At 38.3% G+C, this 267,241-nt stretch overlaps 2 protein-coding genes across 8 annotated transcripts; both read left to right on the top strand.

Annotated features, from left to right (window-relative positions):
- The first annotated feature begins 63,034 nt into the window (after nucleotides 1-63,034).
- On the top strand, nucleotides 63,035-104,287 carry LOC145986681 (putative fatty acyl-CoA reductase CG5065). 2 transcript variants are annotated; one of them, XM_083120984.1, is made up of 9 exons: nucleotides 63,035-63,147; nucleotides 78,715-78,999; nucleotides 82,617-82,865; nucleotides 88,590-88,735; nucleotides 91,361-91,470; nucleotides 93,972-94,164; nucleotides 98,926-99,165; nucleotides 100,406-100,663; nucleotides 103,059-104,287. In XM_083120984.1, the coding sequence occupies exons 2-9, from the start codon at nucleotides 78,796-78,798 to the stop codon at nucleotides 103,246-103,248; spliced, it is 1,590 nt and encodes a 529-aa protein (XP_082977110.1). In that variant the 5' UTR covers nucleotides 63,035-63,147; nucleotides 78,715-78,795; the 3' UTR covers nucleotides 103,249-104,287. The 2 variants fall into 2 exon arrangements, with proteins under 2 accessions (XP_082977110.1, XP_082977111.1); XM_083120985.1 differs by having other exon boundaries at nucleotides 63,035-63,151.
- A 1,644-nt stretch (nucleotides 104,288-105,931) lies between these two features.
- Nucleotides 105,932-231,463, top strand: LOC145986678 (fatty acyl-CoA reductase 1-like). Of its 6 annotated transcripts, none has more exons than XM_083120977.1 (10): nucleotides 105,932-106,085; nucleotides 157,730-157,843; nucleotides 178,849-179,203; nucleotides 217,252-217,500; nucleotides 220,059-220,204; nucleotides 220,665-220,774; nucleotides 221,195-221,387; nucleotides 222,634-222,873; nucleotides 224,614-224,871; nucleotides 229,979-231,463. In XM_083120977.1, exons 3-10 carry the CDS (start codon nucleotides 178,982-178,984, stop codon nucleotides 230,166-230,168), a joined length of 1,608 nt encoding a protein of 535 aa, XP_082977103.1. In that variant the 5' UTR covers nucleotides 105,932-106,085; nucleotides 157,730-157,843; nucleotides 178,849-178,981; the 3' UTR covers nucleotides 230,169-231,463. The 6 variants fall into 6 exon arrangements, with proteins under 6 accessions (XP_082977103.1, XP_082977106.1, XP_082977104.1 ...); XM_083120978.1 differs by lacking the exon at nucleotides 105,932-106,085 and adding an exon at nucleotides 137,087-137,148; XM_083120976.1 differs by lacking the exon at nucleotides 105,932-106,085 and adding an exon at nucleotides 152,286-152,437.
- Nucleotides 231,464-267,241: the final 35,778 nt, after the last annotated feature.

Raw genomic sequence — 267,241 nt, 5'->3', positions numbered from 1 at the left:
AAATACTGTCACAAGGTTAGCAGAAAATAGACACAAGATGGGTAGGGATAGTGTGATATCCATAGAATATTGGGTACATGGATATGTGAGGAACACAAAACACCTATAGCCAGTGCTCGAAAAATTTTCTCCAAAGCTAGGCGTCAGCTTTGAAAATCAGGCGCCAGGAAACCACCTACTAGCAATTGTGCATACTACAGTATGTATCAAAAGTTGCACAATCCAAACTTTGAAAATGTATATCATGAAAAGCGTAAGAGATATTTACACCAGGTTTTCTGCACTAAACTAATCCTGTAGGCTATCACTGGGTTCATAAATTATGTTAGCATTTATCTAAATAAATGCAATTACATTATTTTTAAAAAACATTGTTAATTTGCTGAAAACATCTGAGAACTGATTTTCAACAATAAATACCAACTCTTAAACAATTTGTGGGATCATTTGTTGGTGTTTGACTGATTGTAAAACAGTTGTTTTGTGAGGTACAGCAGAAGCAGGTCATTTTTATTGGAAAACTCCTTGCACATGAGTGTAAGAATGAGTAGTAAAATACTCTTCACCAATGCACACGCACTGCTCCAATGGCTGAATCAATTAAAAAAAAACAGGCACAGTAGCGGTTCAAGTGAGCAAAGAGAATTCAATATAACCTATTATTTCGGCACAAAATCTTGATTTACAATTTTTTACGTAAATGTATAGCCAATACTTACACATGTTGCATGCGACTGTTGGCAATATTTCGACCTGCTAGAGATATGGCCCAAAAATGACACTTTTCACTCAACCCATAAAATTGCCAGTCAAAAATTCATCAAATGTTGCACATACACAATATTTGTCGCAAATGACACACTGACATCGCATCAGTCATCAAATGTCTAATTATGAACCTCCGATCATTTCTTACATATTTTTCTTACTCGGAAGTTCATTTCTGAAAAAATTTGAATGCTGCTTTCCGTCAGTTATTAATTTATATAACTTTCTGTACGGAGTGAACTGAATTTTAACATTGAAAAATATCTCAATGGATGAGGCTTTATAATTCAGAAAACCCATTGTAAATATCTCTTACGGTTTTCATGATATACATTTCCAAAGTTTGGGTTGTGCTACTTTTGAAACACACTGTATAAGATGCTGAGCATCACGGTATTCAAAACATTGCTAAATTATTTGAGAAAGCAGGAAATGGGGTGTTGAGGGACAAAGGGTAAGATATTGTTACGGACTCTATGGAATGTTCACAACATTGATAAAAGAAAAAAGATCATTTGCTAACTTATGCTCTACTGCAATATGAACTTAGAATCATCAAAATTTCGTACATATTACAGCAAAATATCAGTCTCCAGGCTGAAATTTTTAGTCGCCATGGCGACCGGGATTTTTCGAGCCCTGCCTATAGCTACTCAAAATGACCACCTTTAGCACACATGTATTCCTTCAGTCTTTGTGGTCACCCATCAATTACATTACGCACAATATCTACAGGGAAGTCTGCCACTACCTTCACAAGAGAGCGCTTCAAACTGACGCAGTTCTGTCGTCTTCTGCAGGGTGTCCCACTAGCTTTCGAACCCAAAAAAAAGTTATAATTTCCGAACAAACATACATAGGAAAATGAAATTCACAATACACGTACCTTGTTTCATGCTGAATACATGATCGTCACAGTAGGTGCTGCAAGTGTCTTCCCTGGACGTCCAGACATGTTTGTACACGGCGTTCCATATTGTGAAAAGTCTGATGTAGAGTCTCCGGTGTGATCTCGTGAATCACATTCTCAATGTTGTTTCGCAACTCTTGCAGTGATCGTGGTTTGTTTCTGTAGAGACAACCTTTAAGGAAACCCCATAAAAAGAAATCCGGAGATGTCAAATCTGGGGATCTTGGCGGCCACAATCCTTTGGAGATGATTCTGTCACCAAAAAAGGACTCAATTTCTGCCATGGAACGTTGGAAGTATGGCATGTCGCCCCGTCTTGTTGGAAATAACTGCAACACAGTTCTTCATCATCCAGCTGATTCACAAATGCACTGAAGATGTGTAAGTAAACTTGGTCCAGTGATGATACCCTGTTGGGAAATTGCACACCAAACCCCCACCATCAATGGTCCTTTACGGCATCTAAATTCTCGGCAAAATTCACGTTGAATGGTCTGATACAATCCCGATATCCAATATTTCTTTACAATGAACACTCGTTCTGGTTCGGTGTACCGATCCATCTTCTCGATGCAGGAACTCACGTCACACTAACCCACACGCACCACGCCAAGCAGCACTTCCCCTGGTGCCACCTACAGTCTTTGTTTTAAAGCGCGTGCTTATGTTCAACCCTGCCTCGTGTTCAGCATGAAACAAGTTACGTGTATTGTGAATTTCATTTTCCTATGTATGTTTGTTCGGAAATTATAAAGTTTTTTTCGGGTTCAAAAGCTAGTTGGACACCTGATACATCCACATGCCTATAAATTCTAACTCGCAGTATTAATATTTTCAGTGCTTAACCCCCCCCCCCCCTTCCACATATGATTTATATTTTCATCCCTATCCTTTTCAAACAGTAATTCCATATACATTCATATCCAAATCCACACACCCATACACATTCTTTTCTTTAAAATAACACTCAAACTTTCCTTATTTCATTGCTACTATGTAACACACTACATGCTCATGTAAATTCATCTCATTTTCCTTAGATGTAGCATTTGTAATGTATATATATATATATATTTTTTTACAACATAGGGCATCAAGTCATTATTTGTATTAATATTGATTGATTTATTAGCATCCATTCAACTTTACAAAAGTTTGGAATTGTCACATTGTACATGTACATTTAGAATATATCTATAAAATTATAGGCATAATATAATATAAAATACAATAGATAGTATGAGATACAAGATATCGTGTAAATAAAAGAGAATAAATGCATGCTCAATGTTATTTTCTTGAGACAAATTGGCTAAAAATATGTTTTCTATATTCAATGTTCGCTTCATCTGCTATGACATTATGTACACATACATATATATACACACAAACATAAATTGAGCATTAAATAGTCACCTATACTTACATCTAGATAAATGGAATCGAACAGCAAAGGAAAAATAAAAATAATAATGATAAGGCAGTTCTACTTTGTTACATTATTGTTGTTATTCCTGCCACTTACGATGTCAATGTACTCTTGCACTGTGTAAAAACAATGTTCCTTTAGGAATCTTTTTAGATGTAACTTGTATACTGGCAATGGCTTTATGTTTTTGAATGCATTTGGTAGCATGTTAAATAAGCGTATAGCATTATATGTTACCCCTTTTTGGTAGAATGTGGTATTGTGTAATTCCATATGTAAGTCATTCTTTCTCCTGGTGTTGTAGGTGTGGTAGTCCTTATTTGCTGCGTGTGTATTTTGACAAATTTTCATGCCTGTTAGGATTTCGTATAGGTATATGCCTGGAACTGGCAATATCTGTAATTCCTGAAATAATGGTTTGTATGGTGCATCTGTTGGAGCATTTGCCAGAATTCTAACAGCTCTTTTTTGTAGTCTGAATAATGTAATGCTTTTGTTCATGTTCCCCCAGAAAATGATGCTGTACCGTAATACAGAGAGAATGATGCCATAGAATAGTGTTTTTGCTGCTTCTAGATTTACTACATTTCTTACTGTTCTTATCGTATAACAAAACCCACTAACCTTGTTTGCTGTAGCTATTTTATGTTAGATATATATTCTATGCCCTGATCTTGAAAGTTAATTTCTGGTGTTTCACTGCTACAGCTGTTGATTTGAAATCTAATTGCATTTGTTTTTTTAGTGTTTACCACAAGACCATTTTTTTCTATCCACTCTGAGATGTGCGTGTATTCTTTATGTTGTGTTTTAACCATTCTGTGTTTGTTCCTGCTATAAGAACAGTTGTATCATCAGCAGAGAGAGTTGCGTTTGCATCTTTACAGTTTTGTGGAAGGTCATTGATGTAAATTAAAAAAAGTAAGGGTCCTAAAATGGATCCTTGGGGTACACCATATGTAATACGTTGTTTCTTTTGATTGATAATTTTCCTTGTTATTATCCTTATCGATGTGAGTTTTTTCTACTATCTGATTCCTGTCCGTTAGATATGATTTAAACCATTCTTTTGCTACTCCCCTGATCCCATACTGGTCCATTTTTTTACCAAGAGTTTGTGGTTGACAGTGTCAAATGCTTTTGTTAGATCAAGAAAGAGCCCTACACAGTGTTCTTTTTTATCCAAAATTTCTCTAATTGCTTCTGTGAATGTTTGTATAGCAGATTGTGTAGATTTTCTTTTGCAAAAACCATGTTGTTGTTCTGAAATGTTGGAAAATTTGTTAAAAAATGTTATTAATCTATTGTACATAACCCTTTCGAGTATTTTTGAGATGAGTGGGAGAAGAGAGATTGGTCTGTAATTACTCATTTCATTTTTTGACCCTTTCTTGTGCAGAGGTTTTATTATGGCAGTCTTTAGCTGTTCTGGATATTTACTGGTAAGGAGACTTAGATTAACTACATGACATATTGGGCCACATAGGTGTGCAGCACATTTTTTATTACAATGTCAGGTATCTCATCTATGCTGGCAGAATAATTGTTTTTCAAGCATCCTATTAAGCTAAATATTTCCTTCTCGTCTGCTGGGAGTAAGTATATACTAGAATCTACTTTAGTTATATCACTAGTTTTATAATTTTGTTTTTGGATGTTTTTTTGTTATTTTTTCTACTATCTCAGTAAAGTATTTATTGAAAGTTGATGCTACACCTTGGGGATTGACCACGCTTTTGCCTTCGTGTTTTAGTGATATGTTGTCTTTTTCTTTCCCTACTATACCTAATTTGGTTTTTGCAATATGCCACAAGGTTTTTTGTTTGTTATTTGAGTCTAGGATCATATTGCTATTATAGTATTTTTTTTTGCTTTCTTGACTGAGTTTTCAATCTCCTTTCTTTCTTCCTTTAGATATGAATTGAATGTTTCACTTTTGAATTGGTGTCTGCATTTATTCATTATGATGAAATCTTTCCAGTTTTCTTTGATGTCGGGCGTTATCCAATTTGATTTTGTTTCAATGTATATTTTTTTTTTTGTTATTTTGGGAAATGCTAAGTTAAATGAGTATGAAATGGCAGACAGCAATGTCTCGTATGCTTCATTCACATCAGTTTGGTAGTATAGGTCATCCCACGATTCTCTACTTATTAAGTAGTTAAAATAACTAAAATTAGCTTCATTAAATTCTCTTTTTGTGGTATTTATGTGTCTATATGATGTATGTGTTTGGTTTGTGCTTTGTGCTGCAGTAATTTTTATGCATTGTACCTCATGGTCTGAAAAGCCAGTTCTAATTGTATTGACATTGTATACAAATAAGTTGGTGTTTAAGAAAACCTGATCAGTTGCTGTTTTTGAAGTTCATGTGATTCGTGTGGGTACTCTGTTAGATTGTGAGCTTTCATGAATATCCCTACCTCATGTTCTATTTTTTGACTCAGGAAATCAATGTTAAAATCTCCTATTAGTATGGATTTGATTTTTCTTTTGGAATAAGCATCTAATATTACATCTAGTTTCCTAGCAAAGTTGTTGATATTACTGTCGGGTGTTCTGTATACACAAATTAATACTAGCCTAAGTGGTGGAAATTCAACTATGGAACTTTCAAATTCTTTTTCCTCATTCAGGTAGTTGAATTGTTTGCTCCCTTTTGCCTTAATGTTATTTTTTACGAATATGCATGACCCACCCCTGATTTTATTTTCTCTGCAGAAACTGGTTGCTAGGTTAAAATTTGGAAAGTTTATGTAGTTAAGATCATCTTTTCGCAGCCAGTGTTCTGTCAGACAAATTACATCAATGTTACATAATTCATTTTGCATAAATATTTCTAAATTAAGCTTTTTTGCTGTGGTAAGGCCTTGTACGTTTTGATGAAATATATTTAATGTGTTTTCTTTTTTATCATGAGTATCTTTCCCTTCTTTTGTTTTTTTTATCATCACTCTTGTCACTTGGTTCTACAATAAAAAATCTTCATTAAATTTTTGTGGTACACGTTTTTCCCTTCTTGACAGTCTTAGAGCTGTATCCGCAATTTCAGATTTTTCATTTTTTTCCGGTAGGTTGTCACTCACTTCATCTTCAGGGTGGAGCACATTACACAAAGATTCTTTACTCACCTTTTCCCTTTCAACTGCATCTTTTTCAGTTATCTTCTCAAGATGATTTTCACTATTCAGCACTTGCACTAGGATTGTTTCCTTCTCCTTTCCAGTAGAGTGAAGTGCAGGGAGGACTATGGTAACATTGTTGTTTTGTCTGGATGTGTTGTTCAGCAGTAAGCAGAGTTTATTACACAGAACGTCTTTGTCTCTTCTGTTCAGATGATGACTTGGGTAGTATGCCCTTCTCTACCAATGTCGTTGACACTCAACATTTTTACTGTGGGGAAGAATTTGCACACTTTCGAGATTTTTGAGTTTACCCTTTCAATTTCCATATTTACACAAGAGGTTGGAATGTGATCATACCTATGTGGGACTTCTGTAACAATGACATTTGTGTTTTGTAAACTTTCGAGGCACTTTTTTTAGCACTGGTATCACATTTTTTGCCTCATTTTTGGCGACATCATTTGATCCACCCATTATGATTACACAGTCTTTGCTTCCGTAGTTCTTGCACATGGAAGCCGCTGATTTCACTACTTCATTCAGTGGAGTCTTTGGTTTAGTGTATCAAGTTATTTCGTAATTATTGCATTTTCCTGACAATTTTGATGCAATATCACGACTATGGCTATCCCCTAAAATTAAGACCTTGCCTTTGAACTGTTTATTTGGGTTAAATTTGTTTTGCTTTATGAGTTTACCAGTTTCGTTACCATTTTCTTTTTTGCTTGGCCCGGTTAAGTTGACAGATTTTGTTGTTGTTGGGTTAGCTTCTGCATTGTATATATATATATATATATATATATATATATATATATATATATATATATATATATATATATATATATATATATATATATGTATATATATGTATATATATATATATATATATATGTGTATATATATGTATATATATATATATATATATATATGTGTATATATATATATATATATGTATATATATGTATATATATATATATATATATATATATATATATATATGTATATATATATATATGTGTGTATATATATATATATATGTGTGTATATATATATATATATATATATATATATAGATTACGATGTATAAATTGGTAGTTTTGTCCGTTTGTGCTGGTACACAAATTCATTAGTGTTTTTTTGCTTACATTACCCTTGACTACTTCTGTCCACACATTTTCCCCTTTTTTCGTTTTTAGCAGTTCAAGTTTGTCTGTTTCAAGCAGTTTTTTTGATTTCGTCTTTAGAAGATAGCTCCAGTTTCAGTCTTTCCATTTCTCATATCATTCTGTTGCAATCACAGCAGCCCGGCATTTTTCTTCCATCACGTTTCACTCAGTCTCACGCTATTTTACGTTATTTCAGCTCTGTAGTATCTTTATATGTTCGCAACGAGTATGTAGTATGCCAGACGGACTTTTAGTGTGTATTTCGATGAAGATTTGGATTTTTTTACACGCTCACTAAGAACACACAACAGTACCGTCCGCCACTTTTTTTTTGTATGACATAATTGTAACCCTATTGAGATAATAAATAATAATAATATTGGGGTGTCTTTTGTTGTAAGCCATTCCTGAAGCACTACCCACAATTTGTAGCCCAGAGGGTTAAGATTGGGGCTACCAGGTGGAAATGAAGTCGGGCACATTCATCTGGAGCCACTAGTGGGTCATCTTAAGTTTATGGGCTGGTGCCGAATCCTGCTGGAAACTCCAGGCCTGACTGCAGAAGAGGGTGTTCATGAGACCCTTGATCACACCCTCAAGGACAGTCTCTTGGTACAACTTGGCCAATGTTTTGTTGTCTTGCTCGCAGAAATGCAGCTCAGTTGTGCCCTACTAGCTCACCTCCCACCACACCATAACTGACACTGGATGATCGCCCCCTAGGACACTCAGAGCCTGTCGGCAGCTTCTCGTGAACTCCTCGCATATACCCTGTTGTTTTGGGCATTGAATGCCTCCTCGACATTGAAAAGTTTGTTATCGGTAAAGTGGATTCTTCTGTGCCCATTTGCTGCATACCTCGTGAGTGGGTGTTTTGCTTTGATCAACCTCTGACACTTTAACACAACACTGAGGAAATTACCTGTACGTTGTTTGTAAGCCTTGCAGTCCCATGTCACAACGTAACACACAAGACATGGACATTTTTGACATCTTGTGGTTCTGAGCCAGTACTGACTGTCTCCTCACAGGACTTCGTCTCATACATGCCACCACTGCTTTCACAACCTCTGGCATCCATACTGTTCGAGGCTGCTCTGCTCTGGGTCGGTCATTCACAGTTCCAGTTTCAGTGTATGTGCTGGAGAGTGTGATAAACGATCCTCATTAAGATTTGAAGTTTCTGGAGAAGTTTGAAAATCTCACCTGCTGCTTTCCCTACCTTATGTAATGCAATGACAACCACACGTTTTTCATACTCACCCCATTCCATCCTGACCTGTATCACAATCACCTTCTCTTGTCTGCAGCTCACCACACAATGACTCAGGTCTAATAGCTCTCCATGGGTAGGTGCTGCCCTCGCCCTGAAGGTGTCCAGCCAGCCTCCAAAGTTTTGACGGTATTTATGATATGACTAGGTAAAAGCACCACATAAGAGATATTCTGTACATAAAATTGTTCAACAAAGAGAAATGTCTGGGACATGATGAGTTTTAAATTTTGGTTTAATCAAAATGTTCAATCTGATGATACGTACGTAGATTTTTAGGGGGTGCATTATGTAAAGTTGCCACATAAACAGCCATAAATTATACTTACATGAAAAATTTTATAGGACATGAATTGTGGATATTATACAGGATATCTCGGTGACCATGTTACAGACTTGCAGGGATGATGGAAGGGACAAATGCAACAACACGAGATAGGGAACCCTGGTCCGGAAATGCCCCAGTCAAAAGGTACAAGCCAAAACCTTCGAAGGGCAGGCATGGAAATTTCTACTGTTTTCAGTAGACAAATTCTACTGTTTTCAGTAGACAAATTCTACTGTTTTCAAATGTCTTCTACTGTGTAATGTGCAAAGGACTGAAATCGTATTGTAGATCTACTGTACAGCTACTGTACTCTACAGTAGGACTACTGTACTGAAAAAAACATGTAAATAATAATGCATAATACTTGCTACCATATATTATAAAATCATTTATTGACTCCAAGAATAGACAAATTAATTCTTGACACCATATTTTCAGTGATTTTGAAGTGAATTGGAAAAAACAGTACATGAACTGAATTTCGACTGTTAATCTAATGAATGCTACTGAAGTCAGGTATATCTTAATGAATAAGTTAATATTTTTTTTTCTTAAGAAATAACCTTAAAGCAGCTTTCAGTTTGAATACATGATCATATCAGTTGATTTTTTTTTCAGCGTGGAATATCCATGGTTATCATTATATCTGTGTAATGCAATTGCAGAAAGGAGCAATCTTTTGATCAACGTAGTCAACAGTGTTTGCTTGTTTTGTTTTTTCAAGCATTGAGGGTCAGCTCTTCATTTAAACTAATTGTTTGCTGTTTTCGTGTGAATAATAAGAACAATATGTCAATTTATGTATAAAAGAGTATGTTTTTCAATTTTCTACAAGTGCGTTAACTACAGGGTGTCCCAAAAGTCCCTTAACAGCCGTCCTAGAGACGTGTAGTGCAGAGATTGACATGATTTGAGTATACGTATAGTAATACTGTATGGGTAGGGGGAACATGATTGCTGTGGGTGACCATGGCGGTGGCCATCTTGGTATCCGCCATATTGGATGGAGGTCAAATTTTTTTAAATGGGAAGGTATATGTGTGGCACATAATTTTAAGCTAGAATTGCACCAGAAACAAGAATATAAATTCAGTTTTCAGATATCTTTAATCTGTGAAAAGTTATTGCGCTACAAAATGTGCTCGCCATGCTCCTGTAAACACATCCGTAAGCGAGTCTCCCATTGGTATAAAAAAATGCCTCATCGCTATGCAGAATATTTCGCCAGAAGTCAGGGTCACGTTCAAGTTGCAGGACACACCACTCACAAAACTCCACCCTCCTATCAGGATCATCTTCACTGAGATGATGTTGCATTTGCATCTTGTATGGATGCCACTTGTGTTCTTGCATAATCCTGCTAATCGAACTCTTGCTAACACCACATTGGGCGGACAGTTGTCGAATACTTTTTTTTGGGTGACTTCACGAATGATGCCAGAACTGCCGTTGTTGTTTCTTCATCCGTGGCTGTTTTTGGTCTTCCCGATCGACGTCTATCGTGCACTGCACCCATTTCTTTAAACCGCTTCATCACGTTGGCCACACTAACATGCGACACTGGCGGCCTAAGCGGATGTCTTTGATTGAAGTCATTGGCAATGTCCCGTGAACTCCTTTCAGCGGAAATGAGGATGATCTCAATTCGTTCCTCATTGGATAACATCATGTTCTTTGTCACTTACACCTGCAACAAAAGAGATATGATATCAGTTATCACAATTTCCATACTTTACCATACGTCATCATTTATTCAACATTGCATCAATAACTTTTCACAGATTAAAGATATCTGAAAACTGACTTCATATTCTTGTTTCTGGTGCAATTCTAATCTAAAATTATGTGCCACACATATACCTTCCCATCATAGGCGCCGACTCCATGGGGCTTGGGGGGGCTCGAGCCCCCCCAATGTTAACGATGTGGGGGCAGAGCCCACCAAATAATTTTGCTTGAGAGGATCTAATGTATTATTTTGCTTCTCTTGTAAAGTTTACTCTGAATTGTGCCACATGAACTTAACTTTAAATACACATTTGAAATGTTCTAGACCATCAACTTTGGGGGCTGAGACCGCTAAACCATCAACTTTGGGGAGGCTATGACCAGAGACAGCAAAACACATGACTTATTACTATATACTAAGTATAATGTAATTATGAGTATTGTTAAAATATTTACTAAAAAGAGTTTCAAAAGACGATGTGCATGAACTAGGGTAGTGGATGGGACTTTCGGGCTACAAATGGCTCTCACATGACATTCAGAACGAAATCATTGATATATTAAGGAGATCTGTTTTGCGCTCCGTGGTAGCAGATATTAAAAGTCGTGACATATCCATCCGTGGACAATTAATATTCTGCATTTGAACTGTAAATAAAAAATTTGATATTTTTGAGGAATTCATGGGCTTTTATGAGTTTCCGAACACTGAGGCCAAAACTTAAAAAGGGAGAGAGTGAGTCATTCATTAATTTATTTCAGTGATCAGAGCCCCCCCCCCCAATAATTTTGACAAGTCGGCGCCTCTGCTTCCCATTAAAAAAAAAAATTGACCTCCATCCAATATGGCGGATACCAAGATGGCCGCCGCCATGGTCACCCACAGCCATCATGTTCCCCCTACCCATACAGTATTACTATATACTCAAATCATCTCTGCACTACACGCCTCTAGGACGGCTGTTAAGGGACTTTTGGGACACCATGTACAATGAAGCTACATGCTTAAAAACGTGTTCACTTTATTTGATTTCTTTATTGTGTGAACTAATTCCTAAGTAGCAAATTCCACATGCTTTCCCATACATTTATTTTAGTTGTTTGTCTGATTTATCCATTGCATTTTCAGTTGTAGATAAGGAAACTTTCGTTACTGACAAGAGTACTGTTTTCAGACAGCAATATACTGAACACAATAAAAGATGCTAGTTTTAGAATTATATTACTGAAAACATTAAGAGTACTAAACCGTTATAATCATAATCTTGGACTACCAAAAACAGTAGAAAACATTAGCAGTACAGTCCATCTACTGAAAACAGTAGGGCTACTAAAAACAGTAGAAAACATTAGCAGAGCAGTAGAGTTCAGTTCGTTTAGCTCCGGCAAGCGTCATGCTCGGCCCCGCTATAGCCATCATGGAAAATATTTCGCTCGGCGGCGTGGTTCGGAGTGTGGCGGCGCGGTACATGGTCGGACGGACTACCCTCGAAAAGGCACATGGAATTTTCCACTCGGAGGTTCGTTGTGGCACGTTTCCAGCGTCTCAGTGGGCGCACCGCTCGGAGTGGAACTAACGTTTAATTAGATTCCACGTAAACAATCACAATGAACGGGATGAAACTTTTCACTAGAAGTTTCCCCGATTTGGGGGGGGGGGGGGGCAAGTGGATACGTTCATGCTTTGAACATACAAGTGATGAAATCAACGTAGTAGGATAATCATTTTAAACTTCACATTTGACGCATAATAAGTTACGCAAGTTTCGGAAGAAGGACTAATTTTCTTATCTGAAACGTAGGAAGGGCTAATATTTCCATTGGTTCCCATTAAACACGCGACGCATTCCATGATATTGAAATCACAGTTAAGTAATGCTGCTCTGACGTATTTCTTCACCTTTTGATTTCCCCGCGGTGTGGCGTGATTCACCTAAAGTAGGTCTCAACAATCGATTAAATTGAGTTCATTGTTAGCTTGCAAGGCAATTGGCAATTGTTAACCAGGAGAAATCTCCAACGATTAAGCTGCAGCCTGGGGCACAAAATTTAACACTTGTCATTCAGGAAAGAGATAAATAGATACGTCATTCTGTTATTTCAATGTTTTCTTACTTTTATTTCAAGCAATCAGGATGTCTAAAATTACTGAAAAAAACCTTCCAATTGGATGAACAGTATTGTAGAGAAGAGGGGGGGGGGGAGTCGAATCGGTTCGTCGAAATTGGCACCCTTCATTTCAAATTACAAGAAAGGAGAAAGTTTGTTATTTTTAAAGTTAATAACAGAAATAAAGTTTGGTTAGTTAGTATTCGAACAGAATAACCAAAGTAAAATATAGGTATGTTAGTTACAAAAAATTGAGTGTAAAAGAAAGGAACCAGGCTGTTTTCATATTCTACCATTTTACACAAGGAATAAATTAAATGGTTGCATGCAGATTTCGAAATTACAAAAATGAGATTTTTATGCGGGAAGGCATACAACCAGGGTTCTTAAAACTCCGGGAACCCACAAACCGGAACCTTTTTCTCGCACAATTTAAAAGTCGGCCCAAATTGCGTATATTGATACGAAACTTGGACCGCGTTTAAAATGATCCGAAAAAATGAAGGTTCCTAGAACGTATTTAAATTGATCCGGAAAAAAAGGTTCCTGGACCGAATTGAAATACTATAAACATAAAAAGGTTCCTTACGGTCTAGAAGCCATTTACGCTTGCTGATTTTCTCTCCTGGACCGGAATTAAATTTATTTAAAATCCCTGGACCTTCAACAACCCTGCATGCAACATAAAATTTATCCCTGATTTTCAAAGATTCCGCGCCCTCATAGTAGCACAAATGCCCCGCGCGCGGCACTCGGTGCAGCCCTGTCAACACCAACTTTATTTAGGTGAATTATTGATGTAAATTGATGTTGAATTACCCTAGCGCTTGCTGGAAATCAGGCGATATATATATATGAACGCAAACAGTCCATTTCGGACATTTTTATTAGCTAAACTAAAACTATATGAATTAAAAACATTAGAGAGAATATCACATAGAAGTACACGCTTAGACTCTTGAAGCAAATGCACCAAATATTATTCCAAAAGTAATTAAAATTTTGCCATATAATAAAGGAACTAAAAAATGAACTCACCATTCTCAAAATTTTCAACGTATTCAAAAATTTTCAACATATTTTTCGAAACGAATTGAAATCATACAACTTATAGGTATGTATATGCTTAGAAAGGAACTATTTGTTCCAAAATTCTAAATCAAAAACTTGCTGACTCGCAGAAAAAGCAATCAAATGAGTAAAACACAACTCGAAGATACTTACAAAATTATTGAAATTTTCAAATCTCAATATGTTTCTTCTACTTTTACGAGATATACGTGAAAAGACATAAGACAAACCCAAATACTGGTCCGAATGTTGTTACTTTTCAATATCGTTATTTTGACAACTCTGACATTTCGTATAGGTACTGCAATGGTTTATGCATACAATTAATTTGCATTTGCATTCCGAACAAAGTACCGTCGTTTTATTCTTCTTATATCCGCCAAATTCATGGCTGGAGTGCCATGATTTAAGATAGGAAACGTTCCCACGCAAGGTACTGAGTGCCGCCTAAGGGGGACCGGTCACTTCTGAGGCATGTAAACAACTGAAAGAACACAGAAAAAATGTGCGAATGTCTCTTATGTTTTCGTGGGACTATAAATAGTGTAGATAAGTTACCTAGTGCTCTCCAGACCATTGTTGCACTAGTAAGGAAAATAATTCAAAATTTCAGAAAAGGCGGCACTCAGTGCCGCCGCGCGGGTTACTGAGGGTTCAATATGCATAAGAGTACCGTATACAATAACTCTGCATTTCAGCACTAGTTGTATGAAATGTAAATAAAATAACGAAAAATACGCGTTGTTGTGCTGGATATTCACTAGTGGATCGAGTAAAAAGGTCTCACCCAGGATGTAATACTAATAGAGGAGAAGGTCTAAATATGGGCGAAGGTTTAATTATATGTTTTGGAGTTATCAGCGCTCCCGGGTGCTGCAGCCTGGCAGAGGCTATGGTAACTGGTTATCTGTCAAGGACAAAGGTTGCGGCCCCAATTCGCAAGAGAAAATGGTGGTTAGTTTCGGCCTTGGACGCTGTTATAGAATTGTGACCTCCGAAAACTTTTTGCAGGTATGTTTTAATTCAGCGTTTTCTGAATTCTCATGTGCTTTGTATAGGTTATGATATTAGCGGTACATAAAACAAATGTGGGCTTTTATAATGCCATGATTTGTTTATGAAACATGTATCACAGAGAGCGAAAATAAATTGAAGAAGAAAAATAGCGTGATGGTCTAAATATGGGCTATGACATGAGGTCTAATGTTGAGATCACATTTTCAATAAATATTTGGATGTTTTTCTTAATTTCGATTTTTCCCATTCCGCGTGATTTTCAAAACAACAGATTATTCATAAATATGAATTTTATAATGTTTGAGCGATAAATCACTGTTTTTTTAAATTTTAATTGCTTTTTGTGATAGTGCCACTAGTAGCCCATATTTAGACCACAATTTTGAAATACATCATTTTACCATCTTTTTGGAAATTGCTTTTTTTTAAGAAAAATGGAGACCTTCTTCTATACTTTGGCATTCTATTACATTTAAGTATATATTTCATAGATATGCATTTTAAAGGCAGGTGCTTGATATATTAACTTTTTTCCTCCGAAAATGACAACATAAAAAGGGGGGCCCATATTTAGGCCCTTTCCTCTACATTTGAAGCGAGTCTTGAAACTTTCCTGCTGATAAATAATGAAAAGATTCTCTCGGGCTATACACCAAGTGAGTTGTGGAAAACATTCCAAGCTTTCGAGAGCTAACGTTATCAGTTAAGTGTTCATTAATGATAAATAAATAAATACTATTAATTAAGTTACAGCTATATATTCAAATTGCACCATTTGGTTGAAACCCATCCATTATTTCTGTATGCATACGGCTATGTTAGGATTCAAGAAACAAGAATGACCTTGACATACTTCGCTTGCATCCACCCTGCTTCCTATCCTGTCACCATCGAAGATGAGTAACCAAGTTGCGAAACTACATAACTCTCAATCATTACCTGTACGCGTGAAAACTTTCACCCCTTCCACTCTTGCTGAGTAAGTCAACTTTTACGACTCTCTAAAAGGACAAACTATTATCAGAAACCTGCATGTAGTGTGTGCTGTAACGGTGTCGAATGGTGATGCATTTACGATAATCGAATGTCCTGTTATTCAACAGCGACACACCACCATATTTATTAAATGGCGCCGCTTTGAACGGCGATTCAGTGTTGCCAACCGTTCATGGACAAGGTTCTTACGGATTAATTTCTTTTACTAGTAGCTTTTTTTTTATCTACATAGTTATATGAAAATCCAAAATGTCTCAAAGATTAAGCCCACTTTATGACTATTGCTCAGACAGGGTAATCGATCTGGACCTACAGTTCAAAGTGGAATCTGAGCCACTATCTGCCTTCTCCCGGGATGATTGATTAAAAGGCGACGGTATTACCATTACGACATCAGGAAGGCTCCTATATTAATAGCGCATAGGATGCGAGGGGTGTGGTGGCACCCCGGCTTTAGGCTCTGCAACCCTCTGTTTCAAAGTCCATGTAGGATCTCTGCGTTTCATTAACGCCATCTTTCAGTCCTTTTGACACCTACCTTTGAATTTTTATTTTTTCAGTTCACTTTATGCACAGATAGGCTAATCGTGACGGTACATATAGCTTAAAGTGGGAACAATTGTGCACGGCTATCGAACCCGGGACCCCTTAATTACAAGGCCACGACCCTACCACCACGCGATTTGGAAGGTTCTAACATCTAGCTTCGGAAGACCCCATTTGCATATGGTCTTGGTTTGTCTGCCCGTCTCCTACCTCTGGGTTTTCCAATGAAGAGTTTCTTGACCATTGCATCCTGATTCATTCTTAAGACGCTGTTCGTTTCCTGATCTCAGCATTCTTTACTAACCTTCTAATTCACTGTTTGTTCTTATTTGAAAATCCCGATTTTCTTTCTTAAAACATTTTTCTTTGTGCGTGTCCCTTCATCAATTTCACCATGTCATCGTGATTAGCCAAAAGTGAGAGAAATGCGAAGTAAAATAAACCATATCAATCAATCAAAGCCTCTGCATAACCACCAATAACAACAAACTTCAAAGCAATCGCGAAGGATTTCCTCTTTCTGTTTTAATTAGCCGCCTATACGTATATTTGAATATTGCTTCTATTATATCCTTTTCTTAACATATTTTTTCCTGTTTCACATTATACTTGCCCATTTTCTTGGTTTTGGTTAACACATGATGGACAAGTCTTGACAATGCTCTCATCTCTCATGGTTGTACGGCAAAACATTGCTAGTGGAAGCCATCACAAATTCAAAACATGGCCAGAAAACCCTATGAATAGGGACTTGTCACTACGGTTGGCAACACTATTATTAATTTGGAACGTAACCAATAGGTATTTAGGTGCGAGACCACAGAAAAACTTCAGGGTGGACCTACTTTTCTTTCTTCACACTCAGCAGCAACCCACACACAGCAATGACAAACGTTGAAACGTTGTTTTAACGGCTCTTCTTGTTTGCCAAACATTGATGGTTATGAAAGAAATGCCAGGAACCTTGAGGCATGGGTGCCGCCCGTTTCAACACTCCTTCAATGGGCCCGGAAAGTGAAATGCAGCCAGGAGGGTCAACAGCAGGGGAAGAGCCATCAGTGGGCGTTCTTTGTAGAAAGCTGGAAGCGTGATGGGTACCACGGATTCGGATATTATCATCCGCTTACTTAACCTAGAGATTGATGTTTATCTACTTTTACCGAACCATTTATCAGTTGAAGATAAAGGGTTCCTAAGATACAAACTGAAGCAAAAATTAGCCAAAATGTTTGGGTACATATCACTAAAATGGACGATCCAAAATTGTCAGAATACTAAGTAAATAACTTGGATTCACTATCCGAATCTAGAGTCCGCGAATATCTATCTGAATATCGTATTGTGCATGCCTTGTCAGGAAATGTAATCCTGGATTAATTACACGAATCTGAACTCCTGGAATGGATGTCAGAATCTCGAATCATGGCTATATTCGGATTCGGTATCACAATGTGGGATTGTGGTTTCCCAACCCAAATCTCGAATCGTGGATTCACTATCCGAATCTCAAACCCTGGTTTAGATATCAGAATCTCGAATCCTGAATTAGCTTTTAGAATATCGTGTCATGGATTCACTATCCTAATCTCAAGTCCTGGATTTGCTATCAGAATCTTCAATTGCGGATTCCAAGCCTAAATCTAGAATTGTGGAATTACTATCAATCTCGAATAGTGGATTGGATGCTAGAATCTAGTATCCTGAATTAACTGTCGGAATCTCGAGTCCTGCTTTCACTATCAGAATCTCCAATCTCGAATGCCAGAATATCGAATACTGCTCTTGTCTATTCGAATCTCGAGTTCTGGATTAGCTGTCAAAACCACAAATTTTAGATTCGACACTGAACATCTCTACCTCTGCCATCAGAAAAAACCCACCTTAAGATTTTCTATTATTATAAACAAATAACATACCAAATAATACTTGTTCACGGTAATTCACTTTGGAAACGTTGGAAGGCTGATAAAATTATTTGAGAGTCGAGGATAATGAAGAAAAAGGGACACGGAAATGCCCTTAAGAAATAATCGCAGTATCCGCCTGGAGTGTCTGAGGAAACCACACCGAAAACCTCAGCTAGGCGGGCCTACTGTATGACTTTGTGGGTTATCAAATTTTACTCTCTATCAGCTCAATTTACATTCACAAAGTATGGAGGAAACTGATGTCCTCTGATGATTCGTCGCTTCGCTATCATATCATCTTGTAAGCAAGGATTCAGCCCCAAACGGTGCACAAATTGGAATTAAAACAAACCTATGAGAAAAATTTCACTAATATATGTACAAGAGATTGTGCCACACGTAAAATACGGCATGTGGGCTCTTATCACGTAGTCGAACATTAGGCATTGTTATTTGCTTTGTTCAGTAAGCAAACATGGAAGTTCTTCATGGGGCAATGGCACAAGGAGTAGGCCTACGCATGCTCGCCAGAACATTCCACAATGATTGCCTAAGGGTATTACATATCATACTATTTCTAAAGCACTACATGATTTTCAGACAATGTCCTTCTGTCAATAGCAACGAACCAAACCCTTGTTTTCTTTCATCTTGGAGTAATAGTCAGTAATTTTCCCACATACCCTTAGTTTTTTTGCAACATCCCCTAAATTTTTCAGAAAGGTCTAGCTTATGACTTTTTTGGCAGTAAATTTGATTGGAGATTCTGAATAACCGTGGTGGCCAGTCCTCCTATCAGAATAGGGGGGACTGATTCAGGAGGCATTATTGAGAACAGGAGGAATACTGTAGTTTGCTTCCCTTAGGTTAGGAAGGATGCGCTGCAAGGGCATCCACCTCTCATAGGGTCATAACCCCACATTCGGCTCATATTCCTAAAAAAAAAAAAAAAAAAAAAAAAAGGAAAAACTTCAAGGGCAGGGAAAGATGGCAAAATGAGGACAAAAACGGTATACGTAAGCCCCATTTCCCCGTTTCGAAAATCCTAGGCACGCCACTGGATATATCCATGGGCAGTGGCGATGATTACGGGGTGTATGGTGGAACGTTTGCCCCCACACTATGGCCTCTTAATGCTATGCCTTGCTTACCAAGAGAAACTTGCCCCTTCAACACCAACCCCAGTTTTGGCACACAATCGTCGCTACTGTTCATGGGTAAAATTACACCAGAACTATAACGATTTGCCAGAATCCACGTGGTTATGTTTACATTAACTTCGTTTTTACAGTGGATGGAGAATACTGGCTTGCTGTCATCTTTTCACACTTTTTCTTGTGTACAGTTAAAAAAATATGATATTCCCTTGCCACCTTAATACAATGCCTATCCTTGCGGAATACGAAATGAAGAAACACTACATTGTTCTTCCCGTTAGTGAACGCGAGAAGTTACAAATTTATATAGAATTTTCAGAGCGTAGCGTCGAGTAAGATTAACTGTAAGATTTAAGTTTCCCGCGCACTTTTTATAATTTCCGGCCCTTGTTTCCCACGATAAGCATATAGTATTTTATAGGGCGTGTGAAAAGGAAAAATAATTTTCTCGGAGGTAATGGCTTGTTTTATTTGAGCCTCCACGTGTCCACCATATTTGATTCTGTGCTCAATGATTTTACACGGTGACTTCAACTTAGAGCCACACAGTCTTCAAATGCGAAATATTTCGCGTTTTGTACTTATTTTACAACTTTGTGCCCAAGGGAGCATTTGCACGTATAATTTATCATAGTGGTGTATTTTATTTTTAAAAAACAACTTTGTTACTATTACGTAAATTTCTTGCCTTCGGATGAGTACTTTAGGAAGCCATATTGAATATCCTGTCTGGTCATGTAACACTGCTCAAACTTTTTTTTTCGGTTCCTACGACCTGAGAACACATTTTTAAAATTATTATAAATACTATATAAGGGCACATACATAAACAAATAAGTATTGATGTAACATTGATATGTTTTTTTGGTAACACTGTTAAGCCTTGTTTCCATGTTAATAGAACATCCAAATGCTGACAAAGACAAAATTTATTGCATAAAAAATATACACTAAAAACGTAACGTTTTCATTTTATAACAAGGTCTTCTTCAGACAAAGATTCACAATAAGTAAAGAATTTATTGTGTTTTTTAATTATTATTATTAGAGGGTCGAAACACGTTTTCAGTGTATATTTTTATACAATAAATTTTGCCTTGTTCAGCATTTGAATGTTTTATATGTTTTTGGTGCATCTGAATGGTAAAATATGAGTGTGTTCTTACTTTTATTAATTATGGTAATTTTGTAATTATAATAATTATTATACAACTGCACCTATGTAAACAAGAAAGGAAGTAGTGATTCAGTAACAAAGAGGTTTCTTGAATTTTAGTAATAAAAAAATGTGTGGGTCTCCGAGCCCCATTCTCCTTCAGGTATGTAAGTTCCTTGTACAGCATGGGTAAGCTAGGGTTAGCATAATGAATGCCGAAGATATGAACAAAATAAAAGTATAACAGGATGTCTTCCAAAATAACAAATCCCAAATTCTTGACCTTTCTTTCTTTTTACTTGACCTTTTCCTCCCATTTTCTTAAAATTTATTTAATCACCACCTGCTTATGTATAGTTGGAAAATTAAGAAAATAAATATTCTTATTCAATGAAAACCACTTACCACAAGGCCAGTTAAGATGAAAACTGAAGCTGTACTTTAACAAGATTTAGACTTCCTTTAGTTATTAGTGCATGTACAAATTAATGCTTTAGACTTCATCCTGGATGGGAAATGGCACATTACTTCATTTAATATTTGTGCAAAACATTACACATACAAGAATATAATTCATAAGAAACAAAGTGAACAAGTCTTAACCACAACTCAATACAATTTTAGAATTCCAAATATTAAATTTTAACAAATCCTAGTACATGTAAAAATTCACTATTATCCATAGCTTCTGCAATATTCTGATAGGACGAACCTATATCTAACACATAACAATGTAAATTCACTAATGCAAAAAATAGCAAAAAATCTTGACCACCAGCATAATTTCTTGATTTTTTTTACATTCTTGACTGATAGACACCATGAATAAGCATAGGCGTCCGGAAAGGGGGCAAGGGGGGTCCGTGCCCCCCCTGGAAAATGAAAGTCAATCAAAAATTGTATATTTTTCACATATAATTTCATTCCAGCCACAATAATATGTGTTAATTATTGCATGAATATGATAAATTCAAATTTCATCAATGTTTTTTGAGGGAACAACACTATTATTGGGCAAAATGTGGCTTGTTTGCCCCTCCCATGAAAAAAAGATACCATCCTTGCCCCTCCCTGGAAAAAACCTGCGGACGTCCATGTGAATAAGAATACACGTAAGACCATTCATTCCGCCTCTGAAATATGTTATATTTTCAAGATGATTTAAAAACAATACAGTGATTTTGATCAAATGTTGATGGAATTATTCAACTAATGCAAAATATTCACTAAACCAATGGGAGAGGTTTGTTCCCTTTAACCCCTCCCCCCTTATATACAACCACGCTTCTCCTCCAAGATTTACACAACCAGTAAACCCGTGTGACGGCGCGTACTTTTTCTCGCATGCAGATACATAAGCACCTGGCATAAACAAGCCTTCCTCGCATCGCTAGCATGTACGATGGACTTGAACAACGTAAGCTGAACAAAATATTATTGGCAAAAGCATAAGCATAAATGTGCAACAACGGGTGAGAAACCACAGTATGTAGAAAAGTGTTCGCACACAGAATGCACCTTCACTGCGCTCACGTGCGCTGTTTTTCTTTAATAAGTTTGTCTAAAGTTTCACACGCTTGTGCAAGTGCGCTATGAGTAGATGGAATGTGGGCGTAGGAAAAGCTTCCTTCTGCCTGCCTCCCAGCGTGCTACGTTGAAGAAACGCAAGAGTGTAGCTTCTGCAACGCATATAAAACGTAATTTGAGAATTAACGGTTTCGGTTCCGCGTTCGAATCTTGTCCTGGGAATGGGCGTTCTTCATCAATTTCATTAAATCATCACTCATCCTCATCGTCTCGAATAGCTAAGAGTGGCAGAAAAGCAAAGCTAAAGAACAGAAACCAATTAACTAACTAACTAACTCTCTAGCCTTCTTAAACCCGAAGGTTCAAGGCTGCAGCAACACAGGCCTTCCATCTGTCCCTATCTTGAGCAAGATCTATGTACTCTTTTCCATCCATCCATCACAGAAACCAATAAATCAATCGAATATTTCCTTCATTTCTGTGAGATTTCAGAAGGTTTAACTGAATTTCTGACAAATTCCGACAGGGCTACTGCATGAACTGCCGACCCGCAGTCCTTATTCCAAGAATCAGAAGGGTCCATTTGTGGCCCGATGTAAACATCTCTCCCAGTTTTAAGTTAGAACCGATTTTGGGTTGTACGACTTTCAAATTTCCCTGTATTTGGAAAGGAATCCCGTCTTTTTTGGTATTTAAATACTACTACTACTACTACTACTACTAATAATATTAATAATATATAATATTTTTTTACGTGATGAGCACTATTTAAAATCAGGTACATCACTATGTCTAGATTGGTCATACAAAATTACAGAGTTCAATGCATAGTTATAAAATAATAAAGTGGATCATACAATTTTACACATCATCATAAATTCAAATTGTAGGTTTCAACAAGTTCAGTTACTAAACCTCTGGCCTTATTTCGACATGGACATGTAAGAATGGATATATTCCTCTGAGAATATCTGGAAATCTTATAAGATATATTAGCTACTCAAAAAGTATTCACTATCTATTTGGAAAGTTAAAATCTTCTGTACAAAAGTTATCCTTTTCATTTTCCTTCTTTCTTTTAAGATAAACATATTCAACTGTGTTAACCATACAGAGTAATGTTGGTCATAGTATTTTTTTAAAAAAATTGTGCATAATAACCTGATAAAAAGTTCTTGAACTGATTCAACTTTTTGAAGGTGATTCGTGGCTGACTGAAACCATAATTCATTAGCGTATTGAAGAATAGGACGAACTATCGTTTTATACAGACATATTAAGGCATTTTCTTTTTGAAAAACTTTACATGAGAAAAATATGTAGCCAAGCATCTTCTTAGCTCTTTTCAGTGGCGTCTCCTGACCCTGAACTTCAGGCGTTGGCAAAGAAGAAATGTTAAACATTTTGAGTCCCCCCCTCCCTCATTTCTGTGAACCAATATTACAAATTTTCTCCGTACCTTTTTCGTGTAATTTTATAAATATTTAGAAAAACATTAAATTACATAAATTATTTTAAATGAAGTAAATACTTAATTTAAAGTATTAATATATTTGAAGGGTAAGGAGAAAATTAATATGTTCAATACTTCGCCATACAATTAATTTTTAAAGCACGAGTTTGCAACCAGAGGGGTTGGTGGAACTCCTATCACCCCCTACAAAAAACACCCTGGACATAAGAATGACCCGTTCATTGAAAAATCGCTAAAATGCACATGCACATTCCCGGTGTTTCCCCTTACCCTTCATTTATCCTTCCAAAAAGTAAAATTTGAAAAATCAACTGCTCATTACTTACAGTTACTTGAATTCCAGCTCTATTCTTCTTTCTTTAGAGAGAAATGCGCTGATCACCGCCTCATAAAATTTGGATTTATCCCCTTCTCCCAGAATAGAAAGTAATTCTTTCTCGATGGAGATAAGACTTAAATTCGTCATCCGGTTCTGAGTTTGAGTAGAGCGGCAGAATGTGTGGATCCTCTTCAATGATGAGAACGATCTCTCGACAGATGACGTCGTGGAAGGAATTGTTGCGATCAACACTGCTAATTTATATATATTTCCGTAAACCCATCCACTAGATTCGTGTCCAGTAGATAATTTACAATCTCAATTGGTGTTTTCTCTGATCCTTCAGTGGAACCATACCAAACATAAAGTTCATTCTGCAGTTTGGTTAAATTAAACAGACTGCCATAAATTTCCTGCAATTTATGTACGAGATGGTGAGGAAAGTTTTCTCTTTTATTGAAGTTGCCCCGTTTTGTGGGATTTAGTAAATCAAAATATTGCAATTTTTCAAATGATGCGAATCTAATTGTTATCTGGTTGCTGATATTATCAATGATTTCAAAGTAAAGCCTCCGGCAGTGGTCTTTCTGTGATTCGTTGTTCAGTCGCCTCCTTTTCATTTCAACAATCTCTTCCTCTTCTACTGCACCAGTTATAGAATTCCATAGTGTTTCCAAATTCTCCCTTTCCTTTTGCAGCTGTTAACGTAACACGGTTGACACCTGAGATTTATTGCTAATGTCTGATGTTTCATCGACCATGCTAGCCACAAAGTCTGTATTTTGAATTTCATTCTAGATTTCATCTCTCAGAACATCCGAAACTCAATTTATTAAATCATTTTGAATGCCTGCCGAAGTACCGCGAAAAACTGTAGAATTTAATAAATGTTCTTTTAATGAGAGATCGAACTCGGCGCTTGCAGTAAGGAATTCCATGTAATTGCCCTTATTCAGAGATGCTGCATTTTCCTCATGGCCTCGGAATTGCAATTCTTGCTTTGCTAAATAGCAGACGGCGTTAATCAACCTCTTTAATATTTCCCTGTTCTTTTTTACTTTTTTATTGTGTAGCTCTATTTCAGCTTTTCGTTGAGTATCCAAAAGAACGTCAATTCTAGTAGGGGTGGCAACAAAACTACTAAATTTAAAGAAACTAGAAAGATGCAATTCAGACTCGCTTTGTTTTCTCACTGCAGTATTGAGATGATTCAAATCCGCATACCCTTGATAATTCCTAACACCTTTTTTAGTCTAGAATAATAAACATGTCCCACAGTAAAATTTATTCACCACATCATTTCATAGAGTTCTTTTCGAAAATGTCTCTCAAAACCTTTTCCAGCACCACTTTTTCCTTTAACACATCTTGACATCGTGCGATTCGAACGTGGTCGACCATTGTCAATCACTTGTTTCTTCTCTGAATACGAAAGCGAAGAAAGTGAATTATTTAAATACTTTTGCACAACGCTTTCACTATTCTCCATCTTAAAATAATCACATCCCTTCACACCACACGTTTAAAAAATAAAATGCACAACAATCACGAGCAAAACAACGCGGAACGCGGCGAATGAAAGCCAAATCGTTGGGAACAAATGCAACGCCTTGAGAAGGCAACCATGCTGGTGGGTGGCAGGGTGCGCATGCGCGGTCATCCTATGTTTTGGCAGTGGTAAGACGTTGTATTTCCTCTCCAACGCCCTGGCAGTGCGGGACCGATCTGCCTGCCTGACAACCACTGCGCGCTGCGCCGCGTTCGAAAACTACCGGGCGCTCGAGACTGACAATTGAAGAAAAACGCTCAAAATCGTAATTTATAAAAGTACAGATACTTTATTCTTTATTTTATTTTCCTTTGGCCGTTGACACACGACTTACACACCCAGAGAAATCGCCACTGGCTCTTTTGCAAATTTCTGAAATGTGCTCATCAAATATGAGAGAGGAATCTATTAATATTCCTAAGTCTTTAAGTAGTAGTACTTGTGCTATTATAAACTCAGGAAAGGAAGAGCTCTCCCCAAGCATATTTGGCTATACTTAAACCTAGCTCAACATGAGCATATAAGCTTTTTGCTCAAGTGTGGAACCCCCTCTAATCCAAGATTTTTGTAAAAAAGCCCTCATGGATTCCATGAGAAAGGAAGAGCCCCCTCAGATTGATGTGCCTATACTTACAAAAAGGCACTTCTGTGAGATTGTTGTCCATAATCCTGTCAAAAATATGCCCCTCTTGATATTTTTTTTGGCCACACTTAAAACTAGGCCACAACACACCCACACCCACCCACACACACATATTTACTTCCAATTTAAGTTTAATTGGACCCCAGCCTCAATCCAATATTAAAACAATGTAATATGCAGAGACCCTCTAGAATTGCTCCGTGACTCTCTCATTTCTTACATCATAAACATATGATTTTTCTCCTATGAGAATAACACTACATATGGTGTCATTAGGTAATGCTTCATGGAATTCACAGATAATTTTAATATTTGTTCTGTCATTCACCACAACCTGTTTCCTTTTTGAAGTGTTAATTACAAACATGGGTCTCTGTACCTTGAATTCATCTGGTGTGTAGTACATATCCGTATTGCCAATTGTAGAAAACAGTAAACAAAATTTGCTTGTTTTAGAGATATTCCAAAAATATATAAGCAACAACAACAGGGGCCATCTATGAGCAAATGTCTGAACTCGGTGAACACTTGGGAACAAGCCAACTTTTTTCAATACTACATCATTTTTAACTCTTATTGTCAGTAATAGGGAATGGTAGTAAGCATTAGACAAAGTACTTTGGAGCCGAATATGCCTTTCTTAAGACGTCGTATATTACTAAAATATCTTTAATTCACATATTTCTCATACCGCCGTATCTTGTTCTATTAGGTCTCTTCAAGAAAATTGCCAATTAGTGAAAATTAATTGAGCACAACAGGTGCTAATAGGGCAAGCATACAATGATATGGGGATATGTGAATTGTTGGTTTCTTCGATTCAGATAAATGGATCGAATTGAAACTGGGATATTTTGCATTTTTTTGTAATCTATTCATATTTAGAGTCAGGCTTATATCTGTCCAAGTTGTTAAAATCAATACACATGGCATTAGGTCAGTGCCTTCTGGGACATGCATGTTTGCGCAGGTATTTGTGCTAGGTCAGTGCCTCTGAAGGCCGCTGTGAGCATTGGATCAATACATTAGTACCTCGGATTCCCGAGGTGTGGGTGTGTAGGGAGCATTGTGGTACGATCAATATTTGAGGAAGTTTTATTTGCCTTCAGCAATTGCCTTGATGGATTAGTTCCTGCGAGCGCCATGCCCTGGCGCTGCGGTATGGATTGCATGTACACCTAGCAGAAAAATTGGAGGTACGCACAGGAGAAAATACTCCAGCCATGCAGAGTCACCCACAAGTGGGGGATAGAACCTGAACAGGCTCCACCAAAGTATAGGAGATTTGAAGCATATAATTTGGCGAAATAACCCAAGTAAGGTCATAGAAACAATATACACTAATACAATAAAAGCCAAATTTTTGGCAGGGGGGGGGGCCAAAGTGGTTCCTAAATACAATATCTCAAGAACTAATTGACATAGAGCTATGCAGTTTTTTTGTCTGCACTGAACCCAACTGATCCAGTATAGAGATTAGATTTAAAACCCAGGAAATTTTATATAAATACCAAAGCGAGAAATATTAACACACACACACACACACACACACACACACAGCACAGTGTTGAACCCAACTGATCCAGCATAGAATTTTGAATTGAAACCCGGGAAATTGTATATAATAAACAACGGCAAAAATGCCAAAACAAAAATATTGCAATCAGTGCAATAAAAATATATTTAGCTCTAATTGGGCTAGACACCAAAAGATTTGTAACCCAGACAAATGCAGAGCTCCCACAAAAATTTGCCCCAAATGCAATAGAAAATACAGCATGCAATACTTCACATATACACATAAAAATACTTGTTCTGCACAGTCATCAACATTGCCCCCACAACCATCCACATCTGGTCTGAAGAGGAAGCATGAAGCACCTCTTAATGCCAGAGCAGCAAAGCAGCCACGCTATGAACCTATCCATAGCAGTTTTAATACTCAACTTAGGGATTATCGGTTTGTATCAGAGCCAAGATGTGGTATTCAGAATTTCTTGAACAGTGTAAATCCTGATCTGCAGGCAATTCTAAATGCACAAAATGGCTCTTATAAGCTATCCCTCAAATTGTTTGTGCAATATAAGAAGCCAAACGGCACAAAATTTACACAGCCCCACATGACAGAAACTGTACCAGTATATTCAAATGCAAATTCAGACACAATAATAAGTAGTTTGATAGATCAATTGAACATTAAACACTCTGAATTTGCTGGAAAAGAGTCTGGATGGAGCCTATGTGGCTCTCCACACAGGTTATATGTTAATATTTCTGAATTCAGCCCATTACAAGGTTCTACATATTTGCCATTACCTATCAATATTAAAAACAGAAGAGCCGTGGTTAATATAGAAAATAATGATAATAAATGCTTTTTGTGGTGTATATTAGCTGCTTTGTTTCCAGTTTCAAGGAATCCTCAGAGAATAAATTATTACAAACAACATGAACATGATTTTGACGATGCAATGGAGGGTTTAGAATATCCAATGACTGTTCAGAATATTGATAAATTTGAAAAAAAGGCCCGGGATATCAATGGCAAACAATTATCTATTAATGTATATATTTGTTCCACTGGTCGTGATAATTGCTTGATAGATCCTCTCAGAATCAGTATACTTGATGATGATTCTACTGTTCCGATTGATCTGCTCTTAATTGAAGAGGATGGCACAAATCATTACACTCTGATACATAATCTTCTAGCTTTAGTGAGAACACAACTAGATAAATCCAATAGAATATTCAGAATATGCAGAAGATGTTTAACTGTACTTGATGGTAGAAAAACAGTGAATGGGGTTTGTAAAGTGAGTGCAGAAATTGCCAAAAACAAATTAATTGAGCATCTGAAATACTGTGGCAACCATAAACCTGTTCATATGGTGATGCCCAATCCAAGTGAGAATTGCAAATTCAAAAAGTTTGAAGCCTTGTTGGAACACCCAGCATATATTGTTTGTGATTTTGAATCAAATCTCAAATCTCTTGCATCCTGCAATCCGGATCCTGAAGAATCTTCAGTTACACCATATCAGCTACATGAACCTTCCAGCTTTTGTTATGTGGTTGTACAGGATGGTGTTGTTACCAAAGAATATTCATACATGGGACCAGATGCCATCAAAATATTTGCACATAAAATAGAAAATGAGTGCCGTGACATAGCATCTAACATCTTATTAAAACCAAAACCCATGTTGCTTTTAACAGAGGATCAGATTGAAGATTTCAACAATGCAGAAAAATGCCCGGTATGTAAATCTGAATTTTCAGATACAAAAATCAAGGTGAAACACCATTCTCATACAGATGGTAAGTTCTTAATGGCCCTGTGTAATAGCTGTAATATTAAAATCAAGAGACCAAAATTTGTCCCCATATTTTGCCATGGAGCATCCAATTATGATTTCCATCATCTGATCAGATATGAGGGGTTTGAGAAGCAGAATTTAAATATTTTAGCTGAAAATGATGAAAAATATATATCTATTAGCAAAACAATTAAAGTTAATGGATTTTCTATTCAAATAAGATTTCTTGATTCTTACAGATTTTTATCTGCTAGCCTGGATACACTGGCCACTCAATTATCTGATGATCAATTCAAAATCACACGTGCATTGTTTCCAAATCAGGATCTGAAATTAATTAGGCGGAAGGGTGTATATCCATATGATTATGTTACAGATTTTTCTAAATTTGATGAGTGTTCTCTGCCACCACAAGAAGAGTTTTACAGCAAAATCAGAGGATCTGGAATCACTGATGAGGATTATCACCATGCCCAATTGGTGTGGGACAATTTAAAATGCCGGACATTTGGTGATTATCACATGGCATATTTGAAACTTGATGTGACCATCTTAACAGATATAATACAGACATTCAGAAAATCTTGTATGCAAAATTATGGACTGGACCCAGTGTATTTTTACAGTGCCCCGGGCCTAGCATGGGCTGCAATGTTTTTAAACACTAAAAAGCAATTGGATCTTATCCAAGATCAAGATATGTATCTGTTTATGGAGCAAGGTATAAGAGGAGGTATGGTGCAATGTTCTCAGAGATATGCCAGAGCAAATAACAAATATATTCCTGATTATAATCCAGAATTGCCATCAAATTATATAGTGTATGTGGATGCAAACAGCCTCTATGGTCATGCCATGATGCAAAAACTGCCATATGCAGGGCTTGAGTGGGTCGAAGATTTCAATATTGAGGATCTTCAGGACTTTGATGACAGTGACTATGGCCTCTTCTTAGAGGTTGATCTGACAATTCCAGATGATTTACATAACAAATTTTCTGATCTGCCCCCAATTCCCGAGGTTCAGTGCTCACCTGGCTCTAAACAAAAGAAGCTCATGATGACACTGGAGGCAAAACAGGGTTGTGTCATATATTACAAAAACCTCCAGTTCCTGATGAAACATGGTGTTCAAGTGACCAAACTTGGCAAAGTTTTGAGGTTCAGGCACTCAGAATGGTTGAAACCATATATTGATACAAACACGGAGCTTCGAACATCTGCAAAAAGCGAATTTGATAAGGGCTTGTTTAAATTGATGGTTAATTCTGTATATGGCAAAACAATTGAAAATGTCAGAAAACATACCGATGTTAAAATAATTACTGACCCCAGCCTGAGCAAAAAATTGGTTGCAAAGCCTAATTTCAATTACAGAAGAATTTATGATGAGCATATGGCACTTTTCAACATGAAAAAAACAAAGATTAAGTTTGATAAACCTATTTATGTAGGGGCTGCAATATTGGAATTGTCCAAATTACATATGTTAACATTGTATTATGATGTGTTGAAACCTTTTTATGGTGATAATGTAAAATTGATGTACATGGATACGGATAGTTTTATTCTTGATATTAAAACAGAAGATGTTTATCAAGATATGTCACAGCCTGAATTGTTTAAATATTTTGATACCAGTGAATTGCCAGACCATCTGAATATTCAACCCCACAACAAAAAGGTGCCTGGCAAGTTAAAAGATGAGACACTTGGTGATGTTATTGTAGAATTTGCTGGGTTAAGTGCCAAGACGTACAGTTTTAAAACATGTAGTGCTGTTGTCAAAAAAGCCAAGGGTATTGGCAAAGTAGCTGTGGAAAAAGAGCTCCAATTTGAAGATTATAAAAATTGCCTCAAATCCCAGAGTTTAATCAGAACATCAGAATCCAGAATTCAGAGTGTGGATCACTTATTGACTTCAAATGTTGTAAGAAAAGTGGCTCTGGACCCACATGATGATAAGAGATGCATTTTATCATGTGGCATACATACTCTACCATGGGGTCATTGTGATTTGAAAAATGGCAATCAATGCCCAATTACAGAGCATGATTTGAAATAAATAAACATGCCTATGAACTTATTTGGGTTCAAAAAACAAGGTATTATGGACCTGCCAGCACCACAAGCCTCTTCTGATATGCTGTCTAAACTGAGTGGCTTGTTAATTATTCATCTGAACAGCATACTTACAGATGTTGATGATGAAACAGGCAAAATATTGTACATATTTAACAATAATTTAAATCATTACCAATTACCTGTAGGTGGGCAATTGCAATTTATTACAACCCCTGAGGGTGATGTTAAAATTTCAGTAGGGAGAAATATTTATAGAATTAAGCACTCAAACATGGTTTCTGGCACTGTTTATACTGTTTCTGCTGGTGACTGCTTATATATTGAGGTCCCTGGATCTTATGACAAGCTTATACCTTTTTTTATAGAATTAAGAATCAGGTATTCAATAATAAATAACTACTAAACAAAATGCCTAATGATATTTTTGGCCATACAAGACATGAAGATCACAGTGATGAGATTCTGATGCTTGATGTCAGAGTCAAGAAATTAAGAAGTGATTTACAAGCTTAACAAACAACACTCAATGCCAGTCTTCAATTAGAAATTACAAATTTACAATCACAATGCATGGACCCTCTTCTTAAAATTGATTCTGAACTCAAATTATTGCTTCAGAAATATACTGACCTGGCGACATTAGATAATTTTCAAAGTTTAGAAGAAGCTGTAGCAGCTCTTCAAGCCAAATTTAAGACCCAGGCTAACAACTCTGAGCAATTGAAACAACAATTGGAAGAGCAGATAAATAATGTCCAGGCACAGCTCCAAACAATTGTCAAAAGCATAAAATCACAAGAAGATTTTGATCTAGTGATTTCCACTCTAAAAGAACAGATTCAGTCACTCCAAATACCTAATCTGGACCCTCTGAACAATGCCATAGCTGAGGTTAAAGAAAAAATTGAGACACTTGAAAATTTTATGAACAACTTGCCATCTTCTGATGCTTTAAGTGCAATAACTCGGAGTGTGGCAAATATTAAGCTGCAACTTGAAACATATGAAGATTTTGGAAAAATTCAAAGTTCCATAACCCATCTTGAAGGTACAATAGCAGCAGTGCAAAGTGATTTGGCAAATGTACTAGAATCCAGATTGCCTGGGATTGTAGATACCCTTGTCAGTGTCCAGCACCAAATCACAAAGCTTGAAAACCTCAACACTGAATCTGAACTGTCTCATTTTCATCACTTGATAGATGATATCCAAACAAAACTTGAAATTTTACAACAATCCACACCCTCTCAGGCAGATATAGCCCTGCTCCAAAATGCTATGCAAAATGTGGCTGATGCTTCTGAATTACACAATGTAAAATTGGCACTTGAATCTTTGCAGAATACTGTATCAAATCTTCCTACATCACAGGAACTTAAAAATATTAAGAGATCAGTGAATCGCATATTGAAATCAGAAGATATCAAGAATATCCAAGCAGAGATCAAACATCTCACACAGACAGTGGCCACTCTACCAACCAATCAACATATTAATGAACTGCATGCCCTGTTTGAGGATATCAGAAGACAGGTCCATGATCTTACAGCTCAAAATTCAAAATTGGCAATTGTTGAAAATTTGCAACAAATTGTAGCCAATATCAAGCAACAGCTAGGGACCATGGAATCCAATCAAGCAAATGCTCTGTCTGTTTTTGCCACCCAGCTTCAAGATATTGTGCAACAATACAAAAAACTTGCTGTTGACATAAGAATCAAGCCGGGGCACGATGAGATTGTTAGGACTATCAATGAGCACCTTGAATCTGTAACAAGCAGATTGCTAACAGCAGAAAAAGAAATAACAGGCATAATCGAGAATCCAAAACATTCAGTAATTCTTGAATTGTACAGCATCCCCAACAAAGAATATGATTCTCCATTTACACCAGGAGGCAAAATATATATGCTGTCCCCTGCACAATTTTATTACCAGTTTTTTGTTGGGGGCACATTGAGACCAATCAAGATCAAATATTGGCTTCAGCCACAGGCACACCACTACCCCACCTTATCAATAACAAATGCTAACAACAAAGTGAAAATCACCAGTGTAGAATTGGAGGATTTTACAGACCCCAATACATTGGAAACAGCCTATACTGAAGATGATGGCACTCTGGAATTTAAAATACAGATAGGGGACAAATTATATTTAGAAAATCCTGCAGTATCAGCTGCTGAACACCCCATAGTTGCAATATTCTTGTTTACATATTATGTCTAGACAAATTATTGTTGATGAATTACACAGACAAGCCAGACATAATTTTAAGAGACTCCCAGTGGTCACAAAGGGCATAGATGATTTATGGCAAAGCGATTTGATTGAAATGGCAAGTGGACAGTTGAAAAACTTAGACAAAATCAACAAGGGCTACAAGTATCTACTCACTGTCATAGACACATTTTCAAAATTTGCCTGGGCTGTGCCACTCAAATCTAAGACTGGAACATGTGTTACAGAAGCTTTGAGAACAATCATCAATCAGAGTGGAAGATCCCCGCGCTATTTGCAAACAGATAATGGCAAAGAATTTTATAATTCAGTGTTTCAACAATTTATTAAAAGCCAGTCAATACAACATTATTCGAGTTACAGTGATCTCAAGGCCTCAATTGTAGAGAGATTCAACAGAACCTTAAAAAATCTTATGTATAAACAATTCACACTTCAAGGTAATTATAAATGGATTAATATTCTTCCAGAACTTCTACATAAATATAACAACTCGGTCCATTCCACAATCAACATGAAACCCTCTGAAGTAATAAGCTCATCTGATGAGCAAAAATTGATCAGCACTGTTTATTATCCTAGATACCAGCCAACAACAAGAAAGGCCAAATACAAGATTGGGGATCAAGTAAGAATCAGTAAATATAAGCACTTATTCAAGAGAGGTTTTACAAGAAACTGGAGCACAGAATTATTTACAGTGGTTCAGGTTAAACCCGGGACCCTTAACACATATATAATAAGGATCATCGAGGAGAAATTCTCAAAGGCAGGTTTTATGAAGAAGAGCTCAGCAAAACTAAACAGCCTGACACATATCTCATAGAAAAAATCATCCGCAGAAAAGGCAACAAGTTACTTGTCAAATGGCTAGGACTTCCAGAACACAGCTGGATCGATGCAAACAAAATAATAATATGAGCACCTGGGATGTTATAAAGAGGCTGCCAGAACCTGAACAACAGAATAAGAGAAATGGCAACTTGCTACCTGATAATATTAGGTGTCTTATTGTTGGGCCATCTGCTTGTGGTAAAACTACACTAATGGTTGATAATTTTTTATTGGCACCCAACTGGTTAGACTGGAAAAACAGGCACTTGTATGTCTTCTCTAAAAGCTTGGAACAATTAAAATATCAGCAGCTGATGAAGCTATATGATGGATTGGATATTGCCACTTTTGAACCAGATGTTAAGCCACTTGATGAGTGTCTCGATAATTCTGTTGTTGTGTTTGATGACATTATACTGGATAATCAAAACAAGGTTAGAAATTTCTTTACACAGGGCCGGCACAAAAACATTGATTGCTTCTACCTGGCACAGACTTTTTCAAAAATTCCGAAGCAGCTGATCCGTGACAACAGCAATTTTATATGTGTGTTTCATCAAGACCATACCAACCTCAAACACATACATGATGAATATGTAGGTGGGGACTTGAGCTACAATGATTTTTCCATATTTTGCAGCAGGTGCTGGAACCAGGACAGTTATGGGTTTGTCACAATTGATATGACAAGAACACCCAGTAGTGGCAAATATAGAAATAAAATTAACAATTTTCTAGACGTAGAGACGTATATAAATAAACATGAAAAGGCCAATTATTGATGATCTTAAGTTAAGAGATTATCTTGTAAAAAGATTTAAGGGATGGAAATCAGAGAACCGTGGAATTTATGAAAAACACAAACAAACAGAACAGCCTGTAATTGATGCTATTAATAATTTAGGTAAAAATATCAAAACTGTTACAGAGCAAAATCAAAATTTGCTCACAGAGCTTGTACCTGTAGCTGCTAGGAACATATTAGATTATCCATTCACCCCACTTTCTAGTATTCATACACCTAGTCCTCCTCGAAGAATTGAGGCTAGTCAGGATCCTATTGAATTGGGTCTTCTTGCTCAAAAATATTTAACTACACCTAAAGACAACAAAGATGAGGTTTTTGGCTTATATGCTGACACAGAGCTTGATGGCAGCATTATTCATAGAATTGGCAATTTCAGAGTAACATTTATGGGAGATGATATAATTGTATATTCAGAATCTCGTCTCGGAGAAAAAGGTGCTTTTGTTAAGTACACCGGAACACCTGGATTGTGGGAACTGATGACCAGGAAAAGGCCTGGCAACTATACAGATCAGGATTATGAGGATTACAAAGAAATATTAATAAAATCAGATGCTCTGTACCAGAACAATGATCCCACACAAAAAAGAGTCAAGTCGAGCAGTGGAGCAAAATACAACAATTTAATCAAGCCCATATGGTCACAAATCAAGACTGGCAGTGGAATCAAACAATACAACACCCTGCCCAAAGAATTTGTGTGGGTTGATGATGTCAGGAAACTTGTAGATAGGTTATTGGTGATAGCTGGGGAGGAAAATGCTGGGAACCACAATTTTTACAATGAAAAGGTTGGAATTATGGACATGATAAGCACCAAATTGTCTAATTTTATAGTGAATGACACTAAGGGGATTGGATATCTCATAAAAATTATTAATACTCTACCACCTAAATTTTGGAATATTTCTGAGGGTCGGGGCCTTGTTAATAATATTATAAACAAGCTGCCATTTGAACTACACATTCCAGGCTATCAGTATTGTGGTCCAGGCACAAAATTGGATCATAGATTAAACAGAGGGGATCCTGGTGTTAATCCTTTAGATGCTGCTTGTAGAGACCATGATATTGCATACAACACACATTCTGATCTTGACAAGAGACATGTTGCAGACAAGAAATTAGAAGAGGCTGCATTTGGTAGATTTGTAAGCAAAGATGCTTCTTTGAGTGAAAAAATAGCAGCATTGGGAACCACCATAGCTATGAGCACCAAACAAAAACTGGGGTGGGGGTTGTAAAAATGTATATAATAAACCTACAATGAAGGCCAAGGGTGTTATGTATCAAGTACCTTATGCAGGTCTCAAATCTCTTAAAACTATTGACAGTCTTTTGACCAAAAAGCAGCGCAAGAAAAAAAATTCTTGTATTGCAAAGGGGCATGGTATGAAATTGTTGCTTAGTACCCCCCAATTAAAAAAATTACAGCAATCAAGAAAAAAATCACATGTGGGGGGATTCATATTTACCATCCCTGCCATCTTAGCTGCTCTCGGGGCTGTGGGGAGCTTGGCTGGGGGATCAGCCGCCATAGCAAAAACAGTAATAGATGCCAAGAAAAATAGGGCAGAATTAGATGAATTGAAGCGCCATAACCTGGCCATTGAGAAACAAGGCAAAGGTGTTAAGAGAGCCATGAATAAGTTTAAAAAAAACAAGAGCTGCTTACAAACCAAGATATTGAAGCTTTAATCAAGCCACTGGGCATCAAACATTTTAGAGGTGTGTACATGTCTGATTCTTTACCAGAACAACCACTCAACAAAGAGTGTGGCATTGTTAATTTGGATAAGTACAAAAATCAGGGCACTCACTGGATTTGTTATCTTAAATATGTAAAAAATGAGGCATTTGTGTTTGATTCATTTGGAGGTGTTCCACCTGAAAATTTAATAAAATATCTAAAATCAGCTAATCTTTATTACAATAATGCCCGTGTTCAAAACTTCAAAGATGTTAATTGCGGACATTTGTGTTTGTATGTTCTTAGATATATGTCTCAAATAAATAAACCATCAATTGAAGATTTTCAAAAAGCCTTGTGGTATCTGAAACATCATGGGGGTATTCCATCTCACCAGCCAAAATTCAATATTGAAACTCAAATTGCATGATGACATAGTATATCCCAAAACAATAGCTCTCAGGGCATTTTATGGCATGTACTTGATCCCTAATATTACACACCACAACAATACAATTGCAGTAGGGGATGAAAAAATTGTCATCACTCCAGGGCAATATAATCTATCCACTTTAAATGCTCAATTACCCAGAGGTGTAGTGTTAAGTCAAAATTCTGTCACTCACAGAGTAGAAATTGTATCTGCCGCAGAAACAGTGAATCTGGGTACTATAGGAGAGCTGTTAGGATTTGAGAACAACACAAAACTTGAAGCAGGCATCAAACACACTGCTATGAATATACCTAAATTCTTAGCCATAGAGACTCTGAATATTCACTGTAATGTGGCTGAGGGTATGATCACCAAATCAAATGGCATAGGCTCTCACAAACAAACTGGCATCATTGCAACATTCAAACCTAATTCTGAATTTATGGAGCCCATCATCTACAATCCATCCCCAACATTATATTTTCCTGTATGCCACAACAGAATAGATTATATTGAATTGATGGTCACTAATGAAAAAGAAGAATTAGTTGATTTTGCTGGAGCCACAACAACTGCAATCATAGAGATTAACATTTAAATAAAAATACATACAATGGAAAATATTGAGAGTTATGAGCTACAATCATTCCCTCCAAACAGGAGGACATTTGCAAATTTAAATCAACCCAACACAGAAATTGAGGTTGATCTTGATGTAGGGGATGGATTTATACACCCCCACAGAGCAGATCTATACATCAAATTTGATGTTGTAAAGCTCGATGGAACAGCTTATCCGGCAAATTCAAATATAAGACTTGTAGACAATTTTGTGCCTCATCTGTTCTCTGAAATTGAGATCAGAAAGCACGGTGTTGTTATAAACAGAGTGGATTATCCCGGCATTACCTCCACGGCTTTGGCCACACTAAAATTATCCAAAACCGAGGCTTCATACTACAAAATAGGCGGATTTGAAGCTGGTGATAAGATATTATCTAAGAACCACACTGTGCTGTTCCCTATGCGCCTATTGCCAGGATTCTTCTCAGATTACAAAGAAATTATGTGGAAGGGTGGGTTAAGAATCACATTTAGAAGAGCTGCAAATGATAACAATGCTTTGATGAGGTACAGTACAATAAACCCCACAGGAGAAGCTCTGCCCAATACCCTACCAGATGCAGGCAAATGCATTATTCAGACCATGGAGTTAAGAATCCCTGTTGTTGAGTATGAGGCCAGTTATGGTCTTAAATACAAAGCAGATATAATAAAAAATCCACAAATTCCTCTACAATTTTATACATATCAATGTGTACAGAAGCCCGCATCTGGTACATATTATGAGTTTGATGCTACAAATTCATTCTCCAGTATTCAATACGACATGCCTGATTTTGTAGTGGTACTGTTTCAGACTGGAAGACACAACAATCAGGAAAAAAATTCAAGCAAATTTGATAACTGTAACATCAAGAACATATATCTTAAAAATGGCAGAAATGAGGTCTTTCCTAGAGAAAATTACAATTTAGACATGTCCAAGGATGATTTCCTCAAATTATATGAAGCTTTTTCGGCTTTCAAAAGAGTCACTACTGGCAACACTGACATGTATTACACACCAGATGAATTCAAGGCACAGAGACCCATGTTTGTAATTAACACTTCAAAAAGAAAACAGGTTGTGGTGAATGACAGAACAAATATTAAAATTATCTGTGAATTCCACGAGGCTTTACCTGATGACACCATATGTAGTGTTATTCTCATAGGGGAAAAATCATATGTTTATGATGTAAGAAATGAGAGAGTCACGGAGCAATTCTAGAGGAGCTCTGCATATTGCATTGTTTTAATATTAGATTGAACCTGGGGTCCAATTAAACTTAAATTGGAAGTAAATATGTGTGTGTGGGTGGGTGTGGGTGTGTTGTGGCCTAGTTTTAAGTGTGGCCAAAAAAAATATCAAGAGGGGCATATTTTTGACAGGATTATGGACAACAATCTCACAGAAGTGCCTTTTTGTAAGTATAGGCACATCAATCTGAGGGGGCTCTTCCTTTCTCATGGAATCCATGAGGGCTTTTTTACAAAAATCTTGGATTAGAGGGGGTTCCACACTTGAGCAAAAAGCTTATATGCTCATGTTGAGCTAGGTTTAAGTATAGCCAAATATGCTTGGGGAGAGCTCTTCCTTTCCTGAGTTTATAATAGCACAAGTACTACTACTTCTTTATGGCTGTAACACACTTGGATTTTATTTTGATAAATATAATAGTTGTAAACTATGTAATGAACAATCTTAGTACATCTTAAAACTTTACACTTTTTCAAGTTAGTTTCCATTTCAATAATCTTACACCAATATGTCATTATATCAAGGTCAGCCTGAAATTGAGCGACATCATTATTTGTTAAAATACTCTTAAAAATCTTTATATCATCTGCATATAGTAAACATATGCCAGATTTAAAACATGAAGTAACATCATTGATAAAAACAGAGAATAAAATTGGGCCAAGTGGCGACCCTTGAGGCACTCCACAAAATATTTCTTTTCTAGAGGAAACTGCTTCACCAATTTTAATGGAGAAAGTTCTGTTTACTAAAATGTTGGAAAACCATTTCAGAAAACGTGGTAATAATCCCATTTGTCGAGTTTATAAATTAATAGCTTATGGCTGACACTATCAAAAGCTTTAGCCAAGTCAATAAATAAAATATCAGTTTGAGATTGCTTCCTAATGTTAGATTTAAGTGAGTCTATTAAAACCAATAAATTTGTAATAGTAGATCTTTTTCTAAAAAAAAAATTCTGATTTCCATTAATATATTGTTTTAAAGAGAAAGACACATAGGCAGCAATTATGTGTTAACCTTTGCCATGGCATTTAATGTAGTAAGAGGCCTATAATTATTTATATCATTGACTTTTCCATCTTTGTTTTTGTTACAGGTACAATAAACACATTTTTCCAGATATCTGGAAATATTCCAGAAGATAGTGACATATTGTAAATTTTAGTTAACAATGGTACAAAAACATCTTTGTTTGCTTTCAAAATAAAATTAGGTATGCCATCAGAACCTATTGAAGACCTGCCTTTTAGTTTGTTAATTGTATCACTTACATTCTTTTCTAAGTTGACAGGTATATCAATTAAGTTGGTGTATGAATGAAGATTAATATTTTTTACATTTACATGACTTCTTTTTTAGAAAGATTAAAGAAAAATCTCACTAAAAGCATTAGCAATATCATATTCATTGAACAGTACATTATTATCATAAATAATTTCAGTGATAATATTTTCTCTCTTCTTTCTATTAAAGTGAAACCAAAAAACATTCTTGTCACCATTAACATTGTTTTCTAAGGAGGAATATTATTGCTTCTTTACACTATAATATTCCTTTTTAACATCTTTCCTTAATTTGGAATAAATACTGTAATATCCACATATAGCCTATTTGTAAGTTTAAATTTATCGTGATATCTTCTTCTTTTATTGATCACTCTATTTAATTTTCTTGTTATCTAAAGGAGCTGATTGTTTGCTCTTTTAACTTTTGAAGGAATATTGTTCTTTAATATTGTATTCACATTACTAGTCAGTTGTATAACATATTGCTGTACATAATGAGATATTTCAACCATACAAGGTAACAATTCATTATAAACATTCACATAATCAGCTCTAGCAAGATTAAGACATCTACAAATGCTATTTTCCCTTGTATCTGTATTTACTTTTTTTAAACTTATCTAATTCGAAATAAAATGAGAATAGTGGATGAAACTTATCAATTTTAGATAAAGGATATTCATTAAAACTAATGTTACATGTGGAGATGTTAGTGAGTAAGAAGGTCTAAAACATTAAAAGGCCGTGAAGGGTCATATGATAGATTGAGCTGAACTAGATTTGAAAGTGTTGCAATTTCAACAATTTTTTTCTGCCTTCCTTCTAACATAATAATTAGAGCAATACAAATTCCCAGGAGCCCAGTCAATTCCACCAGCATTAAAATCTCCAACTAAAATTATTTTATTGTGTTTCATTAACATCTCTTGAACTACCAAATAAAGGTAATTTGCGAACAAGTCACAGTTTAAATCAGGTGGCAAATAATGCAATCATATTATGGTTTGGTCGGAATTATTAGACAGTAATTTAACCCAGATTGCATCTAATTCTGTAAAAGGTGATTCCAATATCATAAACTGAACCTTGCATTTAATAAATAAAAGACATTATTGTTTGTTAAAATCAAGATTTCTATCTTTTCTAAGCACCCTGTACATTGGATCTAAATGTATAAAATATTTTCTATCTTGTTTACACCAAATTTCTGTAAGAAAAATTATATAATAATTTTCAATATTAATATTGTTTACTAATGTTTCAAATTTGGTGTTTATTCCTCGAACATTCTGATAAAAACACGTAATTACGTATATTATTACTAACGGAAGGAACCACTTAGTTTTTTTTTGGAGTTGTGCTTTCATCTGACTTACTGTTACTATTTGTATCAGATACACTTTTGTTTTTATTGGCACCTATATTGTCATTTTTCAATTCGCCATAAAACCTTATTACTAATACCCCTTTGGGCCAGACATTTTCATCATAGTCATCCTGGAAAACAGCTACATGAAAAGAAGCTTAAGAATCGTATTTAGTTTTCAGCCTTGTACATACTGTTTCGTTACGGAAGAAGTTTCAGCAATGCATTGCTGAAGGTCAGTATTTGAGACTTCGGGATAAAGTAGAGTCACGAAAAGAGCTCTCTGAGGGAAGCATTGCATTGCACTGCTAACCTAGTTGATGGATTCTGACCTTGCACTGATTCTTTCACGTTCACCTGTTTGTTTACATTTTTCAAGGTCGAAGCTTGACGAGTGTTTTTGGAACCAGAAGTCTTTAAAACCTGCTTGTTTTCTATCTATACCCGGTGGAGGCACATAGTGGTTCGGATCCCACTTTAAACTGTAGGTCCAGTCCCGATTAGCCTTTCTGTGCATAAAGTTGACTTAAAACAACAAATCAATTATAACAAAATCTATCGACTGCCCTGAATGACCTAGAAACTTGTCAGAAACCTTATCTGTAGCAGTTAATTATTATTATTATTATTATTATTATTAATAATAAGGATCTAGAATTGATTCCTCCCTTTTATTTGAAGAAAGCATAAATGTGTAAAAAGTTGAAAAATGCAAGGTTTTATATATTTTTTTTAATTGGACTTCTTTTAACAAATTGGGAACTTTCAGTTTTTTTGGGTGTCACAATGTCCAATACTTGAATACGGTTGTGAATTATGGAGCTCAGCAGCACAATGCCATTTGGCAAAAACAGGGCCAGTTCAGATACGGTTTTGATTATTGTGCATCAAAACTCAAGCCCATTGCAGGGAGGATCTTGAACGTAAGCCTGTTTGCAAGTCAGGCTTACGTATTTCAAGATCTAGGGGTCCCATTTCTATTGCCGGTGACTGTACAATGAATTTTATGCGTCCATCCTGGAAATGAAGAACTCAGTTGCAGAAAATGATTGATTTATTTTACTTCGCTTTTCTGCCACTTTTGGCTAACCGCGAAGATGAGGATGAGTGATGATGTGATGAAGGGACGAAATTCGAACCCCCTGACGTCGTAGTGATAACCACTCCGGCAGAAAATGAGATTCAGAAGTTCCCAAAAGCGATCTTTCGGTGAGGGACTGTTGGAAATTATGTAACTGCAAGATATAGGATGAAGAATAGTTTCTTCTACACATGAAGGGGTACCTTTACATAACAGTCTTCCGTCTTGTCAGTGACAGTTCCTAATAAATCAGTGGCTTTACAAGGTGCGCTGAAAGCAGCGGGTACCGTTAAAGGATAGCCATATGGGTGCATTCTTCTCCACATGTGTGACACCACTGATAAGTAAAGCGACCGTACCTTCCTTGGGTTGGTAGAAAGTGACCGAGTTAAAAGATTTCCTCTGCTAGTACCATTTCTCCATCCAATTCCGCAATTCACATGCACATGCAAATGTCGGTATAACCAGTTCTATCATCCTGGACCTCACACCTCCAAAAACGTCTGTTGCAGTGTTGTCACATAAAGGGAAATTTCTCTAGGAGCGGGGAAATCCAAGCAAAATTTTAGATTAAAAGGGGTAAATAGAAATCTCACGAATAATATAAAAATGTAGGGAAATTTTAATAGATTTCGCTCACATAAAGCTCCTTTGAAGTTTGAAGTACGAAATTCGGTTCTTTCCCTACAATTTAACTTTTGTCGTCTCGGTGTCTTGTTGAGTGCTGAGTCCCAGGTTCGAGTCCTGGTGCGAGAATGGTTATTCATTTATCAATTTCACTTACTCATCATTCATCCTGATGATCGTTATTAACACAAAAACCCAAAAGCGACGTAAAATAAAGAAAAGCAAGACGAACTACAAAATACAATTTTATTTACCCTGGGAACAACGAAGAACTTCCCAATATCTAAACGTTTAACACTATTGTAATGATACAGCTAGAACAAACTTAAGGCTAATGTTAACTGTTGCCATGAATATTTTCTTATATGTTTAGAAAGAGTAGTCACGGACACTTTTGGGTTGAAACGATACCATTGAGAGTCAACTGAATTGTTACAACCCAGAAGTGTCCGTGACTGTACAATTCGTTAACATTATTTTTGATTTATTTTTATTCACTCAAATCGTTCCTAGTGTTTTTTTATTGATTGACGATTTTCATACCGTGGGCACACCAGCACATAGGCTATTTGTGCCCGCCACACAATACGTGTAGAAGCCCCTTTAACTAAAACAAAAATCAGGACACGGCCCTGACAAGAAAAGAAAATATGTATGTTTAAAATTTCCTCACCTACCTAATTTTTAAAACTAATTCATAGCTTCCTTAAGAAAAATAAAACTATCCTGTCTTCGAGGATAAACTGTTCATATCTAAGTTACAAATCTGAGAGCGTAAAGAGGCACTCAACACAAATAAGGACAAATGCAGGACAACACGACCCCACAGAGGATGGCTATGAGCCCAGGCGCCAGAGCTCGTTAGCCTGCAAGAAGCAGTTACCGGGGTGTACTATGAGGGAAGTGAATTTGATTTGAGTTTGGGTTTAAGTCCACTTTATGCACAGAGAATCTAATCGAGACTGGACCTACAAGTTAGAGTGGAATCCGAACAACTGTGCAATGTGTTTAAACTGGGTATCGAACTCGGGACCCCTTAATTACAAGGCGACGACGTTACATGAGGAAGTCAGGTTGAATTTTGGGTGCTTTATCAGATTACATTCGTAGTATTTTTGTAAATTGATGTTTTCTATTAACTGGAAATAATAATAATTGATGAAGTTCTGTGATTTTAATTCCAGAAATCTATAAAATCTATATTAGAAAGCGTAATTTTGTGCCCAGGAAAGGGAACTTTCGTGTCTGGTTGTGGCAACACTGCTCTGAAGGGCGAGGAAGTCTCTGGGTTTACTTCTCCTGGATGATTGACAACCAGAGAACCGAGAAACGGAACGTGGTTTCTCTATCTTACGTAAGGGAACGCATATACGTAGACATGCATGAACATGTGTGCACCTTTAGTCCCAGCGGTTACACGGTGTTCGACTGAAAAGCAATCAAGAACCCATCACGAATGCATGCATCAAGAAACACGTTGGAGCTGTGGTTAGGACACGACAACAATAACTAATCAACTCTGAGTTTAGGTTGTCAGACATTTCGATACTATATATGTTTAAAATTATATCGGTAATATAATCTCCCCAACTTGGTGCACCATAGGCCTTAGTATGTACAGTCACCCGCAAAAAAATGGGACACCTGGATCCTGAAATAGTAGCCTGCCTGCAAGGCGTTATGTGTGTTGCCTAACTATAAGGCGGTACTTCTACCGCCGCCGCAGAGCTAGGCAACACACATAATGCCTTGCAGGTAGGCTAGAATTTCAGGATCCAGGTGTCCCATATTTTTTTTGCGGGTGACTGTACGTATGTGAGATTTTGGCTGATATCCTACCGATTATGCATAGTTCTGACCTCACTGTAAACTGTAGGCCAAATTCTGATAGCCTAGCTGAGCAAAAAATTGACTTTTAAATAAAGTTTTTTGCGTCAGTGATTTATTCTACAAAGTTCTTTAACTCACCCCAGAAATCCCACTACAGTTTATCGAGAATTTATGAATGCTTTTGGTTAAAATTTACTTTTAGATTACGAATGACCAGATCCCGAACCTGAAACAACCGGGTCCCGGTACCCGATATCAGGATATCCGATTATTGGTTTTGGATCTGAGTACCCAATTCCCGGTTCCGGTACCCGATTATTGGTCCCGGATCCGAATACCCGATTCTTGGTTGCGGCTACCCGAATCTCAATTATCACTAGATACGAAATTTGTTTGCCCATTCCTACCCGTAAGAAAATCCTTTACCGATCCTAATTCGAAAACCCTGAACACACAACAAGTCTGAAGCATTGGAATTTACCCCTTCCAAATACCGCTACCGGGATAATATTTGTTTGCACTGAACAAGCCTTAATAAATAGTTTACCGGAGATACAGCAAGTGATTCCAGGACATAGTTCTAAACACGATGCAAAACTTGCTTGCTTGCTTGCTTTATCATGGCTCACACCGCCTATCCTTTGCGGTTTCTAGCCATCGGGACTGAGCTGCAAAACTATCTTGGCGCTATTGAACCCAACAAGGGAAACACTTGAAGCAGGCTTCGAACAGGGAAACATGTTCAAAATTTCACAAGGCTCTAAACATGTTACGTATTCGGTAAACTAACACTAACGAGAAAATGTCATGTCATGTTCTATTTAAATATCAATGGGAAAGACATAACTTCCTCCTTTTAAGGAAAGAGGGAAGTCGTAGGATTCAGGGAACCAACCACGTTACAAATATTTGACTATGATGAAACTGCTGTGAGTACATTTCCACGCATCTCTTGCAAATGTTAATTATTTCTACGAACATTCAGCAATGACATCTTGCACTGGCGTACGTAGGATTTTCTTTTCGGGAGGGGTTGGAATTGTAAAGGTGGATAGTAGATAGATGCTTTCTATGGGGGCGGAATACACAATAAGATATTTCATTTACTTAGAACTTAGTCTGTAAATAGACAATCGGTGCTATTTTTAAGGGAGGTTTGAATTTATCACTCTGGTTTTTCCCAAATTTTTTACTGATCTTATTTGCAATTTTTCATTTTTTCAAAATTTCGGAGGGGGCTGTAGCCCCATCAGGCAAATGACGGAAATACAGAAACGTCTGCCAGACTAGAGCAAGGGATGTCTGGGTTCAATTCCCTGAGTGGGAAATCTCATGTAGGATTTTTATTCGACAGTGTTCATACAAAAATCGGCTCCGGTGTACCTCGGAGGAACATGGAAGGGTAGGGAAGCCCAGAACCTGATGCTGAGCATATCACTTCCAGTATGACTAAGATCGAAAATGTATGGATCCCTACCTCCACACGACAATGCTCTTTCATTGTATGGGCCAATGCACAGGCGACAGCTTTACTTTTCTCAAATACGAAGTTTTGTGCAGTATCTAGGAGTACATTAAATGTGATCGCTGCCCCAAGATAAATATTCTCGCCCGCCTCTGTGGTGCCTTTGCTTCTCCTATTTGCCATCTATCAGAACAAATGTTCCCTCATTGGCATCTGCTTTTGGCTCATTTCAAACATTTTGTGCGTATGTGGGACTGAACGAAATAGTCCCACAAAGAAACTTATCTAGAAAATGAAGACAAATATGAAGATGGAAAAAAAGAAACAGGGTGGCTACAAACAAGCAGAAATGAAATTCCCTGACTTTTCCAGGTTTTCCAGGACAAAATTTACAATTTTCCCTGACAATTACAAACTAAACTAAATCGATGTTTTTGCAAATGGAAATAATAAAAGCTCATACAGATCCACGTATAGATTTGTTAAGTACCAATATTATCTTCTATGAAATTGACTTAATTTCTCTATTCTCTATGAATTTAATTCAAACAGCAAAATAGTGAATTTGGAAAAGTATTACAATTCACAAGCTAGGGAAGGATTACGGAATTTTATCATATGTAGTAAGTTTAAAATAAAATACTTGATTATTTTTAAAGTTACGACTAAATGAGATTAGAGTAAAGAGTGAGTGATTAAGAAATACATTTTGTAATTTATCAATCTTCTTAGCCATTCTCGGTGTTATATGTTGATATTTCCACTGAGGTTTGGAAAACTTTGCTTGCAAGAACCATGAGCGCGGACTCATTTTTCGATGCATAAAGCTAATTCTCTCTTCTCTGTAAAGCAAACAACTTAACTCTTGCATATAAGTGAATCAATTGAATTGTACAAAATAAAGTGTCATATTTCCTTACATTATCAATGGTATTTCTCCTTCAGGACAGTACTGTAAAACTGACAACATGCAGATATACCATTATTGCTGACGAAAAGGGTATGTAGGTATTAAAAATTTAACGCAAGCAATTTATAGAATTGCATTGTATAGGTACAGTCCGAGAAAGTAGTTTGTGGGCAACGTGAACTACGATATCGTAACATCTTAAAGCCTGTTGTCTATGCAACACAAATATCAAAATTGTCGCTTAGGTTTGCCTGGTGAACCTGGCTTCTCGAGAACGATTGAGTATTGACAGCAGCGTGAGTCATACCCCCAGGCCCAGCCACAACAAACAACAGCTGGGTGCCTGTGAGACCTCCAGAAAAAAGTTTCAGGAATTGGCTCCTTAACAACAACTTCTCGTAAGGAAATGTTTTCGTTACTGATATTAGAGTCATTGTCAAGAAAGTTCACTGAAGTGGTGGTTTTCATCAAATCATCATCGCTCAACACATGCTGTCATTCAGAATTCCTTGAAAAAGGTTAAAGTTGAAAACAACTACTTCACAAATCATAAGACGAATCGATATCCATTAGTCCGAACTTAGTATTGTGTGTAAGGTATGGATCATCATGTCCTATCATCCGTTTCATAACTTCATTAATCATCCTCATCGCCTTAGTGCTAGAAAAGCAATATAAAATAAGCAAAATTAAGAAATTAATAAATTACATTTTCAGCGATTTCACGCAGCGACTCAGTTGCATGTAGAAAGAGTTTCTTTAATCGATAACCAAGAGCCCCCTCGTTCTGCTTCATTGTCAATTTCCCTCCACTTTCCCTGCAGCGATTAACCTGATGTTGATTAATGCAGTATTACTTAAAACAACCAACCAAATAACAAAACAATCCACAATGTACACCAAAGCAGCGTACATTATTAACAGGTAAACTATGTGATATTATGCTAATTTAGAATTTAGTAATAAAATGGGAATTGGAATCCAGTTAAGTGGCTGCATGATTCATGCACATCTATTATCGCGATATCATCAAATTGTACGAAGCGTGTCTACACCTACGTAAAGTGCCAGTCACCGTGACGGAATATGTAGCGCAAAGCCAGATCAAATTTGCTTTGTTATTGTTTTTATTAGTAATTGCCTCAGTTTTCTTCCTCTGTAGTTTAATTATTCATGACGACGATTTATGATTACATTAAACACAAGAATGAACATACGCAATGGACCCATTTTGGTCTGGACTCGAACTCGGAACCTCGTTCGGCAAGAAATGCAAATTCTCCAAAAGGCATGCGTGTTTCTTTGGAGTTGTTCCTCTACTTCCGTCATTATATCTCTAATGTATTTCTTCAACATACAGAAATAAATCACAACTACCTAAAAAAATATTATATTGCATTTTCACATGCATGTGTTTTTTGACGGTTAGAGTGTGAACTGGCACCTGTTTTGTTTAGATTGTTCTTTGTGTTTCGTGTGTAGTTGAAGGTAGGAAAATTTCCTGTAGAATGATTAGAGGTATAATAATTCCAACCGTGACTGGTTAGCACAGTGCGCTACGATGTCCGATGTTCTGGGTTCGAATCCCGGCGTGGGTATGGTTGTTCTTTGCGAGTGCCTCTTGATCAATTTCATCAAATCACCCATCCTCGTGGTTGCGATTAGCAAATGGCGACAGAAGTAATTTTTGAGCTGAAGATGTGTCATATTATCGTTATATGCTAATATGTCCTAGTAACCTATTATAGTTACTTCAAATGCGCTCATGTCCAACATTTTGAAACAATATGTCCTACGTTTCGCTGAAGAGTGATGTGATAGTCCTATGTACGATGAACACTGTTTTTACTTAATTTATAATATCATTTATTCCAGCATTTCCTTCAACTTCTATTTCCATGTTATTACCTCCAATGCTTGCACGATTTTTTCTTCGTGCTCGACCTTTGGGTTCAGAAATGTGTACAACACCCCCATCTACCAGGCAACAAATACAGTCAATAGCAGGCAACAACACTGTGGAGAAAGACCATAATGTATACAGCTTGCTTACTACATATATTACGAAAATAAATACCTGTTTTACACGCACAGTGGAACGAGCGCAGGCCTACTGCGAGTCACTCTGCCTGTGAAGGTCACTAATCGAAGGAGTTGGTGCTTGCACGTGCCTTATCTCTGCTCAAGGAAACACGGAAATCTTCGTCACATTTTTTTCCCGCCATACTAATGGTAAACATTTACAGGAACGTAAGAAGTAGTATCGTATTGTATTGGAATTAGATTTCGTGACATTTAAAAGATATCATAACACATATGTAAATCTCTTTTGTGACCTACACTGAACTTATGTTAAAGTTTCATTAACATGCGAAAGCGGAAATTCAGAGATCCTTCTTCCTTACGATTTCTAAACACCAGTGGCGTAGCGTTATAGTACGCCCGTACGCCTGGCGTTCCCAGATTTAAAATTTCAAAAATGCTTAAATGCTGTGATTATAAAGTAAAACGTGACTAATTTCATATATGTTTGATCTTCATGGCATTGTAATAGCTATTTTTCGCGATCCGCTTGCAACGCTCCACTCTCAACACTCGTTCTAGCATCTCTTTTCAATGCCTTTCCCGGCCGGACGCCGAGCAGGTTCGGCGTACAGGACTCTATATTCCTTGCTGCCTTTCTGGAGGGAAAGCTTCGATTTCTACAGCACGTGCGTAAATGCTCTCTCGTACGCCAGCGTACGGAGCAGAGAGGTCTACCGTGATTGGTTCATGTGACCCTTTCTGCCTTCTGAAGCAGCCGACAGCGGTAGAATTCCAACCCGGTTCTTCGCTCTTCGCGCTCATGCAACTCGTGCTATGTGATGCTACAATACGCAATATTGACTGACGTAACTTTACCAATCTCAAATATACTGCTTCTTAATGGCCGCTGCATTGTATAATTTATCACACGAACAGCGATGTGCATTAGAAACTAAAAGATCAGCACAGTTTTTGTGAAATAAGTTGGTGAAGTCCTCGTGGTAGAAATTCAGCCTGTGGCTGCTCTACCACTTAACCCGCATAACTATTAATTTTTTTATTGTATTTTTTCGTTATTATCTAACTACTTAATATTGTGTGAATGGAAATGTTTAGCATTCATTTGAAAACTCTTAACATCGAATGGTCTCTGGAGAAAATTATTTTAAAATGTTTATCAGCATTCTCAAGATGTAATAAACAGTGGTCTGAATTACTAATCGGCACTGTTACGTCAGTAGAGTGTACGATATTTGGATCATCCACTCTGCTTTGCACAGTGCCCCAAGACGACAGAGGTCCCTGGTTCGCATCCCGGCGTGAGCACGGGTGTTCCTTGTCAGTGTCCCTTCATTAATATCATCACTCATATTCATATTCGCAATTAACCAAAAGTGGTAGAAAAGCGAAATAAAATAAACCAAATCAATCAGTAGTTGGATCATCCACAACAATGACGTCTACTGTTGTGCAGAGGCGCTTGTGATTCAGGTAGGTTTTTAATGACTTGCGTCATGCAGAAAGATATAAAAAAAGGTATAAAACACCAGAGTTCAAAACATTTGTGGCATAGTGAGGCATCTATTTTTCTAGCTAAAACATGCAATGATGATGTTTTATTGAAAACCCAGGTGACTTCAGGCAAATAAACAATACATGTGGCGACTAATACCATAAGTAAATTATTAAGCAAGAAAGGGCCGACTCTTCCTTCGGACTTGGCGTTCCCACCCGAAATGTCCATGCTACGCCACTGCTAAATACCCGAAGAGAGTGGTGAACGTGAAACTACTTAGCCTATTATTTGCAACAACGATATGTATTACAGTTCATTACAGATATACATAGAAGAAGACGTATTTTTCAGATATAAATGGTCTCTAACCAAAAAACCTATTACATCACAGGAAGTGATATTTAAGAGACTCCTACCACGTATCCAACGTAGGGAATATTCAGTTTGATTTCATGCTTCAGTTTGGGTTATTTTTACCTCTTGCGATAATCGTGACGATGATGATGATGGGTAATGATACGAATGCAATGCTACATCTAAGCCTCAACAGGCTTCGAACCTGGAACCTCTGACTTTGTAGAGAGTTAAGGTGATTTTTATTTTAATTTGGTGTTTTAAGTTCACTTTTTGCACAGTAAATCTAATCGGAACTGCACGTACAGTTTAAAGTGGGATCCGAACCACTATATGCCTCCACCGGGTATCGAACCCGGGACGCCTTGATTACCAAGCGACGACGCTACCCCTGCGCCATCGGGGAGGTTAAGGTAGAGAGTTACGGTGACTATGCTAATGAAGAATTAAAAGTAGCAGAACGAGTAAGTTATTGTTTAGTCAACATTGGGATTTTTAATGAATATTATAAATGTCAGTTCGAATTGGAGAAAAAAAACCTACGAAATTTCCCGAGTGCGTTACAAGTCGTTAATTTTTCTCTTTCCACACATTGCTTTGCTACTAGGTATTTGCATGCTAAGATGTAGAAAGTGCTACATTTTCAGTGTGTGGAATTGAGATTTATATCTGATACCAAGAATCGGAGTAGTGGGAAAAGGATCACCTCACATGTTTGAATTATACACCCCCCCCCCCCACACACACACACAAGATATCGGCCGTTGTTCTTATAACGAAATATAACATGTATGAATTGTGTCAAGATAAATTGGAGCCTATTTGCATCCCTACGGAACTTGGAAGAAAGTCCACGTAGAGATTGGGAAGTTTTGTTCCGACAAAATCGGGATGTATAGTAAATTAAAAAGGAAAGCGCTACTTTGTGCTTTGCAGCAAGCCATGAAGGCGTGTAGGGGTTGTTGAGTTAAGGCCTCACGCTTTCTTGGTTAGGCCGAAGGTGGGAATGATGTGATCATGCCCTGGGCGCCTTTACGCTCCTGACTTTCCTCCAAGTACCCACCTCCCCCGTCGGTGATAGAATCCAGATCTCTCGCATGGTATAAACGTCCTTACGACTGAGCTACTGCGTCACCTATAGTACAGTAGCTTATGTAATTAAGGCAAGAATTATTTTAGCGTTTCGTTGAACGTTTTTAGGCGAATCATTTTCGAACATATAAAGTGTAGCTCTTGTCGGTTCTGCGACCCGGCTTGAGAAAAGATGATTTTCTAACGAACAACATTCCACCTGACAAGTCACGTGACTTTCCTACATTTCCTGTGTCTGTAGGCTATTGCATGAAAGACGAGTTGCTCTTGAGACAGACAGAATCACCCGATCACCTAATGGTGCAATGTGTGTTGCCTGCCCTTCTAGCATTATTTACTGCCATTAAAGTCTTATGGGGAAGAACTTTTTTCCACCACTGTACCTGATTTAGCTTATCAAACAATAAAACATAAACACTCTGTTGATAACAGCTTCTGAAAGTTAATATACGATGGACGTCCTGAAAAAAGCTCCAATGGTACCTGTACGCAGCACTAGTGGTCGGAGAGCGACAAACACATGGGGGCAGGTACAGTCGCAATGCTGACGTTTTAGGACAATTCTAGGTTAAAGATTGCAGCTTTCATACAGTCTCCCACCGACTGCGATGTAGCCTACGTGTAGTAATCAGATTTTTGCACGCTTAGAATTTGGCACAGAGCCATCAGCAATCGTGTGAGGTGTGCAGACCGGACGTCGTGAGTGATAGTATGGTCAGACGATGTTGCAGACAATTCACAGAAGGCCAATCGAATGTGCACAACCCTATACAGCTGAGTAAACGCGAGCCCTTTGCATCACTTCAGGTGAGAGATCTTGGCCCACTCCCTGTACACCCTTGGCCTTGCATGTACAGACCTTCATCCCTTTGTTCAACTGAAGAGGTTTCTGGCAGGACAAGGTTTTGACACTGTGGTAGAGAGAGTTCAGTCTTTGCTGTCAGACACAGATACCATGGGCATACAAAATTTTGTGCCATTCGACAAATGACAGAACAACGGTGGTGATTATGCCAAAAATGAGGTTAGGACTCACCGTTACCAATGCAATAAATTACTACTGATATTCTTGTTTTATGTATAGATAATCGGTAGGGACCTTGATTTTTAATTATTTTTTTTCAAATTGGTGTATTTTTCTATTTTTTATATTTTACTATTCGGTATTATTTTTCCCAAAATTCACATTTTCATTTTAGCGCATTTTCTCAAATTATACCTTCTTGGTGATTTTAAACTACTGTTTCAAATTGGAAGTCACATGGCCTACGGTTCTTCGTGAGTGTTTGATATCTTGGAAGTTATTTTGGGAAAGTTATTTTCCATACCCCCCTTCTTAATTTTAAGTTAAGGGTTTTAGATAATGGAATTTCCCCCGTATATACAGAAGGGTGCATAAAGACCATAAGTGGCGACGTACCCAAAATTTTTAAATCAATCAATCTCACGTGACATATATTATGGCATCAAATATTGGCATTACCTTTTTTTGACTTGTTAGTGTTACGTTTCCCAAAATTCGTGTTTTTGTTTTAGAACATTTTTCTGCCAAATATACCAAAACTTATACTTCCATTGTGCTTTTAACTATTATACGTATTTTCGTGACAGTTTGATATGTTGGAACAGAGTTTTGCACCAAGCCATGAGGCATCTAAGGGGTGTGGAGTTAGGGCCTCACACTTTCTTGATCACGGCCGATCAGCACCACGCTGCTGGCTACCTTTACACCCCAAAGTTTCCTCCAGGTACCCGTTTGATACGACGCTGGGTGGGCGCCAGATTAGTTCTCCCCCTCCGGGGATCGACCCCGGGTCTCTTGCATGGTAGTCAGATGACCTAACGACTGAGCTCCATTATTTCTCGCTCGACAAGTGCTGATGGTGCGCACTTAGCTTGAAAATTCAAAACACATCTCGCGCGATAAACACTGAAGATGCGGCTCACGCGTGACGTTAGATACGCACTCGATCTCCTGTCAGAGCCCTGCCACTTTGCTCTGTGATGCAAGTTGGTTTGATAGAAGTTGGAAAAATCGTGGGAAATACATGATTTAATGTTTATTTATTTATTTATTTATTTGATTTGCTTTATTTTACTTCGCTTTTTGTGCCACTTTTGGCTAATTTGCGAGGATGCAGATGAGTGATGACATGATGAAATTGATGAATTGTCACTCACAAACATCCACGCCCATGCCGGGATTCGAACCCGGGACCCCTGCCATCGTAGCGCGATGTGCTAACCACTCCGCCACGGGGGCCGGCATGATTTAATGTGGCTGTCGGAATTATTCCATGTATTATAGTATTATAGTTTACTCTTGAATAAAATGTTGGAAAACTTGCTCGTTCTATGTACACAAATATTGCACACTTTGTTTCCTTAAGCCTAGAAAAGACAAGAATGTTTGATTTCACGAAATTTTATAGAAAAATCGCGAAAAACGCCAACAATTCGCATTTTATGCCAAATTCGACTTATTTTGATATTCCGAACGGGCGCATTCATAAACACAACTTCGCAGCAATTAATATTTTTCACGGTTTTGGCGTTTGCAAAAAATCAAGGTTCCTACTAATTGGAACTTACTTTCTGGCCGCCCCTCGTATAAATCAGTAAATAAAAAGTGAAAATTTAGCAGGGCTGGCAGAGAAAAGTCAATTCTTGAAGAAAGTCATATGCTTTTAAGATTCGAGTAAGTATGATATTAAAATATTTACGTATTTAATATTAGCATTTTATTTCATAATATTGGAGTGAGAGATTAATGACATTTTTTAGTTGGATGTTGCAGTCCGAAGTCCAACAAAAATCAATTCCATAAGAGTGCCATGCATTCAATTTTTATCGCATGTTGTAGTAAGATACTTTGTCGGGTGGTGATATTCGACAAAAATCGAATGTATCAATGGAGTATATTTGTTTCCATGTTCCTTCAGTTTGTCCAACAAAATGCCTTACTACGACGTCCGACAACTATCGGACGGCGCCACCTGCTGCAATCCCCTCCATCTGTCGAGAGTTGTGTCCCCTTACTACTTCCAAACGGACCAGAATAAATGATAATTCAATACATTTTCCACTTAATATGTATTTAGAGGCTTAACACATTTTTGCTGCCCCTCCGGAATTTTCTCTCTCTCTCTCTCTCTCTCTCTCCTGCCATCCCTGGTTTCTGGCGGTTGTGCATAAAAGGGGCCTAAAAGTTGAGGCCGAAATTTATCAACAACATTTCCTGTTCCTTGCAGAGTTCCATAACAACATCTTTAAAAAAAAAAAAAAAATCGACAAAATTCAATGACATTTCCCTGACTTTTTTGATACCTCAAATTCCCTGAGTTTTCCTGGTTTTCGAGGTTTTCCAGGTCTGTCGCCACCCTGAAAAAAAAACAAGTGTGAAAATTAAGAATCCACACTCGCCGAACTTCTCAATACTCTTAAACATTATTTAAAAACACAGCACGATGCGCACACGCTGCCTACAAATGGCGTCCGTGCCTAGCTAAAGAATCAACAAACTCGACACGCAAGCGAACCATCGCAACCAGAGCGCTGCAGCGGCAATATTTGCAAACGGCTTAGTTTGTGGACAGCCCTCGTACATGAAGAAAAGTGTAAGTGTACATACCATTGTGTATGGTTACAAAAGTCAAGTTGACATTTACGCTCATTACAGGGAAATAAATAGGAAGACAATTCATTTCCTAACTCGTGATGCAAGGGCGTGTGTATAACACATATCGGTCAGATCTACAGAGCAATAATTTCAGCACCTTCCTCTAGCTCTTAATAATGATGTACAGAGTGAGAGTACAAAGTGTACCAGGAAAAGGAAGGGAACTGGAGAAGAAATATAAGAAGAGAAAGGTGAAAAATAGCGCGATGCAGGTATTCATGGATTAAGTCTTCTTGCTGGCACGAATTGCTCACAAATCTCACCACATTTCAACCAAATAAAAAAAGCAAAAATAATTTTCAACTGTGTGGAAAAAGTTATTTTGAAACTCCAAAAAAGCTCTGACGCTAATTTCTGACTCTTTCTACCTAAAGAAAGGGAGGGATAATGAGATAGGTAGAAGAGAAGAGAGAGAGAGAGAGAGAGAGAGAGAATAAATGAGATTGAAAGAAAGAAAGGCAGAATGAAAGGGAGAATGAGGGAAAATGATATAGATAGAAGGAGAGATAATGAAATAGAAGAAAGAGGAAGAAACAGACACAGAATGAAAAGTGAGAAAATGAGGCACATAGAAGGAAAGCGAGGTACAATATTTATTATAACACTAAATGATTTACAAAGCATGGCACATAATCACCCCTCCCCAAATGTTCGCAACCGCACCACGGAAGTGACTTGAGCACCAAAGCACCTGAGAACGACCTCGCACCCTGGTTTATCGTTGGTGCAAATCGACCGAGAGTGTATTACGGCAGTCCTTTCTCTCACGGAGCGTGACATGGTTGAGTGACTCGGGAACACGGAGTCTCTTCCCAGGAGAAACAATGAACGACGCGCTGCCTTATTTCACTTACGTAAGGCTTTCGCTCTTGGTCGAAGGAAGATGAACAGAATTGTGCAGTGGCGTGCCCAGGATTTTTTATAAGCGGAGGGGGGTACGTATAAAAAATATCCATGGGATTCTGTTCCAGAACACAACTGGATCATTTTATCAAGAATAGTAGAGGGAGATTATTTCCGTAACATCTTTGGCTGTTATGCATTTGAAGCTTCGGAACGAGTCACGACTCTCGAAGCAGCCAATTAACCAACCGAGCCGCTGACGTCATCTCAACCCAGAACCTATCGCTAAGCCCCTTGTTCAGGTTCTACACGCCCACTAGGCTCGCTAGACAGACTGGCTCAGTCTGCTGGAGATGTTCCGAAATTAATTCGACTCTACCCGTTTTGTTTCCTGTCTTGTCTCAAGTTTCGAAATAAAACGTATAAAAATTTAAAAAAAGAATAGGCATACTCGTTAAAAGAAAGTTAAATGTTAAGAACACATGCAAACGACAGAGCTACCCCTTCAAATATCTGAATAAATGTCACAGTAAAACAATTTCAAATAAGGCGAACATTTTACACAGAGTGTTCCAAAACAACGTACCCGAAATCCTCACTACTTGATACTTACTGTTACCTTTTTAGGGGCCACCTTGTACTTTACTATAGTTTTCAAGCGAGATGAGAGTTTATGAGACAAGTGACTTTTAAATTGATTGTTCTGTTTCTTGTGCGTGCAGCATGTCATACATAAAAGAGGGAGGAGGATTTCAACTTCCTACATCGCCTTGTAATCAAGGGGTCCCATGTTCGATACCCTCTTGAGTTACATAGTGGTTCGGATCCCACCTAAAACTTTAGGCCAGTTTCTTTGCTAGTGTCCTTTAAACAGTTTTCATGGCTCGCGGATATGGATGGATGGATGGATTTGTTTTATTTTACTTCGCTTTTCTATGCCACTTTTGGCTAATTTGCGAAGATGGGGATGAATGATGATGTGATGAAATTGATGAATGGACACTCACAAACATCCATGCCCAGGCCAGGATTCGAACCCGGGACCCCTGGCGTAGTAGAGCGATGTGCTAACCACTCCACCACAAGAGACGGCACTCGCGGATATGGGAACTATCGTATATTTGTAATCTGCACTTCTAGATGGTCTAGGGATCAGATATCACCATGAAGATGGGGTGTAAGGAGTGACCTTCTACGTAGTACACCCTGGACTGCATTTTGCAGACGAACGAGGCTCTGGCGACTGGCCTTGGCCAGTATAATTCTGTGTGTGTTTTCCTGTGTCTTGTCCGTATGTGTGCTGAGTGCATCCTTTACAGCCTCAGCTTTTAACCCAAGTCAGAATATTTTAATATATTAGTCACGACACGACATTAAAATTATGTTTATTTTAGTTCTGTAAACCTAAGTCAGAATATTTTAGCCTTCCAACGTTACAGTTATGTTATTGGTTACTTTTTAGATCAGGTAAGGGGCTGGACCCCGTATAAAGTGACGGGTACAAAATAGCCTAAGTGCTGACGCACCCAAAAATTTAAATTCAAAATTCAAATTCACCATGAAGATGTTCACACACCACTAGTCCACTAAATCCACATTTTGTCAATTCTAGACATATTACATCACAAACATTTCTTTCATTAAGTCTTGAAGCATCCCTGGCGATGAATGATGAAAATATTCTCTCGGGCTATCGGCCAAGCGAGTTGTGGAAAGGATTCCGAGCTTTCGAGAGCTAAAGTCACTCTCATTTTCAGGGCAGAAGTGTCCTTGTGTCTTCTACCCTGAAGATGAGAATGGCGTTAGCTCTCGAAAGCTTTGAATCCTTTCCATAACTCACCTGGTCGATAACCCATAATCCTTGCTTCATTTCTTCGATAATTGTGTTTCTTATACCAAGAAACAACACACCAAAATCTATAAAAAAATCTCTGCAGGAAAACTTTGAAATGGTGGACTTACCATGCTAGCTAACTAATGCCAGTGTAACCCATTTTCTTAAAAGTTGTGGGCGCATTTTAGAAAAATCACACACACAACTGATGTTACTTTCTATTAGTATATAAGATTGAATTTAGATTGTAATTATTTTATTAAAACATAATATTAATTGACAGGTATATTCTAGAGCAGCATGACAAGAATGTACCGCGGTAAAGATATTCTGTAACAGTATAATAGAGATGATATAAGGGAAAATTAGGTGGTGGATGGGTGGGTTTACTTTGCTTCCATTATACCCTCCTTGAAAAGTGATACGTTTCCTATTTAAAAACATCAAATTCATAACGATTTTGTTTGCTATTTTGGTCGCCTTAAAAATCTTTTTTAGTTCAATTTCCATGACGAGGAATTAGTATGTTGAGATTAAATATCATATTCCCTGCCCAAGACTCAAAAAAATAACCCTTGGGGTCGATATAATCAAGGACGTATTTAGGGAGGTTCCGGAATCTCCGAAAGACTTAACAAGTACTAAAATTAAATATTGAAAATATATTTGTTTAACATTTTTTGTATAATCCATGCTTATTTATTTTCGACGAACTTACTGGAGGGCAAGGGTTATATTGGGATCATACGACTTTGATTGACAATACTAACAAAGATTTATGCACACTACTACTTACAATAATATGCATAAAATATTATGTAAGGAACTTTACTTTTGTCAACTGGATCTAACATCCTTTTTTGTTATTTAATAAATATAGAGCGAGGCAGTCAAACGGGAAGATTTAAAAAAATCACAAAAAATAGAGAGAGAGCAAATATTAGTTAATTTTTGAACATAGATGTACTGTACATGAGTTGAAATTACTAGTGTACCTGAAAAATGTTCATTTTTTGAATATGGTGTCAGTAAGATGGCGTCCTTTGTGTTGCACACATTCTCGGAGTCTCAGAGTAAATCCGCCCATGACGCTTTGTAGCATCTCGAACGGAATGTTGTGGATCTCTTGCCGAATTCGCTCCTTCAAATTATCCCTGGTTCTTGGAGCGTTGTCCTTGAATACTTTGGATTTGAGGTAACCCCAAAGGAAAAAGTCAGGAGCCACAAATCGGGCGAACGGGCAGGCCACGGAATATCGCCGAATGTGCTGATGAGACGGCCAGGAAATGCGAGTCTAAGCACATCCATACACACTCTGGCAGTATGGCTAGCTGCACCATCTTGCTGGAAGAGTGCTTCTTCATCTGGGTCATAGTCATCGAGGACAGGAAGGAAAAAGGTTACCAATATGTCAGCATAACGTCATGGGCGGATTTACTCCGAGACTCCGACAATGTGTGCAAAACCAAGGACGCCATCTTACTGACACCATATTTAAAAACCAAATGAACATTTTTCAGGTACACTAGCAATTTCAACTCATGTACAGTACATTCATGTTCAAAAATTAACTAATATTTGCTCTCTATTTTTTGTGATTTTTTTAAATCTTCGCGTTTGACTGCCTCACCCTATATTTAATTCTCTATCTATTTGTTATTAATTACCTTCCCAGGACGCTTATTTTTAAACAAATTTTGGCGACCTTAAGTAAGCTAGATAATGAATACGTGCTGTTATATATCTTTTCTTGTGCCGTCTTTTTAACTATCCATGTAACAATAACAATATAATACTAATTTACATATAATTTTGAATAGACCAAAAAATTGTCGTGTGAGAACGAGAGGGACGTAACTCCAATCTATCAAATTTACAAGAGAGGAAATACAGTAAAACCTCGTTAATCCGGACTAATGGGGGCGATAAGTTGACCGGTTTAACGAAAGTCCGGATTAACTGAAATAACCTAAAATAACAGAAGATAGAGCATTAAAACTCCATTTAAAACAACAAAACACGTTTATTATGGTGTATTTAAAAGGCCTAAGTGCTGCATTGAGGCTTTTTTGCTCGATCGTCTAATAGTTTGCACGTATGACGCTAGATGGCTTACGGAATCGATTGTATCTGCGCTCGAGCGAATAATGCTCGAACATTCAAACGATCGGTATACGCTCGAAGCCCAGTAGTTCACGTACAACCGTAATTTGTCTGTGGTAGTGGGAGTTCGTGAAGTGAAAGACCCTGTGAAATTGAAACTAAAGTGAACGTCATCATCTCCATGTTAAAATGTAATTTAGCCTATCTTACCAATACATAGCAATATATGAAAATGAATAGATAATTATGGGCTGAAACTACCAGCACGAATTTTACACATATATTTGTAGGATTATTGTCGCATTGAAATGATATTTGATATTCTATATATTCGAGCGAATCTCGCTCGAGCGTGGGAGATTCGATCGAGTTTGAGCGAGCGGAAGTGGTCCGATGCAGTACTCTACATAGACCTAAATACACTATACAGTACAGTAAAATGTAAAGCAATATAGTACATACAATGCAGTACGTACGACGAATTTGATTATTGACTTCTAGCCACATTTGAAACCTTGCATTCTGCTGCTTCTTCTTTTTTTTCTTTGCCTTTGCCTGTCCGGATTGCGAATTTTTTTTTTCAGTCAACTTGTGAATGCTGGTTCATTTCTTGCTCTCTGATTGGCTGTTGGGTTACGGTGCTCTGATTGTGGGAATATCTTATTTCCTATTTTCAGCGCAAATTTGCTGCTTTCTAATCTAACCTAACCTAACGTACAGCGCAAATAAGATATTCTCACAATCAGAGCACCGTAACTTTCCAACAGCCAATCAGAGAGCAAGAAATGAACCCGCATTCGCAAGTTGACTGGAAGAAGAAGAAAAAGCGCGTCCGGGTTAAGCGAAGTCCGGCTTAACGGGGTACGTATAAACGAGGTTTTACTGTAATGTATTCTTTGGAATATGTTTGACTCTCAAAATAGTCAGTACTCCAACTTACTGCTAACGATTAGAAGTGGAGATAGCTCGATCTCATTCCAAATGGAGCCCTTCAGAGGAGTTTATTGAAACAAAACCGAAAACAGCATTTTTGGAGTTACGTTCCTCTGGTTCATATTATGATAACATAGTAAACATTTATTTTGTTATTAATTGTGACACACTTCGTTCGGATTTCCCAGAAATATATTTCTCGATATGTTCCTGGATATAACGGCATTGTGATGTTTCTAAGCCTGACGGAAGTGCTTTGTCTCCATTGGTACGGTGAGAAATCAGGTGGTGGAGAAATAATGGAACCTGATGTTAGAATCTGAGTATTTCCAGAGGAAAAACCCTTACGTAACGCACCGAAACCACACGCAAGTGCGTCTTGGGGGTGAGAGAGGCGTGGGTTTTCGGAACAGAGCATAAGCGTTCTTCACTTTCACCTTCCGTCGAGTGTTCTCTGGGATTCGTTATCCAACCTTATTGACTCACATTCGGGTAGGACAATCGGGGGGACACTTGCGAGGTAAAAAGCTCACCCAATCACGAGAGTGGCGCTGTGTTTGCGCACAGGAAGCAGACGGGGTAAAAGTAGGTTCGGCGCGGGAGTGTGAATGCACACCACTCCTCGCTCAGTTCGCGACGAAGGAGTCCAATACCCGTTGGCCTTCGAGTCGGTGCAAACTCGCCAGTGCCGTGACGTATTTCAGCAAGGAGACGCACTGCGAGAAGTCGTAAGTACGTTCTGTTATTTTTCCATGACCCTTTTCAGTGCCATCGGTGGAGAATTTCTGTTCTGGCTGCAGGACGAAATATGTTCAGGCGTGTTCTCTTTCGGTACTCATAAAGTCTCTCCCTCTCTCGCATGCTTCTCTATTCTACGTATTTTCTCTATCCCCCTACTTCGTTTCCCCTTTCGCTTTCCTCGTATGCTTCTCTATATATTTTATTTTCTCTATCCCCTACTTCGTTTCCTCTCTCTCTTGCTTTCTTCGTATCCTTCTCTATTTATTCTATTTTCTCTATCCCCCTACTTCGTTTCCTCTCTCTCGCTTTCTTCGCATGCTTCTCTATTTATTCTATTTTCTCTATCCCCTACTTCGTTTCCTCTCTCTCGCTTTCTTCGTATCCTTCTCTATTTATTCTATTTTCTCTATTCCCCTACTTCGTTTCCTCTCTCTTGCTTTCTTCGTATCCTTCTCCATTTATTCTATTTTCTCTATCCCCCTACTTCGTTTCCCCTCTCTCTCTCTTTCCTCGTATGCGTCTCTATTTTATTTTAATCTATCCTCCTACTTCGTTTTCTCTCCCTCGCTTTCTCCGCATGCCTCTCTATTCTATTTTCTCTATCCCCCTAATTCGTTTCCTCTCTATCCTATCTTCCCCTGTTTTCACTTTCTTTATGTTCTCCATCTGCTTCCCTCGTTCTCTTGCTTTCCTCCTCTTTCTATTTTCTCTTTTCCTCTCTACTTTTCCTCTCTCTTTGTTGTCTCTATCTTCATGACATAAACAGAAACACACACATTCCAGGAATGGAACTTCACTCATAACCAATGTGGATTTACATGTTTAACATATGAATACATGGGAAATTCAAACGTTACGTGTGTGACATTTCGAACACAAACTGCAAGGTTCTAGACATGAGATTGGATTAAAATATTCATAATAAACTGATTTTATAGAATTATAACGTACTTTGTGGTGTCTGCTAACAAATGAAAAAAAAACCTTGAATATTATGACATGGGCTGAATGCTTGAAAAGCATTAATGAACATGTGTCATGTGTGTGACGCTTTAAAAATGTATCAAAATTTGACTTCATTTGTTTGTGAAGCATATAGTCTACAGATGCTAATAACTTTTGTTACTTATTTGCATGAAGTAGGTCCACTTTTCGTGCAATTTCCCATATAAGTAAAGTCCATAATAGTTGCTATGTACAGAGTATTGCACTTGGCCATAGCTACCAGTTCACTATGTAATAATAATATATTTAAAATGTCATGTTATGATATAATATAACAATCTTCTCGGCTTCTACAAGAGTGCATTGTAATCTTCCAAATTTTTTTGTACTCACCATCCCTTAAATGATTTGACAGACGCAAAATGCTGTTGTTCTGAGCATCTCGTGTTTAATAGTTAAACGTAAAAAAAAGATGGAATGAAGCCTAAAGCATATCTATTTCCTGAATTGTACATATTAAAATAAAACAACCGTAAAAACTTTCTTGAGAATAGCCATTTTAAAAACATCGAAATTATTTTGTGAATTTTGCTTTCTTGGCAGTGCATAATTTTAATGCAAAAATTGAGAGATGTGTTGCTGTTCTTGACAGAGAAGCTTTCTTACTCTAAAGAAAAATTACATATTAAATAATTGAAGATAGTTAATTTCTCATCCAGCCGTTCGTAGAAATAAACCAAGCCATTTCATAACTTACGAGTTGGTGATATATTAAGTTCTCCTCTAAATACACCCAATTTAAGGACCTCCCCGATGGCGTAGTGCTAATATCGTCGCATTGGAATCAAGGGGATCATGGTTTGATACCCGGTGGAGGTACATAGTGGTTCAGATCCAACTGTAGGTCCACTCCCGGTTAGCCTGGCTGTGCAAGGGACTTAAAATCTCAACGCTTAGTTTAAGATTATAAGTTTGGTGAGTAGGTATTCTCTTACAATCCCCGACAAGGCGACGTGGATTTCATATCTACCGTTGCTGTTCAGTTACATGTGTGAGATTTAAGTCAACTTTATGCTCAGATACGCTAATCGGGACTGGACCTACAGTTTAAAGTGAGTTCTGCAGCACCATGTGTCTCCACACAACGAGACTTGATTTTCATTTTCTTATTTTTTTTATTTTTATTTGCTTTATTTTACTTCACCTATTGTGACACTTTTGGCTAATTTGCGAAGATGGGAATGAGTGATGATATGATGATATTGATGAATGGACATTCACAAACATCCATGCCCAGGCCAGGATTCGAAGCCGGGATCCCTGGCGTCGTAGCGCGATGTGCTAACCACTCCGCCACGGGGGCCGGCGAGACTCCTTGATTACAAGGCGACGACGTTACCACTACGCTATCTGGGAGGCAGGTCAGTTATATGTGTAAATATGAAAACTCATGTGGGAATTCAAATTGAAGGTGCCAGGCCGATATAGTGCTAAGTTACGCTTATATTCGCAACACACCTGAAAAGCATTTCAAGTGAAAATACACGGAAGTCAGTTATTGATATAATCAACACAGGTTTCTGTCGACTAATTGGACTTCAAAGTATGAGCGGAGAAGAAATTTCAAGTGCACCGTTCTACCAAGATGAGAATGACCCAGGCAAACTAAAATAGACAGTCATTTGTTTTCTCCTCTTCCTTCGGCTTCGCTTGTGCCTGTGTCGAGAAACGAGACATCGTCGCATGTTATGCATGAAACTGTAACGAGCATGCGCTCTATTTATTTATACATATATTTACACTGGGTAAAGGCAACGAGCTTTTGGCAACGCAGGGGCAGGCTAACAGTGCAAGCTGCTCCCTCCGTTGGCAAACTTGATGTTTTCTCTATTCGTTGTACAGCTGTGAACACATTTTTGTGGATTTGATTCGACTTTGATTGATTCATTTACTTTATTTTACTTCGCTTTTCTGCTACTTTTGCCTAATCGCGAATATGAGGATGAATAGTGATAAGATTAAATGGGTAAAAGTATAGTCACACACATATGGACAACATAAGCCCCACAGAAGAATATACTGGCTTTGCGTCCTTACGCCAGAGTCTCGTTAGTCTGCAAAAATGCAGTCCAGGGTGTGCTACGTGGAAGAGAGGTTGCTATTTTTTTATCTTCGGTAAGTGTCACCCCTTGCTTCGACTTTGAGGTCTGCCTTTTGCACAAATATGAAAATGTAGGTTGTAAATAAATATACCGGGTGTCCCAAACGTCGCTTGACCGAGGAATAAATATTTGTATTTATTTATTTATTACATTATTGTTGATTTAATAACACAAGTATTGTTTTCAAATACAAATATTTATTTCTCGGTCAAGGGACTTTTGGGACACCCGGTATAAAAATAATGGCCTTGGTCTGGGTATCACTCCTAATCTTGAGTTCGCCATGAAACTTTCTCAACCCTCAAATATAGTAGAATTTTCACAACCGACAACATATGCAATTAAATACGGTTTTTAAGACATACATAGCCCCCCCCCCCCAGAAATAAAATCGTAAAATCAACTGCGCATGAGCAAGATATGTTTCGACTATGCCAGATTGGTGGCTGGTTGCCATGATAACCTTGACTTCTGAAGTTGATATCAGCTACAAGAATTGAGCCTAATTGAAATGTCTTGTTGAGTCACCTGCTGTGTCTTCACCTTGGGATTGCCTGCTTTAATAGAACTTATGCGAAAGATTGTTCATGTTTTTCTTCATCCATTGTATGTTGAAACGTTTGTTGATAGCTGACAGTGAACGATTGGTTGTTAAACATGATAAAAGATAGATTATTACAAGGTGCAATATATCTTTCATGTTTCAATAAATCGTGTCCCAAGCTTTAGATAGTAAGAGCACGTGATAAAAAATATTGAATATTACTGTATGAACATGTTGGAATGTGGTGGGAGTCATGGTTTATCAAAATGTAGATTATCTACAAGGAAGTAAGACAAGATGCAAGATTAGGCTTAAAGTACGTCAGATTATCTTGCAGAGGCCATTGTAACATCGTACCCTTTGCCGTAGGGTATCACTCTAACAGCACAGTTTCTGATGAGCATTGTGCAGATCGCCCATTCATAGCACAGTCTCATGTGGCGGGCTTTTAGCTCGGATATCTTCGAAATCTACCACTGACCGCTTTTTGGTTGTCAAGAATATCTTCAAGTGTCGGCCTGATGCTAGGTTACCACCTTATGGCCGTCCGTTGTGAATAATAAATTTAAGCAAACCTAATGTAGGCCTACATCTGTTTCTTAAACAGCTTGCTTACATGAGCTCAATGGTGCACGAGGAGCCTCTTCGTTGGCGTAGTGGTAACATTGTCACCCAGTAATCAAGGGTTCCTGGGTTCGATACCCCCGTGGAAGCACATAATAGTTCGAATTCCACATTAAATTGCAGGATCAGTCTCGATTAGCCTTTCTGTACATAAACCGGACTTAAATTCCAATAAATCAATCGAGCGTGGACGATTTTCGGTGCGCTCTGTTTTGTTTGCCATGTCTATTAAGTATCTATCTCAGTTTCTCTAATATCTTCCTTTTCCTCTCTTCCTATTGGTCTCTTGATTTCTATCCTTTCTCCTCTTTCTTACTTCCTAATACTATCTCTTCCATGTTTTCTCTGCCTCTATTTATGTATTTGTCATACTCATATCTTTCTTTTCATCGTTCCTCTCCTGTTTCTGCTCTTTGTGCATTTCCTTTTCCTATCTTCCTCCATTTCCCTATCTCTCTGTCTATCTATTCTTGTCTCATCGCTGTGTCTCTTAGCTCCTTTGTGTATGTTTGTGCGTATGGGTCTTCCTCTATTATAAATGGTTCTGAACAATTCTTATGAATAGCCTTTTTCTGTGGGTTGGAGCCCCTCTATCACCCGGTGGCTACGCCACTTTCTGCTGAATTTTGGAAAGTACACAAAGTTTCAAGTACACGCTGGTTACTTTGAGCGAAGGCGGGGGGGGGGGTTAAACCTTACCCCCCCCCCACCTTTAGGGCGCCATGGGTGGCTGCAAAACACGCCATCCTTTCAAAAATGAACATTTGAATCATGTGAACTTGTTGAAAGGGTGTGAACTGTGGATTCTTTACAATTATGAACATTTGCCCCACTGTTAACCACACGTAATGCATGCAATAATTGTTAAATTATATAAAAAAAACAATCCTTTGTCTCCCTCGACTGTCATTTATTTTCCACTACAATACTACTTTCTTCTCAAAGAACTTATCCTTCAAACACTTGACATTCATCTGGCATTGTTTAAAATAACACTTACCCTTCAAAATGACATTGAACGTACCCCCTTTCCCATCTATGCACGCTATAAGCCAATGAAAACTAGGCGCATGTGCAGCATTTGTAGGTGTACGACACATCACTACACGTAAGCAAAGGAAAGACATATTATATAATTATAAGTTGTGTTCGGAAGACATTGGTTACCTTCATGCTTAGTATATTTGTTCAACCCACTTCCCTCGGCCTCTAACTTCAAGAGTTGCACTCGAAAGGGACCTTGAGTCCCAATTAAATATTTACTTGCAAAATATAACTTTTACCTTGGGTTGCACGAAAGCAGTTGCAACTCTTGCCGCATCGAACAAAGAATCATGGTAAATAGCTTTACAAGCAACAATCCCAACTTCTGAATAAGTGGATATTCAATATGGCAACCAAGATGGTCACTTAATGACAAAAAAATTCAACTGCACTTCTATTGCTAAGATTAATGTAGACATACATCTGTTGGATGGTACTAGATTATTAAAAGAAGTGCACGATGTTAGGAAGATTCTGCCTTTCTATGGTGGACAGAATGACTGCTTCACAATAATAAATTTCAACTCTCCATATGTTTACGCTGGCGCTTAATTTATAAAAATACACAAAATTAATATGATATATTACTTTTGGAACAATGTATCCAACATGGCGGGCTAAAATGTCCATTTGAACGTACTGAACTTCAGTTTTCGTTATGTTTGAAATTTCAAACGAACTTCTAAGTTTGACAATTCAGCAGTAAAAGAGTCACAGGTACGAATCCCGACATTGTCATGCGTGTTCTTTGTGAGTGTCCCTTCATCAAATTCATCATATGACCACTCATCCTCATCTTTGAACTGTCAAACTTAGAGGTTCGTTTGAAATTTCAAACATAACGAAAACTGAAGTTCAGGACGTTCAAATGAACATTTTAGCCCGCCATGTTGGATACATTGTTCCAAAAGTAATATATCATATTAATTTTGTGTATTTTTATAAATTAAGCGCCAGCGTTAGGTTTGTAAACATATGGAGAGTTGAAAATGTATTATTGTGAAGCAGCCATTCTGTCCACAATAGAAATGCAGAATGTTACTAACATCGTGCACTTCTTTTAATAATCTAGTGGCATCGAACAGATGTATGTCTACATAAAAACTTAGCAATAAAAGTGCGGTTGAATTGTTTTGTCATTAAGCGACCATCTTGGTTGCCATATTGAATATCCACTTATTGAGAAGTTGGGATTGTTGCTTGTAAAGCTATTTATCATCGTTGCGATCAGTGGCAGAAAAGTGACCCTAACTAAAATAACAAGAATCAAATCATTTAGGTTAAATTTTTAACACGAAGGTTAGACCATACAGTAGCAGTTACATTAAAATTACATTCTTTCAGATTACTTATGGGCCAACATGTGTTTTACAGTCTTATATATAAAGGTCTTGAATCTGGCAATAGTCTCGTCTCGGCAGTATCATCTCTACTGTCATCTCCGTCCTTTAAAAATTAATATATTTTAGAAAATGAGCTTCAGTTATGTTTTTAAGTCAACTTTTGTGCACAGATACGCTAATTGGAACTGAAAGTACAGTTTAAAGTACGATCCGAATCAGTATGTGCCTCCACCGGGTATCGAAGCCGGCACCCTTTGATTACAAGGAGACGACGTTTCCACTACGCAATCAGGGAAAATCCTTTTAAAAAAATGATTATTTAAATATTTCCTTCCAATATTCCAGTTACCTTATCCAGAGGAGGCTTCCATTGCATATTTACTAGTTGACCTTAGAACCTGGGGTTTTCCAAATGCGGTTCGTATATGGATTTTCCACGCTGATCTTCAAAGACTTGCACAGATCAAAGTACAGGAAATAAGTGCAATCAAAGTCTTCGTTCCTTTTCCTCAAGAACAAAAGGCGAATTGATTATAGTAGTGGCCATACTTCCACGCCCCATTTCCAACGACTTTCCTTCTTGATTCTGTAATTTGAAGACTGAACCAGAGAATGGTGCCTCAGAACTACCTGAGATTAAATGTAGTGATTTTTGAACATGTTTTGGATAATAAGTAATCGTTTCATTAATAATTTTACACCAATATTATACTTGTGCACATCTTCTTCAGTGGAAATCTGACTGATCTCTGAGGGAAAATGATATCTGTTAAAACTTCTAAAATCAATCGCTCTCTTGGAGTGTATCCTCCTATTGGTACTTCTTGGCGAGGAATACCCTAAGTGATGAGCTACCAGCTTAATTCGCATTTCGATTACACTATAACATGCTGACGTTATTGTTACAAGAAAAGCCTTAGACTATATTTTGTTTTTCTTTCAAAATCTTATACACATCTCCCTATATTCAGTGCTTTCTCCGAGTTGAAGGCAAGAGAAGAAAGGAAGAGAAAAGCAAGTGGGAAGGGAAGACAAAGCAAAATAATTTTCTCACGATGGTGGGTAGGCCACCGGTTCCATACACAGGCCGAAATCTCAGGAGAAAAGTTGCTTGGAGACTCGAATCTGCGCGTAACTAGAAGGGAAGAGATGTGAAAAAGTAAAAGGCAGAGAAGAAAAGAGAGCGAAGAAGGAAAAACATAATGGACAAGAAAATAAATAGTAAGAAAAGAGAGCGAAGGGAAAAGAAGGCAGAGAAGAATAGAAATAAGAAGAAAAGAGAGCGAAGAAGGGAAAAGAAGGCAGAGAAGAAAAGAAATAAGAAGAAAAGAGAGCGAAGAAGGGAAAAGAAGGCAGAGAAAAAAAGAAATAAGAAGAAAAGAGAGCGAAGAAGGGAAAAGAAGCAGAGAAGAAAAGGAATGAGAAGAAAAGAGAGCGAAGGGAAAAGAAGGCAGAGAAGAAAAATAAGAAGAAGAAAAGAGAAGGATATAGGAAAAAAGAGCAAAGAAGAGACAGTCTGCTCATAGATAAGTGGTGCCATATCCTGTGATGAACCTGTTGTAATGAAGCAGGGTTGCCCTATCCAGAAAAGTTGGAAAAAATTGACATTTGAACTTTTTTAAATTTTTTTTGGAAGGTGATGTGATTATTGAACTTTTTAAACCATGGATTGTGAAAAGAAAAGTCCCTTCTTAGTGCTTTGTTGAAATTAGAAAAAGTATTCTTAAACATAGTCAAATGTTACGGCGTACTCATCAGGTTCTGCAAACAAAGGAAGAGAGAACTAACTTATATTTTTCCATGACGCACATTGTCATCACGTGGTTATGACGCAGGTGAAGAAGAAAGAGCAAAGGGAATTGGCGAGGCTAAGTGAGCTCACGAAGTTGCTCGCTTAGGTCATCGAACGTGGTTTGGTTGGTCAGGTCTTCCGCCCGATTAACCTTGGAAGCATCAGAGATTTATACCTTTTGCTCCGGGAGGGTAAAAACCCAGATGTGGTTAGCTATTAATGGTTCCCTAGGAAACTGTGACTACACCAGCGGTTCTTCACCTGTGATCCGGGGATCTCCACGGTGCGCCATGCCCTCTAGGCGGCCAGGACAGGTTCAAGGAAAATAGACGGTCGATTATTAAACAAGATGGTTAAAATATATATATATATATATTGCTCCGGTTGCTAGTGGTTGAAACGTGACACATTCGGAAGACTCGTGGGAAAAACCGGATAAGTCACATTTTCGGGTTTTTACAGGAAAATACATTCAATCTTTCAAGACTGATTACTTTACCATTATATACCATTATTATAATTTCACATTCCTTAGGACTTACTGAGTTTTTCGTCTGAAAAGTTACACCACACAAAACTACACTACGAATGTCATGGCAACTATTTTCTTTCTCTTGAATAAAGCAATGGCACAAATATTCGAAATCTACAAATGGAAGAGGACTTGATTGATTTGGTGTTTTTAAGTCCACTTTATGCACAGTAAGGCCAACCGGGATGGACCTCAGTTTAAAGTGGGATCCGAACCACTTATGTGCCTCTACCGGGTATCGAATCCGGGACCCCTTGATTACAAGGCGAAAACACTACCACTGCGCTATCGGCGAGAACCGAAGAGAACATTTTATGAACTGAACAATGTATGAACAAGGCAGGTCATGTGTACCAGGGATTGGTAGGGAAGAGAATAAAAAAAAATCGAAACGTTTTTGTCTACATGCGTGTATTAGTCACAAGGCTACATTGTCAGTACAAAAACAGAAGCGTAAACAAAGCGCCCTATGAACCCTCAAAGTAGTTCCTCCAGAGCGCCCATAACAAACTGCCAACGACGTAGGCAGGTGCGAGTCTGGACATCTCACATTCCACGGCGATGGCAATGCCCTCTTGAGTCCGAAACTGTCTCCTACATCGTTGGCAGCTTGTTGTGGACTCCATTCTCAACATCAGGAATTAATCTTCTAAGATATCGAGGGCTAACGACACTCTCATCTTCATGAATTAAAGTCTCCTAAGCTATTGAGGGCTAACGACACTCTCATCTTCAGGAATTAAAGTCTCCTAAGCTATCGAGGGCTAACGACACTCTCATCTTCAGGAATTAGAAAGTCTAAGCTTTCGAGAGTTAACGACACTCTCATCTTCAGGAATTAAAGTCTCCTAAGCTATCGAGGGCTAACGACACTCTCATCTTCAGGAATTAAAGTCTCCTAAGCTATTGAGGGGTAACGACACTCTCATCTTCAGGAATTGAAGTGTCCTAAGCTATTGAGGGCTAACGACACTCTCATCTTCAGGAATTAAAGTCTCCTAAGCTATCGAGGGCTAACGACACTCTCATCTTCAGGAATTAAAGTCTCCTAAGCTATTGAGGGGTAACGACACTCTCATCTTCAGGAATTAAAGTCTCCTAAGCTATTGAGGGGTAACGACACTCTCATCTTCAGGAATTGAAGTGTCCTAAGCTATTGAGGGGTAACGACACTCTCATCTTCAGGAATTAAAGCCTCCTAAGCTATTGAGGGCTAACGACACTCTCATCTTCAGGAATTAAAGTCTCCTAAGCTATCGAGGGCTAACGACACTCTCATCTTCAGGAATTAGAAAGTCTAAGCTTTCGAGAGTTAACGAAACTCTCATCTTCAGGAATTAAAGTCTCCTAAGCTATCGAGGGCTAACGACACTCTCATCTTCAGGAATTAAAGTCTCCTAAGCTATTGAGGGGTAACGACACTCTCATCTTCAGGAATTGAAGTGTGCTAAGCTATTGAGGGGTAACGACACTCTCATCTTCAGGAATTAAAGCCTCCTAAGCTATTGAGGGCTAACGACACTCTCATCTTCAGGAATTAAAGTCTCCTAAGCTATCGAGGGCTAACGACACTCTCATCTTCAGGAATTAAAGTCTCCTAAGCTATCGAGGGCTAACGACACTCTCATCTTCAGGAATTAGAAAGTCTAAGCTTTCGAGAGTTAACGACACTCTCATCTTCAGGAATTAAAGTCTCCTAAGCTATCGAGAGCTAACGACACTCTCATCTTCAGGAATTAAAGTCTTATATTCTATCGAGGGCTAACGACACTCTCATTTCAGGAATTAAAGTCTTATTTTCTATCGAGGGCTCACGACACTCTCATCTTCAGGAATTAAAGTCCCCTAAGCTATCGAGGTCTAACGACACTCTCATCTTCAGGAATTAGAGAGTCTAAGCTTTCGAGAGTTAACGACACTCTCATCTTCAGGAATTAAAGTCTCCTAAGCTATCGAGGGCTAACGACACTCTCATCTTCAGGAATTAGAAAGTCTAAACTTTCGAGAGTTAACGACACTCTCATCTTCAGGAATAAAAGTCTCCTAAGCTATCGAGGGCTAACGACACTCTCATCTTCAGGAATTAAAGTCTTATATTCTATCGAGGGCTAACGACACTCTCATTTCAGGAATTAAAGTCTTATTTTCTATCGAGGGCTAACGACACTCTCATCTTCAGGAATTAAAGTCCCCTAAGCTATCGAGGTCTAACGACACTCTCATCTTCAGGAATTAGAGAGTCTAAGCTTTAGAGAGTTAACGACACTCTCATCTTCAGGAATTAAAGTCTCCTAAGCTATCGAGGGCTAACGACACTCTCATCTTCAGGAATTAAAGTCTTATATTCTATCGAGGGCTAACGACACTCTCATTTCAGGAATTAAAGTCTTATTTTCTATCGAGGGCTAACGACACTCTCATCTTCAGGAATTAAAGTCCCCTAAGCTATCGAGGTCTAACGACACTCTCATCTTCAGGAATTAGAGAGTCTAAGCTTTAGAGAGTTAACGCTACTCTCATGTCCAGGGTTTAAGATGATTTGGTCTTGTAGAAAGAGTGGAAGACAGACAGAGTGGGTGAGAAAATTATTATACGGAAGACCAGAAGGGTGAACAGCAACAAAGCTGAGGAAGATCTAAGGAAGCTGGGAGCCAGAGGAACTGAGGGAGATGCAAGAGAGACCCACAAGAACTGTGGAGTCATACGGTCCGCGTGTCAATTTCACCCAGCTCCGACACTTTTACTTTAAGGCGTAATCCCTGAATTCCTCTTGTGGACAACTAATCCGACCAAACCCTGATCTCCTTGAAATATGCCAGATTTACTATCGCAGTCAGGTCTGCATCCTGAGTAACTCAACCTTGAATTTCTTATATCTATCCGTTCCTAAGGTGCAACCAGGGACCATGCCTACACGTGTTGAGTTAGCAAATGCTGCTTGTGAGTGCCATAATTAGTATTCTATTAGTATCCTGAATGTTACAGCAATACATTAATTTGTGGCTTTGTTGTGAGGAAACTTATGTGGGGCAGATGATTACATCTCGTTTCGTCTGATGGCTTATCATCACAAGATTATCTAATTTTTCACTTTTTATTAATTGGACGCCATTTCAGGCGAAACAGGAATTCCCGTTTGGTTTGGTCTAATCAAGTTGAAACGGAAATATTTAAAATGAGGGAAATTGCCGTTAATATGTTCTCTAGGTATAAGTTTCATGGGCATAGGTCTCATTCATTTATTACGAATGTAACTGAATTGGCTCTTGTTTTATTACAAGTTAATGATCTAACATGTGCCTGGGGGTACGGTGCTCATCGTTAAAGTTCAGGTGAAAATGTAGGTAAAGTTCCCCGTGCATACTGCACGGTGATGTGGAGATAGGGCTCGGAATTTTTTGTTGATGTGATCAGCATCACGCTCCGGACGCCTTTACCCCGCAGAGTTGTCCTCAGATAGCCATTTATTTGTGGTTGGGTGAATTCCAGAGCCGCTTTATGCAGAGACAAGGCCATGGTTATAGTTAACCAAAAGAAATAGAGAAAGGAACATTTATTGAATTTGTTACGTACACAATACACACATGCATTTATTTATATATAGTATTATAATATGTGCAGACCTCCGTAGCGGAGTGGTTAGCACAGCGCACTACGAAGCCAAGGGCCCCGGGTCCGAATCCCGGCCTGGGCATGGGTGTTCTCTTTGAGTGTCCGTTCATCAATTTCATCATATCATCACTCATCATCATCTTCGCGATTAGCCTCAAGTGGCAGAAATGCGATAACCCAAATCAATTAATCATACCATAATATGAATCTAATTTATATAAACTTCGTCTTTCATTTTCCGTTCACATTGAGGAAGTGTTCTAAATGTGTTGAGCTTCCATTGATATTCATAACAGAGACAGTGTGATACAGTTTAACCAAATTTTCTCATTTGGCGTATTTCCCTTTTAGCTTAAATTAAGCGAAATGGGAATGTTTATTAATCATAAATACCATTATCGTTTTATGTTTAGCCATTACAGGGATCAGCTTGTGGAGTTAGGTATTCCGAAATTAAAGCAATGTCCCTCTGGATACATTTTGTAGTCACGGACGCTTCTGGGATGTAATGATTCCACTTAAAGTAAATGGGGCTGTAACAACCCAGACGTGTCCGCGTGACTGCACGAAACATCCCATTCTGTTTCAGAAGGTGAGTCAGTTTCTTTCTATTTTCCTTTGGTATTGGATGATACTTCAAAAATAAAAAAACATTTTCTTCAAATCTTCTGCACCTGACCCGCTCAATGCAGTATACGTGGTGAAAGGGCATAATTTCCACACGCCATGCAACATAATTGTGCAAGAGATCGTGCAAGTTCAAGGTTAAAAAACACGTTCTGCAGGTTACAAAGTACAAAAAAAGACGGTCCAGCCAATCTTGTGTTGTGTAAGCTTTCATAACTTGAATTCTTCTGACCGAAGTTATGTGGCAAAAAAAGTACGTAAATAAATGAATATGTCTAAAAGTAAGTCGTGGAAATACAACTTAAGTGTATTTTGGGTTAAACCGGGAATGCTTGAGTAACTAAAACTGTTTCGTAAGTCAGATCCGTAGTCAGAATTTTATTTAGGGGCGGGAGGGCTCATCACTTATCAGCAGCCACGTTGCAGCTAAGCAACAATTATAAAAAGCGGCAGGTAGGATTCCGTGGGGGCTTCAGCCCCCCGAGCCACCCCTGGCTACATGTCTACTATAAGAGCTTACTTACTCCTCAAGTTTTCTATTGTATGAAATTGATGAAGTGATGCCATGAAATAATACCAATGCTAAAACCAGAATTCGAACTTGGAATCAATACGTTTGACTATCATAACGGCTATATGATTATTGAAGATTTGGAATGTCTAGAAATGCTGCGTTTTAAACCTAGCTTATCAAAAGGTGGGATGAAGGGCGACTGCTAGGCCCACCACCTGTTTCTCGGTTTTTCAACTGCGAATATTTTCATGAAAAAAATAAATTACATTGTTCTCTAGAGTGTTACCAATGTTTCTATATTTAGTTGTTTATTGATTGATTTGCTTTATGTTACTTCGCTTTTTGTGCCACTTTTGGCTAATTTGCAAAGATGGGAATGAGTGATATGATGAATGGACACTCACAAACATCAATGCCCAGGCCGAGATTCGAATCCGGGACCCCTGGCGTCGTAGCGCGATGTGCTAACCACTCGGCCACGGGGACAGCGGCGTTTCAATATTACTATTCTGCATAAAATTATAAAGGTAACGTGCATAGTAGTCAAATTTCGCATGGTGGGCCTAACAGGGCTTCCCTTTAGGATGTGTGTTCAGACACTACTCTCATGACTATAATAGTGAACATTTGGTTGGTAATGATGGTAATTTTCGTAATTGCACAATTTATAATTATTACATAACGACACGTACATGAACAAGAAAGGAAGCATTGATACAGTAACAAAAAGGTTTCTTGAATTTTAGTAATAAAAGAAAATGTGTGGGTCTCTGAAGTCCCCACCTTAATTTTGTACGGCAAGGGTAAGCCAGGGTTAATTATAGTGGAACAAATATACAGGGTAATTCAAAATGAATGGTGCAACTTTACCCAGTTACTATGACGTTACTATTTATGATAGAAAATCAGATAAGGCATCAACATGAAGAGAAACTGTGGAAGATTTAGTCACGTGACTCACATTACAAAGATTCAACATGGAAACCACGTGTAATGCGGTAAACGTCTAAACGATAATCAAGTACTTGCTATGCACGAGACAGAAAGTCATTGTCCATGGTTTCGAAGACACTAACAATTCACAGTTGTTACTTTGGCACATCTTTCGGAAGGGTAAAACGTGTGCATTACTACCAAAACGCATGTGGGAATGTCTTTGCACCATTGTGAGTGAATCAGTTCTTGATCGCTCCAACACCCAATACGCCTTCTACTGGTCACTAGCCATTTTGCAACACTGGCGACCCTGGTGGAACAATGGCAAAGCAGCATAAGCCCACTCAGTGAGAAGGAAACTTCCAGAGTTTTTCTTTACATTGAGGCCTTGTCTGATTTTCTATCATAAATAGGTAGTTACGTCATAATAACTGTGTAAAGGTGTACCATTCCTTTTGAATTACCACAAAAAGTAGGTGAGGTTAACGTAAACAAATGAGAAAAAGTCGAATGTATTTCATTCGCTCCCAAAAATTCAATCCCTTACTTTCCACAAAATAATCAGAGCATTGGTAATCACACTTCAGGCAAGTGATGGAATTGAGATCGAAATATTGATGTCTAACTTACTATTTCCTTAGTGGAACATCTGTGCACAATTTTCACTATCGAAAAATATCTTGTAGATTTGACCATTTTTTTTGTTTATGTACAGTCAGGCGCAATAAAAATGAGAAATTTAAATCCTGAAATACTTGCTTCCATGCATAGCGTTGTGTGTCTTGCCTAACTCTTCAGGATGTAGTTATCTTGTTTTTATTGCTGGTGATTGTACTTCTGCTAAATAACAACTGTATGCATCTAAATAATTTCTTGTAGGTTGGAAGACAGTCGCTTGTAACTGTAACAGACGATCATCAAGCCTTACCTCAAGACTGCAAGAAGAGATTTTCTTCCACCATGAAGGGGACGGACGCACCTACAGTGGCCGAGTTTTTCCGGGACCGCTGCGTCCTGGTGACCGGCGGGACGGGGTTCATGGGGAAGGTCCTTTTGGAAAAGCTGCTGCGGTGCTGCGCTGACATCGACACCATCTACGTAATGATGCGACCCAAAAGGGGAAACGACGTGGCTACTCGCTTGGAAAACATGCTCAGCTTACCTGTGAGTATTACAATTAACTGGGTACTGCTTGGAAGAAACTAGTCACTTTTAACTGCGTTACGAATAATAATTACTTTTTTTAGGAGTTCTAACTAACTAGATAATTTTAATAGTAAGTAACTGTAACTATAAAACAGTTACTTCTTGCAATAGAAGTAACGTTATCAACGTTACTTTACGACACTTAAATTGTTAATCTGTAATGTGAAGCGGAGACCTAAATTTGGCAACTCTGTTTCCAACCACGTGTCTTCTCTGGATGCTAAGGCGAAAGCATAGCTTAGGTGTAGTTAAGATCGCCAAAATTTGTATGGAAACAACTGCTCTGGGAAGGAAATTAATGTAAAATAAAAAAAGAATTGAATAACAAAGAAGTTAGATCCAATTTCAATAGGCAATAATAATTGCACGGTGATCACTTTTAATTGCTTATCACAGTGGACGAAAAGTAAAGTTGCTGATTAATATTTTATGCATTCATAAGTAGTACTGTACATAAATCTTTGGATTAGAATTTGTTTGGAATTTGAATTTAAAATTTTGGGTGCGTCAGCACTTGGCTATTTTGAACCCGTGACGGGGTCCAGCCCCTTACCAGAACTAAAATAACATAACTGTACTGTCGTACAACTAAAATATTAAAACATTCTGACTTGGAGTAAACGCTGAGGCTGCAAAAGGGCACTCAGCACACACAAGGACAAAAAACAGGACAGCACACAGAATTATACTGGCCACAGGGCCAGACGCCAGTCCATAAATCTTCGGAACTGTTCTTCAAGACGTATGAGCCAAATTCCTTGTTTTCCAATAAGTTCAGCGAATATCCATCGATTATGTAAAAACGCTTAACAATTATGTATTTTGATTATTTAATTTAGTACTTGGTAAGTCTTTCGGGGGGGGGGGGCGGATCCCTTGGACCCCCCCCCCCTAAATACGTCCTTGTTCCCATCTGTGATATTTTTAGATTTCTAGCGGCAATATTGGATTTTACGAGCCTCCTTAAACGTTCTTCGGTGGCAAACTCAATTTTTAGCTTTAAGAGCCTTGAGAATGCGGAAAAAGATGTTCCTTTGGGCATACGGAATGGCAACTTTCTGACTCGTTTCTGAAGGGTCTACAGTACTCACAAGATCATTGTCATCACAATGCAAACGTAAGGACCGTAAAACACTCATAGGTGGCAACTTTTTGAAAAGTACATAATGTTTTATTAATTTATTACTTTACAGCTGGATTGGCGAACCGCTGCGGAAGTTGTTGGTTTATTGGCGTATGGCGATCCACGTGACCCCACAAGGTCGCATTTCGCAGGGAGTAAACTCAAGGCCGTGTCACTTCCCAGCACGTGCGTAGGTCACTCCATGTCGTGGTCAGAACAAAGAATTTTTGTTGGAGATTTTGAGATATGGGCATTGAATATAGAATATGTAATAATTCCTTGATTTTTATTGCAACTAAAACTGCAATCGGAGATTCTTTGCTATGTAGATGATTTCAAGTACACCGTGGTCTATAAGTCACGATCGGATACTATTTTTAATGCAATGGCGTATTATTCGCAAGCAAAATTGCCGTAGATTGAGAGAAATGTTTATCCTAGTCACATACGTTGTGTGGTTATAATTCGTCTGTTTTCCGACAGAGGTCAGTATGGTTTTCAGAGAGAGGTATGTCCCAATGCTGCAGTTAAAAGCTACTTTGTTTCAGTCTTACAGATATTCTTGTCCTACTTCAGTCTTTAATGTATCCCATTCAGTTTGACACGTTCTTTGGTCAAAAGAACATGATTTAACTACCAGAGCAAGTAATAAGTTCACATGAAAGACTCGAAAGCATACACGTGATGCCTCTCATGGTATGGGGTAATATCTCTCTTCGTTGTTCAAACCAAATGAAAATCAAAGTTAAGTTTGCACTAAGAAAAAGGAAGTCTATTTTACTTCTTTGCAAACTAAATACTTATATGCCTAACATGTAATCCATGTCACTCAAAGAAATTAAACTTTTTATAACTTGATCACTCTATTCCAAAAAACCGAGCCCGAACTTTTCAAGTCAAGACAAAAGACACTCGTAATTGCCATGGTAACAGCCCTTACAAGATAAGCATATACAGGTTAGTCACTATCCTGACATTATCAGTGATAGGTAAATTACAGAAATTAAGATTAAAGAACAATGAACATTTGTACAAGAGAAAAGATAATTAATAACAATAAATATTAGTGAAATGGGAAAGGACGTATCAAGTTCAATTCAGTTTCTGCATTGATTATCTCACTTTTTTTCACAATAATGATATAATATCATTATGCAATCTTTATTTCTGACTCACCCTTTTATCACCCTGGACGTAGCAAATTAAAAACCACTATTAGATCCAGAAATGTTTGTGTGTGTAGTTTCGAGAGCCATGTCAGTAGATTGCTAATTTAAATTTAAACATGAATATATAGAGGTAAAAAAAAGTTCCAAGTAAAGCCATATACTAATACAGTTACTACTATAAAAAAAACAGTTAACAATTTTCGAAAAAGTAACTGACACTTCCTAGACACTGTACTGTTAGAAGCATAATATTCTGTATGTAGAATGTTTTTTTTTTTTTTGTTATGATTTTAGTCGTTTGGATATTTTAAAATTAAGGCTGATCGGCCGATGCCAGTGCCATCGGTATCGGAAAGTATCGGTTGGAATTCATCCACCGATACCAGCCGATACTTTCCGGCATATTGGTATTTCACGGGGTCCACAAAATAAATTATGAAAAAACTTAAATTTTCTTTTCATTTTGCACCAATTTTGCACGAAAACTGTATTTTTTTTGATTCCATAAGTTCTGTTTTTAATATTTTGATGCAATTCTTGAATTTTCTAAAACATTTGTTTTTGTCAATTGGTGCATATAATTGGATAAGAATATTTACACACCAATAATTATCAATATTTTGAACAAATTTTAATTACAGTAAAACTTCGTTAATCCGGACTAATGGGGGGGGATAAGTTGACCTGTTTAACGAAAGTCCGGATTAACTGAAATAACCTAAAAGAACAGTGGAAAGTGCATTAAAACTCCGTTTATAGCAACAAAACACGTTTATTATGGTGTATTTAAAGGACATAGGCCTAAATACGCTATACAGTAAGCTACAGGACAAAGTCTGCGGATGTTCTCTTATTGACATCTAGCCACATTTAAAACCTTGCGTTCTGCTCCTTTTTTTGGGGGGGTTTGCCTGTCCGGATTAAGCGAAGTCTGGCTTATCAGGGTTCGGATTAACGAGGTTTTACTGTATTGCAATTTTCAAGTATCAGTATCGGTATCGTTGGGAATCGGTAAGAGTATCTGCATCGGTTCAAAATGGTATCGGCTCAGCCCTATTTAAAGTATATCAAAACAATCCAAAAGTCAATAAAAATCAGATTAGTTGCTTAATTTGAAGCACCAGTGCTCTATAAGATCGTAATAAACCGAACACAATCAATATTTTTATCTGACGCGAGGCCTCCCTGAAGGGCCCCTCTGGTTGGATGGCAGCGGGATTTGACGGTCTTCAGACTTATTGCAGTGTGGATCCTAATTAGATCTCAACATCTGGTCGTTACAGCTGTTCGCACAGGTACGCAGCAACGACGCTGACCTTCTGAAGAAGGTGGTGCCTGTCAACGGAGACGTGCTGGAAGAGAAGCTGGGTATCGTAGAAGAGCAGGAGAGGATCCTCGTGGACAAAGTCTCCATCGTGTTCCACTGCGCGGCCAATGTCCGGTTCGACCAGAAGCTGAAGAACGCCATCAACTTCAACACGAGGGGCACTCTTAGGGTGCTGGAGCTTTGCAAGAAGATGAAGAAGCTGGACGTGAGTATACTGTGTGTCTGTAGCACTTCAAGGGTAGTTTCAGCGGTTCTTTTAGAGGGAGGTTGATTTTGCACCACAGTACAATGTTCTAACCATTGGTAATTTTTGCATATTTAAAAGGTATGAATTTTTCAAAACGATGGAGTTTGAACCTGAACTTTCCTTAAGAAAATTGTCAAGGTATTCAAAATTAACATTATCCTTCTTTTCTTGTAGTTACTCCACTTAAAAAAATATTGTATCTTTAATGAGAGGTTAATCAATTTAAGATGAAGGAGCCAATAATGCGAGTACCTTTCGTTATGGTTAAATGAAAAATGTTAGTATAATTATACAAATTATATTATGTTTATTAGGATGGTTGTAAATGTGGGAAAGACCTGCTGATGCTGATGATATAATTAGCTTCTGCACAAGATAGATTGCTTGTTTGATTGATTTTTGTTTTGGCGTCGCTTTTCTGCGCACTCACAAAAAACAAAAAACCACCCATGCACACATGTTGAAATCATTCATACGCAAATACTTGACAGGGGAAGGTCTAACGAATACACTGAAGAGAGTGGCGCCCGCATCTGCTGATAGCAGTGACGGAGCTTACTGTTCCATTGCTTTCTGGAAGTTGACACAGCCCTACGGCCGATACGGAGAAAGAGTTGGAAATGAAGAATGATCTGTGGACTGGGATAGAGCGAGATTACGTGAAGGAATTGGAAGTGTGAGGGGAAGGTGACTTGCGAGATTCGAGCATAAAAATTCTCTTATGCTCTACATGCTACAAGACATTATACTTACTATACAAAGTTTAGTATCAACTCAACTTGCAGAGCTCTGAATAAGGAATCATCGTACGTCACGCCCGTAGTCTATGCCTGAAGCTGCATCAGTACGTTAAGAAAGATGAAAATTCCCACTATTGTGAGGATAAAGGGAAGCGATACACTTCCTTAATTTGCATGCGGTGGTCGTTCGCTTGTCACATTAACTCGACTGACATCTAGCTTCAAGAGGCAAACTACTAGCGTGACACTTCACAGGCTGAACACCCGGAAAACACAACACTGGCAGTTGTTTGTGTCGTTGGGATGTTGCATAAGTTGTTAAAATGTAGTTCATATCAAGGGATGCCGGCTTCAGATTATTCTCGGAGGGGCAGGATAGGCACAAACTACGCACAGTTTCTTTTGCTTTGATTACTGCTGTTTGGCGTCGTTTTTCTGCCACTTTTGGCTAATCGCGAAGATGAGAATGACTGATGACATGATGAAATTTATGAAGGAACATTCACAAATAACACCCATGCCCAGGTCTGGATTCGAAACTGGGACCCCTTGTGATAACCACTCCGCCACGAAGGCTGGCGTTATTATCTTACCAGATTGTGGACCATAGGCGTAGCTAGAACTTTATATTTGGGTGTGCACAAAGAAAAAAATGAGGTCTTGTACCTTTTTAAATAGCATATTTTGCAACATAATCACTTGGCTCTTTAACTGCACTGATGTTTGTAAAGGAATATAAATTCACTAAATGACAGTGTTGAAAATTTCTGAATATATGTAGTAGAAAAAAATCAAATTGCATTGAAATTACACACACACAAAATGTTCATAAATGTTACAAACAAATACATCAAAATACACGTCATCTATAACAAGAGACGTCTGTCAAAAGGTACAATGTTCTTAAACTCATCAATAACTTCATTTACATCAATAGACTAAGCTTTTTTCTGTTCTACAAATAGCAAGAGCAGGGCTTCCAATCTATCCTGCTTCTGAGTTGCTCTTAATTTAATTTTTACTTGGGAAAGCTTGGAGAAAGCTCTCTCACACGTGCAGCTTGTGACAGGTAGAGAAGAAAGGCACTGCAGTACAGAGTAGAATGCAGTAAATATCTTCTTTCTCCAATGACATCAAAAAGTCGAAAATCTATAGACACCCGTTTCATCAGCGATAATGCACATGTTTGTACCTGGTAATGACATTTTCAACTTCTTACAAACTGCCGCTTATTTTCTCTCTTATTGAAATATCTGTCTTTAATTATCTTTGATAAAGCAGCCCGTAGCTACGCCTAAGTTGTGGACATCAACTACCAATTCTATTCACACTTTTTGAAACGGAATATACTGCACATCAGTCAGAGACGCAGGATTTCAAGATCAGTACATTTCGTAGTGCTCTTCCTTTTATCTAAATATTATAAATTTCATTCGGTATATATAGGGAAAAAAAAGAAAGTTTAGTAGCAATAATGTATTGTAAGCATACCTTTCCCCCCTCTCTATCCCTCTCTCCTTAATTGGCGTCCCCATCCTTAACAGGTAAGCTGAAAGAAAAGGCGATAAACATCAATACTCCATTCATCTTAGATGATACTAGACACAGAAAAGTAATCGCACCAAATGAAGAAACCCAGACAAACCAAATGTTTAGTTGCGTCATTCCAGAAGATGCATCAAGAAAGCACAACACCTCCTTGGACCTAGTAGTATGATGAGCATAGGATTAGACAATTTATTACACTTATAGATTAGCTAAATCCACCAGAAGATATAAAAATATAGCTTAATTTTAATCAAAAATAGGCCCTGATATTAATCATCCTAGTACTAGGATTCCGGTGAATTCCCCATGCTACTCTACTTCAGTTGATGCATTAAAGTGGATAAATAATGCAAGGTAACCGAAAAAGTTCTTGCTGTTCTAGAGCAGTGATAAACAAAGAGCAATACAGTGGTACCTTTAGGTTTCGAAGTAATCTCCATCAGCATCCAGCACCTTCTGCCAACGTTCCTGCAGCTGCACAATACCCTGGTGATAAAACTCGGCGGGCTTGGATGCAAAGAAGTCCGTGAGTGCGTTAATCAGGTCTCCCTCATTTGCGAAGGATCTCCCACGGAGCTGGTTGTCGAGGGAATGAAACAGGTGGTAATCTGTTGGTGCAAGGTCTAATGAATATGGTGGATGGCAGTGACGTGCGGTGACGTCGACACTTGGGGTAACAGTCAGTGGCGTGCTCAAAGTGGGGGGGGGGGGTTGGTGTGGGTCACACCCTTCTCCCTTTAGGGTCCAGTATTCCTACAAAAAAGAAGAATGTCAATAACAAAAAAAGATTGCAAAATTATGAATGAGTACTAGAAAAAAAGTACACGTAACCCCCACCCACATTCGAAAATAAAGAACGATTTGATTTGACTCTAAGCCAGAGATCCTGGGTTCGAATCTCGGATTATCCATGGGTACTCTTTGTGTGTGTCCCTTCATCAATTTTATCGTACCAAAACTATCGGAAAAGCGAAGTAAAATAAAGCAAATCGTGCAATCAATCAATGATTTGATTTTTGTTACTTAGCGTCGCTTTTTTGTCACATTTGGTTAATTGCGAAGATGATACGATAAAATTAATGAAGGGACAAACATAAAGAACACCCATTCCCAGGTCGGGGTTCGAACCCGGAACTCCTGGTGTCGTAGCGTGCTGTGATAACCACTCCCCCACGGTTGGTTGATTTGGTGACAGTTAACAAAACACAACACACTTTTTTGTAGTTTCTTCAATGATATTCATTTGACTTTTTGAGTTCTGAGATACATTTTTCATTCCAAATTATTTCATTATTCCCTGCAACACATAGGACAAGAATGCGCACTCATCACGGGTTCGAATCCTGGCCTGGATTGTTCATATGAGGTCCCTTCATCAATTTCATCATATCATCACTCAATCCTCATTTTTGCGAGAACCAAATGTGGCAGAAAAGCGAAGTAAAATAAACCAAACCAACAACAGTATGAACGCGCGTTCTCTTGCCCAAATAAATACATCCGTATTTATGACTGTTAGAAGCCAAGAGTATTATATTTAAATAAAACACTACTAAAACGAGAGTGAGAGAGAGCCCGAGCACATATTTGTAATTTAATCATTATATATACCATACTTGAAAAAAAAGAAAGAAAGAAAGCATAACATTATTGTCTGCACATAACACGTTCCCATTTCATAAATAATAAAACTACATCCCATATTATACATACATATTGTACAACGTATAAAAGGTTGTGTAAATACAAAGCACATAAGTACTGCAGAAAATTTTACCCTGTGTTCTTTAGAGGATTTACAAAAAAATTATGAGAAACCAATCCCCTATCTGTCCTATAGGAGATAGACTGGGGGACCTGAAAGTTGGCTTTCAACTATTGCAGCGGGGGGCGAGGGGGCAAGGGAGGTAGAGGTAGAAATCTTCCTTTTCCTTGGGCCGGCCGTTTCTACCTGGAAACTGGTCAGGCGGAAGAAGAGCGAGCTAGGGTATCCAGCCGGCGTTGGCCGCGGAGAACACCGATGGACGAGAAGCGCGTGGAAAAAAAAAAGTGTTGCATATAAACTGTGGCTTTAACAAGACAGTAAATATTGTGATTTGAATATAATTCGATATGTGAGATTGATTGATCTATCTCTGCTAGACTAGGTACTCCTCAGTGCACGTCACTGGTGGATGGCAAAGTGTCTGCCAAGTTGCTGAAGGGTCTCCCGGGTCCTCTTTGCCACATGTGGCTTGGCATTGTCGTGCAGGAACAGCACACCCTTGCGATTCACCAATGTGGCTCCTTCTGCTGCAATGCACGGTGCACTCTTTGCAACAGCTGAGAGTAGAGGTCAGAAGTGATGGTCTGAGCAGGTGGAAGGAGCTCGTAATGCACCACTTGCCGACAATTCCACCATACAGAGAGCATAACCTTTCGTGGGTGCAGAGGTGGTCTTGAGGTGTGAGGAACAGGGTCACGTGGGGACAACCAATGTCTGGTATACTTGGGAGTGTCATAGAGGACCCACTTTTCGTCGCCAGTGAGCAAGCGATCAAATATGGGTGTGTTCAGGTGCCGAGTGAGCAAGGACAAACAGGCTGTCACTCGTTGTTCCTTGTTGGCTGCCTACAATGTGTGGGGTACCCACTTGCTTGACTTGTATGACTTCCCTATCCCATGCAGGTGCAGTCTGACTGTTTCAGCGGAAACATGGAACCTTTCTGCAAGTTCATCACACGTTAGACCACTGTCTTCCTCGATGGCTGCTTTCAGGGCCTCGTCATCCAACACATGTGGTCGTCCACTGCGAGGTTCATCCGAAAGGCTCACATCTCCCGAACGGAATTTCTGGAACCAGTACCTGGCAGTACGTTCGTTCACAGCATTGTCCCCAAATGCCTGGCAAATGCGGCGACTTGATGCGGCAGCTGACAGGCCCTCTTTACAGTCATGCAACAAATACACGCGAACAAGCTGCTTCCATACCTCCATTTCTCTTCGATGCTGGACGAGCTATGACTGCTGTGTGTGCGCAACGTGCCTGTATTACTGACAGTCGATGATCAGACTAACTCCCGATCGCTTGGCAGGCACGTGCGTCATTTCGTTTCCTCTCTGTGAGCGCATGATTAATGGGACGTCAAAAACGGCAAGAACTTTTTTGGTTACCTTGTAATATGAATATATTCTAAATATACACAGACATTTATTTTCCTTCAAGTAACTGGCAAAACTACACCAAGCATGGACACCTGCCACTCTCTCAATGGGTGTATTACCTCAACATTTGGAGTAGCGACCACGTGAACACCATTTTTCTGATCATTGAGATCAACCGGTAATAATGATTATGAGCGTTAATCTTACTTGATGACGTAAATGGGGTCATCCATTTTCGTGTATCTTGCAGGCCATGGTGCACGTTTCAACAGCCTACTCGTTCTGCGACCAGGAGGTGTTGGATGAAGCCACCTACGTTCCATCAGCAGATCCACACGACGTCATCCACTGCGTGAACTGGATGGATGATCCTCTTCAGGATTCCATCACACCAAGGTAAGGACTCCTCCCCCACACCAGTGTTGCCACATGAAGGGAAATTCTCCTTTTGCAGGGAAATTCGGACCGAAATTTTAGCCAAAAGGGAAAAAGGGAATTTCGATTAAAAATATCACAATATCAGGGAAATTTTAAGACTTCATTATTACAGTTTATGTTAAGTTCCAGTTTCATATTCACATTTTAATTTTTTTCTGATCCTTCTTATTTCTGCTCCCTTGAGTATAAGCCTGTATCTATTTATATTTCTCTTAAGTTTATTGTACGTCGGTATTCTGTATCTTCGGATAATTGTAACGATGAGAATGGATTCCTGACCATGATTTAAAACTGGCACATCTGACCAGAAAGCGATGAAGCTGACATGTATGTGAAAACATTTTTTATTCATACGAACATGGACAAATGGAGATTTTACTACTACTACTACTACTACTACTACTACTGCTGCTAGTACCACTGCTAATAATAAATATTATTATATATTATTATTATTATATTTGTTTAGGTGAAGGGAAAAAATAGTCCAAAAAGGGAAATTGTACCCCTTGGAAAGGGAAATTGTGCCCTCAGATTGTGGCAACACTGCCCCACCCTCGACTAAAGTGGTACGTTGGTGTACAGGAGCGTGGACAGGAACTTTTGTACGGGGAAGGAACCTATGAAACAACCTTAAGATTATTTAAAAAATGACCTAAAATTTAAAAATATGACCTAAAACAATTTTCGCGCTTCATAAATTACAAGTGGAGAGTAGTTGAATAATTCGATAAAACCCATTGTTTGCTGGTCTACCGAAGCAAAAGGAACAACGTAATTAAGTGCAAATATAGTTTTCTTTATTTTTACTTTAAGGTTACATAAAATACACCGCAAGTATTTTTCTGTAGAAGTCATTCACCTCCATTGGGCCTTGGACGAAACAGTAGTCGGTCAGCATCTGAAAATGCAGTTATGTTTCGCGTACATCAGATTATAATTTCTTTATTGTTGCGACTAATTTTACTTAAAAACCACAGATTTTAGCGATAATATAGGCCAGCAAGGAAACCTCAAAGTATACTTCACGCAAAAAAAATTCTGGACGAAATATAAATGATCACAATTAATTTTTTAATCTTTTCCAAAGATTTGTGTAATAAAATATTGCGGTTTTGTATTGACCATACTTGCTAAAAAGACAAAGGTAGAAAATTTAAATTTGTTAAGTTATGCTATCAAATGGATCTAAAATTCGCGGGAAAACAGAAAGCGGCAAAAGTAAACCTCAAGAATTAAGAAAAAAGCAACAAAAACGGCAAAAAGTACTGAAAAATTACCTAAAAGGCAAACAAATGAGAAGAAATACAAAATAAGAAACAAAACAAAAACGACAACAATTTTTCTGGTCATAACTGAAGGGAAACGTGCTACTATCAGGTTTAGCATTGTCTTCAAGACTCAGAAAAAGATATGATTTTTCATCAACTTCCAAGCCCTACTGAAATAAAAACGGTTGTGTACCTTTTTAGTAAAGTAACAGGGAGACTGTTAAATTGTAACGGTAGAATATTGTTAACTTGAGAGGGAGGCAATAAAGTGAAAATAATGACGTGGTAAAGATGTGGATGTTCATTGTTGCCGTGACCGGGTGGAACGCAGTAATTGTTGGCGATAACTTCAGGTCACGTGCCTACCCGCCAGCTATGCAATACATAATTCATGTTGACCATTAACCGGGTACAACTCACGGTCAACATGTTGTCTGTTCCATAAAGGTCCGTAAAACGTCTTACGAGGGTGTGCTTCATTCTTCCGTGTCTCCACGGCGTTTTATTTGCTAAGATTTTTAAAAGAAATAAAATGAAAAACTTGCTCAGTATAGTTCAAGTCCCTATTCGAACGACAGTTGGGTATCTTTGATGTAGCTCGAGAGACCCAGCCGGACCTGTTTTTTTTAGAGGCGCTGTTGTCACCTTTACCTGCAGTGTTTAGACATTCAACACGAATTGCAACGACGTTACACTCCCAAGGTCGCCACATAGTATATATATTTTTAATAGTACAAAACAATAACACAGCCTAGTAAAGATAATCGCAACCTAAAGTTATGAAATCTCTAAAGAAACTGAACTGGCAACATCTCCTTTACTCCACGTGCACTTGACAAGAGCTGTCAGTTCCTAAAACGAATGCTATTGGTGGGAAAGGTTTGAGGGTAGACTCCACGTGGACTTGACATGTGGTCGTCAGAGGGAAACTAATCACTCGGAACTTACTTTGAAGTAAAGTGGCGTTCGAATTAGGACTCGAACGTTACCGAATACCCGATCGAAACCTCTGTCTCCGTGAGTTTAATATGTGAAAAATGCAGCCAGACAAACACATCTCAAAACGTGTCAAATGACACAATGTTCTGATTCCTGAAACACATTAAAGTGCATCTGGTGTATCAAAATATACACAGAAATGCTGCTGTTCCGTTTGACTAACATTACATAAATTGATACAATCATTTCAAAGAAACAAACAATACATATTTAAATGTCTCGATTGATGCAGAAAAAAGCCATATTTTGTGGAGGTATTTCAAAAATAATTAATATTCCACGTTCACGATTTCTTCTTTCCTTTTCTTTCCAGATTAGTTGGAAAGCTGCCCAACACGTACGCCTATTCCAAGTGCTTGTCGGAAAAATTGGTGGACGAATACAGTGGACTATTTCCAATTGTCATCGTGCGTCCCTCAATAGGTAAGTTCAATGAGGTTCAACGAAAGCATTTCGCAGCATCACTGTAGTTATTGTTCTCCATTGGTTTATATGTTTCAGTTGGGAATTTCTTTCTACTTTCCATTACTTTGAAAGTAACTAAATGTTACGTTTGCAGACAATTTCTAGAAGTTGTGCATTCGAACTGGTTACATGAAGTCGATACTCATCCAGTCTTTTCACATAAGTTAATTTCAGAGAAGTAGTAACTCTATAGTTTATTAAACTTTATTAGATCAGCAGAATGTGGAAAACTTTATGTGTAGAATCTTTTCTCTCTAAATCCCGTTTCTCTCTCTCACACACACACTAGCTCTGTTTCTCTTCACTCTTAACGAGTATTCGAATATGAGTAAGTAACATGTGAATATCAATGTAGTGAATTTTGATACGTCATTTTTAACAGTCGATTTAACTATCTATCTCTCATGAACACTATCCCCTTGATATTTCTCACTCCCATTACATGGCGCAGTGGTAGCGTCGTCGCCTTGTAATCAAGGGATCCTGGGTTCGGTACCCGGTGGACGCACATAGTGGTTGGGATCCCACTTTAAACTGTAGGTCCAGACCTGATTAGTCTTACTGTGCATAAAGTGGACTTAAAACACCAACTCAATCATTCCCTTTATCCCATCTCTATCTCACACACATGCAGAGCATCTGTCGCTCTTCATTTATCTCTGTCTTTACCTTCATTTATTTCTCTCACAAATAGTCTCTTGGGCCTTGGTTCTCACCTTCTATCTCTCCCTTTATACCTTCCTGTCTCTCTTGCTATTCCTCTCAATCTCCCAAACTCTCTCTCTCTCTCTACTCCCCTCTCTCTTTCTCTTTCTGTAGCTAGACATTTCTTTGCACAAACGTTTTATGCCTCCAGTCTCTTTTCAATCAGAAGCCAGTGTACCCGATGGCAATGTTACATTAGCTGTTAAGAGACATGCTGAAAGGCAAACTCACGACTGCTATAAATTTACGAGGATAAATAAAAAATTATCTACACTTTTACCACAACTTTTCTCAGGTTAGCCACACTGCCTTCAGGGCTTGGGTGCTATAAGGTTGTACTTTTGTGGTCACGTGGCCGAGGTTTCATCTTAAACGCTCCATTTTTCTATCTTTTGTTACAGATTAAACATGGCCGCTCCACTGTCAGTGTGCACCAAGGAAGAGCAACGATTTCTCTGGTCTGAAGATTCTCATGAACCGATGGTCAGCCATCATCCAAAGAGATTATTCTGACATCATCAGATGTACTGAAAGCCTGCGATGAATTTCAGTCAATGACAGAGCTTCAGACCAGAGATATCGGATTACTGATTGGATTACTGATCGTTTCTCTTCCTTGGTGCACACTGACAGTGGAGCGGCCATGTATAATCTGTAACAAAAGAAAGAAGAATGGAGCGATTAAGATGAAACCTCGGCCACATGGCCACAAAAGTACAACCCAAGCGCTGAAGGCAGTGTGGCCAACCTGAGAAAAGTTGTGGCAAAAGCGTAGTTCATTTTTGACTTGCCCTCGTAGAATAAAACTGATCAAGAAGCCTGCTTTTAAGGTTCGGCTGGTCCTTTGGCGGATAGCAGCGAAGCCGTATTGGAAATTTCCTCTTCCTTCGAAGAACCGCTATGATATTTCAAACACTATTTACATCTGCTTAGAAACGAAACTGTAACGAATATACAGGAACAGCGAAAGTAATCTCACGAAGATTCACGTGCATCCTCTAGAAGGAATTCTAAGCAGATGTAATTTTTCAAAATTTGGAATGTCATAATGGTTTTTCGAATTGCAAAGGCCCAGAAGAGCTTTAAGTAAAGTGCTGGATCCTTAAGCTACTTCCATGCAAATTCCTCACTTCAGTCCCCAACAAAGATGAGAAAAGTACTTGCGCAATCAAGCTCTTTCCGTCAATCCAATTCTTGGCGATGTTGGAAAATTGATTCCCTCATCAAAAATGAAGAAAGTTTGTTTGGAACGACCAAGAAATAGTTTCTCATAACCATGTAAGTGTTTGTTAAATAAGCGACAAACAAATGACTGTTCACCAGAAAAAATCATTTTAGTAATTGTGCACATTTGTTTAGAGTTACCAAAAAATTTAGTCAGAATTACAAAATTTAGTAAAGACAACCAAATTTTTTGTTTCCAGTTAACAAAATGCACAATCAAACGTGTTTTGTTGATTCAAACAAATCCATTGTTTTCTGTGAATAAATTCGTAACAGTTTAAAATCATAGCGTAAATATGCCACGCAGTGGCGGCGATTGGGTTCCAAAACCGGGGGGGAAGGGGGCAAAATGCAAAAACTGTGGAAGCACAGACAGTTTATTTCCATTTGTAGATAAGTTTTAGCATGGTACTGGGGCAAAAGTGGCGAAAAGTGGGGAGGGCAGTTGCACCCCCTCGCTCTCTCTAATCGCCGCCACTGATGCCACGTGATTCTGTAATATGATTTTCTGGTTTTGTTTCTCATTTCAGTGACAGCGACGTGGAAGGAGCCGTTCCCAGGCTGGGTGGAGAACCTGAACGGTCCCACGGGACTCCTGGTGGGAGCAGGGAAGGGCGTAATTCGATCCATGCATTGCAGAGAGGATTACCTGGCGGACATCATGCCGGTCGACCTGTGCATAAACGCTATCATTGTTGCTGCTTGGTGGCGTGGGCTTAACAGGTAAATTTTCAGGGCATGTAGAAGACATCAATGTCAGCAAACTTTCCGAAAAGTTTTTCTCCCTGAGATTTCGTTCCGTATCATGAGTGTATGCAATATACAGGGTGGTTCAGGGAGCAGTTGAATGGTTACGTGAAATCAGCGTACGTCTCTGTAAGTGTTCTGATCAACTCTCCTCACGCTCACTGGTCTTTTGCCACTTTCGGCTAATCACGAAGATAGGGATGAAGTTGATGAATGCACGCTAACAAATGAACGCACATAGCTATGTCGATTTGTCAGCAAAATATGAAAATATATCTATTAATTTAGTTTGAAATTCCTACCTTCCTGTATTTATTTTATAAATGTAAAGATATCAACAAAGTAAATGTCTAAATACGCGTTAATTTATAAAAGTTGAAACGTGCTCCAGTCACAAGGTTACACACATTAACACGTACATGTGTATAATTCACACACGCGGATGTATACACAGCCACACACACATATACGTACATAAGGCTGTCAGAGGCAGGATTTTTTAAGGCAAGAGCAAAGAAGGTATTGTTGTCTTCGTAACATTTCGTGAATTTGAAATTCTGGTATCCAAGCGAGGAACCTGCATCAATTCTGCCTTCGTTTTATTTAATTGTCAATATAATTAATGCAACGTGTAGTCATTAAAATTATTTTACATGAAGAAAGGTTCAATTTCTTGGCGGTGGTGTGGACCCTCGTGGAAAGTAGGCAAGAGCAGAATTTTGTTTGGAACAAAGTTCGTTCTAAGTTCACTTTATAGTGGGTTAGGCTAATCAGGACTGAACTTACCGTTCAAAGGAGAATGGGACTCGCTGTGCAATTTGCCACCATTGGGAATCGAACCCAGGGCCCTTCTATTAAAAGGCGACAGCTTTAGCCACTATACTATCGAGGAGACCTTCTTTTGCCGTAAGAGCATCGTCACATAAAACAAGAGTTGAAAACCACTGTAGTACGGATGATGCTATCTCCTATTTTTTTCAAGTCAGATCCTAGTTCTTCTGCAACCAACAATACATCACTGTTTCTCCAGGTTACGCACACGTAAGGGTAATCTCACAAAAAGATGCCAAAAAGTGGAATCCTTAGAATTCGTAGTTAGACTTTCCTAGACGTTCAGCTTGCCTTTCAAAGTTCGTGCTATTTTCGCAGTTGGTCCAAAACCTAGGAAGAACCTCGTAAGGTCAAGAGTTTCTTCCTGTGTGGAGGAAGATTAGTTCTATTTTCAAATCCACATGCCGGACGACAGGCAAGAGTGAGTCACCTCCATGAAGCTCAGCGACTGCTCAACTGTTACTTTCTGCCTAGCCAAAGGCCATGAATTTTAATATGCAGCAAATGTACGTTACAATTCATATTCCGGCCTTAGTATGAGTATTCCCTTGTAAGTGATGATGCAAACATAAATTTATGTGAGATAAAAAAATGAACACATACACTAACTGCATGGAATGTAAAAAAAATAATGGAAAATAGTTGCACTAGATATTTACTCATCTTGTGTATTAAGTAACGAAGTCATGACATAATAATAATAATAATAATAATAATTTTTTGTTGGTTTATTTTTTAGTTTATAATAGTGATTTTTGTATAATAACAATATTCATAACCATTATAATATTAATATTTATTCTTATTATTCCTAATATTCAATGACTTGATACCCCCTGTAATTTTGGCGACAACCATGCATCGTCGCAATGAGCCTATATTGACAGAAAAGTGACACTAAATAAGAAATAGACACATATTAGTCTTGAACGTCTGTGGAGAATTGGTGTTCGACCCTCTCCGTGGCAAAAAAAATCACCCAAGAGTCGCGCTGTAACTTAATCTTAATCTACCGGTATAGCATTCGGCCGTCAGAAAAAGCTTCCTCCAGCCACACAATCCATTTGACAGTAAAAGTCTTGGCAGCGTTGAGAAAAGCGACAAAGGTCTCCCACGCAGCCCTGTCTCCTCGTCGAGCAGGGAGAAAGCGCGAATCGAATGCAAAAAGGTCTGGCGAAACGAATCCGCAAATTGCAGTTCCAAGCTTGACACGCTGCGAAGCATGTTACCATTCGAGACAATGGCCGTGCATCGTTTTCTGATTTTGTTTCAGTGTTTCCTTTTATTTATCCTTCCAGGGTTCCCTCAATGAGGAAGCCTGTCGTTTCTTTCGAAAGTGTTGCTACAATGAGGCGTTTGCTTCCTTGTCGGTTTCTTTGCAAGAGGCAGAGCGAAAGGGAAATGAAAGAGGAACAGAGAGAGAGAGAGAGACGCACTTGCACAGACTGAGAAAACGATAGGGATAGAGGAAATCGGAGAAATGAAAGAGGCAAAGAGAGGAGAGAGATAGATAAAGATAGACACAGAGAAAATCAGAGAATCTTCGAAGAGACAGAAAGAGAACGTGAGGAAAATAAAGAGAAATAGGAAACTAGAGAGAAAACAAAGGAAAACAGAAAGCGACACACACACACACAGACAGACACACATATACACAGAGAAAAGGGAAATGTAAGACATAGAAGAAGCTGTAGTAATGAAGGAAATGGGAGATAAAGACAGGCTTAGAGGAATAAATTTATTTATTTATTTATGCTTTACACTTCTACAGAGAATTGAACCTCCAATTACAGAAGGCGTACACTGTGTTTGATTAATACAATAGAAATTACATGGATATATACAAACACATATTCATTCATTCACGTACAATACATATAACATACAACATACGTAACGCATGGGATATATATACACACTTATCTACATACATTTAGGCAAGAGGTTTATACGAAATTCACAAGTATTGCACACTGTAAATGGTAACATTTATATTAAACAATCTATATTCTATCAGAGTTTCGTTTTCTATAACACTGAATCTATTATTCTTTTATATCTGTCAAATGGAAGTGAAAAATCTACACATTCGTTGTGTGCAACAAGGATATTGCAACCGTGACACATTCTATTTATTGGTGAGTTTCTATATTTCTGAGTTTTTGAAATTTTAGAAGTTAGAATATTTCTACTACGCAGATTATTTTTTCTTATATTGAATTGTATTTGACCGAGAAAGGAGCTGTTGTCTAAAACACCATTAATTGTTTTATACAAATACAACTGTTCTAATATTTTCCTCCTATTACTAAGACTCTTAAACCCAAATATGTCAAGCAGATTATTATAATTCACGTTATTTTGTCGTGGGGACATATCATATTTTTTGTAAAACAGATACCTTAGGAACCTTTGCTGAATTCTTTCTATGCTATTTTCGTACGATCTATACATTGGAGACCAAATAACGGATGCGTATTCAAGTCTACTTCGTACTATGCTATTATATAGAGTTGTAATACAATGTACAATGCAGTAAGAGACAGAAAGAAAGGGTGTGTTTGTGTGTTTGGAGGGAAGAAGAGAGAGGAGAGAGGACTGACGAAGGCAAAGACAGGAAGGGAGACCAGTGCTCGAAGTGAGGAGGGGACGGAGGATATTAATTCTCCATTTAAGATTTTTTTCAGAAAGCATCTTCCCAGCTAGTATAATTTGCACAGCCATTTTGGCGAGAACCAAAAACTTTGATTGAGGAGTTCCTGGTTCTTGGAGAATTTTAAAAATATGATGCTAACTCATTTTCGTGTGGACAATTCGAGAGATAGGTCTGAAAAAGCCTGTGGGACTCGATACTATGACCAAGCATGACACAACCGAACGGCTGTACAATAATGACAAGGGAACGGAACTTTAGGTAAATAAATGTTTTTTTCTGCGATAAGATAGAGACCATCGTTTTTGCCAAAATTCTGATCATAACCTTATGTCAACACAGCAAATTTTATTTTACATAAAAACACATATTTTCCAGTTTTTCGTATGTAAATACATATTTTGCGAATTTTCACTTTAAATGCATAAAATCACTCATTGACTTCAGTTACCTCGAAAGCCTCGAAGGAAAAATGTTTATTCTCCATACCTCTTTCATATATTATGACCAGAACTTTAAATAAAAATTGTATCTGTTGTAAATGATCTCGACAAAGAAGACGCGTATAGAAGTCTATAGACATTCTGCAAGAACTGTTGAAGGATCCCTCCTTAAAGTCAAATTGGCATACATCTCAACAAACCTGTCCTTTCTCTCTAACTCCATACGAAAGCTTGAATCGTCCGCGAACACTTTTGCAGCTTCCGTAGCTGAAAGATCTCACTGGATCTAACGCACAAGTGCTAATGTCTAAATGTACAGACATTTTTTAAAAAAAACAACAACAAGGTTTTCAAACTTTGTACTAAATTACACGTGTTTTGGAAGGTAAAGTAGAGGAAGAGGAAGCTTTGGAAAACTTCAGCGTTAGTGACATTTCGTGCTTCAAATATGCAAGAATTGTTTCTTGTGACATGGAGTGATCTTTCTCACAATATAAGATGCTTTTTAGAGATAATCGTCACAGATTTACAATGGAGGATTTGGAATAAAAAGCTATGGTGATCCACTGCAACTCTCCCAAAAAATAGCTCGCTAAGAGGTAAGCATTTAGAAACAGATTTCAGGTGTTTAAAATGCATGTTATATTTATATTTTGTTTTTGTTACCAAATTTTTTTTTATTTTTGTCACATATTTTCCTGCTTTTATCACATATTTTCAACATTTTTGACACATAAAAAATAAATATTTCTGAGTTTTTTAGCACATAAAGTTCCGTTCCCTAATAATGACAATGAATTTTTCTTTCAGATCATCCGACACAATGGTGTTCAACACAACCCAATCCGGTCTGAACCCTATAACGTGGGGCGAGGTGCTGAACACAGGGAGGAGGCATGTGTACGAGAACCCCCTCGGAGGGGCCGTCTGGTATCCCGACGGTAGCATCAAGAGCAGCAAAGTGGTCCACGCCATCTGTGTCTTCTTCTTCCACCTGCTCCCGGCTTATCTCATCGACTTCATCGTCGCCCTGCTGGGAATGAAACCTTTGTAAGTGATGGGGAAGTGAGATTCTTGGCACATATAACTGGTTCTTCTACCAATGAAAGTATATGCAGGGTGAGTCATAAGTCTCCATACAAATGGTGAAAACGGTGATTAATGTTTATTTTTCCTTTTCAGGCAGGTGAACCAATGAAAATAGATGCCACTAACGAAGGAAGAACGGATTGACATCATTCTGTTGGCTGGGAATGTTACCACCCGCCATGTAGCACGTACATTCAATGCAACCCACAGAACGCAGATAACCCATGGCCAAACTTATCAAGAAATTCAGAGGGACAAGTTCTGTCGCCGACGAAAGCAGGCCTGGAAGACCAAAGACAGCAACAGATGAAAGGAGGGTAACGCAGGTGCCACGGTGTCATGGGTTATCTGCGTTCTGTGGGTTGCATTAAATGTACGTGCTACATGACGAGTGGTACCACCCCTAGCCAAACAGAATGATGTTAATCCGTTCTTCCTTCGTTAGTGGCATCTCTTTTCATTGGTTCACCTGCCTGAAAAGGAAAAATAAACACCATTTGTATGGAGACTTATGACTCACCCTGTATTATTTTTATTATTTTGATGCTTCCTTTCAATTACTGATAATAGTAATAATAATAATAATAATGCGCATTTATCTCCTGATAACAAAAAAAGTAGAAATATACCTAAGCGTAAGGTAAGAAGGCAAGGGGGACACTCGATCCTAAAAATTTGCAGGTTTATTAAAATTTACAAATAAATTGTATTTCTATTAACTTTCTGGACATGTTTTCCTCCCCAAATTTAGGCCACAAGTTACGCTGCTGGAAATATATACACATTTCCTGATCCAGAAAACTCCGAAAATTACAAAACAAGGTGTAAAATAAATCACTACATGTGTCCAATTTTGACAAATTCTGTAAAATATACATTTCACATGAAATATAAAATATTTATTTATGGAGAAAAATGCAAAAATATGCAAGATAAATTTGCTTCCGTTTTTGTCAAAGCGCACAAGAAAACATTTTTTTTCAAAATATTCCTTTAAAAACAATAACATGCATTTGCATAGAAATCATCAGTCCATTGATAAGCAATTTTTCACTTTTAAAAATGGGCAAGGTGCAAAAAAATAATACTGAAAAACTTTGCTGTCAATTGTTTGAGTACTTTACCAAGTGTGGGGGATATTGCCATGGTATCATAGAGATGTTATAGGCAATCGGAAAAATGTGTAAGTTTCTATTTTCAGTATGGTGAAAATTCAAAAACGAATTCAAGGTGGTTTGGAGGTACTGCAATACTACACGACGAAAGAATGGAAATTCGTCAACCACAAGTATCGAGAATTAAGTGAGAAGCTCCCACCTGAAGACCGATCAAGCTTTTTCCTGGACATAGAGGAAGTGCACTGGGACACCTACATCAAGGATCTGATACTTGGAACCAGGCAGTACTGCCTGAAGGAAGATCCCAGCACGCTACCCAAAGCAAGACGACATCAACAAATGTAAGTGGTATTTAAGTGACAACCTGGTGTCTGGTAGATTAACTGAAACGGAAATTCTGGGTGCGTCAGCAGTTAGGCTATTAGTACCCGCCACATTATACGGGACACCGCCCCTTACTAAAATAACATAACTGTAATGTCGTATAACAAAAATATTAAAACATTCTGAGTTCGATTAAAAGCTGAGGCTGCAAAGGGGCACTCAGCACACATAAGGACAAAAACAGGACAATGCACAGAATTATACTGGCCATAGTGCCAGTCACCAGAGCCTCGTTAGTCAGCTGAGTGCAATCCAGGGTGTACTACGTGGAAGTGAAGTTGGCAATTGGGTGTACTAGGTGGAAGGATCATCCCTTACAACCCTTTATGGAATTATGAATGTATGGTATACTAAGATATGAAAAAGTAAAACAGTACGTTTTATTAATTTTTCAAATATTTAAAAATAAAAATAACACCGAAAATTAAATGAAATAAATTTGCAATAATTTTAAAATAAAATAAATCAATAAACAGTGCCTAAAAATTTAGAAAATAAATAAATAACATCAAATAAATAAATTATACAAATAAATTGTGCCTAAATCAAAAAATAAATAAATTAAATTAAAATATTTAATAATTTAAACTAGACAAGCTTAAAATATATTTTTTTGTTGTTGTTTAAAAAAACCATTTGTTTTTGTTGCTTAGCAACATACAAATTATTGCAATTTTAATTATATTAAACAAATTTCTTCCATACATAAAAAAGAAGGTAAAGTGTTCCCCTGTGCATAGCACCACGCCATGAAGGCGTATAGGGGGTGTGGGGGTAACGCCCCACACTTTCTCGATCCGGTCGTGAGTGGGGATGATGTGCTCAGCATCACGCCCCTGACCGCCTTTACCCCCCAGGATTTCCCCCAGGTACCCATGTTATTCGACGCTGGGTGGGCGCCGGGGCCGCTTCCATCGTTAGAAAAGTTCCCGGATTTGAACCGGCCGGGGATCGAACCCGGGACCTTTAGCATGGTAGTCAGACGCGTTACCGACTGAGCCACCGCGGCCATTTCCATACATAAAAGCTTCTAATTTTATTCATCTGCTTCAAAAATCTTTTAAATATCCACATATTATTACAAATTTATTATTAATAACATTTATTATTAATATGTTTACAATTTTTATAATTTATCACTATACATATCAACACAAAAAAGTATTACTTATAACCAAAAGCATACTACAAATTAGCCTTAACTGAGCTTAAAAATAATCCACCTCCTGTGGAACAGCCTTATAATAATATTGCATCACTTGTTGAAATTGTACAATTAAATATTATTCAGTCGCCAAAACCTCCACCCCTGCCTCCGTCCCGTATTATTCAGCTAAATATAATAGAAGAAGTTCAAAATCCATCAAGAAATATTGTAGTTCTCAAAGACGAAGTTTTAAATCTGTATCTGTCAAAAATAAACCTCAAAAATTTGCAGTAAGCAAAAGAGACAGTGAATTTCCAATAACCCAGTAAATAATATTGAACAGAAAAAAGAAACAAAAGTAATGCTCATGGAAATGCGTAGTCTTACCCGTTGCTTGGGGTAAGAATGCACACACTAATATTATTAATGTGACAGCATTAACATATCGGACCAACCGTTAACGTCTTTTTGTAAATCCGCAACAATTTACAAAAATGATGTTCAAAATGTGCGTTTGATATGAACATGATCTTGGAGTCTGCAATCTTACAAACTCATCCTCCGGGGGCCACAGTTAGGGAACAACTGCCAGAGATATGCAAATGGAATTTACATACAGCCTATGATATTTACAAAACTGCTGATGTTAGATAAAATAGTTAACCCTCTCCCCTACTAACTAGTAAATAGTAATGTCGCTCATGAACTGCGAATGGTGTGCTTGAAACTGGATAATCATCCCACTTTTATATGTGTTTGTGTGTGTGCGTGTGTATGTACAAGATTTAAGAGAAATGAAGAATGATTTTTCATGTAGTCTGAAACTACACCGAGAGTCGTAGTGCTCTTATCTATGCATGAATGTAATTTTTAGAATATTTTATTTTCTATTCTTAACATGATATGAGTTGGTGTGAGTATGTGTGATATTTTGTGTTTATGTATATGGTTGAGTGAAAGAAAAGAGTATGTATGGCCTTAACTCTAGCACTTAAAATAATACAAATACAATAATAATAATATAGTAGTAGTAGTAGAGGGATCAATTACACACTAAATGGGCTGCAGAAAAAAATCTGAATTTATTGAGTATATTTGAATTCTCAGTGGCTTGTGCCATTGCTTCTTTGGCGTGATATAAACTTACACATGAGCATAGGAGTCCATGTAAACTAGTGACGAAAGTCCTCATTTGTCTATTCCAGCTTGTACTGCATCCATATCCTAACCACCGGCGTGTTCTACGTTCTCATGGCTTGGCTGGTGTTCTCATGGATAGGGGTCATCGTTTGCGGCTTGGACGCAATGTTCGACGGCGTCTTCAACTGGATGTCATCGGCTACAATAGTCAGGGTAGCTGCGGAAGCGGAGGATCATCAATCAAACTCTGTCTGATGTGTTCGAACATTTTGGAGATTTGATGCATAAAGTTCCTTTGAAATGCAATAACAACTTACAAGTAGGAGTGATGAGTTACTCAGCAGCACAACTCGTGCAACAGTATTTTTCATGTATGTTCCTAACATGATGATGGTTGTGCGCACACCGACCTCAGAAACGTTTCACTAAGTGTTTACCGTATAAACTGAACAAAGGTTACGTGCCAGTCTCGCTTGCACGTGAGTTTTGTAAAGAGTGGTGATTATGCATTTTTTAGTGGCCAATGCTGTATTTTGCCAGAGTTTCATGTGTATACTTTAAAAGAAAATCAGTGGCAACACTGGGTTAATCACATTTTACTTCACCTCGTCACATTGGGCAGCATGAATAAAAGCGAGCACGTACTCGTAAGCATTTTTCGTATGAGTAAAGTTCCTTTCGCATAGTTGCATAGTTTCCAACTTAGAAAACTTCTCAAAGATATATCAACTTTCTTACAACAGTGATCATAAGTGCCTGGAATATTTCTGAGCACGTGTTCTTTTAATCATATTTAAATGCGAGTACATCTTCAACACTTGACCATTTGCTTCCTCCAGTGTCAACGAGTTCTCAGTATTTTATTCATACAAATCTGAGTATGTTTAAAGAAAAAACACTTTATTCGTACGACTCAATAGATGCTTAAATGGTGCATTGTATATAATAGAAAAAAGCCAATAAATTTGCCTACCAATGTAATAAAAAAAGTAAAAGATAAAGCCTTATCCTGTACATTGCAAGTAGCGGGTGTGTGGAGGTGGTGTGATCAACACCTCGTTCCGGCCTTCTATACAGCCAACAGATACCCATTTTATACTGCATGAACATCAGAACCGCCTTAAGCATGGGGATGGTCTGAATATATCATCAGTTAGATTGCCTATCCCGGGAATCGAACCCGGGTCTCCAGTGTGGCAGTCAGGCAACCTACCGACTGGACCGCTGCTCCTTCTACCAGTGGAATACTATTTTTTTGCATTTTTGTTTCCATACTCTCATTTGTAACGTGAAAATAAAGAGATTTTTTAAAAAATATATGTTTTTTTAAATAAAAAATTAGCAACATCTCGCAGTATATAAAAACTTCGCTGCATTAGAACGAATTTATAAACTGCAAATGTCAATTTACACTTGAATAAGTTCGTTCTGTTTTGACCACACCTAATTTAACCTTTCATAATGCAGAGGGGAACAATATTACCAATCCCAAATATAAACCATATTATACTTCTGTTTAAAAGGTAAGATTGCAGCATAGGCGTAGCTAGAACGTTATATTTGGGTGTGCACAATGAAAAAAAAATGAGGTCTTGTACCTTTTTAATAGCATGTTTTGCAACACAATTACTTGTCTCTTTAACTGCACTGATGTTTGTAAAGGAATATAAATTCACTAAATGACAGTGTTGAAAATTTCTGAATATATGTAGTAGAAAAAATCATATTGCATAGAAATTACACACACACAAAACGTTCATAAATGTTACAAACAAATACATCAAAATACACGTCATCTATAACAAGAGACGTCTGTCAAAAGGTGCAATGTTCTTAAACTCATCAATAACTTCATTTACATCAATAGACTAAGCTTTTTCCTGTTCCACAAATAGCAAGATCAGGGCTTCCAATCTATCCTGCTTCTGAGTTGCTCTTAATTTAGTTTTAACTTGGGAAAGCTTGTGCAGCTTGTGACAGGTATAGAAGAAAAGCGCTGCAGTACAGAGTAGAATGCAGTAAATATCTTCTTTCTCCAATGACATCAAAATATCCAAAAACTATAGACACTCGTTTCGTCAGCGATAATGCACACGTTTGTACCAAGTAATGACATTTTCAACTCCTTACAAACTGCCGCTTATTTTCTCTCTTATTGAAATATCTGTCTTTAATTCTCTTTGATAAAGCAGCACATTAGGGTGTGCTTAGGCACACCCGGCACACCCCGTAGCTACGCCTATGGATTGCAGCACTATGCCTACTTATATTGAGATGCTATTCATAGAAAACTTGATAAGGAAAAACAATCTACACCTTCTAAGTCTATACTTTGACGATCGGTAAAAACAATTATTATGAACCAATTAACCGGTGAGACATTTTTTAAAAATAATATTATTATATTAGAAATAATATTACATCAATATCTGACTCACCTCAAAAGTATATTATTTGCGAAGTTACAACAAAAATGAACATTTACATATATTTCATAACACGCTAAGCGATGTTGTCAATTGCTTTACAATATGATTAATATTTACATATTATGTTTGTCAAATAGAATTTTACCAATTGCAATGCCACGAACGATAGATGTACGTACTTTGCCTATATCACATCGTATGATGTTAGAACATGCTTCAATCAAACTTAAGTTCCAGAAATATTAGATCAAGTAATACGACGATCCAAATGCTTTTTAGTACAGTTATACTGTTCATTGCCATATTTCCATTGTTTTATAATGCAAGCTCAAATTCATTTTCATAACTTATCAAGCGTTCAACACCTATGCATTGGTAAGCAGAACTCTTGCTTGTATAGATTAGCAACGCGCCGAAAAATATGACGTACTGAATTCTATGAAGCATTGTTTCTTCTGTGAGTAATACACACATCCACACAAACGTCACTGAAGCAAGCAGTTTTTTACCTTTCTGGTTACAGTCTTACGATGTTTATTGGTGTGGAAGTTCGTATTAGTGCTCAAATGGAAATTCACGTCTTGTTGTTCTTGAATCCACGTTTGCTTTTCGACTGATAAAAGTGTCCAAATACGATCTTCTCATTCAAATACATATAATTTTGTAAGTATGAATGTTACAGTACTTTTGCCGCCATCTATGGTGTAGTGTTTAGCACAATTCGATGCACTTTTGTTGGATTCGGTTGTCTCACACTAGTAGTTCATTTCACCAGTCATCCTCATCGTCGCGATTAGACTTCAGAGAAGAAAGGTGGCGTAATACGAGAAAGATAAATCTATATATATATAAAAATGGATGTATGTGTGTGTGTGGGGGTGGGAGTGTATATTTGTTTGTTCCGGCAAAACTCTCGAACGCCTGGAGCAATTTCAACCAAACTTGGTACACGTATCACTTGCAATCTGGAAAGAATACTTTTGGGGTAAGATACCCCTGGCACGCCTAGGGGTGGGGTGGAAAGGGGTGACATGTAAAAATAATCGAGAACCACCGATATTAAATTCAGCACAAACAGACATCCGTGACTCTATGCAATCCGCACAACGATAGTGTTTCTCGGGTTGTCTAACATTCAGGCTGTGTTGCGATTCAACTCCAAGTTTATCACCTATCGGCATGGGGGGTGAGAGGGGGTGTAAAATAAAATGCCACAAATGACCTAGATTAGTGTCGAATCCATAGTTTTCGGAGTCGCTAAGCTAATTGGTGATATTCACGATCACATTTAAAATTAGTTACATTTTACACTATAGTTACAATTCATTATTTTCCTGTCTAATACAAGATTGGGATAAATGAATACCCGGTCCGGGTGATCAGCTAGTAATTTATAAAAAAACCAAACAAAAAAAATAACCATCATATTATTGAAGGGCATTTTAGAAAAATAGTAATTATTTTTGTGCTGTATTGTAGTGACGTGGATTGGTTGAGTGCAGCCAACCTTTCAATATGTCGCAACCGTAAAGGCAAGTCACATGGACCGTATTGTTGTCTCCTGAACCGTATATTTACATCATTTAAGGGTTTATTGTATGTTATACACACACATATACAGGGTGATCCACTCGCTCTCGGCCCCTGATTTCGCTTATAAAAATCAAACAATTGGTCACAATGTACGATTGGCATTTAACGGCAGAATCGCCCAGACGCACGCGCATGCCCACTAGAGAGAGTGTGGGGCCATCTCCAATGACGTCACCATGCTTCTCATACACCAAGGTGTGTCGGTTGCAAATTTCATTACATTATAACCAATAGTTTGATTTTCATAAGCGAAAATCAGGAGTCGAGAGCGTCCTGGTTTATTTAAAGTCATTAGGACATAAGCGCATACCCACGAATGTATGCGGGCCTATTCCCCCCCTTTGTTTTTAAATTTACTTATTATGTTATACAGCAGTAACTTCAATTCTTTTTTGTCTGTACAAATCCATCTCTTTTAAAAATAAATAGCTACCCTTACGTAATGAGAAATAAGGTTTGGGCACAACTCAAGGGGTCGCCCTGCCCTGTAACCGCCCTTGCTGGCCTGCGAAAAGTCCCCCACTGGAGAAAAATTTCCTTAAACAGGCGACTAAATGAAACACGGAAATGATAGTAAAGTATGTAATTAACAAAAGTTGCAGCCGTTATTGTACATAGGAGGCTTCACGAAGTTGTTATCCCCTCACCTCCACACATATACCGGGTGACCAGAATTAAAGTTACCCAACTCAGAGCCCTCTGTAGCCTGTTTGAGGCATCGTAGAACCCTGAAATTTGATGAATCCACTATGCAGACCATGGGAAAGAGGATGGCGATAAAAAAAAAAAATAGTTCAATTTTCCGCCACCAGGTTGCAATGTGGCGCTGTACTTCCATGATGGGTTGTACAAATAATCACGTTAAGTGATTTAGCTGAGTTATTAATTAGAAAGACATTTGTTAGTGGCTGGAAGTTGCGAGAAAATAATCTCTCATTTATTGCATGATTGCAAGGTAAAGGCAAATCCATAACCAATTGGAACAGTTTACGTCATTATTACAACCCATCACGGAAGTACAGCGCTTCATTTCAACCTGGTGGCGGAAAATTGAACTTTTTATCACCATCCTCTTCCCCATGGTCTGCATAGTGGATTCACAAAATTTCAGAGTTCTACGATGCCTCAAACAGGCTACAGAGGGCTTTGATTTGGATAACTTTAATTCTGGCCATCCGGTACATCTGGGTCTGATGCTGGAGATTTGAATATGAAATTAGGTCGCTTAAACTAAGTTATAAATTGTTGAAAGGCGGCGGTGGTCCGAAATGTTGGGAATTCCTGGGCATGACATCTGTTAATTAATATGATCTATTAGCTCAAAAAGTGCGGCTCCAGCCCGATAGGTGGGAGAACAGCCACTCGCCCTTCAATAAAGAAAATTTGAATTTGAATTTGAAAAATATTTACAAAACAATAATAATAATAATAAACAATTTTTAAGTAAATATATTTCATTCTTCTATTTTTAAATTTAAACTTCAAAGTTCCGCATTTCCTCTTAATATTCCTCGACAGATGCTCCTTCCCGGTTAGGCTATTTTGAACAATATAGATATTCGTGTACTGCAAATGGAAGATCAATACATAAAATATTCCCTTGAAAACTCACTAAAAATATATTTATTCATGAATGTGAAAGTTCTCAAAATGTTATTAAAAAGTAGGAAATGATCTGAAATACATACCCCCATCAATATAATGCTTTCAATGTGAATTATTTCGATGAGAAACTCTTGTAAGTTAAATTCTTGATGGCAGCCCTAAGTGTTCTTATGGGTCATTTCCATCATTTTGTGACACTTGCATTGATTTTCCATGTTCATGGAACCCTACCATGTTAAATATCGTTGTAAAGCTTAAATTCTGCAATTTCTGAATATGGAAAGAATTTTCCATTCAAGATGGCCACATTAATGTACAATGCGTTTGAAATAAGCTCATCACAAAATCAAGGAAGTTTCTGATTTTTACGGTAATTTGGAAGTAAAAAAAAAAGATATGGAAAATGAAAATTATGATTAAAATGTGTTACTGACCAAATAATATGACATGTATGGAGTGTGTAAATGCCTTAATGGAAGAAACTTTGTGCTGCTAGTTCTATGGTCCTGAATGTGCGTCGTATCGATGTTACGTTAGTCACGAAAAAAGCATATTTTAAAGCTTTTTAGATAAAAGAGTGGCCACTCTAAGACCATGTTCCCGCTTTTCAAGGATAACTTTCCAAAAGTTCAAGAGTACAAGTAGATATTTTCTCTACTTCAACCTCACGTATTACCCGCCTCTCATCACCCATACAAAAATATATTAACGGTGTAAATCGTCTGCGTGATTCCAATGCGCCCAAAAATTCTAATTTAATATAATTAAACGGGGTATCACATACTATTTTAAAATATACAATTTAAGGTTCGGAGTTTACATACACACATACTCCGACACGAAAAATATACAAACATAAGTTTGAAACTCAAATTTACCCAATCAAGTTCAAGATATCTTATCTTGCAATCATCTTTTGTCTGTCAGATATATTATTCTGCAAAGGACACTAAACAAGTAAACGGATTGAGACAATTCTGTTTATTTTTCATGCAGCTTCCTTATTCCTTCCTCAATAAAAATAAAAGCTAAATGGTGAAAATTTTGCCTCAGAGCACTTGTAAATGTGTGAATTCATAAACATTGCACTTTTTCACGTCTGCGAAGAAAAATTCACGTAGAATTCACGCATAATTCCCGGAATTCAAGGAATTCCCGGTGAGTAGCCACCAGGACCGCCGACTTGTCAAAATTATTGGGGGGGGGACCTCTGATCACTGAAATAAATTAATGAATGACTCACTCTCTCCCTTTTTTAAGTTTTGGCCTCAGTTTTCGGAATCTCATAAAAGCCCATGAATTCCTCAAAAATATTAAATTAAAATTTTCATTTACAGTTCGAATGCAAAATGTCATTTTTTCACGGATGGATATGTCACAAGTTTTGTCAGCCATAATAGCAAAATATTCCCGACTTTTAATATCTGCTACCACGGAGCGCAAAACAGATCTCCCTAATATATCAATGATCTCGTTCTGAATGTCATGTGAGCCATTTGTAGCCCAAACGTCCCATCTACTTCCCTAGTTCATGCACATTGTCCTTTGAAACTCTTTTTAGTAAAAATTTTAACAATACTCATAATTACATACTTAGCATATACTAATAAGTCATGTGTTTTGCTGTCTCTGGTCATAGCCCCCGCAAAGTTGATGGTTTAGCGGTCGCAGCCCTCCAAAGTTGATGGTCTAGAACATTTCAAATGTGTATTTAAAGTTAAGTTCATGTGGGACAATTCAGAGTAAACTTTTCAAGAGAAGCAAAATAATACATTAGATCCTCTTAAGCAAAATTATCAGGGGGCTCTGCGCCACATCGTTAACATGGGGGGGGGGGCTCGAGCCCCCACAAGCCTCATGGAGTCGGCGCCTATGGTAGCCACCCTGTATAAGCAAAACTCTTACACCAAAGTGTAGAGCCAACAAATGACCTCATAAACTATAATTGGAAATATTGCTCCAAAGTTCCAATAAAAGCTGTGACTAGCGAAACTAGATCAACGTAACTAACATAACGTAAGTAGGTGGCACCATGTGTAAAAAAAGTGGGCTAAGTGTTGTCATAAATATTGAATTGTTTGAATTGATGTTTTAAGTCCACTTTATGCACAGATAGGTTAATCGGGACTGGACCTACAGTTTTAACAGTGTGATCCGGACCACTGTGCAATGTGTCTCTACGAGGTAGCGAACCCGAGATCCCTTGATTACAAGGCGGCGACGTTACCACTACGCCGACGGAGAGGCCCTAGTATCATAAGTATATAGTAAACATTATGTTAAGTTGTAGCTCACGGTTGCTGCCAGAGCTGGGACATAAGGATATTTCTTTAAAAACATCCCACATCCTAGTGCCATTCAACAAGCCTGATAAGTAAGGGCAGTGGGACGCATTAAGGTTTTCTTGTATCGGTAAGCAGGGGACCAAATAGCAACCAGTGGAACCATATCACTTGCCACAGAACAGTTAGAAGTGGACAATGCAAGTAGTAATGATTAAGGTTACGATTTTCATGACTTAGCATTTTTTTGGGGGGGCAAGGGTGATGTGTTCCCCAAACATATAGAAATTCATATTATGAAGAAACTAATTAAGTTAAGGAGCTTTTTAAGGGCATATTTTGGCACACTTGGCCTTTTTTGCGTGATATAGCATATTTTGATGGATTTTCGGTCATATTTAGCATATTTCTGCATTTTCAAGAAATATGCATTCATTTGTGGATTCGTTCTTACTCCCATGTTTGGTCGAGAGGGTTTCTTTCTGGACTGTAGCAAAATCTTTTTAATTTTTTTTGAAAATTTAGAGAAAGTATTCATTGTGTATTGCAACTCAGGGCCCATAAAGTGAACTAAAAATAGTACTATGTGAAAATATTTCAGCATAAGTTAGATATTGATGTTTGAAACAGTCCAGTTATAGGGGCATATTTTTCAAATTATAGTGTATATTTTGTAAAATTTTAGGTCATAAGAGCATATTTTATTTTGCATATTTTGGTGATTTTGAGGTCATCAAAATCCTATCCCTATTAATGATTCTATTGCCAGGAACCTGATGCATTCTTTAAGTCCCGGTGACTGGTATGTTGTGTCATAGTTGGTTAACATTGATATAGTCCAGAATGACATAGAAGCCTCCGTTACGAGTAGAGCTGGATCATACTTTAAGTGACCTCTGCCAAGGACCACATTTCTTATGAGGAGGCTGATCCTTTGAAAAAAATCAGTCTTCCGGTCATGGTCAATAGTAGAGAACATTTTTCATCTAATGAAGAGATGTAAGCAGTTGATGTGAATACAGAGACCTCCCCCCCATCTCTCTCTTTTTACGTCTCTCTCTCTCTCTCTCTCTCCGTGATGTAAGATTCAAATTTGTAATGTCAAGAATATCACATTGTTATCATCCTTATGTGTTTCTTAAGCTTTTACTTTACGTTACGTTTGTCACATCATTTGTACGATGTGCATAAATTTGTTACAATGCTTTGCTGAATTTCTAGAATCTGATATCTTGTCATTTCACTCTTCAGATGTTCAGAATAGGAACCTTCGTTTTTCTTGCATTGAAGTTTTTTGTTTCAATATGTGTGGCAAACAATGTTACATTAGTCACATTGAATAAGCTGAGTTAAAAATGAGTAAGCAATTATATATTTAAATATTACTTATGATACATCTCACATCAAACTCAATTCCATAATTTCCACAGAGTTATAAATATTTACTATTCAAAGTTTAAATCTTTTAGTTGTTTCTAATTTAATGCAAATGGACATTCTTTTAATAAAAGGTTCAGAACGTGAAAAGAAAATTTTAAAATGAAAATGCAATACTCTGCCCTCTATCGAGCTTAAATAAAACTAGAAGTACGTGTAGAAGCTCCTGCCATCTACAGAGAAACACGACAATTACTTGCGCAGGAAAGCGGCTCAAGTTTATCAACTGCACGGAGCCTTAAATGTATTCTGGCAGCTACCGAATTCTTACTGCACTACTTGCTTTTTCTTCACACAGATACCCGTTGGAGGCACATAGTGGTTCGGATTCCACTTTAAACTGTAGGCCCAGTCCTACTCCTATTTGTGCATCAAGTGGACTTCAAAAACTAAAATTATTTTCACATAGTACTGGCTTGTGCGTATGCATTTCGTCTCTTTAAACAGTGGTGAGAACATTTAAATTTGTGCTGTAAAATAATGATACGATTTTTCAGTGGTGTATAGCTATTCTATTTATCCTTATTCATTGTAACAGTTAGTTTCATAAATAACGTTACACTAACACGAAATTTAAAATAGAAATGTCCACTCGAGCATTTCTTGCACTAAACGATTTTGCCATCAAGCTTTCATTGATTGATTGATTAAGTTTATTTAATGGTCGCATTTCTTCCACTTTTGGCTAATCGGGACGATGAGGATGACTGGCGATAAGACGAAGTGGACGAAGGGACAATCACAAGCACATATGAACGACACATCAAGCCTCGCAGAGGATTACATTGGCCGTGGGTCTAGTCGCCAGAACCTCGTTAGTCTGAAAGACTGCAGTTACCGAGATGTACTACGTGGGAGTTGGTTAACTTTTGGTTGCCTTCTCAAAAGTTCACTCCTTACAACACTAGCGTACACTGGATTTTTTTCGGAGGGGCTGGAATTGAAAAAGTGGATATCAAATAACTACAAAATATTTCGTAAAATTACCACTTCTAAACTTCGTTTTAAAAATTGTTCAAAGACAAAAATGGTATGTTTGTGCCTGTTATATAGTTTGTATTTACCACTTTGCTTTTTCCCCGACTTATTTACAGCTTCGTAAATAATTTGATTTTTCTCAAAATTACTGGAGGGGCTACTCCTCTAAGTACGCCAGTGCCTTACGCCCCAGCAAGTATTCAATCATACAATTACAGTAATTTTTGAGTTAATAATGACGTTCCAGCGAAGGAAAACATGGACGAGATATTGAACACAGCACTAAAAGCTCAGAGTGCAATCATTCTCCCAGTTGCACACGCAAATTACACTCACGTATTGCAACGTGTCGCCGGCTACTAGAGAGCCATCTATACCTCTACAGTATCTGGCCGGAGGGGCAAGTGCGTTGCTTACATGTGTCTTACCACGACATCTGTTGGCCTTATTGGCTAGCCCAGGGGTTTTCAAACTATCTTCTATCTTGGCACCCCTCCGCTGCCAAAATCAGCACGCGCTTCCCCTCCATAATAATAATAATATATAAATACACATGACCATAAAAAGAAACACAAAATCTTATCATGTGTTTCTTTACTGCTGGTAGATATACAAGTAAAGAAAATATATAATGTGTGAGATTGCTACAGGTGGCGAACAATATAAGCTGGTGTTAATTCATTCAGCGATACGACATTCATGTGAAATAAGAATAAATACAGGCAGTATAAAACTCGGATAATGGATGTTAAAAACAGACATACATCAATGTTTGGATTTCTTCATTTACGTGATGTAGTTGTAATTATAGTCCTGTTTCTTCTAACAACTTTCTCGATGTACGAAAGCAATGACCCCAATGCTTTAATTTTTAATCCTTCTCTTACAAAGCGGCAACTTCCTTTTGAAGGCTGACACTTTGTCTGATAGGTGCAGGATCCTTTTTACCTTGTAGAGATACATTCAGAACATTCAATTTGTGTAAAATATCAGAAAAATCCACTATGAATGCAGTTTTTGGCATCATCATGTCTCCTACAAAGTAAGAGTGCAGTTGAAAAACACGGGAGATGGCGTTGCTGTGGAAGAACCAATGGTAGAGAAGATATTAATAGGATTTTTATTAACATATTTTAACTTTCAGAAAAAATATTTTATCTGAAGCTCTGTTGTTCATCTTCTAAACTCATTGTCCATACCTCAGCACTGTAAGTTTTTACCGGTCTTATAAGTGTCTTGTAAATCAATAGTTTGTATATCTGCTAATTAACTTGCTTTTTAGTAATTGTATATTGGCATAATATGCTTTGTTCCCTGTGTTTATTCTTTCTCTAATTGTATCATGCATATTATTTTGGGCATTTATCGTCATTCCAAGATACTTGAAGTTTGTTACTGCTTCGAATTTCTTGTCATCTATTGTAAATTGGTGGTAACGTTTCTTTACCTTGTTTTGGTATCAGTAGTATGAATATGGTTTTGTTCATGTTTGTCTGTAACCCAATTTTATTTCCTTCTTCTTCTAATATTCTGTATGTTCTGTTCTGGATATTATAACTACGTCGTCGGCATATACATTAATTTGGCTAAAACAGAAAGAAGAATATTTAGAAAAATTTATGGACCAATCAAGGATGGAGATTTTTGGAGAAGTCGAAACAATGAAGAGATAAATTCCATCTTAAACCAAAAGGATATAGTAAGATTTATTAAAGCCAGAAGAATTACTTGGATGGGTCACATAGAACGTATGAATAAGGATAGAATGCCGCGAACAATCACGTATGAGAGAATGTATTCCACAAGAATAAGAGGCATACCCAAACTAAGATGGTGGGATAGTGTCGTACAAGATCTACAAAGAATGGGAGTCCATGGATGGAGGGAGAAGATATTGGACCGAGATGCTTGGAGGCTGATAGTACAGGAGGCTAAAGCTCACCTAGAGCTGTAGAGCCAGTTGGTAAGGTAGGTAAGCCAGCGCCTCCCCTGCGAAATTTCGGCGCCTCCCTTGCGAAACTTCGGCGTATCCCTTGCGAAACTCGGCGCCTCCCTGCGAAACTTCGGCGCTTCCCCTGCAAACCTTCGGCGCCTCCCCTGCGAAACTTCGACGCCTCCTATGCGAAACTTCGGCGTATCGCCTGCGAAACATCGTCGTTATCCCTGCGAAACTTCGGCGCCTCCCCTGCGAAACTTCGGCGTCTCCCCTGCGAAACTTCTGCGCCTCCACTGCGAAACTTCGACGCCTCCCCTGCGAAACTTCTGCGCCTCCCCTGCAAAACTTCGGCGCCTCCACTGCGAAACTTCGGCGCCTCCCCTGCCAAACTTCGGCGTCTCCCCTGCGAAACTTCAGCGCCTCCACTGAGAAACTTCTGCGTCTCCCCTGCGAAACTTCGGCGTCTCCCCTGCGAAACTTCTGCGCCTCCACTGCGAAACTTTGGCGTCTCCCCTGCGAAACTTCTGCGCCTCCTCTGCGAAACTTCGGCGCCTCCCCAGCAAAACTTCGGCGCCTCCCCTGCGAAACTTCGGCGTATCGCCTGCGAAACATTGTCGTAATCCCTGCGAAACTTCGGCGCCTCCCCTGCGAAACTTCTGCGCCTCCACTGCGAAACTTCGACGCCTCCCCTGCGAAACTTCTGCGCCTCCCCTGCGAAACTTCGGCGCCTCCACTGCGAAACTTCGGCGCCTCCCCTGCAAAACTTCGGCGTCTCCCCTGCGAAACTTCTGCGCCTCCACTGAGAAACTTCGGCGTCTCCCCTGCGAAACTTCGGCGTCTCCCCTGCGAAACTTCGACTTATCCCCTGCGAAACTTCTGCGCCTCCCCTGCGAAACTTCTGCGCCTCCCCTGCGAAACTTCTGCGCCTCCACTGCGAAACTTCGGCGCCTCCCCTGCGAAACGTCTGCGCCTCCACTGCGAAACTTCGACGCCTCCCCTGCGAAACTTCGGCGTCTCCACTGCGAAACTTCTGCGCCTCCACTGAGAAACTTCGGCATCTCCCCTGCGAAACTTCTGCGCCTCCACTGCGAAACTTCGACGCCTCCCCTGCGAACCTTCGGCGCCTCCCCTGCGAAACTTCTGCGCCTCCACTGCGAACCTTCGGCGCCTCCCCTGCAAAACTTCTGCGTCTCCCCTGCGAAACTTCTGCGCCTCCCCTGCGAAACTTCTGCGCCTCCACTGAGAAACTTCTGCGCCTCCACTGCGAAACTTCGGCGTCTCCCCTACGAAACTTCTGCGCTTCCACTGCGAAACTTTGGCGTCTCCCCTGCGAAACTTCTGCGCCTCCCCTGCGAAACTTCGACGCCTCCCCTGCGAAACTTCGGCGTCTCCCCTGCGAAACTTCTGCGCCTCCACTGCGAAACTTCGGCGTCTCCCCTGCGAAACTTCTGCGCCTCCACTGCGAACCTTCGGCGCCTCCCCTGCGAAACTTCTGCGCCTCCACTGCGAAACTTCGGCATCTCCCCTGCGAAACTTCGGCGCCTCCCCTGCGAAACTTCGGCATCTCCCCTGCGAAACTTCGTTGCCTCCCCTGCGAAACTTCGGCGCCTCCCCGCACAGTTTGAATATCACTGGGCTAGCCTATCTTGGAAACAACAACTTTGTATTGTGTAATATCTTTTGAGTTCTTTAACTTTATTGTCTGGCAAAATGTAATAAATACTCCGTTCCGGTAATCTCTGGAGCGAGCGCAACTAGTGACTGGAGAGGGCTCGACCAATGAACACCTGCAAGGGAACAGGCTTGCGTGGAGGGGGGAAAGCGATTGCAGTTACCAGCCTTTACAACATCGCTCCACCCGGTCGCTTTTTTGTCCTGCTCTACCTTTATTCGAATTCAGTGCTTGGATCAAGTTCTCACCATCGAAGTTTTCCCGAATCGAGTTCTGGCGTGAGCAGGAATTATTATCCGCTCATCAGTTTCATCTCATCATCATTCATCCTGATCATTGCCGCTATTCAAAAGTTGCAGAAAAGTGGCAAAAAATAACAAATAATACAGATACATGACTCCACATAACTGGAGAAATGACGGTCCAAGACCGTCAATTTCCTCCGCAGTCCAACTACCGTAAATAAATGATCGTGATAGTTTCTCGGCAAAGACTAGTTGCTCTGATTAATGTAATTTGATTTATTCAGTTTTAAACAATATATTCATGGTGTAAGCAAGTGCAATTTATAATCATTATTTACTTTTATTCACGATAAAATATACAAATTGAAAAAAAAACGGTTTTGTACCGTTTTTATAAATTAACTGTAGAATATTTTAAATGTTACGATAACTTCTGACAGTTTACCATAAAAATGGCAAGGCCGTTCGGTTTTTCCATAACCATTAACCTAATTAATGCAATGTTAGAGGTAAGTGACCAACGTCGGACCCCCAACTGGTTTATCGATGATATACATAGGCATATTTCTTAATAGTAAAGTTGGAAATGATTTCTCGGTGTTAAAAAAAACTCTCTGATAAGTTGCCAAAGAGCTCCCTGTGTCAGAATCCACTTTAGGGCATACTGCCAACAGCATTTTGAATTCTAGCAAAAAGTGCAAAGATGAGCGATTTGAAAAAGTACTCCAAATTCGGACCCCCTACTAATATTTGTAAAATAAATATTATAAATGGCAATTGAATGATAATTTAAAGTAGAAAATATAAAGCAAACTGAGATTATGTAATATTATGATGATCTTTTTAAACACAGTTATATCCGAGTACTTATGCGTAAATTCATAGTAACAATGTTTTGCAGTCGTTCTGCTCTAGCAGTCGGCCGACGAACAGACAGATATTACCTGTGTCTCTTCAGAAACAAGGTGAGCCATTTTCGTTCGGCCGAACCGTCTCTCTTAAAGGATGGTCAATATTGTTCCGTTCCGTTGATATGCCATGCGTCATACCAAACAAAGTTCTCTCCATCGCTAAACAAAACATAATATTACTTAATCTCAGTTTGCTTTATATTTTCTACTTTAACTTAATACTTAAGAAATTCGTCCTTTAGTTGAGGTGTAAGTAGAGTCGGACGACCCATTTTTGTCTGGGATGCTTCTTCAGGATTCTAATATCTCTCACTGGATAAAACGTTGTTTTAGGGACAACAAAATTATTAGCAGCTTTCTTCAAGCCCATTTTCTTTGTTCTCATTGCATCCATCGCTCTGGCCATCGACCCATGGGACCAGGACCTTTTCTTGTCGCTTCTGCCTTTTCTTGCCATTATTTGAAACCTATAAAATGAAAGGATATAATCAGACTTCCTCAAAATGTTCCCTGAAAAGTGGGGGTCCGACTTTGGAACATGGAGGGGTCCGAATTAGGAAAGGGCCATTGTTTCAAAAGGTTGCCATCTCCACTTACTGCCTTTACGAAACTATTATATAACAACTTGTGTTAGATCTACTCTACTTTTACATACTAGTAATGAGACACAAACTCTTTTACAAATGTAGAAGTCAAAATCTTATTAAGTTACTGACAGCCGAAATATTTTCACTTCAGCAGGTAAAGAGAAATTCATGCCCACGCGCTGCTACTCAATGCGAAATGAAAAATGACGAGGCCACTGGCTCGTGACGTCATTTAGAATAGTTACCCTACACGTCGTCAGTCTGCGGCGCTTCCTTGAAAAGATAAGCTGGGGGTCCGATTTAGGAGCTGAGGTCCGAGTTTTGTTACTTTCCTCTAATGATTCAGTTTCTAAAAATATACTTACGGCCCACGAAACTGCAATTTATAACCATTATCTATCTTTATGCATAAATTTTCAAATTCAAATAAAAAAAAACAGTTGCTTCCATTTATTGCAAATAAACAGGCACTGTCAAATTTTAACGGCATAATACCGTAAATGTTACTGTAACTTCTAGCACTGCAGTCTTTCTGTTTCTCAAGGACATATTTAAAATTTAGTTCTGTCCAACATCAGGAAGGAATTTCTTTAAAAATTGTAAATGTACTACATTTTGAACATGACAAACAGAGTCACAGGAAAATTGCTTATCTTTTGAGGAAATATACTACTCTGCACTCTGGATGCATTAAAAAAGGGAAGAAAAACTCCAAAGAACAATTCCAACTTACTAGTATTTTAAATTACACATCTGTAATTGTTGTTGAAGCAACATCAAGGGTTTCTCTGCCCCATGAATTACCAACGGAGAGCTTCTGGAGCAAACTTTTAATTTAATTAACCGTCATTGTGACATTTTGTTATTGTTCTCACTAACATGAAAAACAATGATTTACAATATTAACTCTTTATTTCAGGAAATAATAAACTTTATTATTATTATTTTGCACTCCAAAATGTGAATTGATAAAAGAGAACAGAAAAAAAGGAGCACCAATGCTACATTACTGTTTCAGAATTTCAACATATTGAAAAAACAACAGTTTCTTTCTGTATTTACTGTATAAACACTATATTTGAGAAAATAATACAGCTTTCATATTATTATTTGCATTCAGAAATACGAATTGTTACAATATTACTCTTTATTTACAAACCACAATACGACCAGCAACAAGGGTAATAAACAAACAACAAAGGGGAAACAATAACCAGATGAATGCCGCGACACCTATAGTTAAAATATTGATCTAAGTGTTCAAACAGAAGATTCATAGCAAGATTCATTAAAGCATAAATAAGTCCCGAGACCAACCGTGTGTGAGGAGGAGGGGGGTTACTTTTATGTACAGCCCCACAGACACAAATATTAGAATTAGTAAATAAAGTACAGCTCATCGTCAACGCAACATCATAATTTACAATAACTATTATTTTCAACCCTTTGTGAAAAGGACGCACACAGGAGAGACGTTATACACTGTCTGTGGCCTCCGTGCCAACATCCCCCCCCCTGTGGTACCATTGATTCTTGTATTCCATTAGTTGCCTCCCCGATGACGTAGTGGCTTATAAACGTTGTCGTTTTGTATTAAGAGGTCCTGGTGGAGGCACATAGTGGTTCGGATCCCACTTTAAACTGTAGGTCCAGTCCCGATTAGCCTATCTGTGCATAGTGTGGGCAAAAGCTCTAAATAAACTAAAACTCGTATTCCATTATTAAACATTTGGCACTAGATAATTCACGTTCCTCGCTTCGTACTTTTAAACGTTTACCGGCACGACTCATTCTTGTTGAAGCTATCAGCACTGAGCAAACCCAGGTGGCTGGCAACCCGTTGGGGAGAATGGGAGAAGGTGGATTACTTAAACCCTCGCATTCTTCCCATAAAATTCCAACGTAGATTGGCTGGCAAGTAACCATTTTCTTTCAAAATATTGGCGCTACGATCCCGAAAGGAGAAGGGAGTCCTACCTGTTCACATGTAACTATAAGCCTGCCACCGTGACGGACTGGTTAGCACAGCGTGCTACGACCCCAGGGGTCCCGGGTTCGAATCTCGGCATGGGTATAGTTTCATCATATCATCATTCACCCTCATCTTCGCGATTAGCCAAAAGTGGCAGAAATACTAAGTAAAATAAACCAAATCAATAAATCAATCAACATGTAATAATAAATTATATTGAAAGAATATAGTTAAAATTATTTGATAATAAATTTTACGATTGAGAATAGTGTTTATAATAATAAAAATAATAGAAATTATTATTACATGAAGAAGCAAGAGTATGTAGTAAAATTATGCAGACATATAACATCATACATCTTTAACTACCATATTTCTTTAGTTTCAAACAATCGTAAAGAAATATTTGAAAAAAAATCCAAAAATATAGAAAAAACAAGTAGTATATGAAGGGAAAGAAAGAGCGTTAGGCGTTAAAAGAGGTGGGTATTTTAATATAATAAAAAGAAGAGTTACTCTATTATGTGATGTTAATAATATTCCAAGGAATGTGACTATTGATGTTACTAATATGCCGATTGCTACTTCGTTGAAATCTTCAAAAGATCATATTTGTAAAAAGCATTGCTACAGAAGAATATAATGTCAAAATAAGCATAAAAATGCAATATTTTGAAGGGGTGTAAGGAGTGACCAGTTTTGAAAACACCCAAACATCAACCTCTCAACCGCGTAGTACACGTTTAAATAAATTCATTTCCGGTCCAGGATAAAAAAATTAGCAATCAATTTAAATACGGTCCAAGTTCGGTATTGAAATGAAACAATACGCAACTTGGACCGAATTTAAATTGTGCGAGAAAAAGAGGTTTCGGTCTTGTTGCGGAACCTAATAGAACCCATTAGAATTTATGGATTTCTGGACATTTAACTACCCTTCTACATTTTGCAGACTAACAAGGCACTGGCGTCTGTGTGTTAACCTGGCCCTACAGATGGTAGATTAGTGCAATTGTATTTTAAAGAGTTATTAATTTATTTGATATTGATTTTTGGTTATGTAACGTCGTTATTCTACCTGTGTGTTAATCGCTACGATGAGTTTGAGATTTCGTTTTAAGTCCACTTTTATGCACAGATAGGCTGATTGGGACTGGACCTACAGTTTAAAGTGTAATCCGAACCACTATGTGCCTCCACTAAAAATAATCGCGCAGATCAGTTTCTTCTGGAAACTGTTTGCCCGCTTAAAATTAAGAATTTGGGTTTTTTTTTGAGCTGCAATGCATCATAAGACGACGCTATTAGCGTACGGAATCGAGAGCTTTTTCCCTCGATCAGGCAAGACAAGCGATATACGCTCGAAGCCCAATAGTACACGTATAACCGTCAATGCCGGATCCACAAAAACCCCGCAGTGCGGGGGGGGGGGGGGGGGGAGACAAGTAAGCTTTTAGGGGGCCCTCAGCCATCGACATATTATAAGGTTCGTATTTGCGTACGTAAAAAATAAACGTAGTTACTTAGGGGTTACAGAAACGAATAAAATATATATATATATATATATATATATATATATATATATATATATATATATATATATACACACACACACATACAGTTAAAGGTGAATTTAAAGTTCCCTGTGCATATAGCACCGTGCCATGAAGGTAGGGCCCCACATATTTTCGATATCGGACATCTTCGAGGTGATATGGTCAGCACTACGCTCCGGCCGCCTTTTTGAGGCTGTTAGGGCATGGAGCCTATTTTTGCGGGGACAAAGGCGGAAAAATTCCGACCTTAAATCACCCATTTCGGGTCTCCCGCGTGGTAGGCAGACTAAAATCAAAAATGATTCCAGAATTTCACGAGAAATGCAGCAGTGAAGGTTCCTTCAACCTATCTTTAATCAGGAAAAGTTATTACTGCATGATTGTAACAAATGTATCATTTTCCAGGTGTGATAAAACATTGTCATATTGTATATAAATCACATCACCACGGGCACCGAAACCTTGGAGGGGGAGGGGCAGGGTGCCAGGGCCCGTCCAGTTCTCGTTTGGCCCCCACCTATAAGGAGCCCAATGTAAAACTTTCAACATGTTACATAACTTTTGCACACAGAAACTTCGCACACAACAGGTCGGAAATTACGCAGGATTCTGCTCTGAAATGCGCAAAATCAATAATATGGAGGCCTCTCTGATGGAGTAGTGGTAACGTCGTCGCTTTGTAATCAAGGGGTCGCGGGTTCGATACCCGGTGGAGCCACATGGCGCAGTGGTTTGGATCATACTTTAAACAGTCCCGATTAGCCTTTCTGTACATAAAGTGGACTGAAAACAACAATTCAATTGATCAATCAATTCAATAATGTGGGACTATCACTCAGTTTGAGTGTCTTTCTTGTGCTTATGCGTTTACAATTTCAGTATTTCCTTTTCCAATCCGACAATGAATTAAGGAAAACTCATGGTATATTATGAATGAATATGTGCGAGAATAGAGGGAAGAGCATGGGAATACTGTAGCCTTCATGCTCTTCAATGAGCCAGTCCCATTGCAAAATAGTCTAACCTGTTTCTATCATGACCAGCCTAACTCCATTACTTTTTATAGCGGGTGTTAAGGGACTTTTGAATCACCCTATAGGCCCTTGTATGTGACTTTGTTAACATGAGATCAAGAATTACACACACACACATTATATAGGCTATATGTGTGTGTGTGAAGGTAGGTAGGCAGATGTGGGCCTTTGCTAATATTTTGCGGGGGGGGGCAAGATTTGTAGATCCGGCACTGATAACCGTCATTTGTCTGTGGTAGTGGGCTCTCAAATATGGATCGTGAGGTGAAAGATGCAGTGAAATCTACCTTAAGTAAGCATGGTCATCATCTCTGTGTTAAAATGTGGTTGAGTATATCTTACCACTACCAGTGAAACTGAAACATATGATTGTGGACTGAAATTGCCAGTACGGATATGTTACATACATGTGTCTACGATAATTATCACATTAAAATGATATTCCATTGTATTCGCTTGAGGTTGGGAGACTGGAACGAGAACGAACTAGAGAAAGTGGTTCCATGCGGTACCAGGGTGTCTACCAAAATAACAATGGTAACAGAATTAAGGCTTGTTTCCCTATCAAAACAGTTGCTGACCGATGCAGTTTATTAAGATTTAAAAACACATGTAACAGGATCTTCCTCAGACGAAGAACTAAACTAAAATGATGAAAAATGAAACGGGCAAACTGAAGCTGTACTTTAACAAGATTTAGACTTGCTTTGGTTATTAACGTATGTAAAAATCAATGCTTCAAACTTCATCCTGGATGGGGATTGGCCACATCATTTTAGTTTAGTTCTTAATATGAGGAAGATCCTGATAGAGGGTACACACAGAGAACTAAATGCATCATATCGATTGATGCACTAAAGTGTGTTTTATGGCTTCTTCAAAGAATCAGATTCACATTTGATGCATTTGGGTGCATTTTTGTATGTCGTGAAAGAAACACCACAGTGCATCATTTGATTCAAGTGAGGATTCCTTTCAGTCGGGATGCACTTCAATGCATCAGTTGTTGTTTCTTGATGCACCTTCCTGCATCATCGAAAAAGATGCATTCTGGTCCATCAAGACGCATCAACTGATGCATTGAAGTGCATCTCGACTGAAAGGAATCCTCACTTGAATCAAATGATGCACTGTGGTGTTTCTTTCACGACATACAAAAATGCACCCAAATGCATCAAATGTGAATCTGATTCTTTGAAGAAGCCATAAAACACACTTTAGTGCATCAATCGATATGATGCATTTAGTTCTCTGTGTGTAGAAACGTTACATGTAAAGTGTTTTTAGATCTCAATAAACTGCTTTGATCAGCAACTTTAGTGTTTCAGAAATAACAAATCCAAAAATTCTCGACCTTTCTTTCATTTTTCATTACCTGCCCCCCTTTTTTTAAACATTTATCTAATCACCCCCTACTTATATTCTAGAGTTGACGAGCTGTATCTTTGCGGGTGAACCCAGCCCAAGCCTGGCTGCGCAGTAGCAAAGGGGAGGAGCTACCGGCTGCGCGTCATTATCCTTGCGTTCTGTCCTTGCTGTCGACCACCCAAAGGGCGAGTAGGTGGCAACTACATAAACGTCTCTCTCTCACACACTGCACGGAGTAGCCAAGGTCACCCGCAAAGATACAGCTCATCAACTCTAGTTGGAAATTAAGAAAATGTATATTTTTATTCAATGAAAACCCCCTACCACAAGGGCAGTTAAGATGAAAACTGAATCTGTACTTTAACAAGAGATTTAGAGTTGCTGTAATTATTAAAGCATGCAAAATTAATGCTTCAGACTTCATCCTGGAAGGGTGAGTGCTCGAAAAATCTTCTTCAGAGCTAGGCGCCAGTTCTGAAAATCAGGCGCCAGGAAACCACCAACTAGCAATTGTGCATATTATATGAAGCTGAGCCCCCGTCGCGGAGTGGTTATCACATCGCGCTACGACGCCAGGTGTCCCGGGTTCGAATCCTGGCCTAGGCATGGTCGTTTGAGAATGTTCATTCATAATTTTCATCATATCATCACTTATCTCAGTCTTCGCAAATTATCCAAAAGTGGCACAAAAAGCGAAGTAAAATAAAGCAAATCAATCAATCAATCTATAAGAAGCTTAGCATCACCGTATTCAAAATATCGCTAAATCATGTGAGAAGGCGGGAAATGGGGGATTACGGGACAAAGAGTAAGAAATTGTTACTGATTCTATGGTATGCTCACAACGTTGAAAAGAAAAATAATTTGCTAGCTTACGCAGTACTTCAATTTGAACTTAGAATCTTCAAAATTTCGTACATGCAAACTTAAAAAACGGCAATATTACAGCAAAAGAACACAGTCGCCAGACTGAAAATTTTAGTCGCCATGGTGACCTGCCGACAGGGATTTTTCGAGCCCTGGGGATGGCCACATTACTTTATTTAATGTTTTTACAAAACTTTACAGATACAAGAATGTAATTCTTAAGAAACGAAGTGAACAAATCCTAACCACAACTCAACACAATTTTAGATTTCCAAATATTCAATTTTATCAAATCCCAGTACAGGTATTTAACAATATAAATTCACTATACTGTGAATTCTTGACATTTCCTTGACTTTCTTCTTGATTTCTTGACTTTTTTCACATTCTTACCCTGAGTACTGTAATAGGCGCCCATTAAAACCCCGACAGAATTTCAGTCGTGTACCTTTCGATTACGGATGCTGGAAGGAGGTCCACTTGCCGAAATCTACCACCAACAAAGTGGTTAATACTTTATAATTCCAGTTCCAGCTCCACGTTTGAAAGAAGGAAAACTTGCTTTTTATGTAACAACATGAAGTGACTCGGCTCAGCTTTTCCGCTTTCGATCGAGCGCCCACGAGGACATTATGCATTACGTATTACGGCACCACACGAAGACTGGGAAGGGTCCCCAATGGAAGAAGATATAGAAACAACACTTATATAATGCAAGAAGGTCGGTATTCGAAAAAAAAAATAATCGTGATATCAGGTGTGGCATGCAAGGGGTTTTCTTTCCGCGTATGTATACATGAATGCTAATGGTTCATAGTGACCGTTACACAATAAAAAAAATACTGTGTAGTGCAATATTTCGCTGGAATTTAAGTGTTAGTGTGTTACTCGTGTGAATTGAAGGTAGTTTAGGGGAAACGCGAGGTAAGTTAAGTTGAGACTCGCCCCAAAGAATGTTTTTATTTTAAACTTTGTATATGTATTTCATTTTTTGTTTTAAGTCCACTTTACGCACTGATAGGTTAATCGGGACTTGAACTACACTTTAAAGTGGGATCCGAACAACTAGATGCCTTCACCGGGTATGGAAGTCCTCTTGCATAGAAATCGACCAAGTTATCACTACGAGATCGGGAAGGCCTCAAAATATATATATATATATATATATTTGGTTTGGTTTGATTTGGTGTTTTAAGTCCACTTTATGCGCAGTAAGGCTAATCGGGACTGGACCTACAGTTTAAAGTGGGATCCGATCCACTTGTGCCTCCAACGGGGATCGAACCCGGGACCCCTTGATTACAAGGCAATGACGCTACCACTGCGCCATATATATAATGTGTGTATATATATATATATATATATATATATATATATATATATATATATATATATATATATATATATATATATATATATATATATATATATTGAATATACACACACACACACTAGGTATTCTAGAAACATCTAAATATCGAATCCAGACAAAGTGTTTCTTTGGAATAACAAAAAAAAAATCTGCTAATTAACCATTTCTTAAACAGCAAACATCAGAACAAAATTCGTTTGGTTATGTTACACATTTGTTTATAGTTATTAAAAAATGGTTTAAAATTACTAAATGCTGCTTACTTCTGCTAAATATCAAAGTTTTGGTTTGTACACTGTGGATGCATTTTACGGGCGCGTCTGTGGCTGAGTGTTTGAAGATTTGCCCCTCAGGCAGAAGATGAAAAATTGGAACGAGAAACTGAATTAGATACACAGAAAAAAACTAATTTCTAACGCTGTCACCTAGTACTCGAGAGGTCCTGGGTTCGACTCCCGGTGGTGGTTCGGACTTTACATCAAATTGTAGGTTCACTCTCGGAAAATGGAATGTGAACACTTAGATTGTGTATAAAAGCTCAACAGACACCGACAACTTTCAAAGATTCATTATGTTAATATGATTACCAACACCAACCTGCGTTCTCGTCGTCAACTGGAGAGTCCTGTCCAGTAGAGTGCATAGGATTTTCCTTTCGGAGGGGGCTGGGATCGTGAAGGAATATTACATAGCTGTATTCTCATTCTGTAATTACCATTTTTAAGAGCTTAAAACGAAGCTCTTCGTTCCCAGAGCTCTTTACTACTTTTAATTGAAAATTTGGATTTTCAAAAAATGTCGAAGGGGGCTGTAGCCCCAAAAGCTTTTATCCTGCGTACGCCTGTCAGAGATTTATCCAGATCTTTCCATTTGAGATTGTATGGTCGTGTTTCAGGAGGGTGTGAAGGTAAATTTAGTAACAAAATTATAATAAATTAGGAATTATTGGACAATTTATGGGGTCTTGAGGAAAATTTGGGCTTGTTTGGATAAATGGCTGACTACTGTAAAGCATCGTGTATCTTTTCAACGTTTGCTAATAGGTTCTTTATTGTGTACGAGTGGTCAGCGCATCGAGTCCAATCGCAGCTGTTTGTAGCTTCCAAGACCGAGGCCAGTACTCCATCGAAAGACTTACCAAGTACTAAAATTAAACGAAGAAAATATACTCGTTTAGCATTTGTTGCATAATCGAGAGTTATTTATTTCTCCCAACTTATTGAAAGGCAAAGATTATATTGGGATCACTTTGAATGACAGTACTAAAGAAGATTTATGCACATAATATACATAAATTTTTAATCAGGAACTTTCCTTTTCGTCAACTGGATCTGACATTATTTTTTGTTAATTAATAAATATTTAATTGTTTATGTTTTCGATATTAATTTCCTTGCCAGTACAGTTTTTTTGTACAAATTTTGGAAATCGAACTAATAAATACGAGCTGTTATTTCGCTATTCCCATACCGCCCTTTTACCTATTCATGTAATAATAGGGCCTAGCCGTTAGCGTAGTGTTAGCGTCGTCGCCTTGTAATGAAGGGGACCTGGGTTCGATATCAGGTGGAGGCACATAGTGGTTCGGATCCCACTTTAAACTGTAGGTTCAGTCCCGATTAGCCTTACTGCGCATACAGTGAACTTAAAACAATCAATCAATCATGTAATAATAATAATAATAGTATAGTATTAACTATTTTACATACTATGATTAACAACCCGTGGCGCAACGGCCCGTGAGGCCCAGGGCCTATAGTCGACGCGCTAGCTACGTTAACGAGCGGCTGGTTTTGAAGTCGACGGAGCGCGCCCATTAGCTCCAACAATACATTCACCGCACAGTTCAGACTCCACGTAGACTAACTAACTAACTAACTCTCTAGCCTTCTTAAACCCGAACGTTCATGGCTACAGCAACACAGGCCTTCCATCTGGCCCTATACTGAGCAAGATCTATATACTCTTTTCCATCCCTACCGATTTCCTTTAGGCCCATCTAAACGTTGTCCCTCCATCTTCGTCTTGGCCTTCCTACAGGTCTCTTACCATCAGGTTTCCCAACAACAATCCTGTAAACTCCTCTTTCCTCTCCCATTCGTGCCACATGGCCTGCCCACCTAAGTCTTCTTCATTTAATTATTCTAATAATATCTGGACATGAATACAAATTATGTACTTCTAAATTATGTAACCTTCTCCACTCACCTGTCTCCTCATCCCTTTTAGGTCCAAAGATTTTCCTAAGGATCTTATTTTCAAATACTCTCAATTTATGTTCCTCTTTCAATGTAAGGGACCAAGTTTCGCATCCATATAATAATACATGCAAAATTACTGTTTTTGTATATTTTAACTTTTACTTTCTTAGATATTAAACGAGAAGACAAAAGTTTATGAATAGAAAAGTAACATGCATTTCCTGAATTAAGCCTGCTTTTTATTTCCTCTTTAATATAATATTCATTTGTTAGTATTATTCCTAAGTACTTGAATTTGGAAACTGGTTCAAATGAGTTGTTATCAATAATTAGATTTTGATTAATACCTAACACTTGGTTTCGGCCTGTAAGCATATATCTTATTTGCGCTGTACGTTAGGTCAGGTTAGATTAGATTAGAAATCAGCAAATGTGCGCTGAAAATAGGAAATAAGATACTCTCACAATCAGAGCACCGTAAGTTTCCAACAGCGAATCAGAGAGCAAGAAATGAACCCGCATTCACAGCTTGACTGAAAAAAAATATCTTCCCGTACCCAGGCCGAAATCTCGGGAGAAAAGTTATTACGCGTATACGCTTCCCACAGGAGAATCGAACCTGCACGCGTCCCGTACCTGGAGCCCAAAGCAAGGCCACGGTGCGGAACCCATACTATGACTACACCTATAAATTATATTAACATATTAAATTAAATAAATTATTATTGTTATTATTCTGACACCCCTCTAGAAATATACTTCCAGATACCTGCCTGCTTCTTCGCTCCGAAAAATGTGTTTGCTTCCATGAGGAAGACGATAGTTTTCCACTCACGGCTTATGTAAGCTCTTACTGAAGCTGGATATTGTTTTATAACACTCTCGTGAACTCCTTTTCCCTTCGTCGACATGCTTCTGATTTTCCGAAGTTAATGCAGGACAATGCGGAGGGATTCTGGGGCATCCACGGTCAGACAGCTCGTCGTTGTAGGTCACACGGGCAATTTCTCGGGCTGGAACTCCTAATCCAGTCCCTGTAATAGAGTCCCGTAAAAATTTTAGTTATGATTTGTCTAACCAATGGAACCTAGTAGAATACATGTAGGAGAGTCAGGAAAACTTGGGTAGACATCACCATATTCTGGACCGGGTGTTTTGGACGCCATTTTCCAAAATGGCCAACAGCGACAATATTTTGCTTTTATTTCCGCTCCTGAAACCGTTAAAGTCATAATTTTGGTGTCTAAATATATGTTTTGAAGGGTGAGGAATCGAATAAAATGGTTCCTGAAGTTGTCTGGTTGTTATTTATTTCAGAAAATCTGTTTTTTTTTCATCTATAAAGAATAATATGAACAAAAACTGACTACAATTATTTGGAAAGTTACATTTACACAACATAAAAGATTTGAAAAAATATATATATAATAAAATAAAGTACACATCAAAAAAATTATATTCCAATAAAGCACACATGACAATTATGAAAAATCTGAACTTAAATGTTTTTTACAAGTTATTGCAACAATTTGCATAATAATATGATAACTTCTTATTTTTCTCCTACACTATCTTTTACATTCTTCGCCGCATTTGCAATACTCAGTGCATGGTAAATATTTCATACGACATTTCCATCTACTAGTAGCACATACTTTACAAGTACACTGTATTAGTAGCTCAGATGGCATTTCATGAAGGCAGATATCAGGCTTTAGTACGCCATTTGCAACTTTTCACCATCCATAATCGGTTGGTTGCAGGGTTCCATCAGGAAAGTATCTTAATGAAAGTTTTAAGCAGTTCTGCAGAACAAAAAAAAACATCTTCTCAAAAGTCCATTTCTTATTGAGAAAGATGAGGGTGGTAGCTCAGATATGTGCTTCTGTTTGTGTAATGAATAACGAAGCTCATCAAATGTCTTACACTTTGAGGATGGATGTTAAACTTGAACAAGGTATTCCTCTACTTTATCAAGTACTTCTTCAGACAGAGTATTTTCTTCTGCAAATCCAATTAGTAATGTTTCTGGTGATGCTTTCAGTGAAGATGGCTTTGTTCCTATCTTGCTTGTAACATCACTACCTGTAACGATGTGTGCCTTAATTAAAGTGATGCAAAGCGTAGCTCCCAGTTTACTCCCCAACGTGTGACGCACATAACGCAATTTGTCACCCACTCCCACTTTAACCCACATTTCTTCCAATCCTTTCGTGAATAGTTCAAATAGATATCGAAGGACGAGAACAACTACATCAGTGTCATTAGATAATACTATGGGATATGTTATGCCTGACTGAATAGCATGGAATATATGGAGTATCATTCTGGAATCTGCTTCTTCTACAAAGGTCCGAAGGTCAGAGCAAGTTCGAAGTTCCTTGTTCATAACTATGAAGGCATCTCTGGTATCATTGTCTCCTGTGATGGTTCCACTTATCACTGTAGTGAAGTCAGTCGTTTTTGCATGTTCAATAAAACCGGTAGCAGCGGACAATTTAAGCAGCTGTTTGTTTTTACTTGAAGACCAGAATCTGTCAATCTGTATAGGAATTAGTGTGTCCTATTCGATTGTCATCATTTCAATTGGATCAGCAGGTCTCCGTCTTTCTATTTCACCTTCGTTTAGTGGCTGCTCGATGTAGCTGTCACATACAAAATCCACTCTTTTAGTTCCGTGGTATGGAGTTGCATTAGTCCAGACTTTATCAAATATACTTTTAAAAGTTCCCATACACTTAGTTCTGGGTTGGCGAACTTGTGACATAAAATCAACTACGACAGCAGTATTCATGACTTCACGTTCTTGAAAACAGTAATCAGTTGGATCTACTTTTTCCCCAATGTGAAACAGTAGATACTTTACAGGTTTAGTTGTGTAGCCATTATCATCTAATAACATATTAGTTGGCAGCAGATCATATTTCAAAATATCTTTCATTGTTTCTCCTCGTGCTTTAGCTATGTGTATACTTCTATCAACTGCAGCAATATTATTCTTTTATGAAGCAAGTGTTGTCTTCAATTTCGGAGCAGGCACTACGGTGAAACCATTGTTGGGAGTCTTACCTTCATGATGACACCAGAAAGTTTTGTAGTTTTCTTAACGAAACGTTCACTTCTGAATAGTTCATAACTCTCTTCTCCATGCTCTCTCACTTTCATCAGGCGGATATCACCCTCTCTAGGTACACATTGCTAACTGATAAAATTATGAAGTTGGGTTTGGCTGGATGTTTCATATGGATTGCCTCTACTGTTCATAAATTCAAATACTGCATTCACAAACATTAACATCTTGGTACTCAAGTTTCCTGATAATTCATGACGAAGAGTTACCTCACTGTAACTGGTATCATCAGTACCAAGTATTTCTCGGAAACAGTTGCTTATTCCTAGTACCTCGTGATATACCAACTCCCATTCACTGACACACATTTGTTGCATTGTTTGTCCAATTATTCCTTTAGAGCTCTTTCGACATCGTTGGATAGTTTGCTCCAATTTCATGACCGGTGACACAGCACTAAATGATAGATTGGTTTGCCTCACTACAAAATGGCCTGTTTGAAATTTTTGATACACTTCAGGATGCTGTTCCTCTAACCATCGCATTTTTTCCAGATACCATGATGAATTCCTTAAATAGTTAATACTGTCAAATTCACAGAATATAGGTTGAAGGTTCTGAATAGCTTGAAGCTGGCTATTCCAATCGCCATCTCTGTCAGACGCTATGAGAAATTTCAACAAGTTTACAAGGTAAAGGAATGTATCTTAGTATCGGCACATTTCGGACTTAGTGGCGCAATCATTGGAAAATTTCTGAAAGTCGTTGTACAAAACTGCTAAGGTTGCTAAAAGTTCATTAAACTCTGTTGGGTTTGTTATCACATTCTTAGTTGATATACTTATTTTCAATTTCTGGGCTTGTTGAATGGTAATAGCATATTTTTCTTCGGGGTTACATTTCCAAATTCTGACCATTTCATCTTCAATGTAGCTTCTTCAAGAATCAGTAAGCCCTTGAGCGATCTGACATAATGACTTCCATTCATTACTGATTCTGCAGTTTTAACACCAAACACTTTGCATTCAATAAGTGTATCCTTTGCACCACTGACACACAGATATTTTCCAATAATGTGCCGGATGACCTTTGCGCAATGGAAGTTTCCAATCATTGGAATGATGTCAGGAAACTCAGAAGGGCTACTCATCATAATATCAGCAATGATATGGAATGCACCCTCATCTGAAAATACTGGTAAGGCTAATTGTTTTAACTGAGCAAACATTCTGCAAACTTTTCAATGATAGAAAACTGTAGCATGTTCTGTAACTGGCCTGGGGATGAATCGAAGAAATCCCACATGCATGAGAGGTGGTGTAGCTGTTGATACCAAAGCACGACATCCAACCCATGTTGGAACAATTAGATCATCAGTTGTATCTTCAGGAATCCCATGTTTAATTAAAGGAATTGCAAATTCAGTGTATCTTTTCAGTGCTCTCATTACATAGCAGGCCTTCCTTAACTTTGAAACTTTCATGAAAACATGGTTTAATGTCTGGTCTCTTGTAACGTAGAACCCTTTGACATGGTAATTCCTTTCGTGTGTAGCGACTTCGTTGAATAAGATTACTCTGAGATATCCTTGATTTGACTGGCAGTTTTGTTGGATCTGGACAAACAAATCGAAAAAAAGAAGATTTTCTGAAATAAATAACAATCAGACAACTTCAGGAACCATTTTATTCGATTCCTCACCCTTCAAAACATATATTTAGACACCAAAATTATGACTTTAACGGTTTCAGGAGCGGAAATAAAAGCAAAATATTGTCGCTGTTGGCCATTTTGGAAAATGGCGTCTAAAACACCCGGTCCAGAATATGGTGATGTCTACCCAAGTTTTTTTGACTCTCCTACATGTATTCTACTAGGTTCCATTGGTTAGACAAATCATAACTAAAATTTTTACGGGACTCTATTACAGGGACAGGAGTATCCGTGGGGAAACCTACTTTCTCCCTTTTCGAGAGCGAAAGTGGTGTGGGTGAGTTTGGTTGGCGAAGCAGGTCTCCAACGACGCGACCTTGTATTGGAAGCACAAAAAAATACATCATGACTGTTCGAATTTTGAGTCAAGTCGGGCGGAAAATGTTCAAGCTGTATTTGTCTTCGGAACAAAGCTAAGGAAGAAGTTTAGTGTTTCCTTCTGTCAAATTATCTGACCTAACTATTGTAAGGATTCATTTTATAATCTGACACAATCAATCTCTAGAATTATTCCTCATCTTTGTCACGAATTATTGTGACTTGTGCACGTACATATACGATGCCTCCACGATAGCGTAGTGGAAACATTGTCGCCTTGTGACGTTCCTTTCTGGTGTTCACCCATGGATCACTACGTCACGGTAGCTACCAAATCTCCCTGTGCGGCGGAGTTATGAGACTCTCCTTAATGTAATGCTACAATGAGCATTCTCAGGACGTAACGTTTTGAAAAAGAAATAGCTTCTTGCCATTTTACAAATTTAATAACACATTTTACCTTTAAGAAATCACTGCAAAATAACAACAACATTCACAAACACAATCACATTTCAATTAAGCTGCGGCTTTTCCTTTATAACAGTGTTTTTCACAAAATTAACATCATCTCACGCAACTCAACTTACTTTTTTCCTTTTCACAACGGAATCAATAAAAGATTGGGCAGTTCTACAAATGTTTATAAATCGGAAATGACTTCCGCTTCCGATATTGCGTGTAACAAATATACAGCAAAAATTACAAATTTAAATCAACACAAACAACAGTATTGAAACTAACAAATAAATCAAACAGATTTCTGTGAAATTAACAGAAAACAAATAAAATATTACATATGGCCAAAATAAACAAGGCGTATCAGCTTTGTAATCAAGAGGTTGGAGGTACTCTGCATAGTGGTTGGGATGCAACCAGCACTTGAAGTGAAAAATGTTAACTTGGGGGGGGGGGGGGATGTTCGGTCGAGCCTTGGGTTAGCTGGGGAGAGATGCTTTTTGAAACTTTTGCCAGCTGTCACCATGTATCCATTGCATGTGGAAAGAGAGGCAATTGGATTATGTTTATTGTTAAGTCGCTTTTCTGCCTTGATTTAATCGTGACCATGAGGATGATGATGATTAGGGGCTAGGATTTTTATGACTTAGCATATTATTTTGGTAAGGGTGATGTGTTCCCTAAATATGTAGAAATTCACATTATGAAGAAACTAATTAAATTAGGGTGTTTTTTAAGGGCATATTTTGGCATATTTAGCCATTTCTGTGTGATAGAGCATATTTTGATGGAAAATTTTCGGTCATATTCAGCATATTTTCGCTTTTTCAAGAAATATACAGTCATTTTCAAAGTGGATTCGTTCTTACTCCCATGTTTACTCGAGGTTTTTTTTTTTGGACTGCAGCAAAATCATTTTCATTTTTATTTGAAAATTTACAGAAAGTATTCATTGTGGATTGCAACTCAGGACCCATAAAGTGACATAACAGTCCAGTTATAAGGGCATATTTTTCAAATTATAGTGCATATTTTGTACAATTTTAGGTCATAAAAGCATATTTTATTTTGCATATTTTGGTGATTTTTAGGTCAAAAATCTTAGCCCTAATGATGATTTAGTGCGCGCGCACACACGCACACACACACATAGCCCTATATAGAGGTGTGTGTGTGTGTGTGTACATATATACATACAAGGGCGCCCGCAGATGGGGGAGGGGGGCACTTGCTTCCCTGAGATATCTTGCAAGACTATATAATTCAAATTTTGAAATTGTAGCGTGAACACAAGCGAGGGGTGACGTGAAAGACAGTGGATTAAGTGGCTATGCAAGTTATCCTGGTGCTGGGGATGCTTTTTGAGAAATTTCTTAACTAGGGGAAAACATCACCTCGCCTTAACCCCACTTTAAGCTCTGTTGCCCTCCCGAGGAAAAATCCTGCGGGCGGTCTTGTATAACATACATAGCCCTCGTGGTAGCATCGCCAGCGTTAAACCTAAGACGGCTCCAGGAATTGTCCTTAAGACCCATATGCGAGAAATATATAAAGTTTAATCTTACCTTATATTTAATTAAAAAGTTTAACTCATGGGACTTCAGGTGAACAATTTTCTTTTTATCATTGGTGGGGATCGGAGATCCGATGCGCTAACCAACTACTCCCTCTGTCCCATATTTATAGTCCGGTATGCCAAAATGGTAACTTTTTATTTATGTTCTTTTGGATACTTGATCGGCCAATTTGTGCTGATCCTTGAGTAATAACGTTGTATGACTCATTCCCGTGTTTCATTTTCTTCTTCTGTATACACAAATGTCTGAGTTTGAAGATCGGACAAGTATTTTGTGACAACAAACAAAAGTGTACCGGACAATAATTATGGGACAGAGGGAGTATTCTATACTACGTCTTGCTCCATTTATGCTATTATTTCTATTTTCTGATCAATTTTCATGTATTTCAATTCTTCACTAGTATGACAGTTGAAAAGCCAAAGAGAAGGGAAAGAAACCACACATACGGATGATTAAAAAGGAGGAAGTTTCGTTACTGGAAAATACATTTGCTTCGATGCAGAATGCGATGGTGACACTACCGGTAACCGAATCTCGAACCCTTCGATTACGAGATTAAAAAAAAAAAAAAAAATCACGGACAAGTTCTTGTCGCCACTTGAGGGACATGTCCAGATATTACTTTCTCCATTCTTTTTCCATAACTTCACATATGCGATCCCGTAACCTTCGCTAACGACACCTTGAGGCATACTTTATTGTCAAGGAACTAATTAGGCCCCAAAACTTTCATTCTCGGCATGTCCATAACGAAAGGTGTCCCTCCCGAAGGGCCAGTGGACGTGACGTAAGAGCAGACCCTGGCCATGGCGGTTGTGTAACCTTTCCACGGAGAAGAAAGTACAAGTTCACTTCCAGGGTAGGTCCAGCCACGCTTTCAGTGTGTTCGTCGTGGTAATGGTAATTGGAGGAGCTGTGGTAAGCACGTGACTTTGGATTTAGTTACTAAACCTTGGCGGTCAGGAGTATCGAGGTATTTGCACTATTGTATTTGTCGTTCTTCCTTAAATTAATAACTTTTACTGCGTATTTTACTTTGGTTACTTCCTCATTATTAAGGTGCAAATTTTGCTTTTTCTATTCCATTTTACTAATGCATTGGATTTAATAGTGTAAAAAAGTAATATTTTGAGCCTGTTATCATATTTTTATAATGCCTACACAGACAAGAAGGTTTGTTTGGAATAACAAAAGAAAAAAACATTTGCTGACCAAGGCAAAATTTATTGTATAAAAAATATACACTAAAAACGTAAAGTTTCCACCCTCTAACAGGGTGTTCTTATGACGAAGATTCTGATATACATATATATTTATTGTGTTTTGTCAACATGGAAACAAGGCTTAACAGTGTTACCAAAAAGAAAGTTAATAACAACCAAGCATTTGCTTAAATGCGCGACAAAGAAACAATTGTTCACCATAACGAAATTCATTTGGTAACCGTGCATATTTATTTAGTTACCAAAGTATTTGTTCAAAATTACCATATTTACTAAAAACTCCCAAATTTTTTATTGGTGCTTACGAAAATGTTTAAGCAAACGTGTTTTTTTCTTAATTTTGTTGAAAAATAGAATCAGTTTTGCCTGTGCAACGCCGTATTGTAATCAAGCTTTCCCGGGTTCGATTCTTGGTGGAGACATAGTGGTTTGGATTTCACTGTAAACTGTAGCTTCAGTCCTGATTAGCCTATCTTATGGCTTAAAGGGTTAAAGGCCATTGTCAACACAGTGTAGAATTCAAGCAAATCTCATCTCTCATCGAAAATTTGAACAGTGGGGCAAAAATTACTGTAGAATTGCAGAGGGGGCGTGGAATAACTTGTTAGCGCACCAGGTATGTAGCAAAATAACAGGTCTATCGTAGGTTCGATCCCCATCACCGGCAAAAAGAAATTTGTTCACCTGAGAAGGAGGAAAGAGGTGCTCTCTCGAGACCTAGAGTTAGAATAAGTACACAATGGATAACACTGATAAACAAGCCGTAGATATCTGACATGATGTTGACATTTTCTAATGCAGTTTTTCATGCTGATTTCAGATCTGAAAACCGTTTTGCACTATCACGTCAGGTTTTGAAGATATCGATAAATTTTTATTTTTCATGGAATACCGTTCCTCAAAAAAAATTTCGTCGTTTTTAGTTATTTTTTGTGCAACACCGAAATTTTTTTCGCCGTTTTTGAACACAGTTATACTTAATGTAATACGTCGAAATATTTTCGAGATCGCATAACTATACTTTCATTTGTTTCTTTTTTATTTTGAGTGACAGTAGATTATGGCGTCCAGAGCTTGCATAAATTCACCAGATCTGTTTTGCTATGTGTGCGGCTATCTAACAGAAATCCCATCGGAAGACTTTTACACAGTTTCTGAAGAAAGCATATGAACTATACTTTGATTCGAAGGTAGATAGTGGTAAGTCGTGGGCACCACAGTTCATATGTTTGACATGTGCACGCAACTTGCGCGGTTGGATAAGGAAGGTGAGGAAGTACTGCTTCTTCTTCTGCGAGTGGGATAGCAGAGATAGGAAGCACCACTACATAAAGAATTGAATTTGAATTTAAAACTTTGGGTGCGTCAGCAATAAGTCTATTTTGCACCCGTCACATTATTCTGGGCCCAGCCCCTTATCGTTACAAATAAGAACTCTAAAGATGCATAACTAAAAGCATAAAATATAAAATATTAAAATCTTCTGACTTTCGTTAAAAGCTGAGGCTGTAAAGGAGCACTCATCACAATTAAAGACAAAACACAGGACAACACAAACAAAATTATACTGGCCATGATGACTATTGGGTGCACTACGTGGAAGGAGCACCCCTTACACCCCACTACATAAATAAAAATTGGCTGATCAGAGATAGAATGCAGCCATGAAGTAAAAAAACGTCCTTCGTGTGCCATTGGTTGAGAGTGAAAAAGTTATCATGCCACCGCTTCATTTGAAGCTGGGACTCATGAAGAATTTCGTGAAGGCACTAGACAACGACTCAGAGGCTTTTCGGTACCTGTGCAAGAAGTTTCCGGAGTTGAGTTATGCGAAAGTGAAAGAAGGTGTGTTCATAGGTTAACAAATAAGGAAGATCATTGCTGACAGCCACTTCCAAGACTTAGTGGGTGGCACTGAAAAAGATGCATGGGTGGCATTCAAGTCAGTCGTAGCCAATTTCCTTGGAAATTATAAATCTGCTGACTATGTGAATTTTGTGCAGAAGTGCATTAGTGCGTACAGAAGACAGCTGGGTTGCAACATGTCCCTCAAAATTCATCTCCTCGACTCACATCTTGACTTCTTCCCCGAGAAACTAGGTTCAGTCAGTGACGAACATGGTGAACGTTTTCATGAGGACATCTCGGTGATGGAATCACGCTATCAGTGTCGATGGAGTGCAGCAATGTAGGTTGACTACTGTTGGATGCTTCAGAGCGACATGCCAAATGCTCAGTGCAAACGCAACTCTACAGCCAAGAAATTCAAACCAAACACCTTAAATTAAGGAATTATTTTCTATATGTATGTATTTTATATGTTTATTATACCTTCAACTAGATGTTACTATATAGTATATGTGTCATGTGATGCATTTGCATTATTTTCTTAGCTAAAGCCATGTTCAATAGCACTCTATGTAACAAAAAGTGCTCTAGTGAAACCTATGTCTGTGAGTTGTTTGCCTTGATACAATGTTAAACATATATAAATGGTTGATGTTGTATATCTCAAGAATGGAGGGTGTTACAGACAAATGGTTTGCATATTTTGAATCAGCATGTTTCAATTGTCTTAGAACGCTTGTTGGATACCAAGATATCCGCCGAAATTATTTTTTTGTTAATCAGTGTAATGTACAATTAACATTGCATGCTAATGTATAACCATTGTAACTAAAATTCAGAGGAATCACTGTATTTGTTGAATATGTTCAGCTTCACACAGGTCTAAAGACGGAATCGCAGGTTTTTGTTTCGGGGAACACAATCTGCTTCCAAGCTCGGATTTCAATCTGTTGGACTTTGCATTATGATATTCCGGGTGGTACAGCGTGAAGATTCCAGATGTGACCCATTTCCACAGCGGTATCGAGGACGAATGCCATGCCATAGCCCCGGAATATGTTACCCATGCACTCAACAATCTGTGATTCCGCCGACAGTCGTTTGTCGAACTCGACACAGGACTTTTTTGGGCGCCTTGTACAGACTATTTTGCACCTTTCGGTTAATCGTGACGATATTGACGAAACAAATGCGACAACAACCACATCCACAAAGAAGCAGGGGCACGTGAAGCTAACCACTACGCCACGGAAGCCGCTCCATTCGTCTCTCGTGTTTAAAGCGTTGTTTGGTGAACATTCCTTACAGTCGTAAGGCTACAAGAAGTCCGTCACGTAAATACCGTACATATCATAGGAATTTTCCGCAATCTTCAAACATTCCTCAATGGGTTTGAAAACAAACACGTTTTCACTTTCCTAAAAGAACCTTCCCCGCTCCCCTGGACGTGAGGTGTCTTAATAACAGTTGACCAATGTGTCATCATGTTTCATCAGGTACCGGGACTTTAGCCCGAGGCCCTAACTTCACGAATTGCAGTACCGTACCCCTCACCACCTTCCGCGACCGATTCATACGTCTACACTTTCTTACATAACCGTTCCATGGCGCACGACCGTATTCAGGATGCTGTATGTGGCCGCTTGGATGAAAGGTCTTGCACCTTTACGCAACGATGGAAATTGTAGATGGGATCAATCCATGATAACTGCCCACAGGAAGATGCTATACAGGTTGATCTTTCTATTTTTTCTAAGATTTGGTATTATCGCCAGTTCCTTAGATTTGCATCTTACAGATTAACAGATATAGTTTTCTTTATATATATGAGTTACAGTTAATATAAAAATCCTGGATACAAACTGAAAATCACTGAATTATCTGGACATGCGGCAACGAAATATCAGATAGACAGTAATGAAAATAATTACGGAGTATGAGGGAAATGAACGAAGACTAGAATATATATATATATATATATATATATATATATATATATATATATATATATATATATATATAAATATATATATATATATATAAATACTTACACGGGTTGTCTACAATTTCGTAAAATCAAAATTCCCTGACCTTTCCAGGTTTTCCAGACCAGGAACCAAAATTTTCCAGACCAAATCGTTATGACAATTAGTGTACATGTGTGGAAAAAAGGTCATAATATTTCAGCTAAATGCAGACTTAGAATCTCACTTAACCAAGTACTGGAACATTTACGTCATATATAAAATATAATAATGAGAATGGAAACTCAATATTAATAGACTGTTGGATATGGGTAGGGAAGCAAGTATCAGGGGGTGAGTTTTTATGTGATACTTGCCCTGATTTACAAAAAAATATTTTTAATAAAAAATCATAAATTACTGCACATATAATACATAATTATATTACAGTTTAGTAACACATGTATTGTTCCAAATAAGTAATTACCCAGCACACCACAAAAAGCAACTGGGAAGTGGTACATTCCAGTAGCCGCCTATTGTAGTAGATATCTACATTAAAATGGTTCAAAATTTTACTGTAACTACTGGTAATAATAAATGAATGGACTAAGTTAGAATGCGTAAGATATCTATTTTATGTAAGATATCTATATGTATAGTTTCTTAACAATAAGTTTTAGATTTCTTGCTTGCCTTTTCTTTTTTATTCAAAAACCTACTTTTAGTGCACTACTACAAAAATGTTGATGTTTCCCAGAGACACAGTAAATTTCCCTGGTATTTCCATGACCTTTCCAGAAAAAATAAACTCTGACTCTTCCAGGTTTTCCAGACTGGTAGACACCCTGTTACATATTTTTTACATATTTAATTTTGTCTACATTAAAATCCGAAGATTATTTATCAGCATGACACAGCATTAGGTTTAAAAGTTTCTTTTTAATGGTGCATTCATGACATGCAACAACGAAATGTTACAAACATAGGCCTACCTATCAAAATAACTACAGAGTTAAGTACCGCCTGTTATAGATCTTGCTGCGTCTTCACAAGTTAAAATCATCGCCTAAATCACAGGCTAGTATTCGTATCATGATTCATAAGCCACAATTTTCTATTAATAAATAGATGGGTTTCTCCGATGGTGTAGTCATAATGTCGTTGCTTTGCACTAAAAAGGTTCCTGGGGGCCCATAGTGGTTCGGATCTCACTCTAAACTGTAACCGCAGTCCCGATTATCCTAGCTAAACTTCCAAACTAATAAATTCATGATATTTATTTTACAATGTAATCTCATAAACCAAAGTGTAGAATGTAGCAAGAATCACTACAGATATGGCATGAACTGAACATTTACTTGCAGTGTATACAAATGCAGTGGAAAAGTAAATCAGGTTTTTGTGTTGTCCAGTTGCAGGTTAACATCACTTAACTTGTTTCCATTCCCAGTAATATAACGTATCAAGCTATGTAGTTTTTGCATTTACCCGAGCTTACGTAACAATTGATATTATTTTCCAACTGCACAACAGAAGACAATCACTTTTATGATTCATAGAGACAAATTGCAAACTGGAAATGGAGCGAAATAATGCCGTTACGTTGCTAATTACATAAGACATTCCAATTATTCGAACTTATTTTTGCAAGTTCTGAAGGTATGTGCGAATGCTTTTTAACTAAGATGAAGGATTGATGACAGTTTTGTTCCCTCGAGTTAGGTGGCCTATTTTCAGAAGACACAAAGCAAAGTGGGAGGGGAAACAGGGGCAAGTACACCGGCGCCATATTGGTATAACACACTAACAAGTTCGTCGTCTTTCCTATGTCTTGCATTACGACGTTTGATTCTGCCTAGCCATCAGTGTTTGAAATGAACAGATGATTTACGTTCATGGACTGCTATGTAAATACACACGCACACAAGGTCTTGGCTTGGTGGACGAGCGCGTTAAGTACTGGACTCTCGATCTCCCCATGGAGGTGAAAGAACTGACCCTTTCTAAAGATACCCAAATACGTAGTACACCATGGAAAGTGTTTTGTGGACCAACAATACCCACAGCCAGTATAATGTTACGTGGGGCTTACCTTGTGTCCTGTGTATGTGTTTGTGATTGTCCATTCATTCATTCCATCTCATCACTAATCAGCCTTATCTTTGCGATTAGCCAAAAGTGACAGAAAAGTGACGTAAAGTATAAAAATTCAAATACAAGGTAAAGCTATATCCTCCGCATTGCAGCATGGGAGGAAGGGTTCGGAGAGATCCACACCTGCACAGTCTCGGCAAATTATGGGTGTGACGTGATCAGCACCACGTCCCGGCAGCTCTCAGGTACCCATTTTTTTAGAAACTGGATGGACCCCAGAGCTGCTTCTTGCAGGAACATTGCTGAAAAATCCCCACCCTCCTTGAGGCCCTAATGTAAGATGGAAGGAATAGAAACAGAATAACGTGTTCCCTACCCGTGGCTCAAAATCGATTTCAGTATTAAACAATCTTGCATTTTCAGCATACCTAGGTAAGGATATGTAAAGAACTTGGTAATAATGCATGCAACCAAATGTATTCGTCTTCTTTCACGGTACTAAATCCTCGGGATGGTGTTGAGACGTCACGAGACTTGACAATGTCTCGATCTCATCTCGTTTTTTTTTCTTTTTTTAAATTTTGATTTGATGTTTTAAGTCCACTTTATGCACAGTAAGGCTAATCGGGACTGGACCTACAGTTTAAAGTGGGATCCGAACCACCGGGTATTGAATCTGGGATCCCTTGATTACAAGGCGAACACGCTACCAGATCTCATCTCGTATAGTATGTATAAACAACATATAGGCACATAGTGTGTAGAGCCGAGCTCCGTGGGGGTGAGGCCAGGGCATGGGTGTTCTTTGTGAGTGTCCCTTAATCAATTTCATCATATTTTCACTCATCCTCATCGTCTTCATTAGCCAAAAGTGGCAGAAAAGCGGAGAAAAATAAACCAAACCAATGAACAGCGTGTAGATGCCATTAAGGCAAACAACAGTTCTTAATCTTAATAATGTATTTTTCCCCCTCTTTGATGCCACGTTTCGACGTTAAGAACCTTAGAAAAACTGGATTTTATTTATTTATTTATTTTATTATTAACCAGTCGCCTATAACAGAGCGAATGCTCGAATTACAATAGGCATTACAATTTGCTATATACAATATAATTTACATAAATACATAATACATGCTACAAACACATAGTAATTATTACACAAAACCTTAGATAAATACGAATACAAAAAGTTATACAAATATGAAAGTTACCCAAATACAAAAAATTACACACACACACACACACACATATATATATATATATATATATATATATATATATATATATATATATATATATATATACCTATATATATTACAAATTTTGAACAGAGGAGAAAACTTAAGCACAGAATAAACATGTAACAAGCCATAAAAGCTTGAGAATAATAAAGAAATTATGCAAATACAACTATTTAAATAAGAAACAGCAATAATCAATACAAAGCAAAAGTTCAAATTTGAATTCATTTATATGTATACAAAATTTATTTTTAGATTTATGAGATAAAAGCTACAAATTGTATTTGAGACTATAAATATATCACTCTAGAATTGGATCTGTTTTATTTGTATATTATATCTAATATGTTTTTTTTAAACTATATAGAAAGTTTTTAATATTAAAAGCAAAATCCAAATCAATTCCATTCAAGACAATATTATTATGTTTACTTAATAATCTAATGATTGCCTCCCCGATGGCGCAGTGGTAGCGTCGTCGCCTTGTAAGCAAGGGGTCCCGGGTTCGATACCCGGTGGGGGGCACATAATGGTTCGGATCCCACTTTAAACTGTAGGTCCAGTCCCGATTAGCCTTACTGTGCATAAAGTGGACTTAAAACACCAATTCAATCGATTAATCTAATGATTGGAGAATTTTTCCGTGTTAATATGAAAGAAGGCAGCATAGGTTCACAATAAAAAAAAAAACCTTTGCAAATATTAGACTAAAAAACACAACCTTTGTCTAAATATTCGCTTGGTATGTATGAAGAAGTCGCATATAGTTAAGTAAGTTCGGCTAAGGTTCATTTCTCAATATCAAAGGCTCGGTCTCATGCCGAAATTCTATCTTGAATTATTGCAAATGTTACGGAACTTTGGATGACCACAATGTGCCCCCTCTCCCCATTATGAATATTTCTTGCATGCATGGCCTTATTGATCAAAATTATAGTTGCAAGATTTCTAGAACACCCTGTATTCAACATTACTAGCACGTAATAACCAGCAATACTTACGGTGTACAAACCATTTCCTGTCACTGTCAAGCCAATCACACATTAATTACTCTAAATCGTCCTCAATAATAACAGGCCGGGTGTATCATTTAATCCAATCATTAATCTGTAATGGAATGCATGCATTCATCACTCTTAACGACAAAGTAGGTTTTAGGGCAACAGTTTTTTTTTTTTACAGAGCATTCTCAGAAGGCATTCTGATTGGACTTACCTGACTTTCCAGGCCAATGAGATTTGTCTTCTGAGACCCCCCTCCCTCTCTCTCCTCCAACTTCAAAACAAGAGGAAACGAAAGAAGGTGGCCTGCCATGTCATTGCATTGCACATGCTAAGTGGGGTCAGACCCAATTCTTTCTTCACTTTCAATTTGTTGGAAGAAAAAACTCTTGTCTTATGTTATTTGCACTGATTGCCTCAGGCGTTCTAAACAGAAGATACACGTGCTGAGACACGTTGACATTCATGCCAGCATATTGGACAGAGTTTAATATGGCGTTTTCAAAAATATTCTTAAATTTTATTGCACGAAACGTAACTTACAGACCTGCAATGTCAGAATTTTTTGTAGGGGCCAGGTCATTGATAAAGCTTGAACAGTAGAAACAATAATAACTAATATAAACCAATAAAATAACCAATTTTATTCCAAATGTATTATTATTATTAACAATTTTTATTATTATTAAAATTGTGGGGATACTCTTCTACTCGATATACCACATGAGTGAATATGCAGCACACCTATTTTTCATATTTGTATTTCACTTTTCATACTGTTAGTGTACTGAAATGTATAGTTATTCCATTTTGTTATTAATTTATATACACCGTGCTTAAAAAGAAGATTTAAAAGTTGCAGGGAAATTTTAGTCATAAAGTTTATGCTATGTGACTTTTCACGTAAAACTCTAATTTATGGAATTTTGAAAATTATTTGTATTAAATTGTATCTGGTTCCTGATATATTTTATCTAACGCAGGTTTTGCTTTGGCATTTCTGCTCAAATACCTAACAAACCCGAAATGTTATTGCCGCAGTAACATCTGAAGACCACAGGGAAAGAACGTCCTTGTCCATTTTAAGCCAAACTGAAGTCAAGATATTATCAGATAGCTCTGTGAAGGGTCTTTCTAACTAGGAATTGTACCAGAATACAATGTGCTTTTCCCATCCATTACGAAGAGGTTTTGATTGTGTATACAGGGAAAGAAGAATGACCATGCGAACAGAAAAATAAGGTGCTCCTGTGTAAAAATCAATAAAATGGACAGAGGTTTTCAAATGTTTTCCACCTGCCCATTTTTCGGCAAGATCAATCTACTCTTCAACATCCTTACCAATTTACTTCAATCTCCATATGGCCATTCCATTACTGTGTTCAGGTTCAAAGCATTACAAGAAACTGACACGATATAATGGACTGGTGGCTATTACAATATTCCTATTGGGACAAAATAATAGATACTGGAAAGGAATTTTAAAGCTTTTTTTTACAATGTGTCGGAAGTTACATAAAACGTTATTATCTCCATGGGTATTGTAAACGAATTACTTAGATTTTATGTAATGTGTTCTTAATTATTGGATATTATGTAACGAGTCGGTTCATAATGGCATTCGGGGAATTATGAAAAACACAAAAAATATATCGAATGCTCTGTTTATAAAAAGGAAAAAAAAATAAAACAGCAAGGTCCGCGAAAGACAAACAATTTAGAGAACTGGTGCAAGAATCCACAAACGTCAGGTTTTCTTTAGTGAAAGAAGAAACGAGGAAAGCAAATTGGGGTACGTTTTCTTTTCCGTTATTTGAGTATTTCAGTGCGTATATCATTTTTTGTCGAACATTCTTCTCTTGGCATAGGTTGATTGATTTGATTTATTCTACTTCGCTTTTTTTCCACTTCTGGCAATCGTGAAGATGAGAATGAGAGATGATATGATGGACACTTACAAGGAACACCCTGGATTCAAACCCGGGACAAATGTGCTAACCACTCCGCCATCTTGGAATGGGTGTTCCTTGTGAGTGTCCTTCATCAGTTTCATCACATCAACACTCATCCTCATCTTCGCGATTAGCCAAAAGAGGTAGAAGAACGACGCTAAATAACAAAATTCAGACCAAATCTAATTCGAGCATGGAGCAGCTCTGGACTTTAAGTCAGCCTCTAATAAATAGGTGGCAAACCTCCGTGTTGGAGGCCGGTAGCTGGTGTTGGTCACATCACCTTCACAAATGGTCAAGATGGGGGGGGGGGGGGGTTATACGTCCACATCCCTTGTCCACGTCCACGTCCTTGTCTTCACGTCATGCTGCAATGTGCGGGGAGGAAGGGGGTGTAGGGTACATTTTATGCATACGTTATACAGGGTGTTTCCGTGACCTTGAATCAAACTGGGTGGGTGGATGAGACTGACCCAAGTACCAATATGAGATTAGGAACCTCGATCTGGAAACGCTTCATTACACAGTTATGAGCTAAAACTAGTTGGGGCTGCCTATGAGAGTGGAATGAGACAACTGAAAGATGCGGCTTGTAGATTTAATATCGACATTATTATACGTTACGGTGCGTGTTCAGAATGTCGGCCCCCAGCGCCGAGGCAGGCACAACAGCGTCGCAAGCTCTGTCGCGTCCGCTCTAACATCCTTGGAGTCGTTCTGACGATATCACAGGCAACAAGGATTCTTACCAGGAGGGGATGCAAGTGGTGTCCCTCGGCTCGGCACCCAATCGTCATCCAAACTAGTTTTGGCTTGTAACTTTTTAATGACGCGTCTCCGGACCGGAGGGTTCGTTATCTCATATTGGTACTTGCGTCAGTTTCCATCCACCCTGCCAGTTTGATGCAAGGTCGCGGAAACACCCTGTATGTGTTACTTAGGTTCCCGCGCAGGTTAATCGTTAACGCTCTAGCCTTTGGTGTGAGAGGACCCCGGTATGAATTCCAAAAAAATAGCTGTTGAGTCAGCATCGAGAGGACAATATGGGTGTTACGTGAAAACAAAAGCAACGGACTTCGGTCTCGAAAACCAAAAACCAGCAGCGATGGTTTGACTATGTTTTTATGTACCAAGCCGCCACGATGGGCAAGCGCGTTGTGTCCTGGCTATTGTTCATCCCTAATAGGTACAACTGGCAGGAAAATGATTCAAAATAAAATAAGTGATGAATACGAAAAAGTGTGAAAACTTATGTTCTTGGTATGTTTTTAATAAGTAATTATTTTACATTTTTGTAAACTTTCTTTAAAGTTTTGAGGCGAGATAGAGACTGTCTTCGAGATAAAAACGAGAACGAGACGAGAATTTCTAATTCGAGGTGAAGTCGCGAATGAAACGGCTTCATCATTCTGGAGTTTAAGTGCAGTATCATTCTTAGTGAGTTTACGTGAACTGAGAAAACAAGCTCCACAATATGTTGTACAATTTGTTTTACAGTACAAGAAATCAGATATATTTATAGACAAAGAAGAGCATGAGGTAATGTAGAATTACGATTATCTCGGCTCAAGATGTTAAAGATCAAACATTGAGAAGAAAAATAATAATTGTGAAAAAAAGAAGCAAAGCTGATGTCAAAAAAATAATGATACGCTTCACTTTCAACCAAAAATGAGAATTGTGGAATCTTTGACCTTGCACGAACATGAAAGTCGGAAAACATTATTGCTTCTCATGAACTTCGGGACTGGTGTAGATTGCGAATTCACTGCGGTATAAGAAAGAGCTCCAATAGATCTATTATTGAGGAAATCAGGTCCTGATTGTGGCTAGAAGCGTTCATTCCTTTCGCCATTTGAGAACGGACAGCTAAAAGGAGAAAGCTTTAGTCAGAAGAGAAATATACTGGTCATGGAGGTGATGGACTCTACAAACATATTAAACCAAATCGACATGGAGAACACTTATCCGTAGTGTCAGTGGTCCTAAACCTTAGTGAACTCGGGGCGCGGTAAATTAGGTTTTTTATTTTTTTAAAAAAAGTCGATGCCCCGATCCCAACAATTTTACTCGTAAACTCCTTTCTAATTGTTTTTAACTAACTAACTAACTAACTCTCTAGCCTTCTTGAAACCGAAGGTTCATGGCTGCAGCAACACAGGCCTTCCATCTGGCCCTATCCTGAGCAAGATCTATATACTCTTTTCCATCCCTACCAATTTCCTTTAGATCCATCTCAACGTTATCTCTCCATCTTCGTCTTGGTCTTCCTACTGGTCTCTTACCATCAGGTTTCCCAACAAGAATCCTGTAAACTCTTCTTTCCTCTCCCATTCGTGCCACATAGCCTGCCCACCTAAGTCTTCTTGATTTAATCATTCTAATAATATCTGGACATGAATACAAATTATGTACTTCTAAATTATGTAAATTTCTCCACTCACCTGTCTCCTCATCCCTTCTAGGCCCAAATATTTTCCTAAGGATCTTATTTTCAAATACTCTCAATTTATGTTCCTCTTTCAATGTAAGGGACGAAGTTTCCCATCCATATAATATTACAGCCAAAATTACTGTTTTGTATATTTTAACTTTTAGTCTCTTAGATACAGGGTGGGAAATAACCTTTTGCTAGGGGTCCACAGTAAAAGGTAACAACAATTAAGAAATTATGGTAATACCAAATGTTTACTACGACAAATGTGGTTACAAAAACAAAATTAAAAGCTAGTATGTCCGCCGCTTGCTTCTCTCACAGCACGAAGACGATCAGGGTAGGAGCTCAGAAGATTTGCAAACAAGTCTGTATTCCATTCCTTGTCACGGAGGACTTGTTCCAGATGGAGTGTTGCCCGGGAATAGCGGTCCGGTCCACGTTCCACTATCATCAAGGACTCAACTGCATCCTTTAGAATAGCCCCAAAGTGCTCCGCTGCATTCAGGTCCGGTGATGCACCCGGCCATTCAGAACTGATGAAGAAGTCAATGCCACTTCGCCGAAGAAGGTCTTGGTTAGCATTTGCCTTGCAGCAAGGTGCTTTGTCGTGAACTAACTTTTAATTTTGTTTTTGTAACCACAATTGTCGTAGTAAACATTTGGTATTACCATAATTTCGTAATTGCTGTTACTTTTTCCAGCAGACCCCTAGCAAAAGGTTATTTCCTACCCTGTATTAAACGAGGAAACAAAAGTTTATGAAGAGAGAAGTAATATGCATTTCTTGAATGAAGCCTGCTTTTTATTTCCTCTTTAATATAATTTTCATTTGTTAATATTACTCCTAAGTAATTGAATTTAGAAACTGGTTCAAATGAGTTGTTATCAATAATTAGATTTTGATTATTACATAACACTTAGTTTTCTCTTTCCTAACGTCGAAACCTATCTCTTTAGCTGCTTTGAAAAATATTTTGGCATTATTCTTTATTGTATTTACATCATCCCCCAGTAAGTCTACATCATCTGCATATGCTAACAGCTGAGTCACACCGTTTAACTTTACACGTTAATTAATGTGTGCCCTAGAAAAGCCATCTTTCCAGGTTCTGGCCAGCTCGGGCTGCAAGTCGTTTCAACCTTCTGGCTCTGACTCCAGAATAGCCAGTCCCTCAACCTCCAAACGTCCCCCGGATAGACTGTTTCATCCATCACGGCCTCTAGCACGAAAGTATTTCCTGTGATCGCAGTCGAGAGAGAGAGAGAGAGAGAGAGAGAGAACAATTTAAATTCACGCACCTATTACCTTGGGTATATTAAATCAATCATTCGGAACAAAAACATATCCTTTGCTATCACTGTGGCTTGGTAACAGTAAGAGAGTAAGCATTAACGTTCTGTGTAAACACTAGCTCACGCAGGATTTTGTTTATTTCTTTTTCTTCAGGATGGGATGGAATTGTAAAGGTGAAGTATTAAGCATATCGCCCACTGAGACGCAAGGGAACGCGACAACAGAACTTTTGTTGTCTGCTTCTATTCAAATCAAATGGTGTAACGCCAACGACAGGGAAACGCGCGGAACTGAAGCGGAATTTCCTTGCCACAAGTCTCCGGGCTATCTCAACGGTTATCACCCAATGAGACGACGGAAACGCGTCTGTTGCTTTCCGTTGCCTCGTCTCAGTGGGCGTTAAGCTTTACATAGCTGCGTTCAAAGACAAAACTGATAATTGGGGGTCATTTTAAGAGGGGTGTGAAATTACCACTTCGGTTTTCCGTGAGTTCTTTACTGTTTTCATTTGAAAATTTTGATTTTTCCAATATTTCGGGAAGGGATGTAACTCCATCAGCCCCCCCTTGCGCACGCCAGTGTGTGTAAGATCAGGGAACTTCAGGAAGGCAGGAATATTGTCAGCGTAAAACCATGATACACTTTCTAAACAAGTTTACATGCGTCGGCCTAACCCTTAGCCGAGACTGTCCAAAAATTATATAACTAGAAAGATAAACATTATCGAAAGCCTTCCGAGTATCATAATAGGATGTGCTCAACGTTACAGATTGTGAATCGAGGCCTGTTCAGGTTAAGATCAGTTCACTTGTTTCAATACCGGTATTCTGGTAGTTAAGGGTGAGGAAAGGGATAAGATAAGGTGGTCCCTTTGTCTTCGTTCCCGCCTTAAGATTTTCCCGCCATCGAGTTCTCCCGCCGCTGGAGAGAAAGAGATATATGAGAATCCCAGTGACCTAGTTTGCGTTACATAAGGCTAGAGGCGTCGTGATTGGTCGCCGCTGCAAGAATCATTTCTCCAAACCCGAGAGCTCGGTCGACCACCTCGTCACAACACTGTTTAACCGTCTCGTTCAAAGTGTTACCGTCTGCTTGGTCCGCAGAAGAGAAAGTGTTCGCGCAGTGCAAGTAGCAACTCTGAGGACGAACCGAAATAGCTCTGCCGAAGAAGGAAAGCTTATGCAGGAATGCTCGGTTTCTAGGTAAGGAAGAGAGTTAAACAAGAGGACCGCGTACTTTTTGTTTTCATCTTGCATCAAGATAGAAAAGTAGAAGGCAATATCGGTAGCAGTTCTTCTTATAGTTGTCATGTTTATTCACTCAAAGCTTTAAAAATGCAATATTCAGTAAGTAGAAAAATATTTCAGATAAAAATTATAGTACTTAACGAATATTATTAGCTTAATTGAAAATTATTTTTACGTCCTGAAGTAGATATTCTCTCTAATTGGACCCTTAGCATCTTAAAGATTCCACTTTATATTTATATTACTTTGCCTATATTGCAGCCTGAATTGTGCAACTACTCAAGTCTATATATTAACTTAGCCCTTAGCCAAATTATGTTTCTTTTCACTTCAGTTTCTTCACTGTTCTGTTCTAAACATATTTCTCCAAATCTTACATTGCTACTAGTAATAATTAACGCTATTAATACTTTGAGTTGCAGGCGACAGATTCATTTGTGTGTGTAAACAAACTTAAGGTATTTCACGTACAGACTATCGTAACGAAATTTTGCAAGAATCAAGCAAGTCCACTTTATGCATCAAAAGGCTAATCGAGACTGTACCTACAGTTTAAAGCGACATCCGAATTACTATGTGACTGATAAACAGATACTTGTGCTTACTGTACACGTGCTGACCTGAGGTCATGTATGAATGTGCACATGTTTCATATACATTTACGACAATGCCAATGGAAGGTTTTACATCCAATTTCTTCGGTTGGCTTGGGAGATGTCTTGTCGAAGATTAAGGTTTTAGTGGTTAGTAAAAACTAATGCAATGTTTGGTATAAAACTTTGTCTCTCAAGCCATCGTCGCGAATTTTAAATGTTTCTAAAGACAAAAATGAACTCCACTTTCACGGTCAGTTCAACTGTGCTTCCTTCAAACGGATTTTGGCAAAAATACGAACTTTCATTTTTGAAAGATGTAATGTGAAATGTAACAATCTTATTACATTTCTTTCAAAAGGATTGTCTCCAAAATACAAGTATTTGCACATCAGTTTCTTTAATTTGTATTTTTCGTGGGTCCGTCTACGAGCATACTATTCGTCGACCAGTCACGGAAATTGATTGCCCTAAACCTGGACTTTCTAACCTAACCACATATGCATTATTAAAACTAAGCGGAATTGTAATAAGCGCATGTGTGGTTAGGTTTGGAGGACCAGGTTTAGGATTAGCAATCAAATTTTGTGACTGGTCGACGCAGAGTGTAATCGTACCCTGTTAATTTTCCTCACAGTTTCAGAACTCTATGCATCAAAATTCGAAGATATTTACCTGAAAAACATTATTATGAGTTCGTGAAAGAATAGTTTATTAGAACTTTTGAAATTAGATTGTAAAGTATTATTATCTAATTAATAACAGCTTTATTTTCCATCAAATTACCAAGTATAAAAGATAATAAAATATCCACTAGTTTTTTTTTAGTTATTCATGAGCTTTGTGACAAGAAAATCAAGACAATCATGTGTCGACATCTTTGGGCAAATATGTAATCTTTGACAGAGCAAACTGCAGACAACGAGAATAAGAACTGCAGTGCTCTTGTGGTAATAGATAAAGATGCATGCGTCCTTTCGGCACTCTAATCTACCCATGTCTCTCCGGAGCAGTGTGTCCCTGTGATTTGTATGTCTAATGTCTATAGTAAAGATTTATCCATCACTTTACGATAAATTTGTGAGAACCTAGACCTGTAGAAAATATAACGATAACGCATTAATATTGCACAAAACTTTTTTTATGCAGCATAATAACATGTAAGAAATGTCTTCAATATAATCATTATTCGAGAATAACCGTTGCAGCAACAACCTCTGCGGGCCAAGACCTACCTGCTGACTGCCGGCCTCACTCCCACATGACTCAGCAGAGATGGGTGATCATCCAAACAGTTGCAGGGTGACGTGTGGCCAACACGACGAACCCCCAGTTGTCGTTGAAGGTCTCCATGACCGGCTTACACTACCCATTCGCAGCTTTCCAATTTCCAATGGTGGGTGGCCAACGGTCCCATACACTGGCCGAAATCTCAGGAGAGAAGTACTTATGCTTCCAACCCAAGCAGACACGAACCAGTTCGCGTCCGGTAGCCCTAGCCCAAAAATCTGAAGCCTTAGACTGCACGAGCACGTTGAAGGACCATTATTTGATAAATCACTTGTTAATCTTTCAGATTTCACTATTATTGGCACATTAGAACATTATTCAAGGCATTTCAGAAAATGTTCTAATTATTTTCTGTGCATTTTTTAAAGTCCACACTGTGGTATTTAGAAGTTATGAATCCTCCTTGCAGAGATAAATGTAATATTTGAGTCAAATAAGAGGATGAGGGATTGGTTTCCCTTACTAAATACGCCACTAATTGTTCCTGCATTACGTATCGCGGCTTTCTCTATATTTCGGCGACTCCGCAATTTAGATTCTATCCTGATTACCTATCGGCTCATAAAGTGGTCTTACAAAGCCAACATTGTGCAGAGGGACAAAGTAAGTCTTGCCTTTGACATGCGAAAGAAAGCAACAAAAAACTACAGCTTTTTTTTCTGTTTCGGTAATTTTACGTCGCTTTTCTACCTCTTGGGGTAATTGCGGCTATGGGGATGGACAGATGGTGGGTCTAACATATATGCATGCCTTGACCAGGGTTCGAACCTGAGACATTAGTGCGTGACGCTGACCACTCTACCACGGAGTTCGTGGAAACGAAAGTTGGCTACAAATCTGTCGTGCGTATACGCACACACAAGCATTGCGAGTAATGATGTAACGAACAAGAGTGCAGAGTACGGAAGCTTTCTGCAACCAGTTAACTATAATTTGGCAACGCTCATAGCTTGGTAATTTCGTATGACCCATATTTTCAATGCAGATTCGTTCTGCGGGTTGCATAATTGCTGCAAAAGGGGTTACGTAAAAGACACTGCGGAAAACTGCAGGACAAGGTACGGCTAAACCTCATATTGTCCCAGATGGGAATAATCTCTACCATAAACGTGGATGCCGTGGCTCGAGAATAATCGCTTTGAATGTGCCAATTTGGAATACATACAGGTGAGGCTGTTATTGGTAGTGAAAGGTGATTGGTTTTCTGGAAATAACGCCCCTCTGAGTTTTTTTTTAATACACGCTCGATTTTTAGTAATTCTGTACAGAAGCATTAGTGGCAAAAGTAACGAACATGAGAAAGCATTAATCCTTGATATGCACTAAAGATTTATATAGATCCATACTTTTTCATGTCACAAAAAAGAAATTAAAATAGAACGCATTTCATGATTTCACAAAACAGACAAAATACTAATATGAAATACAGTAAGTGCATAATATGATACATTATAAATATTTAATGGCATTTTAATTAGAAAAAAAGTACGACTGTTGCAATTTATCGCTTCATATTAGATGAAAGAGTAAGCAAAATTCCCCACATAACAGTTATTCATGTGCATGATCTATGATGTCCTTCGTTCTGAGCGAACGGCGTCAACTCTCAAGACACTTTCCAAAAATCATGTGCGTGAGTTCAAGACAAATTCGGTTATTGTTCACCTTGACTTATTTTGCATATTGTGAGTGGGTTGTATATGGTTTGTCGCGTTCCAATTTTGGCAACTATTAATATGTCCCACGACATTTTTGGTCAAGGAAAAATAAGAACGTTCATAAATATGCACACTATGTATTCTTTAAACTTTGTATAGAGAACAAGGTTTACCCATTCTTTTATTAGGCAATGCCAGTGCCTTTAAGGATGTTGCAATTTAGTGATAGAACTTGTGACTTGTGAGAGAACTATTATTATTATTATTAGCTACACAAAACGTGGAATTGACACATGAATACTTTGTTTTCTTCTGATAAAACCTAACTGTAGGTTACATTGTAAGTATTGACGAATTTCGTGATCTACATGATGTATTACAGTCTGTTAATGATCAGTTCGAATTTATGGTAAGACTTAGTTTTGTTGCGCTTGTTCTAACATGTACTACGTAATGACGATTACTCTTAGGATGATGCCTTAGTGTAGTTTTCTTCCATATAATACATTGGTCCTTGATATGCACTAGATTATTTGATTCAGTTTTATAATTTTTTCCCTTTCTTTGTTTCGTAACTTGTAAATGACTGATAATCTCTTGGAGTGGATACATCTAGCTTAGAGGCGCCTCCCGGTGGCACAGTGGCAGAGCCATCGCCTTGTGGCCAAGGGGTTCGATAGCCGGTGCAGGTAAATTGTGTCGATTCCATTTTAAACTGGTCCAGTCCTGATTAGCCTTTCTGTGCATAAAGTGAACTGAAAAAGAAACTCATACAAAAAATGCAGCTTACACTGAGGGCTAGGATACACCTTAGGGCAGTTAACAATCCTCTGTAAATGCTGTCGCCAACAAAAGTCCATATCAGCTCTTTGAGGTCCAAAGATGCCTCATTGAGTGAAACGTCAGCGCATAGAGTCCCATCGCCGATGCTGTCTGGTTTCCTGGACCGAAACTCCAAACTTCTCTTTAACATAGATATTTGAGCCCCCCCCCCCCCCATGGGATTGACCGGGACCGCTCACACTCTATGCTAGATGCTAGAGCGTTAACCATTAGGCTAGGCAAGACAGCTACATTTTATCTATATATACCGTACATAAATAATATATTTCCACACACACACACACACACACACACGTGCACATTACACCCTGCCATGAGGCACATTTAGAAGGATATGGAGGTAAGGCCCCACACGATCTCTATCTAGGCCATTTGTGGAGGTGAAGTGATCAGCACCATACTCCAGCCGCATTTACCTCACCAGGGTTGCCCCCAGGCTGGGTGAATCCTAGTGCCGCTTCGTACGGGGACAAGGCCGGAAAAATTCCGCCCTTATATCACCCACCCCGCTGGAATCGAACCCGGGTCTCCCCCTGGCAGTCATACACCTTACCGACTAGACCACCGCGGCTCCACACACACACAACGATAAAGCATGAGTAAGAGTCAAAGCACCATACTAGCCAAGATATTCAACAATGAATTGTTATAGTTTGAATATACCTAACAATGACCAACCTACATTGTGTACAGTAGCTCTGACACAGACAGAATTCACTAATACTTCCTGGTCGCCTGATAATTTTACTTGTTAGCTTAGGAGTGTTTGTTGTTTTCCGCATCATATTTTGCCATTTGCCCACTGTTTGCCTTTGTCTATTTTTGTGCACTTTCACCTAAGACACTCTGCACTTCCGCTACAGGGCTAGACATCAAAGTTTACCTCAGAAGAACTAGGGTGCAGGCGATGTGGACGGGAACTGCGGACCCCGTAGATTGAGCAAACTGAACCGAAGTGAAGAACTCTTCCATTTCTGGTATGTATATTTTTTTTATATCTCGGTAATATTATCTTTTGGAATTTTCCTGGCATTTCTGTAGACGTTCATGTGTATTCATTGGCGTCACTTTTACCCTTATGTGCAAGACCCGGTTCAGGGAAAGCATAAATAGTTTTGACAAGGGTGGTAATGCGGAAAAACACACGAGAATGATATGATCTAACAGCTCTAACTATAGATCGGCATCCCTTGGGACGTAGCAGCGTTAACGCTCTCGCCTTGTAATCAGGCGGCCCTGTGTTCGAGCCACATTCCACAAAGGTTCAGATCTCACTAAAAACTGTAGGTCCAGTCTCGATTAGCCTATATGAGCATGAAGTGCATGCACTCTGTACAAACTTCAACAACAAAGAACAACAACAAAGAGCAACAACAAACTTCAACAATTACACACCACATTCATTGTTGCTGAAAGTAATTGCACAGTCGCGTTTTAAGCCTGACGCAATGCAAGTACGTGCACGCACGATCGCGCGCACACACACGCACACCGACCAATATTAATAGCTTCCCTTCCAAATATAGAAATCTCAACCGTAACACGATGATGAATTTCCTATTAGAATTTCAAAATTACAATTGAAACCTATTTACAATATAACTAGCATTTCTTTCTTTCAACTATTGCAGTCACATTAAGTAATAGGCTGAGTACCCTCCAGCCAACCTAGAGCGCCAGGGGCTTTCAATCAGAGAGTAATCGGTACTCTCCGGTATTGGTTGACCGACCATGCATCAAAATAACAATTAACTTCATATTGACTAAAAAAATGGACTGTTATTGTCTGGAACCAGAACTGGTTCATTATGATGATACAGTAAACCCTCGTTAACACGAATCGCAAGGGACCGAAAAATCAAGAGTTCGTGTTAAAAAAAAATCGTGCTAACCGGGGACTCAAATTTTATTGTTGCAATATAGTTCTTTCTACACATTAACCATTTACAATATGTATTATGTATGTCATCATAGAAAACACTACTATAGTAATTAACTTTTTAAAAAAGTACTCGTAGATCATTTTCTGGTGAAAAATTTCTGTATATTGCGCTGTCGCAGACGGGAACGCAAATGCCTGATAACTTCATGGCCAACTGTACTCATCGCTTCCGTAAAACTAGCAGTCAATTCGGATCAATGTCGTACTGGCTACGTTTTAAAGAATAGAAAAACACATTTGAACACATTGTTGATCTGAATCTGTTGGTTACAATACTGTATAAGTTGATTGTTGGCAAGATGAGAGAGATTTTTGAGCGAATTCTTACATACCTAGCAGTGGAACGACAGGGGAACAACAGCAAAAAAATTATGAAAAAGTTCCTGTTAAATGAGATCTAATGACGCAACGGACTAAAAAACAGTTCGTAATTCGTGGTAACCGAAATTCGTGTTAACCGATAAAACGTTCTATAAGATATAATACATCCCTGCCGGGACCAACATTTTGTTCATGTTAACCGAGTGTTCGTCTTAAGCGAGTTTGTGTTAACGAGGGTTTACTGTAATTACTAACCCATATTACACATTCAAAGTATCTACAACAGTAATGAAGTAATCAATTATCTCGTTTATAAGACTAGCTTATCACATGAGAGAAAAGTTATTCTTGTGGGGTATTAATTTAACATTAACTATTATAATATCTATATTGTTGATATTACTATAAGCATGTTCTAGCAATGGGGGTAAGGGGGGCCACCACGAGGGAAGTGAATGTCAACCCAAATTTCATACATATAATTTAATTTCATTCACAGTACTTTATGTTAGTTATTATAAGGGTATCGCAGGAACATGATAACTTCAAACTGAAGGAGTGTTGTTGATATTATTAGGAGAATATGTCTCATTTGACCTCCTGGAAAAATACGTTGCTCCTCACTCCCTGGAAAACAAAATCCTGCGGACGTCCATATCCACATGTCTGCCCCAATCTCACAACAGTATTAATTTACTGCATTGTATTTTAAATATAGCCTAGTATACCTTACTGGGTCTACTCGATGGCACAGTGGTAATCCATCGATATACTGTGTTTATGTAAAGCCTTCCTTTCTTTGGAAAGTTTTGAGTTTGTTTTAAGTCATCCTGATGCAGAAATAAAGTATGTGGGACCGGAATTACAGTCTAAAGCGGAATCCAAACCACTAAGTGCCTCCACCGGGTATAGAACCCGGAACCCCTTGATTATAAGGCCATCAGGGAAGTTCTTGTTTGCTTCGAAATGGTTGTGATCGTAGTTCATTGTTGGTTGAATTATTCTACAATTTTGTTTATTTGTAACAACTAGGTTAACCGTGATAATTAAATTTCATTAATCGATGACGTAAACAACCACTGAAGCACGCTACAATTCAATTTACAGTTAATTATTGTCTTCGATATTGAATTGTTGGATAATAAAACTCCTTTGTCTGACGTAGTGAAGGGTTATGAAGTCGGTTTACGTGAACTATGAAACGCTTATCCTCCACAGAAAATTCAAATCAACACCCTTAATCACTAAACCACGTGGGACATTGTGCAATATCCTGCATATGCTATGTAAGTTGATATTAAGTTAATTACACAATAGAAAAAATCTTTCAAAGGGATTACGATATTGTTATAGCATTTATTTGACTTTTTATTGTGGTTATGAAATATTAACTATACTTTACTTCTCTTGCACACTGTTAAAGTGCGCACAATATACCGGCTTGGCTTTTTATGACAGGTTTTACACAGCGATTGTTGTGCAAAGTGCAGCCAATTGTAACCTTGGAAACAACTTCCTGGTGAGGTTTGTTGCTTAACACATCTTGAAATGTTAGCCTAAAATGTGTCATGAATCCCGGCCAGGGCATGAGTGTTCTTTGTGAGTGTCCCTTCTTCAATTTCATCATATCATCCCTCATCCTCATCTCTGCGATTAGTCAAAAGTCGAATAAAAGTGAAGTGAAATAAACTAAATTCAATCAATCAGAAATGTGTCGCATACGTTCTCTCAAATAAATTTACGGCAAAAACTGTATATATAGAGAGATGAATTATTATCAAACTTGAAGGTCAAATTTCAGTACTAACTCAGAGGTTACATCTAGCTTAACATCTTAAAGTAAATATCTTGGTTCATATTTCGAATGTTCACCCAGTTCCGTGGCCAGAATTCAAGTCCTTGATGGCGTCATGTAAAAGGGAGGGGTGCCGGGTTCGATAGATTGTGGAGGCACATTGCACAGTGCTTCCGCTCCTACTTTAAACTGTAGGTCCAGTTCCGATTAGCCTATCTGAGCATAAAGTAGACTTAAAACAAAATTGCATCGAAAAGAGCTGTATCCATGCCTCTGTATAAGTTCTACGGAAATAAATAATTTCGTGTTGTACTTCAATTCGTACAATAGAGTCCTCCTCGGTGGCCATGAGGTCCAAGGCACTGTTCTTTGGACTCCGACTGCGGAACGGCACGGGTTCGAGTCCGACTGGGTTCAGTCTCCGGGTTCTCGGCCTGTGTATAGGACCGGTGGCAATCCACCATCGTGAGGAAATTGGGGAGCTACGAGTGAGTAGCGTAACCCGGTCATGAATATATCCTATAACGGCTGGAGGTTCGACGTGCTGACCCTGCGTCAACCTTTTACCGGTTGAAGATCTCCACACCTCTAGGTAGGATCGTGGGAGGGAGACTGGCAGTCGGGAGATAGGCCAAGGCCCTTCGAGGGCTGTGGAGCAACAGGTTATTATTATTATTATTGTACAACAGAAACAAGTATTTTGCCTATTTGCCTATTTAATTTTGGACTTGGCTAGTCTTTCCGGATATATATATATATATATATATATATATATATATATATATATATATATATTAGACGGTATAGACCTTGTGCGAATTAACGAGGGGGAGCGGGTTGCTGAGGTGGGGATGGATTTCCCCCACAACAAAATTTATCTCCAGCAAAAATAAAATAATTCTTATCCCTGGCAGGGATATTTTAACGCCCTCAAAGAAAATGGAATTGAATGCATATATATACAATTTCTTAATTATGTAACCAGTGGTAGCGTCTTCGCCTTGTAATCAAGGAGTCACGGGTTCGATACCCGGCGGAGGCACAAGTGGTTCGGATCCCACTTTAAACTGTAGGTCCAGTCCCGATTAGCCTTACTGTGCATAAAGTGGACTTAAAACACCAAATAAACAACAATCCTAATTATGTAACAATCACTAATCTTCCAGTCATCAAAAAATTCCTGCCGAAAAGTGTGCAGCCTTGTAGATTAAAGGGGATTCTGCAACTTACCAACCTCACCGAACGTGTGTCGAAGTGTGCAAAAGAAACTTCAATATGCTAACCAAGGCAGTAATTCGTTCTACTACAAAACATAAACTAAACGTAACGTTCCAACCTTCTAGCAAGGTCTTCTTCAGACTTTGCACCAAGTACAAATGTAACAAGATACAAAAACAGGACTATATATATATATACAAACATTACTCCCCTCCAGACTATTAGTCAGTGCAGAGTCTGAAGAAGACCTTGCTAGAAGGTTGAAACGTTACGTTTAGTTTATGTTTTGTAGTGGAATGAATTACTGCCTTGGTCAGCATATTGAGTTTTTCATATCATGGAAACAAGGCTTAATGGTGTTACAAGAAACTTGTAGCTGGGTTAGATGGCAATACAAGCTTTTGTTGTTACTAGTTCCAAAGCTTTTTTTGTGTATGAGTTAGGGGTTTCTTCGAATGTAAATGTAATAATTGTTTCTAAATTACGAGTAAATGTTATCAAAGATTTAATGATCTAGGTTAGAACCGATGTTCTAAGGTACGCAGTAGTTTAGTTTACTTATCTGTTAGTTGGTAACAGATAAGTTCCCTTATACAAATCTGCCATTGAGTGGGCATCCCCCTCAAAGCAAAAGCTCACAGTGTGTATATTTTGCCAATACTGCTATTGTTGATTCAACAGGTGGAAGCATTTCAAAACCATCTGCAAAGTTTAAACTTGAGGCGACAAACACCAAATCAGCATGAGTTGTTTTGCGTTGTTTTCGGGACGGTGAAACCACGTGCAACAGCCACGTTGTCTTCGGACAATACCTCTTCGGGTTTTTCAGCTGATGTAAGCGAGAAAGTTTGTGAACACGTAACTCAGACATCTGAACCCAGATGGAGGCAAAAGTGGCACAAGTGTTCGATTGGGAAAGAACAAGGTAAACACTCGGTCACGTGCTTCAGACTCTTTTAAAAGAAAAAAAAGTGCCCTTTCTTTCTGTGCGCTACTCCCATTCTCCCAGTGCAATAAGTAATTAAGGCGGAAATTCCAATACGGTTTCTTAGAACGCTCTCGGTTGAGTGGGTAGAACCCGGCGCGAGATATCGGGGGCGACCAACACGGTCTATGGCTTCCTCTGTAAGGTTATAATGTTTAAGGCACCTTTCAGACCTAAGCGACACGCGACTCGGGGATAAGGTGACTCTATTTTTAAAAAAATCAAAACGGAACATTTTTCAGATTTCCCTGAAGTAGAAACCTGACGGCAAAATGTAACATTTTAATATATAAATTGTATCGTTATAAATACATATTTTTGAGAACTAACTAAATAAATACTGTGTTAATAACTTACATAATATGGTGATATCACTAGAAGTCATCCATTGATATTTTGCCGAATGAATCTTCTTTAGTACATCTTTCCTTTCAATTTAACATTTTGTAAAAGTTTACACACGTGTGGTTAAAGTTTGCGTATAGCTTTCTAAGTTCGTACTGAAGAGCATTGTGGTCACTTGTCTAGAAACCATTCACGTACTAAAACACTACTTCAGTGGGGACATTAGTTCCAGGTAAACACAGAAAAAACTGCAATACTTTAAATAAATTGGAATATGGAATATGTAAAATAATTTCTATCCAACAACGCCATAGTTCATAATAAAAGTCGAGGTGTTGCAGTAATACTATTCCGATAAGTCCCCAGTTCGATACCCGGTGGAGGCACATAGTGGTTCGGATCCCACTTTAAACTGTAGGTCCAGTCCCGATTAGCCTTACTGTGCATAAAGTGGACTTAAAACACCAAATCAATCAATCAATTCCGATAAGTCATTGTTACCAAGAAGGGACGTCCTGGCATCCCGTTTTACGTTTTAAGAAAAAAGCGGCAGAGAGACTTAAAAAAAAGAGGTACTGCCCCGGCTTATACGGGATGGCTTACACGGGCCACCACCAGTCTCCCAAATAAAGAATTCACCACGCATGCGCGTTCGCCAGACCGAGACGACACGATAAAGCTAATTGCGAAAACTGTCCAGTCCGAGTGACACGGAAACGACAAGCGACACGTGCAGCTTGTTCTGTCGTCTCGGTACGTAAGGTTGCAATTATTTCCAAGTGATGCTTGTTGTTCCGGTCTGAAAGCACACTAAAACAAATGTTGTTTGTTGTACAAATCAATTAACGTTGCTGTTGGTTTTATTTTTTTGTTAGGAAGTCTATGAGACATACAATTTCACAATTTCTGATGCTACTAATGATAAATTTATTTAGTGTTTTGGGGAGAAAATACCAAATGTTTCTTTCATATACGCACACTCGAAGACCAAGATGTCGCCAATCTCAGGTCTCTATGGCCAATAGTGTGAAAGTTGATTGATTGATTGATTGATTTGGTTTATTTTACTTCGCAATTCTGCCATTATTGGCTAATCGCGAAGATGAGGATGAGTGATTATATGATGAAAGTGATGAACGGACACACAAAGAACATCCATGCCCAGGCCGGGATATGAACCCGGGACCTCTGGCGTCCTAGCGATGTGTGATAACCACTTCCTCGCGGAGGACAGCTGATCGTATGAAAGTAAGTCGGCTTTCTTGAAGAAATTGTGTGTCTCTTAATAAAGGTAGTCAGCGTATCTCTTTTTGGCGTCTTAGCCCAAAGTCCGCTGCTTTTGCTTTCTAGGAGCCTTCTAAATTATTGTTCTCACTATGCTGGGTGAACATTATATTGAATTTCTTTGTTTGTTTGTCTTGTTGTGTTAAGTCCACTTTATGCACATATAGGCTAATCGGGACTGGACCTACAGTTTAAATTGAGATCCGAACCACTGTGCAATGTGCCTCCATCGGGTATCGAATCCAGGATCCTTTGATTACAAGCGAAGACGTTGGGGTGAATATTGAAATTTTCGTTCCCAATCAGGTACCTCTCTCACCAGAGACTTGAGCGCTAGGCGGACGATTTACAAAGTTTGTGCATCCAGTTGTCCACATTATGAACTCAGTCGGAAAGGTTTAAGACACACATGTAATTGACTTTTCATGAGTGGAGCACAAAATTAAACTAAATAACTCCAAAAATGAAGAAAATAATTATGGATTAAGGGCAGCGGAGGGAGTAAACTAACAACAAGTCGTCAATTGACTAAAATATAAATTTAAGGTTCATTTTCCTTTCCCATCTTGACTTAGACGATAATCCCTCCCAGGGCGTCTAAAACTAACAATAAATCGTTCACTAACGTGTAAAAGACAAATACCTCTACTTGCCAACTAAAATGAACACGTCTAAAACTAACATACGATTCTGCCTAAAGATGTCTAAAATTAGAAGCTCGCACCGGAAACAAGGTGTGAAACTAACCTTTCAACAAGCCGAAAAGGCGACAGTTAAAATAAAGGTCCCACGAGAGAAGGTCGTTACTCCGCCACTGGAAAAAACTGCACCGGCTTTGGAGGAAGAAATAAAATCGAGGTCTGTAGCCATTAAAAGTCAATCTTAACGGTAAAACATTTGCCTGTCGGAAAAGACACTGCGGATATACATCGACTGGGAGATGCATGTAGGCCTAAACCTGATGGCCGTCGAACACTAAGGTCGTTGCTAGAGACCAACGAGTTTCCTTGTTGGAAGATTGGAAGATATCTTGGATGTAGAGTGAGTTACTTTCGTAACATCTCTGACTGTTGTGCAGCTTCGGAGCGAGTCATAACTGTCGGAAGCTTCCAATTAACAAGCGAGCACCTGACGTCATTCCAACCCAGCACCTATCGTTAACCTTCTTGCTCACGCTCTAGGCTCGCTAGCTAGATTCGCGTGATCAGCTTGAGATGTTGCGGAAGTGCTCTGGCTCTAAGATGTTGATTTGTACTTAACAATTATTTTTAAGTAGAGCCGATATATCGGTATCGACCGATACCAGTGGCATCGATATCGGAAAGTATCGGTTGAAATTTGTTTACCGATACGGACCGATACTTTTACGGCATTTTGTTCTTTCATAGGCTCCGCAAAAATGCCTCTCGATACTTTCGCGGAAAAATTATCCTGCAAATTATGCAAAAGTAAAAGTTTATCTTCATTTTGCACTAGTTTTGTGTGAAAGAACTTACACTTTTGATGACATAACATGTAAGTTAATATTCTAATGTAATACCGTGCGTCCATTTCGATCTGCAGCCGAGAGATCGGGAGAAGCATGGCGGGCGGCGCTGACGGAGATGCCGACATTTGCGGCCTGAAATGCCCGCTTATTTTTATAGACATATGCAGACATTTATATAAATATTGCAAAACGAGCACTAACCTGTGTTATAAGAGTATGGTTTTAATTTTAGTAGCTTAGTGACTGTATGTGCCGATGATTTTGACACGCCCACCTCTTGTGAAACACGGCGTAGAGGTTTGTTTGGAGAACGTTCTAACGCTGCACCAATATCATCGAGTTTTGCTTCGGTTAGAATCCGTCGTTTTTGCTTAGGTGTTTTAAAATTTAACGATACAGTTTCTCGTAATTTAAGGACAAGATGTCTAACCGTATCTCTGTGTGGAGTTGAAACGCATGGGAATTTCTGTACAAATTACCTACACACGTCTCGACACGAGTTTGTTTTCACGTACGTGTCATACATAAAAAATCTTTGTTCTAACGTGAATCTTGCGGCTGGCATTCCAATCGTCTCACTGACACGTCACACATACACACTACAATAACACAAACAAGTAACTGCAAGTAACCAAGAATAACACTCTTGCGCACAGTACGAAATTAACACGCTCTTGGTTTACATTGCTCGCCACTATATTTACAACTCTGTCTTCATCTAGTCGCGAAGGAACAAAAAACTCGAGCTCGGATATTCTGGATAGCAAGGAAGCTCACGAAAACCATTCACTTTTATCGGTTTCGTCTGCAGTGTAATCCTGATACAGTGTTGCACATTCGAAACCTCCAAACGATTCCCATGGCCACAAAACTCTTTCAAGGATATAAACTTAAACAGGACGTTACTGGTCAAAACTATGATTAAAATGCTCTATTATCTGTGGCTCTTAACATCGTTTCTATAGCGTATTTATTTGTGTATATAAGAGCAGAACTTGGATGAATTACAGAAGAACTTTTGCGTGTTATAACACAGGTTAGTGCTCGGTTTGCAATATTTATATAAATGTCTGCATATGTCTATAAAAATAAGCGGGCATTACAGGCCGCAAATGTCGGCATCTCCGTCAGCGCCGCCCGCCACGCTTCTCCCGATCTCTCGGCTGCAGATCGAAATGGACGCACGGTATTTGTATATTTTAAAGCACAAATCTTGGTCAATTGATTAGAGTTGGAAGTGGTCGAAAAAAAACCCGGCTTTTTTGGAAAAAAAAACGGAGTTCTTTCCGTGGCTTTTTTGGTTGGGCTTTTTTCGCCTTTTTTCAGAAAAGTGTCTCAAATCAATGAAAATACAGCAGTTGGCAGTATTTTCCTGTTCCATGGTTTTAGTTTATTTCTTTACTGTAAAATACGCTCATTTCTAAATATTAAATACAATTTACAACATGAAATTCGTAGCTAGACATAAACAGTGTTTTCAATAAAGCTGTTTATTTGAATGGGCGGTTCTTTCCGAGTGTTATCTTCATATTTAGGTAGGCTTTTTAAATATATCTATGTAGTATAAACATATGCACATAACTAAAGCAGTTTTGTATGAGTTTTAATACAACCTAATAGTATGATATGATTTTCAAAGTTTGAATTTGTTATAGGAATACGTACATGCAGCAGAAAAGAAAATATTGCTCTACCTTCTGAAAATCTAGTATCCAATCTCATTACATTAAGCCTCCCCGATGGCTCAGTGGTAGCGTCGTCGCCTTGTAATCAAGGGATCCCGGGTTCGATACCCAGTGGAGGCACATAGTGGTTCGGATCCCACTTTAAACAGTAGGTTTAGTCCCGATTAGCCTTACTGTGCATAAAGTGGCCTTAAATCAATCAACCAACCAATCATTACATTAAATTTTGTGTTCAGTAAAATATATTTGTATTCTGCCTTTCCAGTACATCATGTATAATTTGGTTAAATGGCCACTGGACCTGGTAACGGAGCAAGTAGTGGCGTATTTTGGCTGCTTGTTGCAGTGGTTCACAACCTTTGTGAGACCTCAGCCCAGTAAATTTATTTCTTACAAGTCGATGCCCTGATCCCAGCAATTTCACTCATAAATACATTTCTGATCTTTAAAGTTTATATGGAAATTAATATGCACCCTCAATTAATATTAATATATCAACTATGGTATAATCATAGTTCAATTATGTATAGACTTGCTGTCAAATACAGAATAAGATTTAAATTAGTCTTCAACTCCTGGGTGCAACGGACCTTTCGAAGCTCGGCGGTTGAGACACTAGAACTAAAACTGAAGCAGAAGCAAATAAGATTGGCCTGGCCTCAAATGGCAAAGAAATCTGGACTGGACCTACAGTTTGAATTGAGATACGATGCACTCTGCCTCCACTGAGGATTGAACCTTAGGCCCCATCTTATTATAAGGATACACTATTACTTTATTCCACTCCAGAGGCCAATTCATTTATCAAACAGCCGATCTTTTTCCAACAGCAGTACTTGCAATTTGTTCTCTGTGATTTACAGGCTAAATTAAATCTTAATCTCTGATGAAGTAGCTAACAATCTTGTTAGGTATAGAGAACATTCAGACAGAAGCAACACGTGACAGTGTGGGTGTCACATTGAAGTGACATGGGCCCCTTCAGTCTGTAAGCAAGCATCCACCACGCATGCACAAACAAGACTGAGACGACATGATGCATGCCATTGAAGGAACTTTCAGACTGAAGTCACAGATGACAAGCAACACAGTCTTCTTCAGTATAAAGCAAAACATTCACCGTGCATGCAAGAATAACAGACCAAAGTGGCACGATGCACGCCATTGAGGAAACAGTAGAGTCCGAGCAACATGCAAGTGACATGTTTAGTTCGTTGTCGCACTTCTGTTCAAAAGGTTGAATGGATTACTGAGGGTCTGCTTCCAAGTGACACGTGTCACTTGTCTCTTCGGTCTGAAAGTTCACTGAGAAAACTGTACAGGCCAAGTGACAAGCGACACTTGCAGCTTATGTTGCTTCCGTTCGATAGGTTGCATTTACTTCTAAGGGTTGGTTTACAAGAGCCACGTCACGCTTCCTTCTTAATGCTCCACACATATACACACATTCACGTAATACGTATACTTCTGCATATGTGTTGTAAACAGGAAAGATTTTTAATTGTCCCGAAGCATCAAATATTTGATATTAATATTTGTTTAATATTTTATGACATCAACATTGAAATTGAGACACAAACATGTAAAAGCTTGTTTTAAGTACATTTCATGGTCAGATGTGTTCATCAGGACTACACGTTTAGTTTTAACCCTAGCTTACCCGTGCCGTCCACAAAATTTACATACCGGGGGCCGGCTCAGAGGCCCACCTTTTTTGTCACTAAAATTCAAGAAAACATTTTATTATTGAATCACTTCTTCCTTTCCTGATTATATATGTGCAGTTATTTATTAATTATAATAATTACAAAAAATACTTTCATTAAAAAATAATAACCAATTATTGCATAAGTGTGTCTCATATATTTTATCATTCACTAAAACTCACAAAATCCATAATAATTTTTTATGATGCTTTTTTGTTTGTAGAAGTGCAGTTGTTTATTAATACAGAAATATTGGCACCATCCCAGGGAACAGTATTATTTATTTTCAAACAGTGGAAAATCTAAAAAATAGAGGTGGTTGGCCTGCAACCCCCCTCTCCCCCTGTAAGCTAGAGTTAAAATTGTATCTGAATCTGAACCACTATGTAATATGTGTCGACTGGGATTGGCCAATATCTGTCTCTTGGCTGGTCTTGGCTGCTACATCATGTATTTTTTTTAGCTAGTTGTAAAATATGTCACTATACAAACCTGTAAACTCATAACAGTATCTTCAAGTGAAATAGGTTAGCTGTAATTGGTAAAAAGCCAAAAAAGCCAAAATTTTCTGTATTTTCCAAAAAAGCCGGCTGTTTTGCAACTCTGCAATTGATGCATATAATCTGTTAATGAATATTTTGAATAACTTATAATTACTTCAATTTTCAAGTATCGGTATCGGTGGGAATCGATAAGAGTATCGGCATCGCTATCGGTTCAAAGTTATACACGTACTTCTTAAGGGCTTTCCTGATGGCGTAGTGGTAACGTCGTCCTCGCTTAATCAAAGGTTCTCGGGTTCGATATCCAGTGGAGGCAGAGGCACACAGTGAATTGTTCGGATCTCAATTTAAACTTCAGATCTAGTCTCGATTAGCCTCTTTGTATATAAAGTTGGCTTTAAACAAAAACTCAAATATACTTTTTAACATTGTTGTCATGGTGATCTAGTCGGTAGAGCGTCTGACTACCACGCGAGAGACACGGGTTCGATTCCCGTGATGGATGACTTCAGGTGGAAATTTTATAAGCAACGACCCTGCATTGATAAGTGAGTGCCTGAGAGGAAGGAGTTAAAGATAGCCGGAGCGAGGTGCTGATCATATCACCTTCACACATGACCGAGATTGTAAATGTGTGCGGTTCTACCTCCACCTGCCATATGCCTCAATGGTATTTTGCAATGTGCAATATACAGATTTTTCAACAATGTTGATAAATGGAAAACAACACAAGTTTTCAAGAAATATATTTTTAAAAGTGGCGATATTATTCATGCAATTAAAATTACCTTCACATCAGCTTTTAAATTGGCATCAGTTTGTCAGTGTTGTAATCAGTAGCCTTCTACTTTACTCTTGTTGTTACTTAAGAAATATAGGCCAAAACCTTAAATAAATTATAATTTTAATTAGCTTTAGGTCGAAATTTTGCATTGGTTGTCAATATAGAAATGGCCTAGTTTTGTGGAGAAGTGGAGAAATTAGTGTGTGAAATTAAAGACCACCACTAAGGTTCCAACATCCAAAAAGTAAATCAATCGTCAACATTTATTTTTTTCAAACTGCGATGAATGAAATTAATTTTCATACCCAAGCGTTAATTAAAGCTTAGGAGTTTGCGTCTCGCAAGGTTCTGCGGGAAAATTAGCCTTGAAAGTACTAAATAGCCGATGCTACTAAAAATTACAAACCTTTAGCTCACAAATCCTGCTATGGGACATCTCTATACTCTGTCTACTGGAAGAACGAAGTCTATGTATGCAAAAACCAGGCGAAATAGTTGCTTACCTATTAGTAAGTTGTTAATTGAATGCGTTTGTGTTGAGAACCCATGTGAAAATTCACTGGTGACACGCGTGCTCTCTTTTACTAAAAACAACGCGACTTTGACTGGACTGAAAGTTAACCTCAGATCATGGTTTCAACTGAGACTAACGACCCGTTAAATGTGACGTTCAAGCGTAACGTACAGTTGTGAATCATTTCTGCATCCAAAACTGAATGGAGAAGCGGTGAGCGAACCATGTGTCCGTATTGTTGACCCATAATCTTTTCAAAACTTTCACTTTCAATCCTGCGACCTCTTGGACTAAGGTAAAAGGATGTCAAACTCGAAGATCTCAGAAGCTGCGGTTAATTATGTCCAGATTTGATAGCCGGAGGTCACGTCACGTGTCTGCACTGTTGCAACAATAGCTGTCCTGCGTACCTACATCAAGAAACTCCCGGCACTTGAAAGTGTTCCTAATAAACTTGAATTCACAAACTTTTCTTGCGTAAGTCCTGAGTTGACTGACTGCGTGTTTATTGCACGACCGTGCGTCAGTATCTGTGCCCATGTCATGCTAGCAACTGGACTGAGTAGGGTGGCACCTAGGATACAATGGGGTGCAAGGGGCCACCCTTTTTGAAGACACCCGAATGTCAACCTTTCTTCCAAGTAGTACACCCTGGACTCCATTTTGCAGACTAATGAGGCTCTCGCGTATGGACCAATGGCCACTACAATTCTATGTTGGGCTTATGTTTTGTGTTGTCTATGTGCGTTCGTGATTTTCCCTTCATCTATTTCATCTTATCAACACTCATCCTCATCTTCGAAATTAGCCAAAAGTAGCAGAAACGCGAATCAATCATCCATTCATTCAAGGGTATAATGTCAACAAATAAATATATCGTTTAATGGAAAGGCCTGCTAGTAATACCGGGTGTCCCAGAAGTCTTTCCCTGATTACAAACTTTATTCATATCCGCTATATGCAATGTAGAGATGTGAAAGTGGTGCCAAAATGTTGGAAAACTAACAAAGTTTATTTGTTGCAGGTTTGAGTAATGTGGCTGTAGTGTAGTAGAGTCAGTGTCAAGGAATCCGGAATTAATGCTCTTGACATCGGGACATGTTTCTTGGACTTGACAGGATTTGGGAATGAAGATAAATTCCATTTTTTAAAAACCAACTTACTGATGGCAGATATTCTAAAGGAGAGTTCCTCTGCACTGTTATTGGTGACCGGGTCTCGTGATACCAGAGGACATGCTGAGCTTTTTACTGATTTGTGAACATTTCCGGTTTTCTGGGCACTGACACTGCTACACTACAGCCACGTTACTCAAACCTGCAACAAATAAACTTGGTTAGTTTTCCAACATTTTGTCACCACTTTCACATCTCTACCTTGCATATAGCGGATATGAATAAAGTTTGTAATCAGGGAAAGACTTCTGGGACACCCGGTATAACATTCAGAATTGATTCATATTGCAATTCGAAGTGATGGAGTTGAATCTAGAGGTGGTGTAAGGGATGATCCTTCCACACAGTATACCCTGGACTGCATTTTGCAGACTAACGAGGCTCTGCCGTCTAGATCTACGGCCAGTATAATCCTCGTAGGGCTGTGTGTGTATTGTCCTGTGTCTTGTCCTTATGTGTGCTGAGTGTCCCTTTACAGCCTCAACTTATAACCCAGGTAAGACAGTCCCTCGACATTACAGTCGTTTTATTAATTTTAATTTAGTTATGGTAAGGGGCTGGACCCCGTGACGGGTGCAAAATAGCCTAAGTGCTGAAGCACCCAAGTTTCAAATTCAATCAACCTAATCTAGAGAAGGTTAACCGGGACAAGTACCGTGTGCCAGGTTGCAGGTATTATCGATTATAGGCGAAGATTAGAGTGAAATCCATAACCGAACAACATTTTTCTCCCCGCGCTATATAACGTACATTATATCTACTTTAGCCGCGGTAGCTCAGTCGTTATGGCGTCTGACTACCATGCTAAAGACTCGGGTTCGATCGCCGGCGGGGAGAACCGGGATTTCTCCACCTGTTCAAGCTGCTCCGGCGATCACCCAGCGTCGTATAAAGTGGGTACCTGGAGGAAACTCTGGGGGTAAAGGCGGCCAGGGGCGTGGTCCTGATCACATCACCCTCATCTTCAACTTCGGCCATGATCAAGAAAGTGTGCGGTCCTAACTCCACACCCCCTATACGCGTCCATTGCGTGGTGCAAAGCACAGGGGAGCACTTTACTTTTTATTTCTACTTTAGTTATTAAAAAGGAAAGTAAGTACATATTTATCATGGACATTGCAAGTTAACTCTCTGGAACATAATGGCAAGGACAGTTTACTTTCTCTTGGTAGACAAGGTTTGGTTAGATTTGGTGTTTTTAAGTCCACTTTGTGCACAGTAAGCCTAATCGGGACTGGACCTACAGTTTATAGTGGGATCCGAACCAGTATGTGCCTGCACCGGGTATCGATCCCGGGACCCCTAGATTGCAAGGCAACGACGCTACCACTGCGCCATCGGGGAGGCCCTCTTGGTAGACAAGGCTTATAGTGTGGAGACAAATCATCACACAACTGTAATTTATAATAATCATCTATGTGTCTTTATCCGCGATAAAAATATTCAAATTAAATTAAAAATAGTTCCGTGTCGTTTTTTGTAAATTAACAGGCAGACCGTTAAATTTTATGGTAACAATGTAGTTACGTAGTAGCAACATAAAATAAATACAGAGTAATATTGTAAGCTCGTAATATGATGCGATGCGAGTGCATGAACAAAAAGTAGCTCTGAAATTCTATAGAAAAGTATTTAATCTTCAGTCGGTATACAGAAGGTTGATAGCGATATCTGAAAACGAAAGATTTAAACTTTTCTGATTTTTTTAAACGAATAAAGATTTTTTTTTTAAATAAAGCATTACACATCATATTATACGTGGGTCGTTCAATATATAAGTGTCCGTATGCTGTAAAAAAAATTATTTTAAAGATACACTAGAAAACTATACATACATGTGTAGGAGGATCCTTCCTCACTTCTCCACATAATCCCCATAGAGATTCAGGCATCTGTCCCACCGTTGCACCAATTTGTCCATACCCTTTGCAAGAAAATCAGGGCTCTGGCTATTGAGCACTATTCTCACATTCCACTTCACTTCGTCATCTGTTTCGAAACGGTAACCTTGCAATTCAGACTTTAACACCGGAAAAAGATGGAAATCACTCGGCGCTAAATCTGGGCTGTATGGAAGGTGGGGCAGCCGTTCCCACCCCAATTCTTCAATTTTGTGTTGTGTTTGCACTGCTGAGTGGGGGCGAACGTTATCGTCAAGAAGAATGACACCAGCTGACAGGAGACCTGGTCGCTTATATCGAATTGCGTTTCTCAGTTTATCCAATGTTTGACAATAACGGTCAGTATTAATTGTTCTTCCTCGTTCCAAAAAGTCCATAAGCAGAACGCCCTTAGCTTCTGAACTCCTTATGACGCGAGCCCACGTTTTCCGAACAAGCATTTACATTTCTCCCTTGAGCGCATGCGCCTTCACGTCTGATAACGAATACGATTGTTGTTCCTTGTAGACGAAGAATGGCGCTTGTCAACCATGTGCATCTTTTTAATGGCATTGCTTTATACAATATTTTATAGCACAGGGAAACTTATATATTGAACGTCCCTACTATGAAACATTATTTCAATATATTTTGAGTAACCGGAATTGGGACACAACGCGACTACTGCGCCATCTCTTGAGTAACAAAGTCATTTCACAGTTCACAAACCGATTTGTAATTACGGTGTCTAGCTCCTTAGGAAAATGGGACATTTTTTAAGGACTACGTTACTGCCCTTTCCTGTACCACGTTAGCCTACTCATCTATTGTAGGGGCCCGTAAGAGGTAAAATTTCAGTGTGATCTACATCCCATCCATCTATAGCTACCCTTTATTCATACACTCACACATACATGCACACACGTACTCATATTAGAAGTCAGATTATTTTCGGAACAGCTCTGGCTGACTGCCCGAGTCTAGCTAGTGAGCCTACCGACAGCAAGGAGCGTGAGGAAGAGGGTCCGTGATTGGTGCCGGGTTGGAATGACTTCAGTAGCTCGCTTGTTGATTGGCTGCTTCGGAAGTTGTGACTCGCTCCCAAGCTGCAAATGCACAACAGTCAGGGATGTTATGGAAATAATCTTACTTTTTTTTCTACCTTTTTCTTTTCATACAAATTACATACCACACTATTCTTTCTTTATTTTATATTGCTACTACATTGTTACCGTAAAATTTACAATATTCTTACACCAAAATTTAACGGTCTGCTTGTTAATTTACAAAAACGGTACGGAACGATTTTTAATATAATTTCAATATTTTTATCACGGATAAAGATAGATGATTATTATAAATTACAGTTGTGTGCGCCATAAATAAAGTTTTGAAAACTGAATCATTAAAATTCAGTGTCGGCGATTAAGAGAGCGTGGAAATCAGTTGCCCCCCCTTTTTGCCGATTTTACCTTTTAATGGCAAGCCTCTTCAATTTCACTTTCCTTAGTAATAGGTATTTTGTATGCCAGTTCCTGAATACAGAACATTAAACCGTTATTTGCATTAATACTGCTTATCAAGAAATACTGTATGGCTCTGTAAGCCTATTAAGACCATTAAAGGTAAATCCTTAAATTAAGATTCCCGGTGTGGGTGATCTAAGGTTGGATTTTTTCCGGCCTTGTCCCCGCATAAAGTGGCTCTTGGGCTCACCCAGCCTTAAATAAAAGGGTAACCGGGGAGGGGGTTAAAGGCGACCGGAGCGTGGTGCTGATCACATCACCTCCAAAATGTCCAGGATCGAGAATGTGTGGGGCCCTACCGACACATCCCCTAAATGGACCTTCATGGCACAGTGCTACATGCACGGGGAACTTTACCTTACCTACGGTTGTGGAGATGATGTGATCAGCACCACGCTCCGACCGCCTTCCCCTCCCCAGGTACCCATCCATTCAGGGACAGTGCTGGAAAAGTTCCCACCTGAAATCCTACACTCCTGGAATCGATCCAAAATATCCTGCGTGGCAGTCAGACGCCCTACCGAGTGGACCATCGCGGTTCTTAAGGCAATAAAAATAACAATAACCATGGGCTGATTCTCCTCCAAAGAGAGGACCATTGTTTTTCACCTGGCGGACTCTTTTGCATGTCTCTATAGTGTTTTCCAGTTTTGAACGAGGCCAGCTGCTTCGAGACTTGTCGGAACAAGGACAAGACAGATGTCTGTTAAAAAACAGATAATACAGAGCTTTCTTGTCCTTCTTCTAAATTCTCGTTTCGTTCGAGGTATATTTAGTAACGAAGCTTGCAAATTTCTCTTAAATGATAGTTGCCAAGGGCGTATTTAGGGGGCGTCCATGGGGTCTGGATCTCCCCCCGAAAGACTTACCAAGTACTAAAATTAAATAATCAAACTATAATTTTAACACATTTTTTTAATATACTTTTTAATTTGTTATATAATCGATGGTTATTTTTTCCCGCTAACTTATTGGAAGGCAAGGAATTTGGATCATATGGTTTTGAAGGACAGTTCCAAAGATATATGCACACTACTACTTATGATGATATGCATAAAATAATAATCAGGAACTTTACTTTTCCTCAATTGGATCTAACTCCTTTCTTTATTATTCAATAAATTTTCAATTCTTTATTTATTTGACATTAATGTCCTTGCCAGGCACTTGTTCAAATTTTGATAAGCTAGATAATGAATACGAGCTGTTATATCTCTATTCTTTTACCATCTTTTACATATTCATGTAATAATAACAATACAATATTAATTAATTTACATATTTAATTAATATTATTTAATTTTATTATATATAATAATAATTATTATTATTATCATTATTCTTCTTCTTCTTATTATTAATGAGACACTTAGTCGGACCCCACCGAAATGTATTTCTAGATACGTGCCTGACAGTTGCATATTATTATTATTATTATATTAAGAAAAGAAGAAGAAGACAACTTATACGTTGTCAGGATATATCCATCAAATTTTTCAACGTGCATCAGTAAATTTGTTTACTGTCATTGCAAAGTCACATTAAAAAAAAGTTTTTTCACGCGTTAGTATTAGGGATGGCCAAACGGATCCGGATCCGATAGTTTCGTATCTCAATCCCATTATAATATTACCACATCTTAAAAGGTATTATGATCTTCGATTACAAAGAAATTTTTCATTTGTTAGTCCTACAAGATTTTTTTTTCAAGTGTTGTTTCTAAAATAATTTGCTACTCATCGGCTAACACACTCGTGCACAAAAATATTCTTATTGTTTAACATAAAATTTCAGAGGTGATTTAGTAAATTCCATTGAAACGAATATGTATTCATTCGAATGTATTGGAAATGGTAACACATAAATGTGAGACATTCCATTCCAGGATGAAACCTTTAACACATTTAACAAGAATGAAATGTTATACAAAATTATACAATTGTTCTACAGTTACAGTTTTAAAAATTAAAATATAACATTATAATATATGCAGTGTTATATAATTACAAAGTGTAAGACTAACAAGGGAGGTTATCTAAGTGTTCCCCTCCTATTTCCATGAAACTAGGCAGGTGTATAGAGGGGCCCAAATGAAGAAATAGGTGTTTTTTGTTTCGGCTAAAAAAATGTTCTAGGGGGCAAAAGTGAGGATCTGACCCCTGTGCCCCCTCAAATGTTAAGATGAGGACAAATTGAAGTGAGGATCTGACCCCTGTGTCCCCCTCCGATTTCGGATCCTTCAGGATCCGGATCTGGCCTTCCCTAGCTCGTATATGCGTGAAGTAGAAAATCGTTGCTTGCTGTTACGTCGTATAGAAACTGTGAAAGTTTGTGTGCCGGTACGCTACATATTGTGTTACATATTCTACTACTTGGCCTTGGATGAGACCGAGACGAGCGTTGGTAAATCAACACTTGATCGATAACGAGAGTTCTCTCTTTAAAGTGAATGTGACAAGATTGCAGCATATCTTGTTTCGGAACCATCGTTTGCTGGATATTAACGGGGCTCTGCTTGGACAATGTCCTACGATGATCTATACCTTTTCTCCTTATCTCTTCGTTACTGAATATTATTGGAAACGATGTCCTGGATGAGCATGAACAAGCAAACTCATTCACATCTTCTTCCCACCAGCCCTTTTGTCTTTGACTTGGTCACTTCCGATACACGCAGGAGGTCACCATGAGACAAAGGCATTGCCAAGTAACGGGTGACATTGACGCGTAAGCACATTTCCATACTGAATCAATTACACCAGTCAATTGTCCATTGTGGTCACCACGAAACGATAAACCTAAAATAGTTACTTTTTATTTGGCGTTTCAGAGACCCTCGCCATTCTCCCGAAGACCGTTGCCGAGTGAAGGTCGACCTGAACCGCGCTGCCAGAGCCCACAACCGCGAGAGAGTCCAAGCTGTTGAGTAAATTCTTCGAGCAGTCGAGCGCATTGCAGACAAGATGACGGAAGGCACAGCGTCCCCCGAGCAGGTTGAGAACCGAATCATGGACTTCCTGGATGGAAGGAAGTTCTTCATGACCGGAGCCACCGGGTTCCTGGGGAAGGTGATGCTGGAGAAGCTGCTGAGGAAGTGTCATGGCATCAAAACCATCTACGTCCTCATCAGGCCCAAGAGAGGGAAGGAGCCGCACCAGAGACTGGAGGAGGTCTTCAACCAACCGGTAAGTCAAAAAACTCCTACTTCTCTATTCTACATTGTCCGTTTATTCTGTGGCAACTTTCTGAGAGTAAATCAGTGTTCGAAACTGGGCCTTGACACTTATGTGCTATTAGGCTCCTATTGTGTTAAACCAAGTCGCAGAAGTTGAAGACTTAATCGACAGTCCCCGGATTCGAATCCCGGTCTGGGCATTGGTGTCCTTTGTGAGTGTCCATTCATCCATTTTATCACATGTTCACTCATGCTCATCGTCGCGATTAGTCAAAAGTGTAAAGAAGAGACTCCAAATAACGAAAATAAAATCAAAGGTAATCATCAAATTATAACTCAATTAAAGAGACTGATTAATAAGGTTCATTTTACTTCGCTTTTTTGCCACTTTTGGCTAATCGCGAAGACAAGGATGAGTGATGATATGATGAAATTGATGAAGGGACATCATAAGGAACACCCACGTCCAGGCTAGGATTCGAACCCAGAACCCCTAGCATCGTTCAATTATAGAGAAAAAAATACCAATACGAGAAAGACAATACATAATATAATTATTTGGAAAGAACTGCAACTTATGACATATTGATATAATTAATTATTGTTAAATTACATAATCATATTTTTATCTAATTTAAATTAAATTAGATGATCTAATGCCTTTACATAATGGCAATGGCGTAACTCTTCACTGAACTCTACAAAAGTGGTGTGATGTCTCGAACACGACGAGCCTTCGTGCCAACCCCGCGGCATTGTAATTAAGGAGTATCTGGTTTCTTTCCCAGTGGAGGCACATTGATCAGTGCTTAGGATCCCGCTTTAAATTGCTGGTCCAGTCCCGATTAGGCTATCTGAGCATAAAATGAACTGAAAACCAAACAAACGATTGGCCCTCTACGGGCATTAAGGATGGAGACAAAGAGTAGTGGTTGTAGAGACGAGGGGCAGGGCGGGACGGGGCGGGGCCGAAAAACAAAATTTTTCTGAGGTCTAAAAAAAATATTTTTTTCCCCTTAGTCTTAGATGTTCTATATAATCACAATATATTTCATATTTTTACCCAATAGTAATAAGCAGAAAATGTCTAAGATTGAAACCAAGAATTATGGAAAGTTGAGAAAGTCTCTTTACTGTTTCTTTTCATTTCCGCTACACGAATAGTGCACTGAACACCATTTCTATGTAGCACTTAGTGGCAAAATCTGCCGAGACTAGAACGAGATCAACCTTTTCGATGCTAATCGAAACATGACAAAAACAGCCGTTGCTCGCAGCTTTTACTAAATTTAGTAATTCAAAATTATTTTGCTACTTCTTCAGAGTTACTAATTGGGTGATGTTTACATGCAAAAACTTGTATTGCCCGATTTTGGCTACGAATTTACTTTTCTTCTTGTTCGCTGCTAATTCACAACCTATGAAGGAGTGAATTTATTATTCTTCCACCTAGATTGTTTGAGTGTTGTACTAATATCAAAACGATTATAGAAGAATTTAACTATAATATTAATAATGTTAGCTAAGAATAAATTGGCCATAATACCTTTCTAGTCAATACTACCACTACATGCATTTTTACGTCTCTCAACCGTTAATATCTGATTTGAAAACACTGGTGCCATCTGTTGTAAACTCTAGAAATGTATCATTGACTAAAATACAAGAAAAGGAGGTTGAAGGCAAATCTATCTTCTGTGTATTGCACCATGACATAAAGGCATATAGGATGCGTGGAGGTAAAGCCCAACACATTCTGATCTGGCTGATGCACACAGAACCCAAAACGTGTCAATTGACACATACATATATATACATGTATATATATATATATTGATTTCAATAACACGTTAACGTGCATAAACTGCAAATGACGCACCTTTTAGTGTGTCAAAATACACATTAGGAATGTATTAAAGGGTATTTTTATGAGATGAAGTTCCGTGTGATGCACTAAAATGCATCAGTTTGGAAGATCAGACAAGATCATTTCAAAGATAACAAACTTTCACTTTCAATGCATCAATTGACACAGGTAAATGTGTAATTTTGTTATCTTCGAAATGATCTTGTCTGATCTTCCCAATTGATGCATTTTTAGTGCATCACAAGGAACTTCATCTCATAAAAATATCCTTTAATACATTCGTATGTGTATTTTGACACACTAAAAGGTGTATCATTTGCAGTTTATGCAGTTACGTTAACGTGTTATTGAAATCAATATATGTGTGTCAATTGACACGTTTTGGGGTCTGTGTTGCGGTCAGCACCACGATCCGTTAGCCCATACACCCTAAGTTATCCAATTATTGGAGGCTGGATGAGCCCTAGAGCCGCTTATAGTTAAATTTCCACCCGAGACCTCTCTCACCTCGGGAATCGAATGACGGTGTCACGCGTGACGTTAAAAGAGGTTTTAGTCTATTCCTAAGAGACATTTACTTATATTCCTTTATTTTGCGTATGTTTTCTGCTAATTCTGGATAATCGTGACGATGAGTATGAATGATGATTAATATTGATTACATATTCAACATTTGTAACCAGTGTGCGATTTAATTGGAGGGATGCCGGGGATTTCACCCCCACAAAAAATATCCCCGGCAGAAGAAAAAAAATATCCCCCGCCCAAGTATTATATACTATAGTATACCATTTTTGAGACTGAGCCCCGGTAGCTTAGTCGGTAAGGCGTCTGACTACCATGCGAGAAACTCGGGTTCGATCCTCGGCGGGGAAGAACCGGGAATTTCCCCACCTATTCAAGCGGCTCCGGCGCCCACCCAGCGTCGCATAAAGTGGGTACCTGGAGGAAACTCTTGGGGGTAAAGGCGGCCTGGGGCGTGGTGCTGATCACGTCACCCCCACCTTCGGCCGTGATCAAGAAAATGTGGGTCCCTAACTCCACACCCCTCTATGCGTCTTCATGACATGTAGCACAGGGGAACACTTTACTTTACTTTTTAACTTTACTTTTATTTTACCATTACTTAACTATGGAACCAAGACCACTGTATTTAACCATTAAAACAATTGTGCCCTACTTCATGTCATAAGTTGTTCAAAAAGCTCCCAGACTAGCGCCGTTGCTCTGTCCATTGCTCAATAAATTATGAAAACTTGCGTTCATGGCAAGTAGAGTTGATTTCGTCAACTGTATTCCTAGGAGATAGATCACATTTCTCACCGCACGCCGCCATTGAGTTGAACGGGCAATATAATTTTTTTCAAGTTTTCTCTGTTGCTAATTCAATAGCTCTTTTTATGTATAAGTTAGGGTTTTCTTAGAATGTAACTATATTAAGGTTTCTAAATTACGTGTAAATATCATAAGATTTAATGTCCTAGGTTAGAACACCATTCTAAGGTACTCAGAACTGGAAGAAAATAGTTTAGTTTACTGACTGGTAACGTTCAAATTTGCAAAAAATGTACAAAAAGCTTAATTGACACACTGTTTGTAACCCTATGTGCCTTCAGGTACAATACACCTCATTTGAGGTGAAGGGAGTGACATAAGTGTAGAGGTAGCATCTTCATGCCAGCACGTTTCGATAAAATTCCCGACGTGTTATTACGTAAGTTTTTGGAAGTTTTGGTAAACTTAGCTTTCACTCGTTAAAGGAGTCCGCGAGGACCCTCGACCTACTGAGCTGACTGCAAATGTTTTCTCGACCAAAGAGGCATTTCCGCAAACCACTTTGAGCAGTATTCAGTGTCCTTGATGCGGAGTGAATATCTAGGAGGCGATTTTATTGTTACGTGAAAGCAACAGAGGAAAAACGAACGGATGAGACTTTCACTGAAGGCCCCGCCAGCGTAGCCTATGATGGATTCTCCATGACGCCAGAACACCACCGGGGAGGGTCTCCGGCGGTTGCGTCCCAGCCTGGGCGTGAGCCTCCACGATCGCGTAGTGGTAATAACCCCTTATAATCAAGGGGTCTCTGGTTCGATACCCGGTGGAGCCACAAGTGGTTCGGATCATACTTTAAACTGTAGGCCCAACCCCGATTAGCCTTCCTGCGCATAAAGTGCACTTAAAACAAAAACTCAAAACTAGTGTTGCCCACGAGACGAGACTTTGGCCTGTCTCGTCTCGTGGAGTCTCGTGGAAATGCTGTCTCGTCTCGAAAATATTCGTTTGTGTTATGACACATGGTCAATCTCGTCTCGTCTCGAATTTTTAAAAGGCTGTCCCGTCTCGTCCCGTGGGCAACACTACTCAAAACTCAGCCTACGCGTGGTTGTTCCTTCATCATAGCGATTAGCCGAAATATGAAAAAGAGCGACGTCAATGGCAATACGTATACCAAAAATACACAGTGGAAGAAGTGTTAGCGTTTTCAGAATCTTCCCAAATGAATACTCCCTCTGTCCCATAATTATTGTCCGGTATACTTTTGTTTGTTGTTCCATAATAATTGTCTGATATTCAAACTGTGACATTTGTGTATACAGAAGAAGAAAATGAAACACGGGAATGAGTCATACAACGTTATTACTCAAGGATCAGTACAAATTGGCCGATCAAGTATCCAAAAGAACATAAATAAAAAGTTACCATTTTGGCATACCGGACTATAATTATGGGACAGAGGGAGTAATAAAAAAAAAAGATTGAATAAGATCATCCATTCTGATGGTCGTGATTACCCGAGAAAAGCGGTAAACGCATGTAAAATAATCATTTCACGTTATAACCCTCTGCCCACGAAGTGAGTTGGTATCATTGTATGACGTCTTGCCTCATTTTGATTGGCTAGCATGCTCAGAGCCGTGAGGAAGAATCAAGCCTGCTCAGTCGGGAAGCATCCGTTAAGGGGGAAAGAGTGGAGTGACTCTTACTGTACACGTGAATGGTGAGTGTGGCTATGCGATGGGGGATGTAAGTAGATTGGGGTTCCTTCTAATTCTTTAGTTAGATATTTATTTATATGTTCAATATTAAGTTTGTTATTTTCAATTAATATTTAGATTATTATTAGTTTCAGTAACCAGGAACCTAATCTATAATTCTCGGTCGTATGGCCGCGGGCACTACTCACGTATTGCCCCCCAATTATTAATCAACTAAGTTGTAGGATATAAATTTATTTGAATTTGATATGAAAGGAAAGGGAAATATAAACTAGGTGTCTATTAGATTTCTATATTCTGGCATTGTTAAAAATAAAATTGAAAAGATCTAAGTTCTGGTTTGAATTCGTAAAAATAATTTCCTAGAAGAATGGCCAGGGACAACAGCTTACTTTCACTGGCACTCTGTATACAGTAGATCCTGCTTTATGCAGTTGAGATTGAACGTGACTACAATGAGATGGGCCCTTTTTTACAGTTTAGTTACAACTCAGATGGAGAATCTCTGTTACTGGACATACTCCCGTTATACTACGTCCTTGGTAACTTATATGATACCATCTGCAGTCAGACACAAAATGAGGCTATTGTTAGAATTTCCGCCGTTGCCACACCGGTGGCAGTGGACGTGCTTACAAATGCATTTGTTTGGTGGTTTAAGACAATGTACAGTCACCGGCAATATAAATGGGACACATAGATCCTGAAATTCTCGCTTCCCTGCAAGGCGTTGTGTGTGTTACCTAAATCTACGGCTGTAGTAGACGTTGCCATTGAAAATCCACTTATCGCCGTGGAGTTAGGCAACACACACGACGCTTTGCAGGGAAGCGAGTATTTCAGGATTTAGGTGTCCCATTTATATTGCCGGTGACTGTACATCTTAGTTTTTCAATAACTTGTGGGGGTTTACTTGATTGAGAAATGGCATAAATATTTGATAGAACGGCTAAAGATTACAGCGCACATGTTTCTTTTGAGGGAGGACTCATAACTAGCCAACATAGCAAGGGGAATGTTGCCACATCGTGTGTCACCCTAGCTCGTGTTCTCCTTGAAGGAAGGGCTGAAGCTTGGACTAGGCAACGGTGCGTGGAGAACGTTGCCAGATCGTGCGCGGAAGCAGCGATTCTTGACTCCTTGCTCACTCTGCTTTCCCATAAGTGGCAAAGGTACAATTCGTGGCCATGATCATCGCAATTCTCCTTGACCTTACACAAGCAAATCCCCGCTAAACACAATGCAAGTACATATTATGCTAATGATGAGGGATCATAAATTATTCCATGTTTGTACTGGACGAGAAGTTTCCAGTTTCCTTTCTACTGGAAGAATGTCGGGTCAACCAAAGTCACATCAGTGGTAGATGTGCGAGGATGTGATATAATGCGTACAGCAATGACATAACACGGTCGCTCGGCTGCAGCATGTGTGAGTACGTGTATTACGTGATAATGAGGAAGCGACGTGTGAAACGCTTCCTCCTCCTGAATGTCGCTTGACTTGTTCCTTCAGTCCCTTATCATTCCTGGAGACAGGAGCAAATCGAAGTGGAACGCGCTATCGAGGAACAAAGTGGTTGTCGAACACGCGGAAGATGTCAGGGGCACAAGCGAGAGCAAGTGCCTTTACAATAACATGCACATGTGCATTTAGGAGTCAAACGACTTGTGTATTACAGCCTACCCGATGGCGTAGTGGTAACATCGTTGCCTTGTAATCAAGGGGTCTGGGTTCGGTACCCGGTGGAAGCACATTGTGGTTCGGACTGGACTTCAAACTGTAGGTCTAGTCCCGATTAGCCTTTTGTGCATAAGGTGGACTTAAAACAAAAACTCAAACTCAAACTTGTGAATAAGGTGAACTTAAAACAAAAACTCAAACTTGTACATAAGGTGGACTTAAAACAAAAACTCAAACTTGTGCATAAGGTGGACTTAAAACAAAAACTCAAACTTGAGCATAAGGTGGACTTAAAACAAAAACTCAAACTCAAACTTGTGCATAAGGTGGACTTAAAACAAAAACTCAAACTTGTGCATAAGGTGGACTTAAAACAAAAACTCAAACTTGTGCATAAGGTGGACTTAAAACAAAAACTCAAACTTGTACATAAGGTGGACTTAAAACAAAAACTCAAACTCAAACTTGTGCATAAGGTGGACTTAAAACAAAAACTCAAACTCAAACTTGTGCATAAGGTGGACTTAAAACAAAAACTCAAACTCAAACTTGAGCATAAGGTGGACTTAAAACAAAAACTCAAACTCAAACTTGTGCATAAGGTGGACTTAAAACAAAAAGTCAAACTTGTGCATAAGGTGGACTTAAAACAAAAACTCAAACTTGTGCATAAGGTGGACTTAAAACAAAAACTCAAACTTGTGCATAAGGTGGAATTAAAACAAAATCTCAAACTCAAACTTGTGCATAAGGTGGACTTAAAACAAAAACTCAAACTCAAACTTGTGCATAAGGTGGACTTAAAACAAAAACTCAAACTCAAACTTGTGCATAAGATTGATCAGAACAATTTTGACCTGAGTAACGTCTGTTCTCAAAGATACACTAGTCCGAAACCGGCACGCAGAAATTGTTGACATTTTCAAACCTTAGGATCTATAAATGGCAGGATATAAACGTTTACATACAAATTAAATAGCAATTACACAGCTTTGTACTTCATATTAATTACATTTCTCAATTTACAGTACTTCATTTAATTACAGTTCAACAAAAGTATGCAATATTTTCCACTTACCATCCCCACTTGTCATTACGAAAGTCTTAAAAACACTGATACATACATACTGCGAATAAAGTAGGTTATGTACATTGATATCTCTCAGAATATGCAATCCGAATTAGCTAACGTTACTAGCTTTCGAGTATTTGGAACATTATAAATAAACTTGGCGCGACCCGATAATGTCACACAAGTGATGATTAATCGCAGTTCCGTAAACAATCACAACTCTGATTTAATCGTACAACACATACAACAAACTATGAACAATTGTTTTTCCTCCATTGTAACACAAAGTCGACCAAGCATCTCCCATGTCAGAAATCTCCACTTCGAGCACTGCACTAGATAACAGAAATCGCAAACAGCAGATAATAACAAAACTCAAAGCCAGGACGGACCTTTGATTGTGTGTTCCAGCACAAGGTCTGATAAAGTGTTAAAAGAACACTACAGAATAAAATCCGAAGCCTCTTTATGTAATATACTCAAACTAAGTAGCTGGCTGTCTTTATGTAAACTAAAGGTTTCCTGTAAATAGTATAGCAATCACGAAAATCACGTAGAAGTGATTGGCCACAGGCAACCATTGTTTTACTGTAGGTATATAGTATTTGGGACATTCCATTTACCGTATTTCAGCACCCTGTTTTTTCAGTCCAAAAATTGGTCATCGTCGCGTCAAATAACGAAACCAATGATAGCGGTGCAGAATCTTCAATTTTGTAAGGCTGTACTTCGCAACACTGTAGTAAATTTTCTCAACTGTAATATTTCGACTATAATGCACAAATTAATAACAATTCATGTTAATGTATTACCTTTTCATCGGACCGGAAAAGAGTTTGCTAAACTTTCACGGATAAATTGTGCATGTCGATTTGAACTACGTGTATATTAATTTTTAATGTATATTCAATGGTATTCGTGTATCCTATTCTCGAACCAAAGATACAGTTTACTAATACATTATTTTTAAGCAGCGGTAATACCGACACTTCTTTAAAATAAAACACAAAAATGCAAAAATAAATTGATATAAAAATCTGCGACGATCATGCTGTGAAATACAGCATGTGAAATTTTCCTATGGTGCACATATAACGGACAATTCAAGTTACTCAGAGTAATTATAACAGAAATCAAATTAGTGCACAGCACATATGTGTCGTTTACGACTATGACTGTTGTGACGTTCTATTGTTGAAAATGTTACTGAATAGAACAAAAGCAGTGCTTGTATGAACAGTTTTGTTATTACCATTGTTTTGGCGCCTTCTATGTTTAGCTCCTAGAGTGAGATTACTTTCGTAACATCTCTGGCTGTTTTGCATTGGCAGCTTTCGAGCGAGTCATAAGTCCCGGAGCAGCCAATCAACAAACGAGCCGCTGGCGTCATCTCTACCCAGCACCTATCGCTATCCCTGTTGCACGCGCTCTGGACTGTTGGTAGGCTCACTAACTGGACTAGCGCAAGAACTCCCACGCGGAACCCCAGAAACCAACAACGTTTTTGTGCAAATTCGAGAGACTTGCCGAAAACTGCATTCACTTAACCTTGAGGAAGATTGATAAAAAATGCTGCAAGAAGATATTCAAGGTTCGTTTTTGCTCACACGGTCACCCACATTCCATTAGTTGTTCGGTTAGAGATGGCCTCGGTATCACGTGATCAACCATCTCGCATGTGCTAGGTGTGATTTCGTAATCATTTTGTTGTTAGCGTGTTTTCCTGTATCGTAAAAGGGCACCTGGTATTATTTAAGCCCGTAGCATGTTATAGTTTCTTGAAGAACCTGTACTGGTGTAGGCTTTTATCATGTTCTTTTGGAGCCAAGAAGATTAGCAAAGCTTCTCATAACATGCGTTTATGCACAAATAGGCTAATCAGGACTGGACCTACTAGCTAAGAGAGAGAGAGAGAACTAATACAGCCCTAACGAAATTTTAAGACAATCAATATATTCAAACCGGAGCATTAAAGAAGTCGGGAAAACCAGTTATAAATGCAAATCCCTATCAAAATGTCCCCCGATTACCATTTTTGTCTTTGAGTGCTATTTGCATAGAGTGAAAAGCTCCAAATATAAATATATAGTATTTTATTATGTATCCCGCTTCTCCTAGAACGAACGCAGCTATTTACTGTCCACCTTCACGATTACACCCCCCAGCGAAAAGGAATCCTGCGTACGACAGTGACTGGACCTATAGTTTGAAGTGCTTATCTGAATGATTGAAATATGCATCCACTGGGAACTGAATGAGTTAAAACCTTTTGGGTGTGTTGGCACATATGGCCACTTTGCACCCTTTTAGCATATACGGGGGGTGGGAATCCCCTTATCTAAAATTCTTACCTTAGAGCAACTCTTGAGGTGGAAATTTCTAGCTGGGGGAATGTTGAAGGAGGATTTGGTCTAGCTGGGGGTTTAACATGGTGACATTGAGACAGCTGGGGGATGCTTTGCGAATATTTTGCTAGCTGGGGGATACCATCCCCTCGTATCACCCCTCACTTTGAGCACTGCCTTAGAGTTTAAAAAAGGTGTAAAGAGCCCCTTGAGAATGGTGGAAAGTGCGAGGTTGTAAAGAGACATACACAAAAGATACACAACACATTAAAAAGGTAAAGAGACACTATTTACATTTTACTATCCTTGGGCTGACGAAAGTCGAGCTTCTCTTATTATTTCTCTGCATATACTGCCATGTTTGTATGCAGGGTGCGAAATCATTAAAGATTGGTGGGGGGAGGAAGATCTTAATCTACACGCACACATATATACACGAATATATAAATATTTATACATATAAATACATATTTATAATAATAAATATACAAGTAAATTCATATTTATAATACATTATTATTACTAATATTATTATTATTAAGTATATACTTTTATATATATCAGATATTTAAAAAGTAGGAAACTAATTCCTTATCTGACTGGTTAAGGATGTCAATAAATGGGAATATAGTTGAAATATTTTTATTATGTTTTAAGTTTTTGTTTAGTTTTTGCTTTGTATCAGTATAAATCGATTAGATTTCATAGTCACTTTTTTGTCTTGCATTGATATTTTATCTTTATTATGAATATATTATATCAATATAACATTTGTTATTGGTGTAAGATCTGTAAATGGTGTCTTGGCTTAGAGAGAGAGAAAGTATGCAACACTCACAAACACATTACTTTGTGTGTGTTCTCGTTACTATCCTTAGTAAAGTATATTTGAAGTAAAAAAATAACTGGTCACCTTTTGCTTTTATAAAAAACACTCTCCCCCCGGAAAACTTTTGGTGGGGGGGATTTTTGAAGCCAAGATTGTTGGTGGGGGGAAATCCCCTGTCCCCCCAGGATTTCGCATCCTGTTTGTATGCAACATAAACAATGTTGCCTCAATGCCAGAACTTTTGACTTTGTAGCACGCTAACACTTTGCCACGGAGGCTAGCACAATACTGGAATAGACATGTTCATCTGTTTCTCTCCTTGATATTTCTGCACATTCCTCCTGAAGTCATTCGCTTTCACATCTCTCGCAAATGTTCACATCCTTTCTCACACTCTTCCTTCGATTGTCTCTGCTTATTCTCGTCACGCTGCTATTCTCCTAGTTTATGTGACGTAATGTTGCTTATTAATTTTTCACCCGAAGTTAGGAAGTGAACGTAAGATCCTGCCAAGTACAAAAAACAGCTTTACGAGCTGACGTTTCGCCGTCATGAAAGTCTCGGTAAACAGAAAGTGGCTACCTTGTCCAGAGAAATTGGCCATCATTCATGAATAAAGCAATTACACAACAATGTGTTTTGCTTTGAAGGCGGTTTTTGTTCGTAACAGGAAGTGGAAAGTGTATACAAGCATTGAAAGTACATTTTTAATGTGTGATGACAGATAAAAAAAGAAACTGTTAGGACAGTTGTTTAAACATCACATATTCTAAGCAATGGACGACACAAAGTGGTGTTTGTCAAACTACCTGGGGACTACGCTGGGAACTATAACTTTAGATCAGTGGTTCTGAAAGCACCCCCTTGAGGTCAATGGTTTGATTTGAGTTTGTCTTTTAAGTCCACTTTATGCACAGGAAGGCTAATCGGGACTAGACCTACAGTTTAAAGTGGGATCAGAACCACTATGTGCACCCACCGGGTATCGATCCCGGGATCCTTTGATTACAGGGCGACGATATTAGCACTACGCCATCAAGGAGGCTCTTGAGGACAACGGGACAAATGGAGATGTCAATCTGGTGTTAAACCTTGCACAATTTTAGCTTATTTACGATTACGTTTACACGCTGTACTAGTGGTGAGTGGCCACTCTATTGGGCCATATAGCTTCTGATTCTTCTCTGAATATTGGCAACAATATTCGGTTCTTCATTAGCATCTATTGACCGACCGAATCGTATAGAATTTACTGAAACAATGAAACAGTGCTTCAGAAAAAATCGATTTGGAAACTGAGAAAAATCAAAGAAGCAGCCAAGGGCCTCCCCGATGGCGCAGTGGTAGCGTCATTGCCTTGTAATCAAGGGGTCCCGGGTTCGATACCCGGTGGAGGCACAAGTTGTTCGGATCCCACTTTAAACTGTAGGTCCAGTCCCGATTAGCCTTACTTTGCATAAAGTGGACTTAAAACAGGAACTCAAACTCAAAGAAGCAGCCTTCACAGACTCTTCCCAGAATCCCATAATCTACTTCAGAGGTTTATCCAGAATTTTCCATGGGTGTAAGTGTAAATTTAGAACCAAAATAACCATAAACTGGGCATCTGTGATAAATTTTAGGTGAGTGTTGAGGATATTTGGGGGCTGTTGTGGCACGTGGATAAATCAACTTGTTTCCCCTTCTTGGAAACAGAAATTCCACAAAGAACGCCCACGCCCAGGGCGGAATTCGTACCCTGGAGCCCTGGTGCTAGCCACTTCGCCGTGGAGGTTACCGAGGACGAGAAAAGAGTGTAGTGCATGCCTACTATGAGTTCTGGACAGTCCTTCTCCGATTTTTCACTCCTTCACCCCTGTGTTTGCCACTGGACTCGTTCACTTAGCGCACGCATCCTTGCATCTGTTGCCCATGAAATAATTTTCTCATATTTTTTGTCATATTAGAGTAAAATATTTGTTTGTTCGTTTGGCGCCAGTTTGAAAGCCAAGTGAGGACCTGGAGCTGAAGCCCTCTCAAGCCCCTTCAGATGTGCTAACTCTCTCGAACCAAAGAGGCTGTCAATCGTCGAGTCAGCACCTATGAAATTTTCACCTTTGGTCAGAATAATCAAGGCCAAGGTACACTTCAACCCTGTACATAGTGTTATTCCCAGATTACACCACATATTTCTTTTAGCTCAAACGAACCAAAATATGCAAAATAGCCTTTCAATATTGCCAAACATGCTTTGAACGAGAAGGAACCATGTCATGGAGGGGATTCATGTCCCAGAAAGTGCGCAAAAGTGTCAATGACTCGAGGTTAAACGACAATTGTTTCACCTATCAATGATGACGTCACACGTCCGTGCTGAGTCTAAGGGCCTGGTCCAGTTCGATAAACCTGAGTACAAGGCAGATCAACTTTTGGTCTAATTCAACCCATTAGCAAGCTTCGAAGGTCTTTACCGCTTACGAAACACGTTTCTCATGCATTTGTCGACCGGACTATGACAGTGACCTTAGGGTGTCTCAGAGTACCTTTCCCCATTGTAGTTAAAATGGCTTACCTAACACCAGATGGATAGCAGCAGGAAACCAGAAAGATACTTGTACATTATGCAAGATTTAAAGGCTTGGCACATACTTTTAATTTTGGGCAACAGCAGCATTGCGACAGGAGCTTGATTCAAGGATTTAATTGCTATGTCAACCTTCGATATGTTTACCGCGTGACAAGTTATCGAACAAGGAAGAATTTTGAAGTTGGGCGTACGCAAATAGTCCTCTAATTGTCTCAAATAGTATTATTAACATGATGGTTACGCCATTTTCCAATAATAAAATGGAAGCTTGTAATAATGGTAAATACATAGTATTTATGTATAGTTAGTATTGAAATGGAACAGGAAAATGTATACCTTAACTCTTTCATAGTTATGAACAGGGGTAGACAAAAGTAAAAACAATTGAGGCACCAGCCACTTTTACTAAGGAGACAGCTTTTTTTTTTCAAATACAGATTAAGAAGGCCATGAATTTAACGAAGTTAAGCTACGAAATGTGTATCTTAAAACGTTTCATTTATTAATTAACAAAATATTTGGATTAAAAGTAACTAATTTTTGGACAGGAGCTGCTTTCCTAAAGAAGGTTCACTCGGTAACAGCACGAATGCAATAAATTGTAATATACACCGTCTCTACCATATTGTTTCCCGACCCTGTGGCCGAGTGGTTAGCAAAGCGCGCTACAACGCCAGGGGTTCTGGGTTCGAGTCCCGGGTAAGGCATGGGTATTTGTGTTCGTCCAGTTGATAAGAAACAAAGAAAATGTAAGAATTGAAAAGTGTAAAAGTGAGAAAAAGAGTGAATGGTGGGGGATACCTCCGTGTAGGGGGTATTTCCTTTAAAAAAAAAAAAAAGTGGTTAGCACATCGCTCTGAGACGCCAAGGGTCCCGGGTTCGAATCCCGGTCGGGCTTGGTTGTTTGTGAATGTCCATTCATCAATTTCATCACTCATCCGCATCTTCGCAAATTAGCCAAGAGGCACAAAACGCGAAGTAAAATAAACTAATTCAATCAATCAATCTACCATATTGTTGCAAATTTAAAAATTTGGCTAGGAAAAGTGCAAACATTTGTAATGGTATGTTTATTAATCTCATTTATTCATATACGTGATTCAGAAAACACACAAACATTAAAGAAACATACTGTACTCGTTATTTAAACAATATTTTTTAGAACTGAATTTAAAAATTCAGTCGGCAGGCGAAAATTTTTAAGCGCCGTTGCGACCTGCATTTTTCTACCCTTGGTTATGAATTCTTTATTAGTAAATCACTCAGAACCGAGAGGGTTTATGCATTCAGAGCGTAGGAGGACGAGGCTGTGACGTTTCTCCGACATTTCGTCATGGTGAAAATATGGGCGTCCGGAGGGATCAAGCCCCCACTGAAAATTGATGGTACATAAACTTAAAAATTACGCACGTATATTTCGTTTCAGTCGCAGTAATTTTATTTTAATTATTGGAAGGGTGTTGCAGGAAGAATTTATTTTGAGGGGGCAGCACTATTATGGGGGAAAATATTCCTCGTTGGCCCCCCACCGGAAAAAAAAAATACATTGCTTGCCCCTCTCTGGAAACAATCCTATAGACGTCCATGGGTGAAAATGACCCCTCTTTCTTTTTGCGGCGGACAGTGTGACTCATTGGAACAACTCTGATGTCATCTCTGACGTGGGAAAACTACTCATATAACATATGATCCAGTCATATGATGCGTAATAAACATTAACACTTTAAAAACGGTCACGGTAATTTTTACGGCAGGTGGTTGGCAGCGGAACTTACGGTTTACAGTACATGAATACAGTATTCAAGCCATTTTGCTGTTCTACTGGGGATCATAACTCTGACTCAGGTCTAGCTTTTCTTTTTAAAAAAGGTTGAATGCAGTAAAATATAGAACCAACTGCTAAAAAAAGACATAAAGGTCTCCCCATAAACCACTATATTATGACATTAATGAGCTGTGTGACATATAAATATATTATTATAAAAATATAACCATTTCACTAATAACACTAATAATAACTGCTGCCTGGTTTCTTTCTGTAGATATATCCTACGCAATACATTGAATTTGATCTAATTTCATCTTCAAAATTTTAAGTATTTCCACGAAATAGGGTAAAAGAAGGGATGTTCGCCATGTTGGGAATTTCACCGTGCTTGTGGTTTTTGTAATCGTAGATAGAAACTATTGGTTGGAAACACTCACTGATGCCTGTAAAAAATAAAGTAATATGTGCCTTATTTCCACTGAAAACTACAGTGTGGTGAGCAAACTAGCAAGCAAGCAGTAGAGTTTGGAATGCACAGTTGCGTCTATACAGAAGACAAAGAAAGGTGCCGAATTTCAATACTATGTTGGAAATTGTCATTTCGTGGCAGATAAGAATTATTTATCTTCCTTTTAATTATTGATATCGTAACGTCAAACCTGTCGTGAAAAGATTTGCTTTGGAAAGCGTGCAGGTACAAGTAAACATAATTTGTGTTCTTTCGACTATGCATTTGCTGGTAAATTCTCCAGAGTAACAGAAAATGTGTCGAATTTCCCTTCTTACTCGTACAGGCGATCTTTCAAACACAACTTGTTCACAATGCATATGAACATTTAGGCCTATGTTTCTTAAACATGTTTGTATTGTATCTTTTTAAGCAGTTTTGTATTGTCATTTGTAGGTCTTTTACACTTTGTGGTCTGACTTCTTGGCAACAGCTTGGTATTTCATACACTTAAACTGACGATAAAATGGTAAATAAGTTAACTAACTAACTAACTAACTAACTCCCTAGCCTTCTTAAACCCGAAGGTTCATGGCTGCAGCAACACAGGCCTTCCATCTTTCCCTATCTTGAGCAAGTTCTATATACTCTTTTCCATCCCTACCGATTTCCCTTAGGTCCATCTCAACGTTGTCCCTCCATCTTCGTCTTGGCCTTCCTACAGGTCTCTTACCATCAGGTTTCCCAACAAGAATCCTGTAAACTCCTCTTTCCCATTCGTGCCACATGGCCTGCCCACCTAAGTCTTCTTGATTGGTAAATAAGTTATATGACGAATTTCCCAGCATGTGGCGGGAATTTCGCCACTTTTTCTCATTTTAGTATTTTTAATATTACGTCATAAGTATAAGTAACACAGTATTTATGTTATATTCCTCCATAATCCACAATGACTACTTTTTGTATCGTATAAATTTTGTCCTTCTCCCCAATTCGCTTAGAAGAAAAACAAATTAAAAGCATTTTGGTGGCGAACTTCCCCTCCTTTACCCTATATTTTTTTCTTGTGGTGCAACGAATTCAGAAGTCCCCTGTGCCAAGTTCCTGGCCATAATGAACCTGGCGTTCCATTGTTCTTGTCATTGCAATCCTATTAGTAGACCTGTAATGCACAATGGACAAATAGTTTGACTAAATACGGAAACGCAGACGGTATTTCCCAACTTTACTTTCTAGTAAGACAAAATATACGCAAAAATTTGGAAAGCGTATTGTACGGGTATGTCGCAAAGCGGGAAAAACTATACGTTTTGCGAGGAAGTGTTGTTTCTGAAGGAGTTTGGGAAAATTCCTTTTGTTTTCACACGGGCTTGTGCGGTTACCGTTTTCCAGCGAAAGTAATTTCTCCGACGATGTTCTTATTGCCTTGTCTGAACGGAGGAGGGAGGCATTTCAAAGGAGACGAATCTGCCATTTAGAAAACATGTTGGGGCATTCCATCTCAAAGTGCCCTTCAACATCAATTTTGAAAATTAAATTCAAAGCGTCGAATAACATGGGTACCTGGGGGAAACCCTGGGGGGTAAAGGCGGTCAGGGGCGTGATGCTGATCACATCACCCCCACTCACGACCGGATCAAGAAAGTGTGGGGCGTTACCCCCACACCCCCTATACGCCTTCATGGCGTGGTGCTATGCACAGGGGAGCACTTTACCTTTTTTTTTTTTTTTTTTTACCTGTAACATTGTTCTATCTTGCAAGTTAACAATCTAAAATTGTCAATTTGATAAACATTCAAGCATTATACATAACTAAATTAGAAAATTGATGTTACTTTTCCTTATAGTTTGTTTATTTTAACTTTGTTTTACTTTTGTTTTGTATTCTGTTCCACTCGTGACACAAAAGATAATTAATTGCTCCTTTAACTGTTATACTTCCACATCAACTCCATTATATGAAAAACTCAATATGCTGACCAAGGCAGAAATGTATTTATTTATTCTTCAGACTATGTACCAAGGAAAAACGTACTTTTTACTTTGTACTTGGTTCATAGTCTGAAGAAGACCTTGCTAGAAGGTTGAAACGTTACGTTTAGTTTATGTCAGTTTGGTCAGCATATTGAGTTTTTCATATCATGGAAACAAGGCTTAATGGTGTTACAACTCCATTAGAGTATTCAAAGATCAATTACTTTCTCTCTTTGTTTTAAACAATTTATTTTTCCCGATTTGAAAATTTGTAGAAATTAAAATAAGTTTCTTATTAAGTAAATAGGCAGTGTTTTATCTGTCCTACCAACCCGTGACACAAAATTGTTCACTTGTAGCTATAAATCTGGGGAAGTATTTTAAGGGTAGTTATGTTTAATAAACATTGTTAAGTTTCACAATTTGTTTAATGTTAATGTTAAAAATGTACTTTGTGTGTCCCATCCGTGATAATGGAATACCCCTGATATGATAACAGACATTTATGAAATTCGAAATTTTTGTGTATCAACGAAGGGTCTCGGGTTCGATACCAAGTGGAGGTACATTGCACAGTGGTTCGGATCCTACTTTAAGCTGTAGGTCTAGTCCCGATTAGCTTCTCTGTGCATAAAGTGGACTTTAAAAAAAAATCCAAATGCCTATCAACAAGGTTGTGCTGAAAGAGGTGGATCATTTTAATGTCCTGAGACAAAACGTTTCATCTTCCCGACTCCTTATGTTCCAACTAGTGTTTTATTTTAATGCGTTGCCCTCCGTGGCGGAGGTGTTCGTACAGCCCGTTACGACGCCAGGGGTCCAGGGTTCGAGTCTCAACCTAGGGTGAGTGTGTAAGTGTCCCTTCATCAATTTCATCCTCTCATCACTCATCCTCGTCGTCACAATTAGCTAAAAGTGGCAGAAAAGTGACGCGAAATAATACCAATATGAGTATTTTAATGCCTCTTTATCTTCTTATCGTGCTGTGTGTCCTGTGAAGGTCGATTTACAAGTTTATACTTTTAATATTTCTCAAGGGGCTTGTACAGAGTGTAGGGCGCAAAATAGCAACTTGTGCCGACGCACCCATTACAGGAATATACAGGGTGGCTCAATAAGTCCCTTAACACCCCCGATACAAGTCTACTGCAGCGCGCAACGTGGAAATGATCACGACCAATCGTTGCCAGGCCAAGGGGGAACCACATTGACACCACCCGCGCGGTCGGCGGCCATCTTGATGACCGCCATCTTGAATTCAACTTCAGAATTAAATGGGAAGGGGGTGATATGATATATCAAATCAGGCTAGAATTTCGCGAGAAATGCAATGGTGAAGGTGTTTTCGACGTATCTTCAACCAGTAAAAAGTTATGACTGAAATCTTGTACCAATTTGTTCCTTTTCCAGGTGTCAGAAATTAACATTGAAATGTCTTTAGCGCGTTAGTAACGCATCGAGGTCAAAGTGACGTCTAGGAAGAGAAGTTCGCATGCCATTGCACACGATTTTAATCGGATAAATCCTCGAAGAACTGCGAATTACGAATGTTGTCTAGAACAATTACAGTGTTGAACAATTACAGCTACTTCCGTTGAATGAAAAGTCCTCCACAGTGATAATGCTAATGTTTATGTTCATGGTGAAGTTAATAAATAGAATATGCGACACTTGTCATCTCATAACTAACGTTGGACAGAAACTGTCTCATAACGTTCGCATAGTGTTCTGGTGTTCCGCCCTACTGAAAAATAAACTGTAAAAAGTATCTTCTTCCGTAAGCAAGGATGGAAAATCCTGTTCATTAAACAAAACCAAGTAGCCCTAAGCATTTAAAGTTCCGTGGATAGAAAATGGACTAACCAATAGCGTTCCACACAGCATGCCACACCATAAACTTACCAGCCCTAACCATTCGGCTCTGATCTGTCCAAAATAGGTTTTCAGATAAAAAGCGTCAAATGTTCTGTTCATCGACTTCATTTTAAAATTGAAATGTAGCCTCGTCACTGTGAAGGACTTTTCATTTAATGGAAGCGTGACACTTTATTGTTCGAGGCAACCATTCGTAATGCGCAGCACTTCGAGGATGTATCCGATTAAAAATCGTGTTCAATTGCATGCGAACTTCTCTTCCTAGACGTCACTTAGATCTCGATGCGTTACTGACGCGCTAAAGACATTTCAATGTTAATTTCTGACACCTCGAAAAGGAGCAAATTGGTACAAGTTTTCAGTCATAACGTTTTACTGGTTGAAGATAAATCAAAAAACACCTTCACCATTGCATTTCTCGTGAAATTCTAGCCCGATTTGATATATCATATCACCCCCTTCCCATTTAAAATTCTGAAGTTGAATTCAAGATGTAAAGAAACGAGTAAACAAAACTGATTATTTTCAGAAAACTTGGTTCAAGCATTTAATGATTATTTTTGAATCCAGAGTTGCTTTAATTAAAAAATTTGCTTGTTACAACACATATAATAATGAAAGAAAAGAAAACATTACTGTGTATTCAATTATATTCGATATATATATATATATATATATATATAGAGAGAGAGAGAGAGAGAGAGAGAGTTCGTCACCTTGCTCCCCTCACCCAACCAAAGTAATATGAAGTCATCACCGCTGGTCGTAGCAATCATCGTGACGCACATGTGCATGTGTGTAATCCTTAACCTCTGTGGGGCGAAGGAATAACTATACTACAGGAAATATAGTTAAGTACAATGAGAGTAGCTAATGAAAGGTGAAATTCCCACAGAGAAGTTAATCAAGCATTACCTAATCAAACGCCTTCGACAAATCTACTCGTGCCCACAATTCCACAACGTTGAAAGCGTATATTAACTAGTCACGAGTTTCGTTAATGGCCATTTAGAATCACAATGTCGTGTTTCCTTGCTTGGTCCACTGATCTCGAGTATTTCAAGCCAATACTTAACAAACTTGAATGCATGAGTAGTATACATAATTAATTGCTTTCTGGTTTTCCCCTTCTTGTTTCACAATCATACTTTGAGTTTGCCATTGTATACAGTGACACTTTTAATCATATAGCATTATCTCGATATTCTTATAAACTAGATGGGACCAAAGTGGACATCACGTCATCGCTATGGGTTAGAATACAATGTTAATTGGACATTATAATTTCTCTAGTGCTTTTAACTTTACTTATTGTAACACTACATTTCAAGGGAGCACCTCTTCTATCATTTTAAGGCGAATAAATGTATTTTGCCGGTGTTGGGGAACGAACCTATGAAAGACACGGAGTAGTAGCTTAGAGCGCCTATTGGTTGAAAAAAATAGTATAGGTAAGAGCATTGTCCAATTAAATATGCATACTAATGACGAACCATCGTCACTAAAATTCAGAGAATTATCCTTACGAATTGTCCCATTCCAAGGATTTGTTCCTTTTTGCTGTCGCTTCTGCCTCCACTTTACATTTTTCCATTGTATGGGTGTGCTCCTTTACACTGTCATTTCTATCCCTACTATAAGTTTTTCATTGTCATGGGTTTGTTATGTAATACCGTCATTTCTACGGTACCCCCACGAGACGTTGTTCCATTGCATTCGTTTGTTCCTGTATACTGACATTTCTTCCCCCACTATATGTTGTTCTATTCCATGCGTTTGTTCCTTTTTACTGTCATTTCTGTCCACACTTAACGTTGTTCCATATCATGGGTATGTTCCTTTATACTGTCATTTCTGTCCACACTATACATTGTTCCAAACCATAGGTGTGCTTCTTTATACTGCCATTTCTGTCCACACTTAACGTTGTTCCAGATCATGGCTGTGTTATTTTATACTGACATTTGTGTCCACACTTAACGTTGTTCCATATCATGGCTGTGTTCTTTTATACTGACATTTCTGTCTACACTATACGTTGTTCCATATCATGGCTGTGTTCCATTATACTGTCATTTCTGTCCACACTATACGTTGTTCCATATCATGGGTGTGTTCCATTATACTGACATTTCTGTCCACACTTAACGTTGTTCCATATCATGAGTGTGTTCCATTATACTGTCATTTCTGTCCACACTATACGTTGTTCCATATCATGGCTGTGTTCCATTATACTGACGTTTCTGTCCACACTTAACGTTGTTCCATGTCATGGCTGTGTTCCTTTATACTGACATTTCTGTCCACACTATACGTTGTTCCATATCATGGCTGTTCTTTTATACTGTCATTTCTGTCCACACTATACATTGTTCCATGTCATGGCTGTGTTCTTTTATACTGACATTCCTGTCCACACTTAACGTTGTTCCATATCATGGCTGTGTTCTTTTATACTGACATTTCTGTCCACACTATACGTTGTTCGATATCATGGGTGTGTTCCATTATACTGTCATTTCTGTCCACACTTAACGCTGTTCCATATTATGGGTGTTCCATTATACTGACATTTCTGTCCACACTTAACGTTGTTCCATATCATGGCTGTGTTCTTTTATACCGATATTTCTGTCCACACTATACGTTGTTCCATATCATGGCTGTGTTCTTTTATACTGACATTTCTGTCCACACTTAACGTTGTTCCATATCATGAGTGTGTTCCATTATACTGTCATTTCTGTCCACACTATACGTTGTTCCATATCATGGCTGTGTTCCATTATACTGACATTTCTGTCCACACTTAACGTTGTTCCATATCATGGCTGTGTTCTTTTATACTGACATTTCTGTCCACACTATACGTTGTTCCATATTATGGGTGTTCTATTATACTGTCATTTCTGTCCACACTATACGTTGTTCCATATCATGAGTGTGTTCCATTATACTGTCGTTTCTGTCCACACTATACGTTGTTCCATATTATGGGTGTTCCATTATACTGTCATTTCTGTCCACACTTAACGTTGTTCCATATCATGGATGTGTTCCATTTTACTATCATTTCTGCCTAGACGTTGATCCACATTATGGGTTTGTTCCTCTTAGCTAACATTACTTCTCCCACAATATAACGTTTATCAGGAACATTTTCCCTGCGGTACCCCAAGGAAGAAACTTAACAAGTGTGTCGCCCCTGTCAACACATGATTTTTTAAGCAAAAAAACTATTCAATCTGTATTATATTAATCTATGTTGGAATCTTTTCTTTAAAAATGTGTTATTGTTAATGTTACATTGGGTAATGAATTGTTTAACTTAAATGTTGAAACTATAGAAATATTAAACAACTATGTAATAACCATGGTAAATTGTAAACAACAATATGATATAAAAGAGCTAGACTTTTGTGAGTCTGCGGGACATTCTCCTGGTTGCCGAAAGGTTGATGGTTCAGGGGACGTTGGGGAATATCTTGCTTCAATCTTCGGATTGGCTGGAGTACTTGTACTCCATTTTGGCGGATATTCACAAACCCAACTCTGAATAAGGTGTTCTCCTGCATCATCAAAAGACCAGGGTTATAAACTTCGGTATATCTAATAGGTATAGGCCTACAAGTTATACCGGGTGAATTGTCTGTTTGAAAAAGTGTTTGTATAACATCGGAAGTTAAATAAATCTTCGAGTAAAAGATCTTAAGGATCTTTCATTTCAACCTTGCATAGGTGATAATTAAAAATAAATCCTGCACCACAGACCACGCAAGGGCTTGGTCCTACTAACCCTTAGAAGCCATTGAGAAGTCCGATAAAAGGGTTGTAACCGGACTAACATAAAGCCCTAAAGGCAGAAGGTGCGTGTCAGTGATTTTTGGCGACCGTGACCAGGACCATCGGAGCAACCACCTGTGGATCTTCGTGGCCCAGCAGAAGAAGAAGAAGCCTGTTCCAGAAACTGAAGCAGAAGCTTGTTCCAGAAACAGAAGAAGAAGCCTGTTCCAGAAACGGAAGCAGAAGCCTATTCCAGAAACAGAAGAAGCAAAGATGAAAGGTTCCCAGAGACCTTTGACCAGGCAGCAAAAGGAGATGCTCGTTTGCTGTACTAACGAAGAAAAGAAGGAGGAAACCTTATTACCATGCTCCTGCTGCAACAGATACGTTCATGAAAGCTGCGCACATAAAACCCCAGGATCTGACGTAGCAGCAGAGGTAGACGTTAAATGTAGACAGTGCGTGGAAAAACAAGTTACGCCAACCCCAACAGATGATAGTTGGAGGGAAATGATGATCTCCTTTATGACTGATTTTAAGAAAGAGAAAGAAGCAGAAAAAGAGCAGAGATTAAAAGAAAAGGAAGAAGAAAAAGAGCAAAGATTAAAGGACAAGGAAGCAAATGACCAAAAGTTTGCACGTTTGGTTGAAACCTTGGGTGAAAGAGATGTTGAACAGAAAGCAGAACGAGAAATGAGTGACCAAAAGTTCGCACGTTTGGTTGAAACCTTGGGTGAAAGAGATGCTGAACAGAAAGCAGAAAGAGAAAGAGAACGAGAAATGAGTGACCAAAAGTTCGCACGTTTGGTTGAAACCTTGGGTGAAAGAGATGCTGAACAGAAAGCAGAAAGAGAAAGAGAACGAGAAATGAGTGACCAAAAGTTCGCACGTTTGATTGAAACCTTGGGTGAAAGAGATGCTGAACAGAAAGCAGAAAGAGAAAGGGAACGAGAAATGAGTAAGAAAATGTTTGAAGATTTTAAAATAAATTTAGGAAAAGAAATATCCGAAGCGATAGCTGAAATCAGAAAAGAGAGAGACGAAAAATATGAAGAACTAGTGGAAAGAAGGAGAGAAGATCTGCAGATAGATGATGACCGTTTTAAACAGCTACAAGAAAGTTTGAACCAAGAAATAAAGAATCGAGAGGACAAGGATAATGTAAACTGCTGTTTACTAACCGAGCTGAAGGAAATGTCCGTAAATTTGGAGGGTGAAATAAGAGTGACAAAAGAGGCCCAAACACAACAAGTTGAAATTATAAAAACGTTAACCTCAAAGTTGGAAACCTTACAGCTAGGCAAGGAGAATAGGAATGAAGAGATGGAAACTCTGCCAAAGAAGATATGTGTAAGAACCTCTTGCTCCTCGTATTCTTCCAGTTCCGAATCTCCCGAACATTCTGAACCATGCCAAAGAACGAAACGAAGAAGGAGTGGCAGAATGAGACGAACTAGAGACTACGCTACGGAAAAAATGGTAGAAGATAATTCCTACTTAAACCATTCATCCAATCAGGTTCTCCGAATGTCTGACGTCAATTCCCTCACCAAGTTTAATGGAGAAATCAATTCAGTATCTGCTGAAAGGTACCTGGAAGAGATAAATACTTATATGGATTTAATGAAAATGCCCATGATGTATCGACTAAAAGTCCTCCCTTCGCTAATGGTGGGTAAAGCCAAGGCTTGGTTTATGGCAAACGAAAAGAGATGGAAAACTTTTGAACATTTCCGCTCTGCATTTAGGAAGCAATACTCATCGCCTGAAGCAAAACAGAGGGAAATGAATACCCTGAGGAATAAACATTATAGCAAAGGTGCAGGGTTATCATTGGAAGAATATTGATGGGAGGTATATGCAGCATACTGCAATCTGACGGAAACCATCAACCAATCAGAAGTGCTGAACTTAATCATTGGCCAATTACCTTCACGAGTGCGACAACTGGTACTAACTCGAGATCCCGCCAACATAGACCAACTCACAAATTTCCTGGGAAAGTTCGAAGCGTCTGAACAAATGGAAGGATGGAAAGCCGATCACCAACGAACTGATGAACGGAGAAATCCTCAACCTCGAATAAGGAATCTAGAGCTATCCCGGAGGAATGGAGGGGAAGAAGATAAGAGGCCCACACCGATCAACCAAAGGTTTAATGGAAATCTAAGGTTCCAAAGGAAGGATGCCGATAGAAGGACATTCTGGAATAAGAACCAGAATCAAAGAAACTGGAACCAGTCTCGTAAGAAAGAGTGTGGAATACAGACTGACGAAATTCCAGAGGACTGTGCTTTGAACCCTAGAGCACCTATGTGGGAAATTCCCTCCGCTATTAAAGCTCCTTCTTGGGATATTCCCTCTACCAGTCGAGCAAATTTAAACCAGAGGTCGTTGTAGATGAAGCTCTCCCTTCTACAACGCGACACAATCTTGATGTTTGTGAGAGCGAAGAAGACAAACTAATTACTAATGAAAATTTAGATGTTTTATATTTAGATATAAATTCTTATCCAAATTCGGGAGAAGAGAAATTGTTTAATGTTTCGAAGTAACTGGAAATTGCAGCAAGAAGCCAGAAATTCAAATAGAAGTTTTGGGATTAAAAATAAGATGTACTTTGGATACGGGAAGTGAATGTACCGTCATGAATTATAATGTTTGGGTAAAGCTCAGAGAGAGATTACCAGGCTTGCAATTGCAAAGATGTCCAGGAATAAGGTTAAAAGATTTTGTTGGACATGAGAGGTCCAGAATTGTGGGATACCGAACCATTCTTTTTCAAATTGCAGGACACACTTTTGAAGATCAAGTCTACGTAGTGAAGAATTTAGAGGCAGATTTGTTATTTGGATATCCCTTCTTCAAGAGATATAGAGTCAATTTGGATGCAGGTGCCAACAAATTATATTTAACGGTGAAGGGACAAGTCGTTGAAGAAAGTTTGATTCCAGATGACCAAGAAGATAGTTTTGAAGCAATTAATGGTAAGACTTCGTGTGTTAAACTATCGATGGCTGAAAGGGAATCGCATTCAGACAATAGGTCCGCCGCCGAGGAAGATATAAGAAAAAAGGCTTTCGCTCCAGGGTTGCTGAATCAAGAAGATGAGGAGAAACTACACTGCCCGTTATTTTCTGACAAACAGAGACTTGTAAATACTTCAATCTGCAACATAAGTGCAGAACAACCTGTATTTCCTTTACAAAATCCATCTCCCATTCAAAAAGAGGAGAATCTAGAAGAAGACCTAAATGGATGGAAGACCTGGCTAATGGACGTCAAGAAGTTTTACGAAGGAGTGTGATAAACAGGATGTAAAACCATTTCCTGTTTTCTCCAGAAGCTACACGCAAATGAAGAATGAAGTCCAAGACGATGATCCCAAATGAAACATCGCCTCACATCATGAAGAAGAAGAAGTGAAAGAAAAATGAAAATATACAAAAAAGGAGAAAAAGTTATAAAACAAAATTAAATAACGTTCACTTATATTTAATTTTATTTTCTTCTGGGGGAACGCTATGTGTCGCCCCTGTCAACACATGATTTTTTAAGCAAAAAAACTATTCAATCTGTATTATATTAATCTATGTTGGAATCTTTTCTTTAAAAATGTGTTATTGTTAATGTTACATTGGGTAATGAATTGTTTAACTTAAATGTTGAAACTATAGAAATATTAAACAACTATGTAATAACCATGGTAAATTGTAAACAACAATATGATATAAAAGAGCTAGACTTTTGTGAGTCTGCGGGACATTCTCCTGGTTGCCGAAAGGTTGATGGTTCAGGGGACGTTGGGGAATATCTTGCTTCAATCTTCGGATTGGCTGGAGTACTTGTACTCCATTTTGGCGGATATTCACAAACCCAACTCTGAATAAGGTGTTCTCCTGCATCATCAAAAGACCAGGGTTATAAACTTCGGTATATCTAATAGGTTTAGGCCTACAAGTTATACCGGGTGAATTGTCTGTTTGAAAAAGTGTTTGTATAACATCGGAAGTTAAATAAATCTTCGAGTAAAAGATCTTAAGGATCTTTCATTTCAACCATGCATAGGTGATAATTAAAAATAAATCCTGCACCACAGACCACGCAAGGGCTTGGTCCTACTAACCCTTAGAAGCCATTGAGAAGTCCGATAAAAGGGTTGTAACCGGACTAACATAAAGCCCTAAAGGCAGAAGGTGCGTGTCACAAGGCAACATTTCTCCTTCGTATCTGCCATCAGCATTGTTTGACATAGCCACAACTTTCCGATTCCCTTCATCCATTCAGAACAAGACCGAATCTATCCAAGGGTTGAGAAAACAGGAAAAAAGAAATCAGTGGTCGAGATGAAGAGATTAAAAGCAGTTTCGCTTTTTGTCTGTTACGTATTGTTATTACATAAAAATCCCCTTCGGAGTCAACAGGCTTCTCTTCCTACGAGAGCGTGCCGGCGTGACATACTGCTAAGAAATCGCAGCATCACTTACATAACAGCAAGGGGCTCGACGCAGAAGAACATTACAATGGAACCGCATGAATGAAGTGAAAGTTTACCTTACCACGAAGTTCTCACAAAAATGGACACGAGGACCTACCGTAAACATGAAATGTTACGGTGCCTTGGTTCTGCCAACAATAGGAAGTTATCCCTTTTCTATCTGTTGCAATGCGTTGGTTTAACTTCAACAATGACAGTGTACATAGTGATTTTATGGCTGCTGTTAGCCTAATTATAGTAACAGAAATTATTGGTTCTATGAACATGAAATTTGAACATTATAGTCTCTGAGTATCACTTTAGAACAAGTTTTCCTATCATTGTGACGATATTTATATAAATAATGAAAGTAGACAATTGAAAATCAATATTCGTACATCAATAACTAACTCTAACAAATGTAATACAATACAAGGCTATATCAGGGAATATCAGCTGAACCTATATTATTAAATATATCTGTAGGTTTAGTTTCTCGATATTTTGTACTGCACATTACTATAATATTAATACTCTGTGCGATTTTTAAAGTTAAAAAAATCTTTACTTCATGATTACTGATTATTATAGTAAACAATATAACAATGTTTTGGGGTAGGTAGAGAGTTGGCATCCCAAAATGGAAGGAAATTCTTTACGGATAGTATTTTCATTGTTCAAATGGTAGTTTCTACCTATTTACTTTTTGAAAACACATTGCCGAGTCAACCCTCGTGCCCACCTCGATGTGTTAAGTGTTTATGAGGTTATCAAGTTTTCACTTAACATCACGAGGACACTTAGAGCCGCTTGGACTTCGGTCTATAACACACAAAGGTCTACAAAGCTCACTCGCACACGTCATCTACTGCAGTTATAATAGTTATTTAAAATAAACAACAATTATGACTACTTAACCTGCATATCAAATTGCCATTGATATTGTGACTTTACCAGAGATTTTGTGTGTGGGGGGATTTTCAGTTAGCCTCTGCCTGGGTGGTCACGGATTCGAACTTCCTCTTTCATCCCGTTTTTCTATTCCTTTCTGTCTCCCTTTCTTACTTTAAATTATTTATCGACCCATCTCTATCTTTCTTCGTTCGGTTCAGTATCTCTTTCTTCCCCTCTCATTCTTTATCTGTTCATCAATTTCATTTTCCTTCCATCTCTCTCTCTCTCTCTTTCTGCTTTCGTCTGAAAATATAATTTCTTTCTTCTTCTCCCTCTTTGTTCTATTTTTTCATCTACCTATCCCTATCTTTCATCCTTAATTTCTAAAGTATTTATTTCCTTTTGATTCTTTTCCATTTCTCTCTCTTTTGTTATTTCCTGTTTCTGTCTTTCATTCCATCTGTCTTTCTCTTTCGCATAATCTCTTGCTCTGTTTGTCATTACTTCTTCATTTAATTTATGTCTTTCGGTTTTTCTATTTCTTATATTCTCTCTCTCTCTCTCTCTCTCTCTCTCTGCCTCTCGTATGTGTGTGTAAGAAAGAGAGAGACAGATACAGAAAGATTGTAGGAGTGTAATTTATAGCTAGTAGGAAATATAGGTTCGTCCCATCACCAAACACAACTCCTGCCGTTGAAATACGTATAACTACAATTTCCAGTAACGGGGCCTCCCCGATGGCGGAGTGGTAACGTTCTAGTAATCAAGGGGTCCCGGGTTCGATTCCCGGTGGAGGCACATAATGGTTCGGAACCCACTTTAAACTGTAGGCCCAGTCCCGATTAGCCTTACTGTGCATAAAGTGGACTTAAAACACCAAATCAATCAATCTAGTAACGGACCTGCTCCTAATATGGATGTGGGCAGGTAGCGGTGGCAGTAGCAGAGGTGCTGCGCTGATTAGCTCAACCAGCCCTTCACCGTCGATAATTCGCGTGCGACGAGGTTCATTTCGAAAGCCGCTCTCACCCGGTGTTCCTGATAAGGGCGCCATTTTTCCTCGAACGATTGAGAAGTGGGTCTGCAAGCGATGGAAGCAAAGGAAAAGATTCAGCAGAGCGGAAAAGTGTATGCATTTCACGCCGAAATAGCTGGCTTGGAGCAGGTTCCCATAACACGATTAGTTGCAGCTGTACTCCGCTTCTTACCTTTTATGACTTGTATACCAGTATTCGGAAGTAACGAGTTACTTGCAAGGCATTTATAAGTAACAGTAACTTTTTTAAAATGAGTAATTGTAATGAGGCACTTATCTGGAAATATATTTCGGGAAGGGTCCTTACACTCTAACATGTAAAAATAGTAATAAATTTCATTAATAATAGGTAGAATAATAATTTAATAATAACGTTTTACTGTTAAGAATAATATGCATAATAATATTATTATTATTGCATTTAAAAGTAAAAAGATGGTGTAGAATATGTAACAATATGTATATCTACCATACTTATAGATCAGACCGTTATTTTCTTTTTAATGAAATCTGTTCTACGAAGGAAATCATTCACAAAATAAATAGAGTAATGCAAGATTTTTAAGGTAAAAAAAGTTGATGAAAAATGAAATTCTTATTGTTTTAATGCATATTAATTTTCGTAAACGCTACCAATTAAAAACTAATTGATTCCAATAGAATTTCATATTCACGTAAGTACCTACAGGGAAATAAATAAACTTCATATTATGTAGCAAACCACATTTTAGTGCTGAAACATCTATTTTAACTTTATTTGTTTTAAAAAAAAAATAATTTTAGTAGTTGGCAAATCTTTAGGGTGGTCCTAATCCACTGGACCCTCCTCCCCTTTTACGTACGTCCTTGACTGTAACCCAGTTACTTTTTCAGGCATCAAGGATCGAAATTAATAGTTTAAATCGTAATCTTCATGTAACGAAACTATTTCATATTCTGAAACGTTCTCTCACCAGTAATCGAATCCGGAAACTTAATTACAAGAGGTTTGTTAAAAATGTGTAGTGCACACTTTTCACTGACAAGGGAGGTTATCTAAGTGTCCCCCTCCGATTTCCATGAAACTTGGCAGGTGTATAGAGGGGTCCAAAGGAAGAAATACGTGTTTTTTTGTATCGGCTAAAAAACTGTTTTAGGGGGCAAAACCAACCCTCAAATGTCAAGATGAGGACAGATTGAAGTGGGGATCTGACCCCTGTGTCCCCCTCTTGTGTCCTTGGCTATTGATATCACCTATATCATATCTAGGTCATGCGTGATAGGGTTATAGTTCCCTATGTTGTTGAGCGTGTTGTTCCTATGTCAGATCCCCACTTCAATCTGTCCTCATATTGACATTTAAGGGCGGTTTTTAACCCCTAAAACAATTTTTTAGCCGAAACAAAAAAACAGGTATTTCTTCCTTTGGTTCCCTCTATACACCTGCCAAGTTTTATGGAAATCGGGGGGGGGGGGGACTCAGGGGTCAGATCCCCACTTCAATTTGTCCTCATCTTGACATTAGAGGGGAGTTTTTGCTCTCTAAAACAGTTTTTTATCCGAAACAAAAAAACACAAATTTCTTCCTTTTGACCCCTCTATACACCTGCCAAGTTTCATAGAAATCGGAGGGGGACACTTGTGAGTTCGTTCACAACTTCGTATCAGAGGTTCTTTTTCATGTTTCCTCCGCATTTTGTGGTGTGAATCGGCCTCTGCGCGATTTTAATGTAATTTTCCTCACACCGATTACATGCATATAACTATACTGAGCGCATGCAATTACTCTCGGGTAGGTCATGCTCATTAGTACGTACACAATTCTCCTGGGAACCTGTCACCACCTATGCGTGCCTATGTGTGAACCTTATACAATGACCGTTGTGTAAGTTACTGGTTTTTTTCACATGCCACCTACTCATTATATGTTGCAGAACAAGTGGAAAATAGATAAAAAGAAAACTGACATTGTCTCGAAAGTCCAATTTAATTAACATAATATGCAGCCCAGTAAGTTTCGTGTTTAACAATTGAGTCAGAATTCTTACCTTTTTTTAAAAAAAAGTAATTTATATCTTAACAGCAAGCTTTCATGGGATAGTTCTTTGCTGACGGCAGAAATCACCAAGCACTTACTTATTTTTGCGCTCATGGATAAAACAAACATGTTAATTATTTGTACTATTCAGCAAGTTATTAATGTCGACCTGGGCAGGGCAGATTGAAGGGTTTCCACCCTTAGACCAGTGTAAGACCCACGCTATTTTCTGTGAAGCTTTTGCGTACGTTAGTTACGTCATCAGTACAAGAAACTATACCCTGTCCCAGATATCTCTGGAGTAAGCAAACGAAAACAAGTCTATGTGCAAGTACTGACGCGAGATGGCCCCACCGATGAACAGGTGAGAAGGAACGGGATTGCATGGAGGGGGGATGATGACAGCAGTTACCACCTAGGAAAGGGTATAGATTCCACTAACAAAAATCACTATCAGATCTAAATGTACTCGATATGCGTAAAAAATTAGCATCAATTTCCGTAACACTTGAATATCACAAATATAGGGTGTCTGGGTAAGTGCAACATAAAATTATGTATTAAAAAACAGCAGTGTTGCAACAAATTTGAATATTTTCATATGTTCTTGTAGCAATTATTGGTGCATGTAATTAGATAAGTAGTAGTAATGTCAGCGCCTTGTAAAAAATGGGTGCAGGGTTCGATACCGGGTGCCGGCAGTTTGCACAGTGGTTCGGATTCTATACTTTAACTGTAAGTCGAGTCCCGATTAACCTGCATGTGCATTAAGTGAACTGAAAACAAAAACTCACCGTCTTACAGGTTTCTCTTCCTAATATTCTGAGCTCTGAGTTCCTAGCGGTGGGTTGTGAGTTCAACCCCCAAACCTATCGCCTCACCTTTTACTCTATTGAATCGGCTTTATTTATGGGCGAGGTTCAACTGCTGCTGGGCTTCTACCATTTAATCCCTCAAAAGTACGAATCAATAACACCAAAAGTAAATACTGAAGACCAAAGACAATACAATTAGGATGGTAGTGAAGGGAGGATACGAGGGAATTCCTCCTCTGGTTTCTGCACCCCATACCGTGGTAGCTATTTCTTACTCTTGGGGGGTGGGAACGAAATGTAAAATTTATATAATATCTCGACACTTCAAGTGTAATCACTAGAATTTTCCCTGACTTCAGTGGCGGAGTGGTCAGCATAGCGCCTACGACACCAGGTGTCCCGGGTGACACGCACCTTCTTCCTTTAGGGCTTTATGTTAGTCTGGTTATAACCCTTTTATCGGACTTCTCAAAGGCTTCCAAGGGGTAGTAATACCAAGCCCTTGCGAGATCCGTGGTGTAGGATTTATTTTAATTATCACCTGTGTAGGTTTGAAATGAAAGATCCTTAAGATCTTTTACTCGAAGATTTATTTATACTTCCGATGTTATACAAACACTTTTTCAAACAGACAGTTCACCCGATACAACTTGTAGGCCTAAACCTATTAGTCGTACTGAAGTTTATAACCCTGGTCTTTTTGATGATGCAGGAGAACGCCTTATTCAGGGTTGGGTTTGTGGCATATCTGCCAAATGGAGTACAAGTACACCAGTCAATCCGAAGATTGAAGCAAGATATTACCCAACGTCCCCTGAACCATCAACCTTTCGGCAACCAGGAGAATGTTCCGTAGACTTACAAAAGTCTAGCTCTTTTATATCATAATTTTGTTTACAATTTACCATGGTTACTACATAGTTGTTTTATATTTCTATAGTTTCAACATTTTTTTCCTGATTTAAGTTAAACAATTCATTACCTATTGTACCATTAACAATAACACATTTTTAAAGAAAAGATTCCAACATAGATTAATATAATACAGATTGAATAGTTTTTTGCTTGAAAAAGCATGTGTTGACAGGGGGCGACACACGGGTTCGAATCCCGATCTGCATGGTTGTTCTTTGTGAGGGTTCCTTCATCAGTTGCATCATATCATCCTCATCTTCGCGATTAAGAAGTGACAGACAAGCGAAGTTAAATCAAAGATAAGACAATAGAAACATTACAAGCAGTAAATTAGAATAAAAAGTAATTAAACTGAATAAAGTTAATAGTGTTATGAAAATAATTTTTGACGAGTCAGGCGATTTTTGGTTGGTTGATTGATTGATTGATTTGCTATATTCTACTTCGCTTTTCTGCCAATTTTGGCTAATTGCGAAGATGAGGATGAGTGATGATATGATGAAATTGGTGAATGGACACTCACAAACAGCCATGACAGAATTCGAACCCGTGACCTGCTGATTCTTTTGTTATTCATATGTGGATTTATCGCCGGAACGGTACCAGGTATTATCTGGCTGCCTTAGCTGAGACCATGGACGGAAGTGCGCATGCGCCAACTGGACGTGTTCATTGGCAAAATAGGGGTGACGGCACTTGGGTCAGGAAGGGGTTCCGTGAAAATGTGGTCTGCTGTGGAAACAACAATGATGGAAACAGCAATGAAGTTTCAAACGGGCCCAACCCTGTGGCCGAGTGGTTAGCACATCGCGCTGCGACGCCAAGGGTCCCGGGTTCGAATCCCGGTCGGGCTTGGTTGTTTGTGAATGTCCATTCATCAATTTCATCATTTCATCACTCATCCCCATCTTCGCAAATTAGCCAAGAGGCACAAAACGCGAAGTAAAATAAGCTAAATCAAATCAAACCAAACCAAAAGTTTCAAACGTAGATACATCGTCACTAAAATACGTAGAGATGTTTACGAATTATGTAAGGGTACAGAATGAAAAAAATAGCCATCCATATACTATATAAACACACTTCATATCAGGAAAGTATTCATCACGTCATATTAAAGATAAACTTGTTTATAAACCAGTAACTTTTTTTTGATTATTCAATTAAATTGATCTCCTTAGTAAATATTATAATTAGCACAAATGTACACAGCAGTAATCAGGATAGTATTCACTAATAAATAGTATTACTATTATTACACATAGTATTATGAATATAATAAATAAAATGTAGTAACTGAATAGTTTGTGGCATTGTGAATTATATCGAGGGCGTTTTGTAGAATGTACAACAGGGACCAAAACGACACAGTTTTCTTTGTTCCACTTCGAAACAATTTGTTACGAATTGTAAGAGACATCACAAACACAACACAGCAAGCAGTAATACACACAACAAGCGAACCCCATACAAGCAAAATGCCATAGGGTGGTTTGGTGTGTTCTACCTTATTCCCCTCTCGCCTTTGAAATCGTACTTTCCAGCTAGTTTCGTTTCCCTTGGCCGGACTGTAAATACAACCGAGACGATTCAAGTAAAGATTCCGATTCAAAAAACATACAGAGGAAACGCATTCCGGCGAATGCTTATCCTCCTGAAGAAAACACATGTGGACTGCTTTTCTTGTCCTTTCACTTTCACACATCGCACACGAACAGCAAGCAGCATTTCCAGTTCGGAAGAAAGTGAAACTGGGAAATTCTCTTGAAACAGCCTTGACCGTGAATTTTTGAGTCCTTCCCGACGGCTACCGAACTGGTCTTTCCTCCATCCGTTCTCTGCCAAGGCCAAGACGTGGCTGTGAGGGCGAACAGGAAGAAAAACAAAACGTGCCTCGTTCACTTCCTGTCATAACCGGTAATTGTCCTCACGCAACACTGACCTTAGTCAACACTACGCTGCTTTCTCAAACAAAGAGGATATTGCACAGCTTGGGAAATGGGTGAGGAAATTAATGACTTACGATGTAGTTTTATAGTACCTTTGTTTTCATCTAGTTATGGTTAATAAAAGCGTCGCTAAGGCTAGCCCCGGGGGCACTGACCCCTTCGAAAGTTACGTGCGCGTCCCAAATTTTCCTTGACTTGTAAATACAGTTATACATGTATATGTACGTATGGTAAAGTTCCCCGTGCATATAACACCGTGCCGTGAAGACACATTTAGGATGTTATGTGATCAGCACCACGCTTCGGCCGTCTTTACCCCCAGGTAAAAGATGCTGGTGAGCCCCAGAGCCGCTTTATGAAGGGAAAAGGCCGGAAAAATTCCAACCCTTAGATCACCCACCCCGAGAATCGGACCTGGGTCTCCTGCGTGGCAATCAGACACCTTACCGACTAGACTATCGTGGTTATACATATATATAATATATGCATATAATTGAAGGGCTTGAAGGATGGCAAATTTTACTTTGTAACTCAAAAATTACCAAAATATCACTTACCATGTTTTGCACCCAAGTCCTTCAATTATAAACTTACATAATTAATTATATAAATAAAAAAATATATAAGGCACGCAAAATATAAGTGTATTACATAAAGAATATTAATGATATTTAGGAAACACATGGGCCTAGGTACGTCCTTGGTTATGATGATAATAAACCTTTGTACAACTATAGACATATTAGAAAGTTTCACCGTGAATGGAGTAATTGATAATGTAATATATTAAAGGATGACTACGATTGTGTTATTAAAAGATTACGTTACAACATGCCGTGGATTGAAGGTAATGTGGAGGTAGGGCCATGCACATTCACAATATCGGCCATTTGCGGAGGTGTTGTCATCAGCACCAAGCTCTCGCTGCTTCTACCTCCTATTCTGATTTTCGCTGCTTGACAAGTATTCTAAAATAAAACAAATAATTAATAAAGTAAATGGCGACAACCCTTCTTAACGTTTAGAATTACGCACCTCCTTTCGTGGGCATGTCCCCAAAGCGAGAACATTCACCAAGAACAAACATCCATACTAGCTAAAACTATCTAAAATATCCAATGAAAAACCACTACGGTACAAACTTAATAGGGAAGCAGGGGTTTATAATCAAAAGGATCCAAAATATTTCGAAGACTCGGTGTCATACCAAAGAGAAACCTCGATTTTTTATTGTACTCTAAATTACGTAAAAGTGGTAAAATTTTGTACAGTTCTGCTCCATTGTGTCTTTATATTACGAAACCATGAAAGTTTCCCATTCTCAAAAAGTGCAACAATTAGTAATGTCTTGGTATGCGAGTTGCTTTCAATTCAGATCGACAATGAAGCATGAACAAAGTTACGATACCTCAGCGGGGTAAATGCAACAACAATTACATCGATACATATGATAAAGTACAATCAGCTAATCAGGAAACGACAACAATTAAATAACTTGCAATGGGAACGTAATAAAAAATTATGTAAAATTGGAGCGAAAAACACTATTCTTGCAGCGGCAGTTACGAAATTGCGTTGCATTTCTTATTTAATATCTACAACAAGAAAATGTTGCTTGCTTGTTGATCCGGCTCAGAACTTTCTCTTGCATTCTTAGGGCACAAGTGCATATAAGTCTTATTAAACTTCCAAACATAAATCTTGTTACACATTAAAAACTTTCAAGTGCGCGCAACGAACCGACAATAATATATACAACAAAAATAAAAAGTATAACGATATTAGCTCATTTATAAAGTAACATGTCACTAAAAATTGTTTCTCGTTGATTTGCGTGAAACATTGTGCAATTTAGTTCGAAACTAAGCAAAATAAGAGGAATATGCATACATTTTAAAAGTAATATGTCACTAAAAGTTCTATTTCTGACGGATTAAGTTAAACTTTGTGTAGTGCCAGAACGAATCGAAAAAACTAATAAACTGTGTTCATATGCCAATATTTTAAAAGTATTATTACTGATAGATGTCAATGACAGCGCGAAATGGATAACAATAAGAAATATAACGGTGTTGTTCAAGCATATCTATTTATAAAACAATATGCCACTATAAAAGTTGTATATTTTTAATGAACACACACTTCGTGCAAAGTGTGAAACGAATAAAAATAAATATAACGATCTTCAAGCATATAAATTTAAATAGTAATATATCACTAAACGTAATCTTAACTTGTAGTGTCATAGTAAGTTAACGGAAAAAAATATTATAAACATTGCATTGAAAAACAGCCTTGACACTTCAATTACTGGTAAAGTGTTCAGTCATTTACCACATGGAAGATTTTTGTTTATATACACGAATTTTATCCATGATATCCGAGATTTTTCCGTATCTTATTTTTTTTTCATTTTGCAGCCCATATCAGGCATTTTTCCTTACCAGTAAAGGTCCCTTTGTAGATGGAGGTCAGGGGGTTCATTCCTCTTCTTAAATCCAGGCCTGTAAATCCACTATAATAAGTCCGTGATGATACAAGGACGCGCATAAAAAGATGCTGTCCATCTGTACTCATGGCTACATTTATTTTTAAATCACACATTCTGTCGCTCATCATATGTAGTAAGGTTTTTTTTATAAATGTTTTGTACAGGATGTCTCCGAAGTCAGTATTTCGGTAACCTTTTTTTGGGTAACCCTGTATATGCTTGCATCAATTAATCACTTCGTTTCTTTGCTTGCAGCTCTATGACGTGGTCCGCAAAGAGAATCCGGAGGCCTTCAAGAAGGTGATCCCCATCCCCGGAGACGTGACCGAGCTGGAGTGCGGGATCAGCAAGGCTGATCGCCAGACGCTGATCGAGAACGTGGACGTGATCTTTCACGCCGCCGCCACCATCAAGTTCGATGAGCCGCTCAAGAGGGCCGTGCTGCTCAACACCAGAGGCACAAGGGAGATCGTCGAGCTGGCCAAGGAAATGAAGAACCTGAGGGTGAGCTCTTGGGGGTGCAGTGCTGTAGTCCCAACATTTTCAGAGGGTATAAGCTAAGTTTCATGAAACTTAAGAGGACACCATGTTTCCGTTAACTTTGGGTTACCATTAAATATATGGATGAAATCATTTAACTTCCTCCCAAAAAATCCATTGATGGTAGAATACCAATGATGACGTGTCCGTAATTGGCATAAAAGAAGCATATTTCAATAAAGAAGGCATATTTAAAATATGAAACGCGTACTTTAATGATTGCATTTAAACGTAAAGGCTACAGTAAAGCATGTTATTATAGTTTATTTTCCTGTTGATTGTATGTAACCACATTTATCGCAAGGGTGTTTTGCACAAACTTTTGAATTAGCGTCATTTGCAGCAAGATGGTTTTGCAGACATATATATTCATGTATTTCTGAGGCTTAAACTGATCAACTGGTGGGCTTTCTCAACATTATGTATGCGATCACGTGAAACAAAAAATATTCGACAATAATAAGCTCACTGGAGTAATGGTCAAATACATAAATAAATATAAACGATACAAAAGCCAAAGGCATGTTCCAATGATAAGTTCAAGCAGAGGATATACGGAGTATACCGCCGTATACCCTCTACTACAGTCCCAGGTGGGGCGAATTAACTGGTGGGAGGGGGTGCAAGGGATTTCCCCCCAGTAGGCACAGTATACCTGCCAACAGAGGCAAAGTTTCATCCCTGGCAGGGGCAATAATAATTTGATTATTCAAACTTACTACTTTTGGAAGGGGCTTCGGATCCCATGGACCCCCTCCAAATATGTCCGTGCACCTGGGTCCAGGGTTGCTATCGGCCCATCACTGGTGTAAACTGATGTGATGAATAGTAGTAACCATCTAATACTTGCTGTACCCTAATTACATTTAAATTAAAGTGATTTCATGAAATATTAGGAAACTACGCATAAAAATTTCACATTGATACATGTAGTCTTCAAACCCTTGCCTTACATTTTCCTTGTCTGCAATTTGCAAGAATTATGGATACTAGCATCAGTAATGTTAAACAAATGTTTAACAGTTGTATGCATTCTATGTCACAGAAATCACTTGATAAAAAGCATAATGGTGCTCACCAAGCGGCTTCTTCGCAGACGTCTTTTGAACCCAATGTGAAGTTTGATTATGTCGGGATCCTTTGAACACTTGACACAGTGAGCAAGACCAAGATGAAATGTCCATGGTCATTTTTATGATAGGACATAAGGTTTCTATCCTAAGGCCCAATATACGTTCTCGTAGAGTGGGTATCGAGCTTTGCTCACTATTGCCAAGACAAAACAGTAATCAGCTATCCTATTGCACTTCACTTTTGACCACTTACACAATTATCAAGTAGTTCTCAGTCCCAAGACGCTACACATTGGACTGAGGAAACTATGGTGGGAAACTAAAGGTTTTTGAAAGTCCGGTCCAAGCTAGAGAAAAATTCCGAGGTTACATACTCACGCCTACTACGGATTTTTTACGAACTAAGAATAATGTCACATATTTATCCACGTTTCATTCAAACATAATCCAGCTTAGGTTTATGTGGATGATATCTTCTTCTTTTCTTCGTCCAAAATACTTCACTATCACTTATCCCAATACTGCCATTCAGAGTGATCGAGTAGTCCACATATTTCTTGCGGGAAGACTGTTCTAACAGCTTGCATATCTGTAATAGTAGACAAAATAGAAATCAGGATTGCTACTTCATGGTTTACTGTCTAATACTATGTATGTATCAAAATGGAGCAACAGACTAGTCTAATATCATATTTAAATTATTCACATGTCAAAATTTTCAATCTTAGCAACACCAGGTTCCGTTTTGAAATGTTTTTTCTCTCTAACTTTCTACCATTTTTGGCTAGTCACGATGAGCAGGATAAATGGTGATCATATAAAATAAATTAAAACACTCTCACAAAGGAACATCTATGACCTGAAACTTTCGGTGGCGAGGTGTGAGTATACTTCTCAATAGCCGTAGCTGAACTTTCGGACTCCCCAGACTTACACTGTACTCATAAAGATAATATTTTTCTTCAACGAGTTTGAAAAACACCAGCATTTCAGTCATTCAATTCCGTATATTAGGGATAATATTGTTTTTATCATGGGATATCAGCAACTGTATGTACGCACCATTTATGAAAAGTTGGAAGTTTGTGTTACAATTTCCACGTATAGTTGCATTGATTCAATGAAAGAACTATAAATCATTGTGGCTCATAAGCTTCAGGAAATTACGACACAAAAATACTCCCCGAAAATTGTCTGATAGGAGTTTGAACTTTGATTGTAAGACATTTGCGACATTTGTATTCATAAAACAATCTTCCTTCACTTGTGGAACATTCTTTATATCTTACGCTGTAATGTTGACTTGTGTGAATGTAATATTAGGTCGTTATCATGTGTATATATGTGTATGTGTGTGTGTCTGCGTTTTGTTCTGTTTTCGCTTTTCAATATGTTAGTACTTGTTCTAAGAATTTAAATATATACTTAATGAAATTCTATGCATTTCAGGTGTTCATGCACATATCAACCGCTTATTGCCACACTAGTGAAAAGGTTCTGAAGGAAATAACATACCCACCACCTGCAGATCCCTACAAAGTCATCAAATGCCTTGAGTGGATGGATGACGATATGGTGGAAGCCATCAGCCCCAAGTGAGTGCAACAATCATATTTTTAATGTTATAGAAGAGCATATGAGATTTTATCAAACTATCACACCGTTAGCACGAATAATAATAATTGCATGACGCGTAAAATGAGCGTATGAAAGAAGAATACGTAAAAATGTGTATGCACACATAAAAGTTAAATTTCGGCATCACATCAATGGAAATTCTATTAATACCCTAAATAATAAGTACTGTTGCTTACTAGGTCAAAAAAAGTTGTAAATAGCTTTCTCTTTAAAATCTATACAGAAATTAGCCAAATGTACCGAAATATGCACTTATAAAATCGTTTTTATTATGCGAAGAAATATTGAGACATCAATGAACGAAAATGTCATGCGAAAGGGTACATATTATAGTATACAGTAAGCATTTTTTTTACGAAATTGTAAATTATATATTGTACATAGCATATACTAATAGCAAGTTATTTTTTGTTACAGGCTTATCGGCAGTTTGCCCAATTCATACGCTTATTCCAAGGCTCTTTCAGAGGGTATTGTGTCTGCAAACATGGACAAAGTGCCAATTATTATATTGAGACCCTCCATTAGTGAGTACACGAAATTATGTCCATGCTGCATGAATTTATTGAAATGCATTCTTAAAAATCTATTTATTTATTTCCTAAAAAAAAATTATGAATAATAATTTTAATTTCACTAAATTTTATTCTCAGAAAGTTATAATGTGTTGTTTAGAATGTTATTAATGACAGTTCTTGAGAATTTTTTGTGTGTTGACGCTGGAAGTGTTATGAAAACTAGTGAGGGATGTAGAACAGTATATCCAAAGGTATGTATCTCTGTCATTTTTTGTGAGAAAATTGGTAATTTCTGTAATATCTGTAAAAGGCGATGAACAAATAGGCATTGATCAAATAAATGGTTTAAGGATGGATTCAGAGACAGAAATATTTCGCAAAAATACTTGGAAAAATATTTCTGTGCTCACTTGCGTTTGTTACTTGCAGTTGTCCCCATCTGGAAGGACCCTCTTCCCGGCTGGACGGACAATATAAATGGACCCACAGGATTGATGATCGGGGCAGGTAAAGGAGTTATTCGAACCATGTACTGTAAGGAAGACAACTTCGCCGATTTTGTGCCAGTCGATATTGTATGCAATGCCATCCTTATAGCAGCGTGGTACTACGATTCCTACAGGTACGTTTATTTAGTCTGCATTCTTCTTGTAGGATGTTAAGCTCCAGTTGCGGTAGAGTCATGAAGATACAAAATGCTAATGTACAGAATTCGGTGTGCGAGAGGCGTCTGGAGGAGAAGCAGCATAATGATGGAAGATAGACAAACCGCAACACTCGAAACGTCATAGTTTTCTCTTTATCGGCGGATTTTGGCCCAGCTGCTTCGTTCCTTTTGACGAATTGTACCAAATGTTTTTCCTTATTGATTGGGACACACAAAGTACTCCATATGGCGAACCTATGGAAACTCTTCCTACTTTGCCTCTAATTATGGGCCATCATTTTTACGTAGTACAGTACTGTTTTGCGATAACGTAAATGTCCGCTTTAAGGATGAAGCATATGGCAAGAAGTAAATTTCCGTTCATATTAAGGCTCGCACCAGTGAACATCCTCAACGGTGAAAATTCAATCACATTATACTTAAAACCGCATAATTCCAACTTTCCCTTTCCATTTCTCGCCATCTGTATTAATAACGGAGTTGTCCTGTGGTTTTGGGTTTTTGAACCACCCACACTATATGTATATACAGCTTGTCAAAAATTGAACTGTTATTATTTCATGGGCTTCGTCTGACACTATTTTTGGTGCCAACGTTGAGTTCTGGAACCTCTAAAATATTGGGTTTATTTCCAAACATGATCACATATCTGGAAGGGTTATTTTTAGACTTCTCGCGGTCATATTAGCCGCTATGTCTAATATTATACGATAAAGTAAGTCTTTTTATTTTTTTATTATCATAATACTGTTATAAACTGCAAATTAGATGAAAATAAGATGCCATTAAAGTTAAATAACTGTAATGAAATAACAGGATTCAGGAATAGAATTTTCGTCATGACCGCCATTTTGAAACGTCATTACAGACAAACCATGGCTTAAAAACTTGGAGTCTGGGGCGTTTTAGATTCAGGAATGAACCTCAAATGGCATGTTCTCCGCCAGAAGTGATTTCCATGCTTTTCCACCATACAAGAACGCTCATTCTTTAAGGCAAACATTCGATCGAGATATTGCAGAATTCTGGCTGAAGAAAAGTTCTTCCCTGCAAAAAAAGTACAGAGATATAACTGTAAAAGTAACTTTTACTTTTATTGCCGTTACTGCGAAACAGTAACTGTTACTTCCAAAAACTCAAAAGTTATCACATTTATATTAAATGCACTTTATGGCTGCTAGAATTTATGTTTTCATTTCAGGAAAAGCGACTACAGGGTGTTCAATCTGACGTCCAGCACGGAGTTCCAAGTGTCCTGGGCCGAGGTGCTTGAGATCGGAAAGCGCGCCATGCAGAAGGTCCCTCTGAACAATGTGGTGTGGTACCCAGGAGGAAGCCTGAAGAAGAGCCGCTTCGTCCACAACATCTGCGTCTTCCTCTTCCACTTGCTTCCCGCTTACTTCATCGACTTCCTCATCATGCTTGCCGGACACAAACCTGTGTAAGTTATTATGTACGGCTTGGCTTGTTTATTCAAATGTTTTATTTCATTAAATGTACGTAGGGGTGGTTTCACAACTTCAAGAATTAAATTCGCCCTTATGGCAATAATCAATTCAAAGAAATACATTTTTTTTCGAAAATTGAGCCCTCGCAAAACAAAATTTCATTCTGAATGTCCAAAACGAGCATATGCAACATTTATAGATCAGTTTTCAACAGTTATTTGCTATATCTTTCTTATTTTCTTCGCTCTTGATTTACTGAGAGCTTATGCCGTGTCTTACACTCAACCGTAAATTGTATATGTATCTATTGATACATTTGATCATAATATAATTCACGAAAAACCATCAATGAATATACCACAGTAAATAAAATAGCAATTCGTAGATATACACAAAATATATCAAGGCATGACAAATATTTTTCACTGTTCTTAAACATGTGTCTAAATCATTCAGCAATAACCAAGAATAATAGTATCGAGTATATTCCCTTGAAGATACTGAATCTGATTTTCTTATTTCATGTGAGAGTGCATTCCAGTCTCTACTCTCTAACCACTGATACTGTAAAAGAATTGACAAAAAGAATCAGTTTTGTGGGTTTCTATTGATAAAAGCAGTTACTGCTGAAACATTATCAAACATACATTACGACCACCTATTCCAAGAGTTATTTTGAGTCAGAAATAATAACCTATGACTCCCATTTTCATTAAGAAAACGCCACAAATTGCTCTATTTATAATCTCCTAAACTATTTACAATCTAAGCCAGAAGATCTTGGAAAACAAGAATAAACAGTAAGCACTAGCAGAATCAAGAACACGAAATTCATTTAGACTTCCACAAACTGTTTGTTTTTGTTTTATGTCCACTTTATGCACAGATAGGCTAATCGGTACTGGACTTTCAGTTTAAAGTGGGATCTGAATCACTATGTGCCTCCACCGGGTATCAAACCCGGGACCACTTGATTACAAGGCGACGACTGGTAGATCCACTTCCACAAATTCTTCATAAACCTTGCAAAGAGTGAACCCCCTCAAGATCCTAGAACAGCATTTTCAGAAACATTGGTTTCACAAATTCCTTGCACATTTTTGGCACAGTCAATGTTATCAACTTCGAAAATATTTCATATCTACAGTCTTTTCTTATATTTATGTAAGTAGAAATTGGAGACAAAAGGGGCGACCTTCTGCTAAGGCGCCCAAAAGTCAACCTAACTTCCACGTAGTACACCCTGGACTAAAGACTAACGAGGCTCTGGCCAGTATAATTCTGTGTCGTCCTGTGTTTTGTCCTTATTTGTGCTGAGTGCCTTTTTTGGCCTTAGCTTTTAACCAAGGTAAGAAAATTTTAGTTTCCAGACACGCTTTTATTTTTATTATAAGGGGCTGGACCCCGTATAATGTGACGGGTGCAAAATAGCCTCAGTGCTGACGCACCCCAAAAAATTTAATTCACATGCAAAAAAAAAATGGAGAAAAATTGTTTATAATCCTACAATTGTAAGCCATTAACCTTGACTGTTAAGAATTTGCTGTCACTATAGGATGTTTGGGTAAACGATTCTGCCCAGAGTGTGTATCATAGTTGTAGATGCCAAACCTATTTTATCACTGTTTCGTTGTCAAATCGAATTTATTTAGTGTTAGACTTCATAAATAGAAAAAAATGATTATTTTTCTCCATATTTGGTGCAAGTGTGATTCCATAATTTTCCTTTTCAGAATGCTTCGAGTTCAAAGAAAGGTCTCCAAGGGTTTTGAAGTGTTCGAGTACTACGCCAACAACCAATGGATGTTCAGGAATTCGAATATTATAAGTCTTCGGAGTGTCATGAACGAAGAGGAGAGGGAGTCGTTCTTGATAGATGGAGATAACGTAGACATAGATGAGTACTTCCTGACCTGCACATACGCCGCAAGGGAGTACATTCTCAAAGAGCCAAGGGACACTATTCCAGCAGCCAGGAGGCATCTATTCGTGTAATGTATCGATAGAGAGTAGTGGAATAATATTTGGGGTCATGCCCATGTTAGTGTTGAGACCACCAGAAATAGTTTTTTTTCAATCATACAATACAATTTACTATTCAATACTATAAAACATGAATAGGTTCAAAATTCATATGAATATGTAGAATATATTCAAGGTTTATAGTATTCAAGGAGTAAATATCATCATTGGAAAAGTATTTTTGATGGTCACAAGAGTACAGTAACATAGACATGACAATATACTTTCTCAACATACATTTTATCGTGGAGTTCTCTGTGTAGTACATGAATTTGGGACTTTCAGTATTTCCCATAATAGCTCTATGAGTAATTTTCATTATTAGCTACCAGAGAGTATTGCAGCCAATGCGTGAATTAACAAGAAATTTCACACCGGATATAGTATCTTTGGTAATCCTGGAAATGTTAGGATTTCTAGGATACCTGTTAAATTAGATTAGATTACATTAGCTGTACTTCATCCGTGAATCATATGTTTGCATTTACATGCTGTGTTCACATTACAATATACTAATACAGTGAAATACGATAGTATAATGTAGTGAGTTGATACAATGAAATGATACCTTAGCATATTACAGTTCTGTTCTGTAATGGATTAGAATATTAAATGAAATATTGTGAGATAATATAAAGGTAAGATTTATAACATCATAAAATGATATTGAAAATTGCACTCAAGTGACATAATAGATATGACATGTGCGATGGCATCCAGCTTATTGTAGGTCTATGTTAGAACTATTGATTACATTTTCAATTGGACTCCAATCCATCAACCTACACGTGGTTGATGGATTAGGGCAGGGCTCGAAAAATCCCAGTCAATAGGTCGCCATGGCGACTAAAAATTTCAGACTGGCGACTATGATCTTATGCTGTAATATGTACGAAATGTTGATGATTCTAAGTTCAAATTGCAGTACAGCGTAAGTTAGCAAATGATTTTTTTTTAAATCAACGTTGTGAACATTCCAGAGTGTCAGTAATAATTTCTTACTCTTACTCTTTGTCACCCCATTTCCTGTTTTCTCGAATGATTTAGCGATGTTTTGAATACCGTGATGCTCAGCCTCTTATACAGTGTGTTTCAAAAGTTGCACAACCCAAACTTTGAAAATGTATATCATGAAAACCGTAAGATATATTTACACCGGGTTTTCTGCATTATAAAGTCTCATCCATTGAGATATTTTTCAATGCTTAAAATTTTCAGTTTTCTCCATGCAGAAAATTTAGATAAATTAATAACTGGCAGAAGGCAGCGTTAACATTTTTCCAGAAATGCACTTTTCAATGAGAAAAATACGCAAGAAATTAACGAAGGGTCATAATTAGATGTCTGATGACTGATGCCATGTCAATCTGTCATTTGCGACCAATACTGTATTGGTCATGTGCAACATTTGATGGATTTTTTATTGGCGATTTTATGGGTTGAGTGAAAAAGTGCCATTTTTTGACATATATGGCAATGCTAGAAGGTCGAAATATTGTTAACAGACGCACGCCACATCTGCCTAAGTATTGGCTATACATTTATGTGAAAAATCATAAATCAAGATTTTGTGCTGATATTGGACTCTTGAGAGAATCCTAGTCTGCCTCTGGTTACACTGAATTCTCTTCGCTCACTTTCGAAGCTACTTTGCCTGTTCTTTTAATTGATTCACCTTTGCGTATTCCTTGGAGCAGCGCGTGTGCATTGCTGAAGAGTATTTTACTACTCATTCTTACACTCATGTGCAAGAGGTTTTCCAAGAAAAATTCCCTGCTTCTGCTGTACCTCACAAAGCAACTGTTTTACTAGTCAAACACCAACAAATGATCCCACAAATTGTTAAGAGTTGGTATTAGTATTGAAGATTAGGCACACACAGAAGATGTACTACGTAGAAATTTTCAGCGAAAAATGCAGGCTCGACCAGGACTCGAACCTGGGTATCTGGCATACCATAAGATTTCTCTAACCACTGAGCTACTGAGCCGGCCTAGCCTCACCTGATTTCTCGCAGTCGCTGTTTTACCTGTGTGGAATCGTCTCTGGCAGTGCTAGCGCAACGCAATCTGTTGCCTTTGAAACGCAGGAGACTTCGACATTGCCTGGTTCCTCCCAGCGTACAGATGTTAATCCATTTTTCGCTGAAAATGTCTACGTTCCTGTGTGTGCCTGATCTTCAATAATTAACATCTCTACTTGGGAGGAACCAGGCAACGTCGAAGTCTACTGCGTTTCAAAGGCAACAGATCCCGTTGCGGTAGCACTGGCAGAGAAGATTCCACACAGGTAAAACAGAGACAGCGAAAAATCAGGCGAGGCCAGGCCGGCTCTGTAGCTAGAACAATGGCACGGTATATCAGAGACCAGTGTTCGAGTCCTGGTCGAACCTGCATTTTTCACTGAAAATTTCTACGTTTGTATATATTGTTGAAAATTAATTCTCAGATGTTTTCAGCAAATTAACAATATTTTTTTAAATAATGTAATTGCTTTTATTTGGATACATGCTAACATCAATTTATTAACCCAGTGATAGCGTACATGATTAGTTTAGTACAGAAAACCTGGTGTAAATACCGCTTACGGTTTTCATGATATACATTTTCAAAGTTTGGGTTGTGCGACTTTTGAAACTCTCTGTAGTATGCACAATGCTAGTAGGTAGTTTCCTGGCGTCTGATTTTCAGAGCTGGCGCCTGGCTTTGAAGACAATTTTTCGAGCACTGGATTAGGGTTTCATAAATTCACTCACTGTGTAAAAGCAATGGTAGAACAGATGTTTTGTTAGTTCCTTTTTGAATTTGGCTACTGGTTCAATACCATTTATATGATCTGGTAACTTATTGTATAGGTGGATGCCTGAGGATTTTGGACCTTTTTTTAATAGTGACGTGTTATGCACTGGAACTGAGAGATTGGAGTTATTCCTCGTTATGTAGTGATATACTTCTTTGTTGCATTGGAGAACTTTGTCAGATCCATTTTTACATGCCATAATAAATGAAGTATAATATTGTCAGGGTAGTGGTAGAATGCCAAGTTCCCTGAAGATTTCCCTACATGGCTCATTCCATTTCTTTCCCGTCATAATTCTTAATACTTTTCTTTTAAGACTAAATATTTTCGTGCTGTTCGTTGCATTTCCCCAGAATATAATGCCATATGTTACATACTTGCGATTGGAACAGACTGAATTATATGGTTTTTATTGTGTTCTTTTCTGTTATGTTCTTTCATGATTCATGTGCCATATATGATTCTGCTTTCTCGGTTTTTGAAATGGGGATGAAAGTTGAATTAAACATGATACCAGGATACCATGTAAGTTTAATTCGTTTATGTGAAAACCAAGTAGGTGCACAACGATTTATGTGACAAATCCAACTGCAATTGTACTTGAGAGACTGTTTCCTTGTAGCCTGTATATTCAAGTTTACTTTGTGGTAGAACTACATTTAGCTTAAATAAGACTCGTATGAAGAGCAGTGTGAAATGGTGACATCACTAAAAAGTTTGTAATGAATAGATTTGTTACTACAGCGCCCCACTCCCTCCTCCCCCATGCAGGGCCATATTAGTTCAGATAGGCAAACTCTCCTTGATGGGCCTAAAGCAATCGAAATGACATGCAAAGTTTCAAATGTTGATGTAACACTTCTAGATTACTTGCAAAAGACGAAATATAAAACAATATAACATCTAGTGGAAATCCAATTGGATGTAATATGAATTTTAAATGTATTTAAAAAAGAGTTTAAGACAAAAGATTAAGTAGTAGCTGTATTGAGTATGCAAATGCCTATTTGGCGGTTCTGCATCAGGTGGATATAGTATATATTTTGTCTGACAAATATTCCTTGATTTGTTTGAATCTTAGTTTTAAGTTCACTTTATGCATAGAAAGGCTAACGAGAATGGAATTACAGTTTAAAGTGGAATCCGAAACACTGTGCAATGTGCTTACATCGGGTATTGAACCGAGAAACTTTTGATTATTACACGACGACGATAAATATTCCTTTACAATCAACTTGCATAATTGTGTACATACAAGCATGCACATATAAAACAGATAACGTTTAAAATATATGACTACTACCAGTAAGAAACAACAAAATCATTTAAACCAAACCCGTCTTCACAATACTGGAATTTCTTTTTTGATATCACGTTAAAATGACAGCAAAATTCGGTTTACAATCCATATCAGATAACTTTTGGTGTTGTTTCCAATATTATACCTAGCTCAATATGATTCCTTTTGATCTGATTTTCTTCAAGATACATTGTTGTCGCTTTTCCAACAGTCATCATTGGGCATTTTTTCGATAGATTTCGTATGCATATAAAGAGGCTGATCCTACGAACACCATGTACTGTTGACATTTTCCTTCTGAACACCATAACACAGGCTGATATATAAAACTGGTTTTAGTAATTATTTTAGGAACAGAATGTTATGTGGAGAATCGCATTTAAGAAAATTGTCCTCTGCATGATATTCATAGGGTTGGACTAGACTCACCCCGGTAGGTGTGTTGCAATGGTAAGTAGTTTTGTAATGGAAATTCACGTTTTGACGATTTGCGAAGATTTAATACCAATGAAATAAAGAATACAAGTTCAATCTTTACGACTTCAGACAACTAAAGTATAAGCATATAATTATGTGTGTGTTAATTATTCTATTTAACCTTATTGATTTAGAGCTTTTTAAAAATATTTTTAGAGTTACATTTCTCCTCATTTTTGTAAAACACTTATAAATGAAAAAAGTTTCACAAAAAAAGTTATAAATGTTAAACACTTTTTATTGAAGAAACGTTTTCAGTTACTAGAAAAATCACTTCAAAATGTATCATTGGATAACATTCTACATGTTACTAGTTTAATTCAAATCAGTTTGAATCATGTAGAAACATACCAGAATGAAACAAATATACAGTTCAAATAGAACAGTAACAAATCACATTATGTATACTTTCCTCATTCCTTTGGTTCTTGTGTATGATAGTATTTTTTTAAAAAAAATACTTGAACTGATGATGGATTAATTGCCGTGTTCTCTTGCAGCATGTATTGGGTAGACAAAATTGCAAAGGCATTGTTCTGGTGGCTGGTCATCTACACAATGTCCTCTTGTTCAGAGACTGTCAGCGACATTCTTCAAACGTTCTACAGATTAGTGGCCCAAGTGTGGAAGCAGCTACCAGGGCTTGCCCTCTTGGTGCCGGAGGATGCCGACACACCAAGCACAGTGTAGAACATGAACACATCAAACATTGTTTTGGCGCAGAAGAAAATGTGTGTTTCTTTGAAGAGATGGTTGTGTACCACGTGTGATTCAAATTGTGTATGTACTCCTCCACCTACGAGGTGAAGCAGAAAAAATCTTCGTAAAGAAAGAACCATGTTAGTGTGCAACGCATGTAACACATATGTAAGCAGAAATCTTGCCCAGTTATGACCTTATAGTTGGACATACAGTATGTGCATTTAATAATTTTGCCAGTATACATGTGATTATGATTGTTCGCTAATAGTGAGTGTGATATTCTTTGCAACAACGTGTATGAAAAGCACTAGCTAATGATTTTGTATCACTCAGGAAACTATATATATATATATAGGCTATAACTCTATGACAACAATACACAAATCTTTTAGTAATTAAAAACACGACAAAAACGAAGTCTTCAAGTACTGTTGTACAGTATCCGCTTGGTTCCTTATATATTTTTGTATATAATTTCAAGTAATCTAGATTTTGCTCTCAACTTTGACATAAGTTATAAGATTTCTTAATAGAGGCACTGACAATTAATATGTGGTCAAATGACTAGTATGAGATATATTCCAATATATGACAAAAGAATTATACTGTTAGCAACTAATTTCATCGACAATAAGTTTGCACGTTTGTAATAAACTTTCGCCTCAAGATAGTTAGGTTTAACAAAGATGCGCAAGATAATTATTATCAGATTTGTATTTATTATACTAAGACTTGCTACAAAGGCAACTATCGTCTGAGAGTAAAGAAGAATACATAAGTACAATAAAAGTGCTTACATATTTTTCTCACTAAGATACACATTCATTGTACATTTCCAATACACTTATGCAACACTGCAAGATATTTTACATACACGATAGATGTACATTTCCATTTCTGGGGTTAGCAGGTGCGAGCTCATAATTTCAATGCGAAATTACAGAGTATATTGTTCTTTTTCAAGAGCATTTGTTATGTTTATTTTTCTTACCAAAGTGTCTTTATTGTAAGAAAAACTTATTGTAGTTGATGTACAAATTCTTCATAGGGATTTGTAACCTAACTACGAACTGAGTGTGCAGTGCTAGTTGAAGATATACTTTGTGTGAGAAACATATTGCCTTTGCTACAACTCACTTTTGCAGGAGAATATATTCGTGTTAGAAGAATGGCTATTCATGAAAAATTTTCCATTTCATACTGTGTAATTATTTTTTTAAATGATTATTAATATACATATTATATAGCTTGTTATTTTGTGAAATCCAGTAATAAACATTTAAGTTGCATTTCTTATTCGTTTTAACATGTTTGTTCTTTCCTTTACACATTATTTACTATATTGTTCTAAAACAATAATACTACAAATCACGTGTGGTCTTCACGTTCCTCCAGGAAGATATTGATTCAGGGTGTCTACAAAGTTCTAAAAGCAAAATTCCCTTACTTTTCCAGGTTTTCCAGACAAAGAACCAAAAGTTTTCAGACTAAGTCATTGGTGCAATTCCTGTACTTAAACATGTGTGTAATATTTTAACTTAACGCAACACTTAGAATCCCACTTAACTAAGGTTTTAGAATTTTAACTTCACGTCTTAAAAGTAAAAACAAGAAGAGAAAATGAATAGGGGCATCAGGGGTGAGCTTTTTATTTAATACTTGCCACGTAAAAAAAAAGTCCTAACAATCTAACAGTTATAGCATAAATAATACCCTAATTATAGTAAAATTTAGTACTATTTGTATTAATCCTAATTGCAACCAAACAGAACCCATAAATTGCAACAAGAAAGTGGTAAATACCAACATCCACTTACTGCAGTAGATTTATACTTGAAAATAGTTCAAAATATGATCCCTTTTTCTAGAGTATTTAACATGCAATTTCTACTCGAACTACCAGTAAGAATCACTATATCAAACTGAAGTATAGTTTGTCCACAACAAAGAAAAATGTTTTACTTTTTTGTTCAAAAACTTGCTTCTGGTGCACTGCTACAAAAATGTTGATTTTACCAGAAAAACAGTAAATTTCCCCGACATTTCCATGACTTTCAGAAAAAGTAATGCCCCTGAATTTTCCAGGATTTCCAGGCTGGTAGACACCCTGTTGATTATAAGTGGGACCGGTTATTTATCCACAATTCGGACAATTACACTGCTAAACTTCGCACAAAAGACTGGCTGTAATACTCAATCAAAGATTGATAGAAATCACAAATTGCAAATTTGACGAATATCAAATGGGATTTCGAGCCAATAGATCAACGATAGATTTTACTCATATACAACAAAGTAATAGAAGCTTTAAGGTTATATGAACTACCACTGAAGCATATAACACTAATAATGTTGACCTTAACCGACAATAAAGCATGCATTAAAAGGAACAATGATTGTTAGTGGAAAAATCAAAATAGAATCTGGAGTCAGACAAGGAGATCCCTCATCTGTAACGTTGTTTAGTATAGTAATAAACTACGAGGGGAGAGTGAAAAGTTTAGAGCCTGACAGGAAAGGGGTGTTTCAGCTACAGTTTCCCATTACGATTTCTCTACATAATCACATAATCTCTATAATCACCCCCCCCCCAGATCAATGCACTTATGCATTCTGTGCTGCAATTTGTTTATAGTTATCTGGTAGAATGATTTGTCCTGAGTCTCACACCAGTGAATCTTAAAAGTATATTAGAACTAATTATAATTATAATTATAAATGTAGAACAAATATTGAGGAATTGATCCTTTGAATATCTTGGATCAGTAGTAAACTGAAACAACATAATTAAAGAAGAAATTAAAGAGAGAATTATTTTATTCAATAAATCATTTTTCGCTAATTTATCTTTATTCAAACGCAAAATTAATGTCTAAAGGTTAGTAAAATAAATTTAAAATGGAAACCACTCGGGACACGAGCAGTAGGAAACCCAAAGAAACTATAGGAAAAAGAAATCATAAACGATTTGAAAGGCACGAAAATTTTAAAAAATGGACGAAGAGCATTCAGGACAGGAAAAGATGAAGAGATGATGCTGAGAGGGCCAAAACATTCAATATATGAAGTTGTAGCAATGATATATAAATAGCCATATATACATCATTGAGTTGTAGTGCCTCAAGGTGAAGTAAAATAAAAGGAGTGTAAGGTCGATTTTAGGGAGGTACAAAGGTAAATCTTGCACTAAAATGACCACAAATTATACCTTTGTCTGTAATTTTAGGGAAATAACGTAATAATAATAACCCGTGGCTCTACAGCCGCAAGGGCCTTGGCCTATCTCCCGACTGCCAGTCTCCCTCCCACACTCCTACCAAGAGGTGTGAAGGTCTTCAACCGGTAGGGTGACGTGAGGTTAGCACGTCGAACCCTCAGCAATTATAGGAGATTTTTATGACCGGGTTACGCAACTCACTCGTAGCTCCCCAATTTCCTCACGATGGTGGGTTGCCACCGGTTCTACACACAGGTCGAGAAGCCAGAGACTGAACCCAAGCGGACTCGAACCCATGCCGTCCCGCAGTCGGGAGTCCAAAGCACAGCGCCTTAGACCGCACGGCCACGGAGGACAATTTTAGGGAAATGGTGGGGGAAAATTTTGGAGTGTTGGGGGTACGTGGTAAAATCACTTAGTGTAGCATAACAGACTCAGAAATACATGTTATTATAAAGCATAAATTTACACACGTCTTTGAAACAATTTACAAATGTTGACCTTTCCCAATTTCTAGTTTGTATCTTCAAATCAACTGTATATATATATATATATAAATATATAAGAAACAACATTATTTACACGGCTGTTAACAGAATAATTCTAAATCAATAGCATGACATTTTAACAAGATATAACAACGAAGTTATTTCAGTTTTTAAAAGATGTCTTATTTCAGGAAGCAAGTCGGTTTTGATAAAGTGTGTTGCTTCAAGTACTTATCTTAAAGTAAAAATTTCCTTTCTTTTTTTCTGTTTCCGTTATACGTATTATGTCGCTTTTCTATCGTTAGGTAAATCACGATGAATTAGATCTAGATGAATTATAACCATGGGAAATACGCATGATGCAGTTTGTAATGGGAGGGGATGAAGTGATAACTAATTAATGTAAATAATATATGTGGAACCAGTAAGTACAGCAGAAATGAAACATTCATTATATCCATCAATACAAGCAAAAAATGTGTATTTTGGCTACTAAGCATGTGTTTTTTTAAGCACTTCTAATTTTCTGAGGGTAAAATGCATTCTAAGCGCGGGGGGATATCTCTATTACAGAACAACTACCTAACCTCATTGCTAAAATGCAGTGATCTATCTGGTAGACATAATACTTGCACTCTCAAATCATAGCTAGTGTTGCATACAGTTGTTCTATCTAACTAACTAACTCTATAGCCTTCTTAAACCCGAAGGTTCATGGCTGCAGCAACACCGGCCTTCCTTATGTCCCTATCCTGAGCAAGATCTATATACTCTTTTCCATCCCTCGAAATTTCCTTTAGGTCCATCTCAACATTATCCCTCCATCTTCGCCCTGGTCTACCTACTGGTCTATCTGAAATTTCAATAATTAATTACAGCGTAAATACCTAACGGAAAAAACTACTTCATTTTTGAGAGGATTCAGTGATGCATTCTTTCAGCGCAATGGTGACAAAGGTCCAATAAATATATCAAGTCAAACATTAAAGGTCTCTCCTGAAAAAATGAAAAATTGGGCATAGAACATTTACATTCTCAGTGGACGAAATATATTATCCAGCCATATCCACATGAACAGCGTAAGCCAGTCCCGATTAGCAGTGTGAGCATAAAATGAACATAAAATAAACTTTGATAATGGTTATGTGCAATGGTTAGCATGCAATGTTAATTGTATACACTGTCTAGTGGTTTAAACTAGACTTAATCTAACACTGCGTTTGGAGAGAGCACCTCTTCTCTCTTCTTCAGGTGAAATCTAGTGAGAATCGAACCTATGCAGACCTGTGCTTATACAAAAATTTGGTAACACTTCGATCTAGTGAAAACGGATTTCTTCATTTTTACAGAAGAAACTACTTACGGAAATCAGTTTCTATAGCATTATCGAAGTTCGTCAATGTATTTTCTTTCATGGTGTAATCTTTTTTAGCGCGAATTCATGTTTTTTTTCTAGAAAAATGAATTATTAACTATGTTTGCCTAACCTAACGGAACCTAACCTAACCTTACCATGAATGGTTTTTGGTGCTATGCGTGATTGGTTTTTGGGGCTATGCGTGAATGGTGTTTGGGGCAATGCGTGAATGGTTTGTGGGGCTATCGGTGAATGTTTTTTGGGGCTATCCGTGAATGGTTTGTGGGGCTATCCGTGAATGGTGTTTGGGGCAATGCGTGAATGGTTTGTGGGGCTATCGGTGAATGTTTTTTGGGGCTATCCGTGAATGGTTTGTGGGGCCATCCGTGAATGGTTTTTGGGGCTATCCATGAATGGTTTTTGGGGCTATCCGCTATTATTTTCATGAGAAAAGCATAATTCCACCCTAAAGAATGTTCCGCAATGCAGAATACGTAAGTAGGAATGTTAAAAAGGACGAAATAAATTAGTTATAGGTGTTTTCACGAGATCGAAGTAGTACCAAATTTTTTCTGGCGCCATCACTGCGGCCGATGTCCGAAATACATGATTGTTGAGGCAGAGGGGGTGTTAAGGGTCTGGTGCGGGGCAAACCCAGCTTCCAACAAACGCCAAAACTAAATGCTATGAGCTCTAAACCTGGCCCTCCTAATCTAACAATTCCTGACTTACAATTCTGCTTAGGTCTAATAATCAGGGTGGCCACTCTGGGACGAATATAAAATTCAAGTACAATTCCCGGTTTTCAAGGTGAACTTTCCAAAAATTCAAGGGTATACAAGCAGATGTTTTCTCTACATCAACGTATGTGTGATTCCAATGTATCCAAAAATTCTAAATCAATTCAATATTTAAAATATTTAATTTAAGGTACGGAGTTTACATTTGCCATTCCATATATTCAATTCAGACTCGAAATACACCTTCAAACACAAGTGACGGATGTTACGGGATATACTAATCTACGAAAATTTGTTAACTGTACAAGAACTTCAAACTCAAATTTCTCTATTGAACGTTAGGATATCTTATCTTGCAATACTGTTTCGTCTGTCAGACTGTTCTCGAAAAGACACTAAAAAAGTAAACGGATTGAGAGACTTCTGCTTTATTTTCCCCGCAGCTTTATTTTCCTTCCTCGATAAAAATAAAACCTATACTGTGAAAAACTTGCCTCACAGCATTTATAAATACGTATAAGTTCAATGGGACTTGGATTAATAAAAGTTGCAATTTTTCACGACTACGGAGGAAAATGCACGTAGAATTCACGCAGAATTCCCGGACGCAATAATTCACGCAGAATTCCCGTAATTCAAGGAATTCCCGTAATTCAAGGAATTCCCGTAATTCAAGGAATTCCCGGAATTCAAGGAATTCCCGGAATTCAAGGAATTCCCGGAATTCAAGGAATTCCCGGTCAATAGCCACCCTAATAATGCATATGTGGTTCTAAGCAGGACTTAGGAGGAGCAGGTTTAGAGGTCTTGGCATTTACTTTTGGCTAGATACATACAAAAATGCATATTTGGGTTAAGGGAGCATTTATTTATCAAGTTTTTCTTGTTTGCTACATTGGAGAAAAGGGCGGACTGGCCGATCCCCCTTCCCACCAAATCCCCGTGTCATCTCATCACTGAGGTCGACCCAATGAAATGATATCAGGAATCGGACTGGTAACTCCACTTCAAAAGATCTTAAATATTGGTCAAAGTTGCTAAATATGCAACTAATATTGTGCTGGCTTGTGTGGAGTACCAAACGCTCTACGAAACTAACGTTCTCGATTTATTCGTTCACATTGCTTCGCTCTTCTGCCACTTTGAGCAAATAGCGAAGATGAGGATGAGCGGTGATATGATGAAATTGATGAAGGGACAACAACGAAGAACACGATTGCCCGGACCGGAATTCGAACTCGCGATACGTAGCGTCGTAGCGCGCTGTGCTAACCAAGATGGTAGGTAGGCTCGAATCTTGGGCAAAGCATAGATGCGTGCTTGTTCCATATAAACTCTTTCTTTACTCATTTTCGGCATGGGCGTCGGGATGAGGGTAAGTCGAAACGGTCAGCCGACCCTCCCATGGAGATTACCATTGTTTGTTAAAGTTAACAAAATAAGCAGATGGCTATTTTTATTGTTAATAACAGAAATAAAGTTAATTTAATTAGTATTCAAATAATGCTAGTATAACCAAAGTCCAAATGTCTTAGATCGAAAGAAAAAAAAGAATGTAAAATAAAGGAAAAGGTTATATCGTACAATTTTATCCTGAGAATAAATGGTTCCACACTTTTCAAAATTACAAAACTTAGTTTCATGAGGGAGGTCACACAACATAAACTTTACGAGTAAAACTTGCCCCTAACTTTTGACACTTTTTAAAATGAGGTGTGAAAATGTTAAAAACAAAGTAGAATAACTGCACATTTCAGTACACTAACGGTGTATAATGCAAAAAATAGAAACACAACTGTGTGGGATATTCACTAATCTCATGAATCGAGTAGAAAAGTCTCGACAAGGATATAATAATAATAATAAATCAATTTGAAATAAAACTGGTTTATTTTTATTGGTTGTAATGGTTATTATTGTATAATTACAGTAGAGACTCGCGATTATCCAAGCTAATTGGGGTACGGAAAAACTCGGGTAATACGGAGATAATGTGCTAATAGGTTGTAAATAACGAAACACTTAAAACTGTAGTAATTATTTATTACTAGTACAACATAAATGAGAAGATTACTTTTACCGCTTAGAGTAGGCCTACACAGACTTAAACACCACCGTAACAATCGGATACACCGACAATGTAACGAACACGTGCAGCGTGGACTGTGACTTGACTCCAGAAACAAACAGGGGGGTGCGTTATGAAGCGCGATGTTTTCCAACCACTCCCTCGGTTAACCCGGAGCCTCGGTTAATTGGGACTCGGTTAATCGCGAGTCTACTGCATATAAATCATAATCATGATAATAATAATTCAAATTTTATCAATTGCCTGAACCTCTCCCTACCAAAAATTCTAGTGACGCCAATGCAACGACGCGCTTATCCTACAGAGGTAGAAAAGTAAAAAAAAAAATATTGATTAACTGAATTTGGTTATTTTACGTCCCTTTTCTTTCACCTTTTTCTAATCGCGACGATGAGAATGACTGATGATATGATGAAAACGGTGAAGGGACACACAAAAACTCCAATATCCAGGCCTGGATTCAAACCCGGTACCCCTGGCTTCGTAGCACGCTGTGCTAATCACTCCACCACATTTGTTTTATATGACTCTCTCTATTTACGTTTGCGTCAAATATTTATCTTTCTGGATAAACACGACGAAAGAAGAGGATTAGTGATCATGATGGAATATGATTACTGCTCTAATTAGGATAGGAACCCAAAATTCATGGTTTCAGAACGAGATGCCCGGCAACAGAAAGAACTACATGTACTACGTTTGAAAACATGTACCACAGCACTTCCAAATGCTTGCATGCAGTTAGTTCCAATTGTCACCGTTAGATGGCAGCTGCAGTACTGTTGAATAAGTTTGACTTTTCAAGTTTGAAGAGATCAGGCAGTAGACTTGAGAAAAATATTTCTAGTACCATACATTTTTACAAACAGGAGAAAGTAATACATTTTTTATGATTCTAGGAGTACACACAGTTTATTTCTGTGGGAGGCGGCGTCTCGCGAATACTATGCCTCGGTATTAAAGTTTAATTGCAACATTCTACACTTAATTTAGTATTTTACCTCAGATTTCAATAAATAGAGTAAAACTAATGGTTTCTTGAACATTATTTACAGCGGTGACTACAAATAAATTTGGTGGGTGGGTGGACGCAAAACTGACGTAAATGATATTTATGCATACATAAAATGTGCCTATTCTGTTACCTTTCTACCTCTCATCTTTATGTAGGGGAGAGTTTCAGGACATTGATGAAATTTGAATGGTAGAAATGCCCCCACACCCCCTATACGCCTTCATAGCGTGCTGCTAAGCACAGGGGAGCACTTTACCTTTTCTTTTATTATTATCATGATTATGATTAACAATATTATAAAATATAATAACTATTATTAACTAATAAAAATAAATCAATTTTATTTCATTTTATTGTTATTATTATTGTTATTATATCCTTAGCGAGACTTTTCTAGTCGATTCATGAGATGAGTGAATATCCAACACAGTTTCTTCTCATTATTTTTTTTTTCATTTCACACCGTTAATGGACTGTAATATACAGTTATTCTACTTTGTTATTAACTTTTTCATAACTTATGCTTACAGTGCCATATAGGAGAGATATCCTGCTATTCCATATTATAAACCTATTTCATATTAAGGTACTTCATTCTTTTTCAAGTTACTTTCGTTATGTTTTCGCATGGAAGTTACTTTTCTTCATTTTAGCAATATCTTTAACCAAAAGGTCTTTCATCGGCCAAATCGCCACTGTATTTGCCCCAAGTGTATTTACTTTAGAAAAGCTAGGACGTAAGATCATATAAACTTCTACAATCATCCCAGACATGCTAGTTTCTTGACTGAATAGTAAATAGAAAATATGGTTTCGAAAAGAAACAAAATGTTGTTCTTCATTTTCATGTAAAGGGGTTCACTTTGAATTTGAATACCTCTATATTTTTACATCAAGTATATTGCGTTAATTTAATGAAAATAAACTTTAATTGTATGTGGTCGTCAGTGAATCAAAGGAGAGCCGCGGTCTGCCAATCGGTAGGGCGTCTGACTGTCACGTGGAAATCCCTGGTTCGATTACTGGGTGGGCGATTTCAGGTGGGAGCCGCAGTGCGGTTTACCAAGCCTCTAAGAAATGGGTACCTGGGGACAACACTGGGGAGATGAACTGTCCGGAGCGTGGTGCTGATCACATCGCCTCCACAAATGGACGCGGTTGTGAATGAATGGGGCCCTAGTTTCACATCCGACCGTAGGCCTTCACGGCGTGTTGTATAGAAAAGGGGGCAGCTTTATCTTTACCATCAGCGAAGTACAACAATAGCCCGGTTGCAATCATGCATGACACAACTTACACGAATTATATATTAAATCTTACCTAGAATGAAGCAATTTAGTTACTTTTAAAAGCAACTGTAGTAGTTTGTCAAATCAGGGTGGCTACTCTAGGACCATGATAAAATTCAAGTATAATTCCCGGTTTTCAAGGCGAACTTTCCAAAAATTCAAGCAGATGTTTTCTCTATTTCAACTTTACGTAATATCGCCTCTCACCACCCACACATAGACATACACAAATATATTAAGAATATAAACCGTCTGCGTGATTTTAATTTATCCAAAAATTCTAATTTAAATAAATTAAACGGTATACAGTAGACTCGCGATTATCCAAGCTAATTGGGACCGAGATTACCTCGGATACGGAAAAACTCGGATAATACGGAGATAATGTGCTAATAGGTCGTAAATGACGAAACACTTAAAACTGTATAGTAATTATTTATTACTAGTACAACATACATGAGAAGATTACTTTTTCCGCTTAGAATAGACCTACACAGACTTAAACACCTCCGTAACAATCGGATACACCGACAATGTAACGAACACGTGCATCGTGGACTGTGACTTGACTCCAGAAACAAACAGGGGGGTGCGTTATGGTTAATCGGGACTCGGTTAATCGCGAGTCTACTATATACACATTTGCCTTTTCACATACTTAGACTCGAAATAAATCTGCAAACACAAGTCACAAATGTTGCGGGATATACTAATTTACGAACATTTTTTAACTGTAAAAGAATTTCAAACTGGAAATTTACCTAATCAACTTTCAAGATATCTTGCCGTAATCTTCCGTCTGTCATAGATTGTTCTGAAGAGGACACTAACAAAGCAAAGGCTTTTATTTTCCTTTCTCAATAAAAATAAAAGCTAAACTGTCAAAGCCTTGCCTCAGGGCATTAAAAAATATGTATAAATTCAATGGGATTTCGATTAATATAAGTTGCCATTTTTCACGTCTACGGAGAAAAATTCACGTAGAATTCACGCATAATTCTTCTTCTTCTTTTCCATCCCCTTCTGCCATTAAGCGTCGGGTTACATTACTGTACACTTTTCGGTCCTAGGCTAGTTTTTGGAGTTCCGGCATTGTTTTTCCCTTTCTTCTTTCCTATCTTTTCCACATACTCTTGCCATAGAACTCTTGGTCGTCCTCTTCCCCTCTTGCCTCCATCACCTGTCTAGGATTGCGATCCTCCTCCATTCTTGTAACATGTCCAAACCATTGCAGTGCCTTCCTCTCTATTGTTTCCAATAGTGGTTTTTGCTGTAACTGGTCTCTAATGGTGGTATTTCTTATTCTATCTCTTCTAGTCTTTCCTACTACTTTTCGTAGTTATCTCATCTCCGCTGCTTGAAATCTGCTATTCTGTTTTGGTAATAATGTTAAGCTCTCTGTTCCATTATGCAATGTGGGAATGTAGATTGTCTTGTAAATCATCATCTTCGTTTCTTCACTTATTTCCTGTTTACCAATTAAGGTGTTGTTGAGTTGCTAGTACACTTGGTTTGCCTTTTGTACCCACTGCGCCATCGAGGAGGCCCTTTATGATTGTTCCTACACTGTAAAAAGTTGACAGCAAAAAAAACGGTCTAAGGCCGTCAATTCTCGCTGCCATCCAGATACCGTAAAAATTACGGTGACCGTAAATTTCTTTTTACAGATACCTGTATATTAAACGGTAATAGACCGTAATTTTAACAAGTTTGTTTTTTAAAAAATACGGCATAATGCCGTAATTTAAACAATAATTGGCTGTATTTAGATGGAATACTTTTTTGCATAATGTAAAAAATTATACTTTTTGGCCAGACTTAATGTCAAAAAGTTATTTTCACATTACATATTGATGATTGATTTTGTTCTGGCATAGGTATAAAATTTCCAATTTCACTGCCAATGTATGTGCTTAAAATACTCCTTGGCAGCACTTTTCATAGTTTTCCACGATACTAAGGCATTTAGAGAGAATTTTACATTTGCACAACACACAATTGATTTATGTACCCTTGCAGAGGTCGACAGTAGTTAGAAAGTAAAAATTACCTGTTTAACTAGGGGGAAATACTGAACTACGAATTACGTATTAGAGCCCCCTTCTGGCTTCTGTAGTGAACTGGTGAGCTAACTCCCATAAAGCTAGATGTGCCAGGTATGAAACCCAGTTCATACATGAGTATCATTGTATTTATTATACCCATTCCATCATTTATAATCATTATCACATTTAACCCAATATGCAGAAAGAAACAAAAATACCAAAATAATAATTACAACTTATTAATTAAATAGCATTTCTATGGCAGCCACCAACTCCATAACCAGCAATGACATACATTTTCATTGGACAAAATTAACATGTTCTTGAAGGCAATGTTTTAATTATTTTATTAGATACTTCCAGACCCTCTGATGGCACAATGAAATTATTCTTACCTTGTGATCGAGTCCTGAGTTCAATACCCTGGTGGAGGCATAATGCAATGGTTTGGATTCCACTTCAAAACTGTAGGTCCAGCCCCAATTAGCCTCTCTGAACATAAAGTGGACTTGAAACTATACCTTTCCATTTACTACAATATGTATGTGTGCGCGAATGCATTGTAAGGATATGATACATTCACAAAGAAAAACAGTTATGAGAAAAAGGTGAAATATGTTTACAATCTTTCCAAGCAAAAAACAAATTCTCAGTGTTTTCAGATATTCAGGAACCCTGTGAATAACGTAATAGAAAGCAGAAAGGAAAACATAGCCCTCAAACCTTAAAATTTCAATGTTTTAGCATTTATGGAAATACATTTCCATAATGAGACTACTTTGTTAGTACAATAATTATTATTACTTAAATTAGGAAATATTACAAAAATATCTGCAATTGAACTGAAAAAATAATTTCACTTCAAGTTCCTCACAAAGCAACAAGTAAATCACAAATTGCACTCATAGACACACACAATACTATAATAAGCCGAAGTTTTTCTGTAGGCAAATGATGAACAGATTCTCTCTCCTTGACCACATGAATTCTACAAAAGTCTGAGAAGTTCCTAGATCTGACTTTATTCTCATCTTCAGGGTAAAGGTAAAGAAGTAATTCTAGCCTGAAGATAGTGGCATTATTCTCAAAAGCTCAGAAACAGTTGCAGAACCCACTTGATCGATAGCCCAAGAGAATCAATTCAACATAAAAAATTGATAAATAAATAAGTAAAATAAGATTAAAAAACTGGCTTTTACTGGCATTACTACAAATCTTCCATCACTGCTATTGGTGCAATCCTCTGAAATACTTTTCAGTTTTAAAAATGGAATTTTCAAATGAGATATAATAATTCAAATAATAGAAATAATTTATTCAAATCAACCAAGTACATAATTATAATTTACTTTTTATTTATTTTCACTTTACACTTGTTTCTTTGCATTTTGTCAAATAATTACTACATTGCACTTGTGCTTTTTTCTTCTTAACTTAGGACCCTTCTGCTGGATTAAATCACCTGGGAAGAAGAAATATACCATTAAGGAATTTGATACAAAACCAAATGCAATTGCAACAGCATCAATTTAAAATTTCATTAATTCTCAAGTAACAGAATAACATTGTCAAAGGTGTTCAGTGGAGCGTAAGGGGTCCCGGGTTCGATACCCGGTAGAGGCACACAGTGGTTCGGATTCCACTTTAAACTGTAGGTCCAGCCCCGATTAACCTTCCTATGCATAAAGTGGACTTAAAATCCCAAATCAACCAATCAAGTCCACATTATGTACAGATAGGCAACTCTGGACTGGACCTATAGACTAGAGTGGGATCCAAAGCGCTATGTGCAGCCACAGGGTATCGAACCCGGAGCTCATTGATTACAAGGTTACGACTTTACCACTATGTGACCTGGAAAGCACTGGTGATAAGGTGACAACACAAGCTCAACAGAGAATTATACTGACTGAGAGTCCAGGCGTAAGTGCCTCGATAGCTGCTTGTTTGTTTGAATCACGGTTTAAGTTCACTTTATGAACATATAGGCTAATCGGGAATGAACCTACAGTTTAAAGTAGGATTTGAACCACTGTGCAGTGTGCCTCCGATGGGTATGGAGCCCGACACCCCTTGATTAAAGGTAACGACGTTATCACTACCCCATCGGAAGGCGGCCTTTCGTTACGTACAGTAATGCAGTCCAGGTTGTCTTGGAAGTGACGTCCTTGCTTTCTCAGAAGTTCACCCTTACACCACATTCTCAAACTTGGACAGCAGGGTCTATAGAGGTATGACCGAGGAGGGTACGCCTTTTTTTTTTGTATAGTTATTCCTATGCTTTACCATTTTCTTCTGCATTGGGCCCAAAAAAGGTGGATGAGCGGATAAGCAGGTTGTCTACCAGTCAAGAAAAAGAAAATAAATCAACAAGTAGGTCAAGAAGTCAATAAAATGTCAAGAAATTATATTTGCGGTCAAGAATTTTTGCTCTCACGACTGATTGATTGATTATTTTACTTCACTTTTCTGTCACTTGTGGCTGATCGCGAAGATGAGGATGAATGGTGATAGGATAAGATGGATGAAGGGAAAATCACAAATATACAGGGACGACAACACAAGCCCCACATAAGATTATACTGGCTGTGAGTCCAGACGCCAAAGCCTCGCTAGGATGCCAATTGCAGTCCAAGATGCATTAATAGATAAAGCAAGTCTTATTCTCTTGTTAAATACGGCTTCAGTTTTCATCTTAACTGGCCTTTTCGTAGGGATTTTTCATTAAATAAATATATTTTTTTTTCATTGCCAATTTCCAACTTTACCTAAGTAGGGGTAGTATCAATAAAGGATAAGAATTTTGGTAGACACCCTGCGGGGGGGGGGGGTTATATCCCACCAACCTATCCATAGTCGACTTCACATGGCGAGAGGCAAGAAAGTTGGAAGATTCTATTACTCAGAACAAGTTTTTTTTTGTTGTTGTTTTTAATACACGTATCATGTTTTTTGTGCCCAAAGATTCAAGGTCGTGAAGGTTGCCGAAAGCTTTCTCATTTTGTACCTTGAAACAAAAGACATGCTGCAGAGTTGAGTCGGCTTGGAAAATTCCATTTCCCGCAGGGTCACCTCGAAAATCACGACCTGCGGCAACGAATGAACATCGTTTCGCATCTCGATTCTGTTTTTTTTTCTTTTCTCGTTGCCTCAGCCAGGGGTTTTACCATGATGAACAGGTTCGCATATTCGATGTTTCTTTGTTTGTTTCATCGAAAGACAAACTTGGTTACGTCAGCTCTCTTTTGCACTTCTTTCTGGTAAGATGAGCAGGGTGCATTGACCTCACTTCTGCAGCGTGTACGTACTCGGTGGTCGAATGCATTGAGTTTTCGATTTACAGTCACGATATCGCCACAAAACGTTCCGAGATCGAATCCTCGGTTAGAGATAAAAATTCCTACGCTAGCGTCCATGAATTGGCCCTTTGTTCTCATCGTCGTGATTGGCCAAGAGTAGCAGAGAAGCAGCGTAAAATCAAATACAAGGTGGCGCAAAAGTCATCACCTGATTTTCTTAGCCTATAGCTTGGGTTTAAAATTTAACAAAGTAGTTTTTTTTTGTGTTAAACTTTTATTGATACTTGTAAGTTTTATGTACTCAATTTTTAGAGATAGAATCCAATAAATGACCACCATTCGAATTGATGCAAATTTGGGCTCTTTTTATTGCGTTTTCCATGGTGTTGGAAAGAATCTGCGGGGAAATGTTTTCAACTTCATGCTGAATATCGATTGTCCTTTAGTTGCTTATTCACATAAACCAATGACTTCAAATATCCCCAAAGGAAGCAAGGCGCCGAATGGTTAGAGGTGTAGGCGCTGGACGATTGGGAGAATGTCGTCTAAATTCTCGTTCTGTCAAGATTATTCCTTAAAAGTATTGTCACAATTTTTCCGCGTTCCTGTGGGGTATACTTATTCATTTTCGCACACAATAAATTGTGTGAGTATCTTTTATTTAACTGACAAAACACTACTGATATAAACAACAAGATGTCAAAATAAAGGTCAGTTCAAATAGGATGATGACTTTTGCGCCACCCTTTACAAACAATAAATTCAGGGTTGTAACTCCATGCTAACCATATCTGCAAGAGTTTCTTTATTAATGATTATCAAGGTCTGGATCAGTACCTTGAAGTAAAGTAATATCCACACACATGCACGCAGATATACAGGGTTATTACTGAAGATCTTCCCGATTTCAGACAATCTAAATCACGTTTCATGACACTCAGATACAAAAAAAAGGTTATTTGTCATTGAGTTGGTGTTTTAAGTCAACTTTGTGCAGTAAGGCTAATCGGGACTGGACCTACAGTTTAAAGTGGGATCAGAACCACTGTGTGTCTTCACCAGGTATCGAACTCGGGACACCCTTGATTACAAGGCGATGGCGTTACCACTGCGCCATTGGGGAGGCACATCAATGTAGAGTAACTCATGAAGTTTTATTTCATTACCTCATTACCACAAGTGTTCAATGTGAGCACCTATGGTAACACATATCTAGCATGTAGTCGAGTTCCTGCCAAACACGCTGTAGCATATGACGATCGATTTCTGCAATCTAATCTGTGATGCGTGCTTGCAGATCAAGTATGGCCTGTAGAAATGGTGCCTGGTAGACTCGTATCTTTAACAAACCTCCACAGGAAGATATATAAAATGCACTTTATGCCTTGTATGTTTTGCTCTTGAGGGACAAAATGTGATGAAACACAAGCATAAACCCAGTTCCTATTTATTTCACTATATTGACATGCATCAAAGAACGTAATTAGAATGTAACCTTGTGCATATATAAACACTTTCTTGGGAGTAGTCTCCATCGGAGGTAAAGTGAAAGGAAGTGAAACAAGATGTGAGATTGATTAGGGAATTAAATTTATATATATACGTGGGTGAATCAAAAAGTAAGTTACACCCCGCTGTAAAAACAAACAAAACACATTAGAAAGAAAGAAATTATTGGACGAAAACGCATGAACATTTAATTTTTCTTAACATAGTCACCAAGGTATTCCAAGGACTTTTCGTATCGTGCGACCAGTTTTTCGATTCCTTGCGTGTAAAAATTCCGTCCAATTTCTTTGAACCACTTTGAGCCTGCTTCCTGCACTTCCTCATCTGATGCGAAACGCTGACCCCCTAGGTTTTGTTTGAGAGGACCGAAAAGGTGGTAGTCACAGGGTGCCAAATCGGAGCTATAGGGAGGGTGAGACCACACTTCCCACATGAATTTCTGCAGTAAATCCTGTGTGACACCAGCTGTATGGGGGATAGCGTTGTCGTGAAGAACAACCCCATCACTTAATCTTCCGGGCCTTCGATCGTTAATGGCTTTTCTCAGTTTCTTTGAAGTCTCACAGTATGTCGCGGCATTGATTGTTGTTCCTCGGGGTACAAACTCGCTGTAAACAACGCCTTCGGAATTGAATCAGCATGACCTTTCGAGCCGTTGGACAGGTTTTGGCTTTTATTGGTTGTGGCGATTCCTTGTCTCCATTCCATTGATGCCCTTTTTATCTCGGGAGTGTATTGGTGCCCCCAGGACTCATCTCCTGTGATGATTTTGCTCAGAAACTGCGGGCCATCCGTGGAATAACGCCGAAGAAATGACAGCGCAGCATCAAAACATTGATTTTTGTGCCCGTCGGTTAACAAGCGCGGCACCCAGCGAGAGCATAGTTTACGATAACCCATCTGATCACGAATCAGCATAAACGCAGTACCATAGGATATGTTCAGTTCTCTTGCAATCTCTTTAATTTTCACGCGGCGGTTAGCAACAATGATTGCATTCACACGCTCCGCGTTGTCGATAGTGTTCACAGTTGCAGGCCGCCGGACACGCGGTTCGTCGTTAACATTTGATCTTCCCTCTTCGAACATCTAGCACCATTTTGCGATCATGGGGCGTGACATCGCATTCTCACCATACACCTCGACAATTTGGCGATGGATTTCACTCCGATTTTGCCTTTGTGCCCACAAAAATCGGACGACGGAGCGCACCTCAATGTTGGACGCCACCTCAATACGACGCGCCATACTGACACTGTGACTACTCTCATACGAAACCAGCTCAAGCACGGCTGCTTCTGGTGTGTGAAGAAAACATTCCAGACAGTGTTGCTACCAAGCGTGATTATTTTATCTCTCTTAGTACAGGAACACGGGTCGGATGTAACTTACTTTTTGATTCACCCTAGTATATATATATATATAATCAATTAAGATAAATATTTCAAGAATGGGAAACGAAGCAATTAGAGGAAAGGCTGAAGTGAAACAGAGAGGAAAAACTCATACAATGACTTAATTTATCAGGCCATCCACAATGTCTCCGTGTGGCAGCTCTGAGACAACCCGGAGCGTGGAGCTGATCACATCATCTATAGAAATGGCCAACATTATGAATGTATGCGACGCTACCTACACATCCCTCATATGCTTTCATGGCATGTTGTACTGCGCAGGGGTAGCGTTACATAAACACACACACAATCAATTAATCCTCCTGTTAAAATGCTATTGGCGAGGGGGGGGGGGGAAGATTGTAACAATTCTCATGAAAGTCAGTGGAATTGTAACAACCCAGAACTGTCTGTGACTGGGCATATCAGTACATCTGTTCGAGGAGTTGGAGCGATGGTTGCTGAAGCAATTCCAGCAGCACATTGCTCTCCTCTCGGACAACAACGTAGCTCCTCTAGGAGAGATGGCCTTCATAACACAACCGGTATTTGCAAGGTCAGGATTTCGGCTTGATGAATCTTCGTCCGGGTTCCATCACCATTACCTACGTCTGTAATTACAACACCTCGGCAGCCGAAAGGGTTTACACTATAGCTAGGAGCGCCAAAAGAATCGAGGTTGGTGCAGAAAAGGGTTGTGGTGAGTGAATTAGAGGTTTTGCTTTGGGAGAGAGTGGGTTACGGACATCCTTCTTTTTTTCTATATTTGCGAACATCGTTTTCAGCCCAGCCTATGCCAAGGTAGGATAAACTTTGGAGCAAGATCCAAATCACGGAGTGTGCCTCCACTGAGGATTTCCAATCCAGTGCTAAGTTATGTGCAAACAGGAAATGCATTTATTCATTTTATCACCATCTTTTCCAATCGTTAACTGCATTACTTAATATTTACTTTTACTTTTCTCAAAGTGTTATTGCATTTTGAAACACGTGTATTGGCCATTTTTTTCTTCCGGAACAAACTCAATTATTTTCACTTACAAGTATACTATATGGAGCTTAATGGCTAAACCTTGCATGCATATGAGTTCTGACTTTACATTTACAAGATGGAGGAGAGCAGAAAACGTTTTTAAAATAAAGGAATGCATTCAGATACTTTCAGAGCACTGATTGAGAACTCCAGAAAGTATTTTAAGCTCTCTTCAGGCCTTAATACAAATTGTATTACCTTAAAATTGTAGTCCAAAATTATATTTCAGAGCGTCTTGTCAGCTCTCCCGGATAATTTCGGAAATCAATGTGACCGCTCTACGAGAATTCCGGAAAGCCTTGTGAGCTCTCCTCGATAATTCCCGAAAGTCTCCTCAGCTCTAGCCTATAAATCCAGAAAGTTGGCAATTTCAGAAAGTCGAATTAGCCCCTTATTGTGAGGCCTCTTCAGTAATTGAAGACTAAAACTGGTAAACGCTGTAAGAGCCACAAGAACTCAAACACCGTTTTCCACGTTAAACTGTGAACTGTGCCATGTTTGATAATGTGGTGAAAAGTGGCTGGTAGCCCTCTAAGTAGTTCAAAGGGTGTGCAAAAAGGCACAGTGTAAACGTTCGTACGGTCTGATGTGCTGAACGATGCGATTTCCCAACATCGCTTCTGGTACTTACAACGTTTACCACTTTTAGTCCTCAATTTCTGTTTGTCCAGAAAGTCGGAAGGGACTTTTCATTGACTGTTCTAATATTAATAAAAACGAAAAAAAATATTGTCCGTTTCTGTTTCCAGCAAGCTGCGGATCAAATCTAATCTTTAAATTGTTTTAATAAATAACTGGGATTCTATTTTCGCCGAAAGTTCGTACCAGTTTTCTAAGCTTTGGCGGAGACTCTGGGAAACACACTCTCTGGGGGTAATTTCATCCCGGTTCCTCTCGAAGAAACCATGCGTCGCGTGGACTACAAATTGCGAAACAGTGATTTTCACCACGGAGGTCTTTGTGACAAAATGTTGCAGGGGTAAAAGGTCAATTAAATGGCAGTGGGAGGCAGCAAAACATCTGCTTCCTGTAATTTTGCACTCTTGTTGCATCCAATGCACGCAAAGGAAGGTGTGCAATGCAGGTTCTTGGTGCAATCAGATAACTGCAGCGTATTTCCCCCAGGGACTTTACGGACGTCAGGGGTAAAACTATGTAATTACGGCGTTTGTTGATCCGTAACCTTGAGTAGTTGGAGGCGTCTGTTGCAAAGGCCTATGTTTCTTTGTTCCACGGTTCGTTCCTATGAAGAAAATAAGAAGTGAAATAAGGGAGAGAAGATGTAACAGGTAAGGCATGACCTTAGGAAACTATACATTGGCTTGAAATCGTCCAACAGAAAACAGGGACTCTGAAGCCCACCTTGTAATAGTCGTAGCCCACCAAAACAACCTACAAGACAAAGGGGGGACTTTCTGTAACCATCGAAGAGGGTGCACAAAATCTCCTGGAATTGTAGAAGAAGGTTCACAAGTCTTTCTGGAATAGATGGTGTTAAAGCAGAGCTACTGCGGAGCATGCGCACTCGTCTGGTCCCCCTCGAACATCCGGTTACGCTTACGGTGCTATGGACGTTAATATGAAAGGGCAAAGTGAAGATTGTTGTACAAGGAAATTGTGTGTCAGCTGTGTAGCATATGGTTGCACAGTACGATCAGGAACAAATTTATTGAGTCAAGTTAAGTATCACTTCGTAGGTTTCCGAAGGACGTAGAGAGACGAAACCTGTTGCTCGTACAAGCAGAACGAAGAAAGGATTGGTACCCGGAAAGGATTTGTATGGCTTGCATTTCGTTGCAAGCATGTTTATCGTTTATCTGCATATTGTGTTGTGGTGAGGTTTCAAACCGAAGCGACACACGACAGCAGTGGTTCGTACCGAAATGACAAGCGACACAGGCCCATTTAGTCTATAAATAAGCATTTACCGCTCATCGGAAATCAAGTCTCAGGCAGCACAATACACGCCATTGGGAATCTGAGCGACACGTGCAGCTTGTCGTGTCGCTTCGGTTCGAAAAAAAATATTGATCACTGAGACTCACTTTTAAGTGGCAAGGAGATTACACACCGAAATTACAAGCAACAGCCCTTTTACTCTAAAGGAAACAATTCACCTTGCATACAAGTACAACAGACCGAGGCGACACGATGCATGGTACTGAGAAAACAACAGTCCAGTCCAAGCGACACGTGCATTTTTTTGTGGTGAATTGGTTCGAAAGGAAGCTTTCAGACTGCAGCAATACGTGTCTCTTGGAAACCAACATTCAAAAATAAACAACACCTTCCGAATTAAAGCGACACGACAAATTACAGGCGTCGCTTGTCGCTCGGACTGGGCCGTTTTATCAATACCGTGCATTGTGTTGTCCCGGCCTGTTATTAGCGCAAGCGTGACTGGTGAATGATTTGCTTTAGATCCAAAGCTTCCGTGCGAAATCCCGATATAGCTTGTCGCTTCAGTCTGAAAACTCCCTTGTTGTTTGAAGTAAATTCGTGCAAGTGAAAGTGGCATGCCATGTCATAGGTTTTCCCTAAATCCCTCAGGCGGAAAGGCGACGTTGAAAGCACATATATTTACTAGCATTTGTTATGTCATTACTTCTGCAGATTTGTTGGCAAAGATTCACATAAGCATACTTTATAATATAATAATATCACTAGTTTTATAGAATTATCTTTCCCTCACTTTTCCATTTACAAAATAATTTAATATATCTAAACTTTCGTACGTTTTGAGTTCGTGTACATGAGATGCTTGTATGCTATACAACTGGCGGCCACAGAGACACGTCATATTTTAATAATCTGCTCTGCAGTTGATCATCCGACGGATTCTAGACGTCCACTCCTTCATAGTAGAACTTTAACAAATACCTTTCTTGACTATCGTCGCACAACTGATGAAAACAGTTAATTTCTTACTTCGTATGCCGGTGAATCTGCAATGGCAACAATGGGGACTGGCCTAAACCGGAAGTTCCGGGGGGACCGGGCAAGACCTCACCAATGTTTATGTTTACATTTTTAACACGGTCCATAGCCGGCCTCCGTGGCGGAGTGGTTAACACATCGCGCTACGACGCCAGAGGTCCCGGGTTCGAATTCCGGCTTGGACGTGAGTGTTATTTCTGTGTGTTTTTATCAATTTCATCATATCATTACTCATTCCCATTTTCTTGATTAGCCAAAAGTGGTAGAAGAGCGAAGTAAAATAAACCAATCAATCAATCTTTGTTCTGAAATGATCGAAGGGGGGAAACAAGTCTTTCTGGAATTATCGAAAAGGGCGAAGACAGAAATAAAGAAGACAAACGTGACGGAAATAACAAGATAAAGACATAAGGAAAACTGAGAAAGAAAAAGATACAAAGACGAAGGAGGAAAGAAAGAACGATATAGATCAACAGAAGAAAATATAAGTAATTGCTTAACTAATGTACACCAGCGACTTTCTTAATAATATAGTAATTAACATTGCGTATTACTGCTCTAAAATCTATTTTTGAATGTAATTTTAAAATAGCATGGTTATATTACGCAGAGGCTAATCGAGACTAGATTGCACTTCGGACATGACTATCGATAACGAGATAGGAGATCACTTTATTGCAAAAATGTACCAAAATAAACTTGCTGCCACAAATACTTAATTGTTATTTTCGCTATTTTTATTATTGAGAGAATAACTGGAGAACGGAGTGCCGACCTCAAAACAAAGAGTGCGAAAGCAGCCCCCTGGCATCATCTATGTAGCGAAGGATGAAGGTGGCAGAAGTCGCTTACTTCTTATCATGTTTTATGCAAAACTTGGAAGCGAGTCATTTCTGTGACGTTTCATAGATTGCTCCTCCTACTTAGCGATTTTCCTTGTTATGCATATTTGCAGAAGTTCAAGTCTCATATTAATGGCCAGCAAAAACTCATTACGAACGGCAGGCACAATTGTGCACGCCAGCGGATCACCTCTGAAGAGGAGTTTATGGTATTTTTGGCCAACTTGGGCTGCGTGGTATAGGCCGTTGAATATGAACACTCACGGTCGGTTTTAATTCTCGGGGAGGCACTCAGGCCGTTCTGTCTATTCCGATGTGAACCGAAGTGTGCCGAACCGAGCCGAATGCTCGAAATAGCTTACGACTCATTTGATTTCCTGAAATCAATTTTTTTGTTGCACCGACCGTTCAAAATGGTTCTCCTTTCTTAGAAGCACCGTAAGCTGGCTGACTAGCTTCAGGGCAAAGCTATAGACGTTTTGAATTTCATTTCAACTATATATATACTATTCTTTCTGCTGTAAAAGCAAACGGAAACACATGCATTCGAAAATGAAGAGTTGAAATGGCCGGTAGCTCAAATTTTGAATAACAAATTGCTAGATCTAAAGTGTCAAGACACGTTACAGGAAAGGAAATGTGTCCCAAATGCATAAACAAGTCAAGGACTATAAGCGCAGTGGAAACTACAGTGCTGCTACATGCTGATGGATTAGCAACAACCTCTTTGAAGTGCCTGTCAAGAATAAATGACTCATCCGAAAGCTAGAAGCTTTTCACTTGTCAGACCCAACCTGTTGTGTAGAAGAGTACAATGAGGAAGAGAACTGCCAATACAAGCGCGGGTCGAAGGACGGACTTTTTGCTGACTATCTGCCCTTTGATATTTACTTTCATTTCTATTCTCTGCATAAGAATGCATTTGAGGGCCCGTGTGTGGTGAAGCCACATTAACAGCTTCTCTCAAGGATCCACGTCATCCTTTGTTCCCTCCATTAATTCCAATTAATTATTTCCAATTAAGGTATGCTTTGCACTTCGTGTGTAATGGTAAACACCTCTATCAATTGGTCTGTTAGAAATCTCCAAATATCAAACTTTTGAGTCGACAGTCAGATGTGGAATTATAGGAGCTGGGATAATAAACCACATGGGTAATAAACCAAATAGCTGTGACCTATTTAGATTGCAGAAAAGGGGCTCTGCGAATCATGGCTGGAGTGAAGGTAAATTACTGATGTTCACACTTGTTTCGCAATTTCCATCTGCATGCATGTATGAATATCTGATATACCGGGTGTCCCAGAAGTCCTTTTCTGATTCATATCCGCTATATGCAATGTAGACATGTGAAAGTGGTGCCAAAATGTTGGAAAACTAACCAACTTTTTTTTTGTTGCAGGTTTCAGTAATGTGGTTGTAGTGTAGCAGTGTCAGTGCCAAGGAATCCGGAATTAGTGCTCTTGACACCGGGTGGAATCTTTCCATACAATGTTTCTTGGACTTGACAGGATTTGGGAATGAAGATAAATTCCATTTTTTTAAAATACCAACTTATTGATGGCAGATATTCTACACGAAAGAATTCTGTACATTTGAAAGTTCCTCTGCACTGTTATTGGTGACCGGGTCTCGTGATACCAGAGGACATGCTGAGCTTTTTCCTCATTTCTGAAGATTTCCGGTTTTCTAGGCACTGACACTGCTACACTACAGTCACGTTACTCAAACCTGCAACAAATAAACTTGGTTAGTTTTCCAACATTTTGGCACCACTTTCACATGTCTACCTTGCATATAGCGGATATGAATAAAGTTTGTAATCAGTGAAAGACTTCTGGGACACCCGGTATATTAAGCAAGATGTTTACAGCTTTGTAACTAATGAAGTGTACATGACTTTAGCATCAGAAATCAATATAAAACTTGCCGAAAACTAGGTTATCTAACTCCGTATAAGAACTGATAAAAACTGTGCAGTTCACTTACACATCCACAGAAGTAAGACATAAATCAAAGGTGGAAATCTTCAAAAGTAAAATTAAAACGATTCTAATTGAACTTGCCTTCTATTCTATACCAGAACATAAAGAGTCGCTATGCTAGTCATTACATTCACTGTAAGTATGTTGCATACCATGTAAATAAGGAACCACACCGAAAATGGGAAATTATTGTGTTAAATCATCACCACTACCAATAAACGTGTAACACAAATTCTGACAAGAAAAAGTAAGCCATGGTTTGATAATGAATGTCATAATCTAATAGAAATAAGAGATCAGGCTAGACTTAGGTGGTTAAATAACTCGGATGATACAAATCTAAACAATTATAATAGAATAAAGCGAGAATTTAACCGCACGTTTAGAAGTAAAAAAAGAGATTACTTGAAAAACAAAATTAACGAAATTGAAACAAACAGCAAAAATAAAAATATCAGAGATTTATATAAAGGTGTAAATGAATTTAGAAAGGGGTGGCAACCTAAATAAACTTGATAAAAGATAAAGACGGTGATTTTCTAGCTGACCCAAGCGATATTCTAAATAGATGGAAGAACTACTTTAATGACCTTTTAAATGTCCATGTAGGAGATAAATCAGAAGTAAATGAAGTCCACACAGCAGAACCTTTAGTTCCAGAACCTAACTTGACTGAAGTTAAAGATGCTATTAAAAGGCTAAAGAATAACAAAGCACCTGGCATTGATTTAATACCAGCTGAGTTAATTAAATATGGTGGAAATTCATTAATATGTCAAATTCATAAATTAATTTGTTTAATATGGAATAAAGAAGAAATCCCTCAACAGTGGAAAGAATCCATAATTGTTCCTGTGTTTAAAAAAGGTGATAAAATGAACTGCAATAATTACCGTGGAATTTCTCTACTCTCAACAACATACAAAATATTGTCTAACATTCTTTTAACAAGACTAACACCATATGCTAATGAAATTATAGGTGGTTATCAATGTGGATTTAAACGTAACAGGTCAACTACAGATCAAATTTTTCACATCAGACAAACACTTGAAAAAAAGTGGGAATATAATCAAAATGTCCATCAGCTATTCATTGATTTCAAAAAAGCATATGATTCGGTCAAAAGAGATAAATTATATAATATATTAGTAGAGTTTGGAATACCTAAGAAGCTTGTTAGTATGATAAAAGTATGCACCAGTGAAACAGAAAGTAAAATTCGTGTGGGTATTAATATGTCTGACAAATTTACAATTCATGATGGGTTAAAACAAGGAGATGCATTATCTCCATTGCTCTTTAATTTTGCCTTAGAATATGCTGTTAGGAAGGTAAAAGAAACTAAAGAAGGACTAAAATTAAATGGTGTGACTCAGTTGTTAGCATATGCAGATGATGTAGACTTACTGGGGGATGATGTGAATACAATTAACAATAATGCTAAAATATTTTTCAAAACTGCTAAAGAGATAGGTTTGGAAGTTAACAAAGAGAAAACTAAATATATGCTTACAGGCCGAAACCAAGTGTTAGGTAATAATCAAAATCTAATTATTGATAACAACTCGTTTGAACCAGTTTCCAAATTCAAATACTTAGGAGTAATATTAACAAATGAGAATGATATTAAAGAGGAAGTAAAAAGTAGGCTTAATTCAGGAAATGCATGTTACTTCTTTCTTCATAAACTTTTGTCTTCTCGTTTAATATCTAAGAAACTAAAAGTTAAAATATACAAAACAGTAATTTTGCCTGTAGTATTATATGGGTGTGAAACTTGGTCCCTTACATTGAAAGAGGAACATAAATTGAGAGTATTTGAAAATAAGATCCTTAGGAAAATCTTTGGACCTAAAAGGGATGAGGAGACAGGTGAGTGGAGAAGGTTACATAATTTAGAACTACATAATTTATATTCAAGTCCAGATATTATTAGAATAATTAAATCAAGAAGAGTTAGGTGGGCAGGCCATGTGGCACGAATGGGAGACGAAAGAGGAGTTTACAGGATTCTTGTTGGGAAACCTGATGGTAAGAGACCTGTAGGAAGGCCAAGATGAAGATGGAGGGACAACGTTGAGATGGACCTAAGGGAAATCGGTAGGGATGGAAAAGAGTATATAGAACTTGCTCAAGATAGGGACAGATGGAAGGCCTGTGTTGCTGCAGCCATGAACCTTCGGGTTTAAGAAGGCTAGAGAGTTAGTTAGTTAGTTAGTTCTTCATGTACCGCCATTGTACAAAATTGTAGTCCCTGCATGAAATAAAATCAATCTGTGCACACAGATTTCATGTATGCCAGGGGCGTATCCAGAAACAAAATTTTGGGGTTCGAGCCAGGGGTGCCCATTCCCCAGTGCATGTCATAAGCCCCATAAAATTTTAAAATTAGACAGTATTATAACAGTGATATATATTGAGACAGTGATATAATAATAATACTATCCTATTAAATATTAATAATTATAATACTAATTACTAGACACACACACACACACACACACACACTGGCAAATAGTGTTTTTTACTGCCTGGTACACAATGCAATATACTGTTTCTAGTATTTCACTACTGCGTATTATTCTGACAAAAAAAAACTCACGGCGGAGTTCGACATTGCTGAAGACAGGGCTACATTTATCGAATGACTGGCACACATGCTTTTTGGCTATTGTTGATTTATTCGTGATTGCACACCATAATATCTGCTACTCACATCATCACCTTGGCTCATGAATTTTTTCATGTCAAGACCAAGTATGTGACAACTGTCAGATTTTCAGCTGACATATCACTACCCAGTGTGACACATAGGGGTGTCCATCCCCCCCCAAGGCCAATGGCGCATCCCCCCAAAATCATGTCATGCGTCCCCCTCAAATCACGTCATGCGTCCCCCTCAAATCATATCATGTGTCCATATTAGGGATGGCCAAACGGATCCGGATCCAAAAGTTACGCATCTGGATCCGGATCCGAAAATTCCGGATCCGGATCCGGGCCTGAAAGTTTCGGATCTCAATCCCATTATAATATTACCACACCTTAAAAGGTATTATGATCTTCGATTACAAAGAAATTTTTCATTAGTTAGTCGTACAAGAATTTTTTTCAAGTGTTGTTCCTAAAATACTTTGCTACGCATCGACTAACACACTCGTGCACAAAAATAATCTTACTTGTTTAACATAAAATGTCAGAGGTGATTTTGTAAATGCCATTGAAACGAATATGTATTCATTCGAATGTATTGGAAATACAAACACACATAAATGTGAGACATTCCATTCCAGGATGAAACCTTTAACACATATAACAAGATAGAATTGTTATACAAAAATTATACAATTGTTCTACAGTTACAGTTTTACAAATTAAAATAAAACATTATAATATATGCAGTGTTATATAATTACAAAGTGTAAGACTAACAAGGAGGTTATCTAAGTGTCCCCCTCCGATTTCCATGAAACTTGGCAGGCGTATAGTGGGGCCCAAAGGAAGAAATACGTGGTTTTTTTTTGTTTCAGCTAAAAAACTGTTTTAGGGGGCAAAACCCCCTCAAATGTCAAGATGAGGACAAATTGAAGTGAGGATCTGACCCCTATGTCCCCCTCCGATTTCCATGATACTTGGCAAGTGTGTGTATAAACGGGCCCAAAGGAAGAAATACGTGTTTTTTTCTGTTTCGGCTAAAAAACTGTTTTAGGGGGCAAAACCCGCCTCAAGTGTCAAGATGAGGACAAATTGAAGTGGGGATCTGACCCCTGTGTTCCCCTCCGATTTCCATGAAACTTGGCAAGTGTATAGTGGGGCCCAAAGGAAGAAATACGTGTTTTTTTTGTTTCAGCTAAAAAACTGTTTTACAGGGCAAAACCCACTTAATTGTCAAGATGAGGCCAAATTGAAGTAGGGATCTGACCCCTGTGTCCCCCTCCGATTTTCATGTAACTTGACAAGTGTGTGTATAAACGGGCCCAAATGAAGAAATACGTGATTTTTTTGTTTCGGCTAAAAATCTGTTCTAGGGGGCAACCTCCCCTCAAATGTCAAGATGAGGACAAATTGACGTGGGGATTATCTTACCTCTGTGTCCCCCTCCGATTCCCATGGAATTTGGCAGGTGTATAGAGATGCCCTATGCCCCCTGTTCCTTCCTGTGCCATATTTACGTGGTTTCGGGGTCCGATCCCCACTTCAATTTCTCCTCATCTTGACATTTGAGGGGGGCCTCTATACACCTGCCAAGTTTCTTGGAAATCGGAGGGGGGGACTTAGACCTCCCTTGTAAGTGTATTAATTAATTACAAATCGCGCACGCGCGCACACACACACTGTATATATATATATATATATATGTGTATGTATGTATATTATATATATATATGTATATTAGCATGTAACAATATGTTATAAACACATTCTTACTTTCCAAAGAAGCGCATGTGGGATGGCAAAATGGATTCGGAACCGAAAATTCCGGATCCGGATCCAAAAGTACCGGATCCGGATCCGAAAGTACTGGATCCGGATCCGAAAGTTTTGGATCCGGATCCGAAAATTCTGGATCCGGATCCGAAAGTTCTGGATCCGGATCCGAAAGTACCGGATCCGGATCTGAAAATTCCGGATCCGAAAAATTTTAGGATCCGGAACCAACCGGATCCGGATTTCGGATCCGCCAGGATCCGGATCTGGCCATCCCGCACCCTCAAACCATATCTTATCCAAATGATGCACCTGCTTTAAATTAAGCAGTATACCAACACTAAGTATTATATTTTAAGAAGTGACTATTAATTAATATCGAGAATATCGCTTATGTCTTGTAATTTAGCTATAGTATAAAACTTTACTTCACCTCAGTAAAGCACCGAGGACGCATTCTCGCAACACATTATTACGAGTGAAGCGAACAAGAAATTTTTTTCATCCATTTCTTTGCAGGCTTTCAAGAATATTAATTTAATTTAATTCGATGGTGCAACCTGCGTCATAATCCCCCCCATCCCTGTGGGCACCCCTGGTGATACATAAGAACTTTTAGTGGATATTATTTTCAGAATCCACAAACCATACACACAGAGAGAATTGTTCTGTATCTGCTACATCATGTGTCTCATCGGGAAGTATTATGAATCGACCATAGTACTTTCAAAATTTGGGGGAGGGGGGTCCGGACCCCCTGTATACGCCCTTGATGGATGCATGAACTACATTTTGCTTTAATAAACAGCGATGTGCGTCTACATGTAAACAATGAAAACAATTAAGACCACAGCTCTGATATCGATACCCGGTGGTGGCATATAGTGGGTCGGATCCCACTTTAAACTGTAGGTCTAGTCCCGATTAGCCTTACTGTGCATAAAGTGGACTTAAAACACCAAATCAATCAATCAATCAATCAATTAATCACAGCTCTGGTAGCCTACATCTACACGTAGCTACACATTTTAAACCAAAATCTAATAGTCTACATCTACACGTAAAGAATCAAATAATCTACATCTATGTCTACATCTACACGTAGACAATGTAGACCATAGATTTGATAGTATACATTTACAAGTAAATCTACACGTACAGAATGTATACCACATATATCATAGTCCGCATATAAGCATAGACAGTGTAGACCACAGATCTAATAGTCTACATCTGCTCGTAAACAATGTATACCACAGATCTAAAAAAAAAGATCCATTGAGCTACTTCCATATTTGAAATTACATGGCGGGATACCAAGGGTGGATAGAATTTTTAAGTTCAACTCCTCCCCTCACCTCACCTTTCTCCACACCTCTCTTCCAAATTACACGATCAGCACAGGTTGCCACGAAAAGATAATTATGCTAGCCAAGTATGTCAGGGTTGATGCCCGGACAACATTCAAATTATCCGTATTTAAAACCACGTGGTTCTGAAACATGGTAAAAAAAACACAAATAAAAATATTTTTTAACTTTTGAATTTGGTAATATCAGCCGTAAGAGCAAGGTCATCCTATTTCTTTCACAAGACAAAGAGGACTTACATGAGGCGGTTCCAGCAACTGGACACCGTATTTGCGACACATTGATTTTTTCTTCTTGATTTCAAGGCTAGCTACAGAGATCCTTCTGCATTTCGACGAATGTCACTTGTTAGAAACACGTAAAGTGGATGCTTACTAATGATTGTCACTACATAGATGGATTCATGTGTGTTAAGAATGTTAAAATATGTCCAAATTATAGTTTCTTTTTCAAAACATTTCTTAGGTTATATTTCCCAACACTATTTTTATTTATACTACAAGTGCTTATTAAAGTATAAGTCAAAATACAGTACCGTAGTTATAGAGTAAACTTAATATGAGGTACGAATTACATTATGTTAGATTGGCTGATTAAGGACATTGTTTTTGTAAAAAATGATTGACAATAATTGTCTTTCTCCCCCTTCCGATGCCGTAGTGGTTGTAATAAAGGAGTCCCGGGTTAGGTACCCGGTGGAGGCACATTGCACAGTTGTTCGAATCCCACTTTAAACTGTAGGTCCAGTCCCGATTAGCCTTACTGTGCATAAAGTGGACTTAAAACACCAAATCAATCAATAACATGAATCCACTAAAAGTTACTACTACATCAAATTCTAGCACACTCCCAGTCGTTTTTAAAGTTATGTACATGATCATAGTCGTAACTTAACGGGGGCAAGGCTGGCATTCACCCCCAAAATTTCCAGGTTTATTAAAATGTACTTGTTAGGCGTATTTTCTTTTTTTTACCTTCTGTTGCCTGACGTTTATGTTCTTCATCCAACCAGTTCGTAAGGAAATATATTTACTGGTCCGTTCAGGGTTAACCTTGTGTTTTGTCCATAACTGTGTAAAGATACCTCTAGAGATGTCCGATTTAGGAATGGTGAAGAGTCATTATTTGGAAGCTAGTTACTGGTATTAATCCATTCTGGCTCGCAATACCTGTAAATTATTGATCTCCACTATGTTGATTTTAAAATTCAAGATGCGCATAAAGGCCTTCTCAAACTTGTTCTATTTTATCTAAGCAGATTTGAATTTAAAATGCCATATGCACATATGTATTTTGTAGTTCGAATCTCCCGATTAGCCTTACTGTGCATAAAGTGGACTTAAAACACCAAATCAATCAATCATATGCATATACAATATAAAAATATGCATGCTACACAGATTTTCAGATATATATCTAAACTGTAAATCTTCAAAATGACCCAACAAACGCAATGAAACGAATGGATTTTCGTGGATGAAAGACTGTATTAATGGAAGAAAATACATCCCAATTTCTGAGTTTATCTTTTCAATTTGTTTCTACCAAACAAATTGGCTGCTTGTATCCTCCTGCGATGGTCATGTTTCAGCTTGCAAATCGATGTGAAATTTAAAACCGATTACGGTGAAGGACGTGGCCTTTTCAACGAACATCTCATGTTCTTTTAAAGACCGACCAGTTGTTATGTAATCACATCGCATAGCTCAGCCAAATTACTCCTATCGCGGGCAAGAGTTCCACATTTGGAAATAAGCCTGGACAGCTTTCTGTCCTTTCATCGTTTTTCTCTTCAGTTCGTTCGAAGTATCTCCATGATTTGATTTGATTTTTGTTATTTAACGTCACTTTTCTGTCACTTTTGGCTAATCGTGACGATGAGGATGAAATCGATGAAGGCACAATCACAAATATCAGCGATGATGAGACCGAAATCGAACCCAGAATTCCCGGCATCGTAGCGTCCTCTGCTAATCACTCCGCCACGAGTGCCGGCATGTCTCCATGAGAACAGTAAATACAGCTATATCTTATAAGGGAGGTCATCTAAGTGTCCCTCTCCGATTTCCATGAAACTTGGCAGATGTATAGAGAGGCCCAAAGGAAGAAATACGTGTTTTTTTTGTTCCGGCTAAAAAAATGTTTTAGGGGCAAAACCCCCCTCAAATGTCAAGATGAGGAGAAATTGAAGTGGGGTTCTGACCCCGAAACCACGTAAATCTGACATAGGAAGGACACGCTTTATAATTGGAACACACACAGCACATAACTGTAGGATTGTCGGTACCAAACGCAGTGTAATTGTAGAGAGATGCCGAATTCATAGACACCGTTGTTCCCGGATAGGCATGGACATAACAATAGACGGACCAAAGCAGGGTAACGGAGCATCAAAATAGCCGCACACGGGAACCATAATCCTATCAAGCATCACCTTGATATCATATAGGTGATATCCATAGCCAAGGACACAAGAGGATAGTTCCATAGATGAATACACAGCATGTATAAAACATTTATTACCACCAGAAAGTAACACGAAACATCGTTATGGTAACTGATCTGCCAACACAAAGTAAAGACAAGCACCCATGCATCACATTGAAAACCGCCCCCATTGTTGCTTCCACGGTGTCAATGTACATACTCGTCACAGGTTCCTGAGAGAACGATACGATTCGTTGAATGGTGCAGCTGTGTGCTGTGGATGCAACAGATTGCACGAAAGTTTCCACTTTCTTCGTTCCCTTAATAGCTAGGGTGCGACCACTGCGTATTTCTAAATTGAAACTACTTTGATCAGAGTTACACATTTGCGACAGAGTACTGTGCAATACATGATTTAACAGTACCCACAAAGCCGTCACGTTCGTTCTGAACATGTTCTCACTTGCCAGCAGATGTGCGTGTAACGAATTTGGTGACCTTCCGGGACACGATGTGATGTGTTTTCTTGTATTTCCAAAGCCAAAACCGTGACGCTGTAAACCGAGAAACGTCCAATTCAGCTTTAGCTTGCAGAGCCCATCTCCGAATATCAATGTCATGGATTTAACCCTGTGCTTGCACGGCATCACTAAAGTTTTCTGAAACGTATTTGGAAACCTGACACAGCTTTTCTTTCCGTGTTCCTCCTGCATGTACCTCCTCTTCCCTTCTTCGTAGTTGCCGTGTTGAGGTAACCTTCTTATACTGATTTTGTACGGTGGTCGGAGACAAACATCAAAAGTCAACTGCTCTTCGTTTATATACAATGGATACAGTATGTGGTGAGCAATGGTCGGTATAGTCTTCTTCCGTGTCATCATCTGTATCTTCCAAAGCGTGTTCATACGTATCGTCTTGCTGGTCAAAGTCCAAGGAAGTAGCAAATTCCACGATGTACGCAGGATCTTCGGTACATCTTTCAATGAAGTCCTTCACAATGTCTCCGACATATGCCTCCTCTGCTGTTAAAGAAGATGGGCTACTGGCATTAAATGCCTGTATTAACAGTGTGACCACATTCACTACATTCAATATGGTACCTCCATACAGAACTGTTGTCTATTTTCTTCTGTGAGCCTTTATATACGGGGTCACACATACGGAATTTGGATTTATGATGTCTTATCATCCATACCATCCCACTACAGCACACCTGATAATTGTGTTTAACTGTGGCCTCCTGGCACCATTTCACGTTTCCTTACTCTTATCTCCTCTGCTTGTGAGGTATCTCCCTGACAGACTGCCCATAGGTGATACGCCATGGTGGGTGCGTTGCACATGATTTGTGTCAAGCATGTCTCCAGTGTTATGTAACGCATTTTGTCACATTGTATGCTCTCGAGTGGCATATTTGCCTTTCTTCGTCTTCTGGTCGGTGAATGCTGTGTTTGCCAGTGATATGCACTTCATATCTCAATTATAACACCATAAGCCTTGTTTCCATGATATGAAAAACTCAATATGTTGACCAAGGCAGAAATTTATTTTATATATAATAAAACAAATTATAATGTTTCAACCTTCTAGCAAGGTCTTCTTCAGACTCTGCACCAAGTACAAATGTAACAAGCTACAAAACAGGACGGTATATATACACAAACATTACTCCCCTCCAGACTATTAGAAAGTTGTTCTGGAACATTCTAGCAGGTGGCTTTCCCTTGTCAACTGTACTTTCACCTAAGAGGCTAAACATATTTTTTTCATCTAGAATGTGGTTGGACTCTTTATCTCAAGCTCTTTTTCCTTCAATCTTCTCTCCTCTTTCTCTCTTGTCCTTTCCACTCTTTCTAACACCTTCTTCCATTCTTTGTTTATCTTCAGTCCCCCATTCCAGTTCATTGTGTCTTCTTCACCTTTCTTCTCTAATTCCTTGGCCTCCTTCCATTTTCTCACTAGCATTCTCTTCTCCCTTCCTATCTGCTTAGCCTCATCCCACTCTATGTCATGTCCTATTTCTCTTGTGTGTTTAAATATCGCATTTCTCTCTCTCTCTCTCTCTCGTAAGTCGTACATCATCCCTATGTTCTTTCAACCTGTCTTTCAGCCTCTTTTTCGTTTCTCCTATGTACACACTCTGACATTCTTTACATTTCACTTCGTAGATAATCCCTTCCTCTTCTCTGTTTTCCTTTTTCTTGTTTGCATTACGTTTAGTTTATGTTTTATAATAAAATACATTTCTGCCTTGCTCAGCATATTGAGTTTTTCATATCTCAAGTGTCCCACTTGTGTATCTGCCAGTGCTATTAGCACAGAACTTCAACCGCCATCATCCTTCACGATAGCACTTGCGTTTGGTACCGACATTCCTACAGTTCTGTGCTGTGTGTGTACCAGTTATATGTGCGTGTTCTTCCCATGCCGTATTTACGTGGTTTCGGGGTCACATACATTTGATGGGGGGGGTTTTGCCCCCTAAAACCGTTTTTTACGTATGTCTTCCTTTGGGCCCATCTATACACCTGCCACGTTTCATGGAAAACGGAGAGGGACACTTAGATGACCTCCCTTGTTAGTAGTTATAGGATATCGGTTTTGATTCCTGGCACATTTCAGAGATTCGAATCTCAACTTAAAACTTGCCAGAGTGCAAAGAGTGGCCCTTCAAGTGTCAACGCAGTACAAATTTCAAACTGCAATCTGGAAGGCTAACGCAGCTTAGGCAGCTGGACAATTTAATTTGCGAAGCGCTGAGCGTTCTTACAGTGCTTCAATTTTTATCATAGGTGGAGAACAGTGATGTACAGGGTGGCTCAATAAGTCACTTAACACCCTCAGTACAAGACCACTGCGGCATGGAATGTGAAAATGGCGATGACCAATCATTGCCTGGCCAAGGGGGAACCACATTGACGCCACCCACACGGTCGGCGGTCATCTTGATGTCCGCCATCTTGAATTCAACTTCAGAATTTTAAATAGGAAGGGGATCGTGCGACATATCAAAATGGGCTAGAATTTCACGAGAAATGCAATGGTGAAGGTTTTTTCGACGTATCTTTAACTAGTAAAAAGTTATGACTGAATTCTTCTTGTACCAATTTGCTCCTTTTCGAGGTGTTAGAAAAATGCCTTAAAATTTGTTTAGCGCATCGGTAATGCATCGAGATCAAAGTGATGTCTAGGGAGAGAAGTTCGCATGCCATTGCACACGATTTTAATCGGATACATCCATGAAGAGCTGCGCATTATGAATGGTTGTCGCGAACAATTTACAGTGTGACGCTTCCATTGAATTAAAAATCCTTCACAGTGACAAGGCTAATGTTTATGTTACCGATGCGCTAAACAAATTTTAAGGCATTTTTCTAACACCTCGAAAAGGAGCAAATTGGTACAAGAATTCAGTCATAACTTTTTACTGGTTAAAGATACGTCGAAAAAACCTTCACCATTGCATTTCTCGTGAAATTCTAGCCCATTTTGATATGTCGCACGATCCCCTTCCTATTTAAAATTCTGAAGTTGAATTCAAGATGGCGGACATCAAGATGACCGCCGACCGTGTGGGTGGCGTCAATGTGGTTC

This window comes from Lepisma saccharinum, chromosome 4, assembly GCF_977018435.1.
Source record: "Lepisma saccharinum chromosome 4, izLepSacc3.1, whole genome shotgun sequence".
NCBI lineage: Eukaryota > Metazoa > Arthropoda > Insecta > Zygentoma > Lepismatidae > Lepisma > Lepisma saccharinum.
The sequence above is the reverse complement of the archived record's forward strand: the minus strand, read 5'-3'. Positions and strand labels throughout refer to the sequence as shown.

Excerpts from the sequence above, each read along its gene's own strand:
- LOC145986681 (XM_083120984.1), top strand. The coding sequence starts at position 78,796 with ATGAAGGGGACGGACGCACCTACAGTGGCCGAGTTTTTCCGGGACCGC. Across the intron at positions 94,165-98,925 it reads TGGTGGCGTGGGCTTAACAG|ATCATCCGACACAATGGTGT; the intron begins GTAAATTTTCAG and ends TTTTTCTTTCAG. Across the intron at positions 100,664-103,058 it reads GCAAGACGACATCAACAAAT|CTTGTACTGCATCCATATCC; the intron begins GTAAGTGGTATT and ends TGTCTATTCCAG.
- LOC145986678 (XM_083120980.1), top strand. The coding sequence starts at position 178,982 with ATGACGGAAGGCACAGCGTCCCCCGAGCAGGTTGAGAACCGAATCATG. Across the intron at positions 217,501-220,058 it reads AGGAAATGAAGAACCTGAGG|GTGTTCATGCACATATCAAC; the intron begins GTGAGCTCTTGG and ends TATGCATTTCAG. Across the intron at positions 220,205-220,664 it reads GTGGAAGCCATCAGCCCCAA|GCTTATCGGCAGTTTGCCCA; the intron begins GTGAGTGCAACA and ends TTTTTGTTACAG.